General features: G+C 37.2%; 7 protein-coding genes across 7 annotated transcripts; 5 read left to right on the top strand and 2 right to left on the bottom strand.

Moving 5' to 3' along the window:
* Window positions 1-3328: 3328 nt before the first annotated feature.
* Window positions 3329-59767, top strand: LOC121382821 (CDK5 regulatory subunit-associated protein 2-like). The gene is made up of 11 exons (XM_041512443.1): window positions 3329-3460; window positions 28654-28721; window positions 31244-31308; window positions 32280-32387; window positions 33390-33466; window positions 34199-34313; window positions 35505-35618; window positions 52044-52075; window positions 53854-54010; window positions 58944-59015; window positions 59642-59767. The coding sequence occupies exons 1-11, from the start codon at window positions 3408-3410 to the stop codon at window positions 59765-59767; spliced, it is 987 nt and encodes a 328-aa protein (XP_041368377.1). The 5' UTR covers window positions 3329-3407.
* Window positions 59768-60767: 1000 nt separating this feature from the next.
* On the top strand, window positions 60768-120572 carry LOC121384750 (interaptin-like). Its single transcript, XM_041515290.1, has 21 exons — window positions 60768-60806; window positions 61888-61986; window positions 67802-67894; window positions 72777-72869; window positions 73374-73478; window positions 78106-78180; window positions 79385-79513; window positions 81167-81241; window positions 83700-83783; window positions 86662-86802; window positions 94507-94625; window positions 98549-98712; window positions 100494-102785; window positions 106269-106356; window positions 107067-107227; window positions 107658-108557; window positions 110647-111883; window positions 112735-112847; window positions 115272-115457; window positions 116487-116693; window positions 120460-120572. Exons 1-21 carry the CDS (start codon window positions 60768-60770, stop codon window positions 120570-120572), a joined length of 6513 nt encoding a protein of 2170 aa, XP_041371224.1.
* Window positions 120573-120627: 55 nt separating this feature from the next.
* On the top strand, window positions 120628-140351 carry LOC121382823. Its single transcript, XM_041512448.1, has 7 exons — window positions 120628-120729; window positions 120962-121157; window positions 121887-122059; window positions 124413-124421; window positions 131492-131650; window positions 133578-133716; window positions 135772-140351. The coding sequence occupies exons 1-7, from the start codon at window positions 120628-120630 to the stop codon at window positions 135855-135857; spliced, it is 864 nt and encodes a 287-aa protein (XP_041368382.1). The 3' UTR covers window positions 135858-140351.
* Window positions 140352-143158: 2807 nt separating this feature from the next.
* Window positions 143159-185433, bottom strand: LOC121382666 (kinesin-associated protein 3-like). The gene is made up of 17 exons (XM_041512201.1): window positions 185283-185433; window positions 184760-184891; window positions 183751-183905; window positions 182279-182482; window positions 181558-181782; window positions 181175-181270; window positions 177549-177727; window positions 173760-173922; window positions 173377-173477; window positions 171306-171524; window positions 169270-169432; window positions 167872-167997; window positions 160814-160912; window positions 154832-154917; window positions 149641-149830; window positions 148159-148249; window positions 143159-147171 (listed from the first exon to the last, which is right to left on the bottom strand). The coding sequence occupies exons 1-17, from the start codon at window positions 185312-185314 to the stop codon at window positions 146979-146981; spliced, it is 2454 nt and encodes an 817-aa protein (XP_041368135.1). The 5' UTR covers window positions 185315-185433; the 3' UTR covers window positions 143159-146978.
* A 1084-nt stretch (window positions 185434-186517) lies between these two features.
* LOC121383219 (N-terminal Xaa-Pro-Lys N-methyltransferase 1-A-like) lies at window positions 186518-189218 on the top strand. The gene is made up of 2 exons (XM_041513104.1): window positions 186518-186723; window positions 188201-189218. Exons 1-2 carry the CDS (start codon window positions 186520-186522, stop codon window positions 188711-188713), a joined length of 717 nt encoding a protein of 238 aa, XP_041369038.1. The 5' UTR covers window positions 186518-186519; the 3' UTR covers window positions 188714-189218.
* Window positions 189219-197226: 8008 nt separating this feature from the next.
* On the bottom strand, window positions 197227-210855 carry LOC121383370 (60S ribosomal protein L35-like). Its single transcript, XM_041513357.1, has 4 exons — window positions 210782-210855; window positions 199139-199213; window positions 198705-198766; window positions 197227-197482 (listed from the first exon to the last, which is right to left on the bottom strand). Exons 1-4 carry the CDS (start codon window positions 210782-210784, stop codon window positions 197251-197253), a joined length of 372 nt encoding a protein of 123 aa, XP_041369291.1. The 5' UTR covers window positions 210785-210855; the 3' UTR covers window positions 197227-197250.
* Window positions 210856-216293: 5438 nt separating this feature from the next.
* Window positions 216294-229358, top strand: LOC121383444 (actin-related protein 2/3 complex subunit 5-like). The gene is made up of 4 exons (XM_041513485.1): window positions 216294-216515; window positions 218310-218382; window positions 219939-220115; window positions 228495-229358. The coding sequence occupies exons 1-4, from the start codon at window positions 216379-216381 to the stop codon at window positions 228555-228557; spliced, it is 450 nt and encodes a 149-aa protein (XP_041369419.1). The 5' UTR covers window positions 216294-216378; the 3' UTR covers window positions 228558-229358.
* The last annotated feature ends 1686 nt before the right edge of the window (window positions 229359-231044 follow it).

Genomic DNA, 231044 nt, shown 5'->3' on the forward strand with positions numbered 1-231044 from the left:
TATATATATATATATATATATATATATATATATAATCAGCACATTGTTAATAATGTTTCTGTGTATATATATATATATATATAATCAGCACATTGTTAATAATGTTTTTGTAAATATATATAATCAGCACATTGTTAATAATGTTTATATATATATATATAATCAGCACATTGTTAATAATGTTTCTGTATATATATATATATATAATCAGCACATTGTTAATAATGTTTCTGTATATATATAATCAGCACATTGTTAATAATGTTTCTGTATATACTTTTAATTCCCACTCTCTTGCTATTACGGTTGTCTCTCAACATCAATGCCTCTTTTTATTGACAGTTAACAATAGTATGTTAAGGAATACTTGTAATATAACGATTTGTCTCAAAACTAGTATTGCAGAATCATGCATTTGGAAACCAATACATTTATATCCCTTGAAAAAACGTATCACAATAACTTATTTACCAAATGACAAATAGAAATTATTTTACAATGGAAATAAATTTGTGTAAAATACTTACGAGTTAAATCCAGTGATATCAAATAGTAGTTTGTGATATCATGGAAAGGTGCAGTGGAACATATCATTTCTCATTGGGATGTATTGCTTTTAGATAACAGAAAAAACCCCACCAAATATTAATTTTGTTTTTTGCCCTGCACAAAGTATTATTTTCCTGGTTAAAGTTTTGTATTTTCTGTTCATAGTTGAATGAAAGAATTCTAAAATTTTTACAACAAACAACTTTTAAAAATACATCACTGAATGTTTCTCAAAATTTATTGATTCAACATTAATAAATGTAAAAGTTATTTTTAAAATTTTAAACAAAGAAAAAAGCTGAAACAAATATTTAGTTCTAGAAACATATCCAAAATTAGTGCAGATTGCACATAACAATTTTTGACACACTGTTTATATTTCACAAAATCGTCACTAGTCATTAGTTTTAAATGGTTTTACTTGGTATTTTAAAGTATATTATGTTATTAACCCATTACCGTACATTGTTTGGTGACATCTAAAAATAGTTACAAATTATTTTCATTTCATTCAGTCTTGTAAATATTGTGCTTTAATATATAGCACATAAATTTGTCCTCATTGTCATTTGCCAAAATCAAATTTGTTATGTTACATAAAAATAAAAGGGTTATTGCATTCATAAAATACAATTTAATGTTTATTGTTACATTTCAAAATGTGGAAGAAATGATGTTTAAATAAAATAATTGAATGTAATACTTGCTTGTGTTTTTTAAATATAAGTTGTGTGTTTTGGTTGAGGTCTCAGTATGTTGTTAGTCCCTTTTTTCGGTCCAACCAGAGGGGACTATGGGTTTTGACGACATCCTTCTGTCCATCCATCTTGTTGTCCTTCTGTCTGTCTCTGTCTGTCTATCCCACATAGCTCCAGATTTTTTTTAGTAATACCTTAAGATATTGACCTGACATTTTGTGTATAGTTTTAGGATGTACTGTTATAGATCAAGTTTTTGACATTTGTGGTAACTCGCCCATTTGTCACGAAGTTATGGCTTGTAATCTTAAGAAATACGAACTTTTGTTGGGCCCAGTAGGGGACATGTATCACTTTAACATTACCCTCAGAATGCTTGTTTCAATTTGATGTTTGGAAGAATGATCCAATATTAATTTAATAATTGCTTCATTAACGTTTTCTTTCACCGTGAAGGAGATAGGTGGGTTGTAGTAAGTAATTATGTATGTATGTATGAGGGAAGAATTGAGGAAATGGTGAGCTCCCACTCATAACATGAGCTATTGCAAATCATTTAATGTTTTATATGAAAGTTGGTGGAGCTTCACCATAGATCTTGGGGACAGAATGTTAAATATGTATCTTCGTCCTATTGTGTGTGTTGGGTCATACTTCATTTTAGTTGCCAATATATAAGGTTTTTGTACATATGAAATTATTGGAAAAGCTAAGTCAGTTTGGGCTAATGCAAATATTTTTGTGATCAGAAATACAAGCTTGATATGAAATGAAATTTTAACTATTGAAGGAGCCCAATGCAGTATGCAGATGATACAAGTATGATGCTTGTCAGAACCCCAAACGGGATTGCATGTGAAAATTCCGCCAGCATCAGTTATTTATTTCGACTTGGTGGTGGGGGTGGGGGGTGGGGTGGGGGTGGGGGTTCCAAACCCCCGTTTGCTCAAGCAAATTTGCTAGTTTCTTCTTTTTCTTTCAATATATTTTTCAGGGGAGAATGACTGGACCGCACTATAATCTTCACCCACAGGTATTGTATAGATTTCAACCTTTTAGTTCACTAAGTTATGGTCCGTTTTATATAACACTGACATACTATAAGTATATAATAGATCTATTGGATACACATGTATCGCAATAAAGAATACACGTTTATTGTGATGAACTATCAGCGTTTTTGTTTAGGGCAAAACGTTAAAATATTTAAATTAGAAATTAAATGTAATACATTTTATATTATTTTATAATATGAACATCCATAGCTATGACCCAAGTTAAATGTACGATTTTTTGTCTTTTAAAAAAAGACATCTCTTTGTTTCGACCTCGTTGAGACATGATGGGGTGGGGTGGGGGCATAGCCCAGTGGTAAAGTTATTGCCTAATGTGCTGTCAATCTAAGGTTGATGGGGCCCATTGGGCATTTTCCCGTCCCTGCCAGTGCACCATGACTGCTATGGTATGTGCTATTCTGTCTGCGGGATGGTGTATATAAAAACAATTCCCTTGCAAATAATGGGGAAAATGTCCCAACTATAAATGTGTGTGTGTGTGTCTGTCTGTCTGTCACTGCGGAGCAGAGGTGGGAAGGCCTGATTAAAAGCTCCCCAGCCCACCCTGCTTCGCCGTGCCTACTAGAACCTCCCCATAACTGAATTTTTAGACAAAATGAAAGAAATGTTGACAACATTAATTGGTGTTCTAACATATGGTTATTTTAACACTGGGGCAGGATAATAAACTGCTGTGTGCTGAATATTTTATAAACCTTTCCCTACAGACAGGACAGTGCTTTCATATACCATTAATATGGAACTGGTGGGGATGCCCCCCCAGCCACCTCTGCTCCGCCGTGCCTGATAAATGGGAACTATATCCAAAAGTAGGTTCAGGCACGCCCATCCTGGATTTGACCTCTGACATCGCCAGTGGGTAATTCCAGGACGGGAGGTGCCTGATAAATCAATGTGATCGAGGTGAAACAAAATATAATATTACTTCCAGACGTTCGGAAGATTACGCTTTCTACATACGGAAACAACCGGAAATGCTGCGCATGCTCATAAAGCTATTTAATACGAAAATGGAGAAACACCCGAGGAAACATTGACGTATACGGGTATCACCGTTGAGTGTGAATGTTAAAAGCTTGTACCAATGGATTCATTTATAGGCATAGATCCCACACTCCCCATTGACCTGGATGGAAGGTAATATAATTTTTGTGTTTCTTTGTGTAAGATGTTATTTACAGAAATTGCGACTCAGTCTTTTGGGTCACATTTTCAGTTTGGGTTTTTAAATATCGCGGACAAAACACCTGTGACACCTTTTGTCAATACACAGGTGCGCGCGGGAATTACAAACACTTTTCATTTATGTGACACGCTATGGATGACACGCCTACGAGTGTATATTTTACTTGTAGGTGTATCAGATGGCTAACCTAACAAATCATTATGCCCTGTTGTTCATTTAAACCTGTACAGTGCTGTCCGGTTGTATACGGATGTAGATTTAAAGCAGCAATCTGGGAATTCCGTGACCGTATTATAATAGTTTTAAAATTTAATATTTAGGAATAATATTTAGTATGTAATTGACCAAGTTTTTTTTCTTACCATGTTCATCAGTTTCTTTTAAATTATAATTATAAATAGCCTATCGTGAATTGAAGTCATATTATTATCATCAACGTCCCTAACTGCGTTATGCTTCTAACACTATTCATTTTGTTTTCTTGTGCACCGTTCACACAACATCCGATTTCTTGTTGTCTGCTTGTTGTTCATTTGTGAGGTTTTTCTTCACAACTCTAACATTTTCATTGACAATAAAGTTCAGACAAGTAAGTACATGTATCTAAATACAAAACTTTACAAACCCTTAAAACCATTAATTTTGCAAAGTCGTTTTTGTTTATTCCTTATGGATATGGGGTCCACATAACTCATAGAAAATGGAGGAAGTTTAATTAACATTTGGTAATTTTAATTCAGATTTCTTTTAAAAATTCTGTGGCCAAGTAAACTTTCTGGAAAAGTTCCATCCAAAGAAATATATCATGGTGTTACATGTTTTCGATAGGATATTGTAATTTTTTTTATGAAAGATGTATATAATAAATAGACCATTTCATGGTTTTTTTTCGAATATGATTTTTATGTCAACTTGTGATATATACGTGAAAGCCATATTTTCACTCATTGCTTCACAATTTGTGAAAATATGGTTTTCAAACATCACTAATTGATTAACTGACAAATATTGTATTGAAAAAAGACTATATATTACCGTAATTTCACTTGAAATCCATATTTTTCGTAAATCGTTAAATATTTTAATCACAATATTTTCAATAGCAATTTTGCTTTGGAATTGTTCCAATGTTCCTAAAACAGATATTTCATGCAGTTTATTGTTATTGTAAAGATATGTGAAGTGACATTATTGGAATACTGATGTCATTTAAATTCACAATTAGCTATATTCAGGGTTTTATAACCTATGTTTCTAAACTCCGATTTAATCAGCACCATTCCCCACCATTCCAGAACTTTTGAAGTAAAAAATTCCGGGGGTCCCAGACATTTCGCCTCAAATCCAGTTCGCCCCCAGTCTGACCTGTTCACCCCATGTACCAGTTTGCCCCCAAGTGGATTCGCTCCCGCCTGTTCGCCCCAAACGTTTAGTCAGTTCGCCCCCAACTCCCAATTATTTGTTACTTTTAAATAATTAGTTTATTGTTTCTTTAGAGGCATGTTAGTGTGTGTGTTTCTTTTCTTAGAGGGGAGGGATTGTTGTCTTTCCACGATTTGGACGGATCATGAGTCAGTCTTGGCACCAATGATATAATCACCAGTTTAATTAATATAAAATTAAAAAGAGCACTTTTACACATGTATATAAACCACATCATCAACATTTATTAAAAGTTGAAACATCCATTCCTGCCAGAGATAGGATCTGTTTTAAGAATAAAGAAATAATTTGAGTAAAAAGAGTTATGAGTATCTACAAACTATCACAAATAAAACAAAATAAACCTCCACCATATTTGATTTTAAAACAATGGTTAATCAGTTACATAACCTTAAAGGTAGGGTCAACTCAAATAATTTACGACAACGCGCTTCGCTTTTATCAACCTGACTTGTAAAACAACATAAATGGCTTTTCATGAGTGTTAAAGGTGGGTTGGGTCATGGTTACGGACACTACAGGGAGTGTATAACATGCTAATTGAGGAACATATTACAGTTAAATCTTTATCATTTTGTTTAATTAACTTACTAAAAACATTAACATATGAAAATAACAGCTAAACTTTAAACAACATATATTAAAACTTGAAAATTTAACAACACTTGCTTAGTGAGTGCTAGAAACTTTTTTTCTCAACAATCCATTGTCCATTCTTCAAAAACTAGACACAATAACTAAATATATCTCCTTGATATAGTAGCTTGAAACCAAAGTCTTGCAATAAAAGTCACAGTGACAACTATTTATGAACTTTAAATGAAAATATTGTAATGTTACAAACACCACTGTAAAAAGGTTACGGACACTACACACTGAACTAGAACTTGAAACATCTTGCCAACAGCACACATGAGCATTTGAATTCCTCAAACTGATCTAAATGGTGCCAATAGACAGCACATATTCATATTTCACCATTTATACAGTACATGTGTTTCAGCTTCATCTAAAATACACTTGTTTGAAGAGTTTTAGTTGCTCGCACTTGATTGTGTCTATCTCGGATGTGTTAAATTTAAAATGTCCCCTTTCATTGATCAGGCTTGGCTCTGACAAAATACCAACAAGATGCTGTTTTGGCTCATAGGATACATCTGATGCTTCTGGCCAAATGCAAATGCATGACCTTTTTCATGTATTTGACTTCAAATTCAGAATCGTGAACACTACTGATTTCCGCAATGAAAATGTTAGCTAGATTTCTTTTTGACTTCAAGCAAAAAGCTACAAATGTCCCTGGCTTCAGAGTTGGTTGTGTATCAACAACAGTAACTGTAGATAAACAGTGGTTAAGGAGTAACAATTGTTAAGGTGCAATGGGTAATTATTGATATACTGAACAAAAAAAGAAACTTCCGATTTGTACATATAGTATTTGTTGTGTTAAAGAATTCATTGTGTAATGAAATTATATAGGTAGTATTAGCCTTGAGCTGTATTATCAGGATTCATGAATTTTATCGATTATTTTTGCACTGTTAATCGTCGGCAACGTGAAATTCAATTTGCACGTGCATGCATGGTTCGACATGTCCCGTGTAGTATTCGGTCAATTTGTTTTACTTGTCTTACTGACATTGTTGTCAAGTGAACGAAAACGCTTAAAAATTAAAAAAAAAAGTAAAGTTTTTTACATTGTAGCATTTTTAGTATGCCAAGAATACCCAATAATTTACGCGAACGGGCGATTGGCATGCTTGATGCTGGCATGTCGACAGAAGACGTTGCAAGGGATGTTGGGGGTTCTAGTCGAGCAATACGAAATCTTCACGTAAGATTTCGAATGACAGGAAGCACCAACGACTTGCCACGTCGTGGACGTCTGTATCATGAACACGCATTTGCGAAATCGATTCCAAACTGCCACTGCTACTGCTGCTAACACACCTGGGCTTCATAATAACCGAATCAGTGGGCAAACTGTTCGTAATCGTCTGCGGGAGAACGGTTTACATGCACGTCGGATGCATTTTAACTCAACGCCATCGTCTTAATTGGGCACGTGTACACACTCGTTGGATACGGCGACGCTGGAATACCATTCTTTTTTCGGATGAATCCAGATTTTCTTTACAACGTGGTGAAATGAACGCTATGCTGACTGTTGTGTTCTTGAACGAGATCGTTTCGGGAGTGGGGGTTGTGTCATGGTCTGGGCAGCCATTGCCCATGGTTATCCTTCACGTCATTGATGGCAATTTAAATGCTCAACGTTACCGCGATGACATTCTCGCTCATCACGTCATTCCTCTGTTCCATAACAACGCCAACATCTCGATTTTTCAGCATGATAATGCCACCTCTCGTACAGCTAGAGACACTGTAAATTTTCTTAGGACAAATAACATTGATTTCATTGATGGCTGGCCCGCTAAAAGTCCTGATCTCAACCCCATCGAGCATGTCTGGGATAGTCTGGACAGATGATTGAGGCGTCGTCCCAACCCACCCGCTAACGTCAACGAACTTCGTCAAGCGCTCATTCAGGAATGGAACAATATTCCACAGGCACAAATCAACACTTTAGTCAATTCTATGCGCCTGCGATGCACGGCAGTGGTCAATTCAAGAGGTGGTCATACCTGTTATTAAGTATTTTTTTTTTTTTTAACTCCTACCACACTTGGTCAAAATTTCTTCCAGTCTCTGTTAACCTATGGCCATGATTTTTGCACCAAACGATGCATCATGGAACACTCTTTAAACACATATATAACAATTATTCCCCCAGTTTGTTTTCATCAAGTTATGTTCAAGCAAAATTAGCGGAAGTTTCTTATTTTGTTCAGTATATATACAGAGAGCTCTATAAAGTGCCATATCTGGGTTGATGTCGGCTTTCTTTCTCTGCTCATGTCTGAATATTTGTTTCCTTTCCTTGTCCTTTAACTTCATTTGTTCATACTTCACTGGATCTAATTTTTGCTTTGCTCTCCAGTTTTTCACTTTAAGGGCAGTTTTTTCTTTTGTTCTTTATCTTTTTCTTCCCTTTGCCTTTTGCTGATTTGAAGATCTTCATCACACTTTCGCTTTGATCTCGTTAACTGTTAGAATCAAAATGTATCATAACTCTCTACGGTCAGTTCCTCTTTTAAAGGTATATAAATTTGTTTAAATATATTTTAGTTTACGATATTGGCCCAATATGGCAATAGCATAGAGCAAGTATGGGTAATGTATCATTTTTATATATTCTGTGATTGATATGTCCTAATATATAGATAGCTACCAAACTATTTAACAAATTTATACTTTTACATAATAGGAAAACATATCTGCATGCAATAAATTATGTTTCCAAGTTAAATTTCACCAAAATTTACTAAAATCACATAGTACTATTTGATGTGCGGCTCTTGTAGTGTCCGTAACCTTTTAGCATAGGAACACATATTTACCATATACTACATTTGTTATACTCTGTAATGTTGTATATCCTTATGCAATGTCATGCAGATAAATATTGTGTACAGGGACAATAGAAAATACATCAAAAGTATGCATGGCTAAACATTTTTTTTTACAACTGTTTTCATAAATTATGCACACAATTGTTTATAATTTGTGGTATAGATAATATATTTTTAAATATAGGACTGATAAATGAATTAAATACATAAAACATTTGTTTCAGAAGACAAACTGTACACAGGAAAGTAATTGTCATGAACTCTAATGATGACAAATGCCAACTATTTCATTATTTAAGCCACAGACTGGATGATTCAATATTTCAGTAACTTTTATTGCATCATTCATATTCTTAGAAATGTTTTAGCATATGATGATGCAATTTAAATGAAGTAGAAATTAACTTTATATTGTTGCATTACTTGTATGTTTTAAGCTGACAAACATGATTAATTTTTGGTGGTTACGGACACTACAGCTTTTTGGTAGAGTCCGTAACCATTTTAGGCTGCTAGGGAAGGAATAATTGAAAATAATGACCAGAATCTTTGTATTTTCCAGGTCTACAACGAAATATCTAAAAGCAGAATGTATTATAATACTGATTATCACCTGTAAATTACAAATACTACCAGGTGGTTACGGACACTACACAATTTTATTTCCAAATTTTTAGGCATTCGCTTTAAAAAAAGAAGAAGGAGAAGCTTCATATTGGCTTTGGTTTGGTTTGTACATTATGAAGAGTCTTAAATAGCAGTCCAGAAGTGAAAACCAGTGGGATAAATTAAATAGATGAGTTATTTTTATGCCCATAACAAGAAGGTTGTTGCTATATGAAAATGTATAACGAAGAGCACCCTTCACATATAGCTTCATTGTATAAACAACGTTTGTCCCACAAAATTTCAACATACATCAATTTTTCGGCAATAAAATTATCTTCGATATTTAAGTAAGTAATTTGAAATTACTTGTATTGAATTATGTAAATACTTACTTTGCAAATTTAGTAATTTTGAAGTGCAACAGCATAACGACCCAAAATGGATATATTCTGGGCATACTTAAATTTGGTAAAAAAAATTCTACTATACTTGCAACCTTCAAATTTGGGGTACACATAGTGCATACCATTAGCCACATCTTTTACCACAAAAATGTCACATTGTTTCAAAACTATGCCTAGTAGGCTGATATAACATGCAGAAGGTACAAAGTGGCCAAATACCGTGATTTACCCAATAGCATATTGTTATATCTCAGTCCATTGGTTCCCTTTTGCACAATGTACCGTAAATCTGTGAATAGGGAAAGTTAAACTTTGTTTTGTTTAATGACATCTCTAAAGCACATTGATTTATTAATCATCGGCTATTGGATGTCAAACATTTGGTAATTTGTTTTTTAAATATAGTTTTAGAGAGGAAACCGGCATTATGTTTCCAATAGGTCAGGTCAGGCCAGGTCATAGAGTTTTACGTGCACATTCAGAACAAGCTGTTGTAGCTGTTGTCCTGGGCACAAGAGCAGGCCTTGGCCGGCTCCTCCGTCCAGGACAGGAAAGGTGGGGGGTGGGGGGGGGGTTAGAAGGAGGGACTGCCTGCACTGGCAGGTGCAAGTGAACACCAGCAGCCCGACCGTGGTCGGTAACAGGCGGAAGGGGGTAATGGTGCTATGGAATTTTGAATGGAGCAATTATGCCAAAGAGAAAATGTGCACAATTTTGATTGAGGAATTTGGGTGCAATTTTGAACGGTCGGTCAAAAAGAAAGTGGTATAGGTTTTGACATTAGTGAATCAAGAGTAGCTTGTTAATTAGACCTCTATGATGCTGTGGTGTCTCCCTAGGTTGCCCATAGGGCCCTTAAAATGGTCCTGACCGCTTCTGGTCGTGGCATGACAACCCAGGGGAGACTCGCGCAATTGTGTACACTGGTAGGCAAGGCGCTGATGTTCCAGGGGTTTTGTCCAGGTGTTGTTGATGTAGTGGTCCACGGCGTCCTCTTCAGTTTTTTCAATAGTAGCAAGGGATAATTTATATGCACCATCCCACAAACAGGATAGCACATACCACAGCCTTTGGTATACCAATCGTGGTGGCTAGAACGAAAAATAGCCCAATGGGCCCACCAACGGGGATGAATCCTAAACTGACTGCCCACGAGGTGAGCGTCCCGCCCTTCTTTGAATAGAGAGAGGCCTGTCTGTTTTTCCTATTCTTGGAATCTAGCTCAGTTGGGGTTAATTACCAAGTTACACTGGTCCGTTCCTTTGTCCGACATTGAAATCTTTTAAAGACATGGCATAAATAGAGGATTCGTCACGAGTATTTTTTAATATGAAAAATATCAACCGAGTCTATGTTAACGGTATGTTAATACCGATTAACTAGACAAGGTTGATATTTTACATATTAAAAAACACAAGTAGCGAATTCTATTTGTCCTATAACACTTCTAAAATAACATTCTAATTAATTTTTTAGTAAATCACAGTACAAAAGTCGCTGCCATCGATAATATGACGTCATCACGATTAGCACGGATTAGTTTGACGTCACGCATTTAAAACAAATCTTTGAAAACGTTAAAGCTCAGGTACACGGGTCTTGTTGGCTTACAAGCAAATGACCCATCCACAGCAACACATTACCTAGATACCGTGTAAATTTGCATACCATTATTAACCGGGTTAATAAAGTAAATTATCACATGGGTTTATGACATGGATATCATGGGTAAGTCATAGGATAAATAATATAATAATCTTGCTGCTGTTACCAAGAAATCTCTGAACAAATGATTGTAAGACAGGCGATTGACTTTGTTATTATTATATTTTTTTAAATTACGGTATATTAGAAAATTGAGGTCGGGTCTCATAACATCACAGAAAAGATAAAAGAAGTCTAGGCTCGTATTCAAGGTTTTATTGTAAATCTTTCTATGTTATACTAAGCAGAATTGCCAACACAGTGTTTTTGATAAAATAACATCAAGTGCATGTAATTGTATTATTTAATATTACCAAAATAACAGCTTCTTAAAGTTTGTTATCAGGAACTAGATAATGTACATTATGACTAGATATTTTTGGTTGCTATCTGGAGCTGAAAAGGAGAGAACTCTACTGCATGTACATTGTAGGTTATCTCTGCTACATGTTGTTTGTGAGTGCCACATCTGATGTGGGAGGAATACTCTGGTTAGGTTGTCAGTGGTTCCATAGATCTGTGATTGACCTGGTCTGGTGGTTCACATCACTGGCACACTGCCAGCACCATGCTCTCAGTGGCTTGCACTTCAGCTGTGCTTTTTTTACTTTAATGAATTAAAGCAGCAGAAACAAATAAGCAATGCTGCCACAAACATACCTACGGAGAAGAACATCACAAACAGTTGAAGTTCAAAACTATGGTGATAATTGATTCTGGTATCATGCCAGTCTGGAATAATGGAGCTACCTCTACTGGGTTGGGATAGCCACCTCTACTGAGTTAGGGTAGGGTAGCCACCTCTACTGGGTTAAGGTAGCCTCCTTTACTGAGTTAGGGTAGACACCTCTACTGGGTTAGGGTAGGGTAGCCACCTCTACTGGGTTAGGGTAGACACCTCTACTGGGTTAGGGTAGCCACCTCTACTGAGTTAGGGTAGGGTAGCCACCTCTACTGGGTTAGGGTAGCCACCTCTACTGGGTTAGGGTAGCCACCTCTACTGGGTTAGGGTAGCCACCTCTACTGAGTCAGGGTAGCCACCTCTACTATGGTCATACATTGAAAACGCACACATACACACACACACACACACACACAGTTCTTTCTCTCAACACCCAAATACCCCACAAAACATTCTGTGTATGGCAGTCACAAGAAAGTTCGCATGTGAGGTTGTGTTTTTTTTGTAAACTAAAAAAGGTTTTTAAAAATCTTAAAATCATTTAATATTGATTACTGTTTTAAATCACTATTCATATTTAAAAAGTTAAAATAATATAATTAAATTTTCTTTGCATCTATACACTTTACGGCAATCTGATTGGTCCAGAGGTGCTTACTTTTTTTCGTTCATATCTCGATGAAGTGACAAAATGTAAGCCATGCTTACTATCCCTACTGACTTGCACTACTTCTGTGCAACAAGCCAGATTATTTAGGCAACCATATTTAGATATTTTGAAGAAAACCACTGTGAAAGATACAAAAGCAATTTAAAAAATTTATACGATAAATTAATGGAAAATGCTATAGCAGAGTAGACACGTATACACATTGATTAAAAAAAAACCCCATTTCCTCTTCACTAATCATGACATGAGACTCGGCCAAAGAAATGTAGGTAACTTCTCACCTGTAATTTACTTGTAATCGTTGTTCTACAGCTGTTGGCAAAAATTAAACGGTTCCACCGACAGCATAAATGTTAGACACATTCCCTTCATTCACTTTCATAAAATATAAACTAAAGACAAATGGGACAATTCCTTCCAATATAACTAAATGATCTGTAAAAAATGCACAGAGTAGCTAGAGGAAATGGCGTCACATATCAAAATTAAGTCATTTACCAAATGATGTCATTAAAAAAACAATCATCTGGTTCAAATAATAATGAATGAACGTTTTCATTCTTATGCGAGTATCAATGAAGTTTACACAAACAATACTACAGGTGTATTTAAAGGTAAACAAAATAAATTCAGTTATGTATTGTTAAAGTATGCATATTAATTTAATTATCAGATTTGACCCCTTACGCAGAGTCATACAGTGTGCACATTGTTTTTTTGGTTCATACTTGGCATTGCATGAACCAAAAAATAATTGTGGTCAATTCTTAAATAAAAGAAAGCAATGTTTTAAATAAGAAATTTTCAGGCAATGTTTTATTCAGTATTGCATCACAAGTCACCATAGATGCAAGTTTCAGATATCGCTTTTTATCATATAATATCTTACATTTTCAGTGCAATCAAAGTATGTGATCTTTTTTAGATCACATACTTTAAGAATTTGATAACTTTGCAAATTAGATGTAAATTAGTCGAGGTCTCGGCACTAGGTTTATTGACATTTAAGCAAACATACTTGGGTGACACTCCATGATTGATGTATGCATTCATAGTCATCAAATAAAAACATTTCAATGGCAATTTGACACTGAAAGCTGTCCAGCGTTCAGAAAACAAAAAACGTTAGGCATAACTTTATTTTGATGTAAGGACATCCAAAATGACGTCATTCGAGTTTGACGTCATTTCCATTCAAAAATACACCGCACCACATATTCTTGCGTCATTTGAATATCTAGTAATGGCGGACTGGAATTAAAGTTGCGTGTACAGTTTACAAAAGCTTGAGCTTATATGATAAAGAGATTATTACCCTCGTGTATTTCGGTATCGTCAATATCATATATTAGGAATAAAAATAACGTATTGTGCTCGCCAGAGGCTTGCATAATACAATTTTTATTCCTAATATATGATATTGACGATACCGAAAAACACTCTGGTAATAACCTCTATGTACGCAATTCTAAATGTTAATAGTGCATGTAGTTGCTAATTGATTTTTAATCAACTAACTGTTGCTATAACTACAGTTTTGAAAACAGGTTTTCCTAGTTTGACAAGCAACTCACAAATCAACATTTACTAGTATGAAATTAAAAATTGTGAAATGTATTTAATAAAAAGACTATTACAGGATGGAATTTATTTTGTTTACATTGTGATGAAAATCCATACTGGATTCCAAGATGGACTTTCAGGTCTGCACTGATTGTGTGAACGGTCATTTTGTTAGTTGTTAATTGTTGTCAAAGATAGTGTATGTGCTTACATTCATTCATTCATTCATTCATTCATTCCTAAAGTGATTTTCTTGTGTATTAGTGTATAGCCCTATCTAACTATGAGTAATGTAAGTTAGTTTTACTGTCCATGTTTGAGCAATATTAGTATTCTCTTTTCGCTGCCATGTGCTGATCTGTGGAGCTAACCCTGAGAGTTAACCATCTTCCTGCTTTGTCTTCCCACACATGGTCTACAGATCCACACTGGTTATTTGTGGTAGATTTTTAAATGTGGAAGATTCATCTGTTAATCTGGCAGATGGCCGCTGGCCTGTGGTGATCTCTTTCCCACTGGTGACCAGGTCTGATTCTTCAACATAATGTCTACACTGAGTTACGCATCAATGAGTGATTTTCCAGTCCTACTCCTAGCGTGTGACTGATATGCAACACAACACTTCACTATTGTTCTTTAGGGTCAGTCTTGTTATTAATTTAATAGCTTCTTTAATTTTAATTTGTGCCGTGGTCTGTTTGGTTCCATTACCACATGTGGGTATTACAATTTGTATGTGGTGGAATGGTTTGTCTTGCGTTACACATGGTGTTGGGTTTCTTCCATCTACAGTTACCTACAGTTCATACAGCACTCGTAGATTTGCTTCATTAATTTTTCAGCTCGACCAAAGTGTTGTTTTAGAAACTTGTTTCATATGAACAGTTATTGCTGACTTGCATGTACAGAGGTCTTTACAGCTTGGTGCTGCAGATTTTAGTAATATGGCATTAATTACTTTCAGTTTGTTTTTCTCTCTTAGTGCAAAGTACTGTAAATAATGTATAAGCTGGACTGGGAATAGATATAGTGTGATGAGAAAAGGGATTCACTCTTTTAATCAGTTCTGTCATCGGAGCTTTAACACATGACATGGATTTACAAAGGTGAGATGTTTACTACATTCTGACATGATGTAAACATGTCGGTATAACCATTATTAATTGAAAATTATTGTATTACTAATACTTTTTCTTTTTGTCTTGTACTAGTGTGTAATGCAATCATGCAAATGGCTTTTAAAAACAGATTTACTGAATTAAAAAAATTAAATAATGTGTTTTTCATGCTTCCAGGATAATTTATTAAACTAACGGTAAAGACCGACAAATAAAATATTAAAATAAACCTATACTGCATACAATTTTAAGTTGCTCCTTTTATTTTTCATCTTATTGTCTTTACCATTATTTTATCTACAAAAAGGACCAAAAATTTGATTAATTTGCAAGTTATCCAACAGATGGCACTGTCACATCTAGGTCAAGCTTAGATCAACACCTTAAGTACATGAATACTAGCTGGGTATCTTTATAGGCAAGTTATTTTTAATTCTGAATTACTTTTTTCAGTATCACACTTATTGTCTGTCTTTACCGTTAGTTTAATAAATTATCCTGGAAGCATGAAAAACACATTATTTAATTTTTTTAATTCAGTAAATCTGTTTTTAAAAGCCATTTGCATGATTGCTTTACTGAAGTACATTGCAGATGACCGTTATATTTCTTGTCTTTACCGTTATCTTTGAATAATGAAGAAGACAAATTTGACACTTTTTCACAATCATCCAGTCTAGCATTACATCTTACATATGACTGTAATAGTAACAATTATAGATATCTATATACATTTATAAAAGTATTTAGCATTATTAATTTTCTTTGCTATTAATAAATTAACGGTAAAGACATAATGGTAAAGACAGTTGTTTACTACTATTATGCCTTATGATTAAGCGCGCACTCTCACAGATGGTTGACCTAATTATTGACCCAACAAGGTATTATATGACAATATATACATTTGATTTGTACCTAAAAGTACTTTACTGAACCATCTTTATAACCACCATATCACACTTATTGATATTTTATAAAAATAATTGAATTATGGGTACGGTCCATAATTCTGAGAAAAATAACGGCTATTTGGAGAGCAGAGGTGTGACATATTATTTTGAGTCACGTGACGGGCATTCCCCGAATAACCGCAGTGCCAAAACGATTTACCAAGCTTGTGTAATGAGAACGCTTGACCGTCCTCTGCGACGTAGGGTAAATAGAAAAAAAACCCCAATGAAAATAAGTTATTAAAAAACGTACTGAATGATAATAAGCTTATACATTAATTTATTTTAGTAACAGAAGCATGTTAAACGTCGACAATCCTGACTAGTTAGGCCTTTGCATCTATAGGTAAATTTATTGTTAGTCCTACGCGAAAAACTCTAAACATCTGGATCACAAACACCGTCATTTTCCACCTTGTCAGATTCATTATTATACAAAATATGCCATAACAGCTGACTTGGGATAGGAATTGTTACATTTTTAAAGAATACTCTAAACTAGACAGTGTTTATATACGATGTGACTATATATACGAAGGCCGTGTCTATAGCCTCCACTAACGAGGGCTGACTATATTCACAGCAAAAATGTATATAGGCGGTAAATAAGTACATGTATTTGATTGATCCATATTACCGAACCGGAGGAATAACAGGAGGAATACATACTAAGTACTGTACGAACAGTGCATTTTCTGAACAGGGGAGAGGGTGGGGGAGTATATGAATTTAGCGGACCCTTTTGTGTACATTTTCCATAGATATATGAATAACGTTATATTGTCCCTAAAGTACTAACAAAAAATTAATTATAATAAATAAATAATAAAAAAAAGTAAAGTTTGTTTTATTTAACGACGCCACTAGAGGTGACATTGATTTCAAATAAATAATAATGATGATGAATAAATAAATAAATAAAAATAACAATTACAAAATATCAGTGGCTGAGGTAGATTAACTGAAAGAGAAAATAACTACGGACAGTACACAAACTAACAACAGGGCTTGAACTTAATAATTTGTCACTGATTGCAATTTTGAGGCTGCTTAAGTAAATTTTGTAAAAAAAAGTTAATTTTACCGTAAATAAATATGACTAAAAGGTTATTTTGCTGTATTTAGTCACATTTCAAATGCTCAAAATTGCAAGGGGCAATAAAACTCAAAATACATTTTTTTATAGGCTACTACTAAAGCTGAGACCACTCACGGGTCCCCTTCTAAATTTTTGTAATGTTTTTGCAACAACCACCCCCACCCAACCCACCCCACCAAGTTCCAAATTTTAAAAAAGAAGCGTATCATGGAATTCCCTCGATTGTAGTTCAATTAAAATATTTTGGATCATACAATAACTAGGTTTGGTATTCCAAATGAAAGTTTCATTTATAATGCATATTTAGAGAAACAAGGCCCACTAAATCCGTGATTGTGAAATTATTGATATTGTGTTCAAAATAACTACATGTAGCCTTGTTTTAGTATAGAGACAATATTATACCAGTATGTGATGTTGCTATGTTGCTAGTCCAATATCCTGTGAGAACCGAATATTCTGATTATGGGGATTATAGAAATAAATATTTGATCTGTTTTTCTTGAGGCACAATTAATACTAATCCATAAGGGAAGTAATGATTAATTTCTTTATTGGGAACATTCACACACTTGATTGGTGTATTTCTTGTATTAGATCACTTCCCAAGTCTTTACTTACATGCAGATGTTTTGGAAATTGGACGATTCCTTTAAAATTGATACACAAACCTGGTTCAACGAAGTTTAAAATGTGCCAGACTATTAGATTTTAAAAAGTAAGTAAATTCCACTGCACTACAAGTAAATTAAAATTAAGCCTTAGATTTAAAACCAAATTGTTATAATTTTATTGTTGACATGTTTACATTAGATGAAATAATAAATTGATTTTGCCTTGCTGTTTTAAGATTTAATTTTAATAAGTATATTATTGCTATACTGGATGTGTGCATGCAATAAACTCTGGGCATAATAATTTGTAGAGACAACAGATTTGTAAGAAAGGGACATTGTAATGACTGTTTGTTTGGAGTAAGCGGGTTTGTGTACAGAGACACATTAAGTGGGCTAAGACTGTAATCTTTGACTCTTAGCTTTGTGACTCCTCATCCGTTGCCAAACAGGACTTGTGTTCAGTTTAGCTAACATGGCTGGCAGCAGTTTCTATAAACATTTGTTACATTCTTTCAACTTATCACATACTCTCTGGACACAAACGGTTTGTGCAGATCCATGGAGTTCAAACGTAACACCATCTTTTGTTCGTGTCTTTCACTTTCACTTTCTGCAATTCATGCACTGACAAGCACATGCATTATTAAGTTTTACAGTTGCATATTTCATAAGTCAAATTGCATGTGTGGTAAGAAATGTGATATTCACTGTAAATGATGGGATGAAAAGATAACCATGTGTGCCTTCAAATATTCATACAGTGCAACAAGTCGACCTTTACGGTAAGATTATCGATTGATTTAAAAACAAAATTGGCTTATGGTATTTTATTTACATTCGCATACACTGTAATTTATTAAATACAAACAAAATTTTCTGTTTAAGTATATTAATATTTCTGATTGACACTGCCTGTGTACTTTCAAATTCTAATAATAATGATATCAAACAAACAAAAAAAACCATCCACTAAAATTAACATTAAAGATACTGTTGCTAAAATATGTCACAGTATAACTAATTGTTGAAAATGTTGTTACTAAGGTCGACGATAGTCACTTTTCACACCCTTGTTTTGGCTTTGTACTTAATAAATATAGCATATCTTACCATAATTTCACTTGAAATCCATATTTCGTAAAAGGTAAAAAAAAATTAATCACAAGATTTTCTTCAAACACATTCAAGTGCATTAGTAATGTTCAAACAAAATATTTTCAATAGTAATTTTCAATGAAATTTTTCCAGCATTCTTAAAACAGAAATGTCATGTACCCAGTTTATGGTTATTGTAAGGAGATGCAAAGTGACGTCATTGGAATACTGATGTCATTCAAATTCAGAATTTGCAATATTATTACATTGCTTCGCCACATTAAAATAAAAACTGGTTGACCCGTCAAATTTCTATAACAAGTAGATAACGTTTACAGGTTGACATTTAATTTTTTTTTCATAATTCTGACAAGTTTTAAAAGATAAAAAATAAAAAGTACCATTTGTCAAATATATCATATCAAAATATTACCGTTGGATATGTTTTATTTATTGTGTACGAAGCCAAAACAAGGGTCCAAAAAGTTATTGTTGTCGACCTTAGTCGCACTGTTTATATATATATGTATATATATATATATAGTGTCACAGGGATTCTATAATACCCGTAACTGAATAAAACACAATTATCAAAATATCTCTCCTAACTGTATATCTATTAGATCTCTCTGTAACAGGCAGTTCAAAACTGCTTTGGCTCGTCTCTAGGTATGATCAGAGATACGATCTTATATAAAGTATATATTATTATAGCACGTTTAGTTCACTAGAAAACACAACAAAAACACAATACACTTTGGAATCTGTATTAACCTACGCTGACAAACGTACAGCCGTAGTAGTTAATTAATAACAACAATAATAACAACCCAGAACTGATCACTTAATTAGTTAATCTCTAGGTGTCTAGTTTACACAATATGCGAATCACTTCACCGTGACACAACACCCACACGTGTGATAATTGAGAAACGCTTCTAGGAGAAGTTAATTAATAAAGGAATTACCACTCTATTCCTAACTGGTTAATTTTTATTTAACCCTTACTACTCGTTCAGTAACGTGTGATAATTGAGAAACGCTGCCAGGAGAACTTAATTAATAAAGGAATTACAACACTATTCGTAACTGGTTAATTTTTAATTAACCCTTAACTACTCATTCAGTAACCTTGTAAAACAGAATTACCTATCACAATAAAGACAATAACCTACAGTTTACCTAGGTCTTCTAGGATGACTGGCTAAGCTTTATATTACCAAATACTCGTATAATGTTAGAACAAAAAGTCTACGATTTACTTCGTCAGATGACCGAAGACACTGTCTAAAGAATATTGGTATAATACAGTATTAAAATATGTAAAAGTCACATCAATCACATCAAGGTTATACAACAGAGCAGAAATAAAATATTTACCAAAGTCCAAACGGACACGTTCCCCCGGGATACCTTCCTTTTTGGTTCTCCCCGATATCTCTAAAAAAACTAGCTATTTATTATAAAATCAGAAATTCGCCTGTGGGTACAAGGCGGTCCTCCCCCTATCATCTGATATTCCACCTCTCCCAGAGACGCATTTTTCTCTTTGATCGCCAGACGTACTGACGCCATCGTCGCCAAATGACGGTTGTAAAAACCGCACTCGCAGAGGTATTACGTAACTACTGGCCACATGGCTCCCACACCTGCTCTGGGTGTGTATTAGGCGTACCGATCGAGGACTGTCACGCAGAAGTATTACGTAACAAGTTGCCCACCAGGCTAAGTGCAATGAACTGCACACAGCCCTCTAACACAATTAATATCGCCACAGGCGAAAAGAAATTAAGAGCATGTACCGTCACATATAGCAATGCCTATAGTATGTAAAATGTTTACCAAATGTTACAGATGCACTCCTGATCCATTGGATGTCATTTATTTTACAACTAGTTAATACACTTATTAATTTCACTTTTGCTTTGCTTTTAAAACAAGTTAAAATAAATATAATAGTATCTACTGTAGCTACCTGTTTACATGGCGTGGGCGTACTTGAAAGCGCACTGAATCACACCAGCTTACATGTGAAACCGAACAAACTGAGAAATACATAGTTTTACAGATTTAGTCTTATCTAGTGACTTGCTTAGTGCAGGTGACCACATGGACAGGTTTGATTGGTAAAAGCACCCAGTGTTCTGTACGCAATATCTGTACACACAAGAAAGAAACCTCACTGATGAAGGTTCTATGGTTGCTTGCACATTGCTGCAGAACACATTGTCTTGTGACGGAGAAACTGTACACACAAAGAAAGAAAATTGTAGCACCTCACTACAGGACACCGTGTCTTGTGGCCTGTCTTGTGGCTCTGCCAGCTGCTAAGTGATTACTCTGCATGTGTAGAAGATCAGGGCCAATCTGGTGATGAGGATCAAGTGTTGATAGAGTTTGTAAAACATCTCCACTATCTTACACAGGAGTCAATCTGGGTCACTTCTCAGGCTGGCACACACACTGATAAATAACGATAGTCACGGCAAGTGAACAAACTAAGATAATTAGAAGAACCCACTACTCTTGTTTTTGTGTTTCCCCTGCTCACAGATAGAGGCAGTGTTGTGGTAGATACGGCCCTGCTCACAGATAGAGGCAGTGTTGTGGTAGATACGGTCCTGCTCACAGATAGAGGCAGTGTTGTGGTTGATAACGGCCCTGCTCACAGATAGAAGCAGTGTTGTGGTTGATACGGCCCTGCTCACAGATAGAGGCAGTGTTGTGGTTGATAACGGCCCTGCTCACAGATAGAGGCAGTATTGTGGTAGAAGCGGCCCTGCTCACATATAGAGGCAGTGTTGTGGTAGATAACGGCCCTGCTCACATATAGAGGCAGTGTTGTGGTAGATACGGCACTCAGGAATACGTTTGAAGACTGCTAGTTGATCCATTGACAAAATACAAGTGTATGTAAATCTTAGTACCTGAGCAGTGCTTTCAGTGTGCTCCTAGTGGTCTTGCCAAATAAAATATTCCTAACCCAACCAGTGCCCCACAAGTAATACAAAACCTGATTTAGGTACTGTCCTGTCCAGATAAATGCATATAAAAGATAACTTGCTGTATTTGTAGGCTATGTCCCAGGGAGCAGGTTTCATCTCTGATTATCTGTCTGTCTGTCTGTTTCATCATGTCTCTCTCGATCAGGAATAGCCTTAGTTTAAAATGTGCTGAGGTGTCATAATTGAAATGTTACCATTTTCTTTTCTTGAAGATTTTAACAAAACATTTGAATTATTTTGTATTGATGATGGACATTGAGATGTTTAACTTTCTGTTTAGTGGGTACATTGAGGTTTTTAACTGTAAACTGGAATGTGCAATGATTCTCTGTACATGAAGGTTGAAGTCAGCCTGTGTTTAGTGGGTACATTGAGGTTTTTAACTGTAAACTGGAATGTGCAATGATTCTCTGTACATGAAGGTTGAAGTCAGCTTGTATTTAATTGTACATTGAGGTTTTTAACTGTAAACTGAAATGTGCAATGATTCTCTGTACATGAAGGTTGAAGTCGGCCTATGTTTAGTGGGTACATTGAGGTTTTTAACTTTCCTGTAAAGTGGAATGTGTAATGATTCTGTTAGTCGGTTAGCCTGTGTTTAGTGGGTACATTCCTGCTGTAAGCAGTACATAATCACTGTCATTACCTGGCTTAACTTGAGAATTATCTCAAACAGTTTGTTGACTATCGCCTTGGGGCTTTACAATATGTCTGCTGTGTGCAGTTACTGCAGGTAACTCTGACATGAATATATCTTTTATACATCGGTTCAAATTTAATAACAATCAGTATTGCTGGAGTTGTCTTTGTCTTGTCAACCAGCACATCCCCAGCAATATCTTTGTCGTAAGCATACATTGTATTTTTAGATTTTAATTTTTTTATATATATGTATGCAACTTAAACATTTACTAATGAAACTGCAAGTCTTACCTCAATATACCTGTTACAGTGTTAGTAGTTAGTACACATACAGGAGTATAGGTCTTAGTAAGCAGATGAACAAAATAAAGTGGTGAAGAAATAACTGCAATATGTATGAATTCATTTGTAAATATTTATTAATGGCACTATTTTTAAATGTGTGTAAAACATTTTAGTTCCAACAGTTTAATACACACATTTTGTTGAGGTAAATTTATATGTACATTCATTTTTAAATTGTAAATGCTGGATTTAATTTTTGTGCTTGTTTCGATGAAATATTCTTGTGACCATGTTTGTTGATTCCATAATTCAGCCAGGATGATTCATTTACTTGACTGCGTGTGTGATCGGAAAACTTTAAATGTGCAGCTGGCTGTGATAGAGGAGGCTGCAGCCGTTCAAATTGATAACTCAGGAAATACACTATGACATGATATCTCCGGGAAGATTGATTTCTAAAAATAGACGTCTTCATCTTAGGGTACATGCTGTGTCATCACCAGTGTTTTACTTTCTCAATTTAACAAAACCCAACATTATTTTATTCTTTTATTTTTGAAATCTTCTCCATGTGAAAGCTGGTTTTAATAGTTGGGTCAATGGCAGATCACAGAAACTGGTTTATTAGTCCCCAATCGGAGCAGTCAAACTATAGGTTTAGTGTCTGTTCTTCTGTCAATCTGTCCATCCATCTGTCTCACATATAGTTTTCCAAACTTTTTTTCGCAGTGCTTCAAGATATTGAGTTTTATCATATAGAGTTACAGATCAAGTTTGACTTTCTTGGGGATTACTGGCCTCGGTGGCATCGTGGTTAGGCCATCGGTCTACAGGCTGGTAGGTACTGGGTTTGGATCCCAGTCAAGGCATGGGATTTTTAATCCAGATACCGACTCCAAACCCTGAGTGAGTGCTCCGCAAGGCTCAATCGGTAGGTGTAAACCACTTGCACCGACCAATGATCAATAACTGGTTCAACAAAGGCCATGGTTTGTGCTATCCTGCCTGTGGGAAGCGCAAATAAAAGATCCCTTGCTGCTAATCGGAAAGAGTAGCCCATGTAGTGGCAACAGCAGGTTTCCTCTCAAAATCTGTGTGGTCCTTAACCATATGTTTGATGCCATATAACCGTAAATAAAATGTGTTGAGTGTGTCGTTAAATACAAACATTTCTTTCTTTCTTAGGGATTGGTCCATTTTTGACACAGTTATGACCCTTGAACTTGGGAGATAAGAATATTTGTTGTGTCTGGTTGGAGCATGAATGGCTTTAGCAGTACTCTTAGACATGGAACATTTTGTTGTTAAAAATCTTGATTAGCGATATTTCTAGTCAATTGGAAAATGATTAGCAACTACTGTTTAATGTTTTAGAATTGTGTAGCAATCTCTGAAACCTGCATAGTGAATTGCGACACGATACTGAACAAAATGTTCCATCTCAGAATGCTTGTTATGGATTTGGAGGAAAGTGGAGATGTCTTAGTAGATAACTGTTTGTTGTTAAAGGTTTGCTGATGTATTAAAAGTAAAAATTACAACATGTCTCAACAAAAATAGAATAAATAAAATAATAATAATATTTGGATAATGCTACTGATAAAATACAGCAAATAGTTTATGATCATCAGGCCCCACCTCCAGCCACCAGGAGGGTGCAGTCAACAAATAAAATAGTTCCTTGGCTATTTTGTTTGCTTGTATTTTTCCTTCAAAACAAATGTTTTGTTTTTTTGTCCAATTATTGTTAGTAGGTTTTTATGAACAACATATATAACAAAGTACTTGCTTGCTCAGTTTTACAGTGATATTTCCTGGTTGTTCCTGTTAAAGTGCATAACACAGGCAAACACTGGAACTCAGTAGAGTTAGGGATGGTGATTGCTTTTTTACACATCAATTGCTTGCTGAATTTGCTTTCACTCACTAAGTGTATACATGATTGTGTATAAACTCCTGCATTTTTAAAAATATGTATTCCTTTTATGGGGAAATTAAACAAAAAGTTATTGTTTTATGTTTTTCCCATTTGGAACTAAAATGTCAACTAGTGTAGAGAATAAGTACCACACTTACCTAGATAACCTACAAGAGAAAGACTTGGTGAATGAACTAGAGAATAAGTACTATACGTACCTAGATAACCTACAAGATAAAGACTTAGTGAATGAACTTGAGAATAAGTACTATACATACCTAGATAAGAAAGACTTGGTGAATGAATTAGATAATAAGTACTACATATACCTAGATAATCTACAAGATAAAGACTTAGTCATTGAACTAGAGAATAAGTACTACAAATACCTAAATAACCTACAAGATAAAGACTTGGTGAATGAACTAGAGAATAAGTACTATACATACCTAGATAAACTACAAGATAAAGAATTAGTGTATGAACTAGAGAATAAGTAATATACACTAGAGAATAAGTACTACATATACCTAGATAACCTACAAGATAAAGACTTGGTGAATGAACTAGAGAATAAGTACTATACATACCTAGATAACCTACAAGATAAAAACTTGGTGAATGAACTAGAGAATAAGTACTTCGCATACATAGATAACCTACAAGATAAAGACTTAGTGCATAAACTAGAGAATAAGTACTACATATACCTAGATAACCTATAAAATAAAGACTTAGTGCATGAACTAGAGAATAAGTACTACATATACCTAGATAACCTATAAAATAAAGACTTAGTGAATAAACTAGAGAATAAGTACTACATATACCTAGATAACCTACAAGATAAAGACTTAGTGCATAAACTAGAGAATAAGTACTACATATACCTAGATAACCTATAAAATAAAGACTTAGTGCATGAACTAGAGAATAAGTACTACATATACCTAGATAACCTACAAGATAAAGAATTAGTGTATGAACTAGAGAATAAGTACTACATATATCTAGATAACCTACAAGATAAAGACAGTCAATGAACTAGAGAATAAGTACTACAAATACCTAAATAACCTACAAGATAAAGACTTGGTGAATCGACTAGAGAATAAGTACTATACATACCTAGATAACATACAAGATAAAGAATTAGTGTATGAACTAGAGAATAAGTACTTCACATACCTAGATAACCTACAAGATAAAGACTTAGTGTATGAACTAGAGAATAAGCACTACATATACCTAGATAACCTACAAGATAAAGAATTCGTGTATGAACTAGAGAATAAGTACTTCGCATACCTAGATAACCTACAAGATAAAGACTTAGTGTATGAACTAGAGAATAAGCACTACATATACCTAGATAACCTACAAGATAAAGACTTAGTGTATGAACTAGAGAATAAGTACTTCGCTAGATAACCTACAAGATAAAGACTTAGTGTATGAACTAGAGAATAAGTACTTCGCATACCTAGATAACCTACAAGATAAAGACTTAGTATATGAACAAGTATATGAACTAGAGAATAAGTACTACATTTACCTAGATAACCAACAAGATAAAGACTTAGTGTAGGAACTTGATTCCATTTGTGTGTACCGTGCAGGCGTTTTAGTTTGTATTTCTTGTTTCTACTCTGCCTGACTGGGGGGTATTGGGATTTAAAGCAAACATATACCGTACCCAGTAGTTACACATTGTTCAGGAAATGCAAAGTAGCTATCAGATTTGGTATTATTAATGGCATTTGTGATAGATTATCTGTTTTGTTATCAGTGGTGTATTCAGGTGGACAGCGTGTTGAAGTCTTGTCTCATTTACCTGTGATAACTGACTGTATCTGATCTCCAGGTTGAATCATTGTAACAGTCTTATACCACTGGGGTCACGACGTGTCAGTCAGTATTGAACAGTGCCATTTGTGTGTGACTGATCATCATAGCGTGTCTAGATAATGTCATCCACACTGACACAAGCTAGATAATCTCATTACATTATCGGTAAATTATCGTATCTTAGTTTTTAGGTCATGTTGCAATTTGTTTTCATCTGCTGTCATTGTCATGTGTAAACTTTTCACATTTTTTACTATTTCTCCAAAACTATCTGACCAATTCCAACCACATTTTGTGGAAAGCTTCCTTGGCACACGGAGAAACATATTTGTGAAATTGGTCATTCTGACACGCACACACGCACATGCAGATACACAAACACATACATGTGCGAACACACACATATGGAGGGTCTGAGGAGCGGAACCCAAAACGGAAAAATTAAGTAAATTAAAAAAAAAATTCTTTACTTCCAGAAATGCTGCATAGATATATTTAAAGGTCAATAGATGGTTTAGTTAATTATGTCATTAATGTTGGGTCCCCCATTTGTCCCTCAGGATGGGTGGAAGTTTACTATAGTTATTACAGAGAAATGCATTTAAAGTGTTATTTCTTCACTTTCTTCTTCAAAACTACTTGACCAATTTCCGACCACATTTTGGGGGAAACTCCCTTGACACATGAATTTTATTTTTTAATGAATTTGGTATGTTTGCTAAAAGGAGAAAATTAATGCAAATTAATCTTCCACTAAAACTAGACCCAATTCAAACCAAATTATGTTTGAAGCTTTCTTGGCACATGGAAAAACTAATTTCGTGAATTTAGTAATTCTGCACCCCCACCCACCCAAACTGGTGTAAGTACAGGGCACAAAAGGGAAATATTAAGCCAGTTTATAAAACTCTTCTTTACTTCCAGAAATGCTATGACTGAATACGTTTCATTTATTAATGTCAGGTCCCCCCTATGTGAATTTCATTAATGTTGGAGGGCCCCTGTTTGTGTTTGGGGAAGGGTGAAGTTTCCTAGAGTTGTATAGAGAAATGCATTTAAACTAATTTATTCACAAGTACTAGACCATTTCCAAGTACATTTCCTTCACCCATGGAAAAACAAAATCATTCTGACATGAAAAATAAATGTTGTGTCCATATGGGCCTCATGTTTTCATTAGAAGTACTTTGTGTACAGTTGCATGTAATATTTTGTTTTTAAAATGATCCCCAAAACTAAAAGCACTTTTACATATGTACTAAGTATTATTCCTACATATGTGGGTATCTTCAAAAGAGGAGACTGAGAAGTATACAGCAGGCATCTCTCTCTGCTGATTTCACAGAGGTGTATAATTGTAAGTATGAAAAATATACGGAAGTGTTATCCCAGTAATAGAGCCAACAGTTGATGCCCACTAATGAAGACATTGTGTGTGATACTGTTTGTTGTATTAATTAACCTGTGTGTGCAGGTTCTATTGTTAACGTGTATAATTCATGCAAGTTGTTAACAAAGTGGCTGTAGTTCCAGCCTAACTTAGTGTTTCTAGTGTTCTGTCGGAATCTGAATGATTTCTTCTAAATATTTTGTTAATAGTCGTTCATTATAAACTGTTATTTGGGCCTGTAAGATATGAGTCCTATAATGTTACCTGTGCAGCATGTTCAGCTACATTTTGAATTTCGTGTATGACAGTATTATTTTACTATTACGGTAAAATTAATCTTTATAAAATTAATCTTTTTTGCAGTATCTTGATTTTGATAATTTCTATACTAAAATATATTTAATGCCAAAACCTTATAAATTATACATCAGTTGAAAAAATATGGTGGGTATTTGACATTAATAATAATAATAAATAAATAATAAATTTCTAACATTCTTGTCATTGATATATTAATTTTCTCAAACACACTGCTCAGCTAACAGCATCTAAGATCTTTGATAATACTATAGATGTACATGTATTCTTGTTTAAGCAATATTCAGTGTGTTTTTCTTTGTTTTTAGTTCCAATCCAGATTTCCTTCCTGACATTACTGGCAACCATTTTGAATATGCTGATGGATCGGTACCAAGTAAGTAGTAGTCGTTCATGTTCACATCAACTTGCTGTTAGTCAGTTGGGTGTATTTTGCTTTCTGGCTGTTTGCACTGATTACAGATTGAGATGGCTGCTACAGCCTGTATTTAACTCTTCAAACAGCCTACACATTATACATAGGCTTCTCATTAGTATAGCAGTTATTTTAATCTGCTGATTATACACTATAGCTATATGATGCATTTGGTTTTCAGTTTGAATGATATTGCCAGGATTTGAACTTAACAAAGGCACTGATGACAATATCACTACCTGTGGTATGAACTGTGATAAATCAGGGTCTTTACTGATGACAATATCACTACCTGTGGTATGAACTGTGATAAATCAGGGTCTTTACTGATGACATTATCACTACCTGTGGTATGAACTGTGATAAATCAGGGTCTTTACTGATGACAATATCACTACCTGTGGTATGAACTGTGATAAATCAGGGTCTTTACTGATGACATTATCATTACCTGTGGTATGAACTGTAATAAATCAGGGTCTTTACTGATGACAATATCACTACCTGTGGTATGAACTGTGATAAATCAGGGTCTTTACTGATGACATTGTTTTTTTCACTGAATAAAAACGATTGCTTTGGTTGAAGGGATAATTTTAGGGTTTAATTTTATGTTTATTTGTTACCAAGGTTACTTGTTTAAAATTTCAGTAAGCAGGCTCAAACTTACCATCAGGAAGCATTTTGCCTCTAGGTAAAACTTTTAAAGGTCTACATTTATCAAAAACGTAATTCACTATTGTTTGGTATCTACAATATCTTTTACAATATATATGAAGTATCAATAAAATAAACATGTTTGGGCTGTACATAACGATATCCTGAACATCGCCCGAAGACAAAAACAGATAGGCCTACCGAATGTTAATGCGATTTTTTCTAAAAAATATTTTTCCTACATTTATTGTTTTACGACTGTCGTTACTGCGACATTTACACCATCCGACCACAAATTGTTGAGAACAAACATACATCAGTGTTATTCTGTTCATTACAACGGAATTCATACCTTCCGACACCGACAGAGCAAATTAGGAATAAACGTGCATCCGACGCCCGAAAACACCTCTTTACAACGACATTACATAATGACAGATACCGTAGCATATTGGCAGTACACACATAACCACTTAGATTCCTTGATCTCGTAGTGAGCCGACTGTGTCTGCGAAATCTGTAGACATGTATTGCTTTTGCAAATAAGCCTTTAGTTAACCAGTTAAAGGATTAACTTCGAACAATAAAATCTTCTATTTTCATATTTTGTAAACGAAATAGGTACCAATCGTAGATGTCTGTAACCAAGTAATGATTAGACTGATGATGAATGCGCCTTGTTTAATATATTTAATGATGTGTATTTGTTGTTTTTAATAATAATTGCAATAGAACCGAGCATTTAAATGCTATCCAGTTAATATTAATTAGTATTTTTTCTGAAAAATATTTTTCCTACATTTATTTTTTTAACATATATAAATGCATCGTGTTGAGGTGTATCTTTGTGCCAAATATGAACAATGTACACCTTGGCATTAACATTAGGGCTCTGTTTTTGTCTCTGGAAGTACCCCTAATGGATTTTCTCCTTCTTCCTCACCAATCGAGGTAGCATTAGAATAAATAGACAAATGCGACAAGTATGAAACGTCCGATAAGAATGAGCTATTTTCCGAAGACTCATTACATGCTGTCACCATGCTAACCTACTAATGAATGAGTGGAATTCACCTGATGCTACGTCACAGGTCAGATGCGGGTCAAATTGACTGGATCTGTGGTTTTTTCCCCGAGCGTTTTACAAAAAGTCGCTTTATTAATGATTGGGGTGGTATTTTTGTTTTTTATGGTTAATAATGTAATCTTTATGTATTTTTTTTATATACTGTGTATTAATAATGTGCCATGATTGTGGACCTTTAAACAGTGCTGTAACTAAAACTTTTAAACAGTGCTGTAACTAAAACTTTCTTAACGTTTAACCTCTCGATATTGCCCATATACTGGTAGGCTGACATATCAAATATTACATTGTTTACCATTTTCATCTTTCATCCATTTGTTTGGACTTGATTATATTTAAGTATAGCAGGGATTCTAGATTATGGGCTAGTAAATAAATACTATTGCCGCGCCCGACAGCCAGTGAATTGTTTTGAGTCAAATGTTGCAGTTAAGTCTATTTTGTAAATATGAATATCCTGCCCCCACCCCAACCCCCCAGTTTTTAAGCTCTGTCTCCCTCTTTAGGTGACATATCTGATTATTGTTATTATTTAGTAAAATTGTATTACGAAAAGTAAAGTAGGGCTAGTGAATTTTTAATCGTGGCTAGTAAATGTTTTTAATCACTGATCCCATGGCTAGTGGATTTTATAAAAATTCCAGAAGCCCTGTATAGTGTGGTTAATTTAAATTTTGATGCTGTTTTCAAATGATTTACACACGTGTACACCTGTTTACTTTGTGTTCCTTTGTTCTAGTGGTAGCGAAGAGCAATGGTAGAATGAGCCCAATTAGAGCCAGAACAATGAAAGAATATGATCAGGTATGTGGAAAATGACATTTTCATTTAAATAGACGAAAACAATGTAATTTGTGAGGGATGCAGTTTATTCGTTTATCTATCATCATGCATGTAAATTAAAGCTTACTTAATTCATTAAGGACACACTTTCAGCAGATGTTGTCAGTTCATTAGGACACTTTCAGCAGATGTTGTCAGTTCATTAGGACACACTTTCAGCAGATGCTGTCAGTTCATTAGGACACACTTTCAGCAGATGTTGTCAGTTCATTAGGACACACTTTCAGCAGATGCTGTCAGTTCATTAGGACACACTTTCAGCAGATGCTGTCAGTTCATTTGGACACACTTTCAGCAGATGCTGTCAGTTCATTAGGACACACTTTCAGCAGATGTTGTCAGTTCATTTGGACACACTTTCAGCAGATGCTGTCAGTTCATTAGGACACACTTTCAGCAGATGCTGTCAGTTCATTAGGACACACTTTCAGCAGATGCTGTCAGTTCATTAGGACACACTTTCAGCAGATGCTGTCAGTTCATTTGGACACACTTTCAGCAGATGCTGTCAGTTCATTTGGACACACTTTCAGCAGATGCTGTCAGTTCATTTGGACACACTTTCAGCAGATGCTGTCAGTTCATTAGGACACACTTTCAGCAGATGCTGTCAGTTCATTAGGACACATTTTCAGCAGATGCTGTCAGTTCATTTGGACACACTTTCAGCAGATGTTGTCAGTTCATTAGGACACACTTTCAGCAGATGCTGTCAGTTCATTAGGACACACTTTCAGCAGATGCTGTCAGTTCATTAGGACACACTTTCAGCAGATGCTGTCAGTTTATTAGAACATGCTTTCAGCAGATTATCTGATATTGATATTGAATATTGAGAAGGCCTAGTAAGTTGTGTAACTTATGTTTAATCCATTTGTTCTTTAAAAAGCAATAAAATATGTTTCAATCAATATTGATCTCTATGTTTGCAGCATATTGCGGAGTTGAAGAAAGAGAATTTCAGCCTCAAACTACGGATCTATTTTCTGGAGGAACGCATGCAGCAGAAGTTTGGAAATGAGGAAGATGTCTTTAAGACCGTAATGAGATTATTTTTACTGTTTTACATGTTCGAGTTTACGTTGTACATTTGAAAAAAAAGAAAGAAAGAAAGAAATGTTTTATTTAACAACTCACTCAACACATTTTATTTACATATGATTAAGGATCACACAGATAGAGAGAGAGGAAACCCGCTGTCGCCACTTCATGAGCTACTCTTTTTGATTAGCAGCAAGGGTTCTTTTATATGCACCAACCCACAGACAGGATAGTACATACCACGGCCTTCGATATAGCAGTCGTGGTGCACTGGCGTGAACGAGAAATAGCCTAATGGGCCCACTAACGGGGATCGATCCCAGACCAACTGTGCATCGAGTGAGTTGTACATTTGATGGTTGTTTTAATGTTGATTTGATTTTAAAACATGTTGTGACCTACATTTGACATGTTTGTCTGTTCCGTAATTGACCATGCTTCATTTAGAGGTGTTATTATATTCATATGTGTAGTTTCAATATTGATTTGATTTAAAAACATGTTGTGACCTACATTTGACATGTTTGTCTGTTCCGTAATTGACCATGCTTCATTTAGAGGTGTTATTATATTCATATGTGTAGTTTCAATATTGATCTTGTGTTGAAACACATTCACACTTCCATTTGAAGGGACTGCATTTTATTTGCACAAGTAGAAAATTAAGAAATATTTCCACTGACCTGGGATACTAGTAGCCTAAAAACGTTACTAGTTTCCATGAAAACCGCCCCCCAGTAATCCTACCATTACTGGTTGGAACCATGTGTCTCACAGAATTGCAGCACTTGTGGCCGACCGTGAAGAAAACAGACTTGAGTATGACTGCATAATAGTGACACTGGAGCATATTGAACTGGTCTGAAATGAAGGCCTGAGTGTTAGCTTCTATCCCTGATGTTCAAACAACCTTCATGTTATTGTAGTCTGTATTAATTAAGTAAAGATGTATTGTGTGTAGAGTGATGTGTGTCATGGTGTTTGATCTGCATGTTTTACAGAACATTGAACTCAAGGTTGAGGTGGAGAGTCAGAAAAGGGAGCTGCTGGATAAACACGAGCTCATACAGAAAGCCAGGTGAGTGACCTAGTTTCTTGAACAGAAAGCCAGGTGAGTGACCTAGTTTCTTGTACAGGAAGCCAGGTGAGTGACCTTTCTTGTACAGAAAGCCAGGTGAGTGACTTACTTTCTTGTGCAGAAAGCCAGGTGAGTGACCTAGTTTCTTGAACAGAAAGCCAGGTGAGTGACCTACTTTCTTGTACTGAAAGCCAGGTGAGTGACCTACTTTCTTGTACAGAAAGCCAGGTGATTGACCTAGTTTTTTTGTAGAATTTTATAGATGTATTTCATTACAGGTTTTTAAAAAAGTACATGTAAAAATATATGTTTCCACTGAAACCACCTTAAAATTTTAAATTACATAAAAATATTTAACGTTTCGTCAAAAACCAACATACTCAGGAAAATAAACTTTCCAGGTTTTTAGGAAATATGGCAGCAAAATGTAATACTTTTCACAATTTGACTCAAATGTTGGATATAGAATAAAGCAAGTGTGTTACAGAATTATATATTCCAGATTATATATTCCAGGTTAGTACAGCATAACATTTTGGTATCTCTTTCATAAATACCTGCAAGTTGAATGTTTGGATACATATATGTTTTGTAATCTGTTATAAAACATGTATACATGGATAAATAAGTACAAGTTACATGTGTATGTAAAACGGTGCTCATTTTAGAGGAAGTGTTAATTAATTCAAACATTATCAGAAGCCAATGTAAATTGTTTTTGTCTGTTTGTAGCACTGCAATGGAAAGTTTGACAAGCAAACACAACCAGGATCTGAAAAATCTGGCGAACCAGTATGAATCAGAGCTGAAGAGACTGAGAGAGGAAAGTGAGAGACAAAACCAGCAGGTTTGTATGTTTTCCGAACCTTCAAAACAAACCATATTGGTTTACTATCTCACTTCTGATTTCAATTAATATATAGAGGTTATTGCTAGAGTGTTTTTCGGTATCGTCAATATCATATATTAAGAATAAAAATTGTATTATGCCATCCTTTGACGAGCATAATACATTATTTTTATTCCTAATATATGATATTGACGATACTGAAACACACGATGGTAATAATCTCTTTATCGTATAATCTCAAGCTTAATACAACGTGTTTTTGTAATACAATTTTTAATCCTAATATGATATTGATGATACCGAAAAATACTGGTAATAATATATATATATATATATATTGTTTTGACTGATGACATGGATAAAGTGAGATTAATTATTAGTGTACCATCTGTAGTCTCTTTCAAACAAAATAACTTAGTCATGTAACAGAGTAGCAAAGTTCGTCAATAACACAAATATAACTGGAGTCATTTTGTTCAACTTAGTGAACACTATGAGAGACTAACTGCCCCCAGTTCGTATCTTATGTTTGATGCCTTGTCTGAACTATGATACATTGTGTTTATATAAATAGATTAAATGTTTAGAGAAGGACATTTGGGGAGACCAGGTTCTATTTTTACTGAGTGTGTTGCCTTCGTTAAATAAAGATTATTATTATTATGATGATGATTATTATTATTATAATTGACATATCACATATGACAAATGAGGGCATTCTGCATTGTGTTTAGTACAGTCAGTGGAGTTTGAAAGAAAGAAATGTTTTATTTAACGATGCACTCAACACATTTTATTTTATGGTTATATGGCGTCAGACACATGGTTAAGGACCACACAGAGTTTGAGAGGAAACCCGCTGTCGCCACTACATGGGCTACTCTTTCCGATTAGCAGCAAGGGATCTTTTATTTGCACTTCCCACAGGCAGGATAGCACAAACCATAGCCTTTGTTGAACCAGTTATGGATCACTGGTTGGTGCAAGTGGTTTACACCTACCCATTGAGCCTTGCGGAGCACTCACTCAGGGTTTGGAGTCGGTATCTGGATTAAATATCCCATGCCTTGACTGGGATCCGAACCCAGTACCTACCAGCCTGTAGACCGATGGCCTAACCCCGACGCCACCGAGGTTGGTTTCAGTGGAGTTTGTGAATATTTTTTACATTACCTTGTTTTATTACAGGATTATGGGCAAATGGTTGAGGAGCTGAAGGCAGCACATGACTCGATAGGAAAACTGGAAACCCAGCTAGAGACCGAGGTACAGAGAGGCAAGGACTTGCTGCAGCAAATACAGGTTAATACTTAACATCTCATTTACCACCAGATATACAGCAATTACAGGTTAATACTTAACATCTCATTTACCACCAGATACTGTAAAACGGGTAATATTCGCGGGAGTAAATTTTCGCGACCAGTCAATTATAGCCATTTCGCGGTTTGTAATTTTCGCGTAGTCGTGTGTTTGGGTTTTTTTTTTTCTCAAGTCAGTAAAAAAGAAGGAAATAAAGAATGCAAAAGAACAAATGCAATACTGCATACTTTTTAATCCACAAAGATAAAAGAACTGTGACTGACTTAGCCTAATAGTATTTGACCAATAACCAAGTGGTACAATCACATGCATTTTATCTCGAGATGGCCGCTTGGCTCATGCACAATGAATGACTGTAATCTCGAATGTGGATTAATCAACTCTCCCGTAAGTGTTCTAATTAATAAATTTCTGTTGTTGAAAACGTCTCACCTATTTTGTTTGTGTACACACATTCTCAAAACTACCAACGAATTAGGCTTATGTCAAGACATTGGAATGAGTCAGTCATTTCGATTGGTCAGATAAAACTAGCAGGATGTACTAATTTCTAAACGTTTACTTACGAATTAATATACAAAATTGACTTAGAAAATGTTTGTTAAAAAATATTTTAGTTTCAGTCTTCACAAAAGTTCTGTTACGTTAATATGGCAGGTTCATTTCTACATTGGTTAAAAAAAAATGCTACTAAGCCTGAAACTGTTGATTTACCCGACCCCTTAATGTGTTCAATGATTGAAGGTGTTCAGTGTACACAGGCCGCAAATGATGCAGTTGATAAGTTAAACTCTGTAACAAATCGAAAAAGAAAACGTGGTGACAATGAAATGTACGATGCAGAACAGAGAGCAAAAATTGCTAAACTAGCCATAGATATTGGACCAACAAAAGCTGCCAAAAAACTGTCGGGGACACTGGCAAAAAATATTAATGAAAGCACAGTCCGGTGAATCAAATCGGCTTACCTACGGAAGATGAAACAGGCTAATTATGGCATGCCGATATCGACACTATCCAAAGGAAAACGTGGTCCACCACCAATGTTGGGTGAAAAACTAGATGGAAAAGTACAGGACTGGATACGTAAAGTTCGTTTATCAGGTGGAATTGTAAATTCAAGAACTGTTATGGGTGGCATTGAAGGCATTGTGACAAAGTTCGACAGAAACCGACTGCAGAAGTATGGAGGCCATGTTAATGTGAAAGTAACCCTGGCCAAATCAATTCTTGATAGAATGGGATTTGTCAAAAGAAAGGGAACCAAAGATTCGAAGAAACTTCCAGATGACTTTGATAGCATAAAGTCCACGTTTTTAACCAGAGTGAATGACTGCCGAAAGGAGCACAACATTCCCAATGAGATGATCATCAACTGGGACCAGACGGGTGTAAATTTGGTTCCAGGTGGAGAGTGGACCATGGAAGAGAAGTGCAGTAAACAAGTGACAATCACCGGCATCGACGACAAACGTCAAATCACGTCTTTACTGGCTGTGTCAATGACGGGCGAGTTTCTCTCTCCCTCCCCCCCCCCCCCCCCCCCCCCCCCACACACAGATACTATATAGTGGGAAAATGCAACACTGTCACCCTACAGTCGAGTTTCCTGACGAATGGGACATTCATCACACGGAAAATCATTGGAGTAACGGGAGTCTATGATCCGATATGTGGATACTATCATCGTTCCATTTATGGAGAACAAGCGGAAACAGCTAGGCTTGCCAAGTGACCAAAAAGGTTTGTCAATTTTTTACGTTTTTAGAGCGCACCAGGACAAAACGATGTTGAACAAACTACATTTGAACTACATCAAATGTGTCTTTGTACCAGCATGTTGTACAGACAGACTACAACCACTTGATCTGTCAGTGAATAAGGATTACAAAGACGAACTGAAACAATGTTTTCAAAACTGGTACGCAAATGAAGTGACTAACCAGATTTCTGAAATTGAAGATGCCGAAGGCGAGGTTGACTTTTCAAAAATCTCTGTTGATTTGCGAACGAGCAACATGAAACCCATTCATGCCAGATGGTTAATTCATGTTCAGGAACGGGTTGCTTTAAAGAGGGACATGCTTGTGAGTTGCTTTCGTCAAGCTGGTCTTCTAGAAAATAATACGAAGTAAGAAAAACGTGTATACAGCTGCTACCGGAAGTAGTAGTAGTAGTACTGATTTGGACTTTTTTTAATTTTTATTCTTGCAGCTATTGATTCGATACTTACCAGTGTTGATTTTAATTTTTGAAACAAATTTGTGAGTAAATGAAATGTGTTAACCTTATTTTTGTTTGTGTTAAAAGATGATACTAGTATTAATATTAAATTTTCGCGGTCAAATTAAAATCGCGAAAAACGCGAAAATTACACCCACGCGAATATTACCCGTTTTACAGTATACAGCAAATACAGGTTAATACTTAACATCTTATTTAAATACCTGTCTGCAGCAAATACAGGTTAATACTTAACATCTCATTTACATACCTGTCTGCAGGAAATACAGGTTAATACTTAACATCACATTTACATACCTGTTTGTATCAAATACAGGTTAATATGTAACATCTTATTTACCACCAGATATACAGCAAATACAGGTTAATACTTAACATCTCATTTACATACCTGTCTGCAGGAAATACAGGTTAATACTTAACATCTTATTTACATACCTGTCTGCAGCAAATACAGGTTAATACTTAACATGTCATTTACATACCTGTCTGCAGCAAATACAGGTTAATACTTAACATCTTATTTACATACCTGTCTGCAGGAAATACAGGTTAATACTTAACATCTTATTTACCACCAGGTATACAGCAAATACAGGTTAATACTTAACATCTCATTTACCACCAGATATACAGCAAATACAGGTTAATACTTAACATCTTATTTACATACCTGTCTGCAGCAAATACAGGTGAATACTTAACATCACATTTACATACCTGTTTGTATCAAATAAAGGTTAATACTTAACATCTTATTTACATACCTGTCTGCAGCAAATACAGGTTAATACTTAACATCTTATTTACACACCTGTCTGCAGGAAATACAGGTTAATACTTAACATCTTATATACATACCTGTTTGTATTAAATACAGGTTAATACTTAACATCTTATTTACATACCTGTCTGCAGCAAATACAGGTTAATATTTAACATCTTATTTACCACCAGATATACAGCCAATACAGGTTAATACTTAACATCTCATTTACCACCAGATATACAGCAAATACAGGTTAATACGTAACATCTTATTTACATACCTGTCTGCAGGAAATACAGGTTAACCCCATCAAGCGTCATCACAATGACATCACTTTGCATTGTTTTCATTTAAAAATCGTTTTCTAAATTAATTGTTGACATTTTTGTCAAAAACAAAGTAAGAAAATGTCAATAAATAGTCTTAGAATGACATATCCAAATATTTGCTAAATTGTTGTTGTACATCTTATGTTTTTTTTTTTTTTTAAATACCTGTCAAATGGCGCGTGCTATTGTTTGTTATGGTTTCTTGTTTTTTGGTAGCGGTTTCTTTTATCTCTACAAAGTTGTCATAATATACTATTATATATGAACTACATTATGACAGTTGCATTAAAATAGAACAAGCTTTTAATGCCTAAAAAAAGGTACAAACACAATCAAATAGTTGTACTCCGACGGCATAAACAGTCATCGAAAAGCACCATTTCCCTATTTCTATTTATAAACAACAGGTCATGTGACAGCACATTTCTCCCAAATACAATTTGACAGCAGTAGTATACATTGCTTGCATGTGCTGCTAACTTGTTTTCATTAATAATTACAACGTGGTTACTTATATTACAGCAGACGATATTCTAACTAGCTACATGTATGTTTGCTTGAACAGTTACGTCGACTATATGATCGAATACGTACATGTGCTCAGTGTTCGTCGTTGTTTTGTTGTGTGTTGTTTTTCTGCCAGTTTTTCCTTTTTCCTTTTCAACATGACATATTACATTCACATTGGTATTAATCACTACTGAGTGGATATATATTTGTTTTCATTTTTTAAAAATGAATTACAAACAATAAGTTAAGAATATCTTCTGAACTAGTCTGGGGAATACCTTGACCTACATTATTTTCAATAACCAATCACAAAACATTCTCGTTGCGTGTCACACATAATTATGTGGCGCCACCAGTTTTTTGTTTTATTATTGAAATAGATTAAAACCTGTACCAGTCGCGGAGCCAAGGATTGTGTGTGTGTGTGTGGGGGGGGTGGGAGGCGCCGTTCATGGCTTTTTATGAATAAGTTAGCGTATATAAGCAGTGAATGTTTTGTAATTATGTTTGTATGGTGGATGACAATTTTTAAAAAATCAGGCATGTGTGCTGGGATTTTAGGTAGGGGCGTCTGGAGAGCGAAGTTTATAGGGGATATGTATTGAATTTGGTTTTGGTTTTTTAATCTGCTCGAGCAGGGACCGGAAAGGGGGTGGGTGGGGTGGGGGGGGGGCAGGCGACCCATTCCCTGCACATACATCTGCAAATGTTATAAAGATAAATTAATCATCATGAGGTAAACTGCAGTTGTGTTGGATCTATTGTATTTTGATAAATGTATTACTACCAAAATCTAAATTTCGGGCGAATACGACAGAGACATTCGGGCAAATTGAGCTGGCCTGAAACCTTTTCATAATGTACTAGTAGTTCCAACATTTCTCTCACAATGCTAGTGTGTAGTGCTTCGTTTGAAACCCTATATTATATATAGCTGGCTGGCAGTAACGCTAAAACTAATAAATGTAGTTTTTTAGTTGGTGATATTTTCGTTTAATTTGGGCACAAATTAGCCTGCCCTTCTCCCTCTCCCACCCCTACAAAACAAAACGGGATCTCGTACGCTTATGATTAGTACATAAAAATTGAAGTGGCATCAGGGCCGTAGCTAGGGTGGGTGGGTGGGGAATCCGGAAAGCATTATAGTAACTTAAAGAAAATTGTCTTCTTAACCATTTTAGACTATTAACTACTCAGTTGCCCCCCCTCCCCCCCCAAACAAAAAAATCCTAGCTACGGCCCTGGGCATAGGCCTAAGCGTATGGGCTCTCATTTTTGTTTGGGTTGCAGGCAGATTTCTCTGCCAGAGTTGAACGAAAATCCCTGAATCTGGATAACAACAATTATTCATATTAGCTTTACTGCCAAACAGCAGGGCCTCAGCTAACGGGTAGAGGCAATGGTGTATGTCTTTTATTTTTTATTTAACAACACTACTAGAGCACACTGATTTATTAATCATCGGCTATTGGATGTCAAACATTTGTTAATTTTGACATACTAGTAGTCTTAGAGAAAAAAAACCCTACATTTTTCCATTAGTAGCAAGGCATCTTTTATATACACCATCCCAAAGACAGGATAGTACATACCACGGCCTTTGATATATCAGTCATGGAGCACTGGCTGGAATGAGAAATAGCCCAGTGAGCCTGCCGATGGGAATCAATCCCAAATCAACTGCGCTTTACCACTGGGCTGCATCCCGCCCCTGGTGTGGGAGGAATGCATTGTGGGGGGGGGGGGGGGGGGGGTGTTAAAATAATAGAAAAATAGTTTATTGATACTGATGTTTTAAGTATGTAACCTCCCAAAAATGACCGCAAAATGGTGTCTTGCACCTTCCATGCTCATTGGTTCATTGTTTAAATCCTAGAGTTGCTATATAGGGTTGCAAATGAATCACTACATATTTTTACATGGATTACAACTAATATTGTGTCAGAGTAAAATGATGGAAATACATCGTAAAAAGGTTTTAGGCCAGCTCATTTGCCCGAAATGCTATACCTGGATAGTATTCAAATAATATATAAAGACCAGTGTATATAACTTGTGAATGTCCCCTAGGTGGGGATGGAGTTCACAATAGTTATATAGAAATTGCATATCCGTGACCCATTTCCTTGTGAATTTGGTCATTCTACCCATCTCCTAAGGGTGGGGCACAGATAGGGGAAAATTAAGCCAATTGTCGTGTCCAGGAATACCATAAAAATATAAATTTTGCGAATTTCGTTAATGTTGTGTCCCCTGTCCCCCCTCCCCTCAGGTAGGAGACAAATTCATTAAACCATCTATCATATAGATAAATGCATTTAAACTATTATGTCTTCAGAAATACTAGACCATTTCCAACCAAATTTATTTGGAAAACCCAAAACCATAAATTTGGTCATTTTAATCCCCCAAGGAAAATGGGTGCCCCACACTCCATGTGTTTGGTAGTTGTGGTCAGCAATTTACTCAGGTGACCATTTAGATCTATTTTGTATCATGCATAAGTGTTCAACACTTGATACACATTATGTATACGGTACATATTTAATTAGGGCTCACATGTTGATGTTTGTTTCTTTGGGTTTAAAACATTTTTAGGTGAATGGACATTTTACTTTCTTTTTTTTTTACAATTGTGACCGTGTGAAGCACTATTGCAAGTATCTTGTGTCACAATAAATTACGGAAATGCATAAAATACTTTTTACTATTTCTATTATTCTAATATCAGTGTCCAGGGTTTCTGCCAGAGGGTATGAAGGGTAAAATTATGTACCCTAAAATCTTGGGAATGAATGGATACATTTTAATAATTTTTAGAATGATTATAGTAAGATAGCTGCTGCTTAAAGTTTGTACATGAAATGCAGTGTCCAATTTAAAAAGATTCCAAACCCCATAGCCACCTAGTAGCGGCAGTTATGATCTGGAGTTTTCAAGTACCCTCAAATTATTGATTACTGGTGTCCTTTACTTTTGACCTTATGACCCAAAAGTTGTATGCACACAGCAAATAGTTTCCAGTTTTACATACCTTACCATGGTAACAATAGTTTGCATTGGTTACCATGGTAACAGTTTTGATCTGGGTACCATGGTAACATATAGTTTTGAACTGGTTACCATGGTAACAGAATTAATAAGCTTCATATATCTTTTCTACAGGCATAGTACAATTATGTCACTATACATCGTTTTGTTTTTTCAGTCCTTGAAAATGAATTTTTTTTAGAAATTTGTTTTCTGTTATGCATTGGTTACCTTGGTAACATAATTCACAATTTTCACACTTCTCTTGAACAGCTGGGAGCTTATTATTACATCATTATACAGTGATTTGTATTCAAATAAATTCATTTAAAACATTTCATATGGGAAATGGTTCCACTTTTTGCATTGGTTACCATGGTAACAGAATTAATAATGTTCATTTGAAAATGACAGGAAGTGAAAGGGCATATACCTTTTTTAAAATCTTGTGTCATTTAACAAAGCTATATAAAGTGATAGAGATAGTATACATATTTTTAGTGTCTATGTAATGTTGCACACAATGTCCACAAGTTACAAAAATGCGTTGATGGTAGTATGTGCATTTGACCCTATTATTCAAAAACAAAATTGTCTGTCTACTTAATTCTTTTTCTAAATCGAGTAGTATGGTTAATAGATCACACCATAGACAGCAAAATATTAATTTTAAATTAAAGTTTTCATAATTATTAATAAAAAATGGTATATTGAAAGTTGCAGCTGTTGCCATGGTAACATAAATAATATAACTGACTAAAAATGTTAGCGTTATGTAGGTGGATATTCTTAGTATATATGTGTATAATTTCATGCTGAAATGTCAAATGATTTTAATAATATTACCAGAAATGTATAATAGTTAATGTTGGAAATCATGTTCATAATTTACAAAAAATGCGTTGATAGCCGAATGCGCATCTGAGCCTATTTTTTAGAAAAACTGCGGTTGTCGACTTAATTTTTTCTTTACATCAAGCAGTATGGTTAATAAATCACAGCATAGACTTAAAATTAAAAAAAAAATTAGTTTTTAATTAAAATTTTCATAGTGATTAATGAAAATATGGCATATTGAAATTTGCAGGTGTTGCCATGGTAACATAAATAATATAATTGACTATAAGATATTAGCGTTACGTAGGTGGACATTCTTAGTATATATATGTGTAATTTCATGCTGAAATGTCAACTGATTTTAATAATATTACCAGAAATGTATAATATAAGTTGTAGAAGCATCACGAGGGGTATATGGCTTTTTATGTACCCTCTGTGTGTTCTTTTACCCCGAGCCGAAGGCGAGGGGGTAAAAGAGCACACAGAGGGTACATAAAAAGCCATATACCCCGAGAGATGCTTCTACAACGAATTTATCTTGCCGACATGTTAAACCATATAGCCAAATAATCAAAATAACGCCAGAAAATAATTGTTAACAATTTATTAACGGAGCCGTACCACGCGGACGCGAACGAAACCACTTGCCAGTGACGAAAAATAGTTCCGTCGTTAAACGAGTTTTTAACTTCAAATGTTTGTAATACGAAATTGTCTGAAACAGATATTAATAAAAAAAATAAAAAACACTTTTTTTTAATTAGAAATGTATGTAGTAAAAAAAAAAAAAAAAAAAAAAAAAAAAAAAACAACAACTGTTGCTAATCGCGCATTAATACAATAACACCACGACCGTAATTAGGTGGCCGAGTTCAACGTTGCAGCTTTTAAAAGTATTGAAATAGTGTATTTTATAGTAAAAATAAAATTAATTATGTATACTTGGTTGATTATCAATGTTATTTATAATCTAATTATTGCTTTAGCATTAACTGGGGCGGCTGGAAACTGTTGGAAATTACAGACGGGGTATAAGAGAATTTGGCTCCGCCCACAGGGGAATAAGGGATTTGTCCAACGGCAAACAACCAATGGGATTAAAGAATTTTACATGAAGGCGAGATAATAGTTAATGTTGGAAATTATGTTCATAATTTACAAAAATGCGATGATAGCCGAATGCGCATCTGACCTTATTTTTCAGAAAAACCGCGGTTGTCGACTTAATTTTTTCTTTACATCAACCAGTATGGTTAATAAATCACAGCATAGACTTAAATTTTTAAAAAAGAAGAGTTTTTAATTAAAGTTTTCATAGTTATTAATGAAAATATGGTATATTGAAATTTGCAGGTGTTGCCATGGTAACATAAATAATAAAACTGACTATAAAATGTTAACATTACGTAGGTGGATATTCTTAGTATATATGTGTGTAATTTCATGCTGAAATGTCAACTGATTTTAATGATATTACTAAAAATGTATAATAGTTAATGTTGGACATTATCTTCATAATTTACAAAAAAGCGTTGATGACAGTATGTGAATTGCACCCTATTATTCTGAAAAAAAATGGCAGTCTGCTTAATTTTTTCTTTAAATCAATCACTATGCTTAATAAATCACAGTATACACTTAAATTAAAAGAAAAATAGTGTTTTATTCATGTTTTCTTAATTATTAATGAAAAAATTGTATATTGAAATTTGCACCTGTTGCCATGGTAACAAATAAAATAACCATCTACAAAATGCTATCATTATGTAGGTGGATCATTATGGTATATATGGGTGTAATTTCATGTTAAAATGCCCATGGATTTTAATAAAATTAGTAGAAATGTAGAACAGGTGAAAATTCTTTAAATTTAGCAAAAAGAATGCGGCAGGATAAGGGTTAATACTTAACATCTTATTTACATACCTGTTTGTATCAAATACATACACAAAACTACATTATGTGGTTTTCTGATTTCTGTATTCCACAAGTGTATTGCAGGAAATACACTTGTGGAATACAGAAATCAGAAAACCACATGTATGTAGTTTTGTATTTATTACATACCCTAAATTGGAATTTTGTTCCCAAATAGTTAAAAAATTGTAACACTGCTAGCTAATGATGGGGATTTCTCAATTTACACAACTAGATCAGCTGTGTTACTACGTGGACCGATGAACTACCAATTATTACACATAGGAATATAGTTCTATTTAAACAATAAACAGAAATAAGAAAGAATGAGTGAAAAATACCAATAATTTTAATGATATTGTCTGAAATGCCTTTTAAAGACAATGTAATAGCTAAAATTCACGAACAATGGAATATTTAATTTGCTCGTAATACGTCACAAAACCTTCAGCGCGCCAGTTTTATCAACGAAGAAAAATGTCAAGAATTGTTCAGTCAATGTCTGTGTCGTCATCGGTGTGTTTCTTTTATTGATGTTCATGAAATTACTTGTTGCTGAAAAGTTGAAGTTTATATTAAATGTGCCTCCATAAATCATCGCTCCACTGAATAATCCGGTTGTCAGTTCATCAAAATGTTCTACTTGAGGAGATGGTGCATGCGACATCATTGTTGCTAAAGTTAACGACAGTTACTTTTTGCACCCTTGTTTTGGCTTCGTACACAATAAATATAGCATATCTTACCGTAATTTCACTAGAAATCCATATTTCGTAAAAGGTACATGTTTTAAATCACAAGATTTTGTTCAAACACATTCAGGTGCATTAAAAAAAAAAAAAAAAAATCAATAGCAATTTTGCATTGGAATTTTTCCTTAAAAAGGAAACGTCATGTACCCAGTTTATGGTTATTGTAAAGAGATGCAAAGTGACGTCATTGGAATACTGACGTCATTTAAATTCAAAATTAACTATATTATTACAATGCTTTGCCACATTAAAATGAAAACTAGTCTACTAACCTTGACCCCTGTCAAATTCTTATAACAAGCAGACAATGCTGTTTACAGGTGGGTATTTTTTATTTTTCATAATTTTGGACAAAATATTAATTTTAAGTTTTAAAAGATGAAAGAAATAAAAAGTACCTTTTGTCAAATATATCATATTACAAAATTACTGTTGGATATGTTTTATTTATTGTGTATGAAGCCAAAACAAGGATCCAAAAACTGACTGTTGTCGACCTTATTCGTGGATTAAAAGCTCGTTGGTGAGTAGTGTTCCCGTGCTCATTAAATTGTAAATATTCGTCACCGTTTTCGTCTGTTTTCAGTTCAAATGTTCCACAAAATAGCATTTTAAAAATGCATAACAGTTAACTGCTTTAATAGGCAATTCAAACCAAGCACCAACTTTGTTTACATATCGCGAAGGGCATTCCCTGTAACCATGTGCTATAAATAGTAGCATTGAATACGACATAGTTCTGGCAGTTGAGTTGAATACGAAAAAGTGTATTTTATTTTTGTATTCAGGGCTGTATTTATATAGTAAGATTTAATGGGTATGTAATAAAGGTTAATACTTAACATCATGTTTACATACCTGTCTACAGGAAATAAATATAGAATACTATACAAGTTTTCGCTAGATATTATTTTTACGAAACGAGTGAACTTCCCAAATGTATCTGACCGAACGAAAGTGAGGTCAGATACATTTGGGGAGTTCACTCGTTTCGTAAACATGATATCTAGTGAAAACGAGTGTGGTATTTTATTTATTACCCTCCTTTAAGTCACGCAAATTATGAAAAATTAATAATCAATCAATCAATTTTGCATTTCAAGACAGGATGTCGATTTGCATAACTAGCCGGTGCACAACTATGTGCCGCCACATTGAGAAAAAGTCCATTGTACTTCCGCTATTTCTCCGTGACGTTTTCAGCGGAGTGGTGTAGACGTACTTCCCCTTAAATTTCCATCGGGTTTCTTTTTTTTAATTTAAAGAAAGTTGTAAGGTACATGCATAAATATATGTTTATTTTCATATTGGCTGAAAAATGGGTAAAACTAATGCATAATTCCATATTTTAACAAAACGCCCCCAAGAAACAAATGTTCCCGTTATGCCACTGGTTATGCTAATAATGATGAATTCACAAATCACAACTGACAATAACAATTTGTTGACCAAAAATCCAACCAATAAGAGAATAACAAGTGTTTTTGCAATTAAAAACATGTAGCTTGCAAAAGCAGCTGAGTTCGTGGGAAAACTAAAGTTATAACTAAGGTTGACGACAGTCACTTTTCGCACCCTTGTTTTGGCTTTGTACACAATAAATATAGCATATCTTACTGTAATTTCACTTGAAATCCATATTTTGTAAAAGGTACAATTTTTTAATAACAGAATTTCCTTCAAAGACATTCAGGTGCATCAGTAATGTTAAAACAAATAATAATAAAAATAAATAAATAGGAATTTTGCATTGGATTTTTTCCAGCATTCTTAAAACGGAAATGTCATGGTTAATTTATGGTTATTGTAAGGAGGTGCAAAGTGACGTCATTCAAATTCAAAATTAGCTGTATTATTACAATGCTTCGCCACATTAAAATAAAAACTGGTCTACTAACCTTGACCCCTGTTAAATTTCTACAAGCAGACAACGCTGTTTAAAGGTCAGTATTATTTTATTTTTCATAATTCTACACAAAATATTAAGTTTAAGTTTTAAAAGATAAAAAGTACCTTTTGTCAAATATATCATATGAAAAAATTAACGTTGGATATGTTTCATTTATTGTGTACAAAGCCAAAACAAGTGTCCAAAAAGTGACTGTTGTAGACCTTAATAATGATGAATTCACAAATCACAACTGACAATAACAATTTGTTGACCAAAAATCCACATAATAAATAAAATAAATATGTTTAATTATTGTTCTGTTCATTATTTTATTTTTTATTTTAAAATATTACTCGCGCGGTTCAGTTTACATCAACTTTTAATTAGTGACATTGCTGAATTGGTGAATGACATTTGTAGTAAAAGTTGTGGGATGTTACTGACCTTACATTAATTATGAATGAAAAAAATAGTCCCGTTATGCTAATTAGGTCGCTGTCCAACCAATCGAAATTGACTCTGTTCTCTGTTGACAAATCAAAATACAGTTTGTAATACGCACCTGGTGGTGCATACGAAATTTGTACGACACCGCTATATCTTCATCATGAGGGTAATAAAGGTTAATACATAACATCTTATTTACATACCTGTCTGCAGCAAATACAGGTTAATACTTAACATCTTATTTACATTCCTGTCTGCAGCAAATACAGGTTAATACTTAACATCTTATTTACATACCTGTCTGCAGCAAATACAGGTTAATACTTAACATCACGTTTAAATACCTGTCTGCAGGAAATAAAGGTTAATACTTAACATCTTGTTTACATACCTGTTTTATTAAATACAGGTTAATACTTAACATCTTATTTACATACCTGTCTGCAGCAAATACAGGTTAATACTTAACATCTTATTTACATACCTGTCTGCAGCAAACACAGGTTAATACTTAACATGTTATTTACATACCCTAAATTGGAATTTTGTTTCCAAATAATAATTTAGAAATTGTAACTCTGCTAGCTAATGATGGGGATTTCTAAGTTTACACAACTAGGTCAGCTGTGTTACTACACGGACCAAAGAACCACCAAGTATTACACATAGGAATATAGTTCTATTTAAACAATAAACAGAAATAAAGAACGAGTGAAAAGTTACCTATAATTTTAATGATATTTTTTGAAATGCCTTTTAAAGACAATGTAATAGCTAAAATTCACGAACAATATAATATTTAATTTGCTCGTAATACGTCAGAAAACCTTCAGCGTGCCAGTTTTATCAACAAAGAAAAATGTCAAGAACTGTTCAATCAATGTCTGTGTCATCATCGTTTTTCTTTTTTTTATTCATTGAATTATTTGTTGCTGAAAAGTTTAAGTTTATATTAAATGTGCATGAGGAGACGGTGCATGCGACGTCCTTGTTGCTGAAGTCGACGACAGTCACTTTTCGCACCCTTGTTTTGGCTTCGTACACAATAAATATCGCATATCTTATCGTAATTTCACTAGAAATCCATATTTCGTAAAAGGTGCAATTTTTTAATCACAAGATTTTGTTCAAAGACATCCAGGTGCATTAGTAATATTAAGAAGAAAAAAAATTCAATAGCAATTTTACATTGGAATTTTTCCAAAAAGGAAACGTCATGTACCCAGTTTATGGTTATTGTAAGGAGATGCAAAGTGACGTCATTGGAATACTGACGTCATTTAAATTCCAAATTAGCTGTATTATTACAATGCTGTGCCACATTAAAATAAAAACTAGTCTACTAACTTTGACCCCTGTCAAATTCCTATAACAAGCAGACAACGCTGTTTAGTGTTTTCATAATTCTGGACAAAATATTAATTAGAAGTTTTGAAATATGAAAGAAATAAAATGTACCTTTTGTCAAATATATCATATCACAAAATTACGGTTGGAGATGTTTTATTTATTGAAAAAGAATAAGAATTGTGTACAATGTAACGAAGCCAAAAGAAGGGTCCAAAAAGTGACTGTCGTTGACCTTAACTATCGTGGATTAAAAGCTTGTTGGTTAGTAGTGTTCCCGTCTCAAGTTTTGGTATCGCACTCATTAAATTGTAAATATTTGTCACTGTTTTCGTCAGTTTTCAGTTCAAATTTCCACAAAATAACATTTTAAACAAACCAAGCACAAACTTTGTTTACATATCGCGAAGGGCTTTCCCGGTAACCATGTGCTATAAATAGTAGCGTTGAATACGGTATAGTTCCGGCAGTTGAGTTGAATACGGAAAGTTGTATTCAATTCTTGTATTCAGAGCTGTATTTATATAGTAAGATTTAATGGGTATGTAATAAAGGTTAATACTTAACATCTTATTTACATACCTGTTTGTATCAAATACAGGTTAATACTTAACATCTTATTTACATACCTGTCTGCAGGAAATAAAGGTTAATACTTAACATCTTATTTACATACCTGTTTGTCAAATACAGGTTAATACTTAACATCATGTTTACATACCTGTCTACAGCAAATACAGGTTAATACTTAACATCTTATTTACATACCTGTTTGTCAAATACAGGTTAATACTTAACATCATGTTTACATACCTGTCTGCAGCAAATACAGGTTAATACCTAACATCTTGTTTACATACCTGTCTGCAGCAAATACAGGTTAATACTTAACATCTTGTTTACATACCTGTCTGCAGCAAATACAGGTTAATACTTAACATCTTGTTTACATACCTGTCTGCAGCAAATACAGGTTAATACTTAACATCTTGTTTACATACCTGTTTGTATCAAATACAGGTTAATACTTAACATCTCATTTACATACCTGTCTGCAGCAAATACAGGTTAAAATTTAACATCTTATTTACATACCTGTCTGCAGCAAATACAAGTTAAAATTTAACATCTTATTTACATACCTGTCTGCAGCAAATACAAGTTAAAATTTAACATCTTATTTACATACCTGTGCAGCAAATACAGGTTAATACTTAACATCTTGTTTACATACCTGTCTGCAGCAAATACAGGTTAATACTTAACATCTTGTTTACATACCTGTTTGTATCAAATACAGGTTAATACTTAACATCTCATTTACATACCTGTCTGCAGCAAATACTGGTTAAAATTTAACATCTTATTTACATACCTGTCTGCAGCAAATACAAGTTAAAATTTAACATCTTATTTACGACCATATATAATACTTGTCTGTATTAAATACAGGTTAATGTTTAAAGCCGCATGCCCTAGTTCCATCCAGTGAAAATAAATTATAATTTTGGTTAATCTACAAACATTTAACACACTTAGATCACGTTTTTATCAAATGGAGTGAAAAAGCAGGTTTTATATGAATAAATACCATGGGAATCCCCATGTACCAATTGCTTGAAATAATTTTGAAAGTTAGTATTCTGATGTCACCGGTAGATGTCGCTCGTAGCACAACAATGCCTACATCACGACAAATTTCACAGAGTGCGCACAGACTTGGGGTGCGTTCCTTTCACCTCTCCTGGACATGTTCCAACTGTTCTGTCCTGGTTGTATCCCCTCTCCATATATCGCAAAATTATTGGTTTTAAGGGTTTGTAACGTTTTGTATTGAGATACTTACTTGTCTGAACTTTATTGTTAATGAAAATGTTCACGAACTGTGAAGAAAAATCTAAAAAATGAACAACAAGCAAACGACAACAAATCGGATGTTGATTGCGCGAACCGTGCACGAGAAAACAAACCGAACCAAAATGATAACGATCACGTGGTATATCAACGTCTGTGACATTGAAATGGGAATATCCCCTCTAAAAATAGATTAGACCTTGTCTGCTCAACGTTTTTTTCTCAGAGGCCCGTGGCTTTTTAAGAAATACGAAAAATGCATTTTGTGGTATTACAAACACCAGGATTACCAAAAAACACTTCAGGTGAATGGAAATGTATATTCTAAATAATAAACGGTAAGTAAAGTGCAATTTTATTTGTAAAAAAATGCGTTTAATAGCGAAAAACAACGGCGTAATGGTTAACAACTAGGGCGTGTCCCTTTAACATCTCATTGTTAATTTCTTTCTTTCTTTTTTTATTTAATTTTAGGAGTTGAAGCCTGAACTTGAAGAAAAGAAAAGGTAAATCCTTTTATTTTCAGGAATCTTTTGGTTTAGATTTTCTTTAAAGAAGACCAGTTACCAGACTAGTGTAAAATTAAAATGCTATAATAATGTATCTTGTCAAGAATGAAAGTTGCAGATATTGAAATAGTATTGTTAGGTCAAACATTGTTTGTTTTCTGTTTTACGGGCTTACACAGAACAAGGTTGGGAATTGAGATCAAAATATAATTTAAATACCAGGATATAGCAATGTCATATGATATAAGAGTTGAAATAATTTACACTTCCTATGTAGCATAACATGTTACTTATTTCAACTGTCTATTGGGATGTAACACTTTGATATGAACCAAGATATTTTAACCATAAATTGTGTGTATTTCACCAACATTAGTCATAGAATATTTATTTGTTATATTCTGTTACAGTATGATTGTCCGACTGACTGAGGACCACAACAAGCTAGAGGATGAATTCACAAGTCTAATACAGTACTTCCTACACTACTAACTGTTTGTTATATTCTGTTACAGTATGATTGTCCGACTGACTGAGGACCACAACAAGCTAGAGGATGAATTCACAAGTCTAATACAGTACTTCCTACACTACTAACTGTTTGTTATATTCTGTTACAGTATGATTGTCCGACTGACTGAGGACCACAACAAGCTAGAGGATGAATTCACAAGTCTAATACAGTACTTCCTACACTACTAACTGTTTGTTATATTCTGTTACAGTATGATTGTCCGACTGACTGAGGACCACAACAAGCTAGAGGATGAATTCACAAGTCTAATACAGTACTTCCTACACTACTAACTGTTTGTTATATTCTGTTACAGTATGATTGTCCGACTGACTGAGGACCACAACAAGCTAGAGGATGAATTCACAAGTCTAATACAGTACTTCCTACACTACTAACTGTTTGTTATATTCTGTTACAGTATGATTGTCCGACTGACTGAGGACCACAACAAGCTAGAGGATGAATTCACAAGTCTAATACAGTACTTCCTACACTACTAACTGTTTGTTATATTCTGTTACAGTATGATTGTCCGACTGACTGAGGACCACAACAAGCTAGAGGATGAATTCACAAGTCTAATACAGTACTTCCTACACTACTAACTGTTTGTTATATTCTGTTACAGTATGATTGTCCGTCTGACTGAGGACCACAACAAGCTAGAGGATGAATTCACAAGTCTAATACAGTACTTCCTACACTACTAACTGTTTGTTATATTCTGTTACAGTATGATTGTCCGACTGACTGAGGACCACAACAAGCTAGAGGATGAATTCACAAGTCTAATACAGTACTTCCTACACTACTAACTGTTTGTTATATTCTGTTACAGTATGATTGTCCGTCTGACTGAGGACCACAACAAGCTAGAGGATGAATTCACAAGTCTAATACAGTACTTCCTACACTACTAACTGTTTGTTATATTCTGTTACAGTATGATTGTCCGTCTGACTGAGGACCACAACAAGCTAGAGGATGAATTCACAAGTCTAATACAGTACTTCCTACACTACTAACTGTTTGTTATATTCTGTTACAGTATGATTGTCCGACTGACTGAGGACCACAACAAGCTAGAGGATGAATTCACAAGTCTAATACAGTACTTCCTACACTACTAACTGTTTGTTATATTCTGTTACAGTATGATTGTCCGTCTGACTGAGGACCACAACAAGCTAGAGGATGAATTCACAAGTCTAATACAGTACTTCCTACACTACTAACTGTTTGTTATATTCTGTTACAGTATGATTGTCCGACTGACTGAGGACCACAACAAGCTAGAGGATGAATTCATAAGTGTGAAGGGCGAGTTGGAGGAGACCAGGTCGAAGTCCGATGAGATGTCTGACATGGTGGCCCGGTTACAGATGGAACTCGGGCGAAAAGAGCGAGACATTCACGTATGGCTTGTATTCTCTTATAGTTTCTGTTACATTCGTTACAATACAATGTCATCCCTTTGGTCCAGTCGTGGCAATGGAACTTTGTTCATTTCTCAATGAATATAAAAATTACGTCGTCAGGGAAAGTCATATGTGATAATGCCATTTTATAACTAGTACTTTGTCTTTTAGAGCGTTATTGTTTATGACCCAAAAATAATTCAAAATAAAATATGAACTTTTAATGTTATCATTAGTGAGTATGTTTTAAATTTAATTATTAGGATTGTTTGTTATTTCTTTTGTGTTCATCTGGGTATGGAAAAAACAAAAACAATCCGCAAACTTATATGAGAATGTCTTCGCCAATTCACATAGTTTGCTGATGATTTATTTTGTTCATACCCCGATGAACGTAAAAGAACTACCAGACAAACCTTAAAGATATTCTCCTGCTTGTATTTTATATATCTATTCTATGTTTGTAGAAAAGTTCAAGATATTCTTGTACCAATTGTGTCATTCTTTATTACCATTACATGATCTTTTGTTAAGTTCTGTGTTGTATACCCTTGTTGGTTGGACAATAGCCTTTTTGCATTATCAGGTACATATTAAATGTTTAAATTTTGAATTAGTTACTGATATAGGTGAAGAAATATAGGACTATAGGAATGTTATCATCACATTCACAACTGTAGATGAAATACCCCTTAATACTTTTCTCATCCTCTACAGCATTTAGCATGCCATTCATTTGATAAATGTTTTAACTAAGCATGGTCATTGTACAAACGAAAGCTTCCTATGTTCATAGTTATATAATTTGTATAAATCGATGACAGAACACATTTGTGACTTGTATTTCAAGATTATATTGCTAGGCACAAACTACCAACTGTCACGACAGAGTTGTCCAACTCGCCGATCTCTCGATTTCTATGACTGTCCAGATGCTAGTCTGAGCACTCGTACAACTCTATTCTCATTGTATACAACTTCTATGACCAATTAGTTGTTAATCTGAGCACACCCATCGTAAGTTGGAAGGTGGCAAAAAATGACAAAGCAACCATTGAGTTAGCCAACTTTGTTGTGACAGTTGCTAGTCTGAGCCTAGCTAAGACATCAGGTGCCACATCTCTTTCAGTGTAAAACATGCTCTGTGATTTTGGGCCACCTATCTACGAATGTTGTAGTTGCATGTTAGAGATGTTGTTTTATTGTTGTTTTCTTATGCTTTCTGGTTTGGTTACAGTTGTTTGTTGTACACCATTTGCTAAATTTTAGTTGTTTTATTTTGTGTGTTTCTTTTTCTTTGTTGTATTCTAGTGAAAAAAGAAAAAGTGTTTATGTTGAGATGACTATCCTGAGTTGTAGCCATTAAGCTAGACGTTGTAGACCGTGGATCCACCTGCAGGCTCACAATACATTTGTCAAATAAAACCACTCAATGGTTCACATGTAAAACAGATTGATAACTACTGTGACCATATTATTTCAGATATGGTTTTGGATGTTGGGGAGAAAACAAAAAATTGCAAAGTATAATATTATTGGAAGCAGAAATGCACATTGAGCTAGTGCTAAACACCAGCTTGTCCAGAAATACACCGAATACACACGTATTGATATTTAAACAAGAAAATGTCCGTACCAGAAATACACACGTATTGATATTTAAACAAGAAAATGTCCGTCCCAGAAATACACCGAATACACACGTATTGATATTTAAACAAGAAAATGTCCATCCCAGAAATACACCGAATACACACGTATTGATATTTAAACAAGAAAATGTCTGTACCCAGAAATACACCGAATACACACGTATTGATATTTAAACAAGAAAATGTCCGTACCAGAAATACACTGAATACATAAATATTGATAATTAATAAAGTCAGTGTATTGTAATTTGAAAACCTGTTTTAGTGGCTAAAATCTTAGGATAGTCCATTTAACTGCTCAGTATTTGCAACATTGTTATTTGATATACAGTCAACAAGTTATCTTAATGGAATTTTGGATTATCCTTGCAATTTCTATCTCCAAATATTTTGCATAACTAACTATAATACTAACGTTTGCACTAGTCGTGAGCAGGGATATATATAGACAAATTATCTGTTTGATTCCTGGTAGAACCAATGACAAAGGCACCAGATTTAAGCGGTCTTTGGGCAAAAGATGATTCTGTGAGCTTTGCCAAGTAAGGGAAATGTTAATCTAATAGTTACTATTAATTTTTGGCTAAATACCTAAACTGGTCAAAGTGCTGATTGATAATTTGTGAGTAGTATATAGTACCACGACACCTAGACTCATCCCAGCAAGAGGGCGTGACAAATCTCGGTGCTAAAGCACTTGCCAAATGATCAATCCCCATCTGTGGGCCCATTGGGCTCATTCTAGCCAGTACACCACGACTGGTATATCAAAAGCCATGGTATGTGCTATCCAGTATGTGGGGTAGTGCATATTAAAGATCCCTTGCTACTAATGGAAAAATGTAACGGGTTTCCTCTTGGACTATTGTGTTTTAATTACCAAATGTTTGACATCCAATAGCCGATGAGGAATGCTTAAGCAAGGCTTTTGGACTGGTATGCATATTCAACGATATATAATGCACATTATTGCTTAATATCAACAAGTATATTATTATATTTAATTAATAAAACGGTTAAATGTCATGGGTATTATATATAATGGGTGCAGCCATTTTGTTCCATTCCAGTGAATACGCCCTCTGGTGAGCTGGTGGTTACATAATACCTAACGTGTCACGTCTGGAATGAGTCTTAGAACTAAAGAAACAAATCTACCTGGTTTTTGTAAGATGATAAAATAGGCATGCATTGCAATGTTCTGTAAAAATATACATCTCAGTAAGCCAGCAATAAGTATATATTATTTTTCAATACAACATAAACCACCATTGTCAAGTGCGAGTGCGAATAATTTTTACATGCTCATATACCACTAGAGTTTCGAGCATGTCCGTCCCGGGGCCTGTCTCTGGATAGCCAGGGGCTTGTCCCGGGACAGAAAAAAAATTAAGCGAACAATTTTGAAATTTTACTTGTTAAATTTGGTCGCTAGATTAGATCGGGTGGTCAAAAAGAAATTAGATAAGATCAGTGGCCTGACTCGGGATGGGGGAGGGGGGGGGGGGGGGGTAGAGTTGAAAATGGGCAGAATTTTGAAATTAGCAATTAGTAAAAAAAGTTAATAGAATTTTTAAAAAAAGAAGAAGTTACAAGCCAAAAATAAAAAGAATTGACTGCTCGGTCGAATATTTATATAATTTTGAGCATTTTAGAAGGACTGTCCAAAAATAAATAAGAGAAAGAAGAGAGGATCAAACTATTTAATAATATTAAAAAAAGAAAGTAATTTCGACAAACTTTTGAACGAAGGTCTAAAAGTTTAAAGTCCGATCTATATCTCCACGTGAGTGGCCTCGTTAAGGCCGTTAGCTTGCACAGTTTGTAGGGACAAGATGGGTTGCATCCCGTCAAGAAAACCCCTAGATTGACAGTCAGTAGACGTTGAAGGTGTAGTGCTGTGCTGAAATACAGATCTTGAGAAGCCGGATCCATCTGAACGAGAGAGAATCAGACTAGGTTATAGTCCAGTTGTCATGGGTTGGTATGGTGGTGCGGACCGGCCCAACTCTGGAGGATACGAGATGGTATCACAATAAAACAAAGTAAAGTCTAGAAAAGAGTAGTAGGGGCCGACCCCGCTTCCTATTTCTTCTTAGAGTGGGGCGGTCAATCTTCCAGTGCTGCTAAGACAGGCTTGGACATGTAGAGACTAAACACGAACAACCGTGGCGTTCTGCAGAATGGCCGTCATATGAGTCATGAAAAAAACAAGTCAACATAGTCAGATGGAAAAATGACATGGAGGCAAGGAATTTCGCTAAAAAAGAATCCAACCTGGTGGTGCAGACTGTCAAAACGAGAAGCGTTCCAGTGTTCAATCAGTTCCAATGGCCGCATATATCCCACCATTGTCAAAGTGGCTACACAACATGTCTTAATTATACCATGTTTTGTCCATGTATTAACCAACACATTGAAATGATACAGGGAGTGTTTTCCTAATTAATTCGTCTATTCAGTTAGTTGCCTCTACCCATGATTCCTGATTGGCAGGTGTGAATTTGATTAAGTAGACTTTCCCATCTAAAATCACAGAACTGACCAATTACTTAGTCCCAAAGAAAAGAAAATTTCACTTGGGTATCGTGGGTTGACATTTTTGCTCCAACATACCCTACCAATAGGCCTAATAATATGCAATTTTTCTTTGGATTTTTTAAAGAAAAAAATACTATAACCCCATTTCGTTCTGTTAATACAACTTGAAATATATCAAGTTAAATAGTTTATTATATTATCACATCAGGTTGATCAAAGAGAAGCGCCTTGTCATTTTTACTGCTTTTGTTTACACTGTGCATACAGGAGTTGGTCGGAGCTGACATCACTTTGCCGGATGCCTCGAAAAGAAAAGAAAAGAAATGGCTGCCCCCAGTTTGCAGGAATAATCACGTTTTTTAATTAACTCTAAAATTACACGTTTTTCATTTGTTAAAGTGTCAGTATGTGTTGGTGGTCTGGGTATGCATCTGTCCAACACGTAAGGCTCATGTTTAAGTTTACTGTCCCTTTTATAAATCAATGTGCTCTTGTGGTGTCGTTAAACAAAATAAACTAACTAACATCCCAGCAAGAGTAAAATATGCTTTTCATACCTGCAATGTTATTCCATAAAACAATTGTATGTTGGTTACTTAAAAGTTTTTGGAGATGAAATTGCATTCCGTTTTTAACATTGTAATTGGAGATACAAATAATGGTATAATAATAGCTTGTGTTGTACTGTGTTGGTGTTTTGTGCTTGTGTTTGGTTATAACTGTTTTCTTGCATGCAGCATCTGTCTAGTGCATTTAGAGACACCAGCATCGTGGACAGTGAATCCATCCTTGCCCCCACTCACCTGCAGGTTTGTCAAACAAGGCTTGTTTATTTCTCCAATTCTATCACTTGAGTGCTGCAAAATGTGTAGCTCAGAAAAACAAAAACCGCCCATAATAATTTCTAGATCAATCCAAAATTATTCTTATTGAATCAAATGCCATTTAGGATTAAATCAAGTTTTCAGTCCTTTTTTCTATTTTAATTTTTATTTATATTTTAGACAAGTAATGATTTAAAACCTATGGGTTTAACCTACTATAAAAGTCATAGTAAAGAAGATTGGATATAATTGCTGAGCTCTCTTGATTGTGTAAGCATTGTGTTTCACTTGCATGCATCTGTTGCACTGCTGATGAGTTCAGTTGATGGTTTTATCTGTCGTACTCGTCAAAACCTCTAAACCTCCGTCTCCCTGTCTATCTTTGTTAGGATGTCGTTGATGGTTTTATCTGTCGTACTCGTCAAAACCTCTAAACCTCCGTCTCCCTGTCTCTCTTTGTTAGGATGTCGTTGATGGTTTTATCTGTCGTACTCGTCAAAACCTCTAAACCTCCGTCTCCCTGTCTCTCTTTGTTAGGATGTCGTTGATTGTTTTATCTGTCGTACTCGTCAAAGCCTCTAAACCTCCGTCTCCCTGTCTCTCTTTGTTAGGATGTCGTTGATGACCAGAAGGAAACGATCAGTAAATTGTCGAAGGAGCCTCTAAACCTGCAGTCTCCCGATGTCTTGAGGTCTGTTAAACACAACATAGGTAGTGTCGCTTTACGTGACCATTGAAGGATAAGAACGATCTGTAAAGGTTGTTAAAGGAGACACTGTAGAAACGTGACCTGCAGATTGAACTCGATAAGAAGGCCGACACTGTTGAGGTTTGTTAAACACAACACACTGTAGTTCACGCTCAACGTGACCTGCGGATTGAACTCGATAAGAAGGCGGACACTGTTGAGGTTTGTTAAACACAACACACTGTAGTTCACGCTCAACGTGACCTGTGGATTGCACTCGATAAGAAGGCCGACACTGTTGAGGTTTGTTAAACACAACACACTGTAGTTCGCGCTCAACGTGACCTGCGGATTGAACTCGATAAGAAGGCGGACACTGTTGAGGTTTGTTAAACACAACACACTGTAGTTCACGCTCAACGTGACCTGTGGATTGCACTCGATAAGAAGGCCGACACTGTTGAGGTTTGTTAAACACAACACACTGTAGTTCGCGCTCAACGTGACCTGCGGATTGAACTCGATAAGAAGGCCGACACTGTTGAGGTTTGTTAAACACAACACACTGTAGTTCACGCTCAACGTGACCTGTGGATTGAACTCGATAAGAAGGCCGACCGACACTGTAGAGGTTTGTTAAACACAACACACTAGTTCACCCATACAATTCATATTTCATTTACAAGCTATAATTAATATTTTTGACATAGCTTTAATTTAACAATATAATTAATATTTCAGTCATAAGCTGTGTATTTCAACTGTACAGTTAATATTTCATTTACAAGCTGTAATGCAGCAGTATAATTTGTGTTGTATTGAGCAGTATAATTCCAGTCATAAGCTGTGTAATTCAGCATTATGATTCCTATTTTAGTCACAAGCTGTAACTCAATGGTATAAATTCTGTTTCAGTATAATTTAACTGTATAATTAAAATGTATAGTCAAAAGCTGTATCATTCAGTCATATCTGCTTAATTCATATTTCAGTGTCCTAATTAAAGACAATCAGTTAGATATAGCATATTTTTCTTTTGTTTTCAGAAAATGGAACTGCTAATGAATATAATGAAAGACAGGATACAGGTTAGTAAATATGTCTAATAGAATTATTGGCTAATTGTAGAGACTAAATACAGTCTATTTTGGTTTTGACTTGTCCTTTTAAGATATCTGAGAAAAGTATATGCAGTTACAAAAAAAATTAAGTAAAATATCTCTATTCTAAGTTTTGGTATTTTGTAAACCATATTTTATGTCACTAGTCCCCTACTTGTCCAACTGTACGGGACTATAGGTTTCATCTCCGTCCTTCTGTCTCTCTGTCCATATGTCCCACATTTTTCACAATGCCTTGAGATTTTGACCTGAAATTTGTTACAGATCAATTATTACTTTCATCAGGCATATCATTCTTCCGCTTTTTAGCGGAATTCCGCTTTAAAAAAACCCAACTTTTTATCGTAAAATAAATCCGTGAAAATGTTTTCATCAAAAAAAAATCACTTTTCCCTTTATTTTCAGGTTTTTTTTTATTATTGCACTTCCCTAAACCATTTTCTTAATGGCTGTTCGCTTACCTGTAGACAGTGTACTGCGATATAAGACTGATGACCAGTCAAAGAAATCGCTGCGTTTTTCAGCTTTTTTAAAGAATCACATGCCTGTTTCATGGCAATTTACCAATTTTTAACAGAATTATGGCCCTTGTTTCCAGACTTCTTTTTTTTTTTTTTTTTTTTTTTTTTTTTTTTTTACCACACACAGTGTCTTAAGATATTGAGCGAAATTTTTTTTTGGCTTTATCACGTTCTGTTACAGATCAAGTTTGACTTTCGTGACAATTTACCCATTTTACACAGAGTTCTGGTCCTTGACTTAGGAGATGTAAAAATGTGTTTTCCATACTTTTTTGTTTGCAATGCTTGAAGATACTGAGCTGGAATTGTTTATATAGCTTTATAGTATACTGTTACAGACCAAGTTTGACTTTGTTGGTGATTTACCCATTTTTCACAATTATGGCCCTTGAACTTAAGAGATAAGAAAACGTGTTGGGCCCAGTAGGAGACATGTATAGGCTTTAAACGCTGGTTTTATACTAATTAAAAACTAATAACCATTGTTATTTAGTAGGATTACATTGGATTGTTACATGAACTTACAGGAACTTGAGAATACATTAAAGGAAAGAGATGAAAAACTGAATACCACATCTGGGCAGAACAAGATGGCTGTGAAGGTTATACAAGGGCTGCAGAGCAAGGTGGGTAATAAACACTCTAGAGCTTCCTCCAGACCCACACGTTGTGTAACGGTGGTTTTGAGTAATACCAAAACCTAAAGTATGTTGTGAGGCGAGATTTAACTCCAGACCCACACGTTGTGTAACGGTGGTTTTGAATAATACCAAAACCTAAAGTATGTTGTGAGGCGAGATTTAACTCCAGACCCACACGTTGTGTAACGGTGGTTTTGAGTAATACCAAAACCTAAAGTATGTTGTGAGGCGAGATTTAACTCCAGCACACGTTGTGTAACGGTGGTTTTGAGTAATACCAAAACCTAAAGTATGTTGTGAGGCGAGATTTAACTCCAGACGCGAGATTTAACTCCAGACCCACACGTTGTGTAACAGTGGTTTTGAGTAATACCAAAACCTAAAGTATGTTGTGAGGCGAGGTTCAACTCCAGACCCACACGTTGTGTAACGGTGGTTTTGAGTAATACCAAAACCTAAAGTATGTTGTGAGGCGAGATTAACTCCAGACCCACACGTTGTGTAACGGTGGTTTTGAGTAATACCAAAACCTAAAGTATGTTGTGAGGCGAGTTTTAACTCCAGACCCACACGTTGTGTAACGGTGGTTTTGAGTAATACCAAAACCTAAAGTATGTTGTGAGGCGAGATTTAACTCCAGACCCTCACTTTGTGTAACGGTGGTTTTGAGTAATACCAAAACCTAAAGTATGTTGTGAGGCGAGGTTTAACTCTAGACCCACACGTTGTGAAACAGTGGTTTTGAGTAATACCAAAACCTAAAGTATGTTGTGAGGCGAGATTTAACTCCAGACCCACACGTTGTGTAACGGTGGTTTTGAGTAATACCAAAACCTAAAGTATGTTGTGAGGCGAGATTTAACTCCAGACCCACACGTTGTGTAACGGTGGTTTTGAGTAATACCAAAACCTAAAGTATGTTGTGAGGCGAGATTTAACTCCAGACCCACACGTTGTGTAACGGTGGTTTTGAGTAATACCAAAACCTAAAGTATGTTGTGAGGCGAGATTTAACTCCAGACCCTCACGTTGTGTAACAGTGGTTTTGAGTAATACCAAAACCTAAAGTATGTTGTGAGGCGAGATTTAACTCCAGACCCACACGTTGTGTAACGGTTGTTTTGAGTAATACCAAAACCTAAAGTATGTTGTGAGGCGAGATTTAACTCGGTCAGTTGAGTGCTCGCCTGAAGTGCTTGCATCGTAGGATCGTACCACATCGGTGGATCCATTCACCTGATTGGTTTTTTTCTTATTCCAACCAGTGCACTACAACTGGTCAGAGGTTGTGGTATGTGCTGTCCTGTCTGTGGGATGATGCATATAAAAGATCCTTTGCTGCTAATGGAAAAAATGTAGAGGGTTTCCTCTCTATGACTTTGTCAAAATTACCATGTTTGACATCCAATAACCGATGATTAATAAATCAATGTGCTCTAGTAATGTCGTTAAAGAAAACAAACTAAACTTTTTCTGATGAATATGTGTCAGAATTACCAAATGTTTGACATCTAATAACCATTGATTAATTATCAATGTGCTCTAGTGGTGTTGTTAAACAAAAGAAACTTAACTTTTTGGTGAGTAATACCATATGCTAGGGAATATTGTTGGCATTAGATGTGAAGTGAGTATAACATGCTGTAAAGAGACTGTCTGGTTTGTACTGGTCACATGTAGCCATCAGTCTGAGGTTTCAACACTGGTCATGTACCTATTCCAATGAGCTCTGTCCAGTGCTGGGATTGATTTAATAAAGTAGTCTGGGAGTGGCAGTCCTCTGGCAATCCAAGTAGTCTGGGAGTGGCAGTCCTCTGGCATCCAAGTAGGATGAAATTGCCAGTAAACGATCTCAGGAGAGACTGTACAACTATAGACGAGGCACTAGGTAGAGATTCATGGAAACATCCACTATTTTGCCAAATCCCATTCAACTGAATTGTGCCCTGATCACGTATTACACTTTTGTTGTTAGATTTATAAACATAACAATAGAGTTATCATGAACTGGTTCTGTCTTGTATACGCAGAGGCAGAGAAATAGAATACTAACTTGTGTCTGTAAGATGTCCTTTATCACTCTCATAAGACAATGAATACTATACTTGTGTCTGTGAGATGTCCTTTATCACTCTCATAAGACAATGAATACTATACTTGTGTCTGTGAGATGTCCTTTATCACTCTCATAAGACAATGAATACTATACTTGTGTCTGTGATGATCACTCTCATAAGACAATGAATACTATACTTTATGTCCTTTATCACTCTCATAAGACAATGAATACTATACTTGTGTCTGTGAGATGTCCTTTATCACTCTCATAAGATAATGAATACTATACTTGTGTCTGTGAGATGTCCTTTATCACTCTCATAAGATAATGAATACTATACTTGTGTCTGTGAGATGTCCTTTATCACTCTCATAAGATAATGAATACTATACTTGTGTCTGTGAGATGTCCTTTATCACTCTCATAAGACAATGAATACTATACTTGTGTCTGTGAGATGTCCTTTATCACTCTCATAAGATAATGAATACTATACTTGTGTCTGTGAGATGACAATGAATACCTTTATCACTCTCATAAGACAATGAATACTATACTTGTGTCTGTGTGTCCTTTATCACTCTCATAAGATGTCCTTTATCACTCTCATAAGATAATGAATACTATACTTGTGTCTGTGAGATGTCCTTTATCACTCTCATAAGACAATGAATACTATACTTGTGTCTGTGAGATGTCCTTTATCACTCTCATAAGACAATGAATACTATACTTGTGTCTGTGAGATGTCCTTTATCACTCTCATAAGACAATGAATACTATACTTGTGTCTGTGAGATGTCCTTTATCACTCTCATAAGATAATGAATACTATACTTGTGTCTGTGAGATGTCCTTTATCACTCTCATAAGACAATGAATACTATACTTGTGTCTGTGAGATGTCCTTTATCACTCTCATAAGACAATGAATACTATACTTGTGTCTGTGAGATGTCCTTTATCACTCTCATAAGACAATGAATACTATACTTGTGTCTGTGAGATGTCCTTTATCACTCTCATAAGATAATGAATACTATACTTGTGTCTGTGAGATGTCCTTTATCACTCATAAGACAATGAATACTATACTTGTGTCTGTAAGATGTCCTTTATCACTCTCATAAGATAATGAATACTATACTTGTGTCTGTGAGATGTCCTTTATCACTCTCATAAGACAATGAATACTATACTTGTGTCTGTGAGATGTCCTTTATCACTCTCATAAGACAATGAATACTATACTTGTGTCTGTGAGATGTCCTTTATCACTCTCATAAGACAATGAATACTATACTTGTGTCTGTGAGATGTCCTTTATCACTCTCATAAGACAATGAATACTATACTTGTGTCTGTGAGATGTCCTTTATCACTCTCATAAGACAATGAATACTATACTTGTGTCTGTGAGATGTCCTTTATCACTCTCATAAGATAATGAATACTATACTTGTGTCTGTGAGATGTCCTTTATCACTCTCATAAGACAATGAATACTATACTTGTGTCTGTGAGATGTCCTTTATCACTCTCATAAGATAATGAATACTATACTTGTGTCTGTGAGATGTCCTTTATCACTCTCATAAGACAATGAATACTATACTTGTGTCTGTGAGATGTCCTTTATCACTCTCATAAGACAATGAATACTATACTTGTGTCTGTGAGATGTCCTTTATCACTCTCATAAGACAATGAATACTATACTTGTGTCTGTGAGATGTCCTTTATCACTCTCATAAGATAATGAATACTATACTTGTGTCTGTGAGATGTCCTTTATCACTCTCATAAGACAATGAATACTATACTTGTGTCTGTGGATGTCCTTTATCACTCTCATAAGACAATGAATACTATACTTGTGTCTGTGAGATGTCCTTTATCACTCTCATAAGACAATGAATACTATACTTGTGTCTGTGAGATGTCCTTTATCACTCTCATAAGACAATGAATACTATACTTGTGTCTGTGAGATGTCCTTTATCACTCTCATAAGACAATGAATACTATACTTGTGTCTGTGAGATGTCCTTTATCACTCTCATAAGACAATGAATACTATACTTGTGTCTGTGAGATGTCCTTTATCACTCTCATAAGACAATGAATACTATACTTGTGTCTGTGAGATGTCCTTTATCACTCTCATAAGACAATGAATACTATACTTGTGTCTGTGAGATGTCCTTTATCACTCTCATAAGACAATGAATACTATACTTGTGTCTGTGAGATGTCCTTTATCACTCTCATAAGACAATGAATACTATACTTGTGTCTGTGAGATGTCCTTTATCACTCTCATAAGACAATGAATACTATACTTGTGTCTGTGAGATGTCCTTTATCACTCTCATAAGACAATGAATACTATACTTGTGTCTGTGAGATGTCCTTTATCACTCTCATAAGATGAATGAATACTATACTTGTGTCTGTGAGATGTCCTTTATCACTCTCATAAGACAATGAATACTATACTTGTGTCTGTGAGATGTCCTTTATCACTCTCATAAGACAATGAATACTATACTTGTGTCTGTGAGATGTCCTTTATCACTCTCATAAGACAATGAATACTATACTTGTGTCTGTGAGATGTCCTTTATCACTCTCATAAGACAATGAATACTATACTTGTGTCTGTGGATGTCCTTTATCACTCTCATAAGACAATGAATACTATACTTGTGTCTGTGAGATGTCCTTTATCACTCTCATAAGACAATGAATACTATACTTGTGTCTGTGAGATGTCCTTTATCACTCTCATAAGACAATGAATACTATACTTGTGTCTGTGAGATGCCCTTTATCACTCTCATAAGACAATGAATACTAACTTGTGTCTGTAAGATGTCCTTTATCACTCTCATAAGACAATGAATACTATACTTGTGTCTGTGAGATGTCCTTTATCACTCTCATAAGACAATGAATACTATACTTGTGTCTGTGGATGTCCTTTATCACTCTCATAAGACAATGAATACTATACTTGTGTCTGTGAGATGTCCTTTATCACTCTCATAAGACAATGAATACTATACTTGTGTCTGTGAGATGTCCTTTATCACTCTCATAAGACAATGAATACTATACTTGTGTCTGTGAGATGCCCTTTAAAGACATATTGGCATACTGACCTATTTAAGTCTAACAAAGTATTACCTGAACAAAAATAATTTGATTTGTCCCTAAATGTACTTTATTCAACCATCTTCATAACCACCATACTCCATTTATTAATGATATTTTATAAAATAAAAAAAATTAATTATGGCAATGGTCCATAATTCAAAAACTAAAATTGCCGACAGGGTTGACATGGATTTCACTCCATCATGGTTCAGTTACGGTGAGGCGATAGCTAGATTTGGTTTCCAACAATAAAGGTAATTTTTATTTATTATCCATTTTTAGAGAAATAAGGTCTTAAATCCGTGACAGTATGCCTTTAATACTCTCATAAGATAAGGAATACTATACTTGTGTCTGTGAGATGCCCTTTATCACTCGCTACATTTTCCCATTAGTAGCAAACCACAGGCTTTGATATATCAATCTTGGTGCACTGCCTGGAACGAGAAATGACATGCATAGGTGCAGCTATGAGTAATACCGGATCAGTTTGTCGGATAGAAGACTTTTGTGGAATTTCTTTAAAAAAAAATATATATATAGAATGTAAAATTCTTGCTACTTTTAACTTTTTCTTTCTAGAATGATGAAGTGAATGAAAAGCTGAAGGAAGTGCAGGGTGAAGCAGACAGGTTGAGGGAGGACGTTCACAAGCTGAATGTTGAGAAACACGAGGTAGAGTTACTTTATGAACGCAACTCGGAGACACGTCTCCACTTCAGTTGCCGTGCCTTGTTTAACGCATGCTTGTTGTCTTTTATTACAACCGGTTGTTGCATCTCTTGAAAAACATACAAAGTAGCTATCATAAATTCAACTTCAATGTTTGAGCAGATAACACGTAATTGTTGATAAACGGGTCGAAATAGGCTGAAATTCTATCGGACCGAATCATTTCATTCATTTTACTTACTTTTATTCTTATATCCAGTTAAGTACACTGTTCTAGGGGCACACCTCAGCTTTTTGGCTGTCTGTCCAAGCCAGTGGGTTAGTGGTTAGTTGTTGGACCGAATCAGAATATACTGAACCAAACATGATCATAAACTCAGTATAAATGCAAAATGATTGCCTGTCCAATAGGAGGGCAGGGAAATTTATCTCCCAGGCTGTGATGATGTTGCCCAGCAAAAAGCAGTTGGGCTGGCAGTATTTCGACCCCTGTCTGAATATACTAAAAGGTAAATGGCATTTGTTAAACCGAAGGATTGTGACAACTGATTATGTTATTTAGAGACAAGGTTTATCAGCTCATGTTATATCCATGATTAAAATAGTTATTCCTAAATAATATCAGTCGAGTGACAAAGTGAGTTTGATTTATCGTCATAACCCTTTAATTTATTATTTTTGGCTGACATTTTGTGTTCGTTGTTTGTTAAATTATAACTGAGAAATGTTTTTTGATTACTGAAGAAAACCAAATATGTATGTATATATACAGTGAAACCTTCCAAAACTGGACACTATGTAAACCAATATTCTTTCAAAACAGGACGTTTTTTTACAGTCCCTTTTTAAATATTAATACAGAATAGAACCTCTCTAAACCGGAAACCCCTTAAAACCAGACTTTTTTAATTGGTCCCATGGGTGTCCGGTTTAGAGATATTGTGTAAAGCAACATTCAGTACCCATTTTGTCTTCACCATATGTTGTTATTTAAATAATTTACCATTAGAACTTTCTTTCATATTTCAGCTACGTTCTGCTAAATATCCCCAAGTTTAAGTATTGCAAATTAAATTGACATTATTTGACTAATTTAAATTCTAATTCAACATGTGTAGGAATGAATCTGAATGGATGTTTACTGAAATTTTAGATGTTACAATATGCAGATTTCCAAGTTGAAATACATCATGTGTTACAGTGTCATACATGTTCATTTGTTTATTAACGTGTCATTCATCAGTAAAATGCTGCTATTTTAATGGAGGTTAGAATAGTTATTATAGCTTTTAGTGATCTTTACAGCAGTTCAGCAAGACATTCCAAGGAATATATTTAGACAGAATATTTGTGTATTATACATATATACTTGCTGAAGTGTCATATTAAATTTTTGAAACATGTAAATGTCACTTCTCAAAAGCAGTTTAAAGTCTATAATTCAACATCTGTATCTGTATTTTGACAATGTGAAGGTCATTCATCATTACTGTGTAAGGGTATTATTGCCAGTTATTCAGATGGTTTGTTTCAGAAAAACAGTTGAAATTAGAATAAAGGATATACCCTACTGTGTTTTCCAATTTGCGGATGTAGGTTGGTGGTTTTACTGTTGATTATTTCCTGTTTTATTGGCTCCGCTATCATGCTGCCAGTAAACTAAATTTATGACGGTAAAACCACTGAGCTATATCCACAAATTGGAAAACATTACGGTTATCCCCTAATTTGAGCACAGTGTTGTACCTTAACTTGACACAGTTTGATCCAAAGTTTGGACAGTATGAATATTTACCTGAAGCTGCTCTGTGTGCATTGATGACATTAAAGTTCACTAATTACTGTTTGTGTTTGTCCTTGATAACTGATAGCCAGTGCTATTTTACCTAAGCACTGCAAAGTGTGTTACAAAATACCTACACTAAGCATTCCAAATTTGCCCCTAAATAACAATGGCTTATCCTTCTTGCCAATATGAACAGTGATTGCAGGATAAATCTTCATAGAATCCTTTATCTTATTTTTTAAACAAAGTTTAATAACTTGAAAAAACGTAATTTCAAATTCAATTTATTATTTATTTAGGACCCAATTAAGAATTGACTGCAAATATCAAATTGCCAAACATTTACACAACAAAGAGAAACGTTTAGTTTTTGCTGGCAGCTGTAGATTCTGACATGAACTTTCCTACATTGTCTTTGGTCACAGAGTGTAATTTTCGTTAGTAGTTGTTTTCTCCAATGTCTATGTCTACTCTTATATTTTACTGTGTAAAAAGGTCGTATTGTGTGTTTTCTTAAGAACATCTAAATATAGTTGCCTGAAAAATGTGGCTAGTTACAAAAAGTAGAGGTAGCTGAAAAGGGGTGGCTCAAGTTTTTTCGGTTCATCAAGATATGAATGCAAAAGATGTAAGCACCGTTCAATCAATCAGGTTGCTGTAAAGCATATAGACAAAAAGGAAATTTAATTATTAACGTTTGCCAAAATCATGCAGTGAAAAATGTAAAGACAGACAACAGTCGAATGAAGTTAGTTTAGGGGTTGTGAGTGTTCAAACTTTGGATGTCACATGATACACGTGAAGATACTCACTACTTTGTTATTAACAGCATCTGTCTAAAAATCTTGTTTGTTTTCTATCAGTGTTACACTGTTGGCAATAGTGACACATGTAAATCACAAAATGTATTGTTCTATTACTGCATGTACTGTTGTTACAGGAAATGTTTTATTTAATGACGCACTCAACACATTTAATTACGGTTATATGGCATCAGACAATTAAGGACTACACAGTTATTGAGAGAGGAAACCCACTGTCGGCACTTCATGGGCTACTCTTTCCGATTAGCAGCAAGGGATCTTTTATATGCACCATCTCACACAGGATAGCACATACCGTGGCCCAGACCGACCGTGCATCGAGCGAGCGCTGTACCACTGAGCTACGTCTCGCCCCTGTACTGTTGTTACAAGACGTATCGAGCGAGCGCTGTACCACTGAGCTACGTCTCGCCCCTGTACTGTTGTTACAAGACGTATCGAGCGAGCGCTGTACCACTGAGCTACGTCTCGCCCCTGTACTGTTGTTACAAGACATATGGAGCGAGCGCTGTACCACTGAGCTACGTCTCGCCCCTGTACTGTTGTTACAAGACGTATCGAGCGAGCGCTGTACCACTGAGCTATGTCTCGCCCCTGTACTGTTGTTACAAGACGTATCGAGCGAACGTATGGAGCGAGCGCTGTACCACTGAGCTACGTCTCGCCCCTGTACTGTTGTTACAAGACGTATGGAGCGAGCGCTGTACCACTGAGCTACGTCTCGCCCCTGTACTGTTGTTACAAGACGTATCGAGCGAGCGCTGTACCACTGAGCTACGTCTCGCCCCTGTACTGTTGTTACAAGACGTATCGAGCGAGCGCTGTACCACTGAGCTACGTCTCGCCCCTGTACTGTTGTTACAAGACATATCGAGCGAGCGCTGTACCACTGAGCTATGTCTCGCCCCTGTACTGTTGTTACAAGACGTATGGAGCGAGCACTGTACCACTGAGCTACGTCTCACCCCTGTACTGTTGTTACAAAGAAAGAAATGTTTTATTTAACGACGCACTCAACACATTTTATTTACGGTTATATGGCGTCAGACATATGGTTAAGGACCACACAGATTTTGAGAGGAAACCCACTGTCGCCACTACATGGGCTACTCTTTCCAATTAGCAGCAAGGGATCTTTTATTTGCGCTTCCCACAGGCAGGATAGCACAAACCATGGCCTTTGTTGAACCAGTTATGGATCACTGGTTGGTGCAAGTGGTTTACACCTACCCATTGAGCCTTGCGGAGCACTCACTCAGGGTTTGGAGTCGGTATCTGGATTAAAAATCCCATGCCTCGACTGGGATCAGAACCCAGTACCTACCAGCCTGTAAACCGATGGCCTAACCACGATGCCACCGAGCCGGTGTACTGTTGTTACAAGACGTATTATACTATTAATCTCCTACCTGGCCATCCGTCTGTCCCACATAGTTTTCAGGATGTTTTTTCTCCACAATGCCTCAAGATATTGAGGTGAAATTTTTTGTATAGCTTTATCAAGTACTGTTACAGATCAAGTTTGACTTCCATGATGATTTACCCATTTTTGACAGAGTTATGGCCCTTGAACTTAGGGGATATAAAAATTAGTTTTTTGCACAATTTTTTTGGAATGAGTCGAGATATTCAGCAAAAATTTTGTTTATGACTTTAACATGTACTGTTACAGATCAAGTTATAATACGAGATACGAAACTTTGTTGGGACCGGCAGGGGACATGTATTTCTTTAGCAGTATTCTTAGAATGTTTGTTTCAAGTTAATTAATGTGTTAGAATTCCACTCGGGTGCACAGTTCTTTAAATAATATGTACTGGGTTTCAACACAACTAATGACAAGCAAATGTAATGAAAAATACCTGAATAGATTTATCTCATGTTTAATTAAGATTGTATTTATAAAAGAGAACAGTACCAATTTAGCAGTTAGTCATTTTGGGTTGAATCTTTATATTTACAGTTAACATTATACTTGTTTTCAAAATATCTTGTTTATGTTATACTTACAAATTGTATGTAATAAAAGTGCAGAGAATATCCCAAATACAATTAATTTCACTTATAAAAACTTTTCTTAAAACATATATATATATATATATATATATATATATATATTTCATGATAACAAAACTCAGAATTTATTTTTATTTGATGTGATATGTTTGTTGCAAGTGTTGTTGATTTTGACTTGTTTGCATGTGTTTGTATTAACGGCGTGCCGGTTTGTTTGCTGTGAATTAACTGTTTGTGTGTGTACCTTGCTTGTGACCAGGTGGAGGGGCGTGGCCGGGACGAGCTTGCGGTCAGAGACGATAAGATCAGCCAACTTACTCAGACTGTGCACGACCACGAACAGAGGCTGGAGGTATTCACATGGGCAGGAGCGTCTTGGGAAACATTGTCATGGCAACACTGTTCAACAGGCAGTGTTGTCATAGCAACACTGTTCAGCAAGCAGCATGTTGGTTTGGGGGGGTGCGGGGCTTAAGTTGTTGTCAGTTTAACTAGTTTAGTCTGAATGATATTTTACATGTCTGGTATCAACACCCAATAGAAAATGTAAAGTTTGATTCCAAGAGTAACTAAGAATGAAGAACGTATCTGTGATATCTTTCTTTATTTCTTTCCATCATAATTTGTTTAATGTTACTTATTTATGAAATGGCTTGCTAACAATACTTTTTATACTGGTAAATAATTTAATGTAGAACATGGATTTAATTAAAGTTTGTTCCCAAATACTCCTTAGTCTTATTATTAACAAAACATTTATTTTATTTTTATTAATATCTGAAAGTGTTTATTTTTGTGGTTTTGTTTACTTGTAGTTTTGGATCTGTACACATAAAGTATTTTATTTCTTATTCAGAATCTGATGCGAAGCCTGGGTAAAAAAGATGGTGAACTTGGAAACTTCAGACAGCTGCTTGCTCAGGCACAGGATGCCCTCAGACAGAGTGAGGTGGCTGTTGAGGTACATCTATCACATTTATACAATGTATAAAGTAACACACACTCACAGGATGAGGTGGTACATCTATCACATTTATACAATGTATAAAGTAACACACACTCACAGGGTGAGGTGGTACATCTATCACATTTATACAATGTATAAAGTAACACACACTCACAGGATGAGGTGGTACATCTATCACATTTATACAGTATATAAAGTAACACACTCACAGAGCGAGGTGGTACATCTATAACATTTATACAGTATATAAAGTAACACACACTCACAGAGCGAGGTGGTACATCTATAACATTTATACAGTATATAAAGTAACACACACTCACAGAGCGAGGTGGTACATCTATAACATTTATACAGTATATAAAGTAACACACACTCACAGAGGGAGGTAGTACATCTATCACATTTATACAGTATATAAAGTAACACACACAGATTGAGGTGGTACATCTATCACATTTATACAGTATATAAAGTAACACACACTCACAGAGGGAGGTGGTACATCTGTCACATTTATACAGTATATAAAGTAACACACACTCACAGAGCGAGGTGGTACATCTATCACATTTATACAGTATATAAAGTAACACACACACTCACAGGGCGAGGTGGTACATCTATCACATTTATACAGTGTGTAAAGTAACACACACTCACAGGGTGAGGTGGTACATCTATCACATTTATACAGTATATAAAGTAACACACACTCACAGAGGGAGGTGGTACATCTATCACATTTATACAGTATATAAAGTAACACACTCACAGAGGGAGGTGGTACATCTATCACATTTATACAGTATATAAAGTAACACACACTCACAGAGGGAGGTTGTACATCTATCACATTTATACAGTATATAAAGTAACACACTCACAAAGCGAGGTGGTACATCTATCACATTTATACAGTATATAAAGTAACACACACTCACAGAGGGAGGTAGTACATCTATCACATTTATACAGTATATAAAGTAACACACACTCACAGAGGGAGGTAGTACATCTATCACATTTATACAGTATATAAAGTAACACACACTCACAGAGGGAGGTGGTACATCTATCACATTTATACAGTGTATAAAGTAACACACACTCACAGAGCGAGGTGGTACATCTATCACATTTATACAGTATATAAAGTAACACACTCACAAAGCGAGGTGGTACATCTATCACATTTATACAGTATATAAAGTAACACACACTCACAGAGGGAGGTAGTACATCTATCACATTTATACAGTATATAAAGTAACACACTCACAGAGGGAGGTAGTACATCTATCACATTTATACAGTATATAAAGTAACACACACTCACAGAGGGAGGTAGTACATCTATCACATTTATACAGTATATAAAGTAACACACACTCAAGGGAGGTTGTACATCTATCACATTTATACAGTGTATAAAGTAACACACACTCACAGAGTGAGGTGGTACATCTATCACATTTATACAGTATATAAAGTATCAGACACACTCACAGAGTGAGGTGGTACATCTATCACATTTATACAGTATATAAAGTAACACACTCACAGAGGGAGGTAGTACATCTATCACATTTATACAGTATATAAAGTAACACACACTCAAGGGAGGTTGTACATCTATCACATTTATACAGTGTATAAAGTAACACACACTCACAGAGTGAGGTGGTACATCTATCACATTTATACAGTATATAAAGTATCAGACACACTCACAGAGTGAGGTGGTACATCTATCACATTTATACAGTATATAAAGTAACACACACTCAAGGGAGGTTGTACATCTATCACATTTATACAGTATATAAAGTAACACACACTCACAGAGGGAGGTGGTACATCTATCACAGTTATACAGTGTATAAAGTAACACACACAGAGTGAGGTGGTACATCTATCACATTTATACAGTATATAAAGTAACACACACTCTCAGAGCTGGTACATCTATCACATTTATACAGTATATAAAGTAACACACTCACAGAGGGAGGTAGTACATCTATCACATTTATACAGTGTATAAAGTAACACACTCACAGAGGGAGGTTGTACATCTATCACATTTATACAGTATATAAAGTAACACACACTCACAGAGGGAGGTGGTACATCTATCACATTTATACAGTATATAAAGTAACACACTCACAGAGGGAGGTGGTACATCTATCACATTTATACAGTATATAAAGTAACACACACTCACAGAGGGAGGTAGTACATCTATCACATTTATACAGTATATAAAGTATCAGACACACTCACAGAGTGAGGTGGTACATCTATCACATTTATACAGTGTATAAAGTAACACACTCAAGGGAGGTTGTACATCTATCACATTTATACAGTGTATAAAGTAACACACACTCACAGAGGGAGGTTGTACATCTATCACATTTATACAGTGTATAAAGTAACACACTCACAGAGGGAGGTAGTACATCTATCACATTTATACAGTGTATAAAGTAACACACTCACAGAGGGAGGTAGTACATCTATCACATTTATACAGTATATAAAGTAACACACTCACAGAGGGAGGTAGTACATCTATCACATTTATACAGTGTATAAAGTAACACACACAGAGTGAGGTGGTACATCTATCACATTTATACAGTATATAAAGTAACACACACTCACAGAGGGAGGTTGTACATCTATCACATTTATACAATGTATAAAGTAACACACACAGAGTGAGGTGGTACATCTATCACATTTATACAGTATATAAAGTAACACACACTCTCAGAGCTGGTACATCTATCACATTTATACAGTATATAAAGTAACACACTCACAGAGGGAGGTAGTACATCTATCACATTTATACAGTATATAAAGTAACACACAAAGATTGAGGTGGTACATCTATCACATTTATACAGTGTATAAAGTATCAGACACACTCTCAGAGCTGGTACATCTATCACATTTATACAGTATATAAAGTAACACACACTCAAGGGAGGTTGTACATCTATCACATTTATACAGTATATAAAGTAACACACACTCACAGAGGGAGGTTGTACATCTATCACATTTATACAGTGTATAAAGTAACACACACAGAGTGAGGTGGTACATCTATCACATTTATACAGTATATAAAGTAACACACACTCTCAGAGCTGGTACATCTATCACATTTATACAGTATATAAAGTAACACACTCACAGAGGGAGGTAGTACATCTATCACATTTATACAGTATATAAAGTAACACACACAGATTGAGGTGGTACATCTATCACATTTATACAGTGTATAAAGTATCAGACACACTCTCAGAGCTGGTACATCTATCACATTTATACAGTGTGTAAAGTATCACACACAGCGAGGTGGTACATCTATCACATTTATGCAGTATATAAAGTAACACACACTCACAGAGGGAGGTGGTACATCTATCACATTTATACAGTGTATAAAGTAACACACACTCTCAAACAGAGCAAGGTAGTACATCTATGACGTTTATACAGTGTATAAAGTAACACACACTCCCAGAGGGAGGTTGTACATCTATCACATTTATACAGTATATAAAGTAACACACACTCACAGAGGGAGGTAGTACATCTATCACATTTATACGGTATATAAAGTAACACACTCACAGAGGGAGGTAGTACATCTATCACATTTATACAGTGTATAAAGTAACACACACTCACAGAGGGAGGTAGTACATCTATCACATTTATACGGTATATAAAGTAACACACTCACAGAGGGAGGTAGTACATCTATCACATTTATACAGTGTATAAAGTAACACACACTCACAGAGGGAGGTAGTACATGTATCACATTTATACAGTATATAAAGTAACACACACTCACAGAGGGAGGTAGTACATCTATCACATTTATACGGTATATAAAGTAACACACTCACAGAGGGAGGTAGTACATCTATCACATTTATACAGTGTATAAAGTAACACACTCACAGAGGGAGGTTGTACATCTATCACATTTATACAGTGTATAAAGTATCACACACACACATAGCGAGTTGGTACATCTATCACATTTATACAGTGTATAAAGTAACACACTCACAGAGGGAGGTAGTACATCTATCACATTTATACAGTATATAAAGTAACACACACACTCACAGGGCGAGGTGGTACATCTATCACATTTATACAGTATATAAAGTAACACACACTCACAGAGTGAGGTTGTACATCTATCACATTTATACAGTATATAAAGTATCACACACACACATAGCGAGGTGGTACATCTATCACATTTATACAGTGTATAAAGTAACACACACAGAGGGAAGTGGTACATCTATCACATTTATACAGTGTATAAAGTATCACACACACACATAGCGAGGTGGTACATCTATCACATTTATACAGTGTATAAAGTAACACACACAGAAGGAGGTGGTACATCTATCACATTTATACAGTGTATAAAGTATCAGTCTTTAGTTATATATAACATATACATTATGCTTAAAATCCTAATTTGCAACATTGGTCTGTATTAATTTTTTACGTAGTATTTCCACGATGAAGATGTGATGAAATGAATTACTAATGTTTAATGCAGATTCTTCAGGATGAGTTGATGAAGGAGAAACGCCAGGCTGAAGAAGGCGTGGAGAAACAAGCCGCACATTACAAGGTAGATAACTGTCTGTTGACCGTCAGGTGGTCTGTACTTCATGTCATACCTAATTTTATAACTTGATTATCACTGTAATGGTGGATCTACTGGTGTGTATAACTTGATTATCATTATGATGGTGGATCTACTGGTTTGTATAACTTGATTATCACTGTGATGGTGGATCTGCTGTTTGTATAACTTGATTATCACTGTGATGATTGATCTACTGGTTTGTATAACTTGATTATCACTGTGATGGTGGATCTACTGGTTTGTATAACTTGATTATCACTGTGATGGTGGATCTGCTGTTTGTATAACTTGATTATCATTATGATTGTTGATCTACTGGTTTGTATAACTTGATTATCATTATGATTGTTGATCTACTGGTTTGTATAACTTGATTATCATTATGATTGTTGATCTACTGGTTTGTTGATTATCATTATGATGATTGATCTACTAGTTTGTATAACTTGATTATCACTATGATGGTGGATCTACTGGTTTGTATAACTTGATTATCACTGTGATGGTGGATCTGCTGTTTGTATAACTTGATTATCATTATGATGGTGGATCTGCTGGTTTGTATAACTTGGTTATCACTGATGATTGATCTGCTGGTTTGTATAACTTGATTATCATTATGAAGGTGGATCTACTAGTTTGTATAACTTGATTATCACTATGATGGTGGATCTGCTGTTTGTATAACTTGATTATCATTATGATGGTGGATCTGCTGTTTGTATAACTTGATTATCATTATGATTGTGGATCTACTGGTTTGTATAACTTGATTATCATTATGATTGTTGATCTACTGGTTTGTTGATTATCACTATGATGATTGATCTACTGGTTTGTATAACTTGATTATCACTATGATTGTGGATCTACTGGTTTGTATAACTTGATTATCATTATGATTGTTGATCTACTGGTTTGTTGATTATCACTATGATGATTGATCTACTGGTTTGTATAACTTGATTATCACTATGATTGTGGATCTACTGGTTTGTATAACTTGATTATCACTATGATGGTGGATCTACTGGTTATTATAACTTGATTGATGGTTGATCTATTGGTTTTTATAATATGGTTGATGGTGGATCTACTGGTGTCTATAACTTGATTACTATTATATTGGTTAGCTCAGTGTCTGCCATAGTATGTTAGTGAGAAATGTGTTGTTATTTTGACTTAGAATCTGTTGTCCGACGTGGAGACTCAGGTGAAGAACAAAGACGTCTTGCTACAACAGATGACCGACCGGCTGGACGCGAAGGACAGGCAGCTTCAGGACTGCATGGACTTCATCCAGGCAGATAAAAAAGTAAGACACATTTATGTTAACACCTGATGTGTGTAGACAGGGCTAGCTCTGGTAGATATCAAATGCCACACAATTTCTAATTTTGTGGGAAATTCTTTTTAGTTTTTGTGTCATGTTATCATAGGAAGCTATTGGAAACTGGGTTTTACTAATGATATTGGTACATTATATAACATGATAATGGGCTACAGACTATCAGTTATCATGATATTAGTACATTATGTAACATGATAATGGGCTACAGACTATCAGTTATCATGATATTAGTACATTATGTAACATGATAATGGGCTACAGACTATCAGTTATCATGATATTAGTACATTATATAACATGATAATGGACTACAGACATTCAGTTGTCATGATATTGGTTCATTATGTAACATGATAATGGGCTACAGACTATCAGTTATCATGATATTAGTACATTATGTAACATGATAATGGACTACAGACAATCAGTTGTCATGATATTGGTTCATTATGTAACATGATAATGGGCTACAGACTCAGTTATCATGATATTGGTTCATTATATAACATGATAATGGGCTACAGACTATCAATTATCATATTAGTACATTATATAACATGATAATGGGCTACAGACTATCAGTTATCATATTAGTACATTATATAACATGATAATGGGCTACAGACTATCAGTTATCATGATATTAGTACATTATGTAACATGATAATGGGCTACAGACATGATAATGGGCTACAGACTATCAGTTATCATGATATTAGTACATTATGTAACATGGTAATGGGCTACAGACTATCAGTTATCATGATATTGGTACATTATGTAACATGGTAATGGGCTACAGACTATCAGTTATCATGATATTGGTTCATCATGCAACATGATAATGGACAAGACTATCAGTTATCATGATATTAGTACATTATGTAACATGATAATGGGCTACAGACTATCAGTTATCATGATATTAGTACATTATGTAACATGATAATGGGCTACAGACTATCAGTTATCATGATATTAGTACATTATATAACATGATAATGGACAAGACTATCAGTTATCATGATATTGGTTCATTATGTAACATGATAATGGACAAGATTATCAGTTATCATGATATTGGTTCATTATGTAACATGATAATGGACAAGACTATCAGTTATCATGATATTGGTTCATTATGTAACATGATAATGGACAAGACTATCAGTTATCATGATATTGGTTTATTATGTAATATGATAATGGACAAGACTATCATTTGTGTGATTTAGCTGGCACGCTACTGGAAATGATTGTTTTCATGAAATCTGGAGGCCTGTGACTTTTGTAATGAAACTGTTTAGACGGTCTTCCCTTTTACTCCTTTAACAGTTAATAATAAGTATCTGTGTACTTTTAATTGATTTACCATTCAGGGTTTGTATTCTCATTACATGCTCTGATTATTGTTTTACTCACTTAACAGTTAATAGAGATTGTGTATTCTTTTTACTGATTTAGTTGTGAATAGTCAGTGCTTTTATATATTGTCTTTTTACTGAAGTACTAGTTAATAGCTTGTCTCTACGTACCAACTGTCATCTGTTAAAGCACTGTTAAAGATAATATTTGTTAAAGCGTTTTTTATCATGACGTGTGATTTACGATTTCCAGGACAAGAACTCCACACTAGACAACCTGCTGAAGAAGATGGAGGAACGACTGAAGAAGAAGGATGAAGAGATTGAGGTAAATCTGTTAACCTCACTAAAGAGGTTGAGGATAATATCAGTGAAGAGGTTGAGGTAAATATGTTAACCTAACTGAAGAGGTTGTGGTAAATATGTTAACCTCAATGAAGAGGTTGATGTCAATTTGTTAACCTCCATGAGGAGATTTATGTCAAGCTGATAACCTCAGAAGAGGTTGAGGCCAATGTGTTAACCTCAGTGAAGAGGTTGAGGTAAATCTGTTAACTGTAGTGAACCTCGGTGAAGGATGAAGAGGTTGAGGTAAATCTGTTAACTGCAGTGAACTTCTTTGAAGGATGAAGAGATTGAGGTAAATCTGTTAATCTCAGTGAAGAGGTTGAGGTAAATTTGTTAACTCAATGAAGGATGAAGATGAGGTAAATCTGTTAACTATAGTGAACCTCAGTGAAGTATGAAGAGGTTGAGGTAAATCTGTTAACTGTAATGAACCTTTATGAAGGATGAGGAGGTTGAGGTAGATATGTTAACTGTAGTGAATTTCAGTGAAGGATGAAGAGGTGGAGGTAAATCTGTTAACTAGTGAACCTCAGTGAAGAGATTGAGGTAAATCTGTTAACTGTAGTGAACCTCAGTGAAGGATGAAGAGGTGGAGGTAAATCTGTTAACTAGTGAACCTCAGTGAAGAGATTGAGGTAAATTTATTAACTGTAGTGAACCTCAGTGAAGGATGAAGAGGTTGAGGTAAATCTGTTAACTGTAGTGAACCTCAGTGAAGGATGAAGAGGTTGCAGTAGATCTGTTAACTGTAACGAACCTCAGTGAAGGATGAAGAGATTGATGTAAATTTGTTAACTGTAGTGAACCTCTGGAGGATGAAGAGGTTGAGGTAAATCTGTTAACTGTAGTGAACCTCAGTGAAGGATGAAGATATTGAGGTAAATCTGTTAACTGTAGTGAACCTCGCTGAAGGATGAAGAGATTGAAGTAAATTGGTTAACTGTATTGAACATCAGTGAAAAAGTTGAGGTAAATCTGTTAACTGTAATAAACCTTGGTGAAGAGATTGATATAAATCTGTTAACTGTATTGAACTTACATATTGAAATCTGTCGACAACTTAAGTTTCACGATTAATAAACAATTCTCTGTATTTACTGTCTAAACAGTGAAGAAATAACTGACCTTTTCACCATCTCTGTGTTTCTTTCTGTTTCCTCTCTTTAATAACAATTTACAAATATTATTTTATCTCATGTCATTTTGGCTTAGGTACTGTTTGTAAAATTTAATAAAGGCCATAATATCAAAGTTTGTTTTGTTTAACGACACCACTAGAGCACATTGATTTATTAATCATCAGCTATTTGATATTTTATATGCACCTTCCCACAGACAAGAAAGCACATACCACAGCCTTTGACGAGTTGTGGTGCACTGGTTGGAACAAGAAAAAAACAATCGGTTGAATGGATCCACCGAGGTGGTTCGATCCTGCGAAGCGAGCACTCAACCGACTGAGCTAAATCCAGCTCCTGGCCATAATATTATAAGTTGTAGAAGCATCACGAGGGGTATATGGCTTTTTATGTACCCTCTGTGTGTTCTTTTACCCCGAGCCGAAGGTGACAGAGGGTACATAAAAAGCTATATACCCCGAGAGATGCTTCTACAACGAATTTATCTTGCCAACATGTTAAACCATATAGCCAAATAATCAAAATAACGCCAGACAATATTTATTAACAATTTATTAACGGAGCCGTACCACGCGGACGCGAACGAAACCGCTTGCCAGTGACGAAAAATAGTTCCATCGATAAACGAGTTTTTAATTTCAAATGTTTGTAATATGAAATTGTCTGAAACAGATATTAATAAAAAAAAATTTTTTTTTTATCAGAAATGTATGTAGTAACAAAATTTAAAATATTAAAAAAAAACCCCAAAACCAACTGTTGCTAATCGCGCATTAATACAATAACACCACGACTGTAATTAGGTGGCCGAGTTTAACATTGCAGATTTTAAAAGTATTGAAATAATGTATTTTATAGTAAAAATAAAATTAATTATGTATATTTGATTGATTATCAATGTTATTTATAATCTAATTATTGCTTTAGCATTAACTGGGGTGGCTGGAAACTGTTGGAAATTACAGACAGGGTATAAGAGAATTTGGCTCCGCCCACAGGGGTATAAAGGATTTGTCCAACGGCAAACAACCAATGAGATTAAAGAATTTTACATGAAGGCGAGATAAAGTCTTTTGTCTACTGACCAATCCCTGTACTGGTCTTTTATATTGGACCCCTAAAATGTTTTCTTTAAATCAAGGCTGGATTAAGAGCTTGTGGTTTATCTGTCGACTGATAGATGTATATTATTCATGATTATTTTATTATTATTTCAATAGATGTTAGTATTAATTTTTTGTTAAATTAAATGTGCATCAACAAGTTTAGTTATATTTCCCCTTATCTTTCATTTATTAGTATTTAGGAAACGAAAATGATGAAAAGAATGAAATTATCAAAGAATTGAACAAAAAACTACAGGCCTTCCAAAGAGCTTTGAAGGTAAATATTTCACTTAGCACTAAATGAGGTTTTTGAGATTTTCTCAGTCTGGGTTGATGTAATTGTCCATGTTTTAAATAGAAGATTGTTTAATGTCATCTCGGCAGTAACATAACATTGGTTCCTGGCTAACATATTTTCTTAGACACCCATTGGAATGAACCCTGTAGTCCAGTGGTTAAGAGCCAGGTAACAACCAATCGTTCATTTTGTGGGGAAAGCACGAAACTTTGCACATGTGTAGTAGACCTCCATACCTTCCATTTTCGATTAGGACCCACCTCAAAATAGCCATCTTGGATTTCAGTATGGTCGCCATCTGGTGTATATGGTTCTCAATATCTTCAATATTAGGGCAGGTACAGACATATTTTCAATGACTACCCCATGTTTTCGTGGTCATAGAATCATATGATACCATTTATGACTTCCTGTAATGTCCGCCATCATGAATTTCAAGATGGCCACCGTCTGAACCCTATTTTCTTTCATATCTTTCAGAATATTGCAGATACAAAAACACTTTCAACTCCTACCCCTATGTTTTCATGCTATGAGATCATTTATGAAGGTCAATAATACGAAAAGGACGGTGTAATTTGTCCTCCCCAATGATGTAAAGGTGTATTCACCACAGGACAAGGTGGTAATATAGATCACAATCCCAGTGCTATTACAGCCAAAGATTCATTCCATGGGACTGCCCACTCTTTGTGCCAGCATCCAACCGAAGGCAATCCTGGGGAAGAGCGTAGAAGAGTATCCCTTTCAGACAAAGGTTAAGCCAAACGGATTTCCCAGCTGCCCCCAGCCTACACAGCAGTTACCCCAGCCCAACTCTTGCCGAAGAATGTCCTTGTTCCTGCTTCAGTTAGGCCTATGAAGCCACCTACCGATGGCTGGATGGAAGACCGAAAATCAGAGAATGCTTGGCTGGAAAAACAGATGGAACTATGTGGAGATGATGAGCTTGGAGACAATGATTGGATTTCATGGACTGCCTGTCATGCAGCTAGCCATCGGGAATCACCTAGGCCGACAACAGAAATAGCTCTGCTGCCATTATTCCGAGAGAAGTCGAATACTGTGGCAATGATAACTCACATAATGAAGACTAATGCAGCTGCAATAGGTCTTCTCAATCCTGGTCAGACTCCAGTGCTTGCCCTTGACCAACCACTCTATGCAATTGCCAAACAGGTGCAGTGGAAATATCCTTCAATGTTTGGGGAGGACAAGTACGTAATGATGTTGGGCGGACTCCACACTGAAATGACTGCCCTTAAGACAATTGGAGACTTGTTAGATGGACGCGGATGGGTAGATGCGTTGACCCAGGCTGACATAGCTAGTGCAGGAACAGCTGAAGCTTTTCTACATGCATCTCACCTTACAAAGACAAGGCGAGCTCATCAAGTGATGGCTGCTGCTCTATATCAGTTACAGCAGAAAGCATATTTTGCATACAAACACTCGGAAAGTCATAAGAACAAGTCTATGGATTTCCCAGAGTGGTGTTCACTGGAGTCAATGAGGCCCCCACAGTTTCAATACTGGTCAACTGTGCTTGGCTTCGAGCTTACCATCCTGCAGTTTGTTCACTCTCTCCAACAGTCCAACTTTGGCTTATACACTGCATCAATGGCACAGTTGGCACCCTGGTTTTTCGCATTGGACCATACTAACTATGCCCGCTGGTTACCCATCCATATTCGTGATATGGTGACATTAGAAGACAAATGCCCTGATGTTCATTCCGAATTTCAAAGAGGACCTTTCACAGGCCAGAAAACAACTCGACCATTCTCTGCTCTTTCTCTGGACCAAGCTCATGAACAGGTCAATGCCATGGTTAAAGGTGATGATGGAGCTGTCGGCCTAATGGAATATCCTGGAGCATTGCGCAGGTGGATGGTAGCTGGTCCTGAAATTGCACGGATGGTGTCTGAATTTGAGAGTGGGTTCGGTTCAAAAACAAACGATCCCAGACGACACCATGAACAGACGAAAAGCATCCAGGAGCAGTTTGCCAATGATGTATGCTCACTAGTCACGACCATTGAACAGATGGGCAACCCTTTCACAGAGGATAGCAAAGACTTACTGAATTTGAATTCAAAGCTTATAATGCCAGACAAGGTCATCAGTACGGTCAGGAAAATAGAGGACCTAGGGAAATCTCAATATGTTTCTTACATTGAGGATCACCTCAGAACACGTTCAAAATTTATCAATGCCACAATTCCGCAGAACAAATTGCCCCTGTTCAGCAGTATAGGAAGTTGTAAATGGTCTCATATGATTCTATGACTAGGAAAACATGGGGGTAGCCATTTAAAATATGTCTGTACCTGCCCTAATATTGAAGATATTGAGGGAACTATACACCGGATGGTGGCCATATTAAAATCCAAGATGGTCGCCACCAGGGGGCTTTTTGAGATGGGTCCTAATTGAAAATTAATTGTATTGGGATGTACTACCCACCTGGAAAGTTTCATGCTTTCCCCAAAAAGTGAACGATTGTCCCCCTTACCCGCTGGACTATTGTGTGATATTTTTGGTATCACATGGTGATATTACACGTAGGAGATCAGTTTAAAGAATTATCCTATCTAATGGCCACTCATAGTATTTTTGATATTTTTGGTATCACAGATTGACATTGCACATGTGAGAGATTAGTTTAAAGAGACAGATTTGAACTGATGTCTGTTAGATTCCATTGATCTTACAACTTGTTAAAAATGTATCCAACTCGCATTTGCTCACAACTCATGAGAATTATCCTACCTAATGGCTACTCGTATAGTATTCCTTATAAAACAAACACCATCTGACACCGATGGACCAGAGACGATTATAAATGTTTACACAGTTTCAGCCTGGCCAGCACGGGGATGTCCCGGATGACATACTGCACGACATGAACAGGCTGAAGAGGGAGTTAGCTCAACTGAGGGAACAACAGAATAACAAACCTGTGTATGGTGACAGTGCAGCCAATATGGTTCCAGAGGTTTGTCACAGCATTTTCTCTTTTATTTAATATTACACAGCACAACTAATGTAATACCAGAGGTTTGTCACAGCATTTTCTCTTTTATTTAATATTACACAGCACAACTAATGTAATACCAGAGGTTTGTCACAGCATTTTCTCTTTTATTTAATATTACACAGCACAACTAATGTAATACCAGAGGTTTGTCACAGCATTTTCTTTTTTATTAGTCCCTTACCAGTTCAACCGAAGGGGACTATAGGGTTCATCTCCATCTGTCCGTCTGTCCCACATAGGTTTTCTGGATGTTTTTTTGCAGAAGATCTTTAGATATTGAGCTGAAATTTTGTGTATAGGTTTATCACATACTGTTACAGTAAATCCAAGTTTAACTTTCATGGCGATTTATCCATTTGTAACCGAGTTATGGCCCTTCAACTTAGGAGATGTGAAAATTAGTTTTCTGGATTTTTGCAATGCTGGAGATATCAAGATGCAATTTTATATATAGCTTTATCTTTTGTATATAGCTTTACAGATCAAGTTGAAGTCTCATGGTGATTTACCCACTTTTCAGAGTTATGGTCCTTGAATTTAGGAGATACGAAAAATTGTTGAGCCCAATAGGGGACATGTATTGCTTTAGCAGTACTTTCAAAATGCTTGTTATTACATAATACAGATAAGCTACTGTGATACCATCATTTTTATTATTATGTACAGCCCTGAAAATAGCCTGAACGGTCGTTTTGTTATCGCATTGCTTGCACTAGTCTATTTTTTTTATTATGCATTAAATTTAGGGCATAATTTACATGGTCTTAAATAATTATAAGGACATACCCTAGTTGTTAAACATTAAGGCATATTTTTTACTATTAGAGCCGTTTTTGATAACTGAAATCATACTTTATTTAGATTTTATTGTTTAGTTTATCCACATTTGAAGTGTTTTTGGTCATCCTGGTGTTTTTAATATCATAAAATGCATTTCTCATATTTTTAAAAACACACGTGCAAGAAGTAACAGTTATTTTTAGAGGGTATTTCACCATTTCAAAGTCACAGACTCATGTTTCACTCAGTTGTAACTTTATCCAAATGTGTTACAGGTTTCTAAATTAACTAAACTTAATGTTAATTTTCACGGGTTGAAACTAGGGTCTGTCCCTTTAAACAAAATTTGTGTTTTGTTATAACCCATACTAAAGTTCTGACATGGTAGAACTAATATAGTACCAGAGATATATGACAGTAGTCGTTTTGTTTTGTTATAACCCATACTAAAGTTCTGACATGGTAGAACTAATATAGTACCAGAGATATATTACAGTACTCGTTTTGTTTTGTTATAACCCATACTAAAGTTCTGACATGGTAGAACTAATATAGTACCAGAGATATATTACAGTACTCATTTTGTTTTGTTATAACCCATACTAAAGTTCTGACATGGTAGAACTAATATAGTACCAGAGATTTATTACAGTACTCATTTTGTTTTGTTATAACCCATACTAAAGTTCTGACATGGTAGAACTAATATAGTACCAGAGATATATTACAGTACTCGTTTTGTTTTGTTATAACCCATACTAAAGTTCTGACATGGCAGAACTAATATAGTACCAGAGATATATTACAGTACTCGTTTTGTTTTGTTATAACCCATACTAAAGTTCTGACATGGCAGAACTAATATAGTACCAGAGATATATTACAGTACTCGTTTTGTTTTGTTATAACCCATACTAAAGTTCTGACATGGTAGAACTAATATAGTACCAGAGATATATTACAGTACTCATTTTGTTTTGTTATAACCCATACTAAAGTTCTGACATGGTAGAACTAATATAGTACCAGAGATATATTACAGTACTCAGTTTTGTTATAACCCATACTAAAGTTCTGACATGTACCAGAGATCAGTACTCATTTTGTTTTGTTATAACCCATACTAAAGTTCTGACATGGCAGAACTAATATAGTACCAGAGATATATGACAGTACTAAAGTTCTGACATGGTACGTTTTGTTTTGTTCATTTTGTTTTGTTATAACCCATACTAAAGTTCTGACATGGCAGAACTAATATAGTACCAGAGATATATGACAGTAGTCGTTTTGTTTTGTTATAACCCATACTAAAGTTCTGACATGGTAGAACTAATATAGTACCAGAGATATATGACAGTAGTCGTTTTGTTTTGTTATAACCCATACTAAAGTTCTGACATGGTAGAACTAATATAGTACCAGAGATATATGACAGTAGTCGTTTTGTTTTGTTATAACCCATACTAAAGTTCTGACATGGCAGAACTAATATAGTACCAGAGATATATGACAGTACTCGTTTTGTTTTGTTATAACCCATACTAAAGTTCTGACAAGGCAGAACTAATATAGTACCAGAGATATATTACAGTACTCATTTTGTTTTGTTATAACCCATACTAAAGTTCTGACATGGCAGAACTATACTCTTCAAAAGAAGAAACGCAAAACCACATTGTCGTAACATTTGGAGAATTGATTTAATTATTGAATGGTGAGTCCGATAATTACCAAATGTTGCAGGATTGTTCACAATTCACTCTAGTCCATTGTGAGTAAGTGATAGGACACACCACCAAGGTCAAGGTCATCTGGAGTCAATACCGGGTGTGGCCTCCGCGTGTGTTGACAACTGCCTGGCACCGCCTGCCCATTGAAGCAACCAGAGTACGGATGACGTCCCGGGGGATGGTGGCCCACTCGGCCTGCAAGGCTGCTGCCAGCTCGGGCAGGGTCTGGGGCTGTGGTTGTCGCTGTCGGAGGCGTCGGTCCAACTCGTCCCATAGATGCTCAATTGGGTTCAAATCCGGTGATGTCGATGGCCAAGGAAGGACATTAATGTTGTTGTTCTGTAGGAAAGCTGTTGTGAGACGTGCTGTGTGAGGCCTGGCGTTGTCATGTTGGAACACTGCGTTGGCGTTGGCCATAACTGGAACGATGTGTGGCCGGAGGATCTGGTCAGTGTAGCCCTGTGCATTCAGGTTGCCCTGCACGTGGACCAGGTCAGTTCTGCCAGTGTGTGAGATGGCTGCCCACACCATGACACTACCCCCGCCGAATCTGTCCACTTCCTGCACACAGTTTGCCGCATAACGTTCACCACGACGCCTATACACGCGACATCTTCCATCATGACGTCAGAGCAGAAATCGGGACTCGTCACTGAACCACACCTGTCTCCATCGCAGTTGAGGCCATTGTCGATGAATCTGGCACCACTGCAGTCGGAGTCGACGGTGTTGTGGTGTTAAGATGACACCTCGAACTGGACGTCTGGCACGAATTCCTACCTCACGTAGGCGGTTCCGTACGGTCTGGTCGGATATCCTGCGCAAACCTGGTATTGCTGCGGCTGTGGAGGTGGCAGTAGTCAATCGTTCCCGAAGGTGGCGTACCCGGATGTAGCGGTCCTGCCCGGGGGTAGTGACCCGTGGTCGACCGGATCTAGGGAGGTCACGTGTTGATCCATGTTGCTGGTAACGGTCCCACAGTCTGGAGATGGTGCTTGGGGACACATGGAATGCCCTGGCAACGGCCGTTCTGGATTCGCCTGCGTCTAGTCGGCCGATGGCATTGTTTCTCTGCGGTTCACTGAGACGTGGCATGTCCTGGATTGTCAACTGTCGGCCAGATACAGAGGCCAGGCAAGCGAACACCCTGCACTTTTATACTGTCGGTGTTCATGTTGCACGTGCAGACAACGCACGTGCAGTGGTGACATGGTTTGCACGTGGCTGCGTTTTTGCGAATATTCACATTTTGGAACTTTATTGTACAGTAGCTGCGTTTTATCGAATGTAACCGTGGGAATGTGTTTGGGACATGCAATGACCTTATATTCACAAAGCATGAACCGGTAGGAAACATAAAATCGGAGTTATAACCCATTTGTACCCTTTTGCGTTTCTTTTTTTGAAGAGTATAATATAGTACCAGAGATTTATTACAGTACTCATTTTATTTTTTAAATATGGTTTTTGTTGCACATGTTCTGTTATGACTAGTGTTAAATGTGATTTTAGTTGTATTATTACAGTTGATCTTAAAACGTTATTTTGTATCATTACAGCTAGTTTTAAAATGTGGTTCTAGTTATACCTGTGCTATTGTAACCAGTTTTAAAATGTGGTTCTAGTTGTACCGGTGCTGTTGTAACTAGTTTTAAAATGTGGTTCTAGTTGTACCAATGCTGTAGTAACCAATTATAACATGTGGTTCTAGTTGTACCGGTGCTGTAGTAACCAGTTTTAAAATGTGGTTCTAGTTGTACCTGTGCTGTTGTAACCAGTTTTAAAATGTGGTTCTAGTTGTACCAATGCTGTAGTAACCAGTTGTACCGGTTGTAGTAACCATGTGGTTCTAGTTGTACCGGTGCTGTAGTAACCAGTTTTAAAATGTGGTTCTAGTTGTACCGGTGCTGTAGTAACCAGTTTTAAAATGTGGTTCTAGTTGTACCGGTGCTGTAGTAACCAGTTTTAAAATGTGGTTCTAGTTGTACCGGTGCTGTAGTAACCAGTTTTAAAATGTGGTTCTAGTTGTACCTGTGTAGTACCAGTTTTAAAATGTGGTTCTATGTACCGGTGCTGTAGTAACCAGTAGTGGTTCTAGTACCGGTGCTGTAGTAACCAGTTTTAAAATGTGGTTCTAGTTGTACCGGTGCTGTAGTGTAGTAACCAGTTTTAAAATGTGGTTCTAGTTGTACCGGTGCTGTAGTAACCAGTTTTAAAATGTGGTTCTAGTTGTACCGGTGCTGTAGTAACCAGTTTTAAAATGTGGTTCTAGTTGTACCGGTGCTGTAGTAACCAGTTTTAAAATGTGGTTCTAGTTGTACCTGTGCTATTGTAACCAGTTTTAAAATGTGGTTCTAGTTGTACCGGTGCTGTAGTAACCAGTTTTAAAATGTGGTTCTAGTTGTACCTGTGCTGTAACCAGTTTTAAAATGTGGTTCTAGTTGTACGGGTGCTGTTGTAACCAGTTTTAAAATGTGGTTCTAGTTGTACCAATGCTGTAGTAACCAATTATAACATGTGGTTCTAGTTGTACCGGTGCTGTAGTAACCAGTTTTAAAATGTGGTTCTAGTTGTACCTGTGCTGTTGTAACCAGTTTTAAAATGTGGTTCTAGTTGTACTTGTGCTATTGTAACCAGTTTTAAAAGGTGGTTCTAGTTGTACGGGTGCTGTTGTAACCAGTTTTAAAATGTGGTTCTAGTTGTACTTGTGCTATTGTAACTAAAGTAGTGTCGGAAATAAAATAAAACTGATTTTCGTTGATTATTTCTTTCATATTAAACAGACATGTAAATATTTAGTAAATATCTCTTTAATGATACTCTAATTTGGCATTTACCTGTTTGGGTTCTCATTGATGTACAAGGTGGTGGTTACTCTTGGAATTGAAATCAACATGTCAGTAAACAGGATAGTTGTTACCTTTATTGGAACATACTATAACACATGCTGATAATATGTGTCAATTCCATTTACCCTTAAAAAAACCTTTTAATTTAAAACTGCAAGCTAACTGATTAGTTTGAATTGCAGCATAAATGATTAATTATGACCATCATATTTAGTGAATATAAATTCATTGTATGTATTGTAATTCTGTATTGTTTGTACCTGAGGGCCTCAGGGAAGATTAGCTTTTGCTAACTGTGTAACCCTCACTAAATAAAGAATTTATTATTATTATTATTATTATTATTATTATATAAGTACATTAGAAATTTACACAATCTTGCAACCACTTAAAGGTGCTATATTAGAAGTTATATGTGAGCATCTGTTAGTGACAAAGATTCTCCAATAAAAATGTATTTTCTACCAGTAGATAAAATTATTTCTTATAATCATTTATGGACATACAGTTAAAGGTGTAGTCTTTAAATGTTAAAGCAAAACTTAATAAAAACATGATTTGCAATAGCTGTCATTATTTAACTTTGAGATAGCACTTTTAATACCGGTATAATATACTACTCAAAAGAATTTAAGGGTCAGACGATATTTTCTACATTATTTTCTGAATGTCAATTATATTAGCTAGACCATAATGTCACGCATGGTATTGTTCCATTTTGACGAAATTGGGTCTAAGCAACCCATAAATTAATTAAAATCCACTGTCATTGACACTGTCGACTAGTTCTAATGGCGAAAACATGCTTACATTTGCACGTAAATTAGGGCGAAAGCGAAAGGTCTGCTAAGTGCCCATAACTTGCTTTTTCACAAAGCGCTTCATTTGCACGCTTTGCACGTGTATTCCATGTTCCCAATGCTGAATTTCCGTATAATTGGAGCTTGCGTTCGTGTACGGTGCACACTCCAAATTCGACAATGGTACGACTTCAACTGACTATCGAAGATCGAGGAAGGGCTATTGCTTGGCTTCAGGATGGCAATACGCAAAGAAATGTTGCTCTGAGACTTGGTGTCAGTCAGAGTGTCGTTGGCCGACTGTGGCAACGGTACCAAGCAACGAATTCTGTTCGAAATCATCCACGTTTGGGAAGACCCCGAAACACTACAAATAGAGATGACCGCTACATCACCAATATGGCTCTACGTCAACGCACAACCACTGCACGCCGATTACGTGACAATCTGCGGCATCTCTATCCACCACAGGACCCCCCTCTATGTGGTGGATGGCAATCTGAATGGAATCTGCTATCTGAATGAGATTATCCGGCCGTTGGTTCTCCCAGGTCTTCAGCAGATTGGCGGCGGGGCAGTTCTGCAGGATGACAATGCCAGACCCCACTGCGCCAGGGTGGTAACGGACTTTCTCAGACAGCAAGGTATCGCCAGGATGGATTGGCCAGCATATTCACCTGAGTTGGCCCCAATAGAGCACGCCTGGGACGAATTAGGCAGGAGAGTTCGGGATAACCATGCCCCTCCGGCCAACCTTCATGATCTGGGTCAACTTCTTATGGCAGAGTGGCAGGCCATTCCCCAAGAGTTCTTCAGACGTCTGATCAACAGCATGAGGCAACGATGTGTCGAGTGTATTCGCGCCAGGGGTGGATTCACACACTATTAAACGAATGTTCTAATGTGTAAAATCCATGTTTGACAACCTTCAACTTTGACAGCATGTCATGTGACTTTCTTGTATACAGTGACGTTTATTTGTGGATTTTTGTAAATATGGAACAATAAATAAAAATGTTGGTGTAGTTTACATCATCAATCTAATAATCTCTGAAACTTATTTGGTTATAAATTTTTGACCCTTAAATTCTTTTGAGTAGTATAGATCACAAACTCTTGACAGTTTTGCTCAAAAGTTACTTATAAATGTCTACAGATATTTTGTTTTGGAGAGGGATAGGGGTAAACCCTCATTAGAAACGGTCCCTCACATGTTGTAACAGCAATGAAACTGACATGTCTTGACCAAAATTTGTTATAGTCTGTTCTAATAAAGTGCACAAATTACCTGTTTACCGACATCTTTCTTTTAATTCCAAGAGTAAACACCACCTTCTACATCAATGAGAGCCAAAACAAGTAAATGCTAAATTAGGTAGACTATCATTAAAGAGATATTTACAAAATATTTACTTGTCTGTTTAATATGTAAGAAATAATCGGCGAAAATCATTTTTATTTTATTTCTGACAGTACTTTAGTTTTAAATTGTTAATTTAGTTGTTCAAGTTACTTGAAGAACAGTTGAAGGAAATGCATTACCTGAGCGAGTCACTGAAACAGGAACATCAGATTTTCATCACCTTGAACGCCAGAGGCGAAGACGGAGACAAGAGTGGGTGAGTAATGTTAGACTTTCCTTGAGTTTCCTCCCTTTGGTCGTTGATGTTCAGTTGTAACATTAAACCTAGTAATATTAGACCCGGTTTTCACTTTGAAATGGCAGAATTTACAATCATACTGTTTGGTATGCAAATACCTCTTGATGTTATCTACATTACATTACTCTGCTATATGTTGCCACTAAAGTGTAGGGTTTGATAACTACCAAGCAGTGTCATACTAATAAGGTGACAACAATAAAGACCAGGGCCCATATTTTCGAAGCTATCTTAGCACTACGATATCGTAAAACTATCGTTGGCTCTGGCCAGTGTTGTAGTGACATATCATACAATGGTTTTACCATATAGCTTTGAACATCTGTAGCCAGATTAACATTAAAGGGAGATAACTGAAAAATATCTCATATTTATCTGTTTCCAACTGACAGCCACCATAAAATATAAATAAGCTACAAACTGAGTAAAATACATTTTATTGGAAACTTTATTAAATGTGAGGAATTATAATTTTTAAACTGAATGCTGTGAAAGTGAGCACAAAGCAATCAATTAAATTGTTTTTCATACACACCTACTTCACCGAGGCCCATTCACATGCATCAGGTTTTAGTTTTGCAGTTGTAACAATGTCAGAGTGTGTTTTGTTTTTTAAATTATGACCAGTGTGCAGACCTCTGTGACAAAGCCTAATGAGATTAGCGCACATGACTGCACGGCGTACACAGAGCTGGACTAGAGGTGTTGTTGTGATAGGCCTGGTGAAAGGGAGTGTAATCTAGTTATGTAATTCCAAGGTTAACTCCACTAATCTGCTTCCTCCGCCTGGCAGTAATCCTGACACGCCTCGTTTAACAGTTACTGCCTGGCTCAGTGGTACAGGTGTAGTCAGACACTGGCACAGACAGGTGTGGTGCCTGCCTCGTTTAACTGTTACAGCCTGGCTCAGTGGTACAGGTATAGTAGGACATTGGCACAGACAGGTGTGGTGCCCGCCTCGTTTAACTGTTACAGCCTGGCTCAGTGGTACAGGTATAGTAGGACACTGGCACAGACAGGTGTGGTGCCAGCCTCGTTTAACTGTTACATCCTGGCTCAGTGGTACAGGTATAGTCAGACACTGGCACAGACAGGTGTGGTGCCCGCCTCGTTTAACTGTTACAGCAAGGCTCAGTGGTACATGTGTAGTCAGATACTGGCACAGACAGGTGTGGTGCCCGCCTCGTTCAACTGTTACAGCCTGGCTTGGTGGTACAGGTGTAGTCAGACACTGACAGACAGGTGTGGTGCCTGCCTCGTTTAACTGTTACCACCTGGCTCAGTGGTACACCGCCTGGCTCAGTGGTACAGGTGTAGTCAGACACTGACAGACAGGTGTGGTGCCTGCCTCATTTAACTGTTACAGCCTGGCTCAGTGGTACAGGTGTAGTAGGACACTGGCACAGACAGGTGTGGTGCCCGCCTCGTTTAACTGTTACCGCCTGGCTCTGGTACAGACAGGTCTTGTGCCCGCCTCTTTTAACTGTTACAGCAAGGCTCAGTGGTACATGTGTAGTCAGATACTGGCACAGACAGGTGTGGTGCCCGCCTCGTTCAACTGTTACAGCCTGGCTTAGTGGTACAGTTGTAGTCAGACACTGACAGACAGGTGTGGTGCCTGCCTCGTTTAACTGTTACCACCTGGCTCAGTGGTACAGGTGTAGTCAGACACTGACAGACAGGTGTGGTGCCACGCCTCGTTTAACTGTTACATCCTGGCTCAGTGGTACAGTTGTAGTCAGACACTGACAGACAGGTGTGGTGCCCGCCTCGTTCAACTGTTACAGCCTGGCTTGGTGGTACAGGTGTAGTCAGACACTGACAGACAGGTGTGGTGCCTGCCTCGTTTAACTGTTACAGCCTGGCTCAGTGGTACAGGTGTAGTAAGACACTGGCACAGACAGGTGTGGTGCCCGCCTCGTTTAACTGTTACAGCCTGGCTCAGTGGTACAAGTATAGTCAGACACTGGCACAGACAGGTGTGGTGCCTGCTTCGTTTAACTGTTACTGCCTGGCTCAGTGGTACAGGTGCAATCAGACACTGGCACAGACAGGCGTGGTGCCCTCTTGTTTAACTGTTACAGCCTGGCTTAGTGGTACAGGTGTAGTCAGACACTGACAGACAGGATGCCACGCCTCCTTTAACTGTTAAACCTGGCTCAGTGGTACAGGTATAGTCAGACACTGACAGACAGGCGTGGTGCCTGCCTCATTTAACTGTTACAGCCTGGCTCAGTGATACAGGTGTAGTCAGACACTGGCAGACAGGTGTGATGCCACGCCTCGTTTAACTGTTACAGCCTGGCTCAGTGGTACAGGTGTAGTCAGACACTGGCAGACAGGTGTGGTGGCCACCTCGTTTAACTGTTACAGCCTGGCTCAGTGGTACAGGTGTAGTCAGACACTGGCACAGACATGTGTGGTGCCACGCCTCGTTTAACTGTTACAGCCTGGCTCAGTGGTACAGGTGTAGTCAGACACTGGCACAGGCAGGTGTGGTGCCCGCCTCGTTTAACTGTTACAGCCTGGCTCAGTGGTACAGGTATAGTCAGACACTGGCACAGACAGGTGTGGTGCCATGCCTTGTTTAACTGTTACAGCCTGGCTCAGTGGTACAGGTGTAGTAAGACACTGGCAGACAGGTGTGGTGTCACATCTCGTTTAACTGTTACAGCCTGGCTCAATGGTACATGTGTAGTCAGACACTGACAGACAGGTGTGGTGCCCGCCTCGTTTAACTGTTACAGCCTGGCTCAGTGGTACAGGTGTAGTCAGACACTGGCACAGACAGGTGTGGTGCCCGCCTCGTTTAACTGTTACAGCCTGGCTCAGTGGTACAGGTATAGTCAGACACTGGCACAGACAGGTGTGGTGCCATGCCTTGTTTAACTGTTACAGCCTGGCTCAGTGGTACAGGTGTAGTAAGACACTGGCAGACAGGTGTGGTGTCACATCTCGTTTAACTGTTACAGCCTGGCTCAATGGTACATGTGTAGTCAGACACTGACAGACAGGTGTGGTGCCCGCCTCGTTTAACTGTTACAGCCTGGCTCAGTGGTACAGGTGTAGTCAGACACTGGCACAGACAGGTGTGGTGGCATGGAGAATGTTTTCTCCACTAGTACACCGACACCAGTCAGACTTCACCAGCAATCAATGTGGCTGGCATTTCTTAGCAGTTAGTCCAGTATCTGGTCATTGGTGTAGTTTCGTTTCATTTATGTCACCTTCCCTTTTCACTGCTTTTCACTAAGTGACCTCAGAATCTATATTAATCAATATATTTTAAAAATAACTTTCAGCAAAAAAAAAGGTAACCTGTTTTAACATTCTTTGTTTTTTAGTTCGAAATACTTATTTAAAAAAAAAAAAATTGTGGGTGTTTTTTTTTTTTTTTTAAATAAAAATTTCAAGTTAAATTTGTTATGTGTAGGACTATTGACAACATCCATCAACATGTTAAATAAGTTTGACATTTGTGTAATTAACTTTATGTCCGTGTTGGCAAGATGTATGCTCTTTAGTAAGCCCATTTCTAATTGCAGTTCAAGCATGTCCACCCAGGGCACGATGAGTGACTGGCACCAGAAATCCCTATAAGAGCATAAATTGTTTAAACCAGTTTTACTTGATGTAGAGAGAACAAAAACATTAATAATCTGTTTGATGTGGACGTTCCAGTTCCACCTTTCACTACTTAAGGTGATTAGAGGGTGTGTTGTTTGTGTGCATTAATAAAGATAACCTTTAAGTATCCTTTATGGAATTAGCACAATATGCTTTGTAGGAACAGGTTAGCCAAGGAGCTCATTAAGACGTGTATAGTGATGACGTGGTTGGTTGGTTGTAAACAAGCCTCTTGTCACTGGTTTGTGTTTCAGTGTGCCGGCGGACCGTGCGGCCACGTTTCACACAGAGCTCGGAGCTGTACAGAGTCTGAGGGAGCAGCTGCAGGACACTGTGCTGCGCAACAACAGCCTGTGGCAGCAGCTACACCACCACGTCAACACATCGGCCGCCGCAACACATGGGGACACACACTTAGGTGAGCTTAAAGAAACAGTCGTCGGGTTGCTGCCATTGTGAAATGTTTCTTACTAACAGAGACATTTTAACAAGTAAAATTACATGTGAAATATATTTTCTTGTTTACAATATCAATGTGTGTATATTGAAAATGTTTGTGGTCATTCTAGTGTTACATATGTATATTTATCCATACATAAGAAATTATTGGGAGGTCCTGTCCATTATCAGGGCTGTATCTCCTCACAATGCAGAGTTTAATTGGCGTTTGGCAAATAATGGATGCTTCCGTAAATCTCTATCCAATGTTTCTTCGTCTATTGGAGGACAGCCACTCCTGAGAAGATTCTTGACTGGAGATTTCATCCCTCTTGCGTTGCCACAAAGGACTGCCACTTCCAGACTAGTTTACTAAATCAAAACTAACACTGGACAGAACTCATTAGAATAAGTACATCTGTAAATACATGCACTCTTGAATCACTGTTATAACACTGTGATATCAGGTGTTTGTGAAATATGAGCATAGCCTTCCCCACCAGTGTCAAGTCTGTCACTTAGTGTATGCTATTAATAACATCAGGTTTAAGTTGAAATTAAAATTAAGATTGTGTAACTATGTTATTAATAAAATTAAACTTAATTTGAAATTAAAATTAGTGTGTTATTTATAACAGGTTTAATTTCAAATTAAAATTTGGGTGGGACATAGTCCAGTGGTAAAGCGCTCACTTGATGTGCAGTCGGTTTTGGATCGATTCCCATCGGTGGGCCTATTGGGCTATTTCTCGTTCCAGCCAGTGCACCATGACTAGTATATCAAAGGCTGTGGTATGGGCTATCCTGTCTATGGGATGGTACATATAAAAGATTCCTTGCCACTAAAGGAAAAAGGTAGAGAGTTTCCTCTCTAAGACATGTCAGAATTACCAAATGTTTGACATCCAATAGTCAATGATTCATAAATCAATGTGCTCTAGTAGTGTCGTTAAACAAAACAAATTTTAAAATTAGTGTACATTAGTAATAATATTAGATTTAATTTGAAATTAAAATTAGTGTATGTAATTAATAACAGGTGTATGGATTGTAATGTCTTCAGCTGTCAAGGAGCGGTTTTCAAAATAATAAATATGATTGCAGATTTTATTGTCTTTTTTTTATATAAATTCAGCCATCCCAATAATAGAAGTTTTCTTGAAAATTATCGCACTGCAATAAATTTAAGTGTATAATTGTATACATTATTTTTTTAATATGTATATAATGTTATATTTTTTAAATTAAGAGTTTGTTACTATAATATATACTCTAGTAACAATGCAACACTTAAAACATTTAATCAAGAAAATGATGTATAAACAGTACTATGTCTTTACATGAAAAGGTTTGCCTGTTGGCCAATCACAAACCGTACTGAATGAGTATTTTGACAGTTAATATTAAATATTGTTTAAAACAAACTTGAGCTAGCATTGCGACTTTAAATTTTGTTTTGTTTTCAGGTTCGGTTTTTATAACAAGTTTGAGGATTACAAAAACGCACACAGGATAGCCTAAGCACCTTGTGTATACTTAGGACCTATCGTATTTTGTAAATGATAAACATCAAAATTATTGACATCAATACCGTTAATTCATTTTTTTATTGGGAAAGGGATAGGGGATTTGTGAAAATAAATGCACGAGAAGTGACTCATTTTCATTAAATATCACACATATTTTACCCACTAAAATAAAGTTTTTACAGTACTTATTTTTGTAAGAGTTTAATTTTTTGTTATTGTTATATACTTTCAGATGAAGATTTTGTGAGACCGAACAGAAATCAGTCCCCAGGTGTGTTTAACAAAGCTGTTGCAACGAGCCCACGTCGTCATAGAGACAGTGATAACGGGAAATACATTTCTTCTCGGACATCACCAGTTGCTCGCACACGGTCAGAAATTCACACACAGACATCTCCAGTTGGTTGGACCCAATCAGAAATTCATAAACAGAAATTGCCAGTTGGTCACACAAGGTCAGAAATTCACACACAGACATCACCAGTTGGTCACACAAAGTCAGAAATTCACACACAGACGTCACCAGTTGGTCACACATGGTCAGAAATTCACACAGAGACGTCACCAGTTGGTCACACACGGTCAGAAATTCACATACAGACGTCACCACTTGATCGTACAAGGTCAGACATTGACACACAGACGTCACCAAGGATACAGCTTTATACATCATCTGAAGCATCTCTGTCTCAGAGTGGAAGAGGTCACGATGGGCCTTCACACAGAAGAGACCAGAGTGGAATGGTTCCTCAGGACTCTCCTGCACACCAGAGAGACAGACCTCTGCTAGAACCACATCCAGGTTTTTTCAATGTGGCAGAAACGTTTGTCTTGGAACACAGGGAAAGTGCTATACTGGACACTGAAGCGATAGCTGGCATGACATCAACGATGCTGCGTAAACTGGTCTCCCAGCTCCAGGACGATCTGTTGTCTGCCCTCAAACAGAACCACCAGCTGCAACAGCATGTGTTGAGCACGCACGTGGAAGCAGGAAACATTCCAGGGAACAGGGAGCATCATGAGTTGAGCATGCACGTGGAAACAGATGTTACCAGGGACAGGGAGCATCACATGCATACAGGAGACATTCCCGAGAACGGGAATCCGTCTGTGATGGACCTGCATCACCTGAAGGAGGAGGTGAGTGAGCTGAGACGGTTCCTCGATGGGAAGGTGGAGGAGAACCACGTGCTGCGTGAACACCTGGCACTCGACCCCGACAAGCAGCTCGACTACGCGGCCCTGCTCAGCGTGCATGACCTGCAGAACGAACTGGTCAAGGTACACTCACAGCTCAACGATGTTCTCAGTCTTAACGAGTCCTTGAAGAAACAGATAAATACGATTACCATGGACAGTTACACATCAGGTCTTAATGCAGAAACGATGGTGGACCTGGCAGGTGGAATTGAAATTCTCAGGTCTAGACCAGGGGAATCCGGTGATACAGTGTGTCGTGAAGAAGGGTTAGGTCTGCATAGAGAAGCTGTAATGCAAGATGCTTCAGTTCAGGCATCTCCATCTGTGTTCTCCATTCCCAGACTGAGACTGACGCATTCTTGTGATGAAGTGGACACTACATTACAGAGCAGTGACGACACTGTTTCTAGTCAGTCTGTGAAACCAAGCCGGATTCCACGCTTGAGAGGCCAGTCCAGTGATACGACCGCCCACCCAGTAACCTCCTTGCTGTCACACGAACACCACCCACTGATCGTGGAGCGTCGGCTACACGACCAGCTCAACCAGCTCACGGCCAAACTGGCGGCCACGGAGGAGACGGTGCATTACCAGACACAGAAGATGAAACATTACAGGAAACTTCTTCAAGAGGCTGGCCTGGGACTGCTCGATTCCAGGTCCCAGAGTGAACTCTGTCTCAACAAGTCTGCACCAAAGTCATTCCACGCTTCATTCGAGTGTTTGTATCCATCGAAACCGGGTGACAAATCTGGAGTGTCTATGACAGCGAGTGGGAGTGGCTTGACTAACTCGCTATCCCCACCACGAGATTTCTCTATAAAGCGAACATTCTCTCACGACAACATCGCTGAGGCGTGTTGCACACCAGAAGACGGTGTCCGGCAGAAGATAAAGAATCTGGAGGAACAGCTTGAGCTGAGTAAATATGAAAACCTGGAACTGCAGGAGAAACTCAACGAGTTCCAGCAGTCGGCCAGTGTCAGGTCAAAAGAGAGAGAGAATGTCGAGGTGATGTCACTGGAGAGAAAGAACGCACTGGAGAGAGGGAACATTGAGCTGACATCACAGGAGAGAGAGCACTTTGAGCTGATGTCACAGGAGAGAGAGGCTGCCGAGCTGACGTCACTGAGGAATGAGCTGGTGGACTCTGAGAAGGCCAACGCGATGCTGAGGCAGCAGCTGGAGGAAGTGAACACCTTCCTGTCCGAGATCGTCCAGCTGAACTCGGACGAAGATGATCGCCACTTGTCCGGCACTAACAGCATCCAGGAGTACCTCGACCAGAGTGTGGACTTCCTACAACACGCAGCCTCACACAGTGAGTGTTTAACATCTTGTCAGTTTACACTATCAATAGTCCACTGTTAGTTCTTTCAGAAACAACGAACAACTAAACTGACCATTCAATGAACAAAGTAACTTCCTGTTGTTCTGTTAGTATTTTTCACCATTGAAGCAGGAAATATGAATTAGTGAATGCGCTGCATGTCTACTTTAAGCAAAGCTAGAGATGAATATATGCAATAAAAGTGGAAAATGGAACACCATATGGTCACCAGTTCAGGCAGACCTGTTTACTTCTGTGATTTGTCTGTATTTACTTCGGAAAATCCTAAAAAAAATATGTTCTACGAATTAAGTATGGAAACTACATTTGGGGTCGGTGTTTTGGGTTTTTTGTTGTTGTTGTTGTTGCAAACTTGTCCAGTTCAGACAAAAAATGTCCGAAATAATACGATATTTGCGGGAGGCAGTAACATATAAACTGGTCCTTTGTTTCTGTTTAGCCACCCCATTTGCAGAGAGTGTAACATTTTATAATAATTATTTGGAAAATGTTTTTTTATAAATAATTGCTTTGACGTCTGGTTCCAAAGTATATCCGTCACGCAGCAGTAATTATAAGAGGTCGACTGCCAATGGTCAACAGTTAAAATATATACGCAGTGAGAAGGCATGGACACAAATGAACGTCCTTGTGATTGGTTAAATAGCTTGTTTCTGACGTTTATTGGAGATGTTGTTAGTATAGTAATGGTATAACAGCTGAAATGTTGTTGGTATAGTAATGGTATAACAGCTGAAATGTTGTTGGTATAGTAATGGTATAACAGCTGAAATGTTGTTGGTATAGTAATGGTATAACAGCTGGAATGTTGTTGGTATAGTAATGGTATAACAGCTGAAATGTTGTTGGTATAGTAATGGTATAACAGCTGAAATGTTGTTGGTATAGTAATGGTATAACAGCTGGAATGTTGTTGGTATAGTAATGGTATAACAGCTGGAATGTTGTTGGTATAGTAATGGTATAACAGCTGAAATGTTGTTGGTATAGTAATGGTATAACAGCTGAAATGTTGTTGGTATAGTAATGGTATAACAGCTGAAATGTTGTTGGTATAGTAATGGTATAACAGCTGGAATGTTGTTGGTATAGTAATGGTATAACAGGTGAAATGTTGTTGGTATAGTAATGGTATAACAGGTGAAATGTTGTTGGTATAGTAATGGTATAACAGCTGGAATGTTGTTAGTATAGTAATGGTATAACAGCTGAAATGTTGTTGGTATAGTAATGGTATAACAGCTGAAATGTTGTTGGTATAGTAATGGTATAACAGCTGAAATGTTGTTAGTATAGTAATGGTATAACAGGTGAAATGTTGTTAGTATAGTAATGGTATAACAGGTGAAATGTTGTTAGTATAGTAATGGTATAACAGCTGAAATGTTATTAATATAGTAATGGTATAACAGGTGAAATGTTGTTGGTATAGTAATGGTATAACAGCTGGAATGTTGTTGGTATAGTAATGGTATAACAGCTGGAATGTTGTTGGTATAGTAATGGTATAACAGCTGGAATGTTGTTGGTATAGTAATGGTATAACAGCTGGAATGTTGTTGGTATAGTAATGGTATAACAGGTGAAATGTTGTTGGTATAGTAATGGTATAACAGCTGAAATGTTGTTGGTATAGTAATGGTATAACAGGTGGAATGTTGTTGGTATAGTAATGGTATAACAGGTGAAATGTTGTTGGTATAGTAATGGTATAACAGGTGAAATGTTGTTGGTATAGTAATGGTATAACAGCTGGAATGTTGTTGGTATAGTAATGGTATAACAGGTGAAATGTTGTTGGTATAGTAATGGTATAACAGGTGAAATGTTGTTAGTATAGTAATGGTATAACAGCTGAAATGCATGCGACACATTCAGACAGCACAGCAATAACACCTTGGATCAGCTAAAAGGGGCTTACTACAAACATTTCCATGCAAATAAAAAACACAACAACTCCAAACCCTGCAATTTAAACAACATTTTGACATCCAGTAAGACTATGTTAATCACACACTGTAACAACATTTGTACAACAATACTGTTATTATTGTTATTGCTGCTGTGTTCACTTGTTCTGTTTATGACTATTACCTTGAATCCTTTAATACACCTCAAAAAACTGACGGCTAAAAAACTGCAAATCACCAGTTCAGGCAGACCTGTTTACTTCTATGATTTGTCTGTATTTACTTTGGAAAATCCGAAAAAAAAAATGTTCTACAAATTAAGTATGGAAACTACATTAGGGGTCGGTGTTTTGGTTTTTGGTTTTTTGTTGTTGCAAACTGTTGTCCAGTTCAGACAAAAAATGTCTGAAATAATACGAAATTTGAGGGAGGCAATAACGAATAAACATTTGCAGAGAGAGTAACATTTTATAATAATTATTTGGAAAATGTTATTTATAAATAATTGCTTTAACGTCTGGTTCCAAAGTATATCCGTTATCAGTAGGAGTCGTATCATAACACCACTGATAGAGTCACATGTTCACATGACTACTTCTATGTAAAATATCAACAGTGTTATCAGTAGGAGTCGTATCATAACACCACTGATAGAGTCACATGTTCACATGACTACTTCTATGTAAAATATCAACAGTGTTATCAGTAGGAGTCGTATCATAACACCACTGATAGAGTCACGTGTTCACATGACTACTATGTAAAATATCAACAGTGTTATCAGTAGGAGTCATATCATAACACCACTGATAGAGTCACATGTTCACATGACTACTTCTATGTAAAATATCAACAGTGTTATCAGTAGGAGTCGTATCATAACACCACTGATAGAGTCACGTGTTCACATGACTACTTCTATGTAAAATATCAACAGTGTTATCAGTAGGAGTCGTATCATAACACCACTGATAGTCTCGTGTTCACATGACTACTTCTATGTAAAATATCAACAGTGTTATCAGTAGGAGTTGTATCATAACACCACTGATAGAGTCACGTGTTCACATGACTACTTCTACCTCATCACAAGAAAATACAGTTTGGCTTAGATTCACATAGGGGCATTGGGTTTCTTCGTGTACCATTGGTACTGGTTAACATGGAAGTGTAATTCCATGATTTGACTCGAGAATAATCAAACTAAAGGTCTGTAGCATCTGGTTTAGGAGAAGATGTGTATTTTTGACACAGTAGTTGCCAACCATTTGGTTGTTCCATGTTTTGCTTTTATTACATGGCAGACCCGGCTAGCCTAGAGGACACTCGAGCTAACAACGTGTGTGTGTGTGTGTGTGTGTGTGTGTGTGTGTGTGTGTGTGTGTGTGTGTGTGTGTGTGTGTGTGTGTGTGTGTGTGTGTGTGTGTGTGTGTGATGTCCTCATTGTTATTGTCATGATGAACAATGCATGTTCATTGTGCGAGTCTTCAGGCTGTTGGGTTATTAGAGTTACATAAACACTGTTGTTAATGTGTATTCCCAGGCTTCACCTCGGCTCTCCACGACAAGTACTGTAAAGCTCTTCAGCAGATTCACCAGCTCAAAGATCAGCAAAGACACAATCAACAGCAGTGAGTTGAAGTTTACTTATTATCTTGCAGCTGGCCTTGTTTGGTGGTATTGTTATGTACACCACTAAATATATTCATCAGTTCGTTACTATACTTGCTCTTGCATGACATCTTTGATTTATTATTAATTTGCATCAAACTGAAATATCAATCATTTACAAACAATATTAAAAACTTACTTATTAAAATTATTTTTTGCTGAACTGTTTTGGTTGAGCATAAAATTTTATTAATGAGGTTTATAAATTATGCAGTACTACTTACTATGTGACAGACTGGTACTCTTTAGATGCATAGGTGGTCAGATGTTTTTGACACACGGGTATAAAAAACAATCTTTAATATTCAAATAAATATCTTTAAAAATACATTGTTCCAAATAACCTAAACAAATTTTTTATTTACTGAATGTTGTGATGCAGGCCTAGAAAAGGTAACCTGAACAAAATCTATTGAATGTTGTGATGCAGGCCTAGAAAAGGTAACCTGAACAAAATCTATTGAATGTTGTGATGCAGGCCTAGAAAAGATAACCTGAACAAAATCTATTGAATGTTGTGATGCAGGCCTAGAAAAGATAACCTGAACAAAATCTATTGAATGTTGTGATGCAGGCCTAGAAAAGATAACCTGAACAAAATCTATTGAATGTTGTGATGCAGGCCTAGAAAAGATAAACTTGACAAAATCTATTGAATGTTGTGATGCAGGCCTAAAAAAGAGGGTGAGCAAACGACGAAGGCCGGGCGTGGAGAGGGTGCGTCGCTGGCCCTGACGAGACAAGTCGGTTACAAGGGACAGATGGGCTCGGACACAGACTCCCTAAGGTCAACCAGTCCATCGGACGGGCGACCCAAACAGTCTTCTGTTGGTGAGTGAACTTTAAACATTCCTCAAACAACTTGGATGGCAACTGTTCACAATTACGCTTATGACAGAATGTGAATACTTAACTAAATAAAAGAAAATAGTTACTGAATGCCTGATAATACTCCAACTTAATATGCAGACAAAAAATATCAACTGTCTGGATTGTTTTGGAAGTGTTTCTGTTCAACAACACAAAAGAAAAGATGCCTCCCACAAATAGATATTGAAAAACCATTGGGGGCTATAATGTATATCAAATTTAATAGCCTTTGACAGTTTTATGATTTTGTAGAGCTGAGATAGCTTCGAAAATATGGGGCCTGGGGATTAAATAAGACATAAATATTGTGTCAAAACAAAACCTAATGAGAACTTATCATTTGTGTGTTTGGATAGAAGTTTACTTTAGTTTGTGATTTTCATGTTTCCAGGCAACCACCATTCACTGACCTTGACACGTGCTGTGGCAGCGCGAGAAAACCGTAGTGCAGAGTCGGACATAATCATGGTGTACAAGCAGACGGATGAAAACTACGGCCGGCCCGTGACGTCTCTGATTGCTGACTGCTCCATGGAACAGATGAGGCACCGCGCGGTGAGCGGCAATTCAACAGTTGAATCTCGCCACCTGACCAGCAGTCTGAGCGCCCTCGACAACATGAGACAGAGGTACAACAGTGGATTGCTGGACGGCGGTCACTCTCCGTCATCCAGGTACATTGTCCACTCGGAGAAAGACAGCGTGCTGTCAGTCTCCAATCACATCTCTACCAATGGTGACAGTGACAGCGCCGTGTTGCCGGGGATGGCAGTGCTCGGCAACACAAATGGGAGTGTTCTAGGCGGGGACAGCAGTAGACTGTACTCCAGTCACTACAACAGCAAGTTTGATTTCTCTCAGCTGTACGACACGACTCTGAATGCTCTAGACAAGCGCCACGATGATGCGGGAGATGTAGCAGACAGCGTTGGCAGCCGGTCGCTAACGGACCTGCTCAGTGACGTGTCGAGTTCTCAGACCAGACTCTCAGAGGTGAAAGATCCACAGTCGAATTCACAGGAGATGGTCAGACAGTTGAAGTCGAGACTGCGTGCGGTGGACAACATGAACCGCACTCTGAGAGACGAACTCAGTATTTACGAGACGTTGTGCACATCTGCAGGCCTCGACAAATCGTGTGGTGCCGTGGTTCCGTCGGGCAATTCTACGGGAAACGACACGCTCAATCTGAAGGAACATCTGGCCGAGATTCGAGCCCTGCGACTCAAATTGGAGAAGAGCTTGCTAGACAATGAGAAACTGAACGAACAACTGATGATGCAGCAGCAATGTAAGTGTCATCATAAGTGTCCCTGTTAGATGGTTATGAGTTTTAAAAAACACACCATTCACACAGTAAAGCTTTAATTAAAAACACCCACCATTCACACAAAACAGCTTTAGTTAACAACACCCGCCATTCACATAATAAAACTTTAGTTAAACACACCCACTATTTACACAGTAAAGCTTTAGTTAAAGTTACATTCTCTGGTTACCATATTATAACATCATGTACAAATGTGAAATACAAGCTCAAATGCACTTTTAAAAAAGTCATGTATGTTCGCTATGAACGGATATCGTCAAACTTATATTCTTGATTCGTCGCCTGTGCCGCCATAGCTCGACAAAGCACAAATGACAGCCTGTTGTCAGTTTCAGTTAACACATGCATTTGCCGATTTCAAATTGTAGGGTTCGTCTCAAAAAATTAAAAGAGAAATCTTGTGCTGTACGAAGAACATTCGTTTGAGGATACAGTACTAGTCTTTCGTTAGAGTATATTGATTTAATAATCATCCGACGCCATACAACTGTAAATAAAATGTGTTGAATGCGTCGTTAAATAAAACGTATCCTATCCTTCCTTCCATCTGCTGTTGGATGTCTAACATTTGGTAATTTTGACATATAATCTTAGAGAGGAATCTGGTGCATGTGCAGGGGGAGGGTATTGGAGGTCGAAACCCTTCCTTGCCCAAGCTTAAAAAAAATTGAAAGGTATTTTGGGGGGGGGGGGGGGGAGCATGACCCCATATAAACTTTGCTCAACACAGTCTATAACCCCAACCCCGCTGAAATCCCTGCACACGCACCTTGGAAACCCGCTACATTTTTTTTTTTTAGCAAGGGATCGTTTATATGTACCATCCCACAGACAGGATATCACATACCATGGTCTTTTATATACCCGCCGATGGGGATCGATCCTAGACTGACCGCGCATTTCCAAAAAACACCTTTTTAGGTCTAAGTAATGAGTAAAAATAACATATAGTCTTGAAAAAAGTTACGTAAATCGAACATAGTACCCTCTTCCTCTACCCTTATAGCGTTATGTAATTAGTAACACCCCGTTACATGTAATGCATATGCCAGCAGCTGGCCACTGTCAAAATTTCAAGGCAAATCCCCCACCCACCGACCCCTGGAAAGTCGTTGTACCATAACTCTATGGATATAAATATGTTTTGGAGATATGATACGACCCCTCAATCAAAACAGTTAAATTTGTTCAAAAATTGCAAAATCTCACTTGACTCGTTGGGGAATTCTATACTTGTGATAAGCCAATGAAAACTGAGATCGGTACGAGCCCGTCAAAAGTGTCCTACTTTCAAAATACTGGCTTTGTTTTTGACCTGGATAAGTCAGCGTAGTGAAACCAATGCAGAGTGCGGTGTCATATATGCACCAAACGTAATTGGATTTTCTGTTCTATATTGTTAAATAATAAAAATATTCCGGATACTGCAGCTTTAACCACCCACCACTCACACAGTAAAGCTTTAATTAAACACGCCTACCATTCACACAGTAAAGCTTTAATTAAACAAGCCCACCACCCACACAGTAAAGCTTTAGTTAAACACACCCACCACCCACACAGTAAAGCTTTAGTTAAACAACCCATCACCCACACAGTAAAGCTTTAGTTAAACACACCCACCACCTACACAGTAAAGCTTTAGTTAAACAACCCATCACCCACACAGTAAAGCTTTAGTTAAACACACCCACCACCTACACAGTAAAGCTTTAGTTAACAAACGCCCAACAACCATGTGTACTATTAAGCTTTAGTAAAAGCTTGTATGTGCAGAGAAAATATAGCAGATCTCATCCAGGCTTCAAATAATAATTATCATCAAGGATTTATTTTATTCCTGATTGTTTTATTTAGTAAGAGAAATTTAACTTCTACACTGCACAGAATGTAGTGATCAAGATTAAAACAATAAGTAATAGTAAGTTGTAGTTTGTAAAATCTGAAATGGTGTTGGTTAACAACACTTGCATGTTCTATGTTTTTGATTGTTCTCTATGTTTGTGATTGTTCTATGTTTGTGATTGTTCTGTGTTTGTGACTGTTCCAGCCGTCGTGGTTCACTACGAGTGTGAGTTGAGACTGAGGAAGCTACAGGAGATTATCGCCGGTCTGCAGGGTGAGCTATCGCGCAAAGACGGCTCGTGCAGCGCGTACCACAGCCAGTGTGAGATCAAACTGAGCGACCTGCAGGACACCATTGACAGACTGCATACCGAGCGCATGGAGAGGGAGAATGCGGTTAAGCAGAGGGAGAATGAGGTCAGTCAGAGGGAGAACGAGGTCAGACTCTGGGAGGACAATGTTAGACCGAGGGACAATGTTTACAGTCAGAGAGAGAATGTGTACAGTCAGAGGGAGAAATTGTACAGTCAGAGGGAGAACGCGGTCAGACAAAGGGAGAATGAAGTCAGTCAGATGAAAAATGTGTACAGTCAGAGGGAGAAAAAACAGGAGGACAGGATACGTGAGTTGGAAGACAGTCTGAAAACCCTGCACAACGAACTGTCTGAGAGAGACACATTGTCAAGTGTGAACCAGAAACAGGAGGTCAGGATACATGAGTTGGAGGACAGCCTGAAAACCCTGCACAACGCACTGTCTGACAGAGACATGTTGTCAAGTGTGAACCAGAAACAGGAGGTCAGGATACGTGAGTTGGAGGACAGCCTGAAAAGCCTACGCAGCGAACTGTCTGAGAGAGACACATTGTCAAGTGTGAACCAGAAACAGGAGGTCAGGATACGTGAGTTGGAAGACAGTCTGAAAACCCTGCACAACGCACTGTCTGACAGAGACATGTTGTCAAGTGTGAACCAGAAACAGGAGGTCAGGATACGTGAGTTGGAGGACAGCCTGAAAAGCCTACGCAGCGAACTGTCTGAGAGAGACACATTGTCGCGCGTGAACCAGAAACAGTACGAGGCGACCATCAGTGAGCTGCAGGGTTGTGTGAAGACGCTGCAGGAAGAATTGGTCAGGAAGGACGAGGCCGTGAATGTGTTCAAGAAGCAGACAGACTCGAAGCTAAGCGAGCAGCAGACGTGTATCCGATCACTGCAGAGTGAGCTGGCACAGCGGGAAAAGGTGATCACAGAGAAACACACTCTGATCACAGAGAAGGAGAAGATCATTCGCGAGTCGACCGTGTGCCTGGAGAGACACGAGCGGGAGCGGAGCGAGAAAGCGAGTGAGGTGGCCAGCAGAGAGAAGCTGGTCCGCGATCTGGAACAGAAGTGTCACAAACTGGAACTACATCTGAAGAAAGCCACTAAAGAAATCAAAAGGTAACGTGCTTGTATGATTTTTCGTAGCAGATATCACTGATTTAAAGTCACTTGATCTGGTTCGATTCATATTACATGTTGATCAATGGGATAAAGCAAGTTTTTCATACCATGGTTAGATGATAGTAATCCAGAGGTAGAATTGTTAACTAGACATATAAGTGGCTTTTGTGTTTTTGTTAGCATTTGAGTGGTGTCTACATCGGTTGCTATTTTGTGAATTATTAGACCTGTTTTTAGCTATCATCTGTACTTTACTCCAGGCTGATACACATAGCTTTATAAAACCAGTAGATAAAAAGTTAACGTATTGATGTGTTTGTTTATAGAATGAGTAGATGAAGTTAATGTTTTGATGTGTTTGTTTATAGAACGAGTAGATGAAGTTAATGTTTTGATGTGTTTGTTTATAGAACGAGTAGATGAACAGTTAATGTTTTGATGTGTTTGTTTATAGAACGAGTAGATGAAAAGTTAATGTATTGATGTGTTTGTTTATGGAACGAGTAGATGAAAAGTTAATGTATTGATGTGTTTGTTTATGGAACGAGTAGATGAAAAGTTAATGTATTGATGTGTTTGTTTATAGAACGAGTAGATGAAAAGTTAATGTATTGATGTGTTTGTTTATAGAACGAGTAGATGAAGTTAATGTTTTGATGTGTTTGTTTATATAATGAGTAGATGAAAAGTTAATGTTTTGATGTGTTTGTTTATAGAACGAGTAGATGAAAAGTTAATGTATTGATGTGTTTATTTATAGAACGAGTAGATGAAAAGTTAATGTTTTGATGTGTTTGTTTATGGAACGAGTAGATGAAAAGTTAATGTTTTGATGTGTTTGTTTTCAGACTCCAGGCCGATACACATGGCCTTGTAGAACAAGTGGCCGAGAAGAGCAAACTGAACAAATCTCTCAAGTTGGAGCTGTCCGTTCATGAACGCCTCCAGACTACCAGCACTAGTGAGTGATTCTCAGTGGTTCATCTTAATTTGGTCTGCTGTGTATTAGTGTAGTGGTTAATCTTAATTTGGTCTGTTGTTTAATGTCTGTAGTAGACCATTGGGTGTGTAGTGGTTAATCTTAATTTGGTCTGCTGTTTAATGTAGTAGACACTGGGTGTGTAGTGGTTAATCTTAATTTGGTCTGCTGTGTATTACAGTGTAGTAGACCACTGGGTATATAGTGGTTAATCTTAATTTGGTCTGCTGTGTATTACAGTGTAGTAGACCACTGGGTATATAGTGGTTAATCTTAATTTGGTCTGCTGTGTATTACAGTGTAGTAGACCACTGGGTGTGTAGTGGTTAATCTTAATTTGGTCTGCTGTGTATTACAGTGTAGTAGACCACTGGGTGTGTAGTGGTTAATCTTAATTTGGTCTGCTGTGTATTTGCTGTGTATTACAGTTTAGTAGACCACTGGATGTGTAGTGGTTAATCTTAATTTGGTCTGCTGTGTATTACAGTGTAGTAGACCACTGGGTGTGTAGTGGTTAATCTTAATTTGGTCTGCTGTGTATTACAGTTTAGTAGACCACTGGGTATATAGTGGTTAATCTTAATTTGGTCTGCTGTGTATTTGCTGTGTATTACAGTTTAGTAGACCACTGGGTGTGTAGTGGTTAATCTTAATTTGGTCTGCTGTGTATTACAGTGTTGTAGACCACTGGGTGTGTAGTGGTTAATCTTAATTTGGTCTGCTGTGTATTACAGTGTAGTAGACCACTGGGTGTGTAGTAGTTAATCTTAATTTGGTCTGCTGTGTATTTGCTGTGTATTACAGTTTAGTAGACCACTGGATGTGTAGTGGTTAATCTTAATTTGGTCTGCTGTGTATTACAGTTTAGTAGACCACTGGGTGTGTTGTGGTTAATCTTAATTTAGTCTGCTGTGTAGTAGTGTAGCAGACCTCGGGTGTGTAGTGGTTAATCTTAATTTGGTCTGCTGTGTATCTGCTGTGTATTACAGTGTAGTAGACCACTGGGTATATAGTGGTTAATCTTAATTTGGTCTGCTGTGTATTACAGTGTAGTAGACCACTGGGTGTGTAGTGGTTAATCTTAATTTGGTCTGCTGTGTATTACAGTGTAGTAGAACACTGGGTGTGTTGTGGTTAATCTTAATTTAGTCTGCTGTGTATTAGTGTAGTAGACCACTGGGTGTGTAGTGGTTAATCTTAATTTAGTCTGCTGTGTATTAGTGTAGTAGACCTCGGGTGTGTAGTGGTTAATCTTAATTTGGTCTTCTGTGTATTACAGTGTAGTGGACTAAAATGTATAGCAAATACAAACGAATGTACTTCAGGTTGCCATGAGATTACCACATGTCAGTATAGTTTAGAATGGCATTTGCTCATGAAATAGGAATGAGAAAAGAAATTAATGCAGACTTGTATTGTAGGTAAAACAGGCCATAAATGTGACATGTTTCATGTTTCATGTTTTTTATATGTATTGTATATAAAAATTATAATAAATCCGACCGGTTTTGTGTTTTTAACATATAGGTTAAGACAATAACAAGTCTGACATGTTTTGTGTTATAGGTGAAGACAATAACAAGTCTGACATGTTTTGTGTTATAGGTGAAGACAATAACAAGTCTGACATGTTTTGTGTTATAGGTGAAGATGATAATTCTGACATGTTTTGTGTTATAGGTGAAGACAATAACAAGTCTGACATGTTTTGTGTTATAGGTGAAGACAATAACAAGTCTGACATGTTTTGTGTTATAGGTGAAGATGATAATTCTGACATGTTTTGTGTTATAGGTGAAGACAATAACAAGTCTGACATGTTTTGTGTTATAGGTGAAGATGATAATTCTGACATGTTTTGTGTTATAGGTGAAGACGATAACAAGTCTGACATGTTTTGTGTTATAGGTGAAGACAATAACAAGTCTGACATGTTTTGTGTTATAGGTGAAGATGATAACAAGTCTGACATGTTCTGTGTTATAGGTGAAGACGATAACAAGTCTGACATGTTTTGTGTTATAGGTGAAGACAATAACAAGTCTGACATGTTTTGTGTTATAGGTGAAGATGATAATTCTGACATGTTTTGTGTTATAGGTGAAGACAATAACAAGTCTGACATGTTTTGTGTTATAGGTGAAGACAATAACAAGTCTGACATGTTTTGTGTTATAGGTGAAGATGATAATTCTGACATGTTTTGTGTTATAGGTGAAGACAATAACAAGTCTGACATGTTTTGTGTTATAGGTGAAGATGATAATTCTGACATGTTTTGTGTTATAGGTGAAGACGATAACAAGTCTGACATGTTCTGTGTTATAGGTGAAAATGATAACAAGTGTGACATGTTTTGTGTTGTAGGTGAAGACGATAACAAGTGTGGCATGTTTTGTGTTGTAGGTGAAGACGATAACAAGTCTCTAATTCGAGAACTGCTGACTGAGCTTCGTCACTTGAGAGTTCAGCTGGAGAAGGCGATTGACACCAACAACAACCTGAGGCGGACCGTGGAGAGTTTGTTAAAACAGCAGGCCGACCAGAACCGGATGGGCAGCACCAGAAACGACAGTCCAACCGGATCACTTAGTAAGTTCCACTGTCACTTGGGCAGCACTGATCTCGCTACAGACACAATAACAGGGAAATTTATCTGATGAAAGCAAAGGATTTAAAAAAAAAAATTCACTAAGTTTTGTAAACTCTGTCAACAGCTGTATTTAACACCAAGATATTAAATATTAGGTTTCAAATTTACCATGGCACTGATGGCGTGCATAAATACCTGAGTTTAAGTCATCAAGGACACTAATGAAATTATAATCCGAATTTAAGAGAAAATAATTAATTTTTAAAACAAAATTAGGTGAGTGGATAGTAAATAGAGATTATTATACGAGCTTGTGTGTCGTACTGATTTTATGAAACGAGTGTCAGGATTTTTGTATTGCTCGAATGACGTCATGTTTGATGTCCTTACATCAAAATGAACTAGTGTATAACGTTTTTTGTTTTCTGAACGCTGGATAGTTCTCAGTGTAAAATTGCTATTGAAATGGTTTTATTTGATGACTGTGAATGCATATGTCAATTATGGAGTGTCACCCTAGTACGTTTCTTTAAATGTCAATGGGGGCGGGATGTAGCCCAGTGGTAAAGTGCTCACTTGATGCGTGGTCGGTCTGGGATCGATCCCTGTTGGTGGACCCATTTGGTTATTTCTCATTCCAGCCAGTGCACCACAACTGGTACATCAGCGGCCGTGGTATGTGCTATCCTGTCTATGGGATGGTGCATATAAAAGATCCCTTGCTGCTAATCGAAAAGAGTAGCCCATGAAGTGGCAACAGCAGGTTTCCTCTCTCAATATCTGTGTGGTCCTTAACCATATGTCTGACGCCATATAACCGTAAATAAAATAAATGTGTTGAGTGCGTCGTTAAATAAAACATTTCTTTCTTAAATGTCAATAAACCTAGTGTCGTGACTTTGATTAATTGACATCTAATTTGCAAAGTTGTCAAATTCTTAAAATAAGTGATCTGAAAAATGTCACACTTTGATTGCATTGAAAATGTAAGATATTATATGATTTTATATATGTATCATGTTTTGTAGCGACTGATGCGACAGACGGGCGACCCAGTCCTGACCCGCACCACTCGCAGTCTAGGAAACAGTCGAGGAGGGAAACTCACACAACACTGTCTACCACAAGTGAACATCAGTCCGAGGTGTTACCTAGAAACCGCATTCTCTCTGTGACAAGTGAACATCGATCCGAGACGTCGCCCAGCAACCACATTATCTCTGACGATGGAGCTGGTGGGTAGAACTCTCACATTCTGCATCACAAAATTGTACCATAGATATTTCTCATCTTGCTTTGATTAGATGGCAATTGATTGTTGTCCACCAATTACTGTCAATCAGTCTTTGATTAGATGGCAACTGATCATTGTCCACCAATTACTGTCAATCAGTCTTTGATTAGATGGCAACTGATCATTGTCCACCAATTACTGTCAGTTTACTTGGACCAGATGGCAACTGATCATTGTCCACCGATTACTCTCAATTTACTTTGACTAGATGGCAAATGATTGTTGTCCACCAATTACTGTCAATTTACTTTGATTAGATATTCTTAACATTATGGTGGAGGTGGTGGACGGGACGGCCTAGGGAAATGAATTAAAATGGGGCAGACCTTCCCGTCTACTCTCCTCCGACATAAATACCAGATTAACCAGACATATTTTATTGTCAATATTCTACTTTTTACCTAATCATTTGTAGAAACCCTTCTTAACCCTTTGTATAAACACTTTTTAACTTCCTTGTAAATAAAGTTTATTTAACCATTAATTAGTATTTTTATCTAATCAAATGTATAAACGTTTTGTTTTTTGTTTTTTTTACTAACACTCTCCCCACCCCTCTCATTGTGAGCACAGTTTCTGGCCCTAGTCAGAAATCGTGCTCGCAACGAGCGTGCTTGAACATTAAATTGATATAAGCACGTTAATTCCCAACATCTGACCTGACAGTCATTTGTGGGCATACATACATACATACATACATTTGATTAGATGGCAACTGATCGTTCGTTGTCCACCAATTACTGTCAATCAGTCTTTGATTAGATGGCAGCTGATAGTTGTCCACCAATTATTGTCAATCAGTCTTTGATTAGATGGCAACTGATCATTGTCCACCAATTACTGTCAATCAGTCTTTGATTAGATGGCAGCTGATAGTTGTCCACCAATTATTGTCAATCAGTCTTTGATTAGATGGCAACTGATCGTTGTCCACCAATTACTGTCAATCAGTCTTTAATTTTCAGTGTCCAAAAAGCTGTCTTAATAATGAGACATGTAACAAAATATACTCCAACACGACTTACCCACCAAGACCTGTAGTCTGCATCTGTGTGGAACTGTATCTTGTTGATTGCTCCGCCCATTCTTATTTCTGAAGAAATAAGTTAATGCCTTCTAAGCTATACCTGAACAGTTTTTATAGGATATTAAACAAGCCTCCATTTCGTGTCATGTTTATGACCCAAGTGAAATAATTTTCAGTTGTCGCGAGCTTCAGTGAATGACAATGAAAATTATTTCATGAGTAATGGTAGTGAGTTTTATATCCTATTTACTACCCATAAATTAATTTGAATTTATATGGTTAAACTCATTTAAAGTTCCAGTAAGGTCATAGTGTGCCAGTCGCTTGATGTCATCGCATGGCGGCATAGTGTTACGTCCCACTTGTAATTTTAGTGGAATGTATCACGTTCATACTATATGGGTAATAATTGTTGTAAACTGCAAACATAAGTTCAAGTTACTTTGTGTCATTGAGTGGGGAGCCTCTAGGGAGTTGTGTTGCAACAAAATATTAGTAACATTCTCTAAGCAAAGTGTCGATTTTATTCATAAATTAAATACAGGCAGTCATGGCCAGTTTGACTATTACAGAGGATTGGTTTACAAGTATGTGTTAAGTCACACTGACATTACAAGAAAGGTGTGTTGGCAAAAGCATTTTGTGATGTTAGAAGCAGGAAGTGGTCTTAGCTTGACAACATTTTGTGATTTTAGAAGTGGGATGTGGTCTTAGCTTGACAACATTTTGTGATTTTAGAAAGTAGAAGTGGTCATAACTTGACAACATTTTGTGATGTTAGAAAGTGGAGTGGTCTTAGCTTGACAACATTTTGTGATGTTAGAAAGTGGAAGTGGTCTTAGCTTGACAACATTTTTTGATGTTAGAAAGTGGAAGTGGTCTTAGCTTGACAACATTTTGTGATTTTAGAAAGTGGAAGTGGTCTTACCTTGATAACATTTTGTGATTTTAGAAGCAGAAAGTGGTCTTAGCTTGACAACATTTTGTGATTTTAGAAAGTGGAAGTGGTCTTAGCTTGACATTTTGTGATTTTAGAAGTGGGATGTGGTCTTAGCTTGACAACATTTTGTGATTTTAGAAAGTGGAAGTGGTCTTAGCTTGACAATATTTTGTGATGTTAGAAGCAGAAAGTGGTCATAGCTTGACAACATTTTGTGATGTTAGAAGCAGAAAGTGGTTTTAGCTTGGCAACATTTTGTGATTTTAGAAAGTAGAAGTGGTCTTAACGTGACAACATTTTGTGATTTTAGAAAGTGGAGTGGTCTTAGCTTGACAACATTTTGTGATTTTAGAAAGTGGAAGTGGCCTTAGCTTGACAACATTTTGTGATGTTAGAAAGTGGAAGTGGTCTTAGCTTGACAACATTTTGTGATGTTAGAAAGTGGAAGTGATCTTAGCTTGACAACATTTTGTGATGTTAGAAAGTGGAAGTGGTCTTAGCTTGACAACATTTTGTGATGTTAGAAAATGGAAGTGCTCTTAGCTTGACAACATTTTGTGATTTTATAAAGTGGAAGTGATCTTAGCTTGACAACATTTTGTGATTTTAGAAAGTGGAAGTGGTCTTAGCTTGACAACATTTTGTGATTTTAGAAAGTGGAAGTGGTCTTAGCTTGACAACATTTTGTGATGTTAGAAAGTGGAAGTGGTCTTAGCTTGACAACATTTTGTGATTTTAGAAAGTGGAAGTGGTCTTAGCTTGACAACATTTTGTGATGTTAGAAAGTGGAAGTGGTCTTAGCTTGACAACATTTTGTGATTTTAGAAAGTGGAAGTGGTCTTAGCTTGACAACATTTTGTGATTTTAGAAAGTGGAAGTGGTCTTAGCTTGATATTTTGTAATTTTAGAAAGTGGAAGTGGTCTTGGCTTGACAACATTTTGTGATTTTAGAAAGTGGAAGTGGTCTTAGCTTGATATTTTGTAATTTTAGAAGTGGGATGTGGTCTTAGCTTGACAACATTTTGTGATTTTAGAAAGTGGAAGTAGTCTTAGCTTGACAACATTTTGTGATGTTAGAAAGTGGAAGTGGTCTTAGCTTGACAACATTTTGTGATCTTAGAAGCTGGAAGTGGTCTTAGCTTGACATTTTGTGATTTTAGAAGCTGGAAGTGATTGTCGCTTGACAACATTTTGTGATGATCCAACACCATGATCTAGTTCAGGTGGTAGAGTGCTTGTCTAACATGCTTCAGTCATAGGACTGAATCCACTCCATGGGTTTTACCCTACCCCAGCCAGTGCATCATGACTGGTATGTTAAAGGCCATGGCATATGCTGTCCTGTGTGAGGAAAGAACATATCAAATATCGCTTTTTGCTAATGAAAAATAAAGCGTTTCCTCTGAGACTATAATTTTTATATGTTTGATATCCAATAGCCAATGATTAAACCAATGATTAAACAAAGCAAACTTCAACTTGTTGAATGATCCTTAATGAAACATACCATCAGTACACTGATTTAATGTTTTCACCTCCACACTGGTGTAGGCTTGCTGGAGAACATAGTATCACGTCAATGAGTAAAATAAACTTGGGCCCATATTGACGTAGCCTGTTTGTCTTACAGGCGTGTAACTACATACGTTTTCAATGCTTAAACACCTGCTGTTAAGAAAAACAGGCGTTGTAACTTGGCCCAGGGTTTTCTCTATCAACTTGTGTACTTGCTCTTTTCAGTGTCTGATGTGTCCGAGTGTGCCAGCAGTGATATTGCACGTCACTATTCCATATCTCACCATCAGCCGGCCACAACCTTGCCACTCACCGCCTCACAAAAACAGGCTTTGTAACTTGGGGCCCAGGGTTTTCTCTATCAACTTGTATACTTGCTCTTTTCAGTGTCTGATGTGTCCCAGTGTGCCAGCAGTGATATTGCATGTCACTATTCCATATCTCACCATCAGCCGGCCACAACCTCGCCACCGCCGCCTCACAAAAACAGGCTTTGTAACTTGGGGCCCAGGGTTTTCTCTATCAACTTGTATACTTGCTCTTTTCAGTGTCTGATGTGTCTGAGTGTGCCAGCAGTGATATTGCATGTCACTATTCCATATCTCACCATCAGCCGGCCACAACCTCGCCACTCGCCGCCTCACAAAAACAGGCTTTGTAACTTGGGGCCCAGGGTTTTCTCTATCAACTTGTATACTTGCTCTTTTCAGTGTCTGATGTGTCCCAGTGTGCCAGCAGTGATATTGCATGTCACTATTCCATATCTCACCATCAGCCGGCCACAACCTCGCCACCGCCGCCTCACAAAAACGCATCGTCAGTGGCAACAACTTCACAAGACATTTACCGAACATCGCCGAGAAAACACCTGGCATCCGTGGAGAATATCCGCTACTGGTTCGACAAGAATCCAACTCTCACAGGTACTCCGCAGCACGGCAGATAGCGATGAGTCGTCTTTATTTTGCAGTTGTCAAAATTTCAGACTTTATAGTGTAGAGATTTGACAGCGTTTATCCCCATCATGTAATTTAAAAATAAGGCATAATTTGTGTTCATAACATTTGTGTCAATAATACTGTGATATATATATATACATACACACGTTTTCGCTTCCTATTTATTGCACAAATTTATTTTGCTCAGGAATATGGTATGTTCTTTCGTAAAATAAACTAGTATTTGTATTTATTACATACCACCTTTCATGTTTTACAATTTTTTTTTTTTAATTTAACATCATAACAACACTTTGTTAAATCTATGTTCAAAACTCCTTTCATAAACATTCCAGCCAGTGCACCACAACTGGTGTAACAAAGACTGTGGTATGTACTATCCTGTCTGTGAGATGGTGCATATAAAAGATCCCTTGCTGCTAATCGAAAAGAGTAGTCCATGAAGTGGCGACAGCAGGTTTTCTCTCTCATTATCTGTGTGGTACTTAACCATATGTCTGACGCCATATAACTGTAAATAAAATGTGTTGAGTGCGTCATTAAATAAAACATTTCTTTCTTTCCTCTGATGAGTTTGACATCCAATAGCCAATGATTAATTAATCGATGTTATCCAGTGGTGTTCTTAAATGAAACAAACATTCTTTTATTTGTATTACAGATATTTATTATATTGAAAACATTGTATTACAGATATGCCGAAGGTTCAAATTGACACCGACATCCGCCAGCTCTTTGCAATTGGAAAGTTGGATGATTTTGAAAAGATGCGAAAAGAAAATGATTTAAGTCTGTCAACACTTCGTGGGATGGAGGCACGAGTGAAAGAAAGAATTAGACGACTGAGGATGATGTCAACGTCAGAGGTTAGTGTGCTCGGGTAGTGGCAATAAACCAGTGTTATGTGTGGCTGGTGGCGGTGCAAGTCTTCACTGGGTGTTTATGTGTTGAGTGTTTACACTAAATTACACTGTGATACACATTCTGACATTAGACTTCAAGGTGCGGGACTTGGCCCAGTCTTCACTGGGTGTTTATGTGTTGAGTGTTTATACTAAATTACACTGTTATACACATTCTGACATTAGACTTCAAGGTGTGGGACTTGGCCCAGTCTTCACTGGGTGTTTATGTGTTGAGTGTTTACACTAAATTACACTGTGATACACATTCTGACATTAGACTTCAAGGTGCGGGACTTGGCCCAGTCTTCACTGGGTGTTTATGTGTTGAGTGTTTACACTAAATTACACTGTGATACACATTCTGACATTAGACTTCAAGGTGTGGGACTTGGCCCAGTCTTCACTGGGTGTTTATGTGTTGAGTGTTTATACTAAATTACACTGTGATACACATTCTGACATTAGACTTCAAGGTGCGGGACTTGGCCCAGTCTTCACTGGGTGTTTATGTGTTGAGTGTTTACACTAAATTACACTGTGATACACATTCTGACATTAGACTTCAAGGTGCGGGACTTGGCCCACTTCAATGTGTTGAGTTTTACACTAAATTACACTGTGATACACATTCTGACATTAGACTTCAAGGTGCGGGATTTGGCCCAGTCTTCACTGGGTGTTTATGTGTTGAGTGTTTACACTAAATTACACTGTGATACACATTCTGACATTAGACTTCAAGTTGCGGGACTTGGCCCAGTCTTCACTGGGTGTTTATGTGTTGAGTGTTTACACTAAATTACACTGTGATACACATTCTGACATTAGACTTCAAGGTGTGGGACTTGGCTCAGTGGTAAAACATTTGCATGATGCGCGGTCAGTCTAGGATCGATCCCCATCAGTGGGACCATCGGGCTATTTCTCATTCCAACCAGTGCACCACGACTGGTATATCAAAGGCTGTGGTATGTACTATCCTGTCTGTGAGGTGGTGCATCTAAAAGAATCCTTGTTACTAAGGTCGACAACAGTCACTTTTTGGACCCTTGTTTTGGCTTCGTACACAATCAATAAAACATATCCAACAGTAATTTTTTTATATGATATATTTGACAAAAGGTACTTTTTATTTCTTTCATCTGTTCAAACTTAAAAAAATAAAAATTTTCCAGAACTATGAAAAACAAAATACCGACCTGTAAACAGGGTTGTCTGCTTGTTATAGAAATTTTACAGGGGTCAAAGTTAGTAGATCAGTTTTTATTTTAATGTGGCGAAGCATTGTAATAATACAGCTAATTTTAAATTTGAATGACATCAGTATTCCAATGACATCACTTTGCATCTCCTTACAATAACCATAAACCGGGTAAATGACATTTCTGTTTTAAGAATGCTGGAAAAATTCCAATGCAAAATTGCTATTGAAATTTTTTTGTTTCAACATTCAGGGCTTCTAGATTATGGTAGCTCCACTCCCATGGCTAGTGGTATTCAATGTTGGGCTAGTAAATAACTACTATTGTCATGCTAGACAGGGCTTCTAGATTATGGTAGCCCCACTCCCATGGCTAGTGGTATTCAATGTTGGGCTAGTAAATAACTACCATTGCCATGCCTGACGGCTAGTGAATTTTTTGGACCAAATGTTGCAGATAAGTCTATTTTCTAAATATGAATATCTTGTCCCCACCATAATCCTCCAATGTTAGTGTTTTTAAGCCCTATCTCCCTCTTTAGATGACATATCTGATTATTACTCATTATTTTGTAAAATTGTATTAACTTAAAGTAAAGTAGGGCTAGTGAATTTTTAATCATGGCTAGTAAATTTTAAAATATCACCGATCCCATGGCTAGTGGATTTTACAAAAATTCGAGAAACCCTGCAACATTATTAATGCAACTGAATGTGTTTGAAGAAAATCTTGTGATTAAAAAATTGTACCTTTTACGAAATATGGATTTCAAGTGAAATTATGGTAAGATATGTTATATTTATTGTGTACAAAGCCAAAACAAGGGTGTGAAAAGTGACTGTCGTCGACCGTAATGGAAAAATGTAGTGGGTTTCCTCTTTTACGACTATATGTCAAAATTACCAAATGTTTGACATCCAATAGGTGATGATTAATATATCAATGTGCTCTAGTGGTGTCATTAAACAAAACAAACTTTTACACTTCAAATTTACAATTAAACTTATCCATTTGTTATATGACCCAGTTAGCAGATATGTCTATGATTCATGTCTTGTTTTTTATTTGATTTTAAATACACTTTTAAAAGACTTAATTTTTTCATTTCACAGCTAATAAAGGTATGAGTTTAAGGCTTTTTCTTCTCAAACAGGAATGGTGAATGTGACATTTGTCCATGCATGTGTAGCAATTGCTTAGCTCGAACTGCATGCACATAATTTCATAAGTAATGCTTTCATGAAGGGTTTAGGTTTGAAATCTTCTCGTTCTTTCGGTGTCTGGTTTAGTCATTTTATCTAGTTTCAGATTTAATATGCCATTCTTTCATGGGCAAATTGATATAGTCATTTCATCTAGGTACAGGTTTGAAATCTCATTCTTTCACTAACATATCAATTATGTAGTTTGTAATTGTACCTGTAGTTTAGAACTGAAATTAAAAACTTGTATCTTAAATCTATAACATATTTCAATGCTTCCATATAGCTGCTTGTATAAAGATGTAGTTACTGGGGGTTTTGTGTCATCTAAAGAAGAATCAGTTGATTGTTTTATTGTATGCAGAAATATGCAGCGGGTTGATTCAGTTGTAAACTGTTTTAGTTTAATTTGCTTACATTTGTATTTTTCTTTCTTTTAATAACTAATAATTATGTTAGGTTTTTTTTCTATTTAATATAATTAGTTTTATTACCCCAGCGTTACTCAAAATGGGGAGGGGGGAATCTCAGTGTGAATTATTGTGCCTTGGTGTAGCGTACACTATTATTGTACAACTTGACATGTACAAACCAGTGACCTCTTCGGTACTAAAGATGATGACCTCAAGATGAGCCAAACACACAAAATGACCTCACTAAAGAGTTTGCATTTACAACTCTCTGTTTTTAGTATTAAACTTGAAATAAAATGTTAGTTCAATGCAATTCATTGTAGATTTTTTTAACAGAATAAATAGAACTTTGAATTTTGATAATTATTTGTGAACATGATAAAAACACAGTATTATGACAATACCCAGAGCAGTGTGTACGTTTACGTATATCAAAAATAAAAGGCTTTCAGAGAACAAAAATAGCTGGGATAATAAATAGAACAACAAACTCAGTACTATTTATTATTAAATTTGTGTCCCTCGTGAAATAATATTTTTACAAAGGATATAATATTTGATAATAACTGGAGACTCGTTTATTATGCTTTATATCTGCATAAATGTTCTGTTTGTTTGAAGTTGTATGTTTATTGTTCAGTACTATAAATTTGTATCTGTTTTAAAAGTTTATCAAATTTATTTAATAGATTTTTGTCTCCAATTAATAAAGTAAAAAGGTGAAATATAGTTATTACTTTTCTGGCATCGAGTGGAGAGGATTTATAAGAATTAGCATTATTCCCTGGGAATGTTACCATCATTCCCTGGGTATGTTACCATCATTCCCTGGGAATGTTCAGTGGATGTAAGCCTGGGTATGTTACCATCATTCCCTGGGAATGTTCAGTGGATGTAACCCTGGGTATGTTACCATCATTCCCTGGGAATGTTCAGTGGATGTAAGCCTGGGTATGTTACCATCATTCCCTGGGAATGTTCAGTGGATGTAAGCCTGGGAATGTTCAGTGGATGTAAGCCTGGGAATGTTACCATCATTCCCTGGGAATGTTCAGTGGATGTAAGCCTGGGAATGTTACCATCATTCCCTGGGAATGTTCAGTGGATGTAAGCCTGGGAATGTTACCATCATTCCCTGGGAATGTTCAGTGGATGTAAGCCTGGGAATGTTCAGTGGATGTAAGCCTGGGAATGTTACCATCATTCCCTGGGAATGTTCAGTGGATGTAAGCCTGGGAATGTTCAGTGGATGTAACCCTGGGTATGTTACCATCATTCCCTGGGAATGTTCAGTGGATGTAAGCCTGGGAATGTTACCATCATTCCCTGGGAATGTTCAGTGGATGTAAGCCTGGGAATGTTACCATCATTCCCTGGGAATGTTCAGTGGATGTAACCCTGGGTATGTTACCATCATTCCCTGGGAATGTTCAGTGGATGTAAGCCTGGGAATGTTACCATCATTCCCTGGGAATGTTCAGTGGATGTAACCCTGGGTATGTTACCATCATTCCCTGGGAATGTTCAGTGGATGTAAGCCTGGGTATGTTACCATCATTCCCTGGGAATGTTCAGTGGATGTAAGCCTGGGAATGTTCAGTGGATGTAAGCCTGGGAATGTTACCATCATTCCCTGGGAATGTTCAGTGGATGTAAGCCTGGGAATGTTCAGTGGATGTAACCCTGGGTATGTTACCATCATTCCCTGGGAATGTTCAGTGGATGTAAGCCTGGGAATGTTACCATCATTCCCTGGGAATGTTCAGTGGATGTAAGCCTGGGAATGTTACCATCATTCCCTGGGAATGTTCAGTGGATATAACCCTGGGTATGTTACCATCATTCCCTGGGAATGTTCAGTGGATGTAAGCCTGGGAATGTTACCATCATTCCCTGGGAATGTTCAGTGGATGTAAGCCTGGGTATGTTACCATCATTCCCTGGGAATGTTCAGTGGATGTAAGCCTGGGAATGTTACCATCATTCCCTGGGTATGTTACCATCATTCCCTGGGAATGTTCAGTGGATGTAAGCCTGGGAATGTTACCATCATTCCCTGGGTATGTTACCATCATTCCCTGGGAATGTTCAGTGGACGTAAGCCTGGGTATGTTACCATCATTCCCTGGGAATGTTCAGTGGATGTAAACCTGGGAATGTTCAGTGGATGTAAGCCTGGGAATGTTACCATCATTCCCTGGGAATGTTCAGTGGATGTAAGCCTGGGAATGTTACCATCATTCCCTGGGAATGTTCAGTGGATGTAAGCCTGGGTATGTTACCATCATTCCCTGGGAATGTTCAGTGGATGTAAGCCTGGGAATGTTACCATCATTCCCTGGGTATGTTACCATCATTCCCTGGGAATGTTCAGTGGATGTAAGCCTGGGTATGTTACTATCATTCCCTGGGAATGTTCAGTGGATGTAAGCCTGGGTATGTTACCATCATTCCCTGGGAATGTTCAGTGGATGTAAGCCTGGGAATGTTACCATCATTCCCTGGGAATGTTCAGTGGATGTAAGCCTGGGTATGTTCAGTGGATGTAAGCCTGGGAATGTTCAGTGGATGTAAGCCTGGGTATGTTCAGTGGATGTAAGCCTGGGAATGTTCAGTGGATGTAAGCCTGGGTATGTTCAGTGGATGTAAGCCTGGGAATGTTCAGTGGATGTAAGCCTGGGAATGTTCAGTGTGTGTAAGCCTGGGAATGTTCAGTGGATGTAAGCCTGGGAATGTTCAGTGTGTGTAAGCCTGGGAATGTTCAGTGGATGTAAGCCTGGGTATGTTCAGTGGATGTAAGCCTGGGAATGTTCAGTGGATGTAAGCCTGGGAATGTTCAGTGGATGTAAGCCTGGGAATGTTCAGTGGATGTAAGCCTGGGTCAAATGGTTGACTGATTACAGAGGCTGGGATATAGCCCAGTGGTAAAGTGCTCACTTGTTGACTCATGTAATCAACACATAGAAACCAAAGCAGACAAGCATGACTTATAAACCTCGTCTACGTAACTGACAGCCATAAAGCTAGCAAGGTCTGGACTCGTGTAATCAACAACAACACATAGAAACCAAAGCAGACAAGCATGACTTATATACCTCGTCTACGTAACTGACAGTCGTATATCATATATCACAATGTATAAGAATGATGTAAAGAGTGTGCAATTGAATATTGAAATGTTCTCACATAAAACATCTCATTTCAAACTGTTTTCAAACTTTTCTAAGAAATTATGTGATTGTAAATCTCAAACAGTAAAACCAGGCGATTTCAAAAATAGATTATAATATTATGTAATTAACATTTCCTTCTAAGATAGTTTGTATTTAATTCATATATTTCGTTTTAAGATGTTTTATATTTAATAAACATATTTTCTTCTAAGATGGTTTATATTATATTTAATTTACATATTTCCTTGTAAGATTGTTTATGTTTAATGTACATATTTCCTTCTAAGATTCTTTATTTAATTTATTCATTTGATTTTTTTATCCAAGGTGGTTTTCAACATTAACACGTTCTCGTCACCTTTTAGTTATTATCGTTGTCATATCTTTAGATTACTCATTTATAAAGACATTTGCATAAAATCTGATTCAAAGTTGATAAATGAGTGATATTGATAAAGCCTTGTTAGGAGATCAGTGTTTATGTTTATGCACTGAAGCTGTTTTTGATGTGTGTGCATGTGTGTATCATGCATGTCTGTGCATGTAACAAGGACCATTCCAGAAAGTGACCAAGTTCTCGTCAACAACACACACTGAGCCATCTGCTACATATGTTGGATATTTTTTTAAAGACTCATTATGGATATGCATGTCTGGGTTTGATATTTTGAATCTTGTTGTGGTCTTGCTGTGGTAGAATACATTTTATTAGTTATGCTATGACGTTTAACAGCAGAGCTTTTCTAAGACTAATAAAGATAGATATTCAAGAAAATGTGTTTTTCAATTTTTATTAAATTAAAAAATTTAAATAGAAATTTCACATTGAAAATTTAAAAGTCCGTCTTGTAGAGTTTTATTGGATTGTTCTGAAACTTGGTTCATTGATACTCTGGGGCAGTCTGCACAAACTATTAGAGAGAGATTTATGATTTTTTTTATTAATAAATGTTTAAAAAAAATAAAAATTTAAATGTCAGTCTGTGCAAGTGGTGTTTATTTAATTGACAGTGTTGAGTAGAGGTGTTTATTTAATTGACAGTGTTGGACAGAGGTGCTTATTTAATTGATAGTGTTGAGTACAGGTGCTTATTTAATTGATAGTGTTGAGTACAGGTGTTTATTCTTTGCCTGTGTTGAATAGAGGTTTATATATTGACAGTGTTGAGTACAGGTGTTTATTTACTGACAGTGTTGGGTAGAGGTGTTTATTTACTGACAGTGTTGAGTAGAGGTGTTTATTTACTGACAGTGTTGAGTAGAGGTGTTTACTGATATTGTTGAGTAGTGGTATTTTATCTAATTAACAGTGTTGAGGTGATTATGTTTTGACAAAATGTTTGGTAGAGGTGTTTGTTTGTTTATTGACAGTGTTGAATAGTGTTTATTTATTGACAGTGTTGAGTAGAGGTGTTTATTTATTGACAGTGTTGAGTAGTGTTTATTTATTGACAGTGTTGAGTAGTGTTTATTTATTGACAGTGTTGAATAGAGGTGTTTATTTATTGACAGTGTTGAGTAGTGTATTTATTGACAGTGTTGAGTAGAGGTGTTTATTTATTGACAGTGTTGAGTAGTGGTATTTATTTATTGACAGTGTTGAGTAGAGGTATTTATTTGACAGTGTTGAGGTGATTATTTATTGACAGTGTTGAGTAGTGGTGTTTGACAGTGTTGAGTAGTGTTTGTTTATTGACAGTGTTGAGTAGAGGTGTTTATTTATTGACAGTGTTGAGTAGAGATGTTTATTTATTGACTGTTGTGTAGAGGTGTTTGTTAATGGAGTGTTGAGAAGAGGTATTTATTGACAGTTAAGAAGAAGTATTTATTAACAATGTTGAGTAGAGGTGTCAGGGCTCGAAATGCAGTGTTAGTACATGCACCGGTGCATGCTGATTTTTGCGTGTGCATGTAACTTTTAAAACTGGGTGCACGCGGTGCATGCTAATATTTTTCAAGTACTGTGTATTGCGTATACTAGTATCCTGTTGTCTACCAGATTCAGACTCAAGTTGTTGAATTTTTCGTATGCATTTCGTAATCTGTTCGCCACATGAAAACGATAACTTTTATCTTATGGGCGCATCCATTTCGTATCCCATAATCCTACTTACAACAATGGTTGTTCGGTCATTTCCGTGAAATATATTTGCGAAAATTGTCGGCAATATCTTGGTTATATCCGTGAACGGTATTAGGGAAGGTGGTCGAGACCGACTTTGGGGTATCCACGCGCATAACACAGTTGTCGTCACTGACAAATTGACAGATCTGTGATCAATACAAAGTACCGTAACTGCCTTGAACATTTTCGACCTCAGATATGAGCACTTGATCAGATGATTGCGAACGTGCAGGTGCGTTACTCGCATAGTTGACTCGAAGTCAGCCAGTGATTATTTCAATCGCAACTTCTCGTCGAATTCCGTAGGCTAATTTATATTATACCAACAGATCTTATCGAGTTAAAAAAGTTGATAACTTGCTTAATAGAAAACACAACTATTCGTACGTTTTTGTAATAGGCTATTATAGATTTCTGTAAGGCGTTTACGTTGGGTGAAATTTTCAAATTTGATCAAGAATCAGTAATAAACGCAGTTGTATAACGTTCCGGTACTGTTAATAAATACATATAGGTATTGCCGAATAATTCTGAATACGGAATAGCTTCGTATAAAAAAAAATCAACACTCTAATCAAGGTAATTAAAATAGTATTTTCCTCATTGTTAACAGGATTTACCTTATTTTTGGTGCATGCAGAATTTTAATGGTGCATGTAACTTTTTTTTCAACATGCACCTGGTGCATGTAGAATTTTTTTTTTCATTTCTAGCCCTGGGTGTTTATTGAGTGTTGAGTTGTGGTCTTTATTTAATTAGTTTTGAGTACTAGTGTTTCTTTATAGACAGTGTTGAGTCGATGTGTTTATTGGCGGAATGTTGAGTAGAGGTGTTTATTAATCAACAGAATGTTGAGTAGTGGTGTATATATTTAATTGACAGAATTATGAGTAATGATGTTTATTTAATTGAGTGTTCAGTATTTGACTGTGTTGAGTGTAGGTGTTTATCAGACAGATTATTGAGTAGAGGTGCTTGTGTATTGCCAGTGTTGAGTAGAGGTGTTTATTTATTGACAGTGTTGAGTAGTGTTTATTTATTGACAGTGTTGAGTAGTGTTTATTTATTGACAGTGTTGAGTAGAGGTGTTTATTTATTGACAGAGTGTTGAATAGATGTTTATTTGTTGACAGTGTTGATAGATGTTTATTTAATGACACTTTTGAATAGTGGTGTTTATTTAATGACAGTGTTGAGTAGTGTTCATTTATTGATAGTGTTGAGTAGTTGTGTTATTTATAGACAGAGTGTTATTTAGAGGTGTTTATTTATTGACAGAGTGTTGAGTACAGCACACTCAAGGAGCTGGCTATGAGTGTAGAGAATCTCGGAATCTGTCTCGATGAAGAAAACCGTCTCCTGGCTGCGTTCTGGATGTCCGAGTTGCCACCTATAAATGCTCGTGGTGAATTCTATGATTCCAAGCTGGCTGCCGAGGTAATGCCATGTTAAATAGACTTTAAGAACCAAACCAATCAATTTTATGACTAATACCTAACGATCTCGGCTTTCAGGTTTTATTGCTCAAATCACCACGTCTTTAAAAATCTTTCTTCTTTTTTCCCTCTCCCACACACTTGAATGCAGGCAAAAGTCGAACCACGTGACTTAATATTTTCCGCTGCTGATTTCATAGTGCTCTTTTTAAAGAGCAGATAAGCCATGCTGTTTTTGCAGTAATTAGTAATGATGTAATGTCTTTGTTTAGAACGACACACAGTAATGATGTAATGTCTTTGTTTAGAACGACAAACAGTAATGATGTAATGTCTTTGTTTAGAACGACAAACAGTAATGATGTAATGTCTTTGTTTAGAACGACAAACAGTAATGATGTAATGTCTTTGTTTAGAACGACACACAGTAATGATGTAATGTCTTTGTTTAGAGTGACAAACAGTAATGATGTAATGTCTTTGTTTAGAACGACACGTAATGATGTAATGTCTTTGTTTAGAACAAACAGTAATGATGTAATGTCTTTGTTTAGAACGACAAACAGTAATGATGTAATGTCTTTGTTTAGAGCGACAAACAGTAATGATGTAATGTCTTTGTTTAGAACGACACACAGTAATGATGTAATGTCTTTGTTTAGAACGACAAACAGTAATTAGTAATGATGTAATGTCTTTGTTTAGAACGACACACAGTAATGATGTAATGTCTTTGTTTAGAGTGACAAACAGTAATGATGTAATGTCTTTGTTTAGAACGACACACAGTAATGATGTAATGTCTTTGTTTAGAGTGACAAACAGTAATGATGTAATGTCTTTGTTTAGAACGACACACAGTAATGATGTAATGTCTTTGTTTAGAACGACACACAGTAATGATGTAATGTCTTTGTTTAGAACGACAAACAGTAATGATGTAATGTCTTTGTTTAGAACGACAAACAGTAATGATGTAATGTCTTTGTTTAGAACGACAAACAGTAATGATGTAATGTCTTTGTTTAGAGCGACAAACAGTAATGATGTAATGTCTTTGTTTAGAACGACACACAGTAATGATGTAATGTCTTTGTTTAGAACGACAAACAGTAATTAGTAATGATGTAATGTCTTTGTTTAGAACGACACACAGTAATGATGTAATGTCTTTGTTTAGAGTGACAAACAGTAATGATGTAATGTCTTTGTTTAGAACGACACACAGTAATGATGTAATGTCTTTGTTTAGAGTGACAAACAGTAATGATGTAATGTCTTTGTTTAGAACGACACACAGTAATGATGTAATGTCTTTGTTTAGAACGACAAACAGTAATGATGTAATGTCTTTGTTTAGAACGACAAACAGTAATGATGTAATGTCTTTGTTTAGAACGACAAACAGTAATGATGTAATGTCTTTGTTTAGAGCGACAAACAGTAATGATGTAATGTCTTTGTTTAGAACGACAAACAGTAATTAGTAATGATGTAATGTCTTTGTTTAGAACGACACACAGTAATGATGTAATGTCTTTGTTTAGAGCGACAAACAGTAATGATGTAATGTCTTTGTTTAGAACGACAAACAGTAATTAGTAATGATGTAATGTCTTTGTTTAGAACGACACACAGTAATGATGTAATGTCTTTGTTTAGAGCGACAAACAGTAATGATGTAATGTCTTTGTTTAGAACGACAAACAGTAATTAGTAATGATGTAATGTCTTTGTTTAGAACGACACACAGTAATGATGTAATGTCTTTGTTTAGAGCGACAAACAGTAATGATGTAATGTCTTTGTTTAGAACGACAAACAGTAATTAGTAATGATGTAATGTCTTTGTTTAGAGCGACAAACAGTAATGATGTAATGTCTTTGTTTAGAACGACAAACAGTAATGATGTAATGTCTTTGTTTAGAACGACAGCCTAAAGGGTGAGCTGGTGCGACTCAAGTCGAAGTACGACTTTGCGAACCGAATGATTCAGAGCACGGAAGAACGACTGCACGCGACAAACAAACGGAGAGAGAACATGGAGCATGCTGTCTTTAAACAACGTGAGTCACCAACTGTTTCTCATCCATTATAATGTTATAATATTGTATATCTTCTTTAAATGACGTGACGACACGACCAGCCTACTTGTAGACTGTTTGTCATCCATTATAATATTGTATATCTTCTTTAAACAACGTGACGACATGACCAGTCTACTGTAGACTGTCATCCATTATAATGTATATATTCTTTAAACGACGTGACGACACGACCGGCCTACTGTAGACTGTTTGTCATCCATTATAGTATTGTATATCTTCTTTAAACGACATGACGACACGACCGGCCTACTGCAGACTGTTTGTCATCCATTATAGTATTGTATATCTTCTTTAAACGACGTGACGATACGACCAGTCTACTGCAGACTGTTTGTCATCCATTATAATATTGTATATCTTCTTTAAACGACGTGGCTACACAACCAGTCTACTGCAGACTGTTTGTCATCCATTATAATATTGTATATCTTCTTTAAACGACGTGACAACACGACCAGCCTACTGTAGACTGTTTGTCATCCATTATAATATTGTATATCTTCTTTAAACAACGTGACGACATGACCAGTCTACTGTAGACTGTCATCCATTATAATGTATATATTCTTTAAACGACGTGACGACACGACCGGCCTACTGTAGACTGTTTGTCATCCATTATAGTATTGTATATCTTCTTTAAACGACATGACGACACGACCGGCCTACTGCAGACTGTTTGTCATCCATTATAGTATTGTATATCTTCTTTAAACGACGTGACGATACGACCAGTCTACTGCAGACTGTTTGTCATCCATTATAATATTGTATATCTTCTTTAAACGACGTGGCTACACAACCAGTCTACTGCAGACTGTTTGTCATCCATTATAATATTGTATATCTTCTTTAAACGACGTGACGACATGACCAGTCTACTGTAGACTGTTTGTCATCCATTATAGTATTGTATATCTTCTTTAAACGACTGACGACACGACCGGCCTACTGCAGACTGTTTGTCATCCATTATAGTATTGTATATCTTCTTTAAACGACGTGACGACACGACCGGCCTACTGTAGACTGTTTGTCATCCATTATAATGTATATCTTCTTTAAACGACGTGACGACACGACCGGTCTACTGTAGACTGTTTGTCATCCATTATAGTATTGTATATCTTCTTTAAACGACGTGACGACACGACCAGTCTACTGTAGACTGTTTGTCATCCATTATAATATTGTATATATTCTTTAAATGACGTGACAACATTACCAGCCTACTGCAGACTGTTTGTCGTCCATTATAATGTATATCTTCTTTAAACGACGTGACAACACGACCAGACTACTGTAGACTGTTTGTCATCCATTATAGTATTGTATATCTTCTTTAAACGACGTGACAACACGACCGGCCTACTGTAGACTGTTTGTCATCCATTATAATATTGTATAACTTCTTTAAACGACGTGACGACACGGCCGGCCTACTGTAGACTGTTTGTCATCCATTATAGTATTGTATATCTTCTTTAAACGACGTGACGACACGACCTACTGTAGACTGTTTGTCATCCATTATAGTATTGTATATCTTCTTTAAACGACGTGACGACACGACCGGCCTACTGTAGACTGTTTGCCATCCATTATAATGTATATCTTCTTTAAACGACGTGACAACACGACCAGTCTACTGTAGACTGTTTGCCATCCATTATAATGTATATCTTCTTTAAACGACGTGACAACACGACCAGCCTACTGTAGACTGTTTGTCATCCATTATAATATTGTATATATTTCAGGATAAAGTCTTATGATTGTTTGAGTTTCTTTTCTTTTTTTGTGGCACAGAATGTACTTTTAAAATAAACTTTAACATTATTATTATTGTAATTATTGTTGTTTTTATATTAATATTTGCATAGAAAAAACTCCTGTACATTTAAAAATTGTACACATTGCAGGTTATCTATTTTAGTTTAGTAAAATGATGATCTAAGTAAAGTGGTTTGGTCATTGTCTGTTTTCCCGAGATGTTTCTCTGCTTGGTTTCAGTGAATAAGACGGCCAAGGTGTTGTCGCGGGCCAACGCCAACATGCTGCGCAATGTGGAGGACGCCGGCACCGACACGAAGAGATGATAGCGCAGCAAGCGGAGCCGTGAACTGTGATGACGCACACAGGCTCATGTCACAGCCAGGGACAGAGGCTGAGTGAAGACGTCAATCAGTTCACGAGTTACGAGTAGTGTGTGTCCTGTGTTTAAATGTGTAAATAATCATGTTTATCAGTAGTGTCGAGTGTGAGGCATGATCAGTGTGTACAAGTCATGTCGAGTCTGTACGAGTCATGTCGAGTGTGTACAAGGCATGATCAGTGTGTACGAGTCATGTCGAGTGTGTACAAGTCATGTCGAGTGTACGAAAAAATTATAGCTGTGTGGACAGTGGGGAGGCCAGAGTCTCGGAGTATATTTGGTGTACATATTTCCTAGATATACTTTGTATTATAGGATAAAATGCTGCATTTTGAGAAGAATCAAAACCCTGTTTTATTGTAATATGTCAAATGCTTCCATTCAGTATCAGATGTGTATCTTTTGAACAAATATTTTGTAGGATTTTGGGCATCATATGACTTGTTGGTATTATGTGAATAGTAATTATACCCCAGATCTCCCCTAGAATAAAATTTAGTTATTTACATAAAAATGTCTGTAATGCTAAAAAAAAACCCCACAAAAACCCATATGATCTATAGAAATATAAAATATTTGTGATTACAAACTAGAACAGAAACAGTTGGGAGCCGCGTTCCACGAAGCAATCTTAGTGCTGAGATCACCTTAAGTGCATAAGGTAGCTATGACTTAAGTTGATCTTAGTGTTAAGATCAGTTCATGAAACAGGGCCAAGAACCATGAAAAAGGAAAATTGAAATGAACTTAATACACATGAAGTTCAATCACAAAATACGCACCTCGCCTGCGAGTCGGTCACAACTTGTGATATTTGTCTTCCGATGAACATTGGTGTTACTTCTCCGAGATGGAGTTTTCAAGTGAAGCAGGAGATGCTGGTGCTGACTCAAGTTGGTGGTGATGTCCTCGTGAACTCAGTGTTGTCAGTCTTTCAGAATGAGGCTGTCTTCCTCTTTCCCACACATCGGCCGTCGTGGTCAGTCTTCCAGAGTTGAACACACAACGTAATAATAGGACATCTATTATTAAAACTAAATATGTTTATCGCTGTAATGCTCTTCCATTTAGAATCTGTTGTGCAAGTGACATCACATTATTGCTGTATGTGATGTCTGGTGATGTCCGATTGCTGTATGTGATGCCTGGTGGTCTTGTTTTAAAGATCATTAAATGATTGCTGTATGTGATGTTTTAAAGATCTCCATTGTGTAGTCGATGAGCTTGCAATGTGTTTTAGGTAAACACTTCAGTTTTAACAGGTCATTAAATATACATTTAAATGTTTGTTCTTTTAAAACTATATACCAATAGGATGGAGGATACAACCTTTTACCTACACACATTCCACGTTTATTACATTATTATTAAACCAAATTTCTCCACGTCCTTGCCTCTAGGTCTGTATGCCTGGAGCTTGTGTGAGGACACAAGTTAGGGGTTACATCAAAAGTTAGGTGATAGGGAGAGCTAGGGCCCTTTTGATTTGAGATTAGTCATAGCCCCACTTCTTGCCCTTAATCACGTGGTTTCACATAGGCTTATATGTAGGTGATACTATTCATCAGTCTCCAATTCCTAAAACTTACCTTTATGCTGGGAGGAGGGGGGGGGGGGATTTGAGAACTGAGAATGAGGTGGACCTTCCCTTCTCCTCATTTCCAACATACATAAATGTTCAGTTTACAACCTATATTATATTGTCAATATTTTAATTTGTTATGTAATCATATGTATAAACTTTTTTTAAAAACCTCTTTGATAAACTCTTTAAATTTCTTGTAAATAAATTTTATGTAGTATTTTTAACTCATCATTTGTATAAACATTTTTAATCTTTTGCATTAACATTGGGGTTGTTTGTTTTTTTGTGTTTTTTTTTTTGGGGGGGGGGGGGTTCACTCTCCCATTCCCTTTCATTCTGAGTAGTTGCTGGCCCTGATCAAAAATTGTGCAGTGAGCATACATACATACATGCATACATACATACATACATGCATGCATACATACATACATCCATGCATGCATACATACATACATGCATACAGCAGTCCATAGTAACATACCAGACATCACACTCACAGGCCAACATTACAGTGAGTACAATCGAGTAGTGAAGAGCAAACATATATCGTTCATTTGTTTATTTCTAACAGTTTCTTACTACCAACTGGGCTGTTTGTATGCTTTGTTAACCGGAGCTTTATAGCTTATAATTATTATAGTTATACTTAGCGGGAAACATTTGGACTTTGTTGATATAAACACAACTCTACTATTGTTACTGTTTATTTTAAACTAATTAAGCTGATGATAAAACATTGTGTGGACACTGATACCAGACTACGGTGGTTCTTCAGACTTTGTCTGTGTGGTTGAGGTGGCCCAGTGTCGTGTTTGGTATTGGTATTCTCTGTTGGGTTGTAACAAACCAGACACATGCTGCTTTCATTGAATACCTGTAAATGTCCTCTCTTCATTATCATAAACAGAATGTTTTACATCAAGACATTTTCTTGTTTGTTGTTGTTATGTTATAAGAATTGGGGACCAAATATTTACATTAAATATAAATGTGAATTATTTTATGTGTACTGTTACTGTGTTTGCATTAATAAGTCTACTCGCTATAGATTATGTAAACCTGTGGATTATGATTATTATAGTTAATGAAAAATGTACTGTAGTGCATGTGCAAACTTTGCTGTTAATAAAGTGTAGTTTTGTGTTCAGTGACATTTGCTTGCTTGTTTATTAGTCTCCTACTGGTCTGTCTGTCCATCTGTGCCATAATCAGTTTTCTGGAGGTCTCAAGATACTCAGCTGAAATTTTGTGTATAGCTTTATTATGTACTGTTACACATCAAGTTTCACTAATTTTTGACAGATATGGCCCTTGAACTTAAGAACTAGAACAAATATTTTTCCGACTTATTTTTCATAATGCCTCAAGATGTGCAGCTGAAATTTTTTTTGTATATTTATAATTTATAATATACTGTTACAGATCAAGTTTGACTTTCATAGCAATTTACACATTTTTGACAGTTATGGCCTTGAACTAAGGAGATAAAAAAAATAAGTTGGGCCCGGTAGGGGACATGTATTGCTTTAGCAGTCCTCTCCGAATGCTTGTTATTTTCACTGTTAGTGTAAATACCAGTAATTCTAGTGTTTGGTGTTGTGGGGTGCAAATGTGTTTAAGTGTAGAAACAGATTATTGTTTTGTGTAAATATAGACAATCTAATCCTCAGTACAACTTGTAAGCTGTCCTGTTAACACTGCTGTCTTGTAGTGCTTGCTTGTTGTAAACAACCTGCAACCAGGTTTAAAAATGATGTACAAACTGGTGCCAAAGCAGTATATTTTAGTTTGGAAGCTATACAAATATTGTTTCCCAATAAATTGATGAAGCAACATATCACTAACCGACTTGGTAATATGGAAATTAAGAATTCATGGTTGAGGTTAGATATTTTGTGTTAACGTTTTAGAAGCTAATAATGCTGCATACTAATAATGTGGATGTTTGTATTTATTGAAGACATTAAATTTGTCATAGATTAACTTGCAGAATGGCAAATTTAACCTAAGTGTTGTCTATTGGCTTAAACATTATTTTATATGAATTTCTGTTATATTTGACACAAATATAATTATAGATGCCCTCCAGTATTTATTTAATTTGACCAAATAAAAAAAAGACAACACAATAACATGTAAATGCTGGATACAATGTCATGCTTGGAATAAACAATGGTCTCAACTCCATATAATCAAATATGTTGTTTGTTTCTGCACGTCATGAAAGCATAATCTTTACATATGTATAAGATCTTTCCCTAGATTATACCTACATTAACTACAGTATCCATGCAGTGAACTCTGGCAGAACTAGATCACAAAATGACCCAGATAAAATGTGCTCATTTAAAACACGATTATTTGGTAAATAAACATTTAGTTATGTACTAAGTGAAATAATTTCCATTTGTCACTTGCTAAAAGCTTATAACAACACATTATTTTATCCGAGTCAAATTGATACCAAATGTATACATATGAACATGTGCATAGTGAGAAATTTATGAAAAGAATTTCAGTTGTTACATTTTATTGTTCTTGGCACATTCATAATCCTGACTATTAACTTGAAATTTTTTTCAATGATCACAATGCACAGAGGTTGTTAATTTCACAAACCCCCCCAAAATATCGATGTTGGTCACATCAATACTAATTACAAGTTCTGCTTCACATTACGTTATGGTTTACATCTCTATCTTTATAACACATTTTAAAATATATTGATCTGCTTATTTATCTTTTTTTCAGCAGTACATGGGACTATTAAAACATTTCTTGGTTTTATGCAACATCTTGTAATGCATTTCATTATTATTAAACACATACCTGAAATAAAGAATTATCATTTTTTATATTTTACAGTCATCATTTCATAAAGATAGTTTGTCTTCTGTTGCCAAGTTGAGAATGTCACAGAACTAAAGTTTTATATCCGATACTAAAATAGATTCACAGATATTTTCTAATGAAAAGCTGTTCTAAAGTGTTCATTTTGCTCTTGTGAAGACAATAGCCCAGTTGCCACAGACTTCTACTGAAAAGGTATTTTGTGTGCTCTTACCAACAGGACAGCACATACTATAATAGAAGAGTCATGAAGCACTGGTTGGAATGGGTCTGGGTTGAGGAAAGTTCTTTACCACAGCTACAATCTCCTGCTGCTCCGAGTGACATGTAGTAAATGGCAGGCATCACTTTCCTTGGGTTGTTCATTAATCAGGGTGGGATGTAGCCCAGTGGTAAAGCAGTGGGTTTGGGATTGATCCCCATCAGTGGGCCCCATTAGGCTATTTCTCGTTCCAGCCAGTACACCGCGACTGGTATATCAAAGGCTGTGGTATGTGCTATTCTGTGTGTGGGATGGTGCATATAAAAGATCCCTTGCTGCTAATCGGAAAGAGTAGCCCATGAAGTGGCGATAGCAGGTTTCCTCTCTCAATATCTGTGTGGTCCTTAACTATATGTCGGACGTGATATAAGCGTAATTAAATGTGTTGAGTGTGTTGTTAAATAAATCATTTCCTTTCCTCTCTCAATATCTGTGTGGTCCTTAACTATATGTCGGACGCGATATAAGCGTAATTAAATGTGTTGAGTGTGTTGTTAAATAAATCATTTCCTTTCCTCTCTCAATATCTGTGTGGTCCTTAACTATATGTCGGACGCGATATAAGCGTAATTAAATGTGTTGAGTGTGTTGTTAAATAAATCATTTCCTTTCCTCTCTCAATATCTGTGTGGTCCTCAACTATATGTCGGACGCGATATAAGCGTAATTAAATGTGTTGAGTGTGTTGTTAAATAAATCATTTCCTTTCCTCTCTCAATATCTGTGTGGTCCTCAACTATATGTCGGACGCGATATAAGCGTAATTAAATGTGTTGAGTGTGTTGTTAAATAAATCATTTCCTTTCCTCTCTCAATATCTGTGTGGTCCTCAACTATATGTCGGACGCGATATAAGCGTAATTAAATGTGTTGAGTGTGTTGTTAAATAAATCATTTCCTTTCCTCTCTCAATATCTGTGTGGTCCTCAACTATATGTCGGACGCGATATAAGCGTAATTAAATGTGTTGAGTGTGTTGTTAAATAAATCATTTCCTTTCCTCTCTCAATATCTGTGTGGTCCTCAACTATATGTCGGACGCGATATAAGCGTAATTAAATGTGTTGAGTGTGTTGTTAAATAAATCATTTCCTTCCTTCATTATTCCTTTGGTAAGACATTTTTCAGTTAGTAGCAAGGAATCTTTTATATGCACTATCCGACAGACAGGACAGCACATACCATGGCCTTTGATGTACCAGTTATGATGCACTGACTGGAACAAGAAATAGGTCAATGGGCCCACCGACCGCCTGCTTTACCACTGGGCTGTGTTCCACCCGTGTAACATAATAAAGTTGCTCATTGATCACTACCATGTGGGTCCAACACGACCCAACAACCACTGGGCCGTGTTCCACGCCTGTAACAAAAAGTTGCTCATTGATCACTACCATGTGGGTCCAACACGACCCAACAACCACTGGGCCGTGTTCCACGCCTGTAACAAAAAGTTGCTCATTGATCACTACCATGTGGGTCCAACACGACCCAACAACCACTGGGCCGTGTTCCACGCCTGTAACAAAAAGTTGCTCATTGATCACTACCATGTGGGTCCAACACGACCCAACAACCACTGGGCCGTGTTCCACGCCTGTAACAAAAAGTTGCTCATTGATCACTACCATGTTGGTCCAACACGACCCAACAACCACTGGGCCGTGTTCCACGCCTGTAACAAAAAGTTGCTCATTGATCACTACCATGTGGGTCCAACACGACCCAACAACCACTGGGCCGTGTTCCACGCCTGTAACATAACAAAGTTGCTCATTGATCACTACCATGTGGGTCCAACACTACCCTACAACCACTGGGCCGTGTTCCACGCCTGTAACATAAAGTTGCTCATTGATCACTACCATGTGGGTCCAACATGACCCAACAACCACGTGCTTAATCATTAATATTACGCTACTATTTCCCAAATGCTGTCTGTCTGGGTTTGTCATATAAATTTTGTATGCACCACCAGGTGCAAATTAGTTGAATGATCTCATTTTGGTAATTTTTAAAGGTGGGCAATAAATAAAATACCACTCTTTTTGCTGGATATAATTTTTTATGAAACTTGTGAACTTCCCTTGGTATATGACCTCACTTTCATTTGGCCAGATAAAAATGGTATCTACCAAAAACTTGTTCAGTATTCTGTTTGTATTCACAACAAATGACAATATTTAGCCGTCAAATCATAATCTTCAGAGTTGGGGGTGCAGTCCACTGCTTGTGACTCCTTGATTACACTTGGTACTTATAAATAAAAATTAACTAGAGCACATTGATTAATCATCAGCTGTTAAATATTTGGTAATTCTGACAGTCGTCTGAGAAAACCCACTACATTTTTCCTAATGCAGCAAGACATCTTTTATTTGCATTTTCTCCCAGACAGGATAGCACACACCAGTTGTAGTGCAGTGGTTGGAACGAGAAAAACCCAATCAGTTGAATGGATGCACCAAGGTGGTTCCATCCTGCAACTGAAGCAAGCACTTGCCCGACAGCTAAATCCTGCCCCTTTTTAAATAAATAAAACACCAAATTTGCGGAGAAATATTTTAATACTTTAATTGCAATGAACAAAGTGTAAATTGCATGACGATGTACAGTTACTCTGGATGATGCACAAGACACAAAGCAATATAAACAACCTAAACTGTAGAGGTTTAACTAGACAAAACCGAACTACTGTAAGAAACAGAATAATGTATAAGAAACGCATTGAAAAATTGGACGGATGTTGCCAACAAATGTATACAAAAATCTATACACATTATGTGATAAGTTAGTTTGCTAACACAATGTACAGTTAACAATAAATAGTAATAAATAATATACAGCGGCTATTTTAAATTAAAAGTGACTGTCCTTGCATGCAATAAAGATTAACTGTTTGGAATAAAAGAACAATATAGAAGTATATAATTTAATGTGTCATTACAGAATTTTACAGCATACTTCTTGGTTTATGTTGGTATACCCTAATTGGTTATGCATAGTTTGTAAATCCTTTTACAGCAGTAATATTTACAAAAAAATTAACAATCAGATTGGCACAAATTTGTATTGAATAGTTAAATATCGCCAACACTAAAATGTAGACATACTGCATGTCCTCAACCCCATTTAAAAAAAAAAAATGTTTAAAAGGTAAATTTACGACAATGAAATTTAAAGAATATGCAAACTACCAAAAATATTCATTGTTGGCTTATTAATGAAAAATTATTTTTAAATGTGTGATGAAATCAATAAATTAAATATTTTAATTTGAATCTATACACCAGATAAATATACATTCATTAATGATACTTGTACTTTTTAGTTTAAATTATCATGTTGAAATGTAAAAGCTTTATTCTTGCAAATAGCTGGACATCGTCAACTACGTATAGCTTGTCAGGATGGTGAGCTATAAACACACGTGACCACGTCTTTGAAAAATAGTTAAGATGAAGGAAAATTACATCCAAAAACTATTTTATTTTTCATTTTTTAAAACTGCTATTGGTCCAGATGTCCACAAGATATATGTAACGAGCGGAATGAACATTTAATAACAATGAGAGCCATCTCTGTTTGTAAGTCCATTTCAGGCAATTTAAATATCATTTCATCGTTAAAATAAAATGAAAGAGATTGAAACTAATATACAGTTTCCTTTTGACTAATATTTTAAATATGTATATGACACATTTCCAAGAAAAGGTTTTCTGTGAATAACGTTGTACCACATCTGTATTTATTTTTACAGAAGAGTTGAGGAATGTTGAGGAGTTAACTTTACAGCTGTTGTTTTATGTTAACACTTCACTTCATTTCACTTCACTTCATGTTAACAATGTGAGGCACTTCATCATCTATACTGTGGCAAACTGAACTGCTTCATAATTCCTACAGGTGTGCCACAAAATATGATTTGGGATTCGCGACTCCTATAGGTGTGCTACAAAATATGATTTGGGATTCACGACTCTACAGGTGTGCCACAAAATATGATTTGGGATTCACGACTCCTACAGGTGTGCCACAAAATATGATTTGGGATTCACGATTCCTACAGGTGTGCCACAAAATATGATTTGGGATTCACGACTCCTACAGGTGTGCTACAAAATATGATTTGGGATTTACGACTCCTGCAGGTGTGCTACAAAATATGATTTGGGATTCACGACTCCTATAGGTGTGCTACAAAATATGATTTGGGATTCACGACTCCTACAGGTGTGCCACAAAATATGATTTGGGATTCGCGACTCCTATAGGTGTGCTACAAAATATGATTTGGATTCACGACTCCTACAGGTGTGCTACAAAATATGATTTGGGATTCACGACTCCTATAGGTGTGCTAGAATATATTATAGAGGATTCAGGTCTTTTATAGCAGTGTTAAAAGTATACAGGATTCCAGGCCGCTATAAATGTGTTGGAGTAGCATATGGGAGTCGAGAAGTGTGGGTACCATTGTTCCATAACACAGAGAGATAACTGCCAAGCTACTTCCATATGTAACATGTTGATTCTAGTTCAAACACAGATCATGATATAACACAGAGAGATAACTGCCAAGCTACTTCCATATGTAACATGTTGATTCTAGTTCAAACACAGATCATGATATAACACAGAGAGATAACTGCCAAGCTACTTCCATATGTAACATGTTGATTCTAGTTCAAACACAGATCATCATATAACATCAGAGAGATAACTGCCAAGCTACTTCCATATGTAACATGTTGATTCTAGTTCAAACACAGATCATCATATAACACAGAGAGATAACTGCCAAGCTACTTCCATATGTAACATGTTGATTCCAGTTCAAACACAGATCATGATATAACACAGAGAGATAACTGCCAAGCTACTTCCATATGTAACATGTTGATTCTAGTTCAAACACAGATCATGATATAACACAGAGAGATAACTGCCAAGCTACTTCCATATGTAACATGTTGATTCTAGTTCAAACACAGATCATGATATAACACAGAGAGATAACTGCCAAGCTACTTCCATATGTAACATGTTGATTCTAGTTCAAACACAGATCATGATATAACACAGAGAGATAACTGCCAAGCTACTTCCATATGTAACATGTTGATTCTAGTTCAAACACAGATCATGATATAACACAGAGAGATAACTGCCAATCTACTTCCATATGTAACATGTTGATTCTAGTTCAAACACAGATCATCACATAACATCAGAGAGATAACTGCCAAGCTACTTCCATATGTAACATGTTGATTCTAGTTCAAACACAGATCATGATATAACAGAGAGATAACTGCCAAGCTACTTCCATATGTAACATGTTGATTCTAGTTCAAACACAGATCATGATATAACAGAGAGATAACTGCCAAGCTACTTCCATATGTAACATGTTGATTCTAGTTCAAACACAGATCATGATATAACACAGAGAGATAACTGCCAAGCTACTTCCATATGTAACATGTTGATTCTAGTTCAAACACAGATCATGATATAACACAGAGAGATAACTGCCAATCTACTTCCATATGTAACATGTTGATTCTAGTTCAAACACAGATCATGATATAACACAGAGAGATAACTGCCAATCTACTTCCATATGTAACATGTTGATTCTAGTTCAAACACAGATCATCACATAACATCAGAGGTGTTAATCTCATTGCACACAGGTTTTACTAGATCAACTGTCAAGATAAATAACCTGAAAATGTGGAGTAATTAATTTTCAAAAAATTATAGAAATTCTACAACTTGGAGTATCCAGATTACATTTTTACCGATGAGATTTTACATTATGTGTCTAAAAAAACCACCTAAATTTTTTTTCAACTAAGCTACAATCGTATTCCACTTGACCATTGAACACCAAAAGCTTTCAGTATGCAGCAGAATGTTACATCTTGTCCGTGTGAAGCTGTATGATTCCCCGACGGTTGTTAGACTCTTACTGGAGGCTTCCTGATGGTTACTTGTTTCTCTTCTACCTGCTTTACGACTTCATCAGTTTATTTTGAAGAACCCACTGTACAACATGAAGAGCAGACCATATGTATACCCGGTACTTCACTTTACTCCCTCCCTCCCTCCCTCCCTCCCGCTCCTCTCTCTCTCTCTCTCTCTCTCTCTCTCTCTCTCTCTCTCTCTCTCTCTCTCTCTCTCTCTCTCTCTCTCTCTCTCTCTCTCTCTCTCTCTCTCACAAATACACTCCACTCCTACCCATGTACACACAGCCTAAATCAACAGGAGGCTATCTTATCTCATTACTGTTAGTGATAATTACTTTCCTACATCTCTTACACACACAGCTCACACGTGCTATATTGATACATAATACTCGGCTATCTCATCCCGTTACTGTAACCATAGTGATAGTCTTCCTCCGCGTCCCCGTTCACATAATGTCCGTACTCGTCGATCATGGCTGAACCGTACGGGTCCATCGCACGGCCGAACTCGTCCACCGGCTGACCATCGCGGATGAAGCCCAGGTGAGACTCTGGCCGTGCGTACGGCTCGTAATCGCCACCGTAACTGAAACAACAAGCAACCAATAAAATCAATGGCTGGAAAAAATCTGGAACAGATTTAAAACTCTCTACAATAGCTTTAATGTGTTTCATGTTTAATCACTATGCTTTTGTATTTGCTTATAAGGATGCTTTATTATTTACATTTTTAATCATTAACACACATCCACCAACTTTGATATGAACATACTATCTTCAAATGAGGTTGAATTATCCCACATACTGGTTTTACTTTCACAAAACGTACCTAAAAGGTCATAAATACTCAATATGCACCCAGATGCAATGCCTTTACACAAATTTTACTCCCTTAATGGTGGACTCATTACATGGCATGAAGTCGTGAGGCCCAACATCCCAATATAATACTACATAATATGGTAGGCTTCTATTGCAGATGAAGTTTATTTGTTCAAAATTAAGAGTGGATTTAATTACAGAAGCTAATGGAAATGGAAATTGGTTACAAACTACATTTAACAAACTGGTGTAGAGATTTCTGAATCATTAATAATAACCCTTATCAAAGACTTTGTTCACCAGGTTCACAGTAATCACAACTAATTAATTGTTACATCTGGAGATAAACACCGATATCTGTGTATATATCCTGTGTTCTTTACTTTATGTCTATTTGATGATAGTTCAAAGCCTGGAGATAAACACCGATATCTGTGTATATATCCTGTGTTCTTTACTTTATGTCTATTTGATGATAGTTCAAAGCCTGGAGATAAACACCGATATCTGTGTATATATCCTGTGTTCTTTACTTTATGTCTGTTTGATGATAGTTCAAAGCCTGAAGATAAACACCGACATCTATACTTTCCCTATAAGTAAGTATTACGATTAACTAATTAGCGGTTTTTTTAGGCTGCAGTTAAACACTTTCAGTATTATGTCACCCATCTCTTACCCATAGTAATCTGCAAGGTGTGTTTTGGGTCTAAGTCAGTATTACAATTAACTACTGCCACCTATCTCTTACCCATAGTAATCTGCATTTCCGTTGTACAAGCCGCTGTCGTCGATGTACTCGGGAGTCAGATGGCCGTCCAGCATTCCATGTTCGTACCCTTCTGTAACCAGAAATAACCATGAGAGACAATACAACAATCTTAACATTTCAAATTAACACATTCTTATAATAATCAATATATAATTATACAATTTAACAAAACATGCAGGAAAAATAATTTGCATTAACAGTATCTCATATCTTGTGCCAAACCATATCTTCGTCCAGCATCTATTCACAGAGGTAATAGTATGAAGCTAACTACACATAATGACCGGACAATACTCCCCAACACAGGAATTTACATCTGTTCAGTATGTCCCATGTCCTCAATGTATTCACCTCCCGGTCCGTAGAAGAGTTCAGGTTGGTTCAGGATGTCCGTGTCCTGGATGTACTCACCTCCCAGTCTGTAGAAGCATTCCGGTCGGTTCAGGATGTCCGTGTCCTGGATGTACTCACCTCCTGGTCCGTAGAAGAGTTCCGGTCGGTTCAGGATGTCCGTGTCCTGGATGTACTCACCTCCTGGTCCGTAGAAGAGTTCCGGTCGGTTCAGGATGTCCGTGTCCTGGATGTACTCACCTCCCGGTCCGTAGAAGAGTTCTGGTTGGTTCAGGATGTCCGTGTCCTGGATGTACTCACCTCCCGGTCCGTAGAAGAGTTCTGATCGGTTCATGTTCTGGATGTACTCACCTCCCGGTCCGTAGAAGAGTTCCAATCGGTTCAGCATGTCCGTGTCCTGGATGTACTCACCTCCCAGTCCGTAGAAGAGTTCCGGTCGGCTCAGGATGTCCGTGTCCTGGATGTACTCACCTCCTGGTCCGTAGAAGAGTTCCGGTCGGTTCAGGATGTCCGTGTCCTGGATGTACTCACCTCCCGGTCCGTAGAAGAGTTCCGATTGGTTCATGTCCTGGATGTACTCACCTCCCGGTCCGTAGAAGAGTTCCGATCGGTTCGTGTCCTGGATGTACTCACCTCCCGGTCCGTAGAAGAGTTCTGATCGATTCATGTTCTGGATGTACTCACCTCCTGGTCCGTAGAAGAGTTCCGATTGGTTCATGTCCTGGATGTACTCACCTCCTGGTCAGTTCATGTTCTGGATGTACTCACCTCCCGGTCAGTAGAAAAGTTCCGGTCGGTTCATGTCCTGGATGTACTCACCTCCTGGTCCGTAAAAGAGTTCCGGTTGGTTGAGGATGTCTGTATCCTGGATGTACTTACCTTCCCATCCAGAGAAGAGTTCTGGTTGGTTGAGGATGTCTGTGTCCTGGATGTACTCACCTCCCGGTCCATAGAAGAGTTCCGGTCAGTTCATGTCCTGGATGTACTCACCTACCGGTCCGTAGAAGAGTTCCGGTTGGTTGAGGATGTCTGTGTCCTGGATGTACTCACCTTCCAGTCCGTAGAAGAGTTCCGGTCGGTTCAGGATGTCTGTGTCCTGGATGTACTCACCTCCTGGTCCGTAGAAGAGTTCCGGTCGGTTCAGGATGTCTGTGTCCTGGATGTAGGGGTCGTAGCCGTCCTCCGGGTAAATGAAGCCATCGTCCTCGATGTGCCGCGTCTCCACAGTCTCCAGCCACTGCGAGTTGTGCCACTGGAACTTCTCCAGCTGGATCTTCCGCGCCCACTCCTCGTCAAACTCCTAAACCACGCACAAAAAGTCAGTGACTGGGGTAACGAACAGATTAAGTCATGTCCATCAACATCTGGCCCTGTGCTTTTAGAGTCTGGACTCAAGATTCTAGTAGTTTAAACTTTGTTTTGTTTAACGACACCACTAGAGCACACTGATTTATTAATCATCAGCTATTGGATGTCAAACATTTGTTTTGTTTTTTTACATATAGTCTTAGAGGAAACCTGCTACATTTTTCCATTAGTAGCAAGGGATCTTTTACATGCACCATCCCACAGACAGGATAGCAAATACCATGGCCTTTGATATACTAGTCGTGGTGCTCTGCTTGGAACGAAAAATGGGCCCACCAACAGAGATTGATCCCAGACCGACCACACATCAATAGATGTGAGATTTTAACGTCATGGCAACGCCATACAAATTGTATACATGTGACGTCATTCAAGATTGAGTCTAGACTCTAAACGTTGTATAAGCTGGGTCCCCGATACATTCTCACACAGACAAGTGAACTCTGCCTCTAGAAAACTTTACTATAAAACGTAGATAGCATAAACGTCACAGCAACCTATGAAATTCACTGGCTACTGGCTCTTTCATTGTATACACATTTTACAATTTTTCTGTACTTGTTACTGGGCTAGTTGTTACATGGTTACACATTTTACAATGTTTCTGTACTTATCACTGGGCTAGTTGTTACATGGTAACACAGGTTACAATGTTTCTGTACTTATTACTGGGCTAGTTGTTACATGGTCACACAGGTTACAATGTTTCTGTACGTATTACTGGGCTAGATGTTACATGGTAACACAGGTTACAATGTTTCTGTACGTATTACTGGGCTAGATGTTACATGGTAACACAGGTTACAATGTTTCTGTACGTATTACTGGGCTAGTTGTTACATGGTCACACAGGTTACAATGTTTCTGTACGTATTACTGGGCTAGATGTTACATGGTCACACAGGTTACAATGTTTCTGTACTTATTACTGGGCTAGTTGTTACATGGTCACACAGGTTACAATGTTTCTGTATGTATTACTGGGCTAGTTGTTACCATGGTTACACAGGTTACAATGTTTCTGTACGTATTACTGGGCTAGTTGTTACCATGGTTACACAGGTTACAATAAAATTTATTTTGTTTAACACCACCACCAGAGCACATTGATTTTTAATCATTTATAGGATGTTTTTTAAATACAGTCTTAGAGAGGAAACCCACTACATTCTTCCATTAGCAAAGGATCTTTTATATGCACCATCCCATAGACAGGATAGCACATACCACTACCATTGATATACCAGTCATGGTGCACTGGCTGGAATGACAAATAGACCTGTGAGCCCACTGATGGGGATCTATCCCAGACGACCGCACCTCAAACGAGCGTTTTACCACTGGGCTACTCTTCTATGGACTGGGAGGTGAACTCTAGATCACACTAAATGAAATAGGTTACTTAATAATTACTTTAACTATGTTACATAAATCTGTAATCTAAAGAGCCCAAAAGACTTATCATTTTTAAATGTGTTAGACAAATCTTTAATCTAAAGAGCCCAAAAGACTTATCATTTTTAAATGTGTTAGACAAATGTTTAAAGTTACAGTCTCTGGTTACCATATTATAACATCATGTACAAATATGAATTACAAGCTCAAATGCACTTTTAAAAAACTTGTGTGTGCTCGATTCGTCGCCTGTGCCTCCATTGCTCGGCAAAGCACAAGCGACAGCCTGTTGTCAACTTCAGTCAACACGTGTGTTTGCGGATTTGAAATTGTAGGGGTCATCTCAAAAAATGAAATGAGAAATCTTGCGCTGTATGAAGAACGTTCGGTTGAGGATAGGGTACTAGTCTTTTGATAAAACCGGTTTGATCTTTACAACGTATTATCGGCTATCTATTTCGGAATTAATATTTTATAAAGTGTTAGTGGAACTTTCAAAGTTTAGTTTGTATAACACATTGAGCATGTATATTTTTTATATAAAATATACTAAAGCAGACATTGGACGTTTTCACGCCTTAATTTTACGAGTGTTATAATCAACAAATTCAAATAAATATTCTTTCGTATGGAAAGTTTGTTTTGTTTAACGACATCAATGTTAGAGCATATTGATTTATTAATCATCAGCTATTCGATGTCAAACATTTGGTAATTTTGACATAAAATCTTAGAGTATATGTGAAGAGGGAGGGTATTGGGGGTCGAAATACTTACCTGCCCAAGCTAAACAAAATTGAAATATATTTTCTGGGGGAGCATGACGCCATATAAACTTCGCTCAACAGTCTATAACCCCCAATCCTGCTAAAATCCCTGCACACGTGCCTTGGAAACCCGCTACATTGTTTCTGCAAGGGACCGTTTATATGCACCATCACACAAACAGGATATCAAATACCATGGCCTTTTATATACCAGTCATGGCGCACTGGTTGGAACGAGCCCGCTGATGGGGATCGATCCTAGACCAATCGCGCAATTACCCCCCCCCCCCACCCCCACCTTTTTAGGTCTAAGTAATGAATAGAAATAACAAATAGTCTTAATAAATGATACGTAACTCGAATACACCGACCTCTTCCTCTCCCCCTAGAGCGTTACATAATTATTTACACCCCTTACATGTAACGCGTATGCCAACCGATGGCCACTGTTAAAATACACCGACCTCTTCCTCTCCCCCTAGAGCGTTACATAATTATTGACACCCCTTACATGTAACGCGTATGCCAACCGATGGTCACTGTTAAAATACACCGACCTCTTCCTCTCCCCCTAGAGCGTTACATAATTATTGACACCCCTTACATGTAACGCGTATGCCAACCGATGGTCACTGTTAAAATACACCGACCTCTTCCTCTCCCCCTAGAGCGTTACATAATTATTGACACCCCTTACATGTAACGCGTATGCCAACCGATGGTCACTGTTAAAATACACCGACCTCTTCCTCTCCCCCTAGAGTGTTACATAATTATTGACACCCCTTACATGTAACGCGTACGCCAACCGATGGCCACTGTTAAAATACACCGACCTCTTCCTCTCCCCCTAGAGCGTTACATAATTATTGACACCCCTTACATGTAACGCGTACGCCAACCGATGGTCACTGTTAAAATACACCGACCTCTTCCTCTCCCCCTAGAGCGTTACATAATTATTGACACCCCTTACATGTAACGCGTATGCCAACCGATGGTCACTGTTAAAATACACCGACCTCTTCCTCTCCCCCTAGAGCGTTACATAATTATTGACACCCCTTACATGTAACGCGTACGCCAACCGATGGCCACTGTTAAAATACACCGACCTCTTCCTCTCCCCCTAGAGCGTTACATAATTATTGACACCCCTTACATGTAACGCGTACGCCAACCGATGGTCACTGTTAAAATACACCGACCTCTTCCTCTCCCCCTAGAGTGTTACATAATTATTGACACCCCTTACATGTAACGCGTATGCCAACCGATGGCCACTGTTAAAATACACCGACCTCTTCCTCTCCCCCTAGAGCGTTACATAATTATTGACACCCCTTACATGTAACGCGTATGCCAACCGATGGCCACTGTTAAAATGTCAAGGCAAATCCCCTACCGACCCCTGAAAAGATGTTGTACCATACCTCTATGGATATAAATATGTTTTGGGGATATGAGACAACCCCTCGATCAAGACAGTTAAATTTGTTCAAAATCACGTGAGAAGCTCAGCGCCTGCACAAAGCATATAAAGTCCCAGTGCTACTAGCATCCCGCTAAATGAAGAAAACAAAGCTGGCCATTGCGTTTGTAGTTGACCTAGATAATGTAGATAAATGAGCATTGCCAAACTATAACGATGTGGTGGACATTATATGTACCAAACAGAACTGGATCATCTATTCTAAATGCTTAAATAATAAAACTATAGCGATGTGGTGGACCTTATATGTACCAAACAGAACTGGATCATCCATTCTAAATGCTTAAATAATAAAACTATAGCGATGTGGTGGACCGTATACGTACCAAACAGAACTGGATCATCCATTCTAAATGCTTAAATAATAAAAATATTCCAGGGACTACAGCTTTAACCTAAAGAGCCAAAAAGACTGCTATCATTTTTAAATGTTAGACAAATGTTTAATCTAAAGAGCCCAAAAGACTGCTATCATTTTTAAATGTTAGACAAATGTTTAATCTAAAGAGCCCAAAAGACGGCTATCATTTTTAAATGTTAGACAAATGTTTAATCTAAAGAGCCCAAAAGACTGCTATCATTTTTAAATGTTAGACAAATGTTTAATCTAAAGAGCCCAAAAGACTGCTATCATTTTTAAATGTTAGACAAATGTTTAATCTAAAGAGCCCAAAAGACTGCTATCATTTTTAAATGTTAGACAAATGTTTAATCTAAAGAGCCCAAAAGACTGCTATCATTTTTAAATGTTAGACAAATGTTTAATCTAAAGAGCCCAAAAGACTGCTATCATTTTTAAATGTTAGACAAATGTTTAATCTAAAGAGCCCAAAAGACGGCTATCATTTTTAAATGTTAGACAAATGTTTAATCTAAAGAGCCCAAAAGACTGCTATCATTTTTAAATGTTAGACAAATGTTTAATCTAAAGAGCCCAAAAGACGGCCATCATATTTAAATGTTAGACAAATGTTTAATCTAAAGAGCCCAAAAGACTGCTATCATATTTAAATGTTACACAAATGTTTAATCTAAAGAGCCCAAAAGACTGCTATTATTTTTAAATGTGTTAGACAAATGTTTAATCTAAAGAGCCCAAAAGACTGCTATTATTTTTAAATGTGTTAGACAAATGTTTAATCTAAAGAGCCAAAAAGATGGCTATCATTTAAATGTGTTAGACAAATGTTTAATCTAAAGAGCCCAAAAGACTGCTATCATTTTTAAATGTATTAGACAAATGTTTAATAACAAACCAGCCAAGACATGTTTCACTCACTGCTATCATGTCGAGTGTGTCGTCGCACACTTTCCGGATGACGGCGTTCTTGTCGTGCATCAGGTCTATCAGGTAGGCAGGAGCTTCTGGTCATCGTTAAGGAAACATTGTCATGTCAGGTTGTCATGACGACAGAGACAAATATTTTCAAAGTTATCTTAGCGCTATATTGTAAAACAATTGTAGGCTATGATGTCCCCATGACATGTGTCACAGCCCCTGACATTTTGTAGTACTAAGCAGGGTTTCTGTCATGAGGGTACAAAGGGTAAAATTACAAACCCTAAAATCTTGAAAATTAATGGATATATATTTTTTAATTTTTAGAAAGTTTACAGTAAGAGAACTGCTGTTTAAAATGTGTGGAAGTACATAAAATGCAGTGTCCAATTTCAAAAGATTTCAACCCCAAAACCATTTAGTATGGGCACTTACAATCACTTTTGTTTTTATTACTACCCCAAAACCATTTAGTGTGGGCACATTTATAATCACTTTTGTTTTTATTACGTACCCCAAAACCATTTAGTGTGGGCACACTTATAATCACTTTTGTTTTTATTACTACCCCAAAACCATTTAGTGTGGTCACACTTATAATCACTTTTGTTTTTATTACGTACCCCAAAACCATTTAGTGTGGTCACACTTATAATCACTTTTGTTTTTATTACTACCCCAAAACCATTTAGTGTGGGCACTTATAATCACTTTTGTTTTTATTACGTACCCCAAAACCATTTAGTGTGGGCACATTTATAATCACTTTTGTTTTTATTACGTACCCCAAAACCATTTAGTGTGGGCACACTTATAATCACTTTTGTTTTTATTACTACCCCAAAACCATTTAGTGTGGGCACTTATAATCACTTTTGTTTTTATTACGTACCCCAAAACCATTTAGTGTGGGCACATTTATAATCACTTTTGTTTTTATTACGTACCCCAAAACCATTTAGTGTGGGCACACTTATAATCACTTTTGTTTTTATTACGTACCCCAAAACCATTTAGTGTGGGCACTTATAATCACTTTTGTTTTTATTACGTACCCCAAAACCATTTAGTGTGGGCACATTTATAATCACTTTTGTTTTTATTACGTACCCCAAAACCATTTAGTGTGGGCACACTTATAATCACTTTTGTTTTTATTACTACCCCAAAACCATTTAGTGTGGTCACACTTATAATCACTTTTGTTTTTATTACGTACCCCAAAACCATTTAGTGTGGTCACACTTATAATCACTTTTGTTTTTATTACGTACCCCAAAACCATTTAGTGTGGGCACACTTATAATCACTTTTGTTTTTATTACGTACCCCAAAACCATTTAGTGTGGGCACTTATAATCACTTTTCTTTTTATTACGTACCCCAAAACCATTTAGTGTGGGCACTTATAATCACTTTTCTTTTTATTACGTACCCCAAAACCATTTAGTGTGGGCACACTTATAATCACTTTTGTTTTTATTACGTACCCCAAAACCATTTAGTGTGGGCACACTTATAATCACTTTTGTTTTTATTACGTACCCCAAAACCATTTAGTGTGGGCACTTATAATCACTTTTGTTTTTATTACGTACCCCAAAACCATTTAGTGTGGGCACACTTATAATCACTTTTGTTTTTATTACGTACCTAAAAACCATTTAGTGTGGGCACTTATAATCACTTTTGTTTTTATTACGTACCCCAAAACCATTTAGTGTGGGCACTTATAATCACTTTTGTTTTTATTATGTTCCCCAAAACCATTTAGTGTGGGCACACTTATAATCACTTTTGTTTTTATTATGTACCCCAAAACCATTTAGTGTGGGCACACTTATAATCACTTTTGTTTTTATTACGTACCCCAAAACCATTTAGTGTGGGCACATTTATAATCACTTTTGTTTTTATTACGTACCCCAAAACCATTTAGTGTGGGCACACTTATAATCACTTTTGTTTTTATTACTACCCCAAAACCATTTAGTGTGGTCACACTTATAATCACTTTTGTTTTTATTACGTACCCCAAAACCATTTAGTGTGGTCACACTTATAATCACTTTTGTTTTTATTACGTACCCCAAAACCATTTAGTGTGGGCACACTTATAATCACTTTTGTTTTTATTACGTACCCCAAAACCATTTAGTGTGGGCACTTATAATCACTTTTCTTTTTATTACGTACCCCAAAACCATTTAGTGTGGGCACTTATAATCACTTTTCTTTTTATTACGTACCCCAAAACCATTTAGTGTGGGCACACTTATAATCACTTTTGTTTTTATTACGTACCCCAAAACCATTTAGTGTGGGCACACTTATAATCACTTTTGTTTTTATTACGTACCCCAAAACCATTTAGTGTGGGCACTTATAATCACTTTTGTTTTTATTACGTACCCCAAAACCATTTAGTGTGGGCACACTTATAATCACTTTTGTTTTTATTACGTACCTAAAAACCATTTAGTGTGGGCACTTATAATCACTTTTGTTTTTATTACGTACCCCAAAACCATTTAGTGTGGGCACTTATAATCACTTTTGTTTTTATTATGTTCCCCAAAACCATTTAGTGTGGGCACACTTATAATCACTTTTGTTTTTATTATGTACCCCAAAACCATTTAGTGTGGGCACACTTATAATCACTTTTGTTTTTATTACGTACCCCAAAACCATTTAGTGTGGTCACACTTATAATCACTTTTGTTTTTATTACGTACCCCAAAACCATTTAGTGTGGGCACACTTATAATCACTTTTGTTTTTATTACGTACCCCAAAACCATTTAGTGTGGGCACTTATAATCACTTTTCTTTTTATTACGTACCCCAAAACCATTTAGTGTGGGCACTTATAATCACTTTTCTTTTTATTACGTACCCCAAAACCATTTAGTGTGGGCACACTTATAATCACTTTTGTTTTTATTACGTACCCCAAAACCATTTAGTGTGGGCACACTTATAATCACTTTTGTTTTTATTACGTACCCCAAAACCATTTAGTGTGGGCACTTATAATCACTTTTGTTTTTATTACGTACCCCAAAACCATTTAGTGTGGGCACACTTATAATCACTTTTGTTTTTATTACGTACCTAAAAACCATTTAGTGTGGGCACTTATAATCACTTTTGTTTTTATTACGTACCCCAAAACCATTTAGTGTGGGCACTTATAATCACTTTTGTTTTTATTATGTTCCCCAAAACCATTTAGTGTGGGCACACTTATAATCACTTTTGTTTTTATTATGTACCCCAAAACCATTTAGTGTGGGCACTTATAATCACTTTTGTTTTTATTATGTTCCCCAAAACCATTTAGTGTGGGCACACTTATAATCACTTTTGTTTTTATTATGTACCCCAAAACCATTTAGTGTGGGCACACTTATAATCACTTTTGTTTTTATTATGTACCCCAAAACCATTTAGTGTGGGCACTTATAATCACTTTTGTTTTTATTATGTTCCCCAAAACCATTTAGTGTGGGCACACTTATAATCACTTTTGTTTTTATTACGTACCCCAAAACCATTTAGTGTGGGCACACTTATAATTACTTTTGTTTTTATTACGTACCCCAAAACCATTTGGTGTGGGCACACTTATAATCACTTTTGTTTTTATTATGTACCCCAAAACCATTTAGTGTGGGCACTTATAATCACTTTTGTTTTTATTATGTTCCCCAAAACCATTTAGTGTGGGCACACTTATAATCACTTTTGTTTTTATTATGTACCCCAAAACCATTTAGTGTGGGCACTTATAATCACTTTTGTTTTTATTATGTTCCCCAAAACCATTTAGTGTGGGCACACTTATAATCACTTTTGTTTTTATTACGTACCCCAAAACCATTTAGTGTGGGCACACTTATAATCACTTTTGTTTTTATTACGTACCCTAAAACCATTTAGTGTGGGCACTTATAATCACTTTTCTTTTTATTACGTACCCCAAAACCATTTAGTGTGGGCACACTTATAATCACTTTTGTTTTTATTACGTACCCCAAAACCATTTAGTGTGGGCACACTTATAATCACTTTTGTTTTTATTATGTACCCCAAAACCATTTAGTGTGGGCACTTATAATCACTTTTGTTTTATTATGTTCCCCAAAACCATTTAGTGTGGGCACACTTATAATCACTTTTGTTTTTATTACGTACCCCAAAACCATTTAGTGTGGGCACACTTATAATCACTTTTGTTTTTATTACGTACCCCAAAACCATTTAGTGTGGGCACACTTATAATCACTTTTGTTTTTATTACGTACCCCAAAACCATTTAGTGTGGGCACTTATAATCACTTTTCTTTTTATTACGTACCCCAAAACCATTTAGTGTGGGCACACTTATAATCACTTTTGTTTTTATTATGTACCCCAAAACCATTTAGTGTGGGCACACTTATAATCACTTTTGTTTTTATTATGTTCCCCAAAACCATTTAGTGTGGGCACACTTATAATCACTTTTGTTTTTATTATGTTCCCCAAAACCATTTAGTGTGGGCACTTATAATCACTTTTGTTTTTATTACGTACCCCAAAACCATTTAGTGTGGGCACACTTATAATCACTTTTGTTTTTATTACGTACCCCAAAACCATTTAGTGTGGGCACACTTATAATCACTTTTGTTTTTATTACGTACCCCAAAACCATTTAGTGTGGGCACACTTATAATCACTTTTGTTTTTATTACGTACCCCAAAACCATTTAGTGTGGTCACACTTATAATCACTTTTGTTTTTATTACTACCCCAAAACCATTTAGTGTGGGCACACTTATAATCACTTTTGTTTTTATTATGTTCCCCAAAACCATTTAGTGTGGGCACACTTATAATCACTTTTGTTTTTATTATGTTCCCCAAAACCATTTAGTGTGGGCACTTATAATCACTTTTGTTTTTATTATGTTCCCCAAAACCATTTAGTGTGGGCACACTTATAATCACTTTTCTTTTTATTACGTACACTCAAATTAATTTGTGGCAGAAGCCTGCTAAGACAGCTTTGAAAATATGGGCCCTGGGACCTAATTCACTAAATTCTCTCTCCACTTTGTGATCGCGCAGTGCAGGGCAAAAAGACTTGCAATGACAATGTGATGTCACTTAAAAGGCCTAACAGAGCTGGGTGAATTCAACCCCATGTCCAAGATTCACAGTCAAAACAACTCTGTTATTCTACTGAGAAAAAATGGCTTCAAAATATTTTTTATTTTTTACTAAAGCAAAACAGTATGTCACATTAACTGACATTTTTACAAAACCAAAACATTTTTCGCCACCACCTATAAAGCATTAAACTGAATTATCCATGTAATAAAGTTAAAGTTTGTTTTGTTTAACAAAACCACTAGAACACATTGATTTATTAATCATCGGCTACTGAATTTCAAACATTTGGCAAATTTTGACATATAGTCTTAGAGAGGAAACATTTTCACATTATTAGCTTGGGATCTTTTATATGCACCATCCCACAGACAGGACAGCACATATCACAGCCTTTGGTGCACTGGCTAGAGTGAGAAACAGCCCAATGGGCCCATCGACAGGGATCGATTCTAAACCGACCATACATCAGGCCAGTGCCTTACCACTGGGCTATATGACATTCCAGCCTTATCCATGTAATAAACAAATTTGAAATCAAATTTATATCATATATGAGATGATGAAATGTTACACACTATAAAGCTGTGAAAACCCATCCGAACCAACTACTGCTAAAGACACTGAAATCAAATTTATATCATATATGAGATGATGAAATGTTACACACTATAAAGCTGTGAAAACCCATCCGAATCAACTACCGCGAAAGACATTGAAATCAAATTTATATCATATATGAGATGTTGAAATGTTACACACTATAAAGCTGTGAAAACCCATCCGAACCAACTACCGCGAAAGACATTGAACAAGGATACGTGTGTCTTTGATGATGATCTCCCTGGTGATCTCGTGGAAAATCATCTGGTAGAAAACATAGACAATCTGACAGACAATCTCATCATCCTCCTGCTTAGCTGAAAGTTAAACTTTTTGTTTAATGACACCACTAGAGCACATTCATTTATCAATCATCAGCTATTGGATGTCAAACATTTGGAAATTTTGACATACAGTCTTCACATGAACTACTACACTGTCTAATGATCTGTATCTATCTCAGTCTCATTCACTCACTAAAGTATATCTTCAACATTTAGTTTGGTAATTTTGACATACAGTCTTCACATTAACTACTACACTGTCTAATGATCTGTATCTATCTCGGTCTCATTCATACACTAAAGTATATCTTCAACATTTAGTTTGGTAATTTTGACATACAGTCTTCACATTAACTACTACACTGTCTAATGATCTGTATCTATCTCGGTCTCATTCATACACTAAAGTATATCTTCAACATTTAGTTTGGTTTTATCCTGCAGTTTTTGTATTGAAAACCATTTATAGATTTAATTAAAGCAACTGGGAATGTGAACCTGATATTATATTGTTGTGAACATACCAAAGTTTGTATGTGTAATAAAAGAAATAGAATGTGAACCCGATATTATATTGTTGTGAAGATACCAAAGTTTGTATGTGTAATAAAAGAAATAGAATGTGAACCTGATATTATATTGTTGTGAAGATACCAAAGTTTGTAGGTGTATTAAAAGAAACAGAATGTGAACCCGATATCATATTGTTGTGAAGATACCAAAGTTTGTATGTGTATTAAAAGAAATAGAATGTGAACCCGATATCATATTGTTGTGAAGATACCAAAGTTTGTATGTGTATTAAAAGAAACAGAATGTGAACCCGATATCATATTGTTGTGAAGATACCAAAGTTTGTATGTGTAATAAAAGAAATAGAATGTGAACCTGATATTATATTGTTGTGAAGATACCAAAGTTTGTAGGTGTATTAAAAGAAACAGAATGTGAACCCGATATCATATTGTTGTGAAGATACCAAAGTTTGTATGTGTATTAAAAGAAATAGAATGTGAACCCGATATCATATTGTGAAGACACCAAAGTTTGTAGGTGTATTAAAAGAAATAGAATGTGAACCCGATATCATATTGTTGTGAAGATACCAAAGTTTGTATGTGTAATAAAAGAAATAGAATGTGAACCTGATATTATATTGTTGTGAAGATACCAAAGTTTGTAGGTGTATTAAAAGAAACAGAATGTGAACCCGATATCATATTGTTGTGAAGATACCAAAGTTTGTAGGTGTATTAAAAGAAATAGAATGTGAACCCGATATCATATTGTTGTGAAGATACCAAAGTTTGTAGGTGTATTAAAAGAAATAGAATGTGAACCCGATATCATATTGTTGTGAAGATACCAAAGTTTGTAGGTGTATTAAAAGAAATAGAATGTGAACCCGATATCATATTGTTGTGAAGATACCAAAGTTTGTAGGTGTATTAAAAGAAATAGAATGTGAACCCGATATCATATTGTTGTGAAGATACCAAAGTTTGTAGGTGTATTAAAAGAAATAGAATGTGAACCCGATATCATATTGTTGTGAAGATACCAAAGTTTGTATGTGTAATAAAAGAAATAGAATGTGAACCTGATATTATATTGTTGTGAAGATACCAAAGTTTGTAGGTGTATTAAAAGAAACAGAATGTGAACCCGATATCATATTGTTGTGAAGATACCAAAGTTTGTAGGTGTATTAAAAGAAACAGAATGTGAACCCGATATCATATTGTTGTGAACATACCAAAGTTTGTATGTGTATTAAAAGAAACAGAATGTGAACCCGATATTATATTGTTGTGAAGATACCAAAGTTTGTATGTGTATTAAAAGAAATAGAATGTGAACCCGATATCATATTGTGAAGACACCAAAGTTTGTAGGTGTATTAAAAGAAATAGAATGTGAACCCGATATCATATTGTGAAGACACCAAAGTTTGTAGGTGTATTAAAAGAAATAGAATGTGAACCCGATATCATATTGTTGTGAAGATACCAAAGTTTGTATGTGTAATAAAAGAAATAGAATGTGAACCCGATATCATATTGTTGTGAAGATACCAAAGTTTGTAGGTGTATTAAAAGAAATAGAATGTGAACCCGATATCATATTGTTGTGAAGATACCAAAGTTTGTAGGTGTATTAAAAGAAATCGAATGTAAAACTGCGATTTGTTGTTGTAAAGATACCAAAGTTCCTACATCTATTAAAGTAACACACCCTAGTATTTAAACACTACAGCATATTTTTCACAATTAAAGCTGGTTTTGAAAATTGAAATTGAACATTATTTAGATTTTATTGTTTAGATTATCAATTTCCACATATCCTAAGTGTTTCTAGTCATCCTGGTCTTTCTAATATTTAGGTACCATGTGTTTTTAAAACACATGTACTTTTGAGAAGTATGAGTGATGGTGACAAGCTCTCGTCTACTGTTTAAGGGTATTACCCCATTTCAGCATCACACACTCTCATTTCACTCCATGACAAGCTCTCGTCTACTGTTTAAGGGTATTACCCCATTTCAGCATCACACTCTCTCGTTTCACTCCATGACAAGCTCTCGTCTACTGTTTAAGGGTATTACCCCATTTCAGCATCACACTCTCTCGTTTCACTCCATGACAAGCTCTCATCTACTGTTTAAGGGTATTACCCCATTTCAGCATCACACTCTCTCGTTTCACTCCATGACAAGCTCTCGTCTACTGTTTAAGGGTATTACCCCATTTCAGCATCACACTCTCTCGTTTCACTCCATGACAAGCTCTCGTCTACTGTTTAAGGGTATTACCCCATTTCAGCATCACACTCTCTCGTTTCACTCCATGACAAGCTCTCGTCTACTGTTTAAGGGTATTACCCCATTTCAGCATCACACTCTCTCGTTTCACTCCATGACAAGCTCTCGTCTACTGTTTAAGGGTATTACCCCATTTCAGCATCACACTCTCTCGTTTCACTCCATGACAAGCTCTCGTCTACTGTTTAAAGGTATTACCCCATTTCAGCATCACACTCTCTCGTTTCACTCCATGACAAGCTCTCGTCTACTGTTTAAGGGTATTACCCCATTTCAGCATCACACTCTCTCGTTTCACTCCATGACAAGCTCTCGTCTACTGTTTAAAGGTATTACCCCATTTCAGCATCACACTCTCTCGTTTCACTCCATGACAAGCTCTCGTCTACTGTTTAAAGGTATTACCCCATTTCAGCATCACACTCTCTCGTTTCACTCCATGACAAGCTCTCGTCTACTGTTTAAAGGTATTACCCCATTTCAGCATCACACTCTCTCGTTTCACTCCATGACAAGCTCTCGTCTACTGTTTAAGGGTATTACCCCATTTCAGCATCACACTCTCTCGTTTCACTCCATGACAAGCTCTCGTCTACTGTTTAAGGGTATTACCCCATTTCAGCATCACACTCTCTCGTGACAAGCTTCGTCTACTCCCCATGACAACTCTCTCGTCACTCCATGACAAGCTCTCGTCTACTGTTTAAGGGTATTACCCCATTTCAGCATCACACTCTCTCGTTTAAGGGTATTACCCCATTTCACTCCATGACAAGCTCTCGTCTACTGTTTAAGGGTATTACCCCATTTCAGCATCACACTCTCTCGTTTCACTCCATGACAAGCTCTCGTCTACTGTTTAAGGGTATTACCCCATTTCAGCATCACACTCTCTCGTTTCACTCCATGACAAGCTCTCATCTACTGTTTAAGGGTATTACCCCATTTCAGCATCACACTCTCTCGTTTCACTCTGACAAGCTCTCATCTATGACAAGCTCTCTCTCGTTTCACTCTACTGTTTAAGGGTATTACCCCATTTCAGCATCACACTCTCTCGTTTCACTCCATGACAAGCTCTCGTCTACTGTTTAAGGGTATTACCCCATTTCAGCATCACACTCTCTCATTTCACTCCATGACAAGCTCTCGTCTACTGTTTAAGGGTATTACCCCATTTCAGCATCACACTCTCTCGTTTCACTCCATGACAAGCTCTCGTCTACTGTTTAAGGGTATTACCCCATTTCAGCATCACACTCTCTCGTTTCACTCCATGACAAGCTCTCGTCTACTGTTTAAGGGTATTACCCCATTTCAGCATCACACTCTCTCGTTTCACTCCATGACAAGCTCTCGTCTACTGTTTAAGGGTATTACCCCATTTCAGCATCACACTCTCTCGTTTCACTCCATGACAAGCTCTCGTCTACTGTTTAAGGGTATTACCCCATTTCAGCATCACACTCTCTCGTTTCACTCCATGACAAGCTCTCGTCTACTGTTTAAGGGTATTACCCCATTTCAGCATCACACTCTCTCGTTTCACTCCATGACAAGCTCTCGTCTACTGTTTAAGGGTATTACCCCATTTCAGCATCACACTCTCTCGTTTCACTCCATGACAAGCTCTCGTCTACTGTTTAAGGGTATTACCCCATTTCAGCATCACACTCTCTCGTTTCACTCCATGACAAGCTCTCGTCTACTGTTTAAGGGTATTACCCCATTTCAGCATCACACTCTCTCGTTTCACTCCATGACAAGCTCTCGTCTACTGTTTAAGGGTATTACCCCATTTCAGCATCACACTCTCTCGTTTCACTCCATGACAAGCTCTCGTCTACTGTTTAAGGGTATTACCCCATTTCAGCATCACACTCTCTCGTTTCACTCCATGACAAGCTCTCGTCTACTGTTTAAGGGTATTACCCCATTTCAGCATCACACTCTCTCGTTTCACTCCATGACAAGCTCTCGTCTACTGTTTAAGGGTATTACCCCATTTCAGCATCACACTCTCTCGTTTCACTCCATGACAAGCTCTCGTCTACTGTTTAAGGGTATTACCCCATTTCAGCATCACACTCTCTCGTTTCACTCCATGACAAGCTCTCGTCTACTGTTTAAGGGTATTACCCCATTTCAGCATCACACTCTCTCGTTTCACTCCATGACAAGCTCTCGTCTACTGTTTAAGGGTATTACCCCATTTCAGCATCACACTCTCTCGTTTCACTCCATGACAAGCTCTCGTCTACTGTTTAAGGGTATTACCCCATTTCAGCATCACACTCTCTCGTTTCACTCCATGACAAGCTCTCGTCTACTGTTTAAGGGTATTACCCCATTTCAGCATCACACTCTCTCGTTTCACTCCATGACAAGCTCTCGTCTACTGTTTAAGGGTATTACCCCATTTCAGCATCACACTCTCTCGTTTCACTCCATGACAAGCTCTCGTCTACTGTTTAAGGGTATTACCCCATTTCAGCATCACACTCTCTCGTTTCACTCCATGACAAGCTCTCGTCTACTGTTTAAGGGTATTACCCCATTTCAGCATCACACTCTCTCGTTTCACTCCATGACAAGCTCTCGTCTACTGTTTAAGGGTATTACCCCATTTCAGCATCACACTCTCTCGTTTCACTCCATGACAAGCTCTCGTCTACTGTTTAAGGGTATTACCCCATTTCAGCATCACACTCTCTCGTTTCACTCCATGACAAGCTCTCGTCTACTGTTTAAGGGTATTACCCCATTTCAGCATCACACTCTCTCGTTTCACTCCATGACAAGCTCTCGTCTACTGTTTAAGGGTATTACCCCATTTCAGCATCACACTCTCTCGTTTCACTCCATGACAAGCTCTCGTCTACTGTTTAAGGGTATTACCCCATTTCAGCATCACACTCTCTCGTTTCACTCCATGACAAGCTCTCGTCTACTGTTTAAGGGTATTACCCCATTTCAGCATCACACTCTCTCGTTTCACTCCATGACAAGCTCTCGTCTACTGTTTAAGGGTATTACCCCATTTCAGCATCACACTCTCTCGTTTCACTCCATGACAAGCTCTCGTCTACTGTTTAAGGGTATTACCCCATTTCAGCATCACACTCTCTCGTTTCACTCCATGACAAGCTCTCGTCTACTGTTTAAGGGTATTACCCCATTTCAGCATCACACTCTCTCGTTTCACTCCATGACAAGCTCTCGTCTACTGTTTAAAGGTATTACCCCATTTCAGCATCACACTCTCTCGTTTCACTCCATGACAAGCTCTCGTCTACTGTTTAAAGGTATTACCCCATTTCAGCATCACACTCTCTCGTTTCACTCCATGACAAGCTCTCGTCTACTGTTTAAGGGTATTACCCCATTTCAGCATCACACTCTCTCGTTTCACTCCATGACAAGCTCTCGTCTACTGTTTAAGGGTATTACCCCATTTCAGCATCACACTCTCTCGTTTCACTCCATGACAAGCTCTCGTCTACTGTTTAAAGGTATTACCCCATTTCAGCATCACACTCTCTCGTTTCACTCCATGACAAGCTCTCGTCTACTGTTTAAAGGTATTACCCCATTTCAGCATCACACTCTCTCGTTTCACTCTATGACAAGCTCTTGTCTACTGTTTAAGGGTATTACCCCATTTCAGCATCACACTCTCTCGTTTCACTCTATGACAAGCTCTCGTCTACTGTTTAAAGGTATTACCCCATTTCAGCATCACACTCTCTCGTTTCACTCCATGACAAGCTCTCGTCTACTGTTTAAAGGTATTACCCCATTTCAGCATCACACTCTCTCGTTTCACTCTATGACAAGCTCTCGTCTACTGTTTAAGGGTATTACCCCATTTCAGCATCACACTCTCTCGTTTCACTCCATGACAAGCTCTCGTCTACTGTTTAAGGGTAGTACCCCATTTCAGCATCACACTCTCTCATTTCACTCTATGACAAGCTCTCGTCTACTGTTTAAAGGTATTACCCCATTAGTTTCCCTCTATTGTAACTTTATTAGATTGTCTTACAGGTTGTAGATTAACTAAACTTAGTGTCTGTTTTGATGGGTTGAAACGATGGTCTGCGACTGAGAAACTGAGGATGTAGAGAGATATAAAACTGTTCAGAGTGTAAACTTGTGAATGTAAACTGACCGTTGAGCAGTTCTATCAGGGAGTGGATGAGGTTCGCCTCGGCCAGCATCTTGGCACACGCATCGTCGCTACACACTGTGCCAACCAACATGATCACCTCTAGAACCAGATCATCGTCAGCCGCTCCTAGTTAAATAAACAAACACCAGACATCTTTACATTATACTGTGATCTACAGTAACACACACATCGTCGCTACACACCGTACCAACCAACATGATCACCTCCAGAACCAGATCATCGTCAGCCGCTCCTAGTTAAATAAACAAACACGACACATCTTTACATTAAACTGTGATCTACAGTAACACACACATCGTTGCTACACACCGTACCAAACAACATGATCACCTCCAGAACCAGATCATCATCAGCCGCTCCTAGTTAAATAAACAAACACCAGACATCTTTACATTAAACTGTGATCTACAGTAACACACACATCGTTGCTACACACCGTACCAACCAACATGATCACCTCCAGAACCAGATCATCGTCAGCCTCTCCTAGTTAAATAAACAACACCAGACATCTTTACATTATACTGTGATCTACAGTAACACACACATCGTCGCTACACACCGTACCAACCAACATGATCACCTCCAGAACCAGATCATCGTCAGCCGCTCCTAGTTAAATAAACAAACACCAGACATCTTTACATTATACTGTGATCTACAGTAATACACACATCGTCGCTACACACCGTACCAACCAACATGATCACCTCCAGAACCAGATCATCGTCAGCCTCCCCTAGTTAAATAAACAAACACCAGACATCTTTACATTATACTGTGATCTACAGTAACACACACATCGTCGCTACACACCGTACCAACCAACATGATCACCTCCAGAACCAGATCATCGTCAGCCTCTCCTAGTTAAATAAACAAACACCAGACATCTTTATATTATACTGTGATCTACAGTAACACACACATCGTCGCTACACACCGTACCAACCAACACGATCACCTCTAGAACCAGATCATTGTCAGCCGCTCCTAGTTAAATAAACAAACACCAGACATCTTTATATTATACTGTGATCTACAGTAACACACACATCGTCGCTACACACCGTACCAACCAACACGATCACCTCTAGAACCAGATCATTGTCAGCCGCTCCTAGTTAAATAAACAAACACCAGACATCTTTATATTACACTGTGATCTACAGTAACACACACATCATCGCTACACACCGTACCAACCAACATGATCACCTCTAGAACCAGATCATCATCAGCCGCTCCTAGTTAAATAAACAAACACCAGACATCTTACAGTGATCTACTGTAATTTAATATATTTCTTCATTTTCATAATTTAATTCTATAATTTTTTATTAACACTGGAAACAGTGTATTTTTATATGACTGTACCTGGTTGCAGGTTTTTCTTGATCCAGGGAATGAGATTGTATTCCTTGAGGACGAGCTCATAGTCGAGGTCGGGAATGGTCAGGTTGGCAAGGATACCGAGACATTCCAGTTGGAAGTTGTCGTCCGCCGTGAGAACCGCATTACAAAGGTCACTGATGTAATCCTGGGGAAACACACAGGACTCGTATTCAACACACACAACTTGCAAATTACTCATTTATTGGGCTTCAAGAAATGTGAACTGCAAAACCATAACACATGATCACGGCCATATCTCTTCATTTCCTTGGTAATCAATCAAATCTTTCAATATGCACAACTTTCTATGTTACAACATTTCAGCTGTGAGTACTCATAACAAACAGGGTCTTGGTGGGTCCGCCGTGTGAACATTATATATCTATGTTACGACAGTGGGGTACTCACAACAAACAGGGTCTTGGTGGGTCCGTCGTGTGAACATAATATCTCTATGTTACGACAGTGTACTCACAACAAAAAGGGTCTTGGTGGGTCCGTCGTGTGAACATTATATCTCTATGTTACGACAGTGTACTCACAACAAACAGGGTCTTGGTGGGTCCGTCGTGTGAACATTATATCTCTATGTTACGACAGTGTACTCACAACAAACAGGGTCTTGGTGGGTCCGTCGTGTGAACATAATATCTCTATGTTACGACAGTGTACTCACAACAAACAGGGTCTTGGTGGGTCCGTCGTGTGAACATTATATCTCTATGTTACGACAGTGTACTCACAACAAAAAGGGTCTTGGTGGGTCCGCCGTGTGAACATTATATCTCTATGTTACGACAGTGTACTCACAACAAACAGGGTCTTGGTGGGTCCGTCGTGTGAACATTATATCTCTATGTTACGACAGTGGGGTACTCACAACAAACAGGGTCTTGGTGGGTCCGTCGTGTGAACATTATATCTCTATGTTACGACAGTGGGGTACTCACAACAAACAGGGTCTTGGTGGGTCCGTCGTGTGAACATTATATCTCTATGTTACGACAGTGTACTCACAACAAACAGGGTCTTGGTGGGTCCGTCGTGTGAACATTATATCTCTATGTTACGACAGTGTACTCACAACAAAAAGGGTCTTGGTGGGTCCGTCGTGTGAACATTATATCTCTATGTTACGACAGTGTACTCACAACAAACAGGGTCTTGGTGGGTCCGTCGTGTGAACATTATATCTCTATGTTACGACAGTGTACTCACAACAAACAGGGTCTTGGTGGGTCCGTCGTGTGAACATTATATCTCTATGTTACGACAGTGTACTCACAACAAACAGGGTCTTGGTGGGTCCGTCGTGTGAACATTATATCTCTATGTTACGACAGTGTACTCACAACAAACAGGGTCTTGGTGGGTCCGTCGTGTGAACATTATATCTCTATGTTACGACAGTGTACTCACAACAAACAGGGTCTTGGTGGGTCCGTCGTGTGAACATTATATCTCTATGTTACGACAGTGTACTCACAACAAACAGGGTCTTGGTGGGTCCTTCGTGTGAACATTATATCTCTATGTTACGACAGTGTACTCACAACAAACAGGGTCTTGGTGGGTCCGTCGTGTGAACATAACATCTCTATGTTACGACAGTGTACTCACAACAAACAGGGTCTTGGTGGGTCCGTCGTGTGAACATTATATCTCTATGTTACGACAGTGTACTCACAACAAACAGGGTCTTGGTGGGTCCGTCGTGTGAACATTATATCTCTATGTTACGACAGTGTACTCACAACAAACAGGGTCTTGGTGGGTCCGTCGTGTGAACATTATATCTCTATGTTACGACAGTGTACTCACAACAGGGTCTTGGTGGGTCCGTCGTGTGAACATTATATCTCTATGTTACGACAGTGTACTCACAACAAACAGGGTCTTGGTGGGTCCTTCGTGTGAACATAATATCTCTATGTTACGACAGTGTACTCACAACAAACAGGGTCTTGGTGGGTCCATCGTGTGAACATTATATCTCTATGTTACGACAGTGTACTCACAACAAACAGGGTCTTGGTGGGTCCATCATGCTGGGAAATGTTGCGCACCATTTTCATGAGCAGTGGGTCGTGGAACTTGAAGCATCGTTTCATGAGCATCTTCAGCCCGTTTCCCTCGCAGATGATCTGTGCAGTGCGCTTGTTCACGGCCAGGTTGATACACAGAGCTAAAAGTTCCGGGTCGGGGGTTTCGGGACTCTCCAGTAACATCTTCATAACCTGTCAGTACAGAGAGAACATTAGTTTATAACAGGTTAATACACAAAGCCAGGAGCTCGCACTCTCCAGTAACATCTTCGTAACCTGTCAGTACACAGAGAACATTAGTTTATAACAGGTTAATACACAAAGCCAGGAGCTCTGACTCTCCAGTAACATCTTCATAACCTGTCAGTACAGAGAGAACATTAGTTTATAACAGGTTAATACACAAAGCCAGGAGCTCGCACTCTCCAATAACATCTTCATATCCTGTCAGTACAGAGAGAACATTAGTTTATAACAGGTTAATACACAAAGCCAGGAGTTCGCACTCTCCAGTAACATCTTCATAACCTGTCAGTACAGAGAGAACATTAGTTTATAACAGGTTAATACACAAAGCCAGGAGCTCGCACTCTCCAGTAACATCTTCATAACATGTCAGTACAGAGAGAACATTAGTTTATAACAGGTTAATACACAAAGCCAGGAACTCGCACTCTCCAGTAACATCTTCATAACCTGTCAGTACAGAGAGAATATTAGTTTATAACAGGTTACCGGCCTTGGTGGCGTCGTGGCAGGCCATCGGTCTACAGGCTGGTAGGTACTGGGTTCGGATCCCAGTCGAGGCATGGGATTTTTAATCCATATACCGACTCCAAACCCTGAGCGAGTGCTCCGCAAGGCTCAATGGGTAGGTGTAAACCACTTGCACCGACCAGTGATCCATAACTGGTTCAACAAAGGCCATGGTTTGTGCTATCCTGCCTGTGGGAAGCGCAAATAAAAGATCCCTTGCTGCCTGTCGAAAAAAGAGTAGCCTATGTGGCAACAGTGGGTTTCCTCTTCAAAACAGTGTCAAAATGACCATATGTTTGACGTCCAATAGCCGATGATAAGATAAAAAATCAATGTGCTCTAGTGGCGTCGTTAAATAAAACAAACTTTACTTTACTTTTACTTTTATAACAGGTTAATACACAAAGCCAGGAACTCGCACTCTCCAGTAACATCTTCATAACCTGTCAGTACAGAGAGAATATTAGTTTATAACAGGTTAATACACAAAGCCAGGAGCTCGCACTCTCCAGTAACATCTTCATAACCTGTCAGTACAGAGAGAACATTAGTTTATAACAGGTTAATACACAAAGCCAGGAGCTCGCACTCTCCAGTAACATCTTCATAACCTGTCAGTACAGAGAGAACATTAGTTTATAACAGGTTAATACACAAAGCCAGGAGCTCGCACTCTCCAGTAACATCTTCGTAACCTGTCAGTACACAGAGAACATTAGTTTATAACAGGTTAATACACAAAGCCAGGAGCTCGCACTCTCCAATAACATCTTCATAACCTGACCATTCGAAAAGAGGCCACGCGACAATATATTAATAAATGTACATATTATTAAATGAATAAAATAACAATTTAAATCAACGTATATATGAAAGAATACATGTAGGTATATGTATAAATGTCGATAAATGAATAAAATAACAATTTAAATCAACGTATATATGAAAGAATACATGTAGGTATATGTATAAATGTCGATAAATGAATAAAATAACAATTTAAATCAACGTATATATGAAAGAATACATGTAGGTATATGTATAAATGTCGATAAATGGATAAAATAACAATTTAAATCAACGTATATATGAAAGAATACATGTAAGTATATGTATAAATGTCGATAAATTGATAAACTGAGAAGATTTATTTTAATAACAAAACCTACAGCCCAACATTAAATCACAACTTGTCAACAGATAAATACATGAATACATGCAGGTGACATTAGAAGTGGATAAATATATGAATACGTGCAGAGGACATTAGAAGTGAATGAAAACTTACAATGGGAATACAGTCGGTGTAGGTAAACATAGACTTGGCCTTGTCATCCATACTGATGTGGTACAAAATACACAGCACAATCAACTTATGGTTCTCGTTATCTGAAATTAAAAAGTAAAATACCTCAAAGAAATAAAATAATCAAAATGTGGGTTCTCGTTATTAGAAATAATATTTTAATTAAAATAATTATCAAATTATATAATTATTTTTTTCTGATTGGAAATAAAGAAGTTAAAATAATTAAGTAATTTAAAAACTGGTACTGTAATGGGAACATTTCAAAGTATTGTCCAAATCTCCTTATTGATTTAACTAAAAAGTTACAATCAAAAACGTAATTTTGGACTGTCCTAATGTTGCAAGTAAGTCAAACAACTAACTAAGTAAGCCGACGAGTTTGGGTAGCATTCCGAACTTGATCATCTTGCTGCGACAGTCCGTGTCAAAGGTCAGGTTGAGCAGCAGTCTGAGCGTGATGTTGAGCAGGTCTTCGTGGTCACACGGGATGATCTTCGTCAACTTCTCAATGATGTTGTTTGATGCCTGTTTTAACAACACATTTCTTACTGTAATACTTGTAACGAAGACTATAAAAGTGAGCTTTTCCACTACATGTATTTAGGCATTTAACACTTAAAATGCGTTACACTACAAAAACATTACCAAATAATATCTGACTTGTAAATTATAAAAATACCTTTATAATTATCAATCAAAGCTAAACAATTTTAATTACTAATTACCTGGCTATTCATGAGTACAGATGGATATTACACAGATAAGAGAGAACTACAATACACTAATTACTTGGCTGTTCATGAGTACAGATGGACATTACACAGGTATGAGAGAACTACAATATACTAATTACCTGGCTATTCGTGAGTACAGATGAATATTACACAGGTAAGAGAGAACTACAATACACTAACTACCTGGCTATTGGTGAGTACAGATGGATATTACACGGGTAAGAGAGAACTACAATACACTAACTACCTGGCTATTGGTGAGTACAGATGGATATTACACGGGTAAGAGAGAACTACAATACACTAAATACCTGGCTATTGGTGAGTACAGATGGATACTACTCAGGTAAGAGAGAACTACAATACACTAAATACCTGGCTATTCGTGAGTACGGATGGATATTACACAGGTAAGAGAGAACTACAATATACTAATTACCTGGCTATTGGTGAGTACAGATGGATACTACTCAGGTAAGAGAGAACTACAATACACTAATTACCTGGCTATTGGTGAGTACAGATGGATATTACACAGGTAAGAGAGAACTACAATACACTAATTACCTGGCTATTCGTGCATACAAATGGATATTACACAGGTAAGAGAGAACTACAATACACTAATTACCTGGCTATTCGTGAGTACAGATGGATATTACACAGGTAAGAGAGAACTACAATACACTAATTACCTGGCTATTCTTGAGTACAGATGGATATTACACAGGTAAGAGAGAACTACAATACACTAAATACCTGGCTATTCGTGTACAGATGGATATTACACAGGTAAGAGAGAACTACAATACACTAACTACCTGGCTATTCGTGAGTACGGATGGATATTACACAGGTAAGAGAGAACTACAATACACTAATTACCTGGCTATTCGTGAGTACGGATGGATATTACACAGGTAAGAGAGAACTACAATACACTAATTACCTGGCTATTCGTGAGTACGGATGGATATTACACAGGTAAGAGAGAACTACAATACACTAACTACCTGGCTATTCGTGAGTACGGATGGATATTACACAGGTAAGAGAGAACTACAATACACTAATTACCTGGCTATTCTTGAGTACAGATGGATATTACACAGGTAAGAGAGAACTACAATACACTAATTACCTGGCTATTCGTGAGTACGGATGGATATTACACAGGTAAGGGAGAACTACAATACACTAATTACCTGGCTATTCGTGAGTACAGATGGATACTACACAGGTAAGAGAGAACTACAATACACTAATTACCTGGCTATTCTTGAGTACAGATGGATATTACACAGGTAAGAGAGAACTACAATACACAAAAGTACTAATCAAAATTAAACCCAGGTGATTTTCCAGTCTTATATATTAGTTATGAAAATCCCTGGAATAAAAACCATAAAAATGTGTCAGTATTATTATGACCTGTTATGGTATTCAAACAACCGGTAGAAAAAATTACAATAAATGACCTGTTATAGATAGAAATATGACGTATTTACGTATTAACAATTTTACTGCAAAACATATGTAATTTGAAACAGACTATAACACCCAGATTGATATTGATTAAAACTCACAGGTGAAATCACATGTACTAAGCTAAGCAGAGGGGTGGTGTCAGGTGTGTTCAATATAAAACTGGGTGTTATAGTCTGTTTCAAATTACATATGTGTTACAGTAAAATTATAAATACATCTCATATTTCTGTCTATAATAGGTCATTTATTGTCATTTTTGATATCGGTTGTTTGAATACCATAACAGGTCATAATAATACTGACACATTTTTATGGTTTTTATTCCAGGTATTTTTATAACTAATATGTAAGACTGGAAAATCACCTGGGTATAATTTTGATTAGTACTTTAACTACCTGGCTATTCATGAGTACAGATGGATATTACACAGGTAAGAGAGAACTACAATACACTAATTACCTGGCTATTCATGAGTACGCATGGATATTAAACAGGTAAGAGAGTACAATACACTAACTACCTGGCTATTGGTGAGTACGGATGGGTAAAAGAGAACTACAATACACTAACTACCTGGCTATTCGTGAGTACAGATGGATATTACACAGGTAAGAGAGAACTACAATACACTAACTACCTGGCTATTCGTGAGTACGGATGGATATTACACAGGTAAGGGAGAACTACAATACACTAATTACCTGGCTATTCGTGAGTACGAATGGATATTACACAGGTAAGACAGAACTACAATACACTAACTACCTGGCTATTCGTGAGTACGGATGGATATTACACAGGTAAAAGAGAACTACAATACACTAACTACCTGGCTATTCGTGAGTACAGAGGGATAGTACACAGGTAAGAGAAAACTACAATACACTAACTACCTGGCTATTGGTGAGTACAGATGGATATTACACAGGTAAGAGAGAACTACAATACACTAATTACCTGGCTATTTGTGAGTACGGATGGATATTACACAGGTAAGAGAGAACTACAATACACTAATTACCTGGCTATTTGTGAGTACGGATGGATATTACACAGGTAAGACAGAACTACAATACACTAAATACCTGGCTATTCGTGAGTACGGATGGATATTACACAGGTAAGACAGAACTACAATACACTAAATACCTGGCTATTCGTGAGTACAGATGGATATTACACAGGTAAGAGAGAACTACAATACACTAACTACCTGGCTATTGGTGAGTACAGATGGATATTACACAGGTAAGAGAGAACTACAATACACTAATTACCTGGCTATTCGTGAGTACAGATGGATATTACACAGGTAAGACAGAACTACAATACACTAACTACCTGGCTATTGGTGAGTACAGATGGATATTACACAGGTAAGACAGAACTACAATACACTAAATACCTGGCTATTCGTGAGTACAGATGGATATTACACAGGTAAGAGAGAACTACAATACACTAATTACCTGGCTATTCATGAGTACGGATGGATATTACACAGGTAAGACAGAACTACAATACACTAATTACCTGGCTATTGGTGAGTACAGATGGATATTACACAGGTAAGAGAGAACTACAATACACTAACTACCTGGCTATTGGTGAGTACAGATGGATATTACACAGGTAAGACAGAACTACAATACACTAAATACCTGGCTATTCGTGTACAGATGGATATTACACAGGTAAGAGAGAACTACAATACACTAACTACCTGGCTATTGGTGAGTACAGATGGATATTACACAGGTAAGAGAGAACTACAATACACTAATGAAGTCAGGGGCTTGCTGCCCAAATGTTCAGCATAGATTGTAATCAAAGTGATAAAGTGCTAAACCTTTTCATTTTGGGATTTTCAAATGGAGTAAAATATTTTGTCCTATTTATGTATGTTTATGCATTCCAAATGAACTGACCATGTCATCCTTGTTTTCGACAAATATGCTCATCTTCTTGAGAAATGAAACGACCAGGATAAGTAGCTCGAAGTTGTCACGCTCCAACGTCTTGACCAGCATTCGGACAATCCCTTTGTTTCTCATTTTTATCTCAACTTTGAGATCTTCAGCCAGGTTCAGCAGCAGATAAAAGGCCACTGCCATAAAACAAACAATCATGTGATGTCATAAAACAATCATGCAATGTCATAAAACAATCATGTGATGTCATAAAACAATCATGCAATGTCATAAAACAATCATGTGATGTCATAAAACAAACAATCATGTGATGTCATAAACAATCATATGATGTTATAAAACAAATAATCATGTGATGTCATCAAACAAACATGTCCAACAGGTGAATTCCCAAACAGTTAAACAAAGTCTAAAACAGATTTCAGTAGAGTGAATGCCACTGTGCTCTTCAGACACACAACCCTCCCCCCCCCCCCCCCATCCCACCAGTATCGGTGAACGGTGACATAACTACTAGACAGCAGTTTAGTTTCTAGTTTACTTTGTCATTCAACAAACTGCACTGAAACCCTGAAGTACTTACAACATGATTTTTCACTTCAAATGTTCTCCATCATTCTCACAACTCTGTATTACTTTGTCATTCAACAAACTGCACTCAAACCCTGAAGTACTTACAACATGATTTTTACTTCAAATGTTCTCTATCATTCTCACAACTCTGTAGTACTTACAACATGACTTTTCACTTCAAATGTTCTCTATCATTCTCACAACTCTGTAGTACTTACAACATGACTTTTTACTTCAAATGTTCTCCATCATTCTCACAACTCTGTAGTACTTACAACATGACTTTTCACTTCAAATGTTCTCCATCATTCTCACAACTCTGTAGTACTTACAACATGACTTTTCACTTCAAATGTTCTCTATCATTCTCACAACTCTGAAGTACTTACAACATGACTTTTCACTTCAAATGTTCTCTATCATTCTCACAACTCTGAAGTACTTACAACATGACTTTTCACTTCAAATGTTCTCCATCATTCTCACAACTCTGTAGTACTTACAACATGACTTTTCACTTCAAATGTTCTCCATCATTCTCACAACTCTGTAGTACTTTAGGGGTGAGATTTAGCTCAGTGGGCAGAGTGCTCACCTGAGAATGATTGAATCAAAGGATTGAACCTCCATGGCAGACCCATTGCGTATTTTCCCATCCCAACCAGTGACTGGTATTGCCAAGGCAGTGGTATATGCTATCAATGTGACTGTCTGTGGGAAACTATGTATTAAACATCCCTGCTGTTAATGAGAAAATGTAACTGGTTTCCTCTGATGACTGTATCAGAATTACCAATGTTTGATATTCAATAGCTGATGACAAATCAATCAATGTGCTCTAGTGGTGTCATCAAACAAACTTTAACTTTATTACTTTAGTTGTTATAACATTAATAACTCATGACATACCAGTTTATACTGTAAAGAACACTACACTGTATCTCTTTGAAAACTGTTTTAGTGTAACTGTGTACCACACTGTGCTTCTTTAAGATCGCTGTACTACTTGACAACTATGTACTGCTGTGTACCTCTTTAAGATCTCTGTACTACTCGACAACTATGTACTGTGTGTACCTCTTTAAGATCGCTGTATTACTTGAGAACTAAGTACTGTGTGTACCTCTTAAAGATCTCTGTACTACTTGACAACTAAGTACTGTGTGTACCTCTTAAAGATCTCTGTACTACTCGACAACTATGTACTGTGTGTACCTCTTTAAGATCTCTGTACTATTTGACAACTATGTACTGTGTGTACCTCTTTAAGATCTCGCTGTGTACCTCTTTAAGATCTCTGTACTACTTGACAACTATGTACTGTGTGTACCTCTTTAAGATCTCTGTACTACTTGACAACTATGTACTGCTCTGTACTCCTTTAAGATATCTGCACTACTTGACAACTATGTACTGATGCGTACCTCAATAAGATCTCTGTACTACTTGACAACTATGTACTGTGTGTACCTCTTTAAGATCTCTGTACTACTTGACAACTATGTACTGTGTGTACCTCTTTAAGATCTCTGTACTACTTGACAACTATGTACTGCTGTGTAACTCTGTAAGATCTCTGTACTATGTACTGCTGTGTACCTCTTTAAGATCTCTGTACTACTTGACAACTATGTACTGTGTATCTCTTTAAGATCTCTGTACTACTTGACAACTATGTACTACTTGACAACTATGTACTGCTGTGTAACTCTGTAAGATCTCTGTACTACTTGACAACTATGTACTGCTGTGTACCTCTTTAAGATCTCTGTACTACTTGACAATTATGTACTGAGTGTACCTCTTTAAGATCTCTGTACTACTTGACATCTATGTACTGTGTACCTCTTTAAGATCTCTGTACTACTTGACAACTATGTACTGCTGTGTACCTCTTTAAGATCTCTGTACTACTTGACAACTATGTACTGTGTGTACCTCTTTAAGATCTCTGTACTACTTGACAACTATGTACTGTGTACCTCTTTAAGATCTCTGTACTACTTGACAACTATGTACTGCTCTGTACTCCTTTAAGATATCTGCACTACTTGACAACTATGTACTGCTGTGTACCTTTTTAAGATCTCTGTACTACTTGACAACTATGTACTGTGTGTACCTCTTTAAGATCTCTGTACTACTTGACAACTATGTACTGCTGTGTACCTCTTTAAGATCTTTGTACTACTTGACAACTATGTACTGTGTACCTCTTTAAGATCTCTGTACTACTTGACAACTATGTACTGCTGTGTACCTCTTTAAGATCTCTGTACTACTTGACAACTATGTACTGTGTACCTCTTTAAGATCTCTGTACTACTTGACAACTATGTACTGCTGTGTACCTCTTTAAGATCTCTGTACTACTTGACAACTATGTACTGCTGTGTACCTCTTTAAGATCTCTGTACTACTTGACAACTATGTACTGCTGTGTACCTCTTTAAGATCTTTGTACTACTTGATAACTATGTACTGTGTACCTCTTTAAGATCTCTGAACTACTTGACAACTATGTACTGTGTACCTCTTTAAGATATCTGCACTACTTGACAACTATGTACTGCTGTGTACCTCTTTAAGATCTCTGCACTACTTGACAACTATGTACTGCTGTGTACCTCTTTAAGATCTCTGCACTACTTGACAACTATGTACTGCTGTGTACCTCTTTAAGATCTCTGCACTACTTGACAACTATGTACTGCTGTGTACCTCTTTAAGATCTCTGTACTACTTGACAACTATGTACTGCTGTGTACCTCTTTAAGATCTCTGTACTACTTGACAACTATGTACTGTGTACCTCTTTAAGATCTCTGAACTACTTGACAACTATGTACTGCTGTGTAACTCTTTAAGATCTCTGTACTACTTGACAACTATGTACTGCTGTGTACCTCTTTAAGATCTCTGTACTACTTGACAACTATGTACTACTTGACAACTATGTACAGCTGTGTACCTCTTTAAGAGCTCTGTTCTACTTAACAACTATATACTACTTGACAACTATGTACTACTTGACAACTATGTATGTGTACCTCTGAGTAGCTGCTCCTGTTTCTTCACCAGACCCTGGTATTTCTTTAAGCTTTTCTCGTAGTCTTCTTTTGACCTCTTGCTCTTGTCAGAGTCATGTAAATTAGTTAAGGTAACAGCTGACATTTGAATCATTCAAGATATCATTAAATCACAACTTTTTTATATACCAACTAGCAATACTAACATTATGAAATAATGTACAGTGCCTTTACGTAACTCGCTAAAACAGCATCAAAAGTGAAAGGATTTAAATGGCCCCTGACCGAAAGATGATTTTGTAAACAGTGCATATTCTTATTTTCAAATATAATGTAAACTTGCTCTGGCAGTGACTGCTGTTTGATAAAAGTTACCAGTGAATTACTCAGCCTGACAAGGATATTTAATCTTTTCTTCTTCTGCAGCTCTTCAAGCCACATGTGGTGTTTTTTGATCTCATGTTCGGTGACGGCCATGGACAGCGCTCCGATCTTGAAGTGCAGGATGACGCCGTGGAACTGCGAGAAGCTCGAGAAGCAGAAGAACGTGTAGATGATGTTGGTGGCCAGCTCGGTACTGCGCTTCCAGTCTTCACGCAACACCCGCGCCAACGCCCCAACAACAGTCTCTGAAACAAACACGTCAAAAACACTTCTTCACTTGACAACTGATATGACACTTGCGCAAGACACAATGAAGCATATTAACAAATGTAAATACACTAAAACATTAAATCTTCAAAAGACAAAAATAAATACTGTGGTTAGACCATGGAAACTCTGTGGAAAATGAACCAATACTGCACAAAATTATCTACATGAAACGAAAAATATATTTGAAAACATAATCACAAATGCTTATAGAACTAATTGTCAAATGTTCAAGAATATGTGCTGTATTTGCCATTCTCCAGGGAACCTACGAGAATGTCACCACCACTGTACCACAAGGTCACAATCAAAGTAGCAGTTTATCACTTCGTTTTAAATCTGTCAATACAAATGAGGGTCGCAGAATAAAAATACACAATTATCTTTATCAAACCATTTATAATACTTCTACTAAATCACCAACTAAGTAAGATGATATGTAAATATTAGTAATGTTAAAACTAGATGTCCTACCGTTTTGAAATATTTCCTCCAAGTTGTCTGGATTCCTGGCCAGTTGTAGAATAAGAGCTGTCCCTCGGATCTTCTCGGGAATGTCCTCGTAGAGAAGTTCCAGATATTCGTCTATATCATTGATATTGGCGATCTCATCTATTTCACCTGCATCAGACATGGATGGTTCCTCAGGTTTTTCAGACAGCTTTGTTTTGCCAGATGCTATAAAAACAAGAACGCTATACTTAGAACTAAGTAATCCGATATCATCAACAGACGGATATAGTCTGCTTGAGTGTCCTAATTTCTATTTGTTTAAATACAGTAAAACGTGTCTAAACCGGATCACACTGGGGACATATTTATCTCATTTAGACAGGATCTGGTGTTTAGAGTGTCACATTTTACAATTTAGAAACCTCAGGTCCTTGAAACTCGGCTGGCTTTGACAGGATTCCGGTTTGTTCAGTGTCATGTTTAAACAGGTTCCACTGTAGTTGTATTTTATTTTTAGGAAAACATTAATTTAAAACTTGATAACATTTTAGCCTATAAAATCATAGAAACTGCTTCAAATTTATAACATCTTACCCTGAACTTCACAAGTACTCTTTCTGATGTCCAGCTGCTAATAAACCAATGCCGGATGTTACATTCTATTCCAGCTGCTAATAAACCAATGCCGGATGTTACATTCTATCATGACTTTGGAAAATACTTTATTCTCCTTGGTCGCCTATCTTAAACTAGAGGTGTTCAATTTACGATGCATGTGGATAAGTAAGCTGGTCAAGAGTAGCCCAGTTGGTGTCAGTGGGTTTCTTCTCTCATTCTATACTCCAATGTCACAATTATCACATATCTGACACTGCTGTTAACTAAACAATATGTTGGGCTGTTGTTGCATACACAAATATTTTATTTTCACCTTGTTCAACCTGTCAGAATGATCAAATGTTGACATCCAGCAGCTGATTATTAATAAATCAGTGTGCTCTAGTGGGGTCATTGACCAGCCTTGGTGGTGTACTAGCTAAACCATCAGACATAAGGCTGGTAGGTACTGGGTTCGCAGCCTGGTACCGGCTCCCACCTAGAGAGAGTTTAACGATTCAATGGGTAGGTGTAAGGCCACTACACCGACTTCTCTCACACTAACAACTAACCTACTGGTAGGTACTGGGTTCGCAGCCTGGTACCGGCTCCCACCTAGAGAGAGTTTAACGATTCAATGGGTAGGTGTAAGGCCACTACACCGACTTCTCTCACACTAACAACTAACCATTAAGTCTCTATCCTGGACACACAGCTCAGATAGATGAGATGTGTGCCCAGAATAGCATGCTTGAACCATAATTGGATATAAGCATCAAAATAACTTTGAATGAATGAATGAATGAATGAATGAATGAACGAACGCACAAATGAATGAATGAATGGGGTCATTAAACAACATAAACATTAATTGTATCTTCCTGTGTAAGTTCCACCTTTGGACGGCTCCGACTCCTTCCTGTTCTGTAGGTAGTACAGGAGCTGCTCAACCTCTGGCAGTTTGTTTGGGTTGATCAGTTTACACTTGTCGATGATTTCTTTAGCCAGCTGGCTGAGGTCACTGTTGTCGTGGAGACCCTTCACGCGGATACTGACAAACACAAATTAAATAACACTTTAGACAATCAATCAAAACAAGAATTCCACAAAATTGAATGTTTCACCTTCTGTAAACGTTATTGTTATTGATGATACTGGCATGTTCATCTCATCTTTATTTTATTTTGTAACTAAAAACCTTTATCGATGATGTAACTCATCTTCTGACACCCCTTCCTCTCACCCAACATGGGATCTTCCATCTCCCCAAGTATCTTCTGATTGATTGATTGATTTCAACTTATTTTCGTGCTTATATCCAATTAAGGTTCAAGCACGCTGTCCTGGGCACACACCTCAGCTATCTGGGCTGCCTGTCCAGGACAGTGGGTTAGTTGTTAGTGGTTAGTGAGAGAGAAGAGGGTGTAGTGGCCTTACACCTACCCATTGAGCCCTTAAGAACTCGCTCTGGGTTGGAGCCGGTACCGGGCTGCGAACCCTGTACCTACCAGCCTGTAGTCCGATGGCTTAACCACTACGCCACCGAGGCCGGTGTATCTTCTGACACTTTTTCTCTAACCCAGAATGGGATCTCCCATCTACCCCAGTATACAGAGTTAAAAGTCACATCTTCTGATAACTCCTTCCTCTCACCCAAAATGGGATCTCCCATCTTCCTGAGTATACAGTTAAAACTCACATCTTCTGACACTCCTTCCTCTCACCCAACATGGGATCTCCCTGAGTATACAGTTAAAACTCACATCTTCTGACACTCTTTCCTCTCACCCAACATGGGATCTTCCTTTTCCCTGAGTATACAGTTAAAACTCACATCTTCTGACACTCATTCCTCTCACCCAACATGGGATCTCCCATCTCCCCGAGTATACAGTTAATACTCACATCTTCTGACACTCCTTCCTCTCCCCCAACATGGGATCTCCCATCTCCCCGAGTATGGTCGCCTCAAGCTCATAGTTCACGACCAGCGCCTTCTCCGTCGGGTGAACATCCAGACTGCCACCTTTCACCTTCCTAACAATGACAAATTTCAGACATAACCACTTTTGTTATTCTAACATGTATGGCATAGATTTTTGGGCTAGCTCTGGGTGAGCAGAAAAATTTGTCAAATTATCGGACTCCCAACTGTTTTCGCGATGCGAGTAGACGTGTCTACGTGCGCTCTCAAGTTGTCCCCCCCCCCCACGTGGGGGGACTGATAGCCAGCTTTGTGTACGGTTTGCATCTGAGGAAAAATATCCGCCCGGTCCCCCCCCCCCAAACCCCAACCCCCTAACCTCAACTAAAAATAATAATGGAGGGGACCGGGCGGATATTATACCGCATTCGAAAATAAGATACCGATGTAATCTGGTTAGGTGACAACAATTTTTTAATGTTAATTAGTCCCATATTAATTTACCTTTTCAAATATCTTGCATCTTCCGCTTGCATGTTGACACTTTCTTATGGTAAAGTAATTTTGTTAATGTGATATAGACCTTTCAATTATAAATTATTTTCAACTGTTCACATTTTTATTTCTCTACAAGTTTTGGTCAAGTCGGCCATGTCAAAATATGCGTTAATCTTAAAACTAAATTAATAAATTATCTTTCTACCACTGAATTTTAATTAGTCTCTACAGTAATACGTATATTGATTTCAATAATATTTATAATTAATATTCTTTTAAATATGTATTAATTTTGTTTTATAAGATATATGCTTGGCTAATATATTGCTTTGAGATTAACATAAAATATTTGATTGGTTCTCTTTGCACTATAAAGCGTAACTTAGTATAAATAACCGTTAAATAAATGTATTCGATTAGTGAGTTCGAGTAATCAGAGTAACGACTGTAAGTGTATGGCACAATGGGTTAATATAATGAGAGAAAAACGATTGATGTATTGGGAGTGGCTGTTAAATACCATTTATGTTATAACGTGTGTTTTTTAACGTATCTAACAAGCGAATTCATAAATAATAAATACGCTCAATAAATTATTCATATGAACACAAATATATATGAAAGCTTATCAGTAATTCAAAAACAGGGTGTAATCAAAGTATTCTTAAAACTAACTGGCGCCCAAGTCTCTCACCCAGCCACCTACCCTGGTTCATCTCTGGGGGGAAAAGTGGAGACAGATACATTTGTGATGCTGTGGAAACTGATAGATCAACTTCAAAACAAACAAGCTCCGAGAGAAATTTGAAGCCTTTTTATATAGATAACCTGGTGATAAACAAGAAAGTAGTATGAACTGGCCGTAACGGGATTTGAACCACTGTCGTCAGCTTGATAGTCCAGCAGCATATCCACTGAACCACTAATGACCCGTAGTAATTAGAATATACCACCTCGGTGGATCCATTCAACTGACTGGTTTTTTCTCTCCTCCAACAAGTGCACCACAAATGGTCACTGACTCAAATTCAAGGTTATGGTATATGCTTTCCTGTGGGTTGGTGCATATACAAGATCTGTTGCTGCTAATGAAAAAATGTAGCAGGTTTATACGAGTTATAATTACCAACTGTTTGACATCCAATAGCCGAAGATTAATTAATCAATGTGCTCTAATGGTATCGTTAAACAAAACCTCTTTTAATTAGAATATATTGTAGAATGACTATAGTAAGCCAATCGAATGTGCTCATATACATGTACCACAAGCATGTCAGAAAGTGAAAGTGAAATCCGTTGTTCTGGCAATGACAGTAAATTCTACACAGATGCAGAAACATACTGGCGAAATGTTACGCCCACAGTTGACGGAATGTTAGGCGGATTTGCGAAAATATCGCCTGCCGATATTGATGGATCGAAGGCATTTTTAAGACCATTTTTGAAGGTCAGTATAAAACTACAATAGTGTATTTGAATCAGTTTTCGCAATGAGCTTAATGTCATTAAATTGTGGATTGTCACTGTCTGCTGGCATTCGAAGCCAGCAATCTCATTTCGGGATATTTTGATGAAGTGGACTGAATCAGAGAATCTGTTGAGTATGCTCAGTTCAAGTTTTGTTTAATTTACTGGCACATGGTTGACATAAGCCATGATGATGCTCGTCTAAACCACGGTTACATGATCATCATGATGATCAAGTCTACAGAATGAAAAATGTGAATATAAAAATAATAATGTGATGTTCCAACGATTGATTTTAACTGAAAATTTATTAGTTAAGCTCTACCAACTTGATTATAAACATTAAGATTTTTTGTTTAAGGCCTGGTTAAACATGATTTCACACACAAAATTGGATTGTTAAGTGGGGTTTTGTTGTTGTTTTTTTTGGGGGGGGGGGGGGGGATGGGGGTTGCACTGTGGCATCATAATGTAAAGAATTTACTAGCAGCTTGAAAGAATATTTCGATGATGTCAAATTGTGTATACCATTAATAACCTGCTTGTGAAAACTCAGATACATTCAAAAAGACTTAAACACCTGCACCTAGTAAAAACAGGCTTCATAAATTTGACCTCAGGTATTTAACCATTGTAAATTTTTATGTACAGTAAAATCTCGTAGACTCGATCACACCGCAACGCTCGAACCAAAAACGAAGTCCCAATTTTTTTGTTCTGAAGTAAACCCTTATATTAACTGATGATGAGTCGAACACGTCCAGGTTCGACTATAAGCCTTCGCTCAAACTAAATTATCAGTCCCGTCTGTGATATTAGCTATATTTCCCTTGAACTGGTGATCCATCAAAATTAATATCAAATGGAAAACCACCGAAAAGGATCAATTGCTGCACTTGCACAGTTGGTTATTACAACCTTCGGATTAATTATTTAGGCGGAACAAGCTATAGATGAATCGGAGAATCGCAACAATAACCATGCAATCCTTTCTTTAGCATACCTGTCATGTTGTGTGTTAAGCGGCTATTGATAATGATCTTTCAAATACAGCTAGTGTTACGGTACCTGTTCGATGAACCGTGATACCAATCAAACAGTTAGTGCAAAAAATTACCTTGGCGTGAAGCGTTACTCTGAACACGTCTACAAGACCAGTTTTAAATGAAACTATGGGCGAGTTACTCAGCTATCATCACTTCAGCAACCACACATTTAATTAATACCGACAAGGACTTCTGCATCATACAAACTGCATGGTTCGGTAGAACTACCCGATGGGTTGAACACTTTCTCGAGCACCGATGGGGTTCAAGCCAATGGGATTCAACTGTAGTTACAACATATACTAAGATAAAAGCAGGATTTGTAAATTGGGCCCAATATCTTTTTATAAAACTAAGCATTTACTTGCTATTTTTCATATTGTTCATGTGTGATGTTTTTATGTCTGGTAGATTTCAGGTGGTAAAACCAACAACGGTCGAGCGCTGGACTGCGGGTCAGGAATCGGCCGGATCACTAAGCGTCTGCTCCTGCCCATGTTTCAGACGGTAGACATGGTGGACGTTAACCCCAACTTTCTGGAACAAGCAAAATCTTTCGTCGGAGAAGAGTCCTCGCGAATAGACAAAGTAATTTGTTCAGGATTGCAACACTTCTCCCCCGAACCTGGTCAGTACGACGTCATTTGGTGTCAGTGGGTCCTCGGTCATTTGTTTGATGACGACTTTGTTTCGTTTTTCAGACGGTGCCAGATTGGGTTGGCACCTAATGGTTTGATTTGTGTGAAGGACAATATGGCGTCTGGGAAGGAGAAAGATTTCGACAAAGAGGACAGCTGTTACACCAGACCCCTGCCAGATTATGTTCAACTGTTTAAGAAAAGTGGTTTGACAATTGTGAAACAACAGAAACAAAAAGGATTTCCCAAAGGCTTGTATGATGTGTATATGTTTGCTTTGAAATAAACTGATTGGGCTGAATTATACTCGTCTTAGGCATGCCACTAGGTGGTAAAAAATCTAATCGGTTGATCTGTACTTACGTTTTTTCCACAGACATGGGTATCCATGTGGGTGCTAGCCATGCATTAAAAAATATTTTTTTTATCAGTTATTTTTAAAAATCTTGCTAGGGAATTTATGAAATGTCGTCATTTATGTGTGCGTGTGTATGTGTATGTGTGGGGTTTACTGTAAAATAAAATAGAAAACATGACCATTTAACCAATTGATGACATCATATGGAAGGAATCGCATTGTAAGAATGCCTCAGTGGAAATGTGCAAGTCGTGCTACAAGCACTATACCAATAGCAAAGCAACCTTGTGTTGTGTTGCCACCCAGACTTGGATGGCCACAGTAAACATGGATTATGATAACGTATAAATGTATACAGTCAAGCCTTTTTCTTCCAAGTCGCTAACCAATACATGCCAAAATAACTGAAAATAAAATTAACTTTGCTTTAAAATAGTTTTTGTTGTTATTTACAAAGTAAACATATGTCCATTCAGCGCATATTGGTACTTAGCATCATAAACGTACAATAGGGGCAGGACATACACCCCACCCCTCACCCACACCCCAGTGCTGGTGCAAATCTACAAATTCGTGCAAAAACGATAGATATATTGGGACAAAATGAGCTGGCCTAAAACCTTTTCACCATGTATTTCAATCCTACCTATGTTCGGTGTAAATTGTAATCCATGTAAAAATGTGCAGGGATTTGTTTGCAACCATATATAGCCGTTTCGCAGTAATGCCAATATGAATAAATGTTAATCGGATTCGGGCATGCCCCCCCCACCCCTTGAAAAATTAAAGCCCGTACGCCTATGCTTAGCATCTAATCACCAGTGTTTGGCAGTACTATGGCATTTGTTGGATAAAAATCCAGTATTCAGGTGCAAGTGCAAACATGTATACTGGGGGGGGGGGGGGGGGTAGTCTGGCGTTAATAGGGTCATCGAATAATGTTCCCCCGGAAGATATACTACCACAAAAGGCTTGAGGGGGTGACCATCGACCCCCTTCACATGCACCTGGTATTGAGGCATTATCAAAACGAGAGATCTTACAGTTCACTTCCCAGAAAACTGCGTCACACTACAAAACAAACCACTACTGTCACATGCCAACAAAAGGCTTAGACCGAATATTTCCGTCTCTGTCAAGTTTTATTTCACGTTTTGTATTTATTTTTTTAATTTGTCCACTTTATAAAAAGGTAGTTTTTAGAACAGATGGATGGACAATTGTCTTATCTGTCATTAAATGATTTAGTTTTTCTGTTATAATTTAATTCCATAATGCTCTAAAATAGATATCGGAGCTCCTAATTTTCCACTAAATTCCAAATTAGGGCCATCTCATTTCCAGCAGGCCACACTTCTTTTTGGTCCTCAATTTAAAAATAATAACAGCAGGATGTAGTTCTTTTATCAATCCAATTAAAATTAGCTCCACTATTATATCTGGATCGAACAGCAGCCCGTTGGAGCTCATGTCCAGTTGACCTTTCATTCGACCAATCAAAACCTTACTTGTAAAATCATGTCAGCGATTTTAAAAGAATTTGAAAAGATTCGGGATTATGCCGAGGTTATACGAAATGATTCGAGTGAATTACGAAGTATGCCGGAAACTAATTTAAATATAAAATCCGTTTCAAGACGAAAAAAAAAAAACGTGATGGTATAGCCATAAAATCTGTTTATACCAGTATACAATCCAGAGTTTATTACTGCACTTTGTCTATTTCAACATTGAAAAAAACGGGTAAACAAGTTCGCCTAGTGCATAGTTTCACCCGATATTTTTAGAATTTGTATGCTCCCGAATAACGCTATAGAAGGCGAAGTGTAATTGGTCGATATTTAAATTGGAGAAAACTTGAGTGTTTTCTCTTTTATAGATACATTACCTGTCCTCAAACAAGGGCACCCCCCCCCCCCCCCCCCCCACACACACACACACAAGTGGTCTGGTCCGAACATCCCAACAGCCAATGGGATGGCCTAAATTCTGCTACTGCATACTGCTCTCTAGTTCCGGTCACATGACTGTAACTTCCTTCTTTTTCCCTGAGCGCATCGCACGGAGAACAGGAAGCGGGGAGGCCCGGGCGGGATAAATCTTGAGGACAGGTAATGTATCTATAAAAGAGAAAACACTCCCAAGTTTTCTCCATTTCTATAGACATTACCTGTCCTCAAACAAGGGCAGCATTCAACAGATGGTGGTGGGTGCTGAGATCCGTAGATGCTTGTGATAACTCCCCAACCTGAAAGAGGCCGACTAGTGGAAGAATAAGGCCAACCTTGGTAAGCTCTCCTCCTAGGGATGCCTGTCACAGACCAATGCAGGTGATGTTAGTAACAACAACTAGAATGGTGGAATCCGTCAGCAGTGGCAGGTACGGCTCCTAGAACAAGGACCAGGAGGCGGCTGCCACATCTCATGCTGGTTCTGACAGAGTGGGAAGTCGTAGCCACCAGGGATGCAGGTGTTAGGTAACCCTCACGTATTGAAGTGTTATTTTTGTAATAACAAGCGACAACCTAATGAGGTGCATCCGTCAGAACATTGAACTGCTGGACCAACGATAGAGGAGAGGGCCTGCACAACATACGAACAAGGCGCTTGGTCTGGTAACTGATTCTTTGCAACAAAGTTCATGAGTAACCCCAAGTTGATTGCACGCCGATCTCGGTGAAAACGTACCAAGTCTACATCAAGAGCATGGAGTTCTGAGACACGGGCAGCCGTGGCGAAACCGAGTAAAAACACCGTCTGCCGCGTCAAGTCTTGCAGGGAAGAGGATTCGATCGGCTCATAAGGTGCGGTCGATAACGCTCGTAACACCAGATTCAGGTGGTCGAAACCAGTGTACTTGATCATCAAGGCGAAACCCTTTGATCATCTTATGGATGTCAGGAATACCCGACAACTTCATTCCAGTAGTGACATCACGAACAGTAGCGATGACCGAAACGTACCCAGCGATGGTAGACCCCTTCAATCGTAAAGTGGTCCACAGATACAGCAAAAAATCAGCAAGACGAGGTATCTGGATCGTCTGAGATTTGAGTTTTTGCCGGACACACCATCGGTGAAAACAAAGCCATCTGACGTTGTAAGCCGCAGTAGTAGATGATCTGTTCGCTTTCAAAATGGCTGCCGTAGACTGTGAAGAAAAACCTTTCTTCCTCAAACTCTTGGAGATAAAGTCCACGCGTGCAGTTGGAACAACTGCGGATGTGGATGGTATAGTCTTGACGTGGGATGCAGCAACAGATGATCCCAGTCTGGCAGCGATAAAGGATGTGGATCGGCAAGACGTATTAGATCTGGGTACCACATCCTGGATGGCCACAATGGTACAGCTGAAACCTCTGAAGCACCCTTGGAAGGAGGATTGGTGGAGGAAAAGCGTACGCGTCCATCTGTTCCCAGCTGATGGCCAAGGCGTCGAGATCCAGAGCTTCGGGATCCGGCACCAGAGACACGTAAACCCTCAGCTGATGGTTGAATCGTGTGGCGAAGAGATCGATGTTTGGTGTCCAAAGTCTGTCGCACACCCATCGAAACGCTTCGGGATGGAGCATCCATTCCGTCGGCTGTGGAGACGACGGTCGAGACAATGTGTCGGCTAGTACATTGGAAACCCCTGGAATATGGCGAGCCCGAAGATGCAACGGAATCTCATCGACCAGCTTGTAGAGATGATAAGTCAACTGCAGCAGACTGCTGGAGTGGGTTCCGCCCTGACGGTTGATATAAGCCGCCGTGGTAGTACTGTCTGTGGCCACCATGAGAGAGGCCCCTGTCAACATGTCGCCAATGAAGGATAGCGTAGTAGACTGCCAACAACTCTAGCAGGTTGATGTGGAGTCCGAGTTTGCCGGGAGACCACAGCCCTGAAGTAGTCTGGTTGCTTAGATGGGCTCCCCAACCTTCCATTGACGCACGACGAACAGGTGATGAGTGGCTAGGAAGGCCTGCATAGAGACACCGTCTAAGACGTTCGATCGGAGCTGCCACCACTGCAGGCTGGAGCGTAGATTGTCCGGGAGTGAGATGATCAAGTCCGGATTGTTGAAACGAACAACGGGTTGAGAAACATCTGCAAGCGCCGCAACTGGAGACGACCTCAGTGTGTCAAATCCTGAGCGGAAGTGAGGAGACCCAGGAGACTCTGCCAACCGTGGAAAGTCGTTGGAGCGGTGAGGGCTATGGCAATCATGGTCTGGATCTTCTCCCAACGGTCTAGTGGAACTTGAACGAGGCCCAGGTCGGGTCGAAGCCAAGCGCCTATGAACTGTAGAGACTGCGTGGGAGCCAGTCGAGATTTCTCGATGTTGATAATCCAACCCAGATGCTTGGAAAGTCCATGATGAAGGCAACATGTGCAGTAAGCCCTGTCTTGCTCTGACACTTCATCAGGCAGTCGTCGAGGTACGGGTAAAAGGATATACCTCTGCGATGCAGGAAGCGGGACATCGAAGTCGTGATTCTGGTGAACAGCCATGGCGCCATGGATATCCCCAAAGGGCAGGACTGTCCATTCGTAATGCCGACCCTGTAGCATAAACCGGAGGTAGCGATGAAAATCGAAATGCATCAGAACGTGAAGGTAGGCGTCCTTGAGATCTAGCGAGGCAAGCAAATCCCCCGGTTTGATCACGGCAAGGACATTTCGCAACGTTAACATCTTGAAGGTCGGAGGAGGAAACAGGTAGTGGTCGTTAAAAAACGCCAAGTTGTGGATCATTCGCAGCTCCAGAGAATCTTTCTTCGGTACGAGGAAGATGTCCGAGTAAAAGCCGGGTGTTAAGCGTGCTTCCGAAATGCTGCAAACGGCTCCCTTCTCCACCAGTTTGTTGATGGACTCCTGTAGGACCTTGACTTGCGAGACGGAATGCCGCGGTTCTCGAGGTGAAGTGGTCAATGGAGGGATGGCAGACAATTGCAGACGATACCCTGTCTTCAAGATCGACGTGACAAACGGATCTTGGCAAAGTGGCTGCCAGTTTTGCCAATAACGGCGAAGTCGACTTCCAACCATGGATATTTCGACCGGTGTGTTGCACACTGGAAGCGTCAAAACCGAGTCGTTGTTCTGGTTCAAAATCAGGGGCGGGCGTAGGTCGAAACAATCTGAGCAGTCCAAGATCTGTTGGCTGGCGTCAACGTCGACCAGGCTTCCCCTAGGTCCGAGCTGAGGACCGGATGGTAGTCTGTCCGGAAACCGTCGAGAAGGTTGACCTTGAAAGGTTACCTCTCCAGCACTTAGATGGTGGTACGTAGACTTTCGCTTCGTGGATTCCAACGTCGAAAAAAGTTGCAACGCTTTGACAGTTGCTGTCGACTGTTGGTCCTTATCATTGGCCGTAACCACGTCAGAAACCTTGCCTGGAAACAGCTTTGTTGCGGACCACAGTTGAGCTAACAACTCTTTCTTATGCTGGAAATCCAAAGTTGACTTTTTCAGATAAGCCTGGCGACGGTACTGCATCAACATCGATGACATAGAGGTAACCGAAGACGTCAGGAAAGCTAGCATCTGCGCTGATTGCTGAAACAGCGCGTAGCACCGTGCATCTTTTGCCTGGGTGGCCATCGCAGAAAGGAAAATGTCCAAGTAAGATAACACAAACAAGCAACGTCTCTGGGCAGTATCCATGGCTTGGACCCGTTTGTCCATCAAATCCACAGTTGACGACTTCCCAAGATGGTGAACATCTTCATCCACAGACGGAGCCCCATCTTTAAAGGGCATGTGAAACACCGGATACATACGGTGATTCCAAGACAGGAAGGCGACAAAGGACGCTGTGTTTTTAAAGGTGCGGTCTAAATCCGTCGCGAGTGTACCGGTGTATCAGTCGCTATCATCGGTGTCGGTCCCTTCTTGGATGGCGTTGGTGGATGTGGCAAGGACGACAACATGTCATAGACGGCCGCCAAGCAATCCCTCATAGTCATATGGTTAGGAGAGTCAGGCTCATCAATGATAGAAACCGCTGCATCTCCAAAGTCTCGAAGCACTCGAGCACAGGCTAATCGATCTGCCGAAATGGAAGCCGCTGGTGAACCGGACTGCGGACGGTCCCGTCGAGAACCCTCGGAGGCCTCAATCGAAGGTCGGCACTGACGATCCATGGAACCCATAGGGAGCCGTGCAGGTCGTGGGGAACGACTACGGTCCCGGCTCCGATGCGCCGAAGATGACTTCCCCGCTGAAGATCAGTGAGCCTTGGAGTCCGTGGAATGTCTAACTGCATGAGTCGGCTTGTCAGAGGGCTGCGTAGGAACCGCAGGCCTGTCATCCGAAGTCTTACATCTTGGTAGAGCTGAAGAAGCCGCACCCCCTGAAGAGGGGACTTGCACCGGACCTGACCCCAAAACCGCTGGTTTTGGTAAGGTCGCCATTGACGCCATTGTTTCTTTCAGCATGGTCGGTAGCATTGAATGTAATACTTCCGCTACGGAGTCAGCAATTGAAGGCGAAGATTCCACTTTCTTGGTTCTCGCTGACACCACCTTCAGGTAAGCCGCGAACTCGACATTAGACAGGCCCGAACACAGGTCGCTTCTCGAAGAGAGGCTACAAGGAACACGACAACCCTGACATAAATCATGAGGGTCGCCGCCCGCAGTAAATTTCTTACAGCGTAAACACGCTCGTACCTGTCGCTGAACATTAACATCCGACATGATAATAAGTTTTCAATCTGTGAAAGAGCAAGAAAAAACCAACCATGACACAAACACAAAGCCGGTCAACAAAGACGCCATTTTGCAAATGGCGTCCAACACGACAACCGGCAATATATCAACATTTCATGTAAATAAACGCTTGGAAAGTCAAGCGAAATACGCGAAGACATACGAAAGCTAACGAAAACGAAGGTGAAACACATTTCACCCAAACACAAATACAAAACCAAAGGTCTTATAAAAAAGTCGACTCCAAACAGAGCCAAGCAAAAGGACGTCCAGACCCTTTAACGAAGAGAAAAAGAGAGCAGTATGCAGTAGAAGAATTTAGGCCATCCCATTGGCTGTTGGGATGTTCGGACCAGACCACTTGCGTGGGGGAGGGAGGTGCCCTTGTTTGAGGACAGGTAATGTCTATAGAAATGTTATTTATTGATGAAATGTCACCTGGACATGGAGTCCATGCAATGCTGCTAGCTCTACTGGTATATACCAGTAGAGCTAATTTTAATCAGATTGTTCTTTTATTTCAAGCCCTTCAGACATCAGACATGTAGATTTGTGCGTCATTTAGTAAAAGGTCGCACAGGTCAGATCAACTGAAAATTTTCATCCAATGATTCAGATTACAACTCATGAACCCTTTACCAAGCGATTCTTTTAACTTTAAATGCCAAATACACCCAATAACCGATGTGTATTTTTGTGCTGGGGTGTCGTTAAACATTCATTCATTCATTAAACCCCAAATGTGACATCAGGGCAAGGTAAAATTTGGCAACAAATAGAAAAAGAATGGAACACACGTTTCAATAAAATGTAAACATAAAAATTAAAACTAGGGTAGGGCAAGACGAAAAAATGTTGTTTGGACACAAGGGTACATGGATTTATTAAAATCATACTATAGGATGTCAAACATTTGGTAATTTTGATATATTAGTCTTAGAAAGGAAACCTGGTATATTTTTTAATTAGTAGCAAGGATTCTTTTATATGCACCATTACGCAGATAGGATAGCACATACCACAGCCCAATGGGTCCACTAACGGGGATCGATCCTAGACCGACCGCACATCAAGAGAGCACTTCAGCACTGGTTTACGTCATGGCCTTAGGGCAGGAGGAAGGGCACTCGCCCGATGTGTGGTATTGTCTAGGATCAATCAGTCAGTGGGAGTGGGCCCATTTTCTCATTATCAATGGTTGTACATACCATCCTTTCGGCGTGATGGTACACATAAAATATCCCTTGCTACTAATGGAAAAACTGTAGTGGATTACAAACTGACGGCAATAGCCAATCATTAATAAATCAATGAACTCTAGTGGTATTATTAAACTTTAAAACTGGTGCGATATGTTATGTGCAATTTAATGAACAGTAGATCCTTACAAAAGGAGCAACATATTCCCACCTCACTTTAATCCAGTGCAATGGGGTTAGACATCGTTGAAAATAGTTTTGATACAATCAGGGTTAAGATTATTAAGGTATGCACAGAGTGAAACACATTAAAAAAATAAAAGCTCAATACTATAACTTTAATAAATGTAATTTTCCAGCATTTCTGATTAGATCTTACTTTGTGAAAATAATTTTACCCCCCCAAAAACTGAAATCTTGAAATAAAAATCAGAAAAATCATCTCCATGTATGCACCATAATAAAGACGACAATGTCGCACCAAGAAACAGCAATAAAACAAAACCTCTAAAGATTTAGCACCGATTATTAGAAAACAAAATCAAGTGGCTGGAAATTGTTTTATTTAATTTATGCCTTCACAGCATATTTTCTCACAGGGTACAGTCTTTCCTTGCGCTGCTGTTTCTTTGTTTTACGGCCGAGCTCGTATTTTGTGAGTGCTCTGCGCATCGCTCTCGTCTTCTTGGGTCGCAGGTCCTTGGGCTTGTGGCGCTTTCCCTTGAAGAACATTCTCAAGTTCTCCTTCTGTGTCTGGTTAATGACGGTGAGGACTCGCGCAATCGACTTTCTTACTGTGCATCTGAAATAAGAAATAAATTTACATTGAAATTAAAACTAAGCACTCTGATCAACAAGCAGTACATAAAGTTAATGCATGCTTTGTTTAACGACACTACCAGAGAACAATTTTTACATTGTCTTAGAAAACCCGCAACATTTTACCATTAGTAGCAAGGGTCTTTTATATACACTATCCCAGACAGGATAGCACATACCATGGCCTTTGATATATCAGTCGTGATGCACTGGCAAGAATGAGCCTAATGGGTCCACCAATGGGTATCGATCCTAGACCAACCACATACCAAGCGAGCTCCTTACCACTGTGTCATGTCCCGCCCAAATACTTTGATGAACAAGGAGTACATCAGACAAGACAATGGGGAAAACAACGATTATACCTTTTTTTAAATTGGGTAAAAAAGAAAAAATATATATATACATGTATTAAGAAAATGTATACAGATAAAACATGAAAAAAAAAAATTCAAATATATTCCAGTTTAAGAAAGTGACAAAAAATTAAAAAAACTCCCCGGTATTTCCGATTGCCTTGAGCACTTGCAGGGGTTATGCAACTATGATCCACATTTCACCATCTAGTATTAGAGCCAATGTAAATAACACAGAGCTAAATTCAGAAGTTGGCAAACAAATAAGACATGTATTAAAATCATAGAATGTGGTGAACAATCGAGAACTTTTAACTTTCATTGATCTGGACTTGCAGTGTGTGAGAAACAAAGAAAACCCCCAGAAATGTTTATTTAATAATTATTTAGTTATGTATGAGGTCATAACTGGTCAAGAGAAACAGAAAAAACATGAAACCGTAACCTGAGAACTCTTCATTTAACAAGATGGTTTTCACATCTCATGTTACATCATGAAACCGTAACCTGAACTCTTCAGTTACACACTTAACAAGATGGCTTTCACATCTCATGTTACATCATGAAACCGTAACCTGAGAACTCTTCAGTTACACACTTAACAAGATAGCTTTCACATCTAATGTTACATCAATGTAGTTAATACTTGTTGATGCTGAAAAAAGGTTTAAAGAAACTAATTGTGTTTGTTTCTTGCATTAATAACAACAAAAGGTGAGACTGTGACTTGTACAAATGAAATGTTTTATGAAGCAATCCCTGCAATTATGTCCACGGCAAAAAATAGTGCTGTGGAGAACAAAAAACTCCACGGCAATTGCAGGGATTGTGAAGTGTGCAGTTACTCACATCTTTGCCAATTTTGAAGCTGCCCCTCCAGTAACCTTGGCAACACGAAGATTCGCAAGTTCCTGAAAATTACGAGTGAAATACTTATTACTCTACATTTGAAATGTGGCTTTTGGTCTGCAATGTATTTTGTCATGCCAAAAGTAATCATTATTTTTTTTTTTAATGCAACCCCCCACCCCGATTTTTAAGCTGCTGCTTGCCAATTGGCCTAATGCATGTTTTTTAGCGAACAAATTTAATTACTAATTCTCTAAGAAGTTAATTTTAGAATCATCTGCCATCATTTTAACTCTTCAGTTAAATGAATGTGGCAACTGATTTTCTATGAAAATTTGCCAAATTGCTACTATTTCATGGGCTTCATCCTAAAACCTGATAATCCATATTACAATCAGTCATGTTAGTTACAAGAGAAGAAAACAAGGGCAAACCTCTTTCAACTCTGTCAGCTGTTTCGTTAAATCTTCCTTCTTCTGACCTCGTAGGTTCTTCGTCTTCACCTTCGCCTAGAAAAGAAATTCAGAAGAAATGCTTTATTTAACGACGCACTCAACACATCCTGTCTTTGGGATGGTGCACATAAAAGATCCCTTGCTGCTAATCGAAAAGAGTAGCCCATGAAGTGGCGACAGCAGGTTTCCTCTCTCAATTTTTGTATGGTCCTTAACCATAAGACTGACGCCATAAAACCGTAAATAAAAGGTGTCGAGTGCGTCGTTAAATAAAACATTTCCTTCCATTCTTCTTTCCTGTGTTGTGTGGGCATTTGTGTGTGTTTTAGTTTACATAAATAAAATACCCTTCGGTACAATTGAAGACCTAGTGAACAAACAAAATATGTATTTTGTAAATACAATAATTGTTACAGGGGCATAGCGTTATCTAGAACGGAGAGGGGGGGGGGGGGGTGTCCTGAATATGAACAGAGCGGACCCTTTTTTCCTTTGGGCCACAATACATCGCAAGTAACTCCCCTTGGTATGAGTTCATTAGAGAAAAGAATGTACTGTATATCATGTCAATGTCTTCCATTTTCAACTGCGAAACGAAGCAGCTCACTGGACACCGCCATTTTAATTAGTGCACTCTACTATACCTAACTGTTAATGTCATCGAAACCTCTTGCACTAACCATGTAAACAGTTACGGATACGTCCTCATATGTTTAACTAAATGTAGTCGTGACGCTAACCGTGGGTGATCGAAACCTCTTACACTAACCATGTAAACAGTTACGGATACGTCGTCATACGTTTAACTAAATGTAGTCATGACACTAACAGTGTGTGCTCAAAACCTCTCTAATTCAGTCATTTCCTAATCATAGAATCTAATCATTTAAATATACAGTATGTACGGTAAGTTTCACTTCACAGCTGATGAAATACAGTGGTATTATTATTATACACTAGGAGATTTTACCAAATGTTATCATTTTTAGTACCGTCAATCAAAAAGATTTCCCCAAGTTCACACAATAATAAATATGACCAGGCTCAGATACAAATGCATTTAAACAAACTATTATTTAATACCAGTTATTGTGTAAAAACCCAGAAATACAGCTTAGAAGTTGTCAAGACTCTGGTTGTCAGGTTAATTCTACCTACTAAATTAGCATGGCCATTGGAAATGTATAATATATATATATATATATATATATATATATATATATATATATATATATATATAAATATATATATATATATAACTATAAATAGCCATTCATGTTTAATACGACCGTCAGGGCGATCAGTGACCATTACGAATGTTGGTAATTTGTGAATACAGAAAACATTTAGTCTCTGCGTTCAGCCACGAGCATTTGGAAAAATTACCATTTCGCGCATGGGCAAGTTTGTCATTTTTTTTATTATTTTTTTTAATATTTACAGTGACGAAGACAGATTAATCATTTTTAAAAGAAAAAATTTACTTTGTCAAAAGCTGTCAGTTCACCCTTTTTCCCTAATGATCACCAACACTGTATGTCAATACATACCAGTGAATAGTTTGTAAAATGACAATTTTTTAATTAACTGATTTTTAATTACAAAAATGCAGCATGCCATTTACAAACTGAATATAATAATTAATAACAAATTGTAACGTGGAATGAAAATCATAAAAATTCAACGATTTGGCCTTGTTGATCCGACATGTGTCAAGTGGACCCGAAATCAGCAATTTTAAGAAATAAACAAAAATGATGTAGTAAAATTAAATTAAAAAAATTAGGGTTTGTAAAGTTTTGTATTTCAATACTTACAAGTCTAAGTTTATTGTTACTGAAAATGTTCCCGAACTGTTTAGAAAATCCTCACAAATAAATGGCAAGCAGATGACAACACATCAGATGTTAATTACGCGAACCATGCTCAAGAAAGCAATCATAATGGAGTTTGATACATAATGCAGTTGGGGACGTTGATGATATAATATATATACCTCGTCTCATAGCACCGACTGACGGCCATGTTCAACACAGGTATAGGAAGGTACCAAAAAAAAAGAAGGGGGGGGGGGGGGCACAAGTGCATGATGCATATTAATTTTGGTCTGTTAAACTTTGAAGTACTCCAAGAAGAGCAAGATGGAAGCCGTTCAGGTTTTTTTTGTCTGAGCAATGTTTCTCTTTTTTGGTAAATAATTAACCAACAGTACAGCAGAAATATGTCCGGTGACAATGTAAACTTTGTATCACTTTTTCTAACACCATCACTGACGTCATAGCGCTGATGAATGGTTACTTTGTTTAACTAAATGATTTATCTGTTGTTAAAAGTTACAAAATACAATGTGGAACTGGAAAATCTGTGTGCATCTTTGTTTCTTTATTGCAGTAACATTTATGTAAATATTATTGTAGTTCATGCAGGGTTTATTTCTTGATAATGAGTTACTGGATCGGCATCTTAATGCAATGGATATTGTTTTGAAATGGCAACATCACTGAGAGGAATGTGGAAATAAAGAGTTGAAACATGAATATGAAATGATGTAATAATAATCAACATTCTGTGTAACATTCATTAAATGTTTATCAAATAACTGGAAATATTCACTATATTCATGACAATGTAAGTTCCAAAGACATTTGCAAGTCGACTTTTAAACACACTCACGATTTCAATGACATTTAGTTTAAAAAAGAAATCGCCAGTAAAAATATAGATACCTAGCAACAATGACATTGCGATGTTTGCTAAAACAGAGGAGCATTTGGGAGAAATAATTCATAGATTTGAATCCATGATTGAGGAGTGCCGGAAGACAACAGAGTTCAGAATAAAAATCTACTTAAAGTATCTACAGATGACATTAACCAAAGACTGGTAACTCTGGAAGAAAATTGTGCAAAACAATCCTCTAAAATAGCTAATCTAGAAGAAAAAGAAAAAACCCTCATCTGAAAGCAAAATTAAATGCATCGGATAAGAAAAACAAAAGAGCACATGATGTTAAACAACCAGCAGTACACAGTGGGATAACTCCTACACTGAAGACATTGCCAGCTAAATCATCAGCTAGCCAGGCCTTCCAGGGAGATGATATTAAACAACAAGCAGTACACAGTGGGATAACTCCTACACTGAAGACATTGCAAGCTAAATCATAATCTAGCCAGACCTTCCAGGGAGATGTGACAGAGAACCAGGCTCAATATGCAATCAGGATTCCTGCTGAGGAGGAACGTTTGCCAATGTTAACAGACATTGCCCTTACAAACAGGTACAGCTGTCTTAACATCCAACTATTCTCAGAATCATCAACAGGTCAAAGAGGATCAACACACTGGCGTTTAAACAACACACAACAGCAGTGGAACAAAACAGAGGAGACCCAAGCATCTTTTGTTCCATCACTATCCATGCCAAAAAGTTGTAATAGGCAGTTCGATGGTGAAAGGGCTGAATCCAAAATGGCTCGATAGGTCTGGAAAACCCCATGTAAAAACATACCATGAGGCTACCATCAATGACCTATTGCAAATGTTTTCAACACATCAAGCAGTACATGCAGAAACCAGTGATGTTGCTCTACTCGTTGGCTCAAATGATTTTTGCACAGATGAAACAATCAATACAATCTTAACAAAAATATCTGCACTTGTGAAAGATTTCAAGAGTTTTTCCAAATGCCACCTTACACATTTGCACCATTCCACCCAGGAATGGGGAAAATTGCAATGCCGGTAATGACTGTATCAATGAATTCAATTGTGCAATTAAAGGCCTTGGGGACTGTTAATTGACCGTTATAAAACAGCTTGTTGGACAGAACAACATGCCAAAACATTAGCTGTATAATGGTACAACTCACCTAAATGAAAAAGGGACAAGTGTACTGACAGGCATCTTGTCCAAGGCATTGCATCTATGGTACAATGGCATAAACAAAAGACAGGAACCAGAAAAAGGTAGCCATTTTACAGCCAAATGTGATGGAGAGATTCCCAAACACTCCAGCTGCAGATGCAAGAAACTCGCAGAACGAGACCCAAAACACTCATGATTCGGCCTATCAGTAAACTAAGCAGGCTTCTCGAAGCAGTTTGCCTCAGACTCAGCAACCCCAGCTTCCATATTGTCACCCTTCTAGTGTACAATATCACAACCCATTCCAACCACATGTTGACATCTCCCTGCTTCAGACATTACCCTCTGCAAACTGCCAACAACAATGGAGTGGATTTGAACCACAGGCCATACTGTATTATCCTGCTGGTGGTAGTGCATTCGGTTTATCTACTTTCCAGTATCCTTGTACCTACAGCCCACCGTTGCCTTCAGGTGGTATCCAGCCCCTTTGGGCAGCTTACTAAGGACCATGTTTTGTACTATGTATTCAGGTTCTCAACTTTACAAAAGACCACAACTTATTCCAACATTTGCTACAATATCCAAATTAATGGTGGATTCAATGTGTGCAACCTACATGTACAGTATATAAACAGTACATTTGTGTGTTCTATGAGATAAGATATTTGTGTGCGTGCATTGTGTAGGCATTTGGAAACTAAAAAGAAATACCTCAAACTAACACATTGGTGTTTTACAACACAAGCAATGCTTTCAAAAGCCATAATATTCATGCAGTTGCAGCTGCATGTATGGAAATATTAATTAATGTTTAACAGTCATGTATGCTAAAAATGTTATAATAACAGCCTACATAGGCTCTAAATTTCTTACCATCTTGTTGCATATATGTTTATTTAAATTTAGTTAACGATATTTCAGTGCTATCTTGGAACAAGGACTTGGTTCCAAGGCTATTGCAGTATTGGCAGAACAGCAAAATTCAATGACTTTGAACGTATAGTTAACCGTTATGATTTCGTGTATTCAACTGAAACATGGACCACCAAAGAACACACCAAGAACATCATGCAAAGCTCTCTCTTTATAACTGGGAAAACCAAAAATGTAATCCTATTGTAATAAAAATTGCTAAACCTATTTTACAGGTGCCTAGAAGATGCAGTAATATAGGATCCCTTAGTGAAATGGGTTTATTTCCATTATCATATGATATAATATTATTAATGTTGAAGTATTACAACAGACTCCAGTTAGCTACAAATGACTGTCTTATTCACAAAGCTTGATTGAGGATATTAAGCTGAAGTCTTCAAATGTGTGCAGTTCATTAACAAAATGCAAGGCTCGAATTTGGCAGGCGGCAGGCGGCAATTGCCGCTCAAAGCGCACAAAATGCTTTCCAAAAAACCGTTTCACAAGCAGGTTTTGCTTTCCATCTGGTTTCTAAAATTTGTTTCCGGTATATCCCAGAATTCGCGTTTGTCGCACGTTTTAAAACTTAAAACAGTGCTATATTTGTATCGACATCGTAGACGCGGCCATGTTACATTGGAGCGCACACCAATAATGGCAGAATTATCGACCAACAACATTCTCGAAACTCATTCGGATCACATCGGCCGATTACGGTTTTTCAAATCCGAGTTCAGCGACAGCGAGTAATGCAAACGTCCTGAGCTATTTGGACTGGTTCTCGGACTGGTCATTCGGTTTAACATGTAGCGTAAAAACTAGTCTAGCCAACGTTAGGAAACAACTACTGGTTGAACTTACGCTTATTTATCGATGGAATCAGCCGAGAAGTTCCGAGTGTCGCGACTTTCAAAAACGACTACAATTTTAGAGACTACCATCGACCAAGCTACTTTAGAACTTATTACAATCATGGCCGCGGTGGCCAAAAAAGCTACTGTCGAGAAATGGGCAAGTACACACGCAAACTGGTTAGAATTTGAATGCGCCGAAAAAGGTTCTGTGACGATTTCATGCAAAATTTGTAAATTGATGAAAAGAAGAATTTGTGGGTTGCGAAACTATAGTGCTAAATACGTTGACGGTACAGGCGATTCTTGGTAATAAAGATAATCAACCATATAAATAAACAGTAATATAAAATGTAAATTTAGGTAAACATTTGGCACCAAAAACAGTGTTGTTCGAGCTGGCATACTTTGTGTAGTTCCGGATCACTTTCGAAAAATAGAGGCGTACGCCTTCAAAAACACAATTTCCAACATGTTAGCACTTTCAGCACGTTCGTGGATCCTGCCGGACATATTTTATGATCATTTGCAACTCCATAGGGTTCCCATCCCCCTGATTACGCCCCTAATTAGCAATTTCTAAAATCGACTGAAAATCAACGATGGCGTCCCATGACGTCAGCTACACGGGGCGTTTTAAAAGTAAAGGTGCGCGATCCTTATTTTCGTTGTGTACTTTCAACAAGTTGAATTATATTTGATTTCTGGCATTCTAGTATATAATAATAATAATAATTAATATTATTATTACTAATAATAAATAATTGTTTTCATTTATTATCGTATATATCAATAATAATAATAATAATAATTATTATTATTATATTGATGACTTTTAAAAGTCACATTTTCTTTGTGAAAGGAACAAAGGCTTGAAAATAGAAAGAAATGACATAGCAAAATGTCAACTTTGGGACTGTTTAGTATTTATCATAATACAGGGGTGGATTATGCTTTAGGTGGGGTGGGGTGGGTCCAGAATTATAAATTTTACAGGTTATCTATGTGGTGGGGGTGGGTTTTTTTTTTAGCCGGATATAATCCACCCGTTTAAATATTAAAATTACCGTATATCTTCGCCTGTAAGTCGATCTCGGCTATAAGTCGAGTCCCTAATTTCAAGTCCCTGAAAACTTATTTTTTTATTGACCCGTTTATAAGTCGACCCATGAAAAACAACTTATAAATATTGAAGTATTTCTTATTTTCAGCACATGAGAACAATAATGTACAATATTTGAACAAAAGAAAATTATTTTACAAACTTTGGTTTTCACGTTTTGTAGATCGCAAACAAGTAACATAGCATCAAAACGAAATATTCCCTTAGTAGATAGTGCAAGCTGTTTGGCTGTTACCGTATGGCACTGTACAGCATGGGTTTGTGCACAGACAACAACTTTATTTATAAACACTGACAACAGATCACTACAATAAAACTGAAAGTATCAGTTAATCACGTTTTGTCGCCATATTAATACATGTAAGGAGGATAACTCTGGAAAGTACACTGGTTTTTATGTATGTCCCTATTGCTCTAGTGAACTGCAGAAATCAGTCTAAGCTGTTTTAAGGGAAAGCTCAGTAATATTCATGAAGATAATCACCGACAAAACATTGTTTGAACAACCATTAATGCCAGTGACCAGATTTCAAAATAAACTCAGGCAACAGGTAGTTAGTATTGTTTACATTTTTGCTATTAGTGATGACTGTTATTTTAACTAAGTGGACTGTTCTCTTGGCATGTGAGTGAGATCGCACGCCTTTTTGTGTAACCAAAACCGTTCTATTGCCAAAAAAAAGAAGGTTATAATAAATGCGTCAAATTAACATATTTGAGTACAAATACAGGGCATACTTCAACAATAACACTTGTAAATAATCCCCAAAACGGTAATATTTTTGGGTGAAATTTTTTTACCCTCTTATAAGTCGACCCCCCAAGTTATAAAATAAGTTTTGGGTGAAAAAAATTTGACTTATAAGCGAAGATATACGGTAAGCTTATAATTTTGAAGCAGGACGGTTAGACCCCTCGTTAATAATGATATATATTAATATAGTGACACACACTAAACAGTCACAAAAGTGGATTATTAATTATTATTTCTGATGTGTTGTTCCATTTGCCCTTTTCTGGTTAGTCTCCCACCCCCCGCAAAATAATTCCTGGATCTACTCCTGAATACAGAATTATTTTCAAGGATGGTCTAAAGGCTAGGGCTAGCTCAGAATGACCATATGAATACACAGATCAGTGGCCAACGGACTCTCCTGCATCAGAATGCGATTGTGTAAAACAAAAATTCCACTGAAAAAAATAATCCACCCTATAGTGGTACAGACTGTTTAAATGCGAATTATAATTAAGCCGAATAAGAGATTTTCACTTCGTTGACAAAACCAAATAGAGGACCCCTTCCCCCTCTCTCCCAAAGTCGAGTAGTCGAGTATGCGAAAAGCACGTGCAATGGCACATGCGAAACAGACCACTGGCGGTGGCATGGTTTTATAAAGGTCCTCATGTCAAAATTGTTCCGATTCTTTTCTTTGTACATTAAACTTTTTTCTTTTTTTTCCAATCAATCAATCAAGCAAGCAATGGGGTGGACGGCTCTCACACTGAGGGGGGCGGGCAACATTACTGAATCGTCTTATGGGGCAAATACAAAGACACGTGTGCAGCGATTTTAGCAATTCTAGACTGGCGATCTAACAGGTCATACGGGCTCTTATTTTTGTAGGGGGCAGGGCAGACTGATTTTTGCCCAAATTAAACGAAAATGGAATTTTAAAAAACTACATTTTATTTATATTAGCCATATTTGTGAATGACTGCGGCTGGTATTCGTACGAATGGCTAATTACATGTAGGCTTACAAATATAACGTGAGAGACAAGTGGACAAACACTTAAAATCGTAGTTTCAGTTTGTAAAATACATGTCTTTACATTATATACATATTGTCATTACCTGTAGAAAACAAAAATAATACAAGAAAAATAGGTGGAACTACAACGATTAATATATTTTGAAGAGGATGACTGGCCATGGGACGAACAGTCTAGGGCTACTATGACATGGGCCCCGAGACATACAGAGTCGAATTATTATGAACTAGTGTTTAAAATGACGAATCAAGAGGTTTAAGAAGAAAATAATAATGATAATAATCATCATCATCGTTATAAAGGAAGGGGGGGAAGTGGAAGAAAAAAATTCCACCGTATTCAACGTTTTTGAGTCTCGAGATAAACCCTGTGTTCATCGCCCCATCTAGCGGCAGTTACAACGTAAATACTTCCGTTTTGTGAGTGATCCGCAACTGGCGTATCAAGTGTGTCCCCTTTGAGGAGTTACAGTAAGTCGTTTACAGCATCACTTTTCATAAAACTAGTCATGCACAATCTATATATGTTTCCCCTACTCGTACTATAAAATTTCAAAGGATATAAAAAGAAAAACATCAAAAACTTCATCTCTCTTTTTAAACGTATAATTTTTTCATGTCGTCAGTTCGTGTACAGTTTTAATAGTGGTTATGTATCGCCGTCTAAAATAAAACCAAGACTATATACTGTTAGTTATTTTACATACAATTTCAAGAAACATGTATTATTTGTTTGTTAGAATATTTGTTTAATGAAATTTACATAGAAACGACTAAAAATTGAATATACCGACAGACTGATCGGTAACTACAGGTGATCTGGAACTGGCGCATCACCTGTACTAACAATATTAAATTGGACATGGTTAAAAAAACAGCTGAAGGAGAGAGTGAGTCTGAGAGTGATACTGACATTCAATAATCTGTCACTGTCTCAGGGTAATAAACATATAAACCAGGTACATAATTTGTTTGGACTCTTTTATTTTGTATAGATTTAATAAAATAAGTGTAAAATAAAAGCAATACCTGTGCTCTAGAACTGCTTCTCAAATTCAAACATTTGCCTCCCAATTAAAGTTTGAAAAGCAAAGATTGCCCCCCAATCAAACAAATTAATTTCGAGCCTTGAAATGTATAAACCATATTTGCTCAAGTGTTGATATCCCATTCGATAATGTGCTTAACAAATGTTTATTCAGAATAGATATCATTTCTGTAAAATTGAAAAACTTGTTCAACGATATGTTACACATACCTATTTACCCATTAACCCAAGAGGAAAAAGTTAACAAATTAAGAACATACGGTATCTTCAAGCATGAGGCCAGTTGCTCAAACTACCTCAACATAAAAAAAACAAAGACCACATGAAAGCTCTCATTACTCAGGGCAAGTTGTCATCCACTGGAAATTGAAAGGGGGCATTACCACAAACAAAAAAACGCACGAGCAAAGATTTTGTCCTTTCTGCCCCAATAAAACTGAGGATGAGTTCCACTTTTTGCTAAAATGTATAGCATATACTACAAATAAGAAAAAAATGCTAACTGATAATCATATTGCTAAAAAATATATGATGCTAACTGATAATCATATTGCTAAAAAATATATGAACTTAAAAGTTTAACCTTTTGAATAAAAATTAACAACTAAAAATAATTTTGAAAACACCAATAGATATTGCCCTTTAAACAAGCGAATGTTTTTGAAAATCTGAAAACTCGATCATCTAGACTGTCTCATTAAGTTAGCTACTTGCATGCAAATTTTATGGACCTATTAGTTGTTAACCATACACGTTTTACCATGTAATGTACATATATGTAATTGTTATTGTTTTTGTACCTGCTCCTTTTGAGTTTTTTGTACAATAAAATTGAATTGAATTGAACTGAATACTTTTCTTAGAACCACTTTTTTTTCTACGTCTGTTTGGACTAGGGGACACACACACATGCCACCCCCTCCAACGCTTGGGGGTGGGAAGCTCTTATTAAATGCGAGTTCATATTGTGGCCCCATACTAGCCTGAAACTTAAAACTGGCAAGTAGTTTATTGCTCTCCTCAATTGGGGGTGGGGGAGTGGGGGGTATCAATCGTTTTGCTATGGCTATTGTTGAAGAAAGTCACGACTTAAAGAACGGTTTCAAATTGTAAACCCATCAAGGCAATATCGTAAAAACAGCCATTTTGTTCTTTAACACTAAACTATCACTGCAACAGAATGCATAAACGTTGATGACGGGCTATTATTATTATTATTATTATTATTATTATCAGCGTTACTTACTGCCTCTACGTCACGTCACGTCCACCAGTGAACGATTAAGAAAATACCTCTTGAAAAATAACCCTAGTTTTAAAAATCAAAATGGAATGCACACAAAAATTAGTTATTCAATCACTGAATATATTTCAATATTTGAGTTGGTTAATCTGTCAGCTGTTTCAAATTACTAAATTGAAACGTTTTGCATGCTTGCGTGAGAAATTGGTTTTCAATATGGGTACGTCTTCATCATACACCAGTGGATGTTAGATCGTAGCTGAAAGAGGTTTCCAGTCTATTGCCGAGATGGCTTTGGGAAAACTTGCATAACTATCAACCCGTTACATTCTAAATAAAGCTATACACAATTTTTTATTGTTTATTTTTTAAATTGCTCTTCTCATTTGGTATTTCTCGCCTGGGATCATATTCAAGAGAGCAGTGGATTGCTTTCCTGCTACTTTCAAATGGAGAGGCCTGTTACCGTATTTATTGCGTCTATGCAGACGTTTTTAACGATTTGCTATTTATTTTTGTCATAAAAATAAAGCAAAGAGAAAAAGATAACTTTTTCTGTTTGCTCCACAAATATTGTGAATAACTACAACACTTAACTCAAACACTGAATTCTGAACGTTGGGGCTAGATTTTGCATGAACTTAAAAGATAAAATTTCATCTCTTAATTTATTCAGAAACATTAAAATACGCGGCTTAAAACCAAATCTACATGTTATTGTTTCAGTGAGTTTAATCTGCAGTTCTGATTTTAATTGGATAAGTTGTGATGAATGCGATTACAAACGAAGTATAAACTAACCATGTCTACAATACTTGAGTATCACAAAAAAAAGACTGAATCCAGGTCACTTTGCGAAGAAGGCGTAACAGATTTTGAATACCGGTAGTATTCTTATTGCGTACGTTTATACTAATGTGCATATTTGTAAATATATTTGCTGGGTGATTCTAAACTAAATTCTTTAAAGGCATAAGCGTACAAGACAGGATGGTGGGGGTGGGGATGGGGTTGGAGGTGGGGACAACTGCTAGAGCGAAACCTCAAATTCGGGCAAAAATTATAGAGATATTCGGAGAAAAATGTGCTAAACTGAGACCTTTTATTTAGTTAATTCCATCATAGGAAAGAAAGAAAGAAATGTTTTATTTACGACGCACTCAACACATTTTATCTACGGTTATATGGCGTCAGACATATGGTTAAGATATTGAAATTAAACAATTAGAAGAAGATGAAAACCAGATTAACTCAGAAATATTAGAACAAAAACGAAACGAATTAATAGAATTAAGAAAAAACACATTAAACGGCAAATTTGTCAGATCAAGAGCGAAATGGATCGAAGAAGGAGAAAAACCTACTAAATACTTTTGTAACATGGAATCACGGAACTATACTAGTAAGCTAATTTCTAGAATAGAGTTAGGTAATGGACAAATAATAACCAATCAAAAAGATATCTTAGAAAAAACAAAACGATTTTACTAAGCTCTCTACTCCGAAAGAAATAAGCAAATTGACGATGACTTTATGGAAACTATAACACATATCAATTTTAACAAACTCAGTAATGATGAAGCAGAAGAACTAGAAGGTGAAATTAGTTATTCTGAAGCATTAGCTTTTCTCAAAAATATGAAAAATGACAAAAGCCCTGGTTCAGATGGGTTTACAGCAGAGTTTTTCAAAATGTTCTGGAACGATGTTGATTATTTTATTATACGGTCAATTAATTACAGTTACAGTATAAGCGAAATGTCAAATACTCAAAAATTAGGCGTGATCACTTGTATCCCAAAGCCAAATAAACCTAAACAATTTCTCAAGAATTGGAGGCCAATTACTCTGTTGAATTGTACATACAAGATTGCATCAGGATGCATAGCAAATCGAATAAAAAATGTATTAGACAAACTTATTGCAAGTGATCAAACTGGTTTCATAAAAGGTAGATATATTGGGGAAAATATAAGATTAATATACGATATATTGCAGTACACAGAAGAACAAAATATACCTGGTATATTATTATTAATAGATTTCGAAAAGGCATTTGACTCTCTTTCTTGGAAATTTATCGAAAAAGCGTTGGAATTGTTTAATTTTAAAATATCTATTAAAAACTGGATAAAAACCCTTTATAACAATTCAACTTCAAGAGTACTTAAAAATGGATTTTTATCAGAAAGCTTCAACTTAGAACGTGGATGTAGACAAGGTGACCCTCTCTCACCATATATTTTTATTATATGTGCAGAAATCCTCGCAATATTAATCAGAAATTCTAAAAATATAAATGGTTTAAAAATTAGTGGAGAGGAATTCCTCTTATCTCAATATGCAGACGACACAACCTTCATTCTAGATGGATCTCCCAAATCCCTTGAGAATACCTTAAAAATCCTAGATGTGTATGCTAATGCTTTTGGTTTGAAGATAAACTATTCGAAATCGAAAGTCATTTGGATAGGCAGTAAAACGTTCTCAAAAGAGGTTTATCATCAAGTAAGATGAAAATTAGAATGGGGTGCAGAACATTTTGAATTGTTAGGAATAAAATTTTCAGTTGACCTGAAACAAATTACTACAATTAATTTTGAAATAAAAATTAATGAAATAAAAAATTTAATAAAACTTTGGACAACAAGAAAACTGACTGTGTTCGGTAGAATAGTTGTTTTAAAATCCTTAATTATCCCCAAATTAACACACTTACTAATTTCACTGCCTAACCCATCAGACAAAATGATAAAACAAATAGATAAAATGTTTTTAAACTTTATCTGGCAAAATAAACCAGACAGAATAAAACGCGAAGTTTTAACTCAAAGTTACTCAAATGGTGGCCTTCAAATGCTAAATATTTTGAATTTTATGATAGCTTTAAAATCCACCTGGATTAGCAGACTATTTTCAACTAACGCAAAATGGAAAACATTTTTTGAAGTTACTACAAAATTATCTGTGCAAAATCTTATTACGTGTGGGGATTATTTTATCCAAAAAAAAAAAAAAAAAAAAAAAGTAACTCTTTCTGGGGAAATGTTTTACATAGTTGGTGGCCAATTCAACAAAAACTAATTCCCGAATGTAAAAATGAAATAATTAGAATTAATATTTGGTTTAATAGTAAAATAACTATTGACCACAAACCTATATATTATGAAAACTATATTAAAAATGGAGTTATATTTATTCAAGATTTAATGGATGAACATGGTAGATTTTTAACCAATGAAACATTTAGATTTAAATTTCACATACATTCAAACTTCTTAGAGCATGCATCTTTAATCAAAGCAGTTAAAACCTTTATGCATTGCACATTGTCAAGTATCAACAACCAACAGGTTAACACCTTAAATCCTATATTCCCTTTTAAATTGAAGTTATTTTTTAAAACTACTAAAGGGTGCAAAGAAATGTATAATATTTTAAACAAATCGACAATAGTGCCAACTTCCCAAAGAAAATATTACAATTTAGGTTTCATACTATCATTACAGGAGTGGGAAAAGGTGTATAATTTACCATTTATATGTTTAAAAGATACAACTTTACAGTGGTTTCAATATAGAATTCTACATCGAATAATCACCACAAACACGTTCTTATATAAAATAAAATACATAGAATCAAATGTTTGCGATTTTTGTCATAGACAACCAGAAACATTGGAGCATTTGTTCTATGACTGCTCTAAAGTCTTTCTTTTATGGAAGGAAATTGAACAATGGATTCAGGACAAAGGTGAACGTACACAACTCGATAAACAGACAGTCTTGTTTGGAATCATAAAGAGGGAAAAAAGCAAGATGGTATTTATTAATTGGCTCATTATCAATGTTAAATACTATATAAATAGATCTAAAATGCAGAAACATGGACCTAACATATATGCTTTTTTAAATATTTTAAAAGATAAAATAGAAATTGAAAAATATATACTTCTCAAAAATTGTCAATTTCAAGAATTTGAGGAATATTGGGCACCTTGGTCCAGATACCTAGAAACAAGACATGGCAATACAAATTTCTAGAGGTATTTCAATACAAATATGTTTTCTCTTTCGAAATTAAAGTATTTAATTCACTCTTTCTTTCTTTCCTTCTTCCTTCCTTACCTTCTCTTTTCTCCCTTTACCATTTCCTTCAAATCTTTCCTCTACCTCTATCGTCACTGTTAACCCCACATATTAGTGAACTCCATGTTTTCATGTATTCATGCTTATTAATATTATTATATTGATTCTAATTACACTATATTATATATATATAAATAATGTTCATATGTACTTATAACATGGATGTAAGGTAGTGAAATCAGGGTCCCCAACCCTGACACTGCCATACTTGTGTCTGGGGACAATAAATTATAAAAAAATAAAATAATTTCAAGACATAAAAAAAAAAAAAAAAAAAAAAAAAGATATTGAAAGAGGAAATTCACGGGCTACTCTTTTCGATTAGCAGCAAGGGATCTTTTATATGTACCATCCAACAGACAGGGTAGTACATACCACGGCCATTGATATACCAGTCGTGGTGCACTGGCTGGAACGAGAAATAGCCCAATGAGCCCACCGACGGGGATCGATCCCACACCGACCGCGCATCGAGCGAGCGCTGTACCACTGGGCTACGTCCCTCCATCATAGCGTACGGGCTCCCATTTTTGTACGAATTAAACGAAAATGACCTAATCTGGATAACATTTCCACCCCCACCCCCTCAAATTAGCATTACTACCAAACAACTAAAAGGGTTGCAAACGAATATTTATGCATGTTTACATGGATTACCAAGGCCGTAGCTAGCATGGGGGAAAGGGGTGGGGGGGGGGGGGGGGGGGGGGTGGGGGGGAACTGCCGAAAAAAATTGGAAAGCATTATAGAAACTTAAAGAAAAGGAGTTTTAGACTATTAACTACTCAGTCCCCCCCCCCCCCCCCCCCCCAAACAAAAAATCCTAGCTACAGCCCTGATTACAAATAAATTTGCGGGTAGAATGATGAAAATACATGCTAGAAAGGTCTCAGGTTAGTATATTTTGCCCAAATATCTCTATCGTTTTGCCCGAATTTAAGGATTTTCTCCAGCACTAGGGGGGTCAGTTGTCCCTTCCATGGCCCCTGTTTCGTACGCTTATGATAATAATAGTAATAATAGCAGTAGCAGTAGCAGAAGCAGCAGTAGCAGCAGTAGTAACAATACTAGTAGCAGCAGCAAAAAGTAAGAACAAAACATCTCAAATCTGTGTATTGGTCTCTAATAAGACAATTATTAAGATAAATTTATTTTAGAAGAGTAGTCTAAAAATAAGTCAAGAAAGAAATTTAAAGAAATACACAAACAAATACAGAAGTAAAGAGAGCGTCAGTGGGGACCTAAAACTAGCCTGATGGCTGCTTCAACTTTGCACACAATCAAATACAGAAGTAAAGAGAGCGTCAGTGGGGACCTAAAACTAGCCCGATGACTGCTTCAACTTTGCACACAATCAAATACAGAAGTAAAGAGAGCGTCAGTGGGGACCTAAAACTAGCCTGATGGCTGCTTCAACTTTGCACACAATCAAATACAGAAGTAAAGAGAGCGTCAGTGGGGACCTAAAACTAGCCTGATGACTGCTTCAACTTTGCACACAATCAAATACAGAAGTAAAGAGAGCGTCAGTGGGGACCTAAAACTAGCCTGATGGCTGCTTTAACTTTGCACACAATCAAAATTAAACACATTTGACTTTAGGATCTAGCTCAGTCAGTCGCTTTGGTTGCAGGATCGAAGCCCCTCAGCGGACCCATTCTCTGATTGTTTTCCCACCCCAACCAGTGATCAGCAATTATTTATTTTAAAGGCCATGGTAAGTACTGTCCTGTCTAGGAAAGTGCATACAAAAGATTGATTCTTGCTGCTAATGGAAACATGTTCTAAGACTCATTCCTGACGTTACGCGTTAAGTATTACGTAACCACCGGCTCGCGAGAGGGCGTATTCGTAGCCGTCACATTTAACCGTTTTATTAATTAAATGTAAGATTATACTTGTTGATATTAAGCAATAGTGTTGAATATGCATTCCAGTCGAAAAGCCTTGCTTAAGCATTCCTTTAAGCTACTAATGTAGCGGGCTTTCTCTCTCTAAAACTACATGTCAATTTTACCAAATGTTTGATATACCAAAGTGTTCTAGTGCTATCGTCAAACATACCAAACTTTAACTTTTATCGTTTGTGAGACACAAAAATATAGTAATTTATGTTTGTTGTTAAGTACCAACGATAATTGATTGATACGCTTCGTTTTCACCTATGTAAGAAAACCAATCTAATTCTACTTCCGGGGTGGTGTTTTTTTTTAACGTGTTAGACTCTATTTCCCTAAATTAATTAGAACGATGTCCAAGAACACAGGTGCTAGCAAGTTTAGGAAGGTTGATGTCGACCAGTACGATGAAGATAAATTCCAAGATGAAGAGACTGATGTAGCAGAACAAGGACCAAACGAATCTGAAGTTAACACCCTACTGAGTCAATATCCTTCCTTGTTCAAGTTATGGAATTGTAAAACTTCGGCGGAGGAATTGGGGTGGGTGGTGGCTGCATCCCCAATAATTATCCTTTACCCCCCCCCCCCCCCCCCGGGATTTTCATGAAAGTAATTTATCCTGTTGAGATTTGTTAAAACTAAAACTTCGGATATATTTCCTAGTTGACACACAAAAGTTTTTTAAATAATCGGAATAAACATCCACCCCACTCCCATTATTTTCATGAAAATAGGGAACCCATCCTAACCCAAAATCTAATTCCAAACCCAAACTCTAAACCTAACCATAACCAATTGGGGTGGGGGGAGTAACAGTTGGATTGTTTACAGGCATCGAAATAACTATAAGCATTGTGTCTGGTAACCCCTTTACAGGTTACCACAAAAAATAGCCTGGTAACCTATAGGTTACCACAACTATATGAAAGTTAGAATTGACTTCCTGTTACTACTACTTTTAACATGGCCGTTCTGATATTGTATCGATGCGTGCAAACATCGATACGAGAAACAAAATCCAGAAGTAAATTTATCTAGTGGATGCTGCTTAAACGCAGATTGCCGAAATTGCTTTGCAGTTGCACAAGTGCGCACAAACATCGATGCAATTCCTTGTGAGAAAATGAAATACGGAAGTCCGGAATGCATTGCCTGGTTTACGTTCGGAAATGAAACTACCGTTTGAAATTTTTGTCGAGAACAAACCACCGTTCTTGACTTTTTTTACATGTGGTAACCTCCTGGTAACCTGAACGATCATTCTTGACTTATTTCGATGCCTGGTTTACTCCTTTGGGATAAAAAGTTAGTTTGTTTTGTTAAATGACACCACTGACTGACTTACTTATCCTCTTAGTACCTTGTGGCACATAAGGCCCACACAAGATCTCTCCAAACTACTCTGTCTTGGAGTTTCTTGGCTCCCATACACCATGTCAGTTCAGCATTCTTTAGTTCTTCCTACATTGTCCATCGCCATGTGGTTCTTTTATGTCCGAAACTAGTTACATACCCTATATGTAGCTGGTATTCAAAACTTGTGGCACCATGTTTCAAATGTTTCTCAACCGAAATAGTGCACAAATGGACACACAAACCAAAAATGTATAATCTACCATACTAAATCCCGATTGAAGTACTTGTGTCATTATTAACAAAATAAATCTCCCAACGACAACCATCAAAAGTCCCCCGCCATTTTAAATATGTTACATAGAGGAAAGCAGCTCGCCGTGCACGTAAAGAAAAGTATTGACATAATGTGCCCCGTGCACTAGTCTTAAAGGGGAAGCCTGCTACATTTTCCACAATTGGTAGCAAGGGATATATACACCATCCCACAGACAGGATAGTGCATACCATTACGTTTGATATACCAGTCATGGTGCACTGTCAGAGATTGATCCTGTGCATCAGGCAAGTACTCTACCACTAGGCTACATCCTGCCACATCCTTTGAGATACTGGAGTTGAAATATTTCACCAAACATCATGCATATCAGATATTGAAGACTGTTAAATTTGAAAGTTAAAAGTGCATGAAAAAGTGATGGATTATTAGAGTGAGATAAAAAAAAATATGAAGACTGATTCCCTATATTATGTAATAAATTACATAGCTTTTTTTTAAAGTTTAATTTTTATTTAAATTGTTTTGGGGTTTTTAAACATGCATTGACATGAACATATGTATGGATGCAACTTTTAAGTGTAGGTGAGATTTTTAATTTTGCTGAATTCTTGTTATGTTTTATTAACTAATTCCTTGACTGTAATAACAAAAAAGAATGCTGATGCGCTGAAGTTGGTTTTGAACTCTGCACCCATTGGAACTAAGAATCAAGCTGTAAAGGTAAGCTATTATAGCACACACATGTATATACAGACAGACAGACAGACAGACAGACACGCATGTATATACATACACAGACAGACACACAGACAGACAGAGACAGACAAACACAGATAGACAGACAGACACACACAGACAGACAGAGACAGACAAACACAGACAGACAGAGACAGACAAGCACAGACAGACAGAGACAGACAAACGGATATCATATTCAACATACAAATGTATTTGTAAATGCATATGATATTTGTCTTGGTACATGTATGTGTAAATTGTATGCTAGTATGCAGGTCCTAATTTAGAATTGAAAAAAGTAGATGTGACTTCTCCTTTCCCAGTGTGATCAAAATGGTGAAGTTAACATTTATCACATTTTAACTGATTTTCATACAAACAGAAATTAATTATATAAAAATGTATTAAACAAGATTGTCTGATGTCAAGAACAAATTATGTTTAATTTGTTCTTGTTCAAATAATCCTTAAAAAATTCATTTCTGTTTGTATATGTATAAAATTATTTATTTATGCTGAAAGGCTAGTGATATATACTCTTCCAAAAAAGTAGGGGAACTCTAATAAGAATTTACAATTGCCAAAATTGTAAGGTATATTAGCTGTGGGGAATGGTTATATGATAATAGTGAATTAATTGGGCAAACATTACAACTGGTAGTTCAGTATTATAGTAAGGATGATTGGGGTCAGAAGTGAAATTTGAAAGTTGATGGGTTTTTTATCAGTAAATTGCAAATTCAAACAATAAAAATGACTAAAAACAAAACAATAATAACTGTATGATCAACAGAATGAAAAACATTGACAGAAATAATGTTCCACATTGATTAATGGACCTTCCTGGAAATTGTCAAAATCGAGAATGACACCCCGCATACATGTACAGGGCAACTGCGTGATGCATGTGCAAACTATGGAATGTGTTTCGGTGTGTTGATAAACAGACCTGAACATTCTTTATTAGGATGTCTGTGGTCAAAACGTATGTTTGGTCTAATAGTTGATATTAACATTAATATTTCAGGTTCCCCTGCTTTTTTTGAAGAGTATATATAACTGTTATAAGAGTGTATAAAGTTATACATGTATTTCCATATGTACATATTTATTGTTAATTTTCTGTGAATCTGAATTGTCAAAATAATGTATGCAATTTTTATGGTTCCATGTTATCATTGAACTGTTTGTTATTCGCTTTTCAAGTTATTTTTTTAATGGATTCACAGATGCATCTAATCCCACAAGAAATCATCATTGAGTAGTTTTAACTGAACAAGGTTCTTACTGTCTTTTCAAAATTAATTTCTGACAATATGCTGTCATGATTGGGTATACGCATATGGGTATTGCAAGTACCTGCATATGTAAGCAATCAACATGGATGCTAATTTGCATATTTTGCTTACGTACATGGAAAATGTGCACATGGAAATGTAGCTTAATATTGCATTTGTTTTTAAATGGGTGCACTGTGTATTAATTATTATGTGTATTTTGTGAAGTAGGAGATGTGTACATTAACATGGATTTTTCAGGATAAAGCTGGTGCACTTGTTTTGAGAGTTCTTACGTCATTCAAGACAAGCGATATAGAATCAGCCATAAAGTCGCTGGACTCCAAACTGATTGACATTCTGATGAAGTACATATACCGAGGGTTTGGACATCCGTCTGATAACAGTAGTGCTATTTTATTAGCCTGGCATGAGAAGGTGAGTGTATGTACATCAGTGTATAGATCTGCCGAGATTTGAACATCTGTCTGATAACAATAGTGCTATTTATTAGCCTGGCATGAGAAGGTGAGTGTATGTACATCAGTGTATAGATCTACCGAGATTTGAACATCTGTCTGATAACAATAGTGCTATTTATTAGCCTGGCATGAGAAGGTGAGTGTATGTACATCAGTGTATAAATCTACCGAGATTTGAACATCTGTCTGATAACAATAGTGCTATTTATTAGCCTGGCATGAGAAGGTGAGTGTATGTACATCAGTGTATAAATCTACCGAGATTTGAACATCTGTCTGATAACAATAGTGCTATTTATTAGCCTGGCATGAGAAGGTGAGTGTATGTACATCAGTGTATAAATCTACCGAGATTTGAACATCTGTCTGATAACAATAGTGCTATTTTATTAGCCTGGCATGAGAAGGTGAGTGTATGTACATCAGTGTATAAATCTACCGAGATTTGAACATCTGTCTGATAACAATAGTGCTATTTTATTAGCCTGGCATGAGAAGGTGAGTGTATGTACATCAGTGTATAAATCTACCGAGATTTGAACATCTGTCTGATAACAATAGTGCTATTTATTAGCCTGGCATGAGAAGGTGAGTGTATGTACATCAGTGTATAAATCTACCGAGATTTGAACATCTGTCTGATAACAATAGTGCTATTTTATTAGCCTGGCATGAGAAGGTGAATGTATGTACATCAGTGTATAAATCTACCGAGATTTGAACATCTGTCTGATAACAATAGTGCTATTTTATTAGCCTGGCATGAGAAGGTGAGTGTATGTACATCAGTGTATAAATCTACCGAGATTTGAACATCTGTCTGATAACAATAGTGCTATTTATTAGCCTGGCATGAGAAGGTGAGTGTATGTACATCAGTGTATAGATCTGCCGAGATTTGAACATCTGTCTGATAACAATAGTGCTATTTTATTAGCCTGGCATGAGAAGGTGAGTGTATGTACATCAGTGTATAGATCTGCCGAGATTTGAACATCTGTCTGATAACAATAGTGCTATTTATTAGCCTGGCATGAGAAGGTGAGTGTATGTACATCAGTGTATAGATCTACTGAGATTTGAACATGTGTCTGATAACAATAGTGCTATTTTATTAGCCTGGCATGAGAAGGTGAGTGTATGTACATCAGTGTATAAATCTACCGAGATTTGAACATCTGTCTGATAACAATAGTGCTATTTATTAGCCTGGCATGAGAAGGTGAGTGTATGTACATCAGTGTATAGATCTGCCGAGATTTGAACATCTGTCTGATAACAATAGTGCTATTTTATTAGCCTGGCATGAGAAGGTGAGTGTATGTACATCAGTGTATAAATCTACCGAGATTTGAACATCTGTCTGATAACAATAGTGCTATTTATTAGCCTGGCATGAGAAGGTGAGTGTATGTACATCAGTGTATAGATCTGCCGAGATTTGAACATCTGTCTGATAACAATAGTGCTATTTATTAGCCTGGCATGAGAAGGTGAGTGTATGTACATCAGTGTATAGATCTACCGAGATTTGAACATCTGTCTGATAACAATAGTGCTATTTATTAGCCTGGCATGAGAAGGTGAGTGTATGTACATCAGTGTATAGATCTACCGAGATTTGAACATCTGTCTGATAACAATAGTGCTATTTATTAGCCTGGCATGAGAAGGTGAGTGTATGTACATCAGTGTATAGATCTGCCGAGATTTGAACATCTGTCTGATAACAATAGTGCTATTTTATTAGCCTGGCATGAGAAGGTGAGTGTATGTACATCAGTGTATAAATCTACCGAGATTTGAACATCTGTCTGATAACAATAGTGCTATTTATTAGCCTGGCATGAGAAGGTGAGTGTATGTACATCAGTGTATAAATCTACCGAGATTTGAACATCTGTCTGATAACAATAGTGCTATTTATTAGCCTGGCATGAGAAGGTGAGTGTATGTACATCAGTGTATAGATCTGCCGAGATTTGAACATCTGTCTGATAACAATAGTGCTATTTATTAGCCTGGCATGAGAAGGTGAGTGTATGTACATCAGTGTATAGATCTACCGAGATTTGAACATCTGTCTGATAACAATAGTGCTATTTATTAGCCTGGCATGAGAAGGTGAGTATATGTACATCAGTGTATAGATCTGCCGAGATTTGAACATCTGTCTGATAACAATAGTGCTATTTATTAGCCTGGCATGAGAAGGTGAGTGTATGTACATCAGTGTATAAATCTACCGAGATTTGAACATCTGTCTGATAACAATAGTGCTATTTATTAGCCTGGCATGAGAAGGTGAGTGTATGTACATCAGTGTATAGATCTACCGAGATTTGAACATCTGTCTGATAACAATAGTGCTATTTATTAGCCTGGCATGAGAAGGTGAGTGTATGTACATCAGTGTATAAATCTACCGAGATTTGAACATCTGTCTGATAACAATAGTGCTATTTATTAGCCTGGCATGAGAAGGTGAGTGTATGTACATCAGTGTATAGATCTACCGAGATTTGAACATCTGTCGTTCATGCTCTTAAATCATCTGGTGAAAGCAACTAGTTTTATTTTTGATCTTGTGAATTGTTACCTTCGGACACTTTTCTCCCTGAATTTTATAAATGTTCACCTTTTTTGTGTAATACCAGTTTTTTTTACTTTGATGAACCCCTTGTGTTGCTTCAAATGCCAGAGGTTTGGCCATGGTCAGAACACATGTCGTGGAAAACTTACATATGCTCGTTGTGGTTTGTTTGACCATGACAGCAAGACATGTAAGAATGATATACTTTGTCTCAATTGCAAGGGCAACCACTGTGCATACTCACGAGAGTGTCCACGGTGGAAGCTGGAAAAACAAGTTCAAAAGGTAAAGGTACAAAATAAACTGTCCTTCACGGATGCCAGGAGGTTGGTGGAGACAGCAACACCGACAGTGGTTGACAAGTCATATGCAGCTGCAGCTGCTGCCAAAGTCGCCACTAAAAGTGTTGCAGTCAACACAGACCTCACCTGGCATTGTGATGAAGCCAAGTACAAGAAACTGTCCGATACTGAGAAGGCACAAAAACAGGTGCAAAAAGCAGCACAAAAAGAAAAAATTACACCCCAGCAAAAGGAAATCGAAACACAAGTGTCACTGGATTTTAAAAATCCACCAAATAGGTCGAGCACTAGTCTCCCTAAGACACGCAATGACACAAAGAAATCTTCAAAGAAATCTACAGAAGTACTGTCTGGTAGGCTGAAAAAGATCGAACTACGTTCGGTCCCGATCAGCAATATCTACGAAACATTGACTGATATTGGTGATGATGATAATATGGAGATTTCATCTCCAGATCATTGCCGATCACAAAGACCACCAGCAAAGCCAAAGATAAAACCCATACTTCCTCCCGATGAAAAATAAAGTTATCCAGTGAAACTGTCGTTTTGATGAATTAAGTCTTCTAATTCAAAAGTATAATCCTCTTGCAGTGTGTCTTCAGGAAACTTTCCTAAAGGATACTGACAGTATTAACATCAGAGGATTTAATCTCTACCATAAATGTCAAGAAACTGACAATAGAGCGTCTGGGCGAGTTTCCATTATTGTAAATGAAAACATGCCCCAGAGTAAAGTCATATTAAAGTCGACTTTACAAGCTGTGGCTGTAAAGGTCACGGCTCATAAAGCTATTACTCTATGTTCAGTTTATTTACCCCTTCTAAACAATTACAATTTAACACTAGGGAATTTCAAAGTCTTCTTGATCAACTCCCTACTCCCTTTATTATCGTGGGAGATTTTAATGCTCAACACACGTTGTGGGGATGCGATGACATAAACACTAGAGGTAAACAATTAGAAGACTTAATTCTCAAAAATGACTTAATATTACTTAATGATAAAAGTCATACATACTTTGTCATTAATATTGTCTGATGTCCATCTCATTTAGGAGAGCACTTATATAGGCTCTGCCTGTTGTGCAATCCTTTTGATTCTTTTTTGATCAAAAAAATATCTCAAAACAAAACAAATACATACTTTCATCCTGCAAGTGGTTCTTTCACATCCATTGATTTAACCTTTTGTAGTCCATCACTTTGTCTTGATTTCTCCTGGAAAGTTTGTCCAGACCCTTGTGGTAGTGACCACTTTCCAATTATTTTGGAGAATGATGGACCTCCATCACTTTGAAAGGGCTCAGAGGTGGCAGTTGACGGGCAAACTGGGATCAATTTCGGCATCTATGCAGCAACAAACTGCCCTGATTGGTGCCGATGATCCCATGTCTTTGTTCACCTAAATCTTGAAAGATATTGCAGACGAAACGATTCCTAAGACTATCCTGAATATTTATTGCATTGCTCGGGCAAAGGCTCATAAAGCTATCAGACAGAGTAAGAAATCATCTTGGAGAAATTATGTCTCCAAGTTGAGTTCTCAAACATCTGTGAAATCTTGTCTGGAATAGGATACATAAAATCAAGGGAAAAGAATCCAATAATACAGTTCGCCATTTGTCTGTCAATGACACGGATGTGACGTCTCATTGTGACATTGCCTGTGAATGACACGGATGTGACGTCTCATTGTGACATTGCCTGTGAATGACACGGATGTGACGTCTCATTGTGACATTGCCAATGCATTGGCAGACGATTTCTCTCACAACTCTTCTTCTTCTTTCAGTACAGATTACTACAGATGCTTTTACATCTGTCATAAATAAAGCTGAAAAGCAACCTATTAACTTTTCATCTGAAAATGCTGAAGTATACAACAGGCACTTCTGTTTGGAGGAGTTGCAGGATGCTCTACGTAGAGCCCATGATACTTCAGTAGGACCAGATGAAATACATTATCAACTCTTAAAACACTTACCTGAATCATCCTTGATGGTTCTATTAAATATCTTTAACAAAATCTGGATTTCGGGTGACTTTCCTTCTGATTGGAGAAAAGCAACTGTCATTCCTATTCCTAAGCCTGATAAGGATTCAACAAATCCTACCAGTTATCACCCTATTGCTTTGACAAGCTGCATTTGTAAAACCATGGAAAGAATGTTCAACCGTAGACTTGTCTGGTATCTCGAGTCCCACAAATTGCTTACTAACATGCACGGTCGATCATCTTGTTAGATTTGATGCTTTCATCCATAACCAGCATTTGGTATCGGTCTTTTTTGACCTCGAGAAAGCTTATGATACCACGTGGAAGTATGGGATTTTGAAAGACCTGCATGGCATGGGCCTAAGAGGCTGTATGCCTGACTTCATCTCAAATTTTTTACAGAATAGGTCTTTCAAGGTACGAGTGGGATCTACGTTATCTGATTCTCACTCCCAAGAGATGGGTGTCCCTCAAGGTAGCATCCTGTCAGTAACTTTATTTTCCGTGAAAATTAACTGCATCAACCAGTGTTTAAAACCTGGCGTTGATAGCTCGTTATATGTCGATGATTTTCAGATTTGCTACAGGTAATCCAGTATGAGTATCATTGAACGTCAGTTGCAGCTTTGTTTGAATAAACTTCAACAATGGATTCGATTCTCAAAGTCAAAAACTGTCTGTATGCATATCTGCCAGAAAAGAGGTCACCATTTAGGTCCTCAGCTGTTTCTGGACAAAAATCTGGTTCCAGTTGTGGAGGAGACCAAATTTCTGGGGATTATTTTTGACAGGAGGCTATCTTTTGTTCCTCATCTACAGTACGTTAAAAAGAAGGGCTTGAAGGCCCTCAGTATCTTAAAAGTTATTGGCAAGACTGAATGGGGAGCAGATCGAAAGGTTATGCTCTGACTTTATAGATCTTTAGTTAGGTCTAAACTTGATTATGGGTGCATTGTGTATGGGTCAGCACGTAAGTCTTACTTGCAAATGCTAGATCCTATACACAACCAGGGACTTAGGCTTTGTCTTGGTGCTTTCAAAACATCTCCTGTGGAGAGCTTGTATGTCGATGCACACAAACCTAGTTTGGGTGCTAGACGTGCAAAGCTTTCTCTGCAGTATGCTACAAAGATCAAATCAATGCCAAAACATCCTGCACATAATGTGGTGTTTGATAACAAATATATGAAGTTATTTGATGCGAAACCGAATGCGATTCGAATATTTGGTATTTGCATTAAGCAGTTTTTATCAGTTTCCAACATTGATTTAACAGACATTTTGGAAATGCCTTCATATTTTATTTTGCCACCTTGGTGTATCAAACCACCAAATATTGTATTCGATCTTGTGCATCTAAAAAAAGATCGCACAGATGCAGTTATTTATAAACAACATTTCATGGAAATCCAAGAGTGGTACTGTGATTACATTCCTGTTTACACAGACAGATCATGGGATGGGAATTCTGTGGCTTGTGCTACAGTTTTTCCATCAAACGTAATAATTTCCATGAGATTGCCCGATTCAGCATCAATATTTACTGCTGAAATCTGGGCCATCATTAAAGCCCTGGAACAGATTAAGGATTCATGTGCATCCAAATATATTATTTTTACACTGACTTTTGTGTCTCCAAGCTCTACAGTACATGAAATTGGAGCATCCCTTAGTTGGAATGGCGATACGAAAGTGTGTCTTTTTATAAATTACCAATAAAGATGTTATATTTTGTTGGGTACCCAGCCATTTTGGCATTAAGGGTAATGAAAAGGCAGATGTTGCTGCCAAGTCTGCTTTGAACTTGCCCCATGTCCATGTTGGTGTCCCCTACAGTGATTTTAAATTTCATATTAACCAATATATCTTTTCGACATGGCAAGATGATTGGGACGGTGCGGTTGCGAATAAGCTCCATCCTGTCAAGCCAGTCCTGGGAGAGTGGCAGTCATCCTACAGGCGGTGCAGGAAGGATGAAGTAGTCTTGTGCCGTGCCCGCATCGGTCATACATATTTGACACATTCATTTATTTTAAAGAAGGACCCTCCTCCTCAATGTGAACATTGTCAGTGTACACTGACTGTGCGCCACATTTTGGTGGAGTGTGATCATCTCAAGCCGACGAGAAATGATATATTTGGTAACAGAAATGTTTTGGAATCGTTTAAATTACATCCAGAATTAATTGTTACGTTTTTAAAACACTTTGACTTCTATACAAAGTTATAAAATATACTTACCTTGATTTTATGTATTATATTATACGTTTCCCCCACAGCTCCTTACACTGTGGTTTTACATGAATATATATAAATAATATTTCCTTATACACCCAATAGCCAATATGTATTTTGGTGCTGGGGTATCGTTAAACATTCATTCATTCATTGATGAAAGCAATGTTCAGTATGCAGGAGTGACTGGCTTGGATCCTTCTGTTCTAAGGTCTACAACCAGATCATAGCACCTGGCCTTCATTCCTGGAGGTCATGAACAAAACATGGGGTAGACTTTGATGAAAGCAATGTTCAGTATGCTGGAGTGACTGGCTTGGATTCCTTCTGTTCTAAGGTCTACAACCAGATCATAGCACCTGGCCTTCATTCCTGGAGGTCATGAACAAAACATGTCGAGTGCTTGTATTTTTAGAGAAAATGGCTACTTACACAAGCTGCATAGACGAAGATGTTATTCAGTAAATATGACTTGTTACATTATGTCAGTTATTGGAACTCTAGGGATGCTATCTGGAGTGTGTGTGTGTGGGACACATTCTCTGTGGGAGGAGGCACATTTTAATCTTTATTATCCATATGGTTCAACATAACCGAGTTAATAATAATCATATGAAGCACACGTGTAATAACAAGTGTAATGACGTAATTGTGGGAAGCGATGTCATAACATGACGTTGCTTCTCCAGTCCTAGCTCAAACTGTGCATTTGAAATATGAAATATTTTGTCATCTCCTTCTAGTTGTGGTTGGAACCTTTTGCATTGGGTCTTGTTGTACATAAAGAAGACAACAATAATAATATGGATAATAAAGAAATTATTACACTCGCGTGTGAGTTGTACTGATTTTACGAAACTCATGTCAGGATCCATGTATTACCCTCGTTTTCGCTCGGGAAATACAAAAATCCTGACACTCGTTTCGTAAAATCAGTACGACACACAAACTTGTTTAATAATCTCTATGTATAGAGTAGGACAAAAACCAGACATTTTCATCAAGTGGAGCAAGGACATAGTCCCTCCACAGCCCCCCCCCCCCCCCCCCCCCCCCACACACACACCTAATTCCTGTGGACCTGGTTATATACCACTGACAGTACTTAGTGGCTCATAAACCCGAATACTGCTCCTTTAAATGTGGCTTCACTGTAACGAGACATCTCTGTACGTTTGACCATATGTATATTTTTGTGTATTTCAGACATTCGCTATTGGAGGATTAGGATCAATAGTGCGGGTTCTGGCGGACAGGAAAACTGTGTGAGACCGTGACACTTCTTGATTTCCACGCTCTTGTACATTTCATTAGAAACAATAAATATATATATATATACACTACCCTACCCTACTTATAGTACATTATGATGCAATAATATATCTTGTTTTTGTCCTGGAAGGACAAGAAATTTAATTATGAACAGCAAAAAAAAACACCATAAAGTTTATTTTCAGTGATGATAGCCATGTTAAAAAGTGATTTGCTTGTACAGTAGAACCTGCCTAAACCGAATCTTAATAAAAGATTACAGCCAAATATTTCAGTTCCAACTTTTCCCCTAGGTTTTTGATATATATTAAAACCATCAATAAACCGAATTCTGTCCATTCTGGAAACCGGATGGATTTTTTGCACCAACACATTACCATCTAAATCAATAAGCCAAAATGAGACTTCTCTAAACCAAATAAATGTTGACTTTCCAATGTGATTCACTTTAGTCTGGTTCCACGTAATAATTAACGTGTATTTATTATTATGCCAGGCAGTATCATATCTTGCAGTGCTGAAATTATTGTACCAAGTACAGCCTAATGAACGGCTATACTTGCATATTGCAGTTGGTGTGTTACTCAATGACGTGGATAAAAAGAAAGAAGAATGTGTTGAATGTGTCATTAAATATAACATTTCTTTCTTTGATGACAAGTGTTCAGATACTTATTTAAAAGCACGCTTCACATTCAGTGTAAGAGAGTAAGATGTAGTATACAAATGTATAACTGTGTATTATATTTTATATTGCTCATTTGTAAATAAACAACAAAATTCAGCGTACTGTCATCATTAATGTATTTGTTATGTTTTCTCTCTTTTGATTGGCTTCAAGTGGCATGCCATATTTTACTCTGTACTAATAATTAATATAAAGTATTACAGTCCTGGGGTTGAGTACATGAGTCAGTAGAGTGAAGCATTTGTTGAATGTCAAACTTGGTCTGATGTTAACGACACTAAACCACATGAGTCTGTAGCTGGTAGGAGTGAAACATCTGTTGAATGTCAAACTTGGTCTGATGTTAATGACACTAAACCACATGAGTCGGTAGGAGTGAAGCATCTGTTGAATGTCAAACTTGGTCTGATGTTAATGACACTAAACCACATGAGTCGGTAGCTGGTAGGAGTGAAACATCTGTTGAATGTCAAACTTGGTCTGATGTTAATGACTAATCAGGAATCAAGTTTGTTAAAGGAGAGGACAATTAAGGCATTTGGCCTGGTATGCATATTCAACGATATATAATGCACATTATTGCTTAATATCAACACGTATAATCGTATAGTTAATTAATAAAACGGTTAAATGTGACGGCTATTATATATAACGGGCGCAGCCATTTTGTACCATCTCAGTGAGTATGCCCTCTGGCGAGCTGGTGGTTACCTAATACTTAACGCGTCACATCAGGAATGAGCCTGAACAGGAACTAGAGAAACACAATCTACCTGGTTTTTGCGGGATGATAAATAGTCATACATTGCAATGTTCTGTAATAATACACATCCCAGTAAGCCAGCAATAAGTATATCCAGCACTATATATTTTTTTTTTCAATACAAATAAAATACCATTGTCAAAGTGGCTACACAACAAGTTGAAACAATTAACAATGTTTTGCCCATGCATTAACCTACGTACTGAAATGATACACAGAGTGTTTTTTTAGTTAATTGGTCTATGTTGTTAGTTGCTCCTACCTGTAATTCCTGATTGGCAGGTGTGTATTTGATTGGTAACCAGACGAGCCAATTAATTGATGCTGTCTAGACACAAAAATACATACCGGTATTGTGGAATATTACCTGTCACCCCTAAAATTGTAATGGACATGGTTTATTACTGTAAATAGTTCTGTAAAACTATTGATTAAGTAGACTTTTTCCATCTAAAACCATAGAACTGACCAATTACATAGTCCCAAAGAAAAAAAAAAAAATCACTTTGGTATCGTGGGTTGTCATTTTTGCTCCAACGTAGCATATCAGTAGGCCTAATAGTGTACATTTTTCCTTTGGATTATTAAACAGAGAAAAATACTATAACCCCATTTTGTTCTGTTAATGCAACTTGAAATATATTTAGTTAAATAGTTTATTATATTATTACGTCATTTATGCTGTTTTACAAGTCAGGTTGATCAAAGAAAAGCACCGTGTCGAAAATTACTGCTTTTGTTTACACTGTACATACAGGAGATGGTCAGGAGCTGACGTCACTTTGCCCCAAGCTATCCCACCTGACGTCACAAAAACGAAACAAAATGGTTGCCCCCAGGAATAATCATGTTTTTTTATTAACTCTAAAATTACACGTTTTTCATTTGCTAAAGTGTCAGTATGTGTTGGTGGTCCAGGTATGCATCTTTCCAACACATAAGGCTCTTGTTTGAGTTGACCCTACCTTTAAGACAAAGGCAGGAACAATATTATTTCTTTTATTATTGAAGTCCAAACCAAATTATTTGGTCT

This window comes from Gigantopelta aegis, chromosome 10, assembly GCF_016097555.1.
Source record: "Gigantopelta aegis isolate Gae_Host chromosome 10, Gae_host_genome, whole genome shotgun sequence".
In the NCBI taxonomy this organism is placed as follows: domain Eukaryota; kingdom Metazoa; phylum Mollusca; class Gastropoda; order Neomphalida; family Peltospiridae; genus Gigantopelta; species Gigantopelta aegis.

What these genes read in the sequence shown, in the direction of transcription:
- LOC121383219 (XM_041513104.1), top strand. Translation starts at nt 186,520, where the DNA reads ATGTGCTCATATACATGTACCACAAGCATGTCAGAAAGTGAAAGTGAA. An exon ending in TTTTAAGACCATTTTTGAAG is followed by an intron (nt 186,724 to 188,200) that starts GTCAGTATAAAA and finishes TATGTCTGGTAG; the next exon opens with ATTTCAGGTGGTAAAACCAA.
- LOC121382821 (XM_041512443.1), top strand. Translation starts at nt 3,408, where the DNA reads ATGGATTCATTTATAGGCATAGATCCCACACTCCCCATTGACCTGGAT. An exon ending in GTGAGAGACAAAACCAGCAG is followed by an intron (nt 34,314 to 35,504) that starts GTTTGTATGTTT and finishes GTTTTATTACAG; the next exon opens with GATTATGGGCAAATGGTTGA. An exon ending in TTGCCCCCACTCACCTGCAG is followed by an intron (nt 59,016 to 59,641) that starts GTTTGTCAAACA and finishes TCTCTTTGTTAG; the next exon opens with GATGTCGTTGATGACCAGAA.
- LOC121383370 (XM_041513357.1), bottom strand. An exon ending in AGCTGACAGAGTTGAAAGAG is followed by an intron (nt 198,767 to 199,138) that starts GTTTGCCCTTGT and finishes CGTAATTTTCAG; the next exon opens with GAACTTGCGAATCTTCGTGT. An exon ending in GCTTCAAAATTGGCAAAGAT is followed by an intron (nt 197,483 to 198,704) that starts GTGAGTAACTGC and finishes TTCTTATTTCAG; the next exon opens with ATGCACAGTAAGAAAGTCGA.
- LOC121382823 (XM_041512448.1), top strand. Translation starts at nt 120,628, where the DNA reads ATGTGTCCCAGTGTGCCAGCAGTGATATTGCATGTCACTATTCCATAT. An exon ending in CAAGAATCCAACTCTCACAG is followed by an intron (nt 121,158 to 121,886) that starts GTACTCCGCAGC and finishes ATTGTATTACAG; the next exon opens with ATATGCCGAAGGTTCAAATT. An exon ending in GCATGCTGTCTTTAAACAAC is followed by an intron (nt 133,717 to 135,771) that starts GTGAGTCACCAA and finishes GCTTGGTTTCAG; the next exon opens with TGAATAAGACGGCCAAGGTG.
- LOC121383444 (XM_041513485.1), top strand. Translation starts at nt 216,379, where the DNA reads ATGTCCAAGAACACAGGTGCTAGCAAGTTTAGGAAGGTTGATGTCGAC. An exon ending in GTTAACACCCTACTGAGTCA is followed by an intron (nt 216,516 to 218,309) that starts ATATCCTTCCTT and finishes GACTGTAATAAC; the next exon opens with AAAAAAGAATGCTGATGCGC. An exon ending in TATTAGCCTGGCATGAGAAG is followed by an intron (nt 220,116 to 228,494) that starts GTGAGTGTATGT and finishes TGTGTATTTCAG; the next exon opens with ACATTCGCTATTGGAGGATT.
- LOC121384750 (XM_041515290.1), top strand. Translation starts at nt 60,768, where the DNA reads ATGGAACTGCTAATGAATATAATGAAAGACAGGATACAG. An exon ending in AGAAGGATGAAGAGATTGAG is followed by an intron (nt 81,242 to 83,699) that starts GTAAATCTGTTA and finishes TTCATTTATTAG; the next exon opens with TATTTAGGAAACGAAAATGA. An exon ending in GAAGACGGAGACAAGAGTGG is followed by an intron (nt 94,626 to 98,548) that starts GTGAGTAATGTT and finishes TTTGTGTTTCAG; the next exon opens with TGTGCCGGCGGACCGTGCGG.
- LOC121382666 (XM_041512201.1), bottom strand. Translation starts at nt 185,314, where the DNA reads ATGCAAGCGGAAGATGCAAGATATTTGAAAAG. An exon ending in AGGAAGGAGTGTCAGAAGAT is followed by an intron (nt 183,906 to 184,759) that starts GTGAGTATTAAC and finishes TGTGTTTGTCAG; the next exon opens with TATCCGCGTGAAGGGTCTCC. An exon ending in GCAGAAGAAGAAAAGATTAA is followed by an intron (nt 181,271 to 181,557) that starts ATATCCTTGTCA and finishes TAACTAATTTAC; the next exon opens with ATGACTCTGACAAGAGCAAG.